The sequence below is a fragment of the Bufo bufo genome, chromosome 7 (assembly GCF_905171765.1).
Source record: "Bufo bufo chromosome 7, aBufBuf1.1, whole genome shotgun sequence".
Lineage (NCBI taxonomy): Eukaryota > Metazoa > Chordata > Amphibia > Anura > Bufonidae > Bufo > Bufo bufo.
In genome coordinates, this window is record NC_053395.1 from 26,120,027 (window position 1) to 26,408,384 (window position 288,358).

At 45.4% G+C, this 288,358-nt stretch overlaps 2 protein-coding genes and 2 long non-coding RNA genes across 6 annotated transcripts; 2 read left to right on the plus strand and 2 right to left on the minus strand.

Annotated features, from left to right (window-relative positions):
- Positions 1-12,980: 12,980 nt before the first annotated feature.
- Positions 12,981-161,809, plus strand: PRKCB (protein kinase C beta). 3 transcript variants are annotated; one of them, XM_040441950.1, is made up of 17 exons: positions 12,981-13,237; positions 18,110-18,141; positions 79,658-79,740; positions 103,244-103,355; positions 106,388-106,516; positions 107,554-107,710; positions 107,803-107,937; positions 109,082-109,178; positions 117,699-117,845; positions 123,383-123,556; positions 123,711-123,802; positions 128,143-128,205; positions 131,041-131,179; positions 133,718-133,798; positions 133,993-134,100; positions 138,612-138,752; positions 161,233-161,809. In XM_040441950.1, exons 1-17 carry the CDS (start codon positions 13,074-13,076, stop codon positions 161,383-161,385), a joined length of 2,007 nt encoding a protein of 668 aa, XP_040297884.1. In that variant the 5' UTR covers positions 12,981-13,073; the 3' UTR covers positions 161,386-161,809. The 3 variants fall into 3 exon arrangements, with proteins under 3 accessions (XP_040297884.1, XP_040297882.1, XP_040297883.1); XM_040441948.1 differs by lacking the exon at positions 161,233-161,809 and adding an exon at positions 152,014-154,440; XM_040441949.1 differs by lacking the exons at positions 12,981-13,237; positions 18,110-18,141; positions 103,244-103,355; positions 161,233-161,809 and adding an exon at positions 152,014-154,440.
- On the minus strand, positions 114,248-163,739 carry LOC121009046. The gene is made up of 3 exons (XR_005780671.1): positions 163,404-163,739; positions 121,314-121,459; positions 114,248-114,516 (listed from the first exon to the last, which is right to left on the minus strand). It is a non-coding gene; the product is annotated as an uncharacterized LOC121009046 (long non-coding RNA).
- Positions 155,235-155,624, minus strand: LOC121009045. Its single transcript, XR_005780670.1, has 2 exons — positions 155,523-155,624; positions 155,235-155,372 (listed from the first exon to the last, which is right to left on the minus strand). It is a non-coding gene; the product is annotated as an uncharacterized LOC121009045 (long non-coding RNA).
- A 30,187-nt stretch (positions 163,740-193,926) lies between the features above and the next one.
- On the plus strand, positions 193,927-271,842 carry CACNG3 (calcium voltage-gated channel auxiliary subunit gamma 3). The gene is made up of 4 exons (XM_040441951.1): positions 193,927-194,137; positions 263,917-264,000; positions 269,860-270,000; positions 271,325-271,842. Exons 1-4 carry the CDS (start codon positions 193,927-193,929, stop codon positions 271,840-271,842), a joined length of 954 nt encoding a protein of 317 aa, XP_040297885.1.
- Positions 271,843-288,358: the final 16,516 nt, after the last annotated feature.

A 288,358-nucleotide genomic window follows, 5' to 3' on the forward strand; every position in this document is an offset into this window, starting at 1 on the left:
TAGTGGACTACGCCATCACAGACATGGACCCATTGGGGCCTTAATAATCAGCCCACAATCGCACTTGTCTGATCACAACCAAACATCCCTATATATATATATATATATATATATACACTGTATATATTAAGTGCACAAACAAACCACCAGGACAAATACCTCAGCAGGCCGGGCTCTTCACACTACATTCATCTTATAAGTGGTCCAAAACATTGGCTAAGAAATATAAACAGGTGCACAATAAACCAGAAATCCAAGGGATGCTCTACTACTTCAACAACAAGGTGTTTGAGATAAACCCAGAAGGAGTCAACCAAGCTGTAAGAGATCTTAATAATATAGTTTACACCATGGCAGAAATGGCTGACCTGAAAAAGTATAGCCACCTGAAGAAAAAAGAAGATAACCCCAACACTTGGTTTGATGAGGAGTGCAGAGCTGTACGGAAAACCTTGAGATTGGCCTCAAATAAAAAACATAGAGATCCCAAAAACACCAACCTATGGGAAGTCTATGACACAACGCAGAGGCAATACAAACCCTCCTCAGAAGGAAAAAGCAAGAATATACCTCAACCAAACTTACACAGCTTCAAGATGCCCTCCAAGATAACTCCTTCTGGGAACTATGGAACCACCTGGGCACAAATGAGAAGAATGGGAACATCTGGCTCCAGTACTTCAGAGACCTCTACAGAGACATCCCAAAAGAAGAACGTAACCCAGACCAAGAACTAATGAGGTCAAAACTGAAGAGCATGGAGGAGATACTTAAAGATTTTCAAAACCCGCTAGACTCACCCATAGCACTGCAGGAGATATCAGAGAGAATATCAACCATAAGAGGTAACAAAGCCAGCGGCACAGATGGCATCCCACCCGAAATGATTAGGTACAGCCCACCAGCAATACAGGCAGTCATAGCAAAACTCTACAACATTGTGCTAAGCGCTGGCTACTTCCCCCAAGCCTGGAACCATGGTGTCAACCCCAATATACAAGGGTGGGGACAGGTATGACCCGGCCAACTACCGAGGGATATGTATCAACAGCAAACTGTGGAAACTATTTAACAGTATCCTGAACCAGAGAATCCTCGGCTTTCTCACCCAGCACAATGTACTCAGTAAAAGCCAAGCAGGGTTCATGCCAAACCCCCGCACCACAGACCACGTCTACACCCTGCACCGCCTTATCCAGAGCCATGTCCACAACACAAAGCAGGGAAAGATACACACTTGTTTCATGAACTTCAAAAAGGCCTTTAACTTGGTGTGGCACCCAGGATTGCTCCTGAAACTATTGGTGAGCGGAATAGGAGGAAAGACATACAACGTCATTAAAAGCTCCTACACCGAGAACCGATGCAGCGTGAAGGTAAATGGGAAAATAACGGCTTATTTCCAGCAGAGCCGAGGAGTCAGACAGGGCTGCAGCCTCAGTCCAACTCTCTTTAACATTTACATCGGAGCACCTCTAACAGTGCCTGTCGAGGGGAGCTGGGCAGATTCCCTCTATACTTTACAATCCAGAAGAGGACGCTATCATTCTGGGGCCATCTATGAGATAGATAGATAGATAGATAGATAGATAGATAGATAGATAGATATTAGATAGATAGATACAGGGAGTGCAGAATTATTAGGCAAGTTGTATTTTTGAGGATTAATTTTATTATTGAACAACAACCATGTTCTCAATGAACCCAAAAAACTCATTAATATCAAAGCTGAATATTTTTGGAAGTAGTTTTTAGTTTGTTTTTAGTTTTAGCTATTTTAGGGGGATATCTCTGTGTGCAGGTGACTATTACTGTGCATAATTATTAGGCAACTTAACAAAAAACAAATATATACCCATTTCAATTATTTATTTTTACCAGTGAAACCAATATAACATCTCAACATTCACAAATATACATTTCTGACATTCAAAAACAAAACAAAAACAAATCAGTGACCAATATAGCCACCTTTCTTTGCAAGGACACTCAAAAGCCTGCCATCCATGGATTCTGTCAGTGTTTTGATCTGTTCACCATCAACATTGCGTGCAGCAGCAACCACAGCCTCCCAGACACTGTTCAGAGAGGTGTACTGTTTTCCCTCCTTGTAAATCTCACATTTGATGATGGACCACAGGTTCTCAATGGGGTTCAGATCAGATGAACAAGGAGGCCATGTCATTAGATTTTCTTCTTTTATACCCTTTCTTGCCAGCCACGCTGTGGAGTACTTGGACGCATGGGATGGAGCATTGTCCTGCATGAAAATCATGTTTTTCTTGAAGGATGCAGACTTCTTCCTGTACCACTGCTTGAAGAAGGTGTCTTCCAGAAACTGGCAGTAGGACTGGGAGTTGAGCTTGACTCCATCCTCAACCCGAAAAGGCCCCACAAGCTCATCTTTGATGATACCAGCCCAAACCAGTACTCCACCTCCACCTTGCTGGCGTCTGAGTCGGACTGGAGCTCTCTGCCCTTTACCAATCCAGCCACGGGCCCATCCATCTGGCCCATCAAGACTCACTCTCATTTCATCAGTCCATAAAACCTTAGAAAAAATCAGTCTTGAGATATTTCTTGGCCCAGTCTTGACGTTTCAGCTTGTGTGTCTTGTTCAGTGGTGGCCGTCTTTCAGCCTTTCTTACCTTGGCCATGTCTCTGAGTATTGCACACCTTGTGCTTTTGGGCACTCCAGTGATGTTGCAGCTCTGAAATATGGCCAAACTGGTGGCAAGTGGCATCTTGGCAGCTGCACGCTTGACTTTTCTCAGTTCAAGGTTATTTTGCGCCTTGGTTTTTCCACACGCTTCTTGCGACCCTGTTGACTATTTTGAATGAAACACTTGATTGTTCGATGATCACGCTTCAGAAGCTTTGCAATTTTAAGAGTGCTGCATCCCTCTGCAAGATATCTCACTATTTTTGACTTTTCTGAGCCTGTCAAGTCCTTCTTTTGACCCATTTTGCCAAAGGAAAGGAAGTTGTCTAATAATTATGCACACCTGATATAGGGTGTTGATGTCATTAGACCACACCCCTTCTCATTACAGAGATGCACATCACCTAATATGCTTAATTGGTAGTAGGCTTTCGAGCCTATACAGCTTGGAGTAAGACAACATGCATAAAGAGGATGATGTGGTCAAAATACTCATTTGCCTAATAATTCTGCACGCAGTGTAGATAGATAGATATATAGATGATAGATAGATAGATAATGACATTGTGAATGCAGGAAGATTTCAGTTTTACAGCCTGCAGAATTGTAAATGCAGCTCTGGAGTATAATACAGGATGTATGTACAAAATGACTATTTATGTAGATAATTCTATATGGAAATTGTAAATGCTGGTAAATGATTACGGGGCGATCAGTGCAGTCAGGCTGCCTGCAATACAGTCAATGACCACCAGGCGCCATTACCGGTCATATGGTTTGGTTTGTGTTAATTCATAGTTTTGATGCCTTCATAGTCATGAAAATAAAGAAAACTCTTTGAATGAGAAGGTGTGTCCAAACTTTTGGTCTGTACTGTATATTCCATGTACAGCACCTCCACCAGCCCATGTTCATGTATAAAACTTGATAGATTATGAAAGAATCTCCCCAGTTTATTATTATAGACACAATCAGAGCTGAGATGACTTCTAGGTATAGAGGAAAGCCACCAGTGTCCTCTTCTCCCCAGGACCTACCTTCTCAAAGTTGCTGTAGGGAACTCCATATCAGAATCATCTGGTAGCATCTTGCTGCTGTGTGAGCAGGTAATATATGAATGTATCCGTACGGTGGGCCCCAAAATACATTTTACTGGTGGGCCCTAGGCATCCTAGTCCGACACTGACTCTGACCCATTGAGGCATGGGCTCCACAAGACCTTAGTCCTGGAAATTGTGAGGCATGGACTTCAACGATCAGACTTGACTTTATCTATTTATATATCTTTGGATCTAATGGATGTGTATATTTTATGGATGTGTATAATACAGGGATGTGTATGATACAGGGATGTGTATGATATAGGGATGTGCAAATTACAGGGATGTGTATGATACAGGGATGTGCATATTACATGGATGTGTATATTACGGGGATGTGTATGATACAGGGATGTGTATGATACAAGGATGTGTATGATACAGGGATGTGTATAATACAGGGATATGTATAATACAGGGATGTGTATGATACAGGGATGTGTATAATAAGGGGATGTGTATGATACAGGGATGTGTATATTACAGGAATGTGTATGATACGGGGATGTGTATGATACGGGGATGTGTATATTACAGGGATGTGTATATTACAGGGATGTGTATGATACAGGGATGTGTATGATACAGGGATGTGTATGCTACAGGGATGTGTATGATACAGGGATGTGTATAATACAGGGATGTGTATGATACAGGGATGTGTATGATACAGGGATGTGTATGACACAGGAATGTATATGATACAGGGATGTGTATGATACAGGGATGTGTATATTACAGGGATGTGTATGATACAGGGATGTGTATGATACAGGGATGTGTATGATACAGGGATGTGTATGATACAGGGATGTGTATGATACAGGGATGTGTATGACACAGGGATGTGTATAACACAGGGATGGGTCTAATACAGGGGTGTGTAATAGGGATCGACCTATTATCGGAAGTACCGATATTATCGTCCGTTACTCAGAATTTTGCACATTATCGGTATTGGCATCTAACCTTGCCAATATACCAATAATGCATATAAAGCGAATACTAGTGAGCGCTCCCATTTTGGAAGCGCGCACTAGTATGCATCGGGTGCCGGGAGCGGGGAAGAAGCGTGGGCCATAGAAGACAGGGGAGCGAGACGCCAGACCCGGAGTTGAAGAGGAGCCGCGGCGCAGGAGAGGTGAGGAGTTTTTTATTTTATTCATCTGAGGTCTGATAGGGGTTAATAAAAGTCTGATCTGAGGTCTCATTGGGGTTAATAAAGTCAGTGAGGAGGGTGGAAGGGGGGTGGTGGTGTGTAAATTGGTATTTGGCACTAGTATATTATAAATGTAAATTATAAATTGACTGCCAACTAAGGGCTTTATTAATTTATAATTTACATTCATAATATACTAGTGCCAAATGCAAATTTCCACCACCTCAGTGACTACCAACTAATATAATATGTATTTATGAGATATAAAATATCGGTATAAATTATCGGCTATCGGCCTGAAAGTTCACAGATTATCGGTATCGGTCGATCCCTAGTGTGTAGAATACAGGGATGTGTATAATACAGGGATGTGTATATGCAGCGTCCCACATATCTGGCTGGCAATTGAATTTACATCCATTCGCCCCTAGGTGGTGCTGGCACCACATAGTATATATAGTGGGAAGGGGGGGGGGTCTAGCTTAGAGCAGAGTAGAGCAGAATGTAGAGAGAGAGATGAGTTAGTAGGAGAAGCAAGTTCATGGAGGAGAGAGACAGGCTACAGTCACCATGTAGTTGTGTTCCTTCCGTCTGGGCCCTGATCAAGCCTGGAGAAGATAACTACAGAAACCAAGCACCAGGCAGTGAGTCTATAGACCAATATGGACTAGTGAGGCCTCTTTCACACGACCGTATGGCTTTTTCAGTGTTTTGCGGTCTGTTTTTCATGGATCCGTTGTTCCGTTTTTCCGTTGTGTTTCTGTTTCCGTTCCGTTTTTCCGTATGGCATATACAGTATACAGTAATTACATACAAAAAATTGGGCTGGGCATAACATTTTCAATAGATGGTTCCACAAAAACAGAACGGATACGGAAGACATACGGATGCATATGTGTTCCGTTTTTTTGCGGACCCATTGACTTGAATGGAGCTACGGAACATGATTTGCGGGAAGAATGGAAACGGAATGCATACAGAGTACATTCCGTTTTATTTGCAGAACCATTGAAATGAATGGTTCCGTATACGGAACGCAAAAAAAAGGCACGTAAACGGAAGAAAAAAAACGGTCGTGTGAAAGAGGCCTGAGGGTAACAGCTAACTATAGCTTATGGACCTCATCAGCACAAGTGACCAGGAGTAGCTTTCCGAGTGCTGGACACAACTGGATGATTGATGCGCAGAATTGTTTTTATCACGAACTAAACCTTCCGGGTAGTAGTGAAAAACAAAAACCTTTCTAGAAGAGTTTCCTGCCAAAGAATGGAGCAGATGTGTTTGCCTACCGTGAGGGGAACGCCCTTAAAGGATAAATCCTAAATAAATAGTTAATAGCATCTTTAGTGCCAGAGTGATGTAAAGAGTGAATTTAGGATTACCACCAGGATCCTTGCCTGTAAAGTATCAGCTTTAGTAGAATCCCTCCATTGACCACTGCCACTACCTGATAATAGGATTACCAGTGAACTTATTATTATTTGTGCTATACAAAACGCTTTCCATTGATGAACTGTACCAACTGTCCAGAGACTATTGATTCTACAGTAAATGTTCAACTGGTTTACAACAATCGACTCCTCATTCTTACTACTACTCTCAACATTTTCACTTAACTGTGCTGGCGTCACGAACCAGGGGCCCACCTGCAAAAGCACCTAACACCAATTACCATCAAGGGCACATCAACTTCCATCTGGCTGGTGTTCCCTGTAACCGAGAGTGCCCCGGAGGATTTCGTGATTTGATGCTGTCTTCCCATCCACTGTACACCGGCCCAGGGAGGCATCTGCTAACCGTGAGTACATGAACTATTGCACCCATCCACCCACCGTGAGCCTCAAGTGTTTTCCCCTGTGGTTTGGTATGCTACATATATGTCACGGATGTAGTAGGGGAGAACACCAAAAGACAATCAAGAAGGAAAGGGAAAGACACTAGGCCTCACCGCTAGGGAAGGAAAACGGTCGCCACCTATAAAACCCTGCTCTTGGCCCTAACTCCTATCCGTATGGGCACCTCTCGATGGTAGAGATACCCATACACAGGAACCTAGAAAACCCTGGTGACCCTCAGATGCCCTAAAGATAATGACAGGGCAGGAACTAGCATCTCACTGAGGCCTAGTAAACAACCGGGGGGGGGGGGAATACAAAACACGACAAGCGGAACACTTAACTTCAGAGGATGAAGGATGAACAGGACTTCAACACGAACCACACTCCAGCTCTTCCAAGACCAAATGAAGCTATCCCAAGCAAGGAGTGATGGGAAAAGTCAGACTAAATAGGGCGAGGTAAAGTTCACATGATGTTCAGGTGTGGATATACCAGCAACACACAGACAAAGTGAAACTAATAGAGGCTGTCAGATCACTAATGCGTAGATAATCTTTCAGACCTTCTGAGACCTGTCACAGATGTGACAGTACCCCCCCTTCTCTACGGGTGACGTCCGGGCACCCAGGACCGACCTTATCAGGATGAGCTCTGTGGAATGCTCTCACCAGACAACTAGCATTAACATCGGTCGCTGGAACCCACATCCTCTCCTCTGGTCCGTACCCTCTCCAATGAACGAGATACTGGGGAGTCCACAATCCTGCTGATCTGAAATTCTAAATTGCCGTCCACCATGACAGGAGCGGGAGCCAAGGAGGACGGCTCAACAGGTTCGACACATTTCTTTAGCAACGATTTATGAAATACGTTATGGATTTTCAATGCCTGAGGAAGTTCAAGATGGAAGGCTACAGGGTTAACCATGGCAGTGATCTTATATGGACCAATAAATCTTGGGCCCAACTTCCAAAAAAGTACCTTAAGTTTAATGTTTCTTGTAGACAACCACACAGAATCACTCACTCTCAGGTCCGGACCACTCATACGTCTCCTGTCAGCCACACGCTTATACCTGTTGCCCATTTTTTTCAGGTTATTTTGGATTTTCCGCCAAATAGAAGAAGAAGAAGAGGAAAATCGTTCCTCCTGAGGAATGCCGGAATTTTGAGCACCAGAAAATGTACCAAACTGTGGATGGAACCCATATGCCCCAAAAAACGGCGACTTATCAGTGGATTCCGGTTATTTATAGCTGTAACGGATCTCCTAGCGCCACAATAGCAAACTCAGCTAACGACAAAAATGAAGACCACTCTTCCTGATTCTCTGAAACAAAACATCTCAAGTAGGTCTCCAGATTCTGATTAGTGCGCTCCGTCTGTCCTTTCGACTGAGGATGAAAAGCCGAAGAGAAGGACAATTGTACACCCAGACGAGTACAGAACGCTCTCCAGAATCTGGAAACAAACTGAGTCCCTCTATCTGACTGTCACGGGGTTCCGAAGGTGCACTCGGTCCCCCATTGCCCACAGAACTGTTGCTTAGCTTTGGGAATGAGGATCTGTGTTTGACCTCATTCCCAGGGCGGCTTTACTAGCTGGGTGGCTCCCTGCTCCTAGTCTGCCTTGAGCGCCGAGCTGATCACTCGGTGCTCGATTGGTTGGTCTGTCGGTCATGTGACGCTGGCCACGTCACATGACCCTCACTCCCCACTATAAATACAGGCAGCCTGCTGGCTACAGGTTGCCTGTTAATTTCTAGGTTCCTGGCTATTTGTTGGACTGCTGAATACTTACCTGATCCTGTTCCCTGACGATCCTCTGCCTGCTCCTCCTGTACTGCGCATCCATCCTGGTATTGTGACCTCGGCTCCCACCTGACTACTCTCTTAGGACTCCTCTTGTACTTCTCTGCTCTCCTGGTATTTGACCCCGGCTTCTCCTGACCATTCTTTGCTTAATCCTTTGTACTGCGTAGCTCTCTTGGTTCTGACCCGGTCCGTTCATGTTCCGTATTTTGTCTTGTCTGTCTTCCCTGCACATATCCTAAGTTAGGGACTGTCGTCCAGTTGTCCCCTGTCATCAGGACTCGTGAGGCAAGTAGGCAGGGCCAGGGGTGAGGGTGGAGCGCAGTGGTCACTATCCTTCCCCCTGTGTGTGTGTGGACGTGACCGTTACACTGACACCACATCAAAGGGAATGCCATGTAGTTTCACGATGTTGTCGACAAACACCTGCGCAAGAGTTTTACCATTGGGTAGACTAGGTAATGCAATAAAGTGTGCCATTTTACTAAAACGATCTACAACCACCAGAGTCACAGTTTTTCCCAAAAAATTCGGTAAATCCGTGATAAAATCCATGGACAAATGGTTCCAAGGTCTGGACGGGATGGGCAATGGAAGCAGAGATCCGGAAGGCCGAGTATGTGTCACCTTAGCTTGTGCACAGGTACCACAGGCTGACACATAGTCCTCAACACACTTACGCAACCCCGGCCACCAAAATCTGCGAGAGATGAGATCGACAGTCGATCTGCTCCCAGGGTGCCCAGCAAGCACCGTACAGTGATGTTTCTCAAACACTTTGTGACGTAATTCGGAGGGAACAAACAACTTCCCAGGAGGACAAGAGTCCGGAGCATCCTCCTGTGCCTCCAACACCCTGGTCTCGAGATCAGGATAAAGAGCGGATATAACCACCCCTTCAGATAAAATGGGACTAGGGTCATTAGACTCACCCGTCCCCCCAGGAAAGCTACGCGACAAAGCGTCCGCCTTGACGTTCTTAACCCCAGGGCGGTAAGTGACGATGAAGTTAAATCTGGTGAAAAACAATGACCATCTGGCCTGCCTTGGGTTCAGTCGCTTAGCCGACTCCAGGTAAGTCAGATTCTTATGATCCGTAATTACCGTAATAGGGTGAATTGCTCCTTCCAACCAATGCCGCCATTCCTCGAATGCCAACTTAATGGCCAGCAATTCCCTATTCCCCACATCATAATTCCTTTCAGCAGTAGTTTTTTTAGAGAAAAATGCACATGGGCACCATTTACTGGGTGAAGGACCTTGCGACAAGATTGCTCCTACCCCTACCTCGGACGCATCAACCTCAACAATAAATGGCTGAATCATGTCCGGTTGCATCAGAATAGGGGCCAAAGCAAAACATTCTTTCACAGCAGAAAAGGCCTGTAATGCCACATTAGACCAGACAGAAATATCCACACCCTTCCTAGTCATGTCTGCTAAAGGTTTAACCACCGATGAATAGTTCAAGATAAATTTACGGTAGTAGTTGGCAAACCCCAAAAACCGCATAAGCGCTTTTAGATTTTCGGGTCGATCCCAGTCCAACACGGCATGGACCTTCTCGGGAACCATACGAAAACCTAATGAAGCTATCCCAAGCAAGGAGTGATGGGAAAATTCAGACTAAATAGGGCGAGGTAAAGGTCACATGATCCACACCAGAACAGGAGGTGTGGACATACCAGCAACACACAGACAAAGTGAAACCAATAGAGGCTGTCAGATCACTAATGCGTAGATAATCTTTCAGACCTTCTGAGACCTGTCACAGATGTGACAATAAATTGCAGGGATGTGTATAACACAGGGATGTGTATAATACAGGTGTGTGTATAATACAGGGGTGTGTATAATACAGGGGTGTGTATAATACAGGGATGTGTATAATACAGGGGTGTGTATAATACAGGGGTGTGTATAATACAGGGGTGTGTATAATACAGGGGTGTGTATAATACAGGGGTGTGTATAATACAGGGATGTGTATAATACAGGGGTGTGTATAATACAGGGATGTGTATAATACAGGGGTGTGTATAATACAGGGGTGTGTATAATACAGGGGTGTGTATAATACAGGGATGTGTATGATACAAGGATGTGTAGGATACAGGGATGTGTATAACACAAGGATGTGTATAACACAAGGATGTGTATGATACAGGGATGTGTATGATACAGGGATGTGTATGATACAGGGATGTGTATAATACAGAGGTGTGTATAATACAGAGGTGTGTATAACACAGGGATGTGTATAATACAGGGATGTGTATAATACAGGGGTGTGTATAATACAGGGATGTGTATGATACAGGGATGTGTATGATACAAGGATGTGTATGATACAGGGATGTGTATAACACAAGGATGTGTATGATACAGGGATGTGTATGATACAGGGATGTGTATGATACGGGGATGTGTATGATACAGGGATGTGTATAATACAGGGATGTGTATGATATAGGGATGTGTATAACACAGGGATGTGTATAACACAAGGATGTGTATGATACAGGGATGTGTATGATACGGGGATGTGTATAATACGGGGATGTGTATGATACGGGGATGTGTATAATACAGGGATGTGTATGATACAGGGATGTGTATAATACAGGGATGTGTATGATACGGGGATGTGTATAATACGGGGATGTGTGTGATACAGGGATGTGTATAATACAGGGATGTGTATGATACGGGGATGTGTATAATACAGGGATGTGTATGATACAGGGATGTGTATAACACAGGGACGTGTATAATACAGGGACGTGTATGATACAGGGACGTGTATGATACAGGGATGTGTATATTACAGGGATGTGTATGATACAGGGATGTGTATAATACAGGGATGTGTATTATACAGGGATGTGTATGATACAGGGATGTGTATGATACAGGGATGTGTATGATACAGGGATGTGTATAATACAGGGATGTGTATGATACAGGGATGTGTATGATACAGGGATGTGTATAACACAGGGATGTGTATAACACAAGGATGTGTATGATACAGGGATGTGTATAATACGGGGATGTGTATGATACGGGGATGTGTATGATACAGGGATGTGTATGATACAGGGATGTGTATAATACAGGGATGTGTATTATACAGGGATGGGTATAATACAGGGATGTGTATGATACAGGGATGTTTATGATACAGGGATGTGTATGATACGGGGATGTGTATGATACAGGGATGTGTATGATACAGGGATGTGTATGATACAGGGATGTGTATGATACAGGGATGTTTATGATACAGGGATGTGTATGATACAGGGATGTGTATGATACAGGGATGTGTATAATACAGGGATGTGTATGATACAGGGTTCCTCTCTCAGGGCGGATACACGGAGACTATACTTGCCCAGCGCTCTCTCTCTCTCTCTGCTATGAAAATGGGGATCAAAGTGCAGAGGGGTTACCATAGAGAAGCCGTCAGGACAGCGGAGCCAGGAGACTGATAACAGGTAAGTACACTGCCGCCACCGCACAGTACAGCTCTGACCCAGAGTTAAAGAATAACTCCGCTTTTCAGCCCTAATTTAACAGTCGCTCATTTGCACAGATATTGAGTTTTAATTCTCCTCCGTTCACATCTAGAGCAAAATTCTGAACTCCGCCAGTGAGAGCCGGTATCCATCGCGACCGCGTGCAGCTTACGTCTTGTCTGTGATGGTGAAGTCACGTGTGAACTGAGACCAAGAAAACCAGCACGATTTTAATTTTTTTTCTTCGTTTCACGCTGGGGTGATGTGGCGCGCTACAAAATGACCATCCTCAGGCTGTCAGTCACCATATCATGGCATGCAAGTAAAACCGCCACGGAGCCCCACCGACAGATCCCCTTTTCCCATAATTAACATTTGTGATGGATGGGACCCCCTTATTTCCCAAGAATAGGGGCGCCTAGCCCCTTATCCATTGCCTTCAAGGCGGGTTAGGCTCCACAGCCTCCTACTACACAGGGGATGTGATGAAGGTAACCCCACAAATCACACTTACCATAGTCTTCTATTATAAAGCAATAGTGATGACCCCCCATTTGTCTCACCCTTGCCCAAACCAATATCACTTACTTAAAACATCATCTCCATGCCACCTCCTACCCCCCTCATATCCACTGCCCTGTGCCCTGTGCCCATGACCCACCTCCTGCCCTGAATTCACTTTATTTCTCTCCATCCTTCCCATGCCAATGACATTTCTAACAAAGGCAGGACGGTGCGCCCGCTTTGTTAGTGGGCGTGTCCGTCCGCGCACAAGGGCGCGCCTATGCAGATGAGGGGGCGCGCCTATGCAGATGAGGGGGCGCGCCTATGCAGATGAGGGGGCGCGTCTAGGTGACGCTTGGCAGCAGCTGTGTGCAGAGTAGCAGCGAGAGCGCAGTGCGCCCGGGGAGAGCGGAGACACCGCGCAGCCTCCAGCAGCAGCAGCAGCAGTAAGCAGCCCAGACACGGAGCACCCCAGCGGTATGGCTGACCCTGTAGTCGGCGGCGAGCCCGAAGACATCACCACCCCCTTTGCCAGGAAGGGCGCCCTCCGACAGAAGAACGTCCATGAGGTGAAGGACCACAAGTTCACTGCGCGCTTCTTCAAGCAGCCGACCTTCTGCAGCCACTGCACCGACTTCATCTGGTGAGACCGATCTGTCTCTAGTGCTGTGAGGTGCAATGTGCATGCCATGGTTAACCCCTTGCTTGCTTCCCATTTCCCCTTTTGCACCCCTTTGGTTGACAGGTCATGGACTATCGTGCAATTTGCACTTATAGCTTCAACCAATTTACTAATGGGCACATTAGCGGTCGATCTGAGGGAGGATAAGCGGCTGTAGGGCGCCGATGATCTCTCCAGGGGCACTGCAAGAAGGTATCAATGCTGCATCCCAGGGAAGGGGTTGCTTATCTGATGTGTATGGCCAAAATAGCCTCTAATTGGCGCCGCTGATCGGTGGCTACGTCCCCCCTCCCCCGTATAGGTGTCAATTATTATTAAATCTTTTAGTGCTCGTTATCTCAGGTCACATTTATCGTGATTGGTCGCGCTTAATCTGGTAGGAAAATTGCACATGTATGTCAATTCCACACTATTCTGTATATATTTTTTTTTGGGGGGGGGGGGGGGGCAGTTTATTGGTCCCAGTTGCTCTTTTTACTGGAATCGACAAGCACCCTATGCGGACGTGTTGTACAATGTAGCAGAGCCGAGTTTGTCATGATGGTATGGCAGTCCTGTAAACGGGCTGCATGATCGCAGTACATCCATTTGACAGATTCGGCTCTGCTACGTCTTCACCCTCTTCCTTTTTTCTGGGCGACCGTTGCCTCCTAGTGAAGTGATACGGGCCGATCGCTTATTTATCAGCGCGCGTGACTGCTGCCGCTGCGGGGACCGTCCACACACAGGAGGCGAACCAGGAAGCCCCGCGGACGGCGTAGATGAGAATCGCGTTTTTCTGTGATACCGGCCAGGCGTGACCTGATGATGTCGTATTTCTATAGGCTCCGGGCTTGGATCACGTATGTCCCTCTGCTCCCTCCTGGAGGGCCGGGGGAAGCTGCAGTGCGGTGCACGGCTCTGTCGGAGGGAGCTGCATCAATGGCCTGGGCTTCTATAGGACCGGTGGCTTAGAATGAATGGAACGCCCTTTTACAAAATACAGGAACTGAGTGCGAATACGAAACCTTGAGATCTGGAGGAGGTCAAGTTCTCCAATTTCTGAAGTCACGTGGGCGACCGATGATGTAGTGTCGGCATTCGAGTAGTTGTTGGGGAGATCATCACCCCCCCCCCCCCCCCTCCCTGCATTCTTTTATCATAATTAATGGCCCCTAAACATTTATTTTCTATTCATAGGCTGGGGGTCTGACCGCTGATCATGAAAATGAGGGGGGTCCCCTTTGTAGACAGAGGGGTAGTGTGCATGCACGACCGCTGCCCCATTCACTTCTGTTGGGCTGACGGATAGGCAGTGAATGGAGCTGCATGCACACTGCCGTTCCATTCACCCCCCCCCTTTCTCTTTATCGGTGGGGGTCCCAGCGGTCAGACCCCCAGCAGCAGTCTTGTGGATAGATGATGTTTTTCATGGTTCATGTGCTTAGTTATACAACTTGCTCAATTAATCACCATTTTAAAGATCTCTGCTTGCATACAGTTAATGATAACATTCGGGTGACCCCGCCAACCCATCACCCGATCCTGCCGTGTATAAGAACTCTTCAGCACCTGTATGAGCAAAACAAGGTCATGATGGGGTTTCCGCCACTAGATAGAATTAAGGCATGTTTCCGCTCACTGACAGCAAGCAGAGATGTGGTATTGGACCACACAGAGTACAAGAAAGTTGCAGAATTTGCTGTCAGAGGGTAAAGAAAGAATGGCACCCTCTTTAGCCTATGATGAAGACATGGGCGAGTGCATATGGCGGGTCTGGCTGCTGGCCTCCCCATATGCATAGGATTATGGGATCCTGCCGAATGTGACGGGCCTATCATCTTAATGGGATGCTTTACATCTTATTGCCCTACATTGCGCAGTCTTGGGAGCTCATGCTGTCTGTGCGCAATTTCAGGTCCCCATCTCATGTGCACGGACCATATATGATGACCCTATAGCTCCAGAGCCATCACTACCGCCCCCTACTGCAGCTTTCTGTCATAGCACTGTGTTGGCAGTCCACCTATGGACATCACGTGTCCATGTGCAGTATAGGGAAATGTGGCATGGGAATAGCTCAGAATTTAAAGGGATTCTCCCGAGAAGGGAATCAATGGCTGGTGATGGGAAGGGGTTGGACATGGTACCAAAGTTTTAAAAAAAAAACAACAAAAAAAAACTCGCTTGTCACAAGCGCTTTGGGTCCAAGTTCCTGTCTCCGGTGCTTCACCAGAAGTCTACATGCATGTCACCACTGCTGGACGATTGGTGGCCTCTCTCACGTGCCGTTCCTGTACAGATCACCGCAGAGGCCGTTAATTGTAGATGGCATGTCACGCGCCAGTCTAGCGAAGACAGGAGTTGGTGCTGGATCCAGAGCGTCCTTTGGCACCATGTGTGACCGGCTGACATGGGTTCTCGGTTTCGGAGAACCACTGTGATAGGTGTATATATATACTAAAGTTCTGAAGCATCATTTCTTTAAATTTGTGCATTGTGGCTTTCCCTCTGTTATTCCTCCTGGAAATTTCTGAAGTCATCACACACAACTGGGCTTGACCCTACCCCACATCAGTAGGTTGCATCCCCATGCACTGACGCTCCCAGGACTGCTGATCTTCTAGGCGTTGGGAAGGCCGAGATCCGCCGTGAAAACCTGCACGAAGAACTCAGGTTCTGCGGATTTATAATCTGAATCCACTAGATTTGTTAAAGGGGATGTCTGAGATTTTGATATTGATGACCCTTTCTTAGCATAGGTAATCAATATCAGATGGCCGGGGGTCCGACTCCCGGCACCCCCCCCCCGATCAGCTGTTTGAAGTGGCTTACCGAGCGCAGCGTCGTCGCACATATCGGACACATGGCCTGCGCAGTCCTATTGATTCCCAGTGATTGGGGCTGAGCGCGATACCGAGCAAAACCACTACCCAATGGACGGCGATGTGCTTGGTAAGCTGTGAGGAGGCCGCAGCACTCGCCGAAACGCTGCGGCGTTCTCAAACGGCATATCGGCGAGGAAGATGGGAACCCCCTGCCAATCTGATATTGATAACATATCCTCAGGATATCTCCGTAATATCAAAATCTGGGAACCCCCCCTTTAACATCTCATCCACTTTGCTGTGACCGTCATGCACTATGGATTTTGCAGATGGAAAATCTTCAGCATTTCCGCTATGTGTGGATTTTTCCTGCAGTCCTGTTGCCAGAACTGGGGCGATTCCTATGATGGGTGGATATTAGGAAGTTGCTATTTGGGCAGTTCCCCTTTAGATTACTTCACTGCATAGATGTAAGGAAGTTGCTGACATCAGACCGCAGCCTGATCTGCAGATACCGGCATCCTCCCTCGGGGCGTTGGGATGTACATTTTTGCATTTAGCATTCCATTTTAGTAAGTTCAGGGGGGAACCATCGCCCGTATATGACATCGGCGGCTTTTACACCTGTTCGCCCGCTTCCTGCCCTCGCTTGTGCTGCAGCGCGCAGGCTGCTTCCTCGCTTCACGGCCGGCGGCCCTTCCACTGTACCGATTCAGCCTCCTGCCTATCTGCAGCGCTTGATCTGTATTCCCACCGGGCAACGTATTAATATTCTGCAGCTCCTGCCAGGGCTGGATTGAATGGGCCTTTAATAAACGTCCGGTGGGATCGAGGGCTGGCGAGGAGCGTTGGATTCTAGGTCGACGCCGGATTTCAATTGGCAGGCACTCGTTCACGCCATGGGTTGTGCTGGGACTGAGCTGTAGAAGAAATCAATGCCAGTAGGCTGCCCAGCGTTAGGGCTTGTTCACACGACCGTATGTATTTTGCGGTCCACATAAAACGGATCCGCAAAAAATACGGATGACATCCGTGTGCATTCCGTATTTTGCGGAACGGAACAGCTGGCCCCAAATAGAACAGTCCTATCCTTGTCTGTAATGTGGACAATAATAGGACATGTTCTTTTTTTATTTTATTTGCTGAACGGAAATACGGAATGCACACGGAGTACCTTCCATTTTTTTTTTTTTTTTTTGCGGACCCATTGAAAGGAATGGTTCCATATGCGGTCCGCAAAAAAAAAAAAACTGAACGGACACGGAAAGAAAATACGTTCGTGTGCATGAGCCCTTACTCAGTAGGAGAACCCCTTTAAGTCATATTTGAGGGTTGGGTGGTTGCTAATCCTTTATTTGTGGTGGTCTGTACCATTGCCATGCACATAGAAGCGATCTTGGGGAGTATCTGACTCTCCTGTAGGTGGCGCTGTTCTTTCCTGAACCTGTCTTTATTTGGGGGCTAGGTTGTCAGTTGTCACACAGTGGATGTATAGCTGTAGGTGTGTTGTGTTTTTTTATTTTTTTGCTATGCACGAACTGAAGAAATGTACTTTCACACTAGCGTTTTTGCTGGATCCGGCAGGGTTCAGCAAAAAACGCTTTTGTTACTGATAATACAACCATCTGCATCCGTTATGAACAGATCCGGTTGTATTATCTTTAGCATACCCAAGACGGATCCGTCATGAACTCCACTGAAAGTCAATGGGGGACGGATCCGTTTTCTATTGTGTCTTTCTCCGCATCCCAGGACGGAAAGAAAACCGCAGCATTGTGCGGTTTTCTCTCTGGTATGAGAACGGAATTTAATGCATTTTTTTCCAGCACTCCGTTCTGTTCAGTTACGTCTTGTCCCCATTGACAATGAATGGGGACAAAACTGAAACGTTTTTTTTTTCCGGTATTGAGACCCTATGATGGATGTCAATACTGGAAAATATTAACGCTAGTGTAAAAGTATCCTTACCGGGATGTAGATGCTACGTGCTTATGTAACTCGCTCTCCATTTGCTCTTGTCTTGCAGGGGTTTCGGCAAGCAGGGATTCCAGTGTCAAGGTTAGTCCTCTCCTCCGTCCACCTTGCCAGGACTTGTACGAGGCCAGGAGAATATTCTGCGGAGCCGCCATGCTATGATTTATTGACGTCCTCCTGTGGTTGTGCAGAGCGGCTTCTCCTTTGCAGAGGAATCTCCTGCTGCTTGTAATTATGTAACAGATAATGATGTTAAAAAGCCTCTGTCGGAGCGGCTGTATAGTCGCCACTGAGCCGTATACGGCCCCGGAATGTCAGGTATATATAGGCGCTTTGCAATTGAAATGATCTACGGAGCAGGAGAAACGTTCAGCGAGTGGCACTTACAGGCCTGGATTCAAAGAATGACTATGCCCGGAGTGCGGTACAGCCAGGGATGCCACTGAGGCGTCATTCACATGTTCTACAAATCACGGATCCGCAAAATACTGATGCGGTCCATGTGCCATCTGCATTTTTTTTTTTTTTTTGTGGACCCATTGACTTCACTGAGCCCTTAGTCTGCATTTTTTGGACCTATTCTGTCTTTCTGCAGAGCGGGCATATGGATGCAGAAAGCACACGGATCATCCGTGTGTTTTTCGCGCCCGTTTGTCCGTCCTGCAAAAAGACAGACCCAGGGGTGCTGGGAGTCGGATCCCCACCGGTCTGATATTGATGGCCCATCCTAAAGCTAGGTCATCAGTAATTACATTTTTGGAGAACCCCTTTAAGTTAAAGGATATCTCTTCAAGATAAAATTCTTGTCTGTCTTCCTGGGTTCCTCAAGACTCCTCCTGAGGGTCTTATCTCCCATCTCTTATAGCTCTAGGTGCTGCCACTTATGATGTCCACATAAGCTGGAGCAATGTGGATTACATCAGACCGGGGCCATGCTGCATCCCTGCTAGTGCCAGGGGGCGGTGGGTGGTTTCATGCCTGAGCCTCCTTTTAGGAATCTAGCTTGGTTTAACCCTTGTATGGACGACAGAGGGGCCCATCTATTTGGTGAACATATGTTCCTCGTGTCAGGAGGACGCCCCATTCTGCTCATGTAACTTGTGTATGGGGGAAGGAATTGCATAGAGACTGAATTTTTAGGAGGGGCTGACTACAACCACCATCCGAGCAGACCTAGGTAGACTGGTAAGATCCCTTTTAATCCGGCATCAGTAAGACGCAAAAGGATCCATATTCTCATATGTTGTGGATTATAGGACGGTCATAGGAAAGTCTATACTAAGGCCTCATTCACACCGGCCTGCCGAGTGGACAAGCGCACGGCATCATTGGTTGCTATGACGCCGTGCGCTTCGTGCCGCTGTACAATAATACACTGGTATAGATCATACGAGTGTATTACTGTACAGTTGCGGAGGCACGAAGCGCACGGCATCATGGCAACCAACGACGCCGTGCGCTCGGCAGGCCGGGTTTTCACAGGCCGTGGTCTGTGAAAATCCACGTATGTGTGAATGAGGCCTAAGGGTAGGACTGATTATCGTGGTTGAACGATGGGTTTAAAGCAATCAGAAGGGTTAAAATTCTTGTAAGTGACCTTCCCATCTCCCCAACATGGGGGTGTTTCAGTAAACTGCAATTAAAAACGGCAGTAGAATCTTTGCATTATATGGCGGTATTTTGTTGGCTGTTCATGGCAGTACAGTCTTGGTGTTATATGGCGGTATTTTGTCGGCTGTACATGGCGGTAGAATCTTGTAATTATATGGCGGTAGTATTTTTGCATTATATGTAAGCAGACCTAGGTATATTCAGGTATACTGGTAAAATCCCTTTAATCCGGCATCAGTAAGACCTGATGGGATCCATATTGTGGATTATAGGAAAGTCTGTACGACTCATTGTGGTGGTTAAATGATGGGTTACAGTAACCTCAATGTTTCCCTATGGTGGAGTCGCACAGCAAACAGAAGGGTTGAAATTCTTGTGAGTGACCCCCCCCTTCCCCCACTATCCCCCATGGGGGCGTTCCAGTAAACAGCAATTTAGCCTGAACCATAGGCTATAGTATATAGGAGATGTCATGTGGTCTGTAAATCTCCGTGGGGCCATCAAGATAAGACGGGAGGCAGTTAAGACGCAGCTTTTTACTGTCACAGATTGCCAGATATTCGTTCAAAAGAATGTGACCGGACTCGTCATGAGATGCCGTGAAAAACTTTACAGAATGGGGGCCACACCCCTGATGGACGGGTCGTAAAGGAATTGTCTTATGTAAATGAAAGTGTCATCGTTTGTAGTATAAAAAGGTCTGCAACTTTGTAGTAGACGTTGTTTTTTCTGTTCCTTAGTATTTTCAAGATCTCTGCTTGCTGTCACTTTATACATCCATAGGTTAGGAAGCTGAGCATCACCAGGACAAAACTCTCTCCTGTACTGATGGACTGCTGCAATGTAGAAGTCCTCCTGTTTGCATAGACCCGTAGCTGTGGTTCTCCTGATTAAAACGCTGTTTTTCTTTTGTCTGTCCGAGGCTGCGTTCCCGAGTTACGATACCTTTTTCTTAATATGCAAATTAGGTATTTGGTGCAATGAGGGCGTCTCCATTGCTCTTTTTGCATCCACGCTCCACTCCTTTCTGTGGCCAGCCCACCCCTTGCTGTTTAATTGACAGGGCCAGGCAGTGGCAAAGCGGCCATGGAGGGTCTGGTCATAGAAAGGGGCGGGACTTGGGTGCAACAAGAGCAAAGGTGATGCCCTGATTGCACCAAAGACCTAATTTGCATATTAAGAAACTGTATTGGGAATGGAGCCTCGGATCAACAAAAGGGTTGGGAACCGCAGCTACGTGTCTATGCAAACAGATAGGGAGGTCACTGGTGACAGAATCACTGGTACATTGTAACAAGCTGCAGTAGCTCATGACAGGTTTTCAGCTTCTGGGCGTAAACAGAAATGTTTGCGTTCACTGACAGCAAGCAGATGCCTCAAATGTTGAGGAATTAAAACACAAAGTACGGTACATTAGAAAGTGGTAGAACTGCATTATGTAGTGAATAAGCTGCTATTCAATATTATATAAAACTGGAAAGTCCCATTTAAATCCGTACTCGCTGCAGGAAATACATCCAAATAGTGTACAGCAGTATTATCTTAGCATTATATGGCGGTATTATGTTGTCTGTATAGGGCAGTAGTATCTTTGCATTATATGGAGCTATTATGTGGGCTGTGTAAGGCAGTAGTATCTTTGCATTATGTGGGCTGTAGAATCTTTTTGCATTATGTTTTATGTGTAAATATTTTCTTATAGTGCAATAGTATCTTTGCATTATATGGCAGTATTTTGTTGCCTGTATATGGCAGTAGAATCTTTGCATTATATGGAGGCATTATGTGGTTTGTATATAGCAGTAGTACCTTTTAATTATATAAAGGTATTATATGGGCTTTATATTGTGCAATTAGGTGATGTGTATATGGCGGTAGTATCTTTGCATTATATGGAGGCATTATGCGAGCTGTACATGGCAGTAGTACCTTTGCATTATATGCCTGTATTATGTGGTCTGTATATGGCAGTATTATCTAGGCTGGGGATCAGCAACCTCCAGCATTTCAGCTGTTCTTAAACTACAACTCCCAGAATCCTCCTTTCTATGGGAGTTATAAGAACAGCCAAGAAAGTGTGCATGTTGGGAGTTGTAGTTTCACAACAGCTAGAATACCGAAAGTTGCTAATCCCTGATCTAGGCGATATATGGTGGTTTTATATGGACTGTATGGCAATATTAGTTTGCCATTATATGGCAGTATTATTGCAGAACAATATGGCAGTATTCTGTCACCTTCATGGCAGTATTATGTGGGCTGAGATTCTGAGTAATTGTCTAAAGATAGGAAACAGGTCTGTATTTTCCTTGTGCCCAGGACCCCATGCACCGTTGGATTTCGCTATACCTCCCTCATGTTGAGCAATCCTTCCTTCTGCACCTCTCAGATAATTTTGTGGCGCTCTGCTGGCGTCTGTGTGACTGAACACACAGGACAGAGACGGGGAAGTCAGTGTACGTGTGACTGATACCAGTGTAACACTATGGGAAAGCGGTGAAGTGGAAAAGAGCGAGGGATGCAATAAGGGAGCAGTGTCCAAGTCAAGTGGAAGAAAGCAACTTCAAGGAGATTGGTATCTGACACTGGAGGAAAGTTGGAGCCACTGGGAAGAGAAAAAAATCCAGTAATCTCCAATCATCAGACTTAAAGGGGTATTCCCATCACAGACAATGGGGGCATATCGCTAGGATATGCCCCCATTGTCTGATAAGGACAGGTCCCACCTCTGTGACCCACACCTACGATGAGAATGGAGCGGGGAAATGAACGGAGGGCGCACTGCACATGCGCAGCTGTCCTCCATTCATTTCTATGGGGCCGTCGAAAATAGCCGAGTGCTGGCTCGGCTATTTCTGTCTGCCCCATAGAAATGAATGGGAGCATGGGCCGCGCATGCACGGTGTGCTCCCATTCACTTCTATGGGAGCAGCGCTTGGTGGTGGACAGACCCCGGGAAATCCGTTCTCGTACTAGGTGCGGGTCCCACCTCTGGGACCCATCAGACAATGGGGGCATATCCTAGCGATGATGCGAATACCTTTTTAAGGGCCTTTTACATGGGCCGAGAATTCCTTAGATAGTCGCTAGTGAGCATTCCTAAAAACTTTTATAAGCGATTATCTAGCGGTAAATGTACGGCGTTTCGCTCGTTCATTGGGTAATAGATCATTCATGCAGTCACAAAAATTATCATTTGCTGGCAGCAGTTCTACTGCTGGCAAACGAGTATGGGGACAAGCAATGGCATTAGCGATCTCTCCTCCCCATACTGTGGAGGAGAATGCTTCTTGTACTTCCATAACAGAACTGCCTATTCTTGTCCGCAAAACGGACATGAATAGGGCATGTTTTTTGTTTTGCGGCATGGATGTGGACAGCCGTCGGATGACATCTACTAGATTTATATCAAGCTGACAGCTCAGGGGAGTGTCTTTTCTGCTGCCGCTAAGGGCGCGTGTCCATGCTCTCCCTATCACAGCTCAGGAGGCAGCTGAAGGATGAAACTGAGCATGTGCGGCCTTCTCAGTGAGCAGGACAAAGAAATAAGAAAAAGAGCAAACAGCAGGTGGCGCTATACAGATGCATTTTATTGAATAACTCACTGGCTATACAACATTTTTATTTACTGTACATGCCATTACTATATTCAGATCCAGGGGCTGGTTTGAAAACTGTAGAATGTTTTTCATGGGATACCCCCTTTTAGGTCCCCCCCCCCCCCCCAAAAAAAAAGTGCCATTGTAGGATGCTCTTGGTAGGTTGAGAAGCTGGACCCATGGTGGATGTAGTAGCACTTGACCTAGGCGCCCCAGCCTTGTCGCAGCTCACCTAGTACAATGCTGTACATTGTATAGCGTTTTGTGCTTGGCATCGCGCTTAGCCCCATTCACTTCTGAGGATAGGTTATCAGTATTAAAATCTCTGAAAACCCCTTTAATTTTCCCTACAGCACCTCCACAGGATAAACAAAGCATTGAACTGTGTCTATTGAAATCAATGTGCTGTCCATGTACTGCAGTGAGGAGCCGGGTCCTCCAGGGTGGGAGACACTCTTTCCATTCTGGCGAATTCATGAGAATCCCAAATGCAGGCCTCCAACCCCTAATAGGCTATATGAAAATGGGTTTTCCACAGCAGACGGATGGTGCGTTGAGTATTTTCCCGTCTGATGGGATAAGCCAGTCTATGGAAAACACAACCTCACTGAAGATAACGAGATGAATTCTGTAAGGTATCTGTATGAGAACTCGCCCATTTCCTTCCCCGGGCTGTCGTCAAAACGGAAGTGAAGGAGATAAAGTGTCTTAAAAATGCATGAAGTACATGTAACGTACACGCGCTGATAACGGGCGGCCGTTGCGAGAGATCCTGCTCCCTCGTTATCTCCCTTGTCCATCAGTAGTTGATTCATTTGTGTTCTTGAAGACTCTTTCCGACACCACATTTACTTGCTGTCCTCGTAGAGAAGGGAAGTTTGTCACCTCCCCCCCCCACACAGCAGGGTGCCGCAGGTGGGCATACATCTTGTCGACTGTGGTGACGTTCAAACACCTGGCCAGCTTTAGTTGGGTGGGGGCACCTCTTAATGTTATGTAAAAAGCTCATAATTAAACTGAACTGAAATTGCCTGAACACAATGGAGGCGGCCATCTTGTCGGTCTGTCGTGAAATTGCCTGATGAAAAAAAAAAAAAAAAAACATGCCAACCAATTGCAGCGCAGCTTTCATTTTAAATTTGATTGTTAAAAGTTGAAAGCTGCGCTGTGATTGGTTTCTGTGGGTAACAGACATAAATCTACAGCCCAACTGGTTTTGTAGGCCTTGGCCTGTGTATTTACTTCCCACCCTAACTGGCTTAGTCGCCCATAGCAACCAATCAGATGCCACCTTTCATTTTTCTGAGCCCCTTTGGAAAATGGAAGGTGGAATCTGATTGGTTGCTATGGGCGACTATGCCAATTTCCCTTTAGAGCAGTTTCAATAACTGTGTAAACGGAGTGGCCCCAGCTGATTAGCCAGAGAGGAGCACGTGACCACAGCTACAGCATACTTGCCAACAGTGCTGATTTTGCCGGGGCAGTCCCAAAAAAAGGGGAGGGGCTTGTATAACGTGGGCGTTTTGGGGGCATTCACAGTCAACCCAAGGGCTAAAAGGGATATTGCAATCTGGGATATCGCTAGGATATGCCATCATTGTTAGATAGGGACGAGCCTTACCTCTGGGACCAGCTTCTATATCCAGGACCCCCCCAACGTGAATGAGAGCGCACACCCACTCCTATCTTCAGCGTCCCTCCCAAAATGAAGGAGAGCACCCAGCCGCTTCTGTCTCCAGGGGGGCCCCAAAGTGAAGGAGAGAGCTTACACCTGCATCTCCAGGGCCCCCCTCCCCAAAGTGAAGGAGAGCACACACCACATGTGCAGCTTAACCTCTATTCACTGCCATGGGAATTCTGAAAAGTGAGCGTGCTCGCCTGTTTTTGGAAGTCTTGTAGATGTGGATGTAGAGCAAGAAATACCTCTTTAAATAGCCGAATGTTACTTTGTATACGTTGGTAGGTATGCCAGAGCACTTTCGTAATGGGAGACGCACCCATTGAATTATGGGAACTTTCTTGTGGTCCCCAACTGAGCGACCAGCAGGTTTAGGAGCATACCCCGACTTGCTTCTCTAGGGCATTTGTTAGATACCCAAGTTAAAGTGAACCAGTCACACTTCTGACATATGTTGAATTTGGTATTTGCATTCCCCAATTCTGGGTCATGTTCTCTGAGAACGGTTATATTCCTCCTGGAAATTTTATGAATAAATGATTCCCCTAGTCACTGATTATTTTGGCCTTGCTCTTTCAGCACCGATTTGACCGTGCCAGAAAATGGTAACAGCCATTTGTCAATTTAGTCTTTCATTTCCAGGAGGATTAACAGAGGAGTGGCTCAATGTAAGTTTCAAGGAAAGACGCTCATTGGACGGAGAACACAAGACACGGCAGGAGGACTGACAGATCATTTTTAAAGCGGTTACTCCTGGTGACGGGTTCCCTTTAAGAATCATGTAAATGCAAAACAAGCACAAAAAAACGGGACGTGTCTAGCTTACATGTACAAAACGGTGACAAATGTTTCTGTATGCTGTACAATGGATGTGCAGCAGCAGCGCTCGTCTGCATTCAGCGGGCTAAATCAGGTAGACAAGGAAAGCAATTTGCCCAAGGTGGTAATTGGCTGCACACATGAGTGAACTGCAAGGTGCTCGCTCGCTCTGGCCGGGGTGTGCGTGTGTTTCTGCTTGCGGATAAATTGTACCAAATAAACAAAGAGAAAAAACAATCAAATATTATTTTGAGGGCAGCAGGGAACATTGGATTATGTGCCCAGGGCGTGTACAATTTTGCAAATGCATGTCTGACGTGACTGTTCATGTACAAAAGCAGGAAGGGACCCAAAACAGCCGCTTAGTTGTCCAGTCTGGGGCATAGCTGTAGGGGGTGCAGAAAGCCAACTGTCCACTATGACACCTGGCATAAAAGGGGCCCTGTAAAAAAAAAAAAAAAAAATTATTTGCACAGGGGCCCCAGTTACATTTCTACCCTTAAAGTGCATCTGGTCCAACAAGCCAGATCCCTACATACTGCTGCTGGGTGGAGATAACTACCCAGTAGCAGTCAGCCATAGCTTTCTACAATGTGTCAGCCTGGAGTTCAAGCTGTTTAAGGCCTCATGTACACGACCGTATGTATTTTGCAGTCCGCAAAAATTACGGATGACGTCCGTGTGCATTCCGTATTTTGCCGAACGGAACAGCGCCGGCAACAGTACTATCCTTGTCCGTAATGTGGACAATAATAGGACAGGTTCTATTTTTTGGGCGGAACGGAAATACGGACATATGGAAGCGGAATGCACACGGAGTAACTTCCGTTTTTTTTTGCGGACCCATTGAAATGAATGGTTCCGCATACGGTCCGCAAAAAAACCCTGAACGGACACGGAAAGAAAATACGTTCGTGTGCGTGAGGCCTAACTGGTAGCTTGGATACAGATGTAGCAAAACCTCAGCTGTGATAAGTATTGACTCTGTGTGGGTGTTACTCTTGGATGTAAACAAGGAGGCCCCACTTCACTGACAGCAAACCTAGATCTTGAAAATGCTGAAGAATTGAATAGAAGAACGTTGCAGAACTTAAAGGGCTTATCCCATGATTAATAAAAATCAGAAATCATATCGGACATGACAATCTCTTTTTAACAAAGCTAGAACCAGCCCTGTATCTACCCATTTATTGCTACAATTGGTCTGATTTATTTCCAGCTGGCAGCTCAGGAGGCGAGTACTTTCTGCTGCAGGTCTCGCCCTATCGCAACTCTGTGGGACCTTTCTGTCACAGCTCAGGAAGCATACTTTTTGCTACAAATCTCTCCCCATAACAGCTTAGGGGGTGGGACCTTTTTTGCTGCAGCTCTGTCCCCATCACAGCTCAGGGTGTGTCCTTTCTGCTGCAGCTCTGTCCCCATCACAGCTTAGGGTGTATTTCCTTTCTGCTGCAGCTTTCTCCCTATCACAGCTCAGGGGGCATGACCTTCCTGCTGCAGCTCTTTCCTATCACAGATCAAGTGGCGTTCCCTTTCTGCTGCAGCTTACTCCCTATCTCGGCTCAGAGGTCATGTCTTTTCTGCTGTAGCTCTCTGCCTGTAACTATCAAAGCTTGTAACGATAGATCCAACTGGTGGCAGTTGAAGGATGGAACTGAGCACGTACGACCACATTGGTGATGTTACCAGGGCTGCGGAGTCGGAGGCAATTTTGGGCACCTTGAGTGGGAGTCGGCAAAAAATGAACCGACTCTGACTCCTACTAGCATTAAATTGGAATAATAAAAAAAAAAGTTTGAATGTCCCAATTCAAAAAAGTTATAATTAATTACCGTAGTTTTCGCCCTATAAGACGCACCTAGGTTTTTGAGGAGGAAAATAAGAAAAAAAATAGGTGTGCTTTTGGTGGGTTTTGAACTAATGGTGGTCTGTGGATGGCACTGTTATGGGGGCATCTGTGGATGGCACAAATATAGCATCTTATCTTATGTGTCATCCACAGACCCCCCCCCCCCCCCCCCCATAACAGTGTCCCTGTGTATTGAATGGGGGCCGGCATCTGTTTCTGTAATGGCAGCGGGGCCCGGTGCCTGCTTCATTCATAAAGTGGGCGGAGCAGGCGCGTGACGTAGTGAGCTACGGTACGAGCGCCCACCCGGCCTCCTGACTGCCAAGAAGTTAGTAGTAAGTAGTACAGCGCTAGATTTAAGATGATTGGAATACTTTAACAATACCCACAAGTTAGATATGATTACCGTATACTACAGTGAGTGGGGCCCTGTGTAGTAGAACACAGTGACTGCACCGGGCCCCGCTGCCATTACAGAAACAGATGCCGGCCCCCAGCCCCTCCTCCCCCTCAGCCTGTTCACCGGACGGTCGCAGCATTCGCCCCATAAGACGCATTGCTATTTTTCCCCCACTTTTGCGAAAAATACGGTACTTCTCTACTGTAAGAATAAAGGCCAATGCATGCAGTGCGTCACGTTACCGCAAAACGAACGCGTTAAGTGACCATGAAGAAGCATTCTTTTCCTATGCTTCACTATATGGCACGCAACGCACAGATAAGGAGCGGCAATACTTATACTTTCCATTGTGTTGTGTTCCGCTGTTACAGGGAACGCATCGCCCATGGTTAACCTCGCCTCTCACTGATAACTGATTAAATATGTTTTTTGCAGGACTAGAGACACTTGTATAAGTGAAGGGAATGGATAGTCAATAGCTCAAGACTGAAGCTGTAAACCATTTGAAAAACTGCTGTCATTCAGCTAAGGCTATAAAAACTTGTAAACTCAGATTGTTAGCTTAAACTTTAAACATGACTATGGGATTCTACTAGGGAAATCATGTTTTAAAGGGATTCTGTCATCAGAATTTAGGCCTATAACTTAAACATATGGCGAGGTCCCTACTAATACACTGAGTCCTAAAGTGACCTTATCAAATGCGCCTGTGGCTCTATAATCATATAAAACAGGTTTATATAACCTGTCACTCACGTCACAAATGTGTCCAAGGGGACGTCTCATGATGCAGGGTGCCCGGCTGCAGCCATCTCGTTTTGGTGCTCAGTGCCGCCTTCTGAATTGAAATCGCCGCCCTCCCTTTCATTAGAGCCGTCTACCTCAGTTCATCGCCGCCTCTCTAACGTCCGCTCTCCTCAGCCAGATCCCGCGCCTGCGCACTAGGTATAACCTGATGCGCCCGTGCGGACTCCTGGCAGCGGCCTCGTTAAGCGAAGTGCGCATGTGCCGGCCGGCGCACTTCGCTCGAACCTGCCTTGACTGCCCTATTACAGCCATCCAACCTCCTACAGCTAGGTTATACCTAGTGCGCAGGCGCGGGATCTGGCTGAGGAGAGCGGACGTTAGAGAGGCGGCGATGAACTGAGGTAGGCGGCTCTAATGAAAGGGAGGGCGGCGATTTAAATTCAGAAGGCGGCGCTGGGCACCAAAACGAGATGGCTGCAGCCGGGCACCCTGCATCATGAGACGTCCCCTTGGACACATTTGTGACGTGAGTGACAGGTTATATAAACCTGTTTTATATGATTATAGAGCCACAGGGGCATTTGATAAGGTCACTTTAGGATTCAGTGTATTAGTAGGGACCTCGCCATATGTTTAGGTTATAGGCCTAAATTCTGATGACAGAATCCCTTTAAAATAAATGCCCCGTCCCGGATCCCCCCACTGCCCTATCTTCAGCAGAAGATCAGCACACAAAGGAGAAGGCAGCGGCTTCCTAGCCAGTAGTTCTGTGGTAATGACATGTATGTTGCCTTTCTTTCCTTCAAGGAATGTATAAAATACATTTGCATATTAAATACAGAAGAGTCTGAGTCGGAAGTACCAAAAACTGAGGAATCGGAGTTGGAGTCGGAGCATTTATCTACCGACTCCACAGCCCTGGATGTTACTGAAGTGGACAGAGAAATAAGGCAACACATGCAATTACAAAATTTAGATCCAGCCTCTGGTTTGAAAAAATGTAGAATATTTATTATTCTTGGGGCAGCCCCTATTAAAGGGGTTGTCTGCTTGGACAGTCCCTTTTTGGAAGAGTGGTCTGATAATAAGATGATCACAGGCTGTCCAGCTACCACAACCTGTGTCCAACAGAAAGTGGTTTCATTGAGCAGCGCCACCAATAGGTAAAATGAAGCATTACACAGTGATCATTGAAATCAATGTACTGTTGTGTAATGCATGGACATGCAGGTCCTCCAGGGCGAGATCCTCTTTGTAGCCCCTTTGGTGAATAGATGAGGGTCCTGAAGGGGGGTCCCTGTTTTATTTTTAAACCAGACAATCCCTTTTAGGCTTTGTTTACATGCAACTGGGGAAACCTCTTTAATGTGACCTCTGTTGCTCAGAAGCAGGCACCGCTGTGCGGAGGAGCCACCGCCGCCGCTAATCACTGTGTTATTGGTCCGCTTATTAAAAGGGGGATTAACTTATGGTGTAATTACTTAACTATATGCCTGATGCCGGGAGGAGAATCAATAGCTCTCAGGCCGGTTACGCTCCTGCTGCAAGATTCCCCCCCGAGATTATTCTCCGCATAAGCTGTTCGCATCGCAGCCAAAGGAATGACTGTCTGCTGGAAGGAATATCTGCAGGACGGATCTGCCTTATGATTTGTTATTATACAGAAATCCATCATCCCGGCAGAGGCGTTTGATCGGCGGGGCCCACGGCCTCTGCAGAAATGCTCCTCGCCGCTTTTCACGTAGCAAGCGTGTCAAGAGCCCTCTCGAGATGACTCCTACAGTGTAATGAGCCTTAATGTTGTAGTCGGTGACTGCTCTTTTCATCTCTGGGACACATTACTGCTTTCTTGGCTGCACGCGGCCTGGAACGCCCATTCCTCACTCCGTTCCAGCGTTTCGCTCCATCCTGCTCGTGCGCGTTCCAGTAGAGTAAGGGTCTTAGAGCCGTTACCAGGATTTCCCTGACGCTGCACTCCATGAATAGGGGGTGCTTATTCACCCTTTTCAATGCAACGTTTTGTATTGTATGTGCCCTAACGTGCTACCAGGAGCCCCCCCCCCCCCAGAGCATGGAGTGCTTATTGGGGTCTGTATGGGAGCATAGCTATAGGGATGCACCCAGGTCCCGGAGATGAATAGAATGCCTCTGTACCACACCAATAGTGCACAGGGTGCATATTGCAGATTTTGTATTAGGGCTAACTAAGGCGCTGTAAAGGGATTGTCCCATTTTAAGGGGTCCCTGCAGATCACTAGAACCATGCAACTTTATGGGACTGCCAGAGATGGTCAAGTCCTTGTGCTCAATCTCCAGCAGCACCATAGAAATGACGGAACGGCAGAGCGCATGCGTGACCACCACTCCTTTCAAATGGGTTAGCACAGGCCTACATTCTTGTGATCGTTGGGTGCCCCAGCAGACGGACCCACACCCTTCAGACTCTTATCCCTTATCCTGTGGTCCTGGATGTTGCCTTAATGGGATAACCCCTTTTAAAAGGGTTGTCTATGTGCGCTGTTACAGTCAATGACTGGCCTCAACAGTGACGTGCCAGGGATCGAAGTGCAGACAGCCCGACTCGCGCAGCCAGAACTGAGCGGCGAGGAGCTAGTAAGCATGCTGTCCTGTGGGGAGGGGGCAGTAATTCTGGAAAACCCCTTTAAGGTATATCTCTAGGTACACAGTAGGACCCAATGCAGGAGGCGAAAGGGCATGTCCCTATTATTCTGTAATTGTTGGCAGGGAGGTTGGTCATTGATTGGTCCTAGAAAAAGTTTTTCTGACCGCAGTGATTCCTTCAGAGCTTTTGACTGTTGGTGATTGGGGGTAATTCCTGGAATGTGTAGTTGGTGAAAGCTTTACTCTTGTGACCTCTCTGAATCTGTCACTACATGTCTGTGCTAGGAGCAGGAAGCGGCCGTACGGAGCCTGCAGGGTGCAAACGTGTTTTGTTTTTTTAACGTAGAGTGGTATTTGCAATGGAGCGAGTAGATCTACTGGAAATGTGTCATTGAAGTCAGGGTTTCTGCAGAGTTATCTAACATTCAGGCTGTGTGTTCCGGCAGTGGGTGTGGAACCACTGTGCCAACCAATGGATTTGGCTTTGGGCATTATCCTGGCAGTTCCCTGACATTCACTTTTTAACCCCTATTCAGGGATCTGGACTTCGCTGCAGGGACCTCACCAGGCTGCCACCTCCTGGTGTATTTTTTATTTTTTTTTGCGTAGTTGACTGCTACCCATACGGGTCGAGAGACATTGGTGTGTAGCATCGAAGGGACAGGCGATGACTCGTAGTCAGTAACGGGCAAGTTCAGGGCGGGCAGAGTACATGCGAATACGTGAAACGGGTCGTAGGTTTGGGCAAGCAGCAGAGGGTCAATACGGATAAATGGACAGTACACCGAGCATAGCAAGCTAAAGAACCTTATTGCTCGGGCACCTTCCCACAGGGGTAGGTGCTTTAAGGACCCCCAGGTAACCAGTAATTTGCTGGTGTGAACTAAGGTATGTATGTGTTATGTGCCCTTTAAGAGCTGAGCGCCCTGCGGCTGAACAGTAGAGGCAGAGCTGTCAATACAGGGATGGAGCTACCCTGGTGACCTGAGCTGCTGGGAAGAGGAGGAAAGTGGGAAGTAGGTCCTGGCCGCTTGGGGCAGAGGACATGTGAATGGTACAGCGGTGTAACGCTGTTCATACATAGGGTGTGCAGTTTTACAGCTCTAGTGTCTGCTTGTCCTCTGGCTTCTTGGACTCGAACCCCTGGATTTTTGTATTTAGTTTTTGTTTTGTTTTTTTTGTATTAAGAACCTCCTGTTATTTTCTTGGGGTCTTAAAATGACCCTATCAAGTTGATCTTGATGTCCGCATTACAGCATATTATAGAGCAGAAAGAGCAGAGCGGGTCGATTTTTTTTTTTTTTTTTTTTTTTTTTTTTTTATATGGTTTGTGGAAAAATATTCAGTATAACTTTTATAATTTCTTGGACTAAATCCCTACTCTTCCTTTAGGAGTCCAGTGGGCGGTCCTAACAGTGATTAACCTCTATTTCTATGACTACATGTATTTCAGTCATTTTAAATCCCTGCTCCTTATATACTTAGGAGTCCAGCGGGTGGTCCTGTCAGTGATTGACAGCTATGTCTGTATACATACTCCTGCAAGGAAGGCTGTCAGTCATGGAGAGAACCGCCCGCTGGACTCCTAATCATAATTATGGTATCTGTGACTGATTGCGTATTTGCCCTCGCTTGGATATGGCCAGGCTGGAGTCTTAAGGTGAGAATGTTCTTATTTTCTGTTCAGGGTTGTCCAGAGCGCCACAGCCCCTTAACCACGCATCAGTGCCTCCTGTGGCTGCGTCTAGTACTGCAGCTCACACCATTCAAGTATGTATGGCAGCACTGCTGAGCCTCATATAACAGTGAATTGAGGGGGTCATCGTGGCGGGTGACAGGCCACCTATATAAGTTCCTTGGTACGGCTTCAAGCCAGTGGTCTTCAACCGCTCCTCTAACCGTTTCACAACTACAACTCCCAGCATGCCCCGATGACCAGGGTTGTAGTTACACTGGAGACCACTGCTCTCAGCTCATTATATAGGAGAAGTAATAATAACCGGAGTCCACTCCACTCGGTCATCCGGTTAGACCCTGAAGCATGCGTTTCATTAGAGGGGAGGAATCGAAGCCTCACCCTGCTGCCTGCGTTATGAATATGACATAAAATCAAACGCTGCGTCCCGTCCTGTCTCCTCTGTGCAGCAGTAAGAAGAGTCCATCCAGACCATCCATCATAGAAGCAGTCAATAATGTCACAGTTTTTCCACCCTCCTCCTGGCCTTGGGCACAGCATCGATTACGAAGCGGAACCTGGTAATCCTGCGTCCACCCTACGGGTATATTCACATGTAGTAGGTGGCTGCTTTTTTCTAGAAACTGAGCCACACTTGTCCTTGGATTGTTTCTGGAATCGCAGCTCTTGAAGTGAATGGTGCTGAGCTGCAGTACCGCGCACACCCTGTTTGCAGGTGTGGCGCTTTTTGGCCGGAAGCAGCCATTTTTTTTAAAACTTTTTTTCTAATTAGCAAAGGCTTTGTGGTCTAGCACAGGGATGCTCAACTTGCGGCCCTCTAGCTGTTGCAACACTACAACTCCCAGCATGCCCTAATAGCTGTAGGCTATCCATGCATGCTGGGAGTTGTAGTTTTGCAACAGCTGGAGGGCCGTAGGTTGGGCATGCCTGTTCTAGCACAAAGCTAAATCTGAAACATGCCGCAACTTTCTTATGTAGTTAGTTCCTCCATCTCTGCTTGCTGTCAGTGAATAGGAGCATTCTTACTTGCATAGGGAAGCTGAAAACATGCTTGCTATAGGAGAGCGCGCTGATGCACTGTAACAAGCCCTGTACCTTTGCTTCGAACATGTGAATGCAGCCTGAAGCGAGTGCGCAGTGCCAGCTTCTGCTGTCGGGGAAGGAGTGACCTCGGCCGCCTTGTCTTCTAGAATTTTCTTTGTGGCTTTGGTGCAGTTAGGCTTATGGCTATATGTTGTGTTCTCGTTTACCCCCCCCCCCCCCCCCCGCCTCTTTCCCGCACGGTGACAATGTGGGCACTGTTCAGGACGGTCGGCTGCGGGGTAAAAAAAAAAAACTAATTTCTGCCAATTTGGCTGCGTGAAAGCCAAACCCATCACTTTATCGTAGTAGGAAGTGAAACTGGTGGCGTTACTTTCTATTCTCCAGGCGAGGTGTTAAAGGGACGGGCCTCCAAACTACATGCCGCCCTGTCAGCCGTGTACCTTGTGTGCGTGCACATATGTAGCATCTGTAAGGGCGCATGATAGTGCCCCAGTACATTTGTTTGGCAAACATACGGTAGTATATGGATCCTCGTTCGCACTGCTATTTGGCAACTATATGGTAGTATATGGATCCTCGTTCGCGCTGCTCTTTGGAAACCTTTATGGTAGTAGTTAAGCTGTATATAGCACTTTTATGTGGGCACTGTATAGTGGTATATAGTAACAGTATGGCATGGTTATTTGGAAAGCTTTATAGCACTATTATTTAAGCTCTATATAACATTTCTATTTAGGTAGTATATGGTTCCTCTATGGTACTGCTGTTTGGGAACCTTTATGGTAGTATTATTTAAACTCCATATAGCACTATATAGTGGCATATTCAATCTGTATAGCATTGTTATTTGGAAAGCTATAAAGCAGTATTATTTAGGCTCTGTATAGCACAGATTTGGTAGCATGCAGACACTGTATGCCATTATTTAGGGACGTTTATGCCACTATTATTTAGGCTCTGTGTAGCACTTCTATTTGGGCAGTGTATCGTAGTATATGGATCATCTGGCACTGCTATTCGAGAAACTCAAGGAAAACAGTGGTATGTGAAGAAACTACAGATTGCATAATGCTGCTGCAGCAGTAACATATGCTAAAATTGATTTTTTTAAATGAAAACATGACAGTTATAGTCCATTCACACATCCGTGGTGTGTTGCGGATATGCAACACACCCGGCCGGCACCCCCTATAGAAATCCCTATTCTTGTCCGCAGCTGCGGAAGCGGAGAGCACATAGTGTGCTCTCCGCTTCACGTCCGGGCCCATAGAGAATGAATAGGTCCGCACCCGTTCCGCAAAATTGCGGAACGGGTGCGGACCCTTTTGCGGATGTGTGAATGGACCCTTAGCCTTTTAAGCTCTGTATAGCGCTTATGTGGGCACTGTATGGTAGTATATACAAACTGTATGGCAATGGTATTTGGAAATCCTTATAGCAGTATTATTTAGGCTCTATATAGGCTCTACATGCCATTATTTGAGAACCTTGAACACTGTTATTTAGGATCGATATAGTACTTTTATTTGGTCAACATATGGTAGTATATGGATCCTCTGTCACACTACTATTTGGGAACTTTTATGGTAGTGTTAAAGCTCTGTACAGCAATTTTATATGATCACTATATGGTGGTACATAGAAACTGTATGGCGCTCTTATTTGGGCATTTTTCTGGCAGTATTATTTGGTCTCTATAGCACTTTTATTTGGGAACTCTATGGTGGTATAGAGATGTTGTACAGCACGTTTGGGCCCCTTTTATTGCAGTATTATTTAGTCTCTGTATAGCACTTTTGTTTGGTGGTTTATGGACCCTCTGTGGTGCTGTTATTTGGGAACTTTTATGGCAGTATTTAGTATCTGTATAGCTCTTTTATTTGGGCACTGTATGGCAGTATTATGTGCAGTTTTTGGTACTGTGTATTTGATCTGTTTGCTAACCAGTGTTCAGGCGATAAATTTTTTTCCTGGTTTTTGCAGCAGCGTTTTGCTTGACTTTGCTCAGCGCTGTCCATTCTGTCTGCTTTTTAATATTGTAGTAGTGTTATGTGGGAAGTATATAGCGATGTCATTTATGCGCTATATGGCACTGTTATACAAAACATATACATGTGGCACTTTCTCTTATTTATTAATGAACTAGATAACCTGCACATCTGGCAGTATCATTGTACTTTTGCTGCATTTTTGTGAAAATCGTGGCAAAAAAAATAAAATAAATCACTACCAAAGTGTGACGTGTGAATTAGCCCTATGTTGTGTTGTATGATGGTTCAGCTTTTGGTCTGCTCCACGTCTTCACCACCAGAAGGTCACCTGTGGTTTGTCATGCCGTCGCTCTCATCAGCTCGAGGTGACGGGTGCCTATAAGCTGGAGTTACACCTTTTCACAGCTGACTTGTGTCGGTGGAATATGACTCCTCTGTAGTAAACATGTATATGGCGTGGTAACTGTGCACTGCGGCATGTTCATACAGTATTTATAGGGCGGCGGACTGTGTAATTAGTCAGGCTTTGGGGTTACTTGTCTTGTCCGATGCTTTCCTCTGGTATTTTCCGGGGTTTGCAAAATTGACTATTCCTAGAGGGATCTCCCGAGCCGAACAGTGAGGGGTCTGCATACAAATACGATGCCGGATGTGAAGTGTGATAGCAGGAAATTCCCTAATGCTAGTCAGTACGGTTTTATCATGCATATTTTTATATACGGTGGCAGTGGCTCTGGTGGACTTGGCCCGGCCACCTATTACATGGCTCCTATTTAATTAAATGGCAGCCATGTAATATATCGGATAACTATACGAAGGTGGCAATCTAACCTTATCACTAAGGGGCTCATAGCTGAGCTGCAATACCACAAACAACCTTTAGGCACTGTCCATGCGCGACCTGCTCTCCATTCATCACTATGGGAGTTCAAAAAATAGCTGAGTGAGCACGCTTGGCTGTTTTTGGAAGTCCCATAATGTTGAATTTGAGAGTTCACCTCGCATTCATGGCCACCTCTCCATTCACTGCTGGAAATGGCCAAGCGCATTTAAAAAACCTAAAACATAGTGATGAATGGAGGGCGCCGCGCATGTTCTGCTGCTGTCTGTTCACAAGGGTCCCATTCTGGTGATAGGTGCGGGTCACAACCATGGGACCCGCACCTATCTGATATTGATGCCATGTCTTAGTACTGCGCTGTTTAGTCAGTCTACATGGTTAATGGCCGCGTGGCCCTAAACAGTGCGGTCCTAATAGTTAGTTGGAGCCCGCTGTGACTCATTTGGCCGCATCACGACCTAACTGTGTTGTCGTACCCTTACTCTGGTGGCGTTCATATGTACATCTCTAGGGAATTAATGGCGCTTTAATAATAATAATTTGTTATGCAGAGAGGATGGGAGTACTGATTGTGTCCCTGGGATGGGTAGAAGTACTCAGAGTTCACAATGGCAGTCCGCCAGTGCAGAGTGAATGGTGGACGCGCCCTTTCTTCCCTAAGGGCACACCCTGGTATTGGGGGCTTCTGCCTGGTGGTAGTTGGGATACTCTTGATAGTAACTTGGCAGGGTGCAAGGCAGGAGGTCAGGTGCAGAGGGCCGGTGGATGTATGGGGGAGTCAATTACCAGGCTCTTTGGTTGCAATAAATAAAGTATTTCTTTACTGAGTTGATGATAGGAGTAGTAGTACATGTGACAGCAAAAGGCACAGTTCCAAAGTATTTCAGTGTAGTCTAGTGTAGTGGGCACCAAGGCAATTTCACCTTTCCACATCAGTTAAGTATTTTGCCATAAGCAAGCGAATACCTTACTGACGTTATCTTGCACGGCCTAATATGGTGGCTTTGGACCATCTAAGATGGCTTATCTCCTTCTCTCAGGGGTACTCTGGTGGCAAAGTTGCATTTTTGGCAGCTGAAGTCTCAGGGATAGAGGTTATCTACAGGAACGCTCACACACACCTGTCCTTCCTGCAGACTACACTTCCCACTACTAGCTAACCAGGGGGCTGACCCGGTCCATCACCCTGGCAACCTAACCAACCTGCCAATATTAACCATATATTTTCCAGACATCGCTATAATTCCTTCAACGAATCGCAACATTTAACGTGGAAACCTAAAATGAACCCTTTTGGCAGTAATTAACCCTTTGCAGTCGTCCTCTGGGGCACTGCTATTATACCCTGTCAGGCTGAGTATAGAGACACCTTATTGACGAGGAGAATGGTAACACCCAGTTTAAGCTACTTTCACATCTGTGATCACGGCAGACTTTTCCGGCACATAACAGTCTGCCGGAAATTTTTGGATCCGGCACTGCCGGAAGCAGACAGAATGCCCACCGGCCCCATCAAGTATAATGAGATCCGGTGGGCATCCGCTGCATGCTACGGTTTGTGTCTGGCCAATTGTCTGCATCTTTACCGGTTCAGGTGGCCAGATCTCCGTGCCGCAGATATGAAAGTAGTCTTATTAATGTATTTCCATAGGGACTAAGAGTAACCATACAACGCACTGTGTGGGAAATATGGGAATGGGAAATATGGGAAATATATGGGTAATAAGTCACACCTTGCGTGTGTTTTAACGTGCATGGCTATGAAATGGCCATGTGTGACCCCCTGGGGAGAAATATACCTGTAAAGGCATGCACTACATATTAGGGTGGGTTCACACTAGCGTTGGGGATTCATTCTGTTATGGCTTTCCGTTATAACGGAATCCATAAGACGGAAGGGCGGATCCGTTTTGCTGCCCATAGACTTGCATTATGACGGAATGCAAAACGGAAGCCTTTAAAAGGCATTCCGTTTGCTCTCTGTCCTAATAGAAGTCTATGGGAAGCAAAACGGATCAACAGGACTTTGTTTTCCGTCTTGCATAACGGGACCCAGACGGATCCGTTATGCTTTCCCATAGACTTCTATTAGGACGGAAAGCAAACGGAATGCCTTATAAAGGCTTCCGTTTTGCATTCTGTCTGGGCGTTCCGTTATAACCATGTTATAACGAAAAGCCATAACGGAATCCCTAACGCTAGTGTGAACCCACCCTTACCATGTTACAGGGTTACTGTTTTCTAGCTTCAGGTTCCCACTGAAAAGGGACAATATTCTGGTTAAAAAAAATAGAATTTTTAATTGTCATTTTTTTATTTTTATTTTTTGTTGCGCGTTAGAACGCACGTTCTCCTAATGACTGTAATTAACTTAATCGAGAAGCTTTTGTGCTCATTTATTGAGTACTTCTCATCAGAATGCCTGAGCGGGGATGAGATGTCCAGCTCCCTGCCTGTGATGTTCTTCCACATAATAAATCATGGGGCGGAAGACGACTTTTTACAGAAATTGGATTCTCGTATATCTCACCGAGAGGCGGCTTTCACATCAAATGAGTATTGTCTGGCGCAAATAATGTATCCGAGGTAGGACGCCATTATAATACAGCCACCTATTTATAACCTATTGTTCCTGCAAGCGCCATGAAAACTGCTGATCAGTGCAGACTGTGCCGTGACATAGACACTTAAAGGGATCTTCCACCTTTATGATATTTATACGTGGATGGAATCGGCATTCTTACCTTCATCTAACCTTGGTGCAATTATTTAAACGTTTCTTTTCTAATCCAATCCTGTTTTTATAGATAATGGACCAGGATTCTTTGCAGCAAGGAGGAGAATCCAATTTTCTCCTATTCTGCGTGGGTTTTCTATCCAAACTAGTAGAGCTCCCCTCACCTTTAGGGCTCATGCACACAAACGTATTTTGTTTCTGTGTCCGTCCCGTTTATTTTTAGTTTTTTCAGCCCTTATGTGGAACCATTCACTTCAATGGGGCCGCAAAAAAAAAAGAGGGTTGTGTGCATTTGGTTTCTGTATGTCCGTATTTCCGTTCCACAAAAAAGTAGAACATGTCCTATTATCGTCTGCATTCCGAATAAGGATAGGACTGTTCTGTTAGGGCTCATGCACACAAACGTATTTTCTTTTCGTGTCCGTTCCGTTGTTTTTTGTTTTTTTTTGCGGACCATGGTGCATCTTTTACAGCTCCATTGAAATGAATGGGTCTACATCCGATCCGCAAAAGATGTGTACCAAAAATACGGTTGTGTGAATGAACCCTTGGGCTTCAAGAAAAGGCAGTGACAACCTTTTCGATCATATTTATTTCTCATGGCTGTTGTCAAGAGCTTTTCGGCCATATTTTGGGAATATGGGGGACATAGATCCGTTTATACTGGTGGTAACATGCCCTTGGACTCTCTGGATCTACTTATTTGCCCCCAATCAGGATTTTATTTGTATTCTATCCCAACCCACCAATCATCAATGACCTACCAGATATTTTGAGCAGGGAAACTTTTGCCTATTTGCACATAAGCGATCCCTATAGATCTCATGCACGTGCCCATATTGTGGATCTGTTTTGTACACATCCGTAATATAGCACCCGTACGCTTACCTCCGAGCCCCTCCAGTCTCATACTGAGACGTACAGATCTTTTTGTTTCTCATGGTTCCAGCAGAATCTGGGCCTGTTCCATCGAATACCGTAATATACAGGTATTCTCCCCTGGAAGCATTCCAGTAGGTTCACGAAAGCCCCATATGGCAGCACACAGGTATGGCTCCATTATACAGAGCCATAGGAACTCCATGTGCCACCGTTTAGACCACGGCTCTTCCATACCCACGATTGCGGGTTATCAAGCAGATCTGTGTGTTAAATTAAAGGAATTTTCCTCTGTATTATCTGTGACATGGTCCCTTCGTATTCCTGAGCACAGCTGCAAGGCGGCTTGATAATTTTGCATCCTGTCACTCTAATAATTGGAAGATGTATTGGCAATCTCGGCATTACCCTCTGCCTGTCTTCTGCATGCCTTCGTTAATGATGTTAGCTGATTTTGAAGGATCTGCTCAATTTAATTATCCCCCAGATTGGACAAATAATCATTCTGATCTGTTGCTGCCATCAGTGTGAATATTTGTGAATATTAAAATGAGATTAAAGTACAACTCTGTTCGCAACAGCTCTTGATGTGAATCAGACCCCCCTAGAGGCCGATGACAAAGTGGCTTGAAGAGTGTGGACTGTAATGTTGCAAATGTTTTTTTTTATTATTTTAGCTGGCTCCCATAATGCATCATTCAGTCACCCCTTAACCATATTCTGATCGGCAAGCTGTGTGGGGAAAGGGGAGTGACAACTGCTGTGAACTCAATTCACGCTCACAAATGGTTGTCACCTCCTGAGGGACTTCTCTGAAGATTATTTTGGGGGTCATTTATGACCAGATATACACTTTTGTGGCATATATCTGGCGCAGATTCTGTTGCACGCCATGGTGCGGCAGAATCTGCGACTTTATTCTCCGCTCACGCCAGATCTAAAAAGGTGGGCATGGCGTGGAAGGGGGCTGGCCGGCAGACCTGTCTCATTCATTATTTTTTACTCCTGGTTTAGGCATAAGAAGCTGTCTTACATTTAGAATCGGCGCTGGATCCACCGAGGTTATGTAGAGGCCATGGCCTCTACATAACTTCGGCGGATTCACCGCCAGCTATAGGGCTTTTTCTCTTCTCCTACTGCATTTATGAAACTATTGTGCTTGCTCTGGGGTTGCCATGGTACTTCACCAGGCATGGACATCCTGTCATGTGACAGGATGTCTATTTATGGAAGCGTTAACTGGTTGATGATACCGTGACGACACCAGAGCGAGCACAATGCTCGCATTTCTCTCCTAAAGTAATTCATTCAGGATTTTTTTTCTCTGTACACAGTTTCAGATTCCTTTTATGCTTTATCAGGACTGGTTCCTGCGTTTATTATTTTACCCCTTTTTCAACCTGGAATGATCCATTAATAAAGTATGAGGGGGGGGGGAGCTGAGGGGAATCTTCTGGCATGGGCTACTTTTCAGGTAACAATGTTGAGTGTGCCCATATAAAACTAGAACAGACAAAGACCGTAAACAGTTCAGAAAACTCCATCAAAAATTTTTCCATCAGAATTTAAATCCTACCCCAGGGGCAGAACATTCCAGGTTGTTGTAAGTAAAATGAGAAGGGGTTGAGTTTGGAAATCTCATTCCAGAGCTAAGGATAGAGGTTCATTCTAAAATATTGTTTTTGGTTTTCTTTTAAAGAAAATATATGAAAAAAATATATTATTATGCACAATTCTCTTTTCCTGCCCCATTTCCCCTGTGTCCATCACTACTGGTATTCTATTCATAATGCAGCAGACCCGGGGTGGACATAGATAAAGATCCCACCTTGTAGGAGAGAGTTTGATAAACTTTAGGTATTCCCACAAGTCCATGACCCTTGGCCGTTGGCCTGGTCCACCTTTGCAACCATTTTTCACTGACGTCGTTCCAATGGGTCTGCAAACCCCCTACCGTTTTGTGTCTACAGTATGCAGACCTATGTCTCTCCATGGGTTATACACCACAAACCAGCCTGGTGAATTCTTCACTTGTCCTTGCAGGATCAGACTACTCCAGGCTTGTTTGTAGTCTGTAACCATGGAGACACACGCTTTTGTACAAGGGTTGTAGACAAACTTTAGGATTTTTTTTTTTAAGCGATTTTCTAAAATCCCTTAATTCTTTATCTTAGATGACTTGGGTTAATACAGAGAAAACAGGTTCATAAACACAAACCCTTTAAGAGGCGAGAAGATGTTATGTGACATAAAACATGTGATATCCTCCATTCATTATAATAGAACATGAAGGCACTGGGTGACCAAGGACTTTATACCCAAAAATGGCTTTCATACCGTATTTCGTGCAATACCAAGCTTTTTTTTTCTTTTTCTGTTTATTGTAGGAACTGCAGCTCTGGAGCACAAACTGCTGCCCCCTAAAAAAAAAAATGGTTCTGACGAGGTTAAGAAAAATCCAATTTATGTACGCTGCGCTGCATAATAAATTTTTTTAAAACTTTGCTGTATTAAATGGCAGATACTTTTCCATTTAATTTACTGCAGATGATCCCTTGACACATTAATTATTTAATTGCTGCAGTTTGGTAAGGGGTAGGCGTCTGCAGCGGAGCAGGGAACAATGCTGTCATTTATAGTCACTATCCTCATTTGTGTCAAGGACTTTTTTTTTTTTCGGGTGTGGGGGGGGGGGGTGGGCGATACAGATTATGGCTAATGAAATGAGTTTGTTATATGTAATTGGTTTATTATCTGGGTATTTTGCGTCCTGATGAAATAATATGGGACAGCGAATGTCTGGAGGTTTGTTCTTACCTTGCGCTGCTATTTTCGGGGAAGTCAGATATATTTTTGTAAGATAACCTGATTTGCACCGGGAAGGACTGGAGCGAGGAAAGCACTTCACTAATGAAAAGCATCCTGCGTCCGAGGTAGGAATGCTGAGCCGAGAAATTAAATAAATGGGCTATTTTAATGAAGAAGAAGACTATTGTCAAATAGAACTCGCCACCGAGGATGTATCCCAGAATGGAAACTGTCAGCAGACCATAAAACAATATTGCCTCCTCCAATTTACAATCTCTTGAAACCGTGATTACATTAAAGGCCGAGAATGTAGTGAAATAATGCTGAGTGGTCACCAATTTTGCTGGCAGCAGTGATTTTTCACTGCCCGCATTTAGCGACTTGGCCACTAGGGGCAAAGTTGTCAATGTGAAATATATAATCAATGGACCTCTGCAGAAGCCAGCGTTCCCATAGCCAATCTCAAGGGTATTGTGTTGTAATGTGTTATCAGCCTTTCAGGCCGGGCAGTCAGGTGGGATTGGGGGGGCTAGAAATAGTATAATCTCTGCCTCATGATCACTACTTTGGCATGAATCATATCCGCAGTAGGTTTAGTTCTGTGATTGATATGTCTCCCAATATCTATGGGCTGGTATCTTGCAGAGAAGAAGCTTTGGATATGGCTAGAATTGCATAATAATCATAAATCATGCCATTGCTTCACTTCAGTTACAGATATGAGAAATTGGTGGAAAATATGTCTGCCACCTACTGGTTGTTTATGAAACTTATGCTTAAAGGACAACTCCATATTTCTGCATGTTTCTTTTTGGGATCATGTAATGACCACATAAACTCCCTGCAGGCAAAGTCCTATTTAAAGAAGAAGAAAAAATAAAATAATGAAGTTGCCCTTTAAGAAGCATGCCCAGTTGTGCCACCTTGCAAACACTATTGTGTTCCCAGTGTGCAGCCCGTGTATTGTTTTCTCCATGGTGACACTGCGTTCTTCCCAGAGTTTACATGGAACTCTTGAAACAATTGCCTGTGAGTTGCCAGGTTTGTGCGGCAGGGCCAGGAGCTATGCCCACAGAGGATGATGGCACGCGTGCACAAAGGCTGGTGTAGAAGACAATTGAAATAATTTAGCTCAGTGCCTGCTGGCTGTTTAGCAAGGCAGAGGATTTTGGACTTATGCCCATAGGTTCTACTTGGAGACCTCAAATTTCTTTCTTTCAGGCAGTTTTATTATGCCACGCGTAGAACTGTTTGAATTTCTTTTCTGACTACCCGTTGTTACCCTGTAGAATAGGAAACCTTTTAACTTCTTGCTGTTCTAGGACTGTAGCTGTAGAATTCCCTTGTGGGTTGCAGGAATTTGGGATTATCTCTGAGAAGGTGGAATTGATTGCCTACTACTTCGACCGAGCCCATCTGCCTGCTGTCACCAATAGAGGGAGCTTCCTGAATTATAAAACCGTATTTGGTAAGCTCTTAAGCTCCCCCTAGTGGTGGCTGCAGCCAAATTAATATGTACCTCTATGGCTCTCTGTCAAACTGGGTAGCAGCCATGCTACATCTCAGCTATTAGAGAATGTGTACTTAAGCAGCTCTCCATTCTGGCTCTGTATACTTTGCACTTCCATAGCCTCGTGGATTTCAAGAGCTGCGCTTGTTTTTAGTGAATGGTTACCTGGACATCAGGGTCTGTCCTGGTCTGATGCTCACAGAGGTGCTTGGCATCTAAAAGTAAACATCTATCCAATGTCAGCAAGCGGGGATCTTGAAGACGACTCAGTGTTGATAAGCACATGATCTCCTTATTATACCTACCTGTGCAATACCCTAGAGCAAGGTGGTATCTGCAAATTGTTCATTTCTTTATGTAATGTTATGTCATGCTGTGTATTGTACCCAGTATAACCATGTATGGATGGCAAAGCTGGGGTTAACAATCCTGCCTTAGGGCTCATTCACACGACCGTTGGTGTCCCGTTCCCGTATGGCGGACCGCATTTGCGGATCCGCAATACACGGGCACCGTTCCGTTGTCATTCCGCATCACGGATGCGGACCCATTCATTTCAATGGGTCCGCAAATCTGGATATGCGGAACGGAAGAACGGAACACTATGCTTTCTGGGGTTGCGTTCCGTGCCTCCACACCGCAAAAAGATAGAACATGCTCTATCTTTTTGCGGAACAGAGGGATCGCGGACCCATTCAAGTGAATGGGTCTGCGATCCCCATGCGCCTGCCCCACGGAAGGTGCCCGTGCATTGCGGACCGCAATTTGCGGTCCATAGCACGGGCTTCACATGTTTGTGTGAATGAGCCCTTAGCCCTTGTAAGTGGTTAGGTGTGGGTTGGATCCCCCACTAGCTCTAGGGAGAGGGATCTATGACTTGTGTTCACTCTTCTTAGGCACAAAAAGCTAATGAGACTTGCCGATCTCTGCATGATCTACAGAAGTAGTGAAGGAAAAAGACAAAGGAGAGAACTTTAGACTCTGCATTGCCGAGCATTGTAGTCCGTATGGTAAACTGCTACCAAAAGATCTTAAGACTTTACTGCAGTGAGGGGGATACTGTTTGGACACCCTTTGCACTTGGACATGCTCTGCCAGTTGTGTCTCCAAAACCCTGTATCCCTCAGTGGACATTAGAGTATTATTGCCTTAAAGAGTCTTGAGAGACACAAAGAGGGAAGAGGACCATAATTCCCACCTGTGCCCAAATCCATTTTTTACAGTTGGAACTGAGTTTTGCTATTGTTGGATGTACTACAACTCCTATTTGCATTTCAGCAAAGAGAGATGTTTATTTTTGCTACAGCTGACCTTGTTACTGACTCCTGCACCATACACCGCTGATTGCACTCTACATGTCATGCCTTGCACCCAGACAAAAACTCAACATCATGGGCACCCTGACTACCATCAGACAGGAGCACCAACATCAGGGTGTGCCCCAGGGGAGGAAAGCGTGGGCCCTCCTTTCACTGCAAGACCCTAGGGCAGGGATCAGCAACCTTCGGCACTCCAGCTGTTGTGAAACTACAATTCCCAGCGTGCTTCATTCATTTCTATGAGAGTTCTTAGAAGAGCAGAACAAGTATGCATGCTGGGAGTTGTAGTTTCACAACAGCTGGAGTGCCGGAGGTTGCCTACCCCTGCCCTAGGGAGCAACAGTGTGAGGAAAGCCACTGTAACAGCCAGAGCCTCTACCACTCCCATCCTCCTCTCTTCTAGGATTGATGCACCTGTAGCGTACCTGGTTAATTTCCATGGTTTATATCGCAGTGTTATAATTCCCTCTCTCTTCGCTCCCTCCCTTCCCTAACAAGGTCATGATTGTAGAGGTCTGGGTTCCCTTACGGCAGTGTGCCCCTGCCTGGCTCTTGCTCAGAACACTACTTTTATAATCTGCCGCTCTGCATGATTTACAAGCAGATTACTTGATGTAGTGACTCAGTGCCAGCTTGACAACTTAAATTTAAAGGGGAACCTTACATCTCTAGACCAGAGCATCTGTCCGATGTCCTATCAAAATCTAGGGCAGGAGCCTCGATTACAATTTACGATCACCCCAAAAGGTGTCAGCGAGAGGGCTAGAAAAAGCGCTTTACCGTTAGTCTTTAGAAATAGATCACTTCCTGTTTCCTGTTTCTCACTGCTGCAGGGAAGTGTCATGTGACTACTGTTGGCTGATTTGATTGGCTGGAAGGATTTTATAGGCCGTTTTCCAGTACCCTGAGGACCTGTTTAGTGGGTACAGGTTGGTTTAGCATTATTAGGGCATGATTTGGGTAGAGTAAGACAGATTCCCTTTCGCCCATTGTTGTTTTTTGCAATGGAGCATTGCTCGCCCGCTCCTCCCTCAATCTATATTCATTTTCCCTTTTGACATGGAATAAACACAAGCTCCATATTTCCAGTGCCTGCGCCCGGCTTCTGTGTATGATTCTCTCCCTTATTTGTTAATTCACCCGTCCATGAGCTGTGCTTAATGTCTTTTGACAGCCCGAGCATTGCATTGCCTGTCATGCCAAACCTTTAGCAGGTCCCTTAATCACGGCTCAGTGGGTACGCCAGGCTGTGCCGTCATCTCGCAGGAGAATAAATCCTTTTCTGCATTAAAGGAGGTCACCCAAACACTGTGCAAACCTAGTAAAATGGAGAAGGAGGGGGAATAAAGGGTTTCATTGGAGCCCCCCTCTTATCCCCCACCCCTGTCCTGGGATCCTCCGGAATGATGAATATTTTATTGTACAATGCTTCATTGTCTGTGCTTTCACGCTGCAGTGTTCGCTCCATAGACGATATGTGTTTTATTGGGCTGCAAGGCCGACGGCAGACGTTGGCAAGGACCTATGTACCACTGACGGGGCAAGAACGTGGCATTGCTCAAATTAGTCCCCCGCTACAAGTGTGGCTATTTAAAGGACTCCCCCCTATTCTCAGTCCCCCACGTGTGCCATGGTCACATTGGCTTTCTCTTCGCCAGAGGGATGAACCGCCACCGTGCCTTGAAGTAGGGATGTAATGACCTAATCACACGACAGTAGGGGGCGCTATTTTGCATATCTTGGGCACATGATGGGGTTTCCAGCATATATCAGGGATGTCCAACTTGTGGCTCTCCAGCTATTGCAAAACTGCAACTTCCATCATGCCTGGGCAGCCTACAGCCATTAGAGCATGCTGGGAGTTGTAGTTTTGCAACAGCTGAAGGGCCATGAGTTTGGCATCCCTAATATATGCAATGGGGTGATTCCAACTGGTACAAGTTGCCTTGTGTCCAGGGGCCTACATGGAAGGCGGGGGCCATATCACAAAATTCTAAGGTGCCCTCCTTTGGCGTGTTTATATTCCACCCCTACCTCTTGAGGTAGTGCCTGTTCAGCCCCTTCCTTCCACTGGAAGCAAAGATCTTCAAAATGGCTGGCACCCTAAACCCAAATAGGGAGTTTATCACGCGGGACATTTTTACCGTGTTGCCATGATTTGCGCTAATTTATCAAATGTTGCACGTTTTTTGCACTTTTTTTGCACTAAATAAAAAAAATCACACTTTTATCTAGGAAAGTTACTCATGGTTTTTTTTCACGCCCAGGTTTCCGCTGTGGTCTATGGACAGGCGCGTCACTTCCGCAGCTCAGGACAATAGAGTTACTATAGATGAGGCCGATCTTCCTGGTAACTGCAGATGAGGTGGATTCAGGACTTTGTGCATACGCCAGGGAGATTGATAGTTCTGTCCCCGTCCACAGCACCTCCCTTGTCCTGGGCTGCAGGTTTGACACGCCCATCTATAGACCAGACGGGAAACCCATTATTGTGACCCATGGTCGTGACGTTGGCGCATGTAGGATTTCCAAAGAGGGACGCGTCATGTGACCGGTTTCGAGGGCAGCCGATCCACTTGACATTACTGGGAAACATGATGTTTTAATATATGCAAATGTGCCTCTAGAAGAAACGGGGGAGTTGCCATTACACCTCTCTCTGCAACTGCCGCGCCCCCTGCGCTTGACAGGGTCAGGTGTGATGACCTTTACACTGCCTGGCCCTGTCAATCAAAGTGCAGAGGGTGCAGCAATTGCAGAGATTCCAGAGCCTCTAGGTGTAACGGTAACGCCCCCGTTGCTCTTAGAGGCTCATTTGCATATGGTAAAACCTTTTTCTCAGCAGTGCAGGCACATATGAACATGGGACCAACACAGATGCCTTCAGCGGCCAAGTGCACATGTAACAGGTCAGCCAGTGTCATAGGTAGAAATTTGCAGACACATGCCCTTTAAGTGCAAATGGCCCTCCCCCATCTTCTGCTGTGCCCTGAGTAAATTGGTTGACTTTTGACGCCATTTTTACGTACACTTAGGCCTCCTGCAAATGACCGTATGGCTTTGTGTTTTGTGGTCCATTTTTCACGGATCCGTTGTTCCGTTTTTTGTTTCTGTTGTGTTTTCTTTTCTGTTCCGCTTTTCTGTTCCGTTTTTCCGTATGGCGTATACACTAATTACATAGAAAAAATTGGGCTGGGCATAATATTTTCAATAGATGGTTCCGCAAAAACGGAACGGATACGGAAGACATACGGAGTACATTCCGTATGTGTTCCGTTTTTTTTGTTTTTTTTGAGGACCCATTGACTTGAATGGAGCCACGGAACGTGATTTGCGGGCAATAATAGGACATGTTCTATCTTTCAACGGAACAGAAATGCGGAAACGGAATGCATACGGAGTAAATTCATTTTTTTTTTTTTTGCGGAACCTTTGAAATGAATGGTTCCGTATGCGGAACGCAAATAACGGCCTGTAAACGCAAAAAAAAAAACGGTCGTGTGCAAGAGGCCTGTCTTAAAGGCACACTGCACTTCTTGCCCATAGCAACCAATTACAGAGCAGCTTTCATTTTACCAGCGTGTTTAAAGAAATGGTTGCTATGGGCAACAATTTTTCAAAATATTGTGTTTTTATGAGACCCAATGGCTCCAGAATAAATTTTAGCATGCTGTAAATTGAATTTTCTTATCATGGTTGGATGAAGTATTCATTATTTGTTCGTGAATATGTGGTCAAAGGAAAGTCTATTTAAAAATAAGAGCGAGTAGGGCCCAGGATAAGTAATGCATTAAATAGCGGAGCGCCCTCCCACCCCAGCCAGCAAATATTTATGGTACCCCCGAGGAGAGGGTATCTGATCTGGAAATTATAACCTCCATGCGGCTTTCTCGCGGACGCCCCGTGGTGAGATGGGTTAATTATTGTGCAGTGTTTACCAGGGAGTTTGACATTGTGAATAATGGGCATGTCTAGAAGCAGCCGAACTGTCAGCAAGGTGGCACTTTATGGTTGGAAAGCAGTTTGCAGAGAATCGGGCTGTCATCTGCTGCAATACACGTAAGAATGGAAACGTGGGCCTGAGACATTGTGCACGAGGCAGAATGTAGGCGGCCATTTTCTTCTGAAACTCGAGTCTCCGTCCATTTAAAGCCTGGGGCTCGCAGCTCCTTCCTTTTGAGGGGTCACATTATCAGAGTTGACATTAATTTTACCTCTTGGCCTTGTTGCCCATAGCAACCAATCACAGCCCAGCTTTCATCTTTCCAGAGCAGCTGAGGAAAAGTAAGCTGGGCTCTGATTGGTTGCCATGGGTAACGAGGCCAGTTTTGAGGCCTAGTTTGTATGACAGACTCGGAGCATAAGGTGGTGGTCAAGTAAATGATATTGGTGATTTACTTAAAACAGGACTGATCCTTTAAGACCATGCTAGAGTTCTGAACAGGCCATAGAACTAGACAGCAGCATGGAATCAATGGTTATCACTTGATAATGTTGCATCCTCCTGTCATGGCCACCATGTTTGATTTGATTATTTGCTGGCATATTTGTAGGGGTAGGGGAATAATAACTTTTTCATGCTTCCTAATATTCAAAAAGTTGGAATTGGGACATTGAGGAACCACTCCAGGGACACTCCCAAAACAACCACTTTAGGTCAGAGTATTCATATACAGGGGGGTTGGCGCTATTATATCTGCAAAATTACAACTATAGTCAGGATTTTAGCCCCCCATAAAGAAGACCTGTCCGCTCTCCTTCTGGAGCATATTTTCCTTGAAATCTGCACCGTGAAGACCCTTTGTTATCCCATCTGGAAATTTTATTTTAAAAAAATTGATGTGGGTGTGCCCCAATTCAGTCCAATTGATGATAAAAATAACACCTATTTGTCTATTTAATATATACATTTCCAGAAGGAATAACAGAGTAACAGGGCAAGTTCTAAGAAAAGGGGAATTGCAGGTATTTACAAACACAAGCATGTCAGGACTGTGGCCCTATCGGTAAGCACCTTTCTTACATCTCCAGTGGCCCCTGCGTCCTATACTGTGACTATCTTCTGTTTTTGACACAGGGCGTGGGGGCGTCGTCAGGACGTCGCAAAACCGGTTTCATCTTCTCGGCTCACATGCAAAAGTTCTGTTTATTTTTAATCTGGATTTTCCATGTTGCTGTGTTCGGCTGGCATCCCTGCGGAGCTCCTGAGCGCAGCCACATTGTCGAGTACCGTCAGAGCTGCAGCTTTTTGTTTTCTTCTCCTTTCAGTATTAAGGGGGTTCTTTTTGTCTGAGAATAGAAAATAGCAAATTCATCTCATGAGTGCAAAGTCTTCCTGTTTCTAAGCTGGAAGCTTTGCTTTAAATGGGAGCAGCGTTGTCTTTTAAAGGGATCATCTCCCATCAGCAGATATTTTTTTTTTTATTTATCATGTAGACAAAGTGAATACAAGGCTCTTACTAATGTATTGTGATTGTCCATGTGGCCTCCTTTGCTGGCTGGATTCATTTTTCCATCACATTGTACACTTCTCATTTCCATGGGTTACGCTCACCACTGCAGCGCAGATACCGGGTGGATGGGAAGGGAGCTGATGCGCATGCGTGCCTATGCGCGCTCCCACAGTGTTGGCCACCTATACGGTGCATGCATGGCCACCGCTGCTGGACTACAGGGTGGTCGTAACCTCTGAAAACGACCAGTGTATAATGTGATGGAAAAATGGGTCAAGCCAGCAAAGGAAGCAATATGAACAATCACAATACATTAGTAAGTGCCTTGTATTAACTTTCTCTACATGATAAATGCTATTTGCTGAAGTGAGACAATTACTTTAAGGAAAACTTCACTTTTTTTTTTACAGTGTTATAATCTGGTTTCTACATTCTAGTAACTTGTGAATTGCATTCTCATGCTGTTTTAAAGGGTAACTGTTTTCATTAAAAAAAAAATCAGTTTTAGCATATGTTACTGCTGCAGCAGCATTATGCATAAAGCAATCTTTAGTTTCTTCACTTACCGCTGTTTTCCTTGAGTTTTTCCCTTAGTTACGGCGGTTTTAAACATTTTACAATATGAGGACCTTCTCGAGATGGCTCCTCTGCCAGTTCTCTGAGGCCAAAACTGCTTTCCCTCACTTCGCAAACACACTTGCTGTAGCCAGCAGCTTTCAGCCAGCCAATCAGATTGGATTCCTGAGAGACATGCCTCCTCACTCTGAAGCCTAATACAGGCATGCAGTGTGGAAGACCGCCCCTCTGTCTTCTGTTTATACTAAAAGGAAGACAGACAAGCCCTAGTAACAGTCTTTTAAGGGAGCAGTGGAAAGGGACAGAGGACATTAATGAAAGCTATTATTATAAGGTAATTACAGATCTTTTGACAATCATTGACAGACTAACTCAGGTTTACATGCCTAGCTCTAATAAACTAGCAAATAAAAAAAAATTACAGTTACCCTTTAATGTGAATACATAAGCTTAACAGGCTTAGGCTACATGCACATGGCCGTATGTGTTTTGCGGTCCGTGAAAAAAAAAACGGATGAGATCTGTATGCCATTTATTATTATTATTATTATTATTATTATTATTATTATTATTATTATTATTATTTTTTGCGGAAATGAATGGGTCCACCTCCTATCCGCAAAAAACATGGAACGGACACGGAAACAAAATACGTTCGTGTGCATGTAGCCTTAGGGATAAAAATATTTACGAAGTGTGATTTACATATAAGGTAAAACAGACAAATCACATGCAGAATAAGTAATAATCACATGGCCAGCACACAATATGTTGGGGAAAGAAATGGTGTTGATACATCCTACCTGGATGATGTTCCTCAGTGGAGTGGCCATTAAAGGGGTTCTGCACTTTCATTTAACTGATCTATCCTCTGGATAGATTATCAGCTTCTGATTGGCCGGGGTCCGACACCCAGGACCCCCGACGATCAGCTGTTTGAGAAGGCAGCGGCGCTCCAGCAGCGCCGCGGCGTTCTCACTGTTTACCGCCGGGCCGCCGGCCCACTGACTTCACGACTAGTATCATCTAGCGTGGGCGGGGCTAAGCTCTATTCACTTGAATGGCGCTTAGCCGCGCCCACGCTAGTTGATACTAGTCGTGACGTCAGTGGGCCGGCGGTAAACGGTGAGAAGGCCGCGCCACTGCTGGAGCGCTGCTGCCTTCTCAAACAGCTGATCGGCGGGGGTCCCGGGTGTCGGACCCCGGCCGATCCGAAGCTGATGATCTATCCAGAGGATAGATCATCAGTTAAATGAAAGTGCAGAACCCCTTTAAGTGTCTGTGTATACCAGGTTTATACCTTTCAGCCCCTCTTCCAGTGCGCAGCACCCATGTCTCTGAGAAAAGCACTCAGGAATGTGACCTCAGCACAATGGGGGTTGGGTATGCTATCTAACTATCCCTATCTCACTACATTACAAGGAATATCATTACATAGAATATAGAAGGTAATATAAAGAGGATAAAATTAAAGGGGACATAACCAATCAGTACTTAAGTAACTTACAACACATAATGCCTAGGAAGTGGGTCATTCAGGGGTGACCCAACAGGGAAATTTCCCGGTGGGCTGATGCTCTGGGTCCACCAAAGGCCTCCTAATGAGCGCCAGCCAGCTACATAAAAATCTGATCCTTTCAGCATTAATTGATGTAGGAGCTTTAGGCACTTATGCCGCTGGCCAGAGACCGCGGGTGCCCTCCTGAATTCAACTATATTGACATGGTCAGAACAATGATACAGTTTCCTTCTGCGGCATGGGCAGCAGTTTTTTGTGCTGCACTGTGGTATTTGGTTCTGTTGGGGCGGTATTTTGTGTTGCACTACGGTATTGCTGGCCCCACCTTCTTCTGCTGTTCCCGCCTACTTGTGTTGTCCTGCCTTCTGTCAATTAGGACCCACCTACAACATGGGGCCAGTTAGGTTCCCAGTCTGCCCCTGGGGTCCGTTTTATGTTAATTTTCCACAGAGGTGTCAGATGACAGGTGCACACAGTCATGTGACTAATAAGCTCCAGCCAGTGTAGACAAAAATGGGGGGGTGTTTCAGTCAATATGGTCATATGTCATGATGATGCCTTAAAGTTTGCCCATCAAAATTGCAATTTGTTGGCAGCAAATTGTCCTGTGTATGCAGGGATGTGCTGCTGACAAACAATGAATCTGTATGGGGATGAATGATCATAGTAATGATCTGAATCTGTACGGGGATGAATGATCGCAGTAACGATCTGAATCTGTATGGGAATGAACAATAGTAGTAATGATCTGAATCTGTATGGGAATAAATGATCATAGTAACAATCTAAATCGGTATGGGAATGACTGATTGTAGTAATGATCCGAATCTGTATGGGAATGAATGATCGTTGTAATAATCTGAATCTGTACGGAGATGAATGATCATAGGAACTATCATTCATACCCCTACAAAGGGGATAATTACTAGTGTTAATGCAGCTGAAGGCGCTGGCATTGATTGGAGACAAACCGTTCCCAGTCGCTGCCCTGAGTATTGGGCCACATAAATGGCCCCAAGTCTGATTGGTGGTGGGGATGCAGGAGCTAGGGGTTATCGTTGCAGGGGCTTAGGCTGGGTGTGTGGGAGTGATATGGCTGTTTTTTTTATGGTGGCGCTGGCTGGAACTGGTATAGGGCATTTGGTCTCATGTATTGGTCCTGCTGCACGTGAATGAAGTTTTCAAAATCCCATCTGTTTTGTACTGTACCTTGCTTCAGGATTTGCACCATAGGACCTGAATGTAACCTTACCCTCACTGAGTACACCCTCAGCGCCTGAGTACACCCTCACTCTCTGTCCTAAATTTTCCATCTCCTTTAGGCCTCATACACACGGCCGTTGTGCGGCCGTTCTGTGAATTGGGGACCGCAATTTGCGGTCCCCAATGCACGGGCAACGTCCGTGCGGTGGCCGGGTCAGATCAAGACCCATTCAACTTGAATGGGTCTGTGATCCGTCCGCACCACAAAAAAAAAGAGCATGTTCTATTTTTTTTGCGGTGCGGAGGCACGGGCAGAAACACCATGGAAGCACTCCCTAGTGAACCTTGTAGGATCAATGACCCCAATTACTTCTGGAATCCGATATTATAAAATAAGAAGAAGCTCATTTCTGTTGGTTGGAGAAATTCAATTTGCTTTGCAAACATTACATACATTTAAGACCCCCCCCCCCCTTAGACATTGATTTTCAGGTTGTTTGGGTTCCTCATTTCATTCATGGTATCTCGGTTCAGAATCATTCTCGGGGGAAGGAGCTGTGTTTCTGACTCTGTATATCAGGCTTGGCTAAGAATAACTGTGGGGGCGTAACTGCACCTCCGTCAAGCTTAATCTTGGCACCATCAGGTTGCGTATCTATTCCCCCCCCCCCCCCCCCTCGCCACCATACTCTCACCGCTTCCTCTTGTAGTAGGATTGCATTCCGCAGGAACTGGAAATAAAAGCTACAGCTAGAAGAGGCCGTACCTGTATGTAAGCCCTGCTGCCACCTACCTGCCTATTGTACCTTTACCTGGATGATGAATGAGGCCTTTGTTCTGGGTTTGCATACTCCAACGCGCAGTTTCCGGGCATTCCCTCATGTACAAGTTCAGTTCTTATCCTTCCTAAGGCTTTCCTAGGGTCCTGAATGGCAAATCTACCCCATAAGCAGGGAGATTGGTCATGCAGGAGACGGGAAATGTTGGGTTGGGCCTATATTGATGAACGTACGGGTTGCCACCCAGCTTTCCCTGACTGGGATGAAGCTAGAATAGAATTTCGGGCACACTCGGGAGCTATTAATGATGCTCCGATTTTAATAGGAAAATGCTGATGAGTGCTGACAACACCAACAAGATGGAAATGGGGAGAATTCAGTGGCTGAATGTCGTGTGCAAAGCATGCTGGGAGGTGTAGTGCACATTGCTAACCTGGTAGAAGAATATGCCAGGTATTTGCCATGGTATTGGACCGTGGAATAGCCCCTTTCAGTGGGCATGGGGACACCTTGGAGACCATGCCGACGAGGACACGCAGAAAAAATCGGAATAGTAAGAGACAAAATACACATGGTTTTCCCGTGGATTTTTGGCGCAAAATACGGCATTCTCCAGTTGGACAGGCTGGTCGCACCAGAAAATTTAATATAATAATAAAAAAGCCTCAAAAAGTACATTGCCTAATGGCGTCGCAGGTCCCAATGGTGAAGTGGGTGTAGTTCACACAAGTAAATGCATTTCTTTTTGTTGGACCGCGCTGCCTCCGAAGTCGCAGAAATTCCACATTCGAAGCCAGTCAAATAATCGCGGACATGGGAATCTGGGACACACGCCACCAAGTTCTGTCCACCTATCGTGGTCAATTGGCGCATGATTCCCCTGCAAATTCATGCACCAATTTGCTGGCATGCGTGGATGGCGCTGGGCCGTATGCGTTCAGCCGCACCATGTGGTCTTCCTCTTGGAGAACTCCAAATTAAATGCCTATTTGGGGGGCATTTTTCCAGATGCACAAATCCTTTTCATGGTTTTCTTACATTTCTCAATGATGACGGTGCTGTCGCTTTAAAAAGTCGAATTAAAGTGTCACGCCTCAGGCAAATGGCCATAAAACCCAAGGACACCCCCCCTTCCTGGTATTTCAAGGTTGTCGCTATAGTGAGCGGTAATAAATTAGTGGATTCCATTAAGGTGCACAGGAATTATATGGTGGGGGTGGAGGGGGTCTTCATTGATCTGCATCTGGCCGACCTGCTGATCCAAACAGCTTGTAAAATGGAAGCAATTAGTTTCCGAGACGTAATGATAGATGCTTACAAGGTAAATTGATCATGCCCATCTCGTCCGTGGCCCGGGCATCTAATCTGGTGCAGAGATAGGATCAGATGAGAGGCCGGTGCCGGATCTTGTGTTGTACTCGTGCCTTATTCATGCAAAAATGTTGTATTCCTGCACCACAGCTGAATGCAAGCAATAGGTCTGTATTGTGCATGCACAGTAGTGTGTCAGGCACCCGTCTGGGGGGTGGTAGCACTACCCTCATGTATTCTACAAACATAACCAGGAGTCCCTTGAGTTCTTTCATCAATTCAAACAGTTTTGGATAATTGAGGTGGGGCACGTATTTAGCTGACCCATCCACTTTAAAGGTGTATTCCCATATGGACACTTTATGGCATATCCATAGGATAGGTGCGGGTCCCAGAGGTGGGTGTGAGAACAGTGCCCTGGCTTGCAGTTACTATGACTGGAGAGGTGGACGCACACGAGCAGGGAATCCTGGAAATGGTGTCTGCCATCGGATTGAATGGAGAGAGCCGCACATGCACCAACACCTCTCCCTTCACAGCGGCCGTGAGTCAGTGCACTGTTCTTGACTCCTGCCCCTGTGGATATGCCATAAATGTCCAATGCTCTTGATATTGATGAGCTATAATCAGGGAGTTCTGTATTAAATGGCATCTGTCAGCAGTTTTGTACCTATGAAACTGGCTAATCTGTTACACGTGAGCATGGCAGCTGAAGGCATCTGTGTTGGTCCCATATTCATATGTGCCCGCATTGCTGAGAAAAAGGAAGTTGTAACATATGCAAATGAGCCTCTAGGAGCAATGGGGGCGTTGCCATTACTCTTAGAGGCTCTGCTCTCTCTGCAACTGCTGCACCCTCTGCGCTTTGACAGGACCAGGTGTGGTGATGTTTTCAACATCACACCCGGTCCTGTCAATCAAATTGCAGAGGGTGCGGCAGTTGCAGAGAGAGCAGAGCCTCTAGGTGTAACGGTAACGCCCCCGTTGCTCCTAGAGGCTCATTTGCATATATTAAAAGATCCTTTTTCTCAGCAATGCGAACACATATGAACATGGGACCAACACAGATGCCTTCAGCTGCCAAGCTCACGTGTAACAGGTCAGCCAGTGTCATAGGTACAAAACTGCTGACAGATGCCCTTTAATGTCTGACACCCGCACTCCCACTGATCCGCTGTTCCCTGTAGCCTCTGGCACTTAGAATGGTACAGAGAGCACAGCCCTGAAATCGGCAGGTTCAGGTGACTTTCCTCAGATGTACATGCTACTGGCCTACATCCCAGACATTTTAAATCCCACCACTGTTCTCAAATCTTCTTAGAAATGCCCATTGTTATGCAAATCTTCATAAGCCACGCCTCTTTGGGGGCTGTATTAGCGGGACAGTCCTGCGTAAAACTGGACTACGTGACAGTATGTGAATGGGACTGATCCTGAGGATTTTTATTGACCTTTGGATGCGGTTGCAAACCTCTTGATGCCGGATACAAGTTCTGAAGAGACCCGCCATCCATCTTGTCCACGTGAGGGATTTCCTTCCAGCGCTTTGTGCTGCGCTGAACATATTTCTTCTTGCAGTAATTTGTAATCCATAATTTTGGCCTGGCAGATTTAAAGTGCAGAAAATGAACTCGATGGAAGTAAATTAGATCATTCCTGAGGGATCTGAGCGATCCGCTGGTCATAAATCAGGGTGAACTTTGTGTATGGAGGAAGCATAAGAATTATTGTAGTAGGTCCAATAGAACTGTTCATCCAGAACTACCTATTTCATGAACGGAATGTCAGAGCTCCCCCTGGCCACATCTCTGAGGGAAGTGAGGACCAGGTACAGTATGTTTATGGCATTAAGGATCCCAGCAGTCGACCCCCTTGAAACATTTATGTCTTAAAGGGGCTCTCCCGTGATTAAAGTACAAAAATTAAAATCAGACGACATATTGTACACGACAACCTCTTTCTAACAAACCCTAGAACCAGCCCTGTACTTCACATGGGTCCAGAGATCTCCCCATTCATTGCTCCAATTGTTCTACAAGATTTATTTCAAGCTGACATGTCATGGGGGAGTGTCCTTTCTGCTGCAGCTCTGGGGTGTGTCCTTTCTGCTGCAGCCCTCTCCCTATCACAGCTCAGGAGGCAGTTAAAGGAGGAAATTGAACATGTGCGGCCAAAGAAATAAGAATAAAAACAAACAGCAGGTGGCGCTATACAGATACATTTAATTGAGTAGCTCAGTGGCTATGCAAAATTTTTAATTACATGCAATTACAAAAGTGTTCAGATTCAGGTGGCAGTTTGAATACCCTTCCATCTGGGATTTTATAGGGGTCCCTTTTAAGAGGGAAAAAAAGTCAATAGTTTTGTTGTGACGCCAGTTGCAATGAAACAACAAGGGCACAGGGCCCCTTTTTTTAGTGGTATGGTGGTACCCAGTGTAGGAATGCCAGAGTGGTGTAGGGTGGCCTAAATGTCCTTCAATGGTGTTGCACGTGTCACGGTGCTCCTACCTGGATACGCTGAAACCCTAGACGTTGTCGTCTGTTGCAGAAAAAGGGTAGTTGATGAAGGGGATGATTAAATAAATTGAGTCCAACCCTTGTGATGAAGTTGATAGCAGCTTTACTTCAATAAACCTTTCTCCAAACGATTTACAGTCTTTGTCTTGGTTTCCAGCAGGTTTTGGCATTAACTGAACTGTGGCAGGCAAATTCCTCTCTGCTACGTCTGTTGCTCTCTGGCTCTGCTGTGCTAACAGGATTAAATAGGAATCGTTTCCTTTCCTTTCTGCTGTACTTAACTTTGTAATCTGGTCTGTCTTTAGCTTTGTTCAGGGAAAACTTTACTCCTGACTTCAGAGGCTTAAGGCTTCTGCTTCTGGATGCAGCTGAGCTGAAGGTGCTCCAGCTGGTCTAAGCAAGGCTGTGGCTCCTGCTGCCTTCCCCTAGCAGGGGGTACTCCTATTCTGACTCCTAACTAGCTAAACTCCTCCCTAGAGGGAGAGAATAAAATGGAAAGAAGGCTCCATTCCATGTAAGGTAGCTCTGCCATGCTTGCTGCCACCTGCTGGTGAACCAGGAGTATGACACCTGAACAGTTAAATAACATTATTACGGATACACATTTTGCAGGCCCCGGAAATTAATACATAGGGTGACATTAGGTTAACCATAGGAGACAGTAGCACGGTGAAAAGGTGGTAATGCACTTCTGGGGCGTTACAATAGGATAGGCCATAAATGTCCAATAGGTGCTGATTCCACCTCTTGGGACCCCGTCCTAAACTACTATTTTAAGAAGTTTCATAGCAGTAAATGGAGGGTAGCCGCGCAGCCTAGTGTCCTTTCCATTCACTTTGGGGCCCGGTTCTTGGGATAGTGACAGGTCCCAGAGGTAGGTTCCCCACCTTTCGGACATTTATGGCATATTCTATGGATATGCCATGAATGTCCTAGGTGGGAATACCCCTTTAAGCATTTTTTGATGTGGAAAAATGCATCTTATTAACATAGCCTTCAAGTCTCCTACCTTTCTCCATCCATAGCCGTGGGAAAGAAAGCCTGTGTAGCACATAGTTGTCATCCGTCCCGAAATTTTCAAAAACAGTCCTGGCAAATTTTGGGCAGTCCTGGGTTGAAAATGGGTGGGGTTTATGTTGCCACTGCCCATTAATGGGTGGTCCAGGGTGGGTTTGGAGGTGTGGGGCTTGTATGCCCTGAAATTTACTAACTACAATGGTGGCAAGTAGAAGGCAGTCGGTTGTCTAGCAGAGAGGACTTCCTGATTTCCACTTTAGCACATGCACCTAACGTGGTAGTCACCTAGACAGGAAGTTAGCTGGTCGCTAGGCAACCTGAAGTGCCATTGCATGTAATACTGATTAGCTGATGCCAGGAGTTACGGGCTTTCGTTGGCATCGATGGTGCTGTGTGAATTGCGTCTCCAGCCGCTGTGATCATCCCTCTTTAGGCCTCTTGCACACAAACGTATCTTCTTTCCGTGTCCGTTCCATTTTTATTTTCTTTTTTGTGGACTGTATGCGGAACTATTCACTTCAATGGGTCTGGGGAAAAAGAACGGAAGTTACTCCGTGTGCATTCCATTTCCGTATGTCCGTATTTCTGTTCCGCAAAAAAATAGAACATGTCCTATTATTGTCCACATTATGGACAAGGATAGCACAGTTCTATGAAGGACCAGCTGTTCCGTTTTGCAAAATACGGAATGCACACTGATGTCATCCGTATTTTTTGCGCATCCGTTTTTTGCGGACTGCAAAATACATACGGTCGTGTGCAAGAGGCTTAAACTGCTGCTCTTTAATTGAGGCCGCGTGTAACAGAAGACGCGGTAACCCAACGGTGCCGCCAGCGCCTGCAGCTCCCTGCATTTGTCTGCCATTGTACACCAGCCGCTCATTAGATCCGTGTCTGAGGTGACTCTTACGCTTTTTTTTTTTGCCTTCTAATTTCACGCATGGCCTGCCAACTTAATCTAGAACTAATTAATTCTTGAGCTGCCCCAAGAAGCGGCGCGCTCTGCGCGGCTCCACGTGGACACGGTCGCCAGGAGAGCCGCAGAGGTTTGGCTCCTATTTGGCAGATTTAATTAGCTCTATTAAGGTCATTATTTCCTGTGTGATGGTGATCAGTTCTTGACTAGACCGAGCCCTCTCCTGTGGCCTGGAGAACGGATGCGCTGAGACTCTTCGCCTGCGGCATATTGCTCACCGTGACGGTGCATTTATAGAAATGTGTTTTGCCCTTTTGCAGCCAATCACAACACAGCTTTCATATTTCAAGGGTAGGATACCGAGTGAAAGGTGCGCTGTGATTGGCTGCTATGAGCAATAAAGCTGGCGTTTCTTTTAGACCGTTTTGTAAATGTGCCCCTAAATGCCTAGCACACAAGAGCCATAACTCCTTAAAGGGGTATTCCCATCTCAGACAGTGGGTGCATATTGCTAGGATATGCCCCTCTTGTCTGATAGACAGAGGTGGGACCCGCACCCGTCTCATAAACGGAGCCTTGAAAGTCACGCATGTGCCCTCCATTCATTTCTATGGGGCCGCCGAAAATAGCCGAGTGCTGGCATGCACGGAGCACCGAGTGCTGGCATGCACGGAGCACCGAGTGCTGGCATGCACGGAGCACCGAGTGCTGGCATGCACGGAGCACCGAGTGCTGGCATGCACAGGGGGCGTTCTGTCCACATCTGATATTGCAAAATAACATTTACACAAAGGAGAAGTCCCACAAAGACTGTCCCTTTTGCATATAGAAGCCATTTCTCATTTAAAGGGGTTTCCTCAGGATAGATCATCAGTATCTGATCGTGGGGGTCCGACAATCGGGAACCCCGCTGTTCAGCTGTTTGAGAAGGCATCGGCGAGCCTGTGAGCGCCACGGCCTTCTCGTAGCTTACCAAGCACAGCGCTGTACACTGTATAGCGGCTGTACTTGGTATCGCTCTCAGCCCCATAGAAGTCGGGCTGAGTGTGTACGGCGCTGTGCTTGGTAAGCCGCGAGAAGACGGCGGCGCGCACAGGAGCACTGCTGCCTTCTCAAACAGCTGATCGGCAGGGGTCCCGGGGTGTCGGACTTCCACCGATCAGATACTGATGACCTGTACTGAGGATAGGTCATCAGTATCAAAATCTCTGAAAACCCTTTTAAGGTGCCCAATTTGTATAATTGCCAATTGTACAGTCAGCAGTGGCTAAACAGATTCGATGAACGTCTGCCGGCCATTTAATGTGAATAGGGGGGTGGAGTGTTTCCCAACTCTCCCCCGTTGAGGAATGTCAGGGTAAAAAAGGATTGGGCATGTTAGATTTCAATATGCCTGATACATTTAATTCTCAAAGTTGATAAGCCACTTCCAGACATGCACATACATTATAAGGGGAGAGGAATAGCTGTCTTGTTCATCCGAAACCTATATAAAGTGTATGGCCAGCTGTAGAAAAAGCTTTATGGGAAATTCTCTGCACACATTGCTATAAGTGACCAGTCTGGTGTTTTGTGCCGGGGGTCAATTGTATCCATATAGACCAGGGGTAGGCAACCTCCGGCACTCCAGGTGTTGTGAAACTACAACTCCCAGCATGCATACTTACTCTGTTCTTCTCCGAACCCCCATAGAAATGAATGGAGCATGCTAGGAATTGTAGTTTCACAGCAGCTGGAGTGCCGAAGGTTGCTGACCGCTGATATAGACTATACATCCTACAATTATATGAAAAATATACATACTTTTTACTTGGGTTCACATAAGGAAGCGTCCGTGTGCACAGTAAATGGTGTCCATATGTTTTCCTGCCCACATACGGGGAAGCTAAACCTCATGTATAAATAGTATTTGCTTTCTCTGTATTCTGCAGAAGAGTTCTCAAGACTCTTCCGCTTTGCAGAATCCACTGTCGTTCCTCTTTAGTCCTCTTTTAACGGGGAATTCCAACTTTGTGTCAGTTCAGAAATCCATGTCCCAGCTCTAAACCTTATGCATGGTCTCACTAGAGCACCCCTGCCGATTACAGGACAATTCCTATAATCTGGCATGATCTGGAGAACCTAATGAAAGGCATCCTGAAGTAAAATGCTTGGTTGGGTCTTAATCACAGGTCACAGTTTTGTCACATTTTTTTGCCCGTGCTCAGCTAAAATCATGGACTATATTTTTGACTTGTGAACAAGTCTATAGGGAACGTCTACACAGGTGTATTTTGCAGTGGATTTCAGGCTAGCATTGCGGTAATTTGTCTTTCACAGTTAGTAAAAAATAAATTTACAGTAACTTACCTGGCCTGCTTAAGCCTATCTTATTCCTGTATCTTAGAATTCACAGTAAAATCACCTGCAGTACTATTCAACATGATCTTCCTGTTTCACTAGTGGAATGCCAGAACTGCAGTAAAGACTGACAAATAACGAGCCAAACTTATATGGCATTCAGGATCTATGGTAAGCCAGCTGATGGAAGACGGAGACTTTATTTTTATGTAGAACTGTATCCGCCCCCGATATTCTCCTGTGCGGCCGCAGTGAGACGGATGCTTAGTATTAAAGAAATATAAAGGTGTCACTTTGTCAGCTGCAGTTTGCATAATGGCTTGTGTTAAGAAATTAAGCATGTGTCACCTTACCGTATAGGAATCATATTAACACTTTGCAGTGTCTCGTTTCCTGGGAGGACGCAGTTTCATTGCTTAAGTACACGGCCCACTTCCGTGGAATTTCGTTTACTCTTTCCCCAAAAAAATTAAGAGGGGATTAATGTGTAAAGCCACTTTCAAAGGTATAGCTGCTTGAGACGCCTAGTAATACGGCAGAGAAAAAAGAGAAAGATGCTGGCAAGGTCCCACATAGTGAAATGGATATATGCTCCAGGGGGTACATTGACCTCTTTGAGGGATATTCCTTCTCATGACTTCAGTAGGGGAAGGATCTGTGAGACCTCCACCGACCCTGCGAACACAGGGCCAGGCGCCTTTTCCCCTTGTAGAACAGCACTGTGTCTACCCCCGCTCCACTCCGTAGTGCTGGTGGGGCCCCATTATTCTCTAGGTGGCTGTACATATTAGACGACAGACTGCCAAACCTGCAGATTTCGTTGTAACTCGATAAATGTGAGGTTGCCCCCAAAAGGCAGATTTTGGGATATTTTAGATTTTGTCATGCCCCACCCATCCTGTGTTCCTGCAGGGCCAAATTCAGTAGGTCTTAAGCTGGTCATACACATGCGAGAAATGTTGGGGCGACCGCCATAAGCATGCCTGTCTAGTGAATGGGGTGAAGGGGAAAAAGCTGCTGCCAATCACCTCCCCAAGACCCAAAGGATTGGCCAGTAGAAATCCAACATGCCCGATTCTTATCTCCCCTAGCATCAGCCATTGATGGAGAGTCCGGAAGACGCCATACACTATGTATAGTCAGCAGAACCTTACAAAATTGGCGAATTTGGCTGACATAGATTGAATGTGTATGGCCAGCTTTAGTGTGTTTCCCATTAGAGACAGAACAGCGGGGGAGGGCTACTGCTCCAGACGGTTGCCTTACAGCCGGAGACGAGTTTGATCTGAATTTTCTAAGGCGGAGATGAAAATTGTTGATTTCTACGTAGTAAAAAAAAGGCCACGTAGCATTTAATGATTCCTACAAATTCTTAAAACTCCTATTTAGCACGTGGCAGCCGATCCAAAGGACCATTCATTTTATTATGGACAAAATACCATCGTAAGAACTTTCATAGATAAGTGAATTTATTGTTTTTCTGAATGACTCGTTTTAAGTCATGTCATACGCGGTAATTGGGGGTAATCGGAGGTCTCGTCGGCACACTCACTGCTCAGTCATACATAAGTGTTTTCAGTGCCCGTACGTTTTGGGAACAAAAGCAGATACCTCTGTAATTGCCTATAATTTTCTCGTGAGTCACACAAACCTCCTGCAATTTAGGACCCTTTTCAGAGCGACTTTCCCATGCTGCGGACTGATCTTTAAATGTGTGAAAGAGATAGCTGGGACATGTAGTCCCCGCCAAGTTTCTGACTCCAATTCCTGCTGTGATGCTGTTTATCTACCTACAGCATGACTGCAGCCCATCTGCAGGAAGCTGAGACAGCGCCAGCTTGGAACCCGCTAAAAAGGGAACACGAGACGTTCCGACACGGCGGGTGTCGTGGAGAGGTGGGTCACTGGAAAAAAGTTGTTTTGCTTGCAGAAAATACAAGAAACCTGCTTGCTTAGGGGTTATATAAATATATTAGGGGGATGGGAAACAAAAGCTCTGATACTCTCCCTCCAGAAACAGCGCCACTCTTGTTCTTGGGCCATTTCTGGTATTGCAGTTTCTACATGAATGAGCCTGCAATACGATTCGTAACTACAGTCAGGAGTGGTGCAGTTTTTACATAAAAAAAACAAAACCCCTTTTAGACTTGAACACACGGCCACTACCAGGTATGTGGAGATTTAACTGTCCACACTGTAGGCCAGGTGGGCTGGCGGAGTGTATCAGTAAGTGGTCGTGTATGCCCGGTATTGACCACTCTGTGCTGTGGCAGATGCACTTTTAAGGATCATTGAGGTTTCAGAAAACTTTTGATATGTCATAGCGACATATATCAAAAATGTTGATCTTGCTGAGACTTCCACCGATCGCTAGAAAGAGGAGAGAGAAGTGCCGCCATAGCGCACACACTCTCCTCGCTGCAGGAGACAGAATCGAGACGGGTCCATAGACTTTCTATTGAGTCCATCTCCTGCAGCGAGGAAGGATTCCAGTGGAAATGATCTCCTTGTCATAGAGGCGTATCAAAAGATCTGGGATTGTCACTGATTTCCAGGGCTCTATAGAACGAGCAGACCACTTTGGCGCTGCTCAGAGATCTGTTATTCTAAAGCTGTTTTCAAACCCTTTTTTTTTGCTGTTTTTAGATTATTAATATATATATTTTTTTATATATCTTTGGATGTGACATCTTTTTCTGTGTAATATGAATAAACAGAACAAAGCTAAATAAACATTACATAATATCAAGTAACCGAACAAAGGGATATGCAAATCTCATAGGAGATAAAATTCTGTAATAACCTGGGTCTACAGGTCCAATGTCTGGGTAATCCACAGATATATGCCAAGGTGCCCTGGGCCAGCGGCTACCCCTTAGGCCTCTTTCACACAGGCGTTATGGATTGCGTCAGGGTGCGTTCAGTAAAAACTCGCACCATTTCGCGAGCAAGTTTAGTAAGTTTTGTCTGCAATTCCGTTCAGTATTTTAGTTTTTTTCCGCACGAGTGCTATCGGTTTTGATGCGTTTTTCACGTGCGTGAAAAAGAAAGCTGAAGGTTTACAAACAACATCTACTAGCAATCAGTGAAAAACGCATTGTATCCGTATTATATCCGGATGAAATGCCTTTTTCACTGAAGCCCCATTCACTTGGTAATGGCAACCACTAAAATTGTTGAATATATGCTATGATATCTCACCAATATCGAAAGGTGACTTACTTTGCAAAGACTATCTAAGGCCTCTTTCACACTTGCGTTGTCCGGATCCGGCGTGTACTCCACTTGCCGGAATTACACCCCGGATCCGGAAAAACGCAAGTGTACTGAAAGCATTTGAAGACGGATCCGTCTTCAAAATGCGTTCAGTGTTACTATGGCACCCAGGACGCTATTAAAGTCCTGGTTGCCATAGTAGGAGCGGGGGAGCGGTATACTTACAGTCCGTGCGGCTCCCGGGGCGCTCCAGAATGACGTCAGAGCGCCCCATGCGCATGGATGACGTGCCATGCGATCACGTGATCCATGCGCTTGGGGCGCCCTGACGTCACTCTGGAGCGCCCGGGAGCCGCACGGACGGTAAGTATACTGCTCCCCCGCTCCCCACTACACTTTACCATGGCTGCCAGGACTTTAGCGTCCCGGCAGCCATGGTAACCATTCAGAAAAAGCTAAACGTCGGATCCGGCAATGCGCCGAAACGACGTTTAGCTTAAGGCCGGATCCGGATCAATGCCTTCCAATGGGCATTAATTCCGGATCCGGCCTTGCGGCAAGTCTTCAGGATTTTTGGCCGGAGCAAAAAGCGCAGCATGCTGCGGTATTTTCTCCGGCCAAAAAACGTTCTGTTCCGGAACTGAAGACATCCTAATGTATCCTGAACGGATTTCACTCCATTCAGAATGCATTAGGATAAAACTGATCAGGATTCTTCCGGCATAGAGCCCCGACGACGGAACTCTATGCCGGAAGAAAAGAACGCAGGTGTGAAAGAGCCCTAAGACTTTTAGGTCTCTCTGGCAGTCACATGCAGTCTCACGATCATCCAACATCCCCTAAAGTTGTCAGAAGCTTGCCCCCCCCATCCCCACCAGCAATCGCAAGCGGGCTCGCTATCTTTCATTAATCCCTACAGTTGTCGGAAACTGGCTCCACATTGACCCCCCATTACCCTCAGGGCTCGCCATCCTACACCCACCCCCAATTTAGTCGCAAAGATTCCCCAAGCTCACCATCATCCTTACATCTGACTGTCCCAACACACCATCCCCTGCTGTCACCTATGCTACTACTACTCCTAACCCTCGGCTGTCCCCTGTGTCACTACTACTCCCATCCCTGTCACCTGTATTATTAGTAATCACATCTCTATTGTCAGCTGTGCCAGCAGCAGCCAAGGAACACCTGCGGTACAGCAGCCAGCCCGTGACGTAGTGGAGCCTGAAGCTGGCTGGCACGGTGGGAAGCGTGAGGGGCGGGCTTGGCGATGGGTCCTGCGTGGCGCATCACTATTCAGCCAGCCAACCCACCTGTGAGGCACTGGAGTCTCGTAGCTGGCTGGCACACGTGTGGCGTTTCTGAATTTTTTCAAATTAAAGGTGCAGTGCATTGCGGCGCAGGGTGGCTGCGTGCCAGTCAAACATCTCTGGCACGAGTGTCGGGGGTTGACGACCCATGCTCTAAATGTTACTTTTAACTCTAAGGGGAATTATGAAATTCATATTTTTTTTTTTTTTTTTGAATGGTGGTTTTTGTGTTTGTGAGTTTTTAGCCTTGTTTGCTATATTTGTCAGAACTCAACATGCTCTGTGTAAGAAACCCTGCTGGCCTCTAAATTTTGGTATATTCCTGAGAGGTCAGTTTGCCAGAAAATTGCATCTAAACCAAAAAGTTGCTGGCGTTGCAGTTTTTGGTGCAAAATGGTATTTGTACCAAAATGTGTGACTTTGCTCACCAAGCACAGCGCCGTACATTGTGTAGTGGCTGTACTTGGTATCTCGCTCAGTCCTATTCACTTCTATGGGGTTTAGCTGCTCCTAGGCCACATGAACATGTCATCAATGACCTAGGGCAGGGATGCTCAACCTGCGGCCCTCCAGTTGTTGCAGGACTACAACTCCCAGCATAGCCTAATAGCTGTAGGCTGTTCAGGGATGCTGGGAGTTGTAGTTTTGCAACAGCTGGAAGGCCGCAGGTTGGGCATCCCTATCCTAGGGAAAGCTGTGAGAAGGCGCCAGCGCCGGTGCCTTCTCAACCAGCTGATCGCCGGGGGGTCCTGGCTGTCGGACCCCCACATATCAGATACCAATATCTCCGTAAACCCCCTTTAAGGAAGCCTAAATCTGACGATACTTTAAGCAATGATCCGTTTCAGTCAGTGGCGGCATGCTCAGAATATTGAGTTTGATACAGCCCCAGAGACCGGTGGTGCTGGCACATCCCAGACTTTACCAGCGATGTGATCCTCTTGCATGCGTCTGTGACATATCGGGAGATCACTTTGATGGGATCTCCCCCTTTAAGTTTTCATCCTGTAATTTTGTGATGGAAGCCGCGTTTACGACTCAAGTAAAACCCGCAGAGAAGAAGCAGAACGTCTTCTCCTCGGGTATTTTAAGAAACAGAAAGTGACACTTTCTTTATTCTAAAATGCGTCCTACACGGCGTTGAATGAGATGGTGCGTAAAGACATGTTCTTTATTCACCGCCCACCGGCAAACGCAGCGCCTTGTAATAATGGTTTGGTTATTTTACTCCGAGCTGGAGACGAGGAGATTATTCTGTGACAGGAGCACTTAGAGATGACACGCCACCGCTCCATGCGGGGAGAAAACCTCTCAAGCGTTCCTGCGTCAAATCCGAGCTGTCCATTATCTGCGTCACCTGCGCCGCCTTGCCTACTGCCACCCTACATTACGTCCCGAAACACGTATGCAAAGTGTTCACGGGCCAAGTGGAAAATGAACGGCCCCGGTGGTGACCTGGAAATTCATGGACCCCGCTGTGTTTTGACAATTTACTCTCTTAAAGTGCACTTGACAATTTGCCATCCGCATCCGTGATGGATGGGTGCCATATTGGATCCATTTAGGGTGAGCTGTTAAAATCCTGTCCAATCTTAGTTGGGTGACCAGCCTTGCGTAGGCCATGTCTGCAGTCTCGTCTCAGAAAAGGACCTTCAGAGGCACACAACCCCCCATCCTGCTGCTGCCTCCAGTGCCCTAAAACAGTAATAATTGCCCCATTGTGTTAGGGCTCATGTGCACGAACATATTTTCTTTCCGTGTCCGTTCAGTTTTTTTTGAGGACCATATATAGAACTATTTATTTCAACGGGTCCGCCAAAAAAAAAACGGAAGTTACTCCTTGTGTATTCCGTTTAAGTATTTCCATTCCACAAAAAAATAGAACACGTCCTGTTATTGTCTGCATTACGGACAAGGATGGTACTGTTCTATTAGGGGCCGGCTGTTCCGTTCCGCAAAATATGGAATACATGTGCATGAGCCCTTATAGCTGCCCCCACCATACAGTAAAAATAATTACCACTTTGTGCCCCCCAAAATAATAGAGTATATGGGGTTCACCTACTTTTAGACATTTACTGTAAATACAGTGCCACACCTGGTTGTGTCTGGTATTGCAGCTGTGCCCCATTCCCTGACCAGCAGTACCAGACACAGCCTATGGGTCAATACGGCATTGTTTCTGGATGAAAGCAGCCATGTTTTTCTTATCCTGGGCAACCCCTTTAGAGTTCTATTAAGAAAAAGGACTGGTCTATAGGATTGTAGATGGTACGGGCATGCACACTTCCTGTGGTTAGATGATATATGCAGTGCTAAACTCTTCACCAAGATGGACTCCCTGATGTACCTTTCTTTGATTTGCACTTGAATGCAATCTATTGCTCTCTATACTGTCAGCCATGTTCTTCAGTGGGATGACTGCAAAAAAACCTGCTCAGTAAATTTTTCCTATTTCTCGGTGTGACTGATATCGGGGGCATTATACAGACGGTACATTGCATCCATTGAGAAATGTATAATACTTCTGCTCCCCTGTAGAGGCACTGCAGGGAAATACAACACTTGCTATCGAATTTCAGCCCAGATCACAGCGATCAGTGGGGATCCCTGCAGCAGGATACCCTGTGATCACCTTATTCTCATGGGATTTGCTTTAAAGCGATATCCCCTGTCCTGTGGGTAGGGGATGTGTCTGATCAGCAGAATCCCCCCCCCCTCCCCCCTTCCCTTTGAATGGTTCAGCTCTATGGTTCTAATGGATATGGCGGTCTCCGGCAGTCCCATAGAATTTAATGGAACACAAGTGCACATGCGTGACCGCTGATCTGTTCAACAGGTAGGCGGACAGGACACAGGGCCCCCATTTTCGGAATCAGTTGAGGCCTCAATGGTTGGATCCTCGGCATTCACACACATGTCCTGTTCATTGGGGATGAGTATTTGTCATGGGACAACCCCTTTCCCACAACTTGACATTACTGAATTTATATATATATTGGCCTTAAAGGGGTATACCCATCCTAAAGGGGTGGCATATACAGTCAGGTCCATAAATATTAGGACATCGACACAATTCTAACATTTTTGGCTCTATACAGCACCACAATGGATTTGAAATGAAACAAACAAGATGTGCTTTACCTGCAGACTGTCAGGTGAACGGTGCAGGAATTACAACAGTTTGCATATGTGCCTCCCACTTGTTAAGGGACCAAAAGTAATGGGACAGAATAATAATCATAAATCAAACTTTCACTTTTTAATACTTGGTTGCAAATCCTTTGCAGTCAATTACAGCCTGAAGTCTGGAACGCATAGACATCACCAGACGCTGGGTTTCATCCCTGGTGATGCTCTGCCAGGCCTCTACTGCAACTGTCTTCAGTTCCTGCTTGTTCTTGGGGCATTTTCCCTTCAGTTTTGTCTTCAGCAAGTGAAATGCAGCTCAATCGGATTCAGGTCAGGTGATTGACTCGGCCATTGCATAACATTCCACTTCTTTCCCTTAAAAAACTCTTTGGTGGCTTTTGCAGTATGCTTTGGGTCATTGTCCATCTGCACTGTGAAGCGCCGTCCAATGAGTTCTGAAGCATTTGGCTGAATATGAGCAGATAATATTGCCCGAAACACTTCAGACTTCATCCTGCTGCTTTTGTCAGCAGTCACATCATCAATAAATACAAGAGAAGCAGTTCCATTGGCAGCCATACATGCCCACGCCATGACACTACCACCACCATGCTTCACTGATGAGGTGATATGCTTAGGATCATGAGCAGCTCCTTTCCTTCTCCATACTCGTCTCTTCCCATCACTCTGGTACAAGTTGATCTCGGTCTCATCTGTCCATAGGATGTTGTTCCAGAACTGTGAAGGCTTTTTTAGATGTCGTTTGGCAAACTCTAATCTAGCCTTCCTGTTTTTGAGGCTCACCAATGGTTTACATCTTGTGGAGAACCCTCTGTATTAGGGCTGCACGATAAATCGAAAAAATAATCGAATCGCGATAATCGGCAAATGCGATATGGCGATTTGGCCGACCCGAAAATGCCACGATTATATATGAAGGGGCCCTGCACACATAACTGGCTTTGTGTGTAAAGTATTTTACTAGTGTGTGAAACAATCTCTCTCCTATTGATAAAAGGTCCAGCCTCTGTACTCACTGTCACTATGAATGCACTACAGCGAGCGGGAGCGAGCGGACCGGCCGGCGCGTGACTGACGTCACTTAGTAACGCTCCTGCTTCCTGAAGTGGGAGGAGCGTTACTAAGTGACGTCAGTCACGCGCCGGCCGATCCGCTCGCTGCAGTGCATTCATAGTGACAGTGAGTACAGAGGCTGGACCTTTTATTAATAGGAGAGAGCTTGTTTCACACACTAGTAAAATACTTTACACACAAAGCCAGTTATGTGCGCAGTTTAGGACACATGAGGGGACACATAGGGCCATGAGGGGGACCAGCATAAGATGCTATATGTCTTATGCTGTCCCCCCCTCATGGCCCTATGTGTCATAGCACACATCCCCCACAACAGTGCCATCCACAGATCCCCTCCATAACAGTGCATCATCCACAGATCCCCCATAACTATGTCATACCCAGCCGCGTCAGCGGCTCATATGGGAAAATCCAAGCAAATAGACCTCTAGCATAATTCCTTTTAAAATATTGCATCGCATATCGTTATCGCAATTTTTAGGGCCCTAATCGCAATCGCACAAAATTCCCATATCGTGCAGCCCTACTCTGTATTCACTCTGGTGAAGTCTTCTCTTGATTGTTGACTTTGACACACATACACCTACCTCCTGGAGAGTGTTCTTGATCTGGACAACTGTTGTGAAGGGTGTTTTCTTCACCAGGGAAAGAATTCTTCGGTCATCCACCACAGTTGTTTTCCGTGGTCTTCCGGGTCTTTTGGTGTTGCTGAGCTCACCGCAGCGTTCCTTCTTTTTAAGAATGTTCCAAACAGTTGTTTTGGCCAGACCTAATGTTTTTGCTATCTCTCTGATGGGTTTGTTGTGTTTTTTCCGCCTAATGATGGCTTGCTTCACTGATAGTGACAGCTCTTTGGATCTCATCTTGAGAGTTGACAGCAACAGATTCCAAATGCAAATAGCAGACTGGAAATGAGCTCTGGACCTTTTATCTGCTCATTGTAATTGGGATAATAAGGGAATAACACACACCTGGTAATGGAACAGCTGAGAAGCCAATTGTCCCATTACTTTTGGTCCCTTAACAAGTAGGAGGCACATATGTAAACTGTTGTAATTCCTGCACCGTTCACCTGATTTGGATGTAAATACCCTCAAATTAAAGCTGACAGTCTGCAGGTAAAGCACATCTTGTTCGTTTCATTTCGAATCCATTGTGGTGGTGTATAGAGCCAAAAATGTTAGAATTGTGTTGATGTCCCAATATTTATGGACCTGACTGTAGCTAGGATATACCATCACTTCATGATTTATGGGGGCACAGTCTCTGGGACCACCACTGACCCTGAGAATGAAGGAGACACAGTGCTATTTTAGTGCTGTGCCCCCATCTCCTGCCAAACAGCCCCATTCACTTGGGGTGGCACTCTGCAGGGAAAAATCATGATGCCGCTTAGACAGTGGTTGTTCCCTCTGATAGTATTTCTCCTTTAAGGAGGAGTCGTCTTGACTAAATGACAGTTTATCTCCACTGACACGTCTTGAGGATCTTGCGTCATGTCTCCTGTCATCATCTCGGTGGTTGATGGCCAGTTAAACCAATTTGCCAATCTGCTCGACGTACCAAGCAGCCATTTCTCATTTTCTTGCACAGGGCTCCTGTGCCATCCCGCTGCCGCCGTCTCCTGCGGGTGCCCGTGCCCCTCAGTGTGTTTTTGATAATGTTTATTATCAAAATAACAACAATAGGAATTACAAATTAACTGTCTAATTGGGCATCCTGATATGCAGCAGCGGGGCCCCGCTTCTCAGCTCGTAATTGGAAGCGCCGCTTTTTACACGTCCCCCGTGTATCCGCATTACGCAGAGTTCAAGGCTGCCTCTTGAATTTCGATCAGGTTGGTTCCAGGGCTGCAGTATATTAAAAGAGCGGAGAATTATCCATATGCCGGGTCTGACTCTGATTCCAATTATAAGGGGAGGATTGCTTTGATTCAAATTGACTTCTGTTCAGCCGTTTCCCTTAGGACTGCAGCGTTTGTGTAAAATGCACAACTATTAGCGTCCTCTTGCACCTTCCTCGCAGCCTGTGAGCCGCATGGGAAGAATTTGTTGAAAAACCCTTAGGCCTCTTTCACACGGGCGAGATTTCCGCGCGGGTGCAATTCGTGAGGTGAACGCATTGCACCCGCACTGAATTCGGACCCATTCATTTCTATGGGGCTGTGCACACAAGCGGGGATTTTCACGCATCACTTGTGCGTTGCGTGAAAATCGCAGCATGCTCCTCTTTGTGCGTTTTTCACGAAACCCAATTCATTTCTATGGGGCCTGCGTTACGTGAAAATCGCAAGCAAGTGCGGATGCAGTGCGATTTTCACGCACGGTTGCTAGGTGACGATCGGGATGGGGACCCGATCATTATTATTTTCCCTTATAACATGGTTATAAGAGAAAATAATAGCATTCTGAATACAGAATGCATAGTACAATAGCGCTGGAGGGGTTAAAAAAAAAAAATAATAATTTTAACTCACCGTAATCCACTTGTTCGCGCAGCCGTCATCTCTTCTGTCTTGTTGTGTGAGGAATAGGACCTTTGATGACGTCACTACGTTCATCACATGGTCCGTCACATGATCCATCACCATGGTTAAAGATCATGTGACGGACCATGTGATGAGCGCAATGACTTCATCAAAGGTCCTATTTCTCACACAACAAGACAGAAGAGATGCCGGCTGCGCGAACAATTGGATTAAGGTGAGTTAAATTATTTTTAATTTTTTTTAACCCCTCCAGCCCTATTGTACTATGCATTTTGTATTCAGACGGCTATTATTTTCCCTTATAACCATGTTATAAGGGAAAATAATACAATCTACACAACCTTGAACCCAAACCTGAACTTCTGTGAAGAAGTTCGGGTCTGGGTACCACATTCAGTTTTTTATCACACGCGTGCAAAACGCATTGCACCCGCGCGATAAAAACTGAACAACGGAACGCAATTGCAGTCAAAACTGACTGCAATTGTGTACCTACTCACGCGGGTTTTCCGCAATGCACCGGGACGCATCCGGACCTAATCCGGACACCCTCGTCTGCAAGGGGCCTTAAAGGACTCTTCTGAAAACAGCACCACCCTAGTCCACAGGTTGTGTGCGGTATTGCAGCTCTGCAGAGCTGCAATGCATAATGCAACCCATGGATAGATGCGAAGCTGTTTTTGGAAGAAAGCAGCCATGATTTTCCAGCCCTGGACAACCCCTTTTAAGCTGTGGTACTCCTGGGTGACAATATCTGTCCTGTCTCCCCATAAACGTGCATGCTTGGGTTGGCAGAGCATGCATGCTTATTTCAACAGTGCAAGGGAGACAAGCAGTTGCCTGAAACTTTTGGCTCTGCTGATCTCCCAGGGGGAACATATGAATGATTTAGGCCATTGATGTGTCCTATGTAGTAGATGCATGATCAGATCAGATTCACGTAGAGGTATTCACTGCGGCAAAATAAATCTGGGAATGGGGACAGTGCTGTGACTGGAATGGTAATAGGCAGACGTTCCACTGGCAAACATCTGTGCTGGAGGAATACAAATGGCCTGCTAAGGCTGCGGGCACGCGGGGCCCCTCACGGCATGGCCTGGTGCTGCCATTCATCTGTGCTATGCACTTGCCGACTCGTAGTGGAGCCTGAAGGTATCTCTGTCGTGTCTGTACGGCTGCCCTTGTGTCTGACATCTTTTCTTTTACTTGCCGTTACTTCAGTCAGGGATGTCTTTATATATAGATGAGGCCCCTGGGGAGCCCCCACGTTTAGAATTGAGGTTATAATGATGAATATTTTAGAAGGGGTGCTGTCATTTTCACGTATCACGAGGAACCGCACATGGTTTCTGCTGCAGTTTGGTGTCTGCTGATCGGGGGGGACTACAGCGGTGTTGGGTGGTCTTGTTTGTTTACCCGTATGTACTTCCTCTGTTATAAATGGTTAATCCGGGAACATCTAGATATTCCCTATCCTCTGTATGAGGGATAACTTAGATTGGTGGGGGTCTGACTACTTGGCAGTCCCATAAGCTGTGAATGGAGCGACAATGCGTATGCTCGTTACCGCTCCCTTCAAACGGGGGCAGAGGACCTCTGTTCTCATGACTGGTAGGGGTCCCAGCGGTAGGATACCCACCAATTAAACAGGTTACCCCCCCTATCCAGTGATTAGGGCGTAACTTGGTATACACAGTTGACTAGACACATAACCGGGTCAATTTGGGGGTTCGGGGCTCTGTCATGGTGGCCAAATTGGTCGTCACCCAGCTTTCCTAGAAACCTAGACCCTTGATACCGATCACTTGTATGTATTATCTCACTGGTAAATAAATTGAATGCGCCGGACTAATAATTAACGTTGGCAGACGGCCGTTTAGTGCCGCACATCCCAAAACCCCCGAAGAGCTGTTCCACCGTTGCAGGCTGCCAATGCCAGGGGCATGTGATAAAGCTGTAGCCTCCTGTAAGGATGCAATTATTAATCTCCCCATGCAGCTTGAGATGCAGCGGCGAGGCCGAGGACGGTGCCAGGTGCCCCCGAGAGGCTGGAAGGTGACGAGGAGATGTATATTTAATGTGCTGTTCAATTATTAAGTCTGAAATGAACCTCAAAGGGTTGCAAGTAAAGGTGTAACAGAAGACTGTAGCGGGGGGCAGCTGACTTCTGAGAGGCCCGCTAAGTGCCAGTCAGCCTGAAAAAAACCCAACAAAATGGTAATGAATTCAGGAAGCGACGGCGGGTCAACTGCGGAGGTCAACCGCCATATACAGGGGCTCCCTGCTGCGTGCTGCCTGGTAGGCCTCTATTGTTTGTCCCTGGCAGAGATAGTGTCTCTTAAAGGGCATCTGTCAGCAGTTTTATACTTTGACACTGGCTGATCTGTTACCTTCCGCTGCCAAGCGCACATGTATCTGTGTTGGCTCCATGTTCATATGTGCACGCATTGCTTGGAAAAAAATTAGGTTTTAATATATGCAAATGAGTCTCTAGGAGCAACGGGGGCGTTACCATTACACCTAGAGGCTCTGCTCTCTCTGCAACTGCAGCGCCCTCTGCACTCTGACAGGGCCAGGCATAATCACGTTTTCACTGCCTAGCGCTGTCAATCAAAGTGGAGAGGGTGCGGCAGTTGCAGAGAGAGGAGAGCCTCTAGGTGCAATGGCAACGCCCCCGTTGCTCCTAGAGGCTCATTTGCATGTAATAAAACATCATTTTTTCTCAGCAATGCCGGCACATATGAACATGGGACCAGGACAGATGCCTTCAGCTGCCAAGCGCACATAACAGGTCAACCAGTGTCATAAGTACAAAACTGCTGACAGATGCCTTTTAAGAGATACGATCTCTGCCAGGGACAAACAATAGAGGCTTACCAGGCAGCCTGCAGCAGGGAGCCCCTGTATATGGTGAGTGACCTCCGCAGTAGGTACAAATCTGCTGACAGATGCTCTATAAAAGGGGATTGCATTTCCAGCAAATAAAGGATAAATTTAATCAAAAAGTTGCATGATTTTATTTTTCACGTCTCTTCATTTTCAACATCTCTGCTTGTTGTCATGCCAGTGGAGATAGTTACCAACATATCTATTGAAGCCCTGCTAACAGGAGCAACCGCAAACACCCAAGAAAACTGCCCACTTTGGGGAAAATTTGCACAAATCCCACCGCCTTTCGCAGTCGGGCCCCGTCCTTATCTCAGGGCGGTTGGCAGCTATGGTCTTGTGAGGGACTTACACAACAGAATTTTGATAACTCCTTCTGAATGTGCCTTGTACCTGTACATACATCACATCGAATTTCATATTTAAAGGGGGTTGTCCCATTATAAAAGATGTATCCTCCTATCCACAGTACCATAGAGATAAATGGGGCGGCAGGGAGCATGTGTGACCACTGCTCTGTTCAAGCAGGGAACACTGGGTCACTACTCCTGTGATGAGCGCGGCCCCCAGCGGTCAGACCCTCCAGTGGATGTATGTCCGACAGCCACAAGCACAATGTGTACAGAGCCCATAAGACGTGATTTGTGATTTCCTAACTGGGTAATAACTAGAACTGGTTCTCGTGAATTTGCTGCAGAATTTCCACTGTGCAATTGCTGGTGAAGAATCTGCATTGTTTTAAAGTGCCAAGTTGTGACCTATTAGAAAACCCCATCCACACGCTGGAGAAAAAGCACAGAAACTTTTAAAGAGCACCCTTCCCCACTCCTGACATGTTTGTTTTGGTCATTACTTGCATCCCTATGTAATACCAATTCTGGAGAGTCTATTCTTATGATTACATGATGTGCTGTTCCTTTTATTATTCCTGCTGCTAGCGGTTTACAGTGAAGGTCCAGATGGGCATTACCAGTCTGACACTGGCAGCACTGATTGGATAGTGTCCTACTGTGCAGGGAAACACTCCTAACTGGTAACACCCAGCTGGACCTTCATTTCAGACTGCTGAGATTTAATTCATAACTTCTGGAAGGAATAATAGAGGAATGACACACCATAGAGTCAAAAGAATAGCTGCTCCAGAATCGTCATCACATGGGGATTGCAAGTAGTTCCTAAAACAGACATGTCTGGAGAGGTGAGGGGTCTTCTTTAAATCCACAGGGTGTCAATTTATATACGTAGTTGAAAATGAGGCCAAATCCACCCCCGTATGGTTGTCCCCTAAATGTGTGTTTTGCAGGTTATGATGTCCGGCTGCCGTGGTAAAGCCCTTACTCTTTTCCTGGCACCAGTCTCTTCTGATCAAGGCCAGTGACCTGTGTGCGGCGGGCTGGCACTGATTATGGAGGCACTTTGGCGGGCGTGGGTGCTCTGACTGTTATAATGGGCTTGGCCTATACCCTGAATTCTTAAAAATTTGCAGTTCTAATGAATAGAGTTTATAAAAGCGCAGGAGCGTTATAAGACCAGCGTCTGCCACCTATGTACGTCCATGTAGTGATGATGGTGGCAGGGGACACTACACTCAGCATGGCTGATACAATAGACTGCAATCCACAGCAGACACAGAAAAGGTAGAATTTGTTTTACTGTCCCTAAAACGTCTTTTCTTTCTTTTCTTTTCCAGTTTGCTGTTTTGTGGTGCACAAACGCTGCCATGAGTTCGTCACGTTCTCCTGTCCTGGTGCCGACAAGGGACCTGCATCTGATGTGAGTAACAGTGGAAGCATTGGCAGTAGTGACCATGCACCGGATTATCGGACGCTGGATTAGGGCACGTATAGACGGCGTGGAAAATCCACGGCGTAACGCAGCACCTGCTAAGTAGGTGATATTTTTCAAAATCTCATCTACAGGGTGCTGAAATTGACCTACACGGTGCAAATTTTGAAAATCCGCGGCATGTCAATTGTTCGTGCGGATTTTTTGTGCAGATCTCGCCCTCCGCAGGGCAAAGGGTGATATCTGGGGCGAATCCGTGACAAAGTAACACGTACGGATTTGGTGCGGAAATCCACGTGCACTGCCGTGTGCACGAGGCCCCGTGTTTCTGAATCTGATTGCTCTAGTACTCCCGGGTATTTCATGAAAATAGCCCAAATTGAACCGATTCCAAAAGGCGAGTCGTCGGCGAGATGGAAAGCCGCCTGACAGACAGAAGCTGCAGCATATGCTTCCACAGTGATGATTACATTTCTATATTAAGCCTGAAAATTGCACATTGCACAGCGACAGCCACGTGATGATTGACAGGAGGGCGCTGAACGGACACACGGTCTTTTGAAATCATTAAGAAAATTCAGTTTTCTATTAAAATCTCCTTGGGGGGCCGGGCAGTTCTCATGCTTCGGGGGCCCTCTTTGCACATGTTGTTTTTTTAATGAATGAAAAGGAGGTTTCTATTTTCTATGTAAATAAAGCTTAAAAGGGTGATCCATGGGAGGCCAACTGTTGGGAACCCCACAGATCGTGAGTGGGGTCACCAATTTCTCTTTGTGAATTGAGGGGGTGGTGTGCATCTGTGACCACTGCTTCATTCACTTCTGCAGGACTGGCAGAGATAGTCCTTGGCAGTCCGATGGAAGCGAATGGAGCCGTGGTCACACATGTCCGCCCCTTCTCCATTCACACGTGGCCTTGATCCATGGGGCTCCCAGGGATTGGACTCAGGTTAAACCCTTTAATTTTCGTAGAATGGAAAGTTCTGCTGCTTTCAGATACTTTGTTTCATTTTTTTTTTTACCAATTCCAGAGTCAAGCTTGCTGTCAACGAATTGAATCCTTGCGTATATATATTATATATACTCAATCTCCAAAAGCTGTAAAATGTCCAGATCTAATGTTTCTCCAGTTGCTATAATGCCTAGTGAGTTTATAAAGTTGATACTGCACTGATACATTGTAGCAAACGCTCAAGGCAGTATAAACTTGTGTTGCTGATGTATTTACCTCACAGAGATTGTCTTGACTTGATACAACTTTGGTTTTATATCGGTTCTAGCTCTTGAGAATACGTCCCATTCACTAACAGCAAGCAGAGTTCTTTAATATGAATTGAAACAAAGTATATTAGAAGGTTGCAGATTTATCATTTATTTATTTTTTCAACAGGGGCCAAAGATCGGGTGATTTATTGGCGGCGAACGTTCATAAAAATGCTTGTTCCATATAATTGCTCCAGGTGCCGCCATCACCTGTGGAACGATCAAGCGCTCTTTTGTCGGGAGATCACATCTTTCATGCGGTTTGTTTCCGATCGTTGCCCTGTGCAACGGTCGATGGCCCTTACATTGTACTTCTATGCTGATTGGCAGTTATCAGTGGGATGACTGTCTCGTGAAGATAACCCACCTGCCGGGTAATCAGCTGATCGGTGCCGATCCAGCGATCGCTGAAGGTAGCCCTATCTGGCTGTACATTTTCCCTGCAGTGGCCACTACAGGTGGAATGTAGTATTGCATGGCACCCATTCAAATGTATGATCGACCGTGTAATACCATGCGCTGGGTCCTCAAAGTAAGAGCTGCTCTTTTTGAGGTCGCTTTCAGCTTTGGCTTGAAGAGGGAGGTCTAAAGTATATACCACCTCCATATAGAATGAATGGAAAGGAGGTGATAAAATGAATGAGATGCAAGAGACCCATTTTTATACCAGTTGTCAAATATTTTGGACTTTCCATTACATCGTCTCCTGTATAGCAGTGAACCCAGGGACAAATCGCATGCTAGCCTTCATGCACTTGGGCAGGATCATTGTGCGCCATGTATAGAAGGGTATTGAAATGATTGAATTATGCGGATCAGGTGCCGAGGTAAGAAATTCTGAAGAAAAATCTGGGTCTTCCTCTCACGGTGATGGGATTAGAGCGCAGTCAGACGAACTTGTGGATGGTCAATGATCACCTTCTACTTTGCATATTTTACCATTGTGATATATGTATCTACTGACCCGCTGGTGTCACTCATTCCTATTAGGCTTGCCAGGTCAGTGGAGCGATGGACGCGTGAGATTTCTCTGATGGTGCATGACTGCATAATGATATATTTTTCAGATGCATGGTACATATCTGCATCGTCACACTTGGAAGCCTTGCAGTATGCCTCTGACACAGTTGCCATCTAACCATGCCATATTTTCACCAGTTTGCAGCTACCGTACAATAAATGAGCAGTGATTCTCTAACCGGACAGTCCAAGCAAGACTTAATACACTGTTATGCCTAGTGCTGGACCTCAGGGGCGGGGCATGACTGCTGGAACTCGGGGGTGGAGCACAACACATGGAATCTGAAGCTAGAGAGATGATCTCTGGGTCATGATCCGCCCCCCTGAGGCTGTACTGTGCGTAAAGCAGTGTATCAGTTTTGCCTGAAGTGTTCCCTTAGGCCTGTTTCACACTTGCGTTGTTGTTTTCCGGTATTGAGATCCGACAGAGGCTCTCAATACCGGAAAAAAACTTTTCCGTTTAGTCCTCATACATTCTGAATACAAAAAAATCCGTTCAGGGTTTCCATCAGCGTTCCATTTTGTGACCGGACACAAAACCGCTGCACTTTTTGTGTCTGGTCATAAAAACGGAAGAAAACGGATCCCTCACTGAAAACAATGCAAGTCAATGGTGATAGATCAGTTTTTTTAGGAGCCTAAATAACCGGATCAGTCACCCATTGACTTGCAATGTATTTTTTTTTTTTAATAGTTTTTATTTCACACAACCGCATCCTAACGGAACGGATGCGTCCCGATGTGCAAAATCAAAAAGAATCCGTTTAATTTCGGTATTGAGATCCTCTGCCGGATCTCAATACCGGAATTAACAACGCAAGTGTGAAAGCCTTAATTACCTGAAAGGCTTACCTTGGCATTTGGAGCGTTTTTCTTAGGAGGCCACGTGACCATGAATGATTGAATGATGTGGTCTGTGGTGAACTTATGGGTGGCCAACTACAGACCTCCATGAAATGGAGAGAATGGACGCCCCTGTGTTTGGTAATTTTAAGCAAACCTGTCAGTGGACAAACACCTGTTTACTATGCCATCCATAAGTGCCCTAGGATGAGTTTTACCTTGAAGTTCCGACTGGGGGTAAACCTGACGTAGTAACTGGGTGACACTCTTAGGGCGTGAGTAATTTGTGCGGTAGACGAACACTTATTCTTGAAGCCAAATGTGATTAAACAGGTTTTCTAATATTACACAGTTATGTCATATACACATGTGGGCACGGCTGTGCCACCACCTCCCAACTTCCCCGTTGATGATAGGATATCTGCAGTTTAATTCAGGAAAGTTCCCAGCCGCATTTGCCTCTCTGGCACACCCTTGACATTCACAATGGAAATTGTGTAATTCTTCTTTTCACCTGTGGGGGGTGCTGTCTAGAAATTGATTACTTTCTGCCCAGTTCACTAGCAGATCATAGCTGATCACTGGAGGTCCCAGCAGCAGGAGACTGACTTATGGTAGGGGAAACCCTTCTACCATATAGTGATTGACAGCCCATTTCAAAGGCAAGGTTCTGGTTCTGTGATAGGAAATGGCCATAAATCGCCAAACGGTGACCCTGAGCCAGCACCTTAGGTTTACTCCTCATACATCTCCTTAGGGCCACTGACAACCAGGGTGGGTATAGGAAATGTCAAAGTCTGTCCGCACCCTCCAAAATACAGGGCATCTTATATATGGCTTAATTTAAAGGGGTCTGCCTAATGAAATGTCAATAAAATCTTATTTAAAAGGCTCCTTTTAAGTTTTGAAAAAATAAAACAAAACATGGCCTCTTTCTTCCAGAAACAAGCTAACGCCAGTCCGTGGGTTTTGTCTGGTATTACCTTGAAGAAAATGGTGCTCGGCTGCAATACCACATACCTACTCTAGACGGGTGTGGCGCTGTTTATGGAAGTAAACAGCACATCTCTAGTTATGTGCAACCCCTTTAAGCAATTTACTATTCATTGCACTCAATTTTATATTGCCGTGGGCCTACATTATACAATATCAAATGAGCAACGCATGAAAAGCACATCACTGCACATTAGCGCATGGATTGCATGCAGATGATCCAAGGTCATGGATTTTTTGCTGCTGTACATCAGGAATGCTTCAACACTGGCTGAGCTCATCCTTGTGTACCAAGATGGATTTTCGAAAGTTTGTGCACCCCATGCATTGGCTGGGTGGAGGCTCGCTTTTTAGATTTCACCTTTGCATCCTATAAATATTCATAGTCAGGTCTGGTTGGTACTGTCATTTTGCATTTGGGGGGGTTTCTGTGCGCTGTACAGATAACGTATGAAGTCTTGTAGGCGCTTATGACCTTGGGCACCTACAATATTAAGACTCCTCTGAACTATGAAGCCTCAGCATTGTGGAGAACCCTCACCATCCTCTTCACTAGAGTTAGCTGAAGACACATCTGGGGACATTAAAATGCTGCCCTCTGTAGGTAGCAATGGGAACTACAGTCTGTATGCTTGTGGTGCAGCGCTCACGTCTCCATTTCGCCCTCTGCTGCCTGATACTTGGCGGTGCAGCACTTTCCAACCTTTTAGCCCATCAGGGTGTGATGGGGGATGCAGTTTTGCAACAGCTGGAGAGCCGCAGGTTGAGGAGCAGTGATATAGCGTCATGACAGAAGGGCTCATAGCAGGAAATACAGTAATATCACGGGCGTGATCAGAGGTAGATGCAGCTGCATGCTGGAACGTGTAGTTCTGTGACCACTGAAAAGCCTCAGGTGTAGAAGTTGGTAAGAAAGGTTACTAAACTATTAGGGTCTGTCAATAGCTGTTGATTGGTCCTAGTAAAAACCAGCAGAACTGTGCATACAGGTCTGGAGTATAATACAGGATATATGTATGTAATGTATGTACACAGTGACTGCACCAGCAGAATAGTGAGTGCAGCTCTGGAGTATAATACAGGATGTAACTCAGGATCAGTACAGGATAAGTAATGTAATGTATGCACACAGTGACTTCACCAGCAGAATAGTGAGTGCAGCTCTGGAGTATAATACAGGATGTAACTCAGGATCAGTACAGGATCAGTACAGGATAAGTAATGTATGTACACAGTGACTGCAATAGAAGAATAGTGAGTGCAGCTCTGGAGTATACAGGATGTAACTCAGGATCAGTACAGGATAAGTAATATATGTACACAGTTACTGCACCAGCAGAATAGTGAGTGCAGCTCTGGAGTATAGTACAGGATGTAACTCAGGATCAGTACAGGATAAGTAATGTATGTACACAGTGACTGCACCAGCAGAATAGTGAGTGCAGCTCTGGAGTATAATACAGGATGTAACTCAGGATCAGTACAGGATCAGTACAGGATAAGTAATGTATGTACACAGTGACTGCAATAGAAGAATAGTGAGTGCAGCTCTGGAGTATACAGGATGTAACTCAGGATCAGTACAGGATAAGTAATATATGTACACAGTTACTGCACCAGCAGAATAGTGAGTGCAGCTCTGGAGTATAATACAGGATGTAACTCAGGATCAGTACAGGATAAGTAATGTAATGTATGTACACAGTGACTGCACCAGCAGAATAGTGAGTGCAGCTCTGGAGTATAATACAGGATGTAACTCAGGATCAGTACAGGATAAGTAATGTAATGTATGTACACAGTGACTGCACCAGCAGAATAGTGAGTGCAGCTCTGGAGTATAATACAGGATGTAACTCAGGATCAGTACAGGATAAGTAATGTAATGTATGTACACAGTGACTGCTCCAGCAGAATAGTGAGTGCAGCTCTGGAGTATAATACAGGATGTAACTCAGGATCAGTACAGGATAAGTAATGTATGTACACAGTAACTGCACCAGCAGAATAGTGAGTGCAGCTCTGGAGTATAATACAGGATGTAACTCAGGATCAGTACAGGATAAGTAATGTATGTAGACAGTGACTGCACCAGCAGAATAGTGAGTGCAGCTCTGGAGTATAATACAGGATGTAACTCAGGATCCGTACAGGATAAGTGATGTATGTACACAGTGTAGTGAGTGTAACATTGTTTCTTGTATTCAGAGCTGGAAAAATGTACATGCCTATTCCTTCTGTCACACAGCTGCAGTTTGTTACAGTGTATCCATGTAGGTAAGGGCAATGTATGACCACACGTGGCTTATAAACTGAATTCCCCGCAGCGAAACTGCATGCGAAACGTCTACAGTAGGGTCAAAGTGGACATTCACACTCTGGGAAGCGTCCATGCCACATTCAGCACATAACCTGATACGCGGTGTGAATTTTAAAGCCCCAGCATGTCAATTTATGTTGCGGTTTTACATGACTGTAACGTATAGGGAAGCAAGGTCTGAGACGGTCGTATTTTTTAACCCACTCTGGCTTGCGATGAAGGGCTGTTGACTGGTTTGACATGGCTGCGTTCAGATGAGCCTTCAGTCACGAGCATTTCATTGTAATCTCTGCTGCAAAGTCATTTATTTAATGGAGACCTGTGGTGAGCGGCAGGACATAGGGGATCGCTGGAGACGTAACAGGATCGCAACGCTGAGAGGGAACACGACTTACATTACGGCAGGAGGGCAGACGGGGTGTAACTGGAGGAGTAATCTCAACACGCCACATTATGGGGCAGAGGACGGGGAGGATTTTACTAGTGTCAGGGGCGGCTAATTGCCTTCTGGGAGCCCCATGCCATTCAGGAGCCTTTATCATAGAAACGTATGGAGCTGGGCCGCAGCCTGCAATATTGGGGCCCCAAACCCAAAAAAGTGAGGGGCCCTCCGTTTCCCCCAATCCATTGTGTACATTTGGAGGGCATCAGGATTGGGCAGTAGATTTTTGTAATATTTGGGTCCTTATGAAGCGGAGAAGGGTGGAGGTGAGTGGTTCCCTATTATAGGGGTTTTCCACCCCTATAACCTACTTGACCAATGTACGATCACACGGAAAAAGGGGGTCTTCGGTGTCGGGCTTGACTGGGCCCTTGTAAGGCTGCGGCACTATTTTGGAGGGTGCTATGGCACTGTTCATCCTGAGCTGCCCAGTTCATGAATAGTATGGTAGAACAAATGTGGAAGTTAGGAGGAGAATTACCCTTGGAGACCAGCTATTGCTGTTTGTAAAACGAAAGCAGCGAACGACGAGGACGGAAATTAGCGCTATATTGCCTCGTCCCGTTATGCCCGAAATTGCACCTGCACAAGGTGTTCCCCATCCCTTTAATTTAAGAGCACCTGTTGCCACCCCTGACACATCTGTTTTAGCAACTACTTGCATTCCCAACATAACAATAATTCTAGAGCATCTGTTCTTAAGATTCTATGTTGTGCCATTCTTCTATTATTCCTACTAGAAGTTTGCGATGAAGGTCTAGGTGGGTGTTACCACTTGGAGGTGTGTCCTCGCAGCACTGTTAGACTGTGCAGGGACACTCCCACAGTAAAGTTTTTTTTAATTTTTTTTAATTTATATTTTTTACAGGCCCCACAGCAGTTTCCAATTTAAAAAAATTTTCAAAAAATTTTAGCTTGTTCAATCCTTAAATATGTCACAGATGGCGCCATTGCTAACGATTCTGCGGGACATTATATATTCATTCACACTCTGCTGATCTGTCAGACCACCCTTGTCGCCCTCTGCGGTGTGGTCCCTGCAGGGGAGTGCGACGCAGTGCTGCACGGTCGGCTCTGCCGCTGCCTCACTCTCTCTTGTGCAATCTGGTGCCATTCATACTTAATGTGCTCTGAGAGCTGGGAAGCCTCTTAGAAGAGTTTAAGCGCTAAGGAGCTTTGAAAGCTGCGGCACAGAGGAATATGCAGCCGCTCTGCGAATCACTCGCTGGATTCTGACATCCAATTGCATTAACCCTTCTGTCCCATCGCTCTCTGCCAGCTGTGCCCTGCCAGTGCCTTGCACGCTCTAGGAAGTTGACTGCATGAGTCGTGATGCCCCCAAATAACGTTTCATAGCTGCTCTGGATTTTTAATGATCCTTAAAGGGGTTCTCCAGGAATGAAAAAAAATTTCAATACTTAAAATTATTACTTAATAATACTTAATATTACTTTATTATAAATATATTCCCAAATACCTTTTCATTAGTTATAATGGTTTGTTTTGTCTGGGGAGCAATCATTAGGAGAAATAAAATGGCCGCCGTCCTATTAGTACACACAAAACCTGTCCTAATCACACAGGAGGACAAGTTACTTCACAACACTGAGGTAAAGAGCTGCTTCGTCCTTCTCTCTGATCTGCTTGTCAGGGATTATGGTCCTGAATAAAGCTGAGAAGATCTTTAGCTGAATCTCTGTAGGAATGGAGTTCATGAGGAGACATGAAGTACAGAGAGGAGGTGGGGGTGTAGCTGATGAGCAGCAGCACTTGTATAAAGTCTCCATTACCACAGCCTCACATTACCACAGCCTGTCCTCTCTGTATTTCATGTCTCCTCGTGAATTTCATTCCCTCAGAGATTCAGCTGTATTCAGGATCATAATCCCTGAGCAAATGGAGGGGGATGAGGCAGCTCTATAGCTCAGTGTTGTCAAGTAACCTGTCCTCCTGTGTGATTAGGACAGGTTTTGTGTGTACTAATAGGATGGCGGCCATTTTATTTCTCCTAATGATTGCTCCCCAGACAAAACAAACCATTATAACTAATGAAAGGTATTTGGGAATATATTTATAATAAAGTAATATTTAAGTATTTTCATTTTCTTAATTCCCGGAGAACCCCTTTAATTCATGGGGAGGTTTATCCTGTTTATCCTATGCTACACTAATATACAGGGTTTTATGCCGCCCATTGTAAAAACTACTTCAACCCGCTTTTAAGTCTGCTTCGAGGCGTCAAAGATGTCCTCCCTGGCCACGCCCCTGTGACTCCCAGGGCCAAGCACAGCGCAAAAACGCCAGTGCGACAATCTTGTTAAAGTCGCAAGACATAGCGTAAAAGACCCCCTATATACACAACCTGATCTTCTGATGGTTTATAGGATTAGAATAAGATGGCTGCCTTCTTCGCAAAACAGCGCCACTCCTGCTCACATTTGGTATTGCAGCTCAGCCTCTTTCACTTCAATGGAGCAGAGCTGCAATACCAGACACAACCCATGAGCGGAAGAGGCGCTGTTTTTGGAAGAAAGCAGGCATGTTTATTTTAAGGGGTAAGGGCAATTTGTGCCCATTTGCACCTCTGTCTCCTTCTAATGAGCCTTGAGTTCATTCCGAACATGATTTTCTTGGGAAGAGGGGGATCCCGGCAAAGGTTCTCGGCACCATTGAAAGTAAGGAACGCACCCAAGCTGGACTGGGCCTAGGAGCTCCCTGTAGGATCAGCATGGGCGGTAATGTATACCATTATTTTTGGCCAATGGGCACAGGTTGTCGGGTATCGCAGTACAGCCCCATTCACCTTTCCAATGACTGCCCAGATAACTGTACCAGCTGTGCAAAAAATATACCCGCTATACTGTGCTCGAAACACAGAGTAATCAAGGAAACAGCTCCATATAGAAGGAGCTCAAAAGAATACTCCAATATGACCAGCTATGCAACAGGCCATAGATGCCATACCGTTGGTGCCACCCCCTGGCGCCTTAAGGTCTTGTACATGTAGTGTTGTGTTTTTGGGGGGTAAGGGCTCTTTAAATGGTTAGTCTTGAATACATGGAGATGTCTGCGGTGGAAGGAGCCATTACTGTATGATAAATGAAATGATTAGTGATTTCCTGGGGGTCGACGAGGTCGCAGGGTCTTGGAGGGGTGTTCCCGCACTGCAAAGAGTGTAATTACCGGCAGGCTATTCGGGAATAAAAATAGCAGCTTTTCAGTCTGGGATTAGGAAGATCCGACAGCTGACGGGCTGAGGGCTTTCAATTCAGTCGAATCTAATGAGAATTGTGTTGGGTCCCCTCCTGCGTTTCGGTGATAACTATGACGCTTGTCTATTTGGTTTAGGGGGGTAGGACGGGGACACGGAGACGGGCTCTTATCGAAGGAGGCACAGGCTGCGGGCGGCAGCTTCTGTCTCTTGTCATTTGTTCCCCTCAGCCAAAGAGAGTAATTAATTGTACAAAGCGCGCAAAAGACGGCAGATGAGAAGGGAGCGGGAACAGCTGGGGATCATCCCTCCGAAGCAGAGGATGAATTGCCGAAGATGTGGAAGTATTTGGATTAAGCGGAGTAGAGGAGGCAGGACGATACCTGGGCTATCCTGCAGGAGACCAGAGCTCTGTCCTGGACTTTGGCACGTTGTCTGTAATGGACGCCTGTGCTGGACAAATGATAGTAAAGCATCAGCCAGAAATGTATGCAGTCATGTAAGCATAGCCATAGTATTTAAAAGGTGTTTTTTTTTTTTGGTTGAAGAACCATCCCCCTCATCCATATGTCCTATGACGCCTCATTGGAACCCGCTGCCATTTTAGTCGCTGTTTTTCTATTCACCTGAATGGCCACCATATAACACTACATGAATCCTTAAAATCAGGATATTTAAGCCCCACCCCAAAAAACTCCTCAAATGGTGACTTTTGGGTGGGGTTTGCCGTTTTTGTCAAGCCAAAGTTGGGACTATTGGCAAGTATGCCTTTTTTAAAGGGCTTGTCTAGGATTTTACAATTAAGGACTAATCCTCAGGATAGGCCGTTAATATCTGATGAGAGAAGGTTCCGACACCCCGCGCCCCCCGCCAATTAGCTATTTCCAAGTAACTCCAGTGCTGGAAATACAAAGCTTCTGCCCTGGCGCTACTGTAGAACAGCCATTTGGCGGGAGTGTGGGGTGTCGGACCCCCGCCGATCAGCGTTTCCCATGTAGCTCCATCCAGTACACAATCAACCAAGCTGTGTACTTCAGAGCAGGTACTCGGCAGGGATGCATGGAGTCCCGCCAATCAGATATTGATGACCTTTCCTGCAGACATGTTAGTAATCACACCCTAACCCTAATCACACCTTAAGGGCCCTTTACAGGGGCCGAGAATCTTAAAGATAATCGCTAACGATCGTTCATAGGAACGCTCGTTAGCACTTATCTAGCGGTCTAAATGAGCGCTTCACACTTTCATCAGGTAATCTGATCGTTTGTGCGTGCACAATAATCGTCGACTGCCGGCAGCAGATCGTGCTCCCCCCCCCCCCCCCCAATACTCTGGATGAGATCGCAGCATGTACAGTACAGACCAAAAGTTTGGACACACCTTCTCATTCAAAGAGTTTTCTTTATTTTCACGACTATGAAAATTGTAGATTCACACTGAAGGCATCAAAACTATGAATTAACACATGTGGAATTATATACATAACAAACAAGTGTGAAACAACTGAAAATATGTCATATTCTAGGTTCTTCAAAGTAGCCACCTTTTGCTTTGATTACTGCTTTGCACACTCTTGGCATTCTCTTGATGAGACTCAAGAGGTAGTCCCCTGAAATGGTTTTCACTTCACAGGTGTGCCCTGTCAGGTTTAATAAGTGGGATTTCTTGCCTTATAAATGGGATTGGGACCATCAGTTGCGTTGAGGAGAAGTCAGGTGGATACACAGCTGATAGTCCTACTGAATAGACTGTTAGAATTTGTATTATGGCAAGAAAAAAGCAGCTAAGTAAAGAAAAACGAGTGGCCATCATTACTTTAAGAAATGAAGGTCAGTCAGTCAGCCGAAAAATTGGGAAAACTTTGAAAGTAAGGGCTATTTGACCATGAAGGAGAGTGATGGGGTGCTGCGCCAGATGACCTGGCCTCCACAGTCACCGGACCTGAACCCAATCGAGATGGTTTGGGGTGAGCTGGACCGCAGAGTGAAGGCAAAAGGGCCAACAAGTGCTAAGCATCTCTGGGAACTCCTTCAAGACTGTTGGAAGACCATTTCAGGGGACTACCTCTTGAAGCTCATGAAGAGAATGCCAAGAGTGTGCAAAGCAGTAATCAAAGCAAAAGGTGGCTACTTTAAAGAACCTAGAATATGACAGATTTTCAGTTGTTTCACACTTGTTTGTTATGTATATAATTCCACATGTGTTAATTCATAGTTTTGATGCCTTCATAGTCATGAAAATAAAGAAAACTCTTTGAATGAGAAGGTGTGTCCAAACTTTTGGTCTGTACTGTAAATGCAGCGGTCTCCTCCACCAGTGAGGAGCAGATTGTGGGGAAGGAATGCCTTCTGGCCGATAATCTGCAGTTTTGCTATGCCATGTCTGCAGATTCTCCCACTAGCCCCCCCTGTTTTTGGGGGGGGGGGGGGGGGAAGAGGCTATTGTGTATGCTAATGGCCTTTTACGATCAAGTCTTATGAGTTTAGTGCTTGGCTCAGAATCTGTCCACTAAGATACATTTTCCTGTGGGCGTCATAGTAACTTTATACCATCTTCATCCAACCAATAATAATGTTTCGCCCGCATGCATATCAAACATGGAGGGGTTAGAGACAGTACGGAGCGCGTTCTTTAATTACCATCTCTTGTAGAGCCCTGATTGAGGTGACGCTTCTCATAAGTGATGCTGGTGGATGGCCTAATTCCAATCCTGAGCAGCACATGGCCAATTTTTAAAATAGGTCAAGTATTTCTTTGATGAATGTTCATCTGTATGGTTTTTGATACTTGACCCCTACTACAGATCATGGTATCCTCTACCTGACCTTTCGAATAACACCACGAGGCGTCTTCTTGGACCTCCCTGGTGATATAGGGGTTAATGTGATTGAGGGGTCTTCTGGGACCCCCCCCCCCCCCCTTCCTTCTTGTCAGTCAGTGGTTCACGCTGCTGCAAATTTCACTGCGCTTGTGACTCTGTTCCTTCAGATTAAACTCTCAGTGCAGCCGTTGGATTGATAAGCCGTCCTGCGCAGCCGCAGTCTGCAAATCCAGCTCCTCGTGTTTTTAATGCAAATAGAAATGGTATCCGGGGGTGGTTACATTTGATATATGTAATACTTGTGGGGAATACTTGGAAATCTGTTTAACCCATCTGCTTCCTGCGTGTGTCTCTGTGCCAAAATAACCCAAGAATGCTGCCATGTGTCCCCGGGCTGAAGGATGTGATGTCACTGCACCTGCCGTCACTTAAAGGGCTGTGCCATAAATGTCCGAGATAGGAATACCCCTGTCTCAAGAATGAGACCATGCCAGGAAAGCAGAGGTGGCTGTACAAATCGTGGCTGCTTCCTTCCAAAAATAGCGCCACACCTGCCCATAGGTTGTTCTTGGTATTGCAGCTGTTCTCCATTGAAGTAAATAATGCTGAGCTGCAATACCACACCACACCATGTTTTTCTACACTTGGGTGACCCCTTTAACTCGCACCAGAGACCTTCCGTGTAATCCTTGCTATGGGAACTTCTGTGATCATTTCGTCCGAGCTGTTGCATACTTCTGAACCACTAGGCAAATCTCCCCCTTTTTACATGTTTGCTTTTAGGTCAAAAATATTATACCAGTTTATTTCTTGTTGTTTTTATACTGGTCAGAGCTCAAATGCTCTGATATAAAGCCCCCAAATCTCCAGTGTAGATTGAGTTTAATAATAACATTCAGGCTGCCACCACTAGAGGGAGCCCACTGCATACAACTTTTACATTGAATTCCATTATAAATAAGTATGCAGTGCCCTCCCTCTAGTGGTGGCTGCAGGTATTTGGAGAACCCCATCAGCGCGCACTGAGTGCATTAGTCGGCAGTTCTTTCGATCGGGGGTGCAGTGACATATTTGGAACCGTTTCCTATTTTGCCTTCCCTTGTGGTGTTAATGCCAGCAGATGTAGTGTGCTTTCTTAGGAAGGCGTGTTGCAAATATTTCATTGTGCGATGGGTATTTTTAGATTACTGTAAATGTATGCAAAAATAATATAAAGTATCTCGAGAGGGGAAAGAAAACGGTTTAGTTCCTATCACTTGTGATTTTCTTTTCTCAGCATGGGGAACATGTTTTGAAGAAGTGAAAAATACAGTTCTGTTTTTCTGGATTTTTTGTCTTGGGGGAGCCATAACTTTTTGAAGCAAGAATCAATGACTGGAGACATTGTGAAGCATCTTTTCCTTTTTTTCAATGCCATTTCCAGCTGTCCTTTCCAGTGGTTCTTAAGGCTAGGTCTACACGACGACCTTTTTCGCGCGATATTTTGTTGCACCAATGTCGCACGACCATTTTTATATTGGCAGTCTATGGTGTCGCACTGCAACATGCAACATTCGAGATGTTTTTTTTCTGTGACTGTCGCGTCGCAGAATGTTGCCGTGCGACACCATAGACTGCCATTATAAAAATTGTCACGCGACAAATGTTGCAGTGTAGACCTAGCCTTAGTGAGCAGTGCAAAGTATTTCAGGACAAGGAGCAGGAATTGGGCCTCTTTCACACGAGCATGGCGGATCGGCTCCGGATGCCTTCAGTGAAACTCGCACCATTTTGCAAGCAAGTTCAGTCAGTTTTGTCTGCGATTGCGTTCAGTTTTTTCCGCGCTGGTGCAATGCGTTTTGATGCGTTTTTCACGCGCGTGATAAAAAACGGAAGGTTTACAAACAACCTCTCTTAGCAACCATCAGTGAAAAACGCATCGCAACCGCACTTGCTTCCGGATGCGATGCGTTTTTCAATGAAGCCCCATTCACTTCTATGGGGCCGAGGCTGCGTGAAACATGCAGAATATAGAACACGCTGAACTGATGTGTGAACAAAAAAACGCTCATTGTGGACAGACCCATTGAAATGAATGGGTCGGGATTCAGTGCGCGTGCTATGCGTTCACGTCACACATTGCACCGGCGCAGAAAACTCGCTCGTGTGAAAGGGGCCTTACAATGCCATTTGCATTTACGTCAAGATCAGCAATCTGTAGTTCTGCAGCTGTTGCAAAACTACAACTCACAGCTGCAGGGAGTTGTAGTTTTGCAACAACTGAAGGACCACAGGTTGGTGATGATTGCACTAAGGGTTAATGTGACCTGACATTCCACATCATAAGTCAGTGGGGTCTTGGTGATTGGTCCAGCACTCCATTTTTCCCCACTTTGGACATTTATATCAAATGCACAGTCTGATAGGTGCCAGTCCCACCTTCGGGACACCCCCCTGTCTTGCAACTGCTGTGAACCAGCCCTGTACCCCAAATGGATCCAGAGATCTCCCCATTCATTGCTCTGCTAGATTTATTTCAAGCTGGTAGCTCAGGGGTGTGTCCTTTCTCAGGGGGCGTGTCCTGCAATGCATGTGCTTCCCGCTCAGTGAGTCGGACAAAGAATTTTGAAAAAGAGCAAACACATGGCGCTTTACGGATAGATTTCGGTGATTAACTCGGCGTCTTTATGGAATTTTTAATTACGTGCTATTACAAAGGTACTCCGATTCAGATGCTGGTTTGAAAACTGTAGTGTTTTTTTGTTTTGTTTTTTGTTTTTTTTGTGGAACAATCCTTTTAAAAATTTTTTTTAAATAAAAGCTCCTTGTGGTATAAAATAATGCAAAACTCAACTTACCGATCCTCCCCGTGCTCCGCCAGCCCCTGCTTACTGCTGGAAATGGCCAAATGACTGGCTGTAGTTAGAACCCAGTGTGAATGGGATTTTATGAAATGGTAAATCCGTCCACTGTGGTAAATTGTGGCGTCCATAGTCTCATTAGAACCCCCTCCTACTATATGCCAGTCACTGTCTGCCCGCCAGTGAAAGGCTTTAGGAGAGTGGCATTATTCCGTTCTGTAGCAGTGACACCTTGTGTGTCGACCCGAGTGATTAGTGGGGGGGTAAACACAGCTCATCTCTGCCAGGATGAGTTTAAAGGGATTAAAGAGGTCAAACACAATGGCCGCTTCTAGAGCCCTTGTATCTCCAGCAGTGACTACTCATCATTGGAAGGTCTCAGAATCTGCTCCAGAATGTAAATGTTGAAATTTTATTCCTGACCCACAAAACAAAAATCTTTTTTTTTTTTTTATTATTGCTGTCCGCCTGGACACGTAGCTGTGGTTCTCCTCATTAAAGCGCTGTTTTTATCTTGTTGATCCGAGGCTCCGTTCCTGAGTTATTATACGTTTCCTTAATATGCAAATTAGGTCTTTGGTGTAATGAGGGCGTCGCCATTGCTCTTGTTGCACCTAACTTCACTCCTTTCTGTGGCCAGCCCCTCCCTGGCTGCTTTGATTGATATGGCCAGGCAGTGGTAAAGCAGCAAGGGAGTGTCTGGCCGTAGAAAGGAGTGGAGCTTGAGTGCAACAAGAGCAATGGTGACGCCCTCATTGCACCAAAGGCATAATTTGCATATTAAGGAAACGTATCATAACTCGGGAACTGAGCCTTGTATCGATAAAAGAAAAACTGCATTTTAATAAGGTGGAACACAGCGATGTGTAAACAGTTGGAAAGGGAGGAGGCCGGTGACAGATTTGCTTTAAAGGTGCACCCCACAATTTATTATATATTTTATATTTACATATTTACCTAATTACCTAATTAAGGGGGGGGGGGGGGTAGACCACAGAGCGGTTACACAGAGTGCATCTCTTGCTCCGGAGGTTCCCTCAGGTCTGAATTAAATGGACAGCTCATTGATTCCAATGTGTCCTGTGTAATGCTTTATTTCTCCTCCGGAGGCGCTGCAGAGAAAGTGAAAACTTGTTGATGTGCCCTCCCACATTGATTGCTGGAGGGTCCAGCATTGGGGACCTGTTATGATCGCTTTATGGTCTGAGAAGAACCCATCTAATATAAAATCAGAGGTCCCTTTCAATTTAAGAGCTGTGTGCTGATCGGCTAGAGTAACACTTCTTAAATTGGCATTTTGCTTTCGTGCCAGTTTATTGGTTGGGCTTTCCACGTTGCAGAAATCAAAATACTTGCATCAATGGAAGGAGTTCTGAAATGAGAAGAAAGCTATAAGATGCATGACCTTAAGGAGGTGCGACCTCAAACTACTTCAGCCCTTAAATATCTAGGAAGCAATTCGTTTGAATGGGAGCGTTCCTTGTGGACACTTATAGAACAGCGACACATGGTGGCCATGAGTGAAACAGTCCCTATAGCACTTTACCTAGATCAGCTTGTCATTGTATATTGGAGTACAGCTTGGATCCTGTCAGGCCAAGGAGATGTGGTGTATTATACGGGGTTCGTAGGAGCTGCTGAAGCTTCTTCCTCCATAATGTGGTCTATTAATATAGCCTCAGCATTAAAACCACTGCTAGCTGAAGTGAATAGCATCGTTTGTCTTCTGGCAATGGCACCTGTCATGGGGTGGGTTATATTAGTGCTGCTGCTAACATCTGGGCATCAGATACCCCAGGACACCTTAAGATGTTGTTAGTGGGGTGCAGACACAGAGACCCCCACCCCATATCAGACAGTAAAACAAATCTTTTACACCCTATAGAGCCGTCATCTTCTCCCGAGGAACATATAATATAATGCAAGTCTACAACCTGGTGATCGTCTGATCTGGATTGGACGAAAGGGAGAGATTAATGATGATGCCCCTAACCCGTTAAAGGGGTGGGGCTGCACGAGATTGGCGCCACTCCTATCCATACCCTGTGTCTGGTAATGCAGTATTCATTTAAAGGGGGTCATCTCACTTCAGCAAATAGATTTATCATGTAGACACTTACTAATGTATTGTGATTGTCCATATTGCTTCCTTTGCTGGTTGGATACATTTTTACATTACATTACATTTCCATTACAATACATTACACACTGCTCGTTGCCAGGGGTTACGACCACCTTGAAATCCATCAGGGTGGTCGTGCTTGCACACTGTAGCAAAAAGCGCCAGCCTCTCTGGCGGTGGGACTGTGGGAGCACACATAGGCACAGCAGCCCCTGTCCCGAACACCTCATATCTGCACTGCAGGGTGGTCGTAAACCCCTGGATATGTGATGGAAAAATGAATGAAGACCGCATCGGAGACAATATGGAGAATCCCTATACATTAGGAAGTGCCTTGTATTCACTTTGACTACATGATACATTCCACTTGCTGAAGTGAGACAAAGCCCTTTAATTGAGGTTGAGCTGTAATACCAGTCTCCATATACAGAGTGGCGCTCTGGTAAAAAAAAAAAAAAAATCTCTGCTAAACTATACCCTAGTGATCTCTAAAAATGATGTGGCCCATGGGCGCTTGTTTTCCGAAGTACGACTGCGAGAAGACTTGTGAATATTTTCCAGCTTGTCTCAATTCATTGCAACTCCCGGGATGTATCCGCAATTGTGACGGTGCCCGGCAGGCAGCACCATGGACAGCAGCCTCAGCCAGGCCTCATGTAATGCAGACAGGCGTTACACATGGTGACAGCAGCGCACACATGTCGGTGATAAATTGTCAGCGCTGCGTCAGCTCCGCACGACGACTTTCACACTTCCAGCTGGAATTCTTCGCCTGTGATGATGTCTGCGGATCATAGGTGTTGGTGCGGGCACCAGAAGGGCAAGAGGTACAGCTCCGGGTCACACTCATAACATCCCTGTCATGGAGGAGCCAGGGCCAAAATTGCCTAAAAATATGTTGTAAATAGAAAGTTCTGTCACTTCTAAGTTATATCTGTGTCTCGGAAAGCTGGGTGACAACCTGTATCGCCACCATGACTTCAACGTGTAACCCAGCTTTTCTGCATCGCTAGATAACCTGCTGTTCAGGGGTCTGGGAAAGCTGGGTGGCGTATTTTTTACAAGAGGACTATATATTCTGCTCTAGCTTCAAGCATATCCCATTCACTTGAATGGAACTGGATCATATTGCTGTGGCTGGATAGGCCATTCATGTTCTAGTCCTCCATCTGTACATTAAGAATGTGCAAACCGTTTCTATATGTCTTATTCCTATGCCAAGATATAATCTCTTAAAATTTCAGGCCCAAAGCCTGAGGCTGCGCTACTGAGAGACTCTGAAAATGTATCCTGTTTTGATTTCCGTCAGGTGTACTGTTGTCATGGAGACCTTCTGTCTATCCAAATACATCCCTTTCCCTATATATACAGCATAGTTGGCAGCAGTCCCAGGAAACGGATGGGAAGGGGGCGGGGAGACCGCGAAGGGGCGGAGTTGGTGCAGATTTACTGTGTGTGAAAGCTCACATTATATATATATATATATATATATATATATATATATATATATATATATATATATATATATATATATATTTGTATTCACACAAGGTATCCATGACGACACAGTACCTGAAGTCCTCAGGCTGTCTCTCAGTAGTGCAGCCTCAGGCTCTGGACCTCTGACTTTAAGCGGTCATATCTCAGAGTAGAAATAAGATATTAACAAATGGTTTTCCCATTTGTAATCTGCACTAAGTGGCCTTTTGTAAATACCCCCTTTTGGTAGTGCTCCGGCCTCGCTGTATGTAGTTTCTATGGCTGCTGGTTTCGTCCTCCTTTCCAATCAGCCTGTGCTGGAATGCAATCAGACGGCATTCTGCGCCTTCGCCTCTTGGCTCCAGTATCTCATTACAACCTGTATTGATTCTCCATTCGGTTCCCCATCAACGCTTTGTTTTCTATTCCGGGTGAAATAATTTAATTTTCTCCCCGTGTGATCCAGACTTTCAATACCGAGTGCGAGCGAGTTCTTTATGCTGCAGACGCCCCATTGATATCCCTCTATTAACTATCCCCTTACAAATTGATTCCTTTTTTCTGCGGTTCCCGTCGCTTTGGTTTAATTTATGGCGATGTCTGAACACAAAGCTTGGGATGTGATCGGAGCCGCGGGGACTTTTATCTCGAGGTTGCACCTTTTAATTAAGTGTAGGTAGATTTTCACATCGCGAGAAAAACATCCGGCACCTTACATCAGAGGCAGGATTAGTGAGTAAAGGGACCCGGCTTCATAAGGTATATCTGATTCTGGGAAAGCTGGGTGACAACGGGTACATCCATGATCCCGCAGCTCCCAGAGCATTGAATGGCTTTGTATGCCAGGTGCCACCTTTTGTCAGAGGAGCCTGGGAAAGCTGGGTTATATGATATGAAATGGGCCGGATTGCAATATCTGACTGCTCCTTTGTCCAGTGCATAAGGCTCTGTTCACATCTGCAGGATGCAGGGCCGGCGGACCTGTCGCACTACGGCGCCATTCACAGAACTGGGTGCCTCAGGTTCATCATGGTGTCTCCCATTTTGCACAGGAAGACTAGTGCTGCCCTATTCTTCACGTCAAATATAAATCCGCAGCGGACCGTAGCCATAGTAGTTGAGAAGATGATCTGCCGGTATTGGTCACTTATCTGCACGTACGTTTTTTTCTGGATGTTCTCAGATCAGTACATATGTAATAGACCAAATTGTCTAGCCTTCAACGGCTGACAGTAGTTTGCATGAATTTGCACAGACTGTGGACTAACAGCACTTTTTGGGGTCCTGTGCCCCTTTTAAACAGTTGGCTTTTGAGCCCGTAGGCGAGGTCTTCTGATAAATGATGCATTGGTGACGGCCTTGAATTGCACCCCCTGCTGGCAGTTTGACTGTGGCGGTTGAGTTGTGGTTTACAGCCCTGACGAAGAGCTCCTAGTAGTCTCTCGAAGGTCGTAATGGGAGTAAATCTTGCATTTTCTCCAGATACTCCGGCTCGTATCCCTGTCTGTATTCGGCCTCTTACAGGCGCACTGGGATCTTTTAACCCGGTGATGGATCGGTAAGCTGCTGCACGGTGCGCTTTATGGTCTTATAAATGGCGGTGTGAGATTGACGACCCTCGACGGACGTTAGCGCGGAGTTGACCAGCAGCAGCTGCTTATAGTACAGTATGCAGGTATACATACACCTGCTGCAAAACCAGGGAAAGCTGGGTGAGCGTTTTAGTATTTCTGTCTTTACAGCCCCTCGTGCACACGAACGTATGTTATTTTCCTGTCCGTTTCATTATTCTTTATTTTTTCCGGACCATTAATTTCAATGGGTCTGCCTAAAAAAATGGAAGTTACTCCGTGTGCATTCTGTTTCCGTATGTCAGTTCCGCAAAATAATAGAACATGTCCTATTATTCTCCGTATTACGGACAAGGATAGTACTGGTCTTTTAGGCGCCAGCTGTTTCGTTCACAAAATACGTAATGCACACATGCGTATGTTTTACGGACTTCAAAATACATACGGTCATGTGCATGAGCCCTTAGGAAGGACCGCTGCAGTTTAAGTCTCTTGTTTCCTCAAAGATAAGTGACTTCAGCGGTGTCATGCACATGCTTATCTCCTCCCACGGTTTATGGGGTGTGTGGGCTGGTGGTTGTGACTAGTTTTTGGTCCCTGGCGGGCTCTGATTGCTTCCTTTTTAACCTCTACAGATATCCGTTCAGGATGTACACAGTGGGATCCTACAGCAAAACACAGAATGGACCCCACTATGCTATTCCTTTTTAAGTTAATGTCCACAATGTTGTGCTTTTTTTTTTATTCCATGATATAGCTGTATAAGAGAGCTTTGCTTTTCCCGACAGTACAGATATTAGGATTCTTCAGCCACCACTAGGGGGAGCTCACTGCATATGGATTTACACTGCCTGTATTGAAGTCAATTCTGTGTGCAGTGAGCTCCCTCTAGTGGAAGGTGTCAGGAAAAGCAAGTCAAGCCCAATTCCCTTCACTATGCTCAATGGCTACTTGGCTGTTCATGTAAGCTTAGTGCACTCCAGGGCACTTTAGGACTTGTAGTTCTCCAGCATGTGAAGAGTAAAAGACTAAGTTGGTCTTTGTTGTGGGCGTCTGTGGCTTATGATAAGAGGCAGACATGGCATCACGTACCCTCCCTGGCCGCTGTGAGAGGACTGCCCTCACCTCCGCTCCTCTGAAATTGCAATGCCTTCCAATTAGAGGCTTCAAAGCGTTTTTAATGAAGTGCTCGCTGCCCTGGAAGGATGAGCATAGGGCTGGGAGATTGCCAGGGCTGAGCTTTTTGTGAATCCTCTCACATGTATTTGAGAATCCGATACATTAAGTGCCCGTGTAGTGGTGCCCGGCTCCTGGCAGCTGGCGCAGCCACTCTTCCTGCCAGCTGCTTTGTGACGGATGTGGTGTGGGGTTTGATTGCAAAGTGACTTTGTCAATGATCAGCCTTTATTGAATAGAACGGCGCCACCATTTAATTCTTGCTTGGCCGACACCAGTCTTTGAGTCATCATCTACTCTGTTTCTGGGAAAGCTGGGTGAGAAGCCGTAAAGCGGCTGATGTAACAGGGTAGTCGCCCTCTTTCCTAGAGTCCTGATTGGTGCTGTGGAAAGATAGGCGGCCACCAAGGTATTTACCCTTCAGGAGCCTAGGAAAGCTGGGTGACCCCCCTTACAGCAACCATATTGGCCATCACCCAGTTTTTTAGACTAATGTTTAAATAAGAGGTGGCAGAACAGACCGGAGAGGATGACTCCAGGACTGAAACGGACGAAGTTATAAAGCAGGAGGCGCTGAGCAGCTTGATATATACCTTTTGTGGGGAAAGACAGTGTAAAGCCACACGCACACGACCGCAAACTGCGGATCCGCAAACCGCGGGCATCGGTCATGTGCACTCTGCATTGCGGTGTGAACCCATTGACTTCAATGGTCCCCGATCCGCAAGGTGAGGCCAAAGATAGGACATGTCCTAGCTTTTGCTGTGCGGAGGCGCACGGTCTAGGAAGCACATGAATAGCTTCCGATTGTTTCCGTGCTTCCGGGTCAGTCCCTCTGCGCCCGAAAAAAAAAATAGGACACGTCCTGTCTTTGGCCGCAACTTGCGATCACGAACCCATAGAAGTCAATGGTCCACAATACAATGCAGATTGCTCTGTGATTTTCGGAACGGCCGCACAGATACGGAGAGCACGTAGCGACATCGATGTGCGATCAGCTTTTTTTTTGCGGTCCCGTAGAAATAAATGGGTCCGCGTGTGATCAGCAAAAAATGTGGATCGGACAGGGACCAAAAATACGGTGGTGTCCATGAGGCCCGACTTGTATGATTTTCATTTTAATCCCCGCTTTTCCGATCAGCGGGTGGTTATGTCGGACATTGATGGCTCCGCCCACTGGACTCCTAAGAGCGAGGATTACAATGAATGAATGAATTATAAATGATCCAGAATCCTTTCCCGCACGGCTGTATATCACTCTGCTCAGCTCCTCCTGCTGCCTGCAGATCGGACTGCATGTTCAGTGTGACAGGTTCTCTTAAAGGGGAAGTCCTCCATGGTTTGTCCATTATAACGCCTGTAATAACTGCGTTCTCTGTTTTTACACCCAGGATCCCAGAAGTAAGCACAAGTTTAAAACCCACACGTATTCCAGCCCGACGTTCTGCGACCACTGCGGCTCGCTGCTGTACGGCCTCATTCACCAAGGGATGAAATGTGAAAGTAAGACGACGCTGCGTGCCGCCATCCGCGTGCTGTCAGCCGCTCTGTTTTTCGTATCCGTGTTTGTCTGTTATCTCTGTGACCTGGGATAAGGATCGCTTAAGGGCGGTGTTACAATGTGTTCTGTAACTGTGTGTCCTTCTGTACCGCATGGCATCACTCTGTGGCAGGAATGTGTGCAGCCCCACAGCAGTACAGTGCGAGCGATCGTCTGCCACCTGCATTGCAGTCTGTGTCTGTAATGGAGGCCGGTGTGTGGTCCGCTGGGCCGGGCTGCAGATCAATATTCTCTGCACATTTTGTTGTCCTTTTTTTTTTTTTTATGTGATTGTAAAATTCCCAGATTGAGACACTTGATGCAGATGGAGCCATAGCCCATGCAAGGTATGGAGAAAGCACTGATCATGACCTTGGCAAGCAGCAGCTCTCCTGAATATGTTGGTGTACAGAGCCCTCTAGTGGTCGCCATTGGAATGACGTGACTTACAGAGCACGTGTCCCATCTTCTGGTCTGTTTCAGTAAATACTTGCATTCTTAATGTAATACCAATTCAGGTTTTTCTCTGCTATTGTTATTAGTTATAGCTCTTTTATTCCTCCTGGAAAATGTATGACAACTGGGTGTTACCATTCTGTAGTCAAAGGTGGTGTATCCCTTCAGTTACTGGTAACACATTATTCATACATTTCCAGGAGGAATAACCGCACAGTTAGGGTCCATTCACACATCTGTGTATGTTTTGCGGATCTGCAAAACACGGACAGCGGCAATGTGCGTTCCGCATTTTGCGGACCTCACATTGCCGGCACTAAGAGAATATGCCTATTCTTGTCCGCTATTGTGGACAAGAATAGGACATGTTCTATTTTTTTCAGGATCGGAATTGCGGACCAGTCGTGCGGCCCCATAGAAATGTATGATTCTGCAATTCCATTTCGCATTTTGCGGAACGGATGTGTGAATGGACCCTTATAAGAAAAGAAGCCGCCGTATAGTACAAGTATACCCTACAGACCTGTCAGGAGCGGTGAGCGCCTTCCCTAAATGCCTAATTAGTCAGGGGACCATAAATAAAGCGTATGAAAACCCATGAGACGCGTTAATAATCTTCCTCTCCATTGTAAAGATCTGTGCCGGCTTTCAGTGAATGAAACCAATAACTGTTTACATCCAGCGACTGATAACCTTTCCTGCTGTCAGGTGCAGGGCTTCTTGAGGCAGGGTCTAGATATGGCCGATTTTTTTTCCCCTCCACAGATATTGCTGTAAAACTGTGGCAAAATCTGCTTGTATGGCAAATTTGTTGCGGCTTTTGTAGATTTTCCATGGATTTTACCCTGTGTACAGTGATGTACCTTCAATAAAGGCAAACCATGTGACTGCTATGGGGGAAAAGGGGGCCCTGCACTGATATTCTGTCCTTTCATTCAGAGGTCAAAATACTGCATTTTCGTGCAGCCACCACTAGGGGGAAGTCAGTGCAAAGACATTAAATTCCTATGCACTGAGCTCCCCCTAGTGGTGGCTGCAGGCAGACAGCTCTGTAATGTGACGTGAAACTGGAGATTTATCAATGTATTTAGGCCAGTTCTCTGGCTTAAATGCATTGAGAAATTTGCTGTTCAGAATGAGCGCCATATTTTTGACACTCCTATTCCACTTTTTTCCAAAAATATCTTCTGCTTAATAAAAAAAAATATAGTAAATTAACCAGAAATCTGGGAAATTGTGCTTTCCATTCCGCATTGCCTGGGTGTGTTTGACGCATGTCTACTGGTAGATTGGTGGGGCAGGGAGCCAATACTAAGTTTTGCTATGGGGCCCTATGAGATCTGTCTACGCCCCTGACTATGCATGCAAAGGGCGAAATCTGCAGTCGAAATCCCTGCCATTTCCGCAACAGAATAAGCAGCGTGTTTTTCGATTTTTTTTTTTTTTTTTTTTTTTTTTTTTTTTTTTATTTATTTATTTATTTTTTTGTATCCAGAAATTTTCTGATCCGTGTGGATAGGGTTTTAAACCTCACCCATATGTATTATACTTTAAATCCGCCAACTCCAAACCCGCCCTGAGTGTGTCGGAGCTCTCCCCGTTAACGAGCCTTGCAGCTGTGAAGGTACAACAGGATCTAGACAGGTTTTCAGTCTCTGGGTCTAAACAACAATTGCTCCATTCACTGACACCAAGCAGAGATCTTAAAACGGTGAGGAATTGAAACACAAAGTATATTAGAAAGTTGCCTAGAACTTTTCATTATACATGGACTAAGATTTATTTATGGAGAAAATGGGAAAACTACTTTTTCGAGGGGTCGTCTCAAGATGCTCTGTAGGGTCATAGATTGGAACCAAAAGGTCCCTGTATTATAAGGCCAAGTTGTCACGTAATAGGACATTGCAGGGTAAATGGTGGATCACCGGTAGTCTGTAAAGATGGACTTGGAGTGATCAGTTGGCTTTTTCTTAAAAAAAATAAAAAATTACCTTTTTGTGACATCCCCTTTAAGACTTTCCAGCGGCTTGTCAATGACGTAACCTCTGATCACAGGGTGGGGGCTGCTGGGTGCGGGGTCTGCTTGTTGTCAGACTTTCAAAAAGATAGGGGTGGTCCTAACTGAAGAACCCCTTGAAAGAGAGCCGTCGCCTCTCCTGTCTGTTTCAGTACTAGTTTTCCCCTTGTAGTAACAACAATTCTGGAGCATCTTCTCTCATAACTCTGTGCTGTGCAGTTTCTCTGTTATTCCTCCTAGAAATTTATTGATGAATTGCCAAACAGTGCTACCGGCGTCCTTGTGAGGGAGACACCCCTATGACGAGAGTAATGGCGACACCCGGTTGGCCATATATTCATGAATTTCTAGGAGGAATACCACAGGGACATCAAAATGCAGAGTTGTAAGAAAGTTATTCGGGATTAGTTACTAAAATAGACAAGTCAAGAGAGGTGACAGCTCCTCAAAAAAAGAGCCGCCCCCAGAGTGTCGATATTTGTACCGCCCTGTACGGACTAATGTGTATTTCTGTGTTCCCAGCATGTATGATGAATGTACACAAACGCTGTGTAATGAACGTTCCCAGCCTCTGCGGGACGGACCACACTGAGCGCCGCGGAAGAATACACATCAAGGCTGAGATCATCAAGGAGGTGCTGACGGTAGCGGGTGAGTCGCTCTGCTTCAGGACAAAAGTATGTGAACCCCCGATCATATCCATATTGGCCAGCAGCTCTTTACGTCTCTCAATTCACATTAATGTCTTTTGGGCAGCAGATTCAGTCTTCCGTCTCCTCCTCGGGATATCATGCTGGCAGTGGTCACCGGGGCTACAATCCCTTAGTGTTAGGATACTGTAAATTGGGCATCCTCAAACTGCGGCCCTCCAGCGGTTGTAAAACTACAACTCCCACAATGCCCTGCTGTAAGCTGATACCTGTAGGCTGTTCGGGCATGCTGGGAGTTGTAGTTTTGCAACAGCTGGAGGGCCACAGTTTGAGGATGCCTGCTGTAAATCATCGGAAACAGGTTGCATTCCATATGACGCCTCTCAGCTGCATTATCTCCATTTCGCCACAAGATGTCGCCATATTACTGTCTATGATGCATTTTCTTGCCAGCTATGAAGTCGGCAGAGGACACACATGTGTGCGCCGCAGGATTCGCCTTCATCAAGGCAGTGTGCTGATGCAGATTGCATGTCTGATTGTGTACTGCACATATGCATGGAAACCATATCCAACTATTAGGTCTTACCACCTACCCACAGGATCGGTGATCCGTATCTGATTGCTGGTGGCCCAACCTGGGGGACCCCATCGATCACCATAACGGAGTCCCCGGAGTGATGGGTCGCCCATGGGCAGTGCCACTCCTTTCATATCTTTGGAGCTGCAGGAGAAAGCTGAGCCCTGTACTTGGCTGTCTGGCAGCCCCTTAGAGAATGCATAAAGCAGCAATGTGTATGCACAAATGTCACTCCATTCACTTTCAGGACTCCGTTCTTCTGATTGGTGGAGGTCCCATTGGATCGCGAAGTGCCTATTGAATTTATGGGGTGACCATGTTGCTAAGTCCTCCACTCATTTTATCAGATCCCTACTTTGCCTAATAGTGGGGGAACTCTGAGCAGAGGCCTTTTTAGAACATGGTCCTCTTCATTGCACAGTCCCTGAATATTTCTCTTTACTTCATGTCTTTTTTAGTGGGAGAGGGAAGAAATCTGGTTCCTATGGACCCAAATGGACTCTCTGATCCATACGTGAAATTGAAGCTCATCCCCGACCCCAAGGGAGAAAGCAAGCAGAAGACCAAAACCATCAAATGTTCCCTCAACCCCACATTTAACGAGAGCTTTGTATTGTGAGTGATGCCTTAACGATTACGGTCGTCCGGGACCACGGCCTCGTCCTCCGTGTGACCGCCCGGGTGTGTCTTCTCTTCTTTTTTGACAGTAACTTGAAGGAGTCAGACAAGGATCGCAGGTTATCAGTGGAGATATGGGACTGGGACCTCACCAGCAGAAACGACTTCATGGGTTCGCTGTCATTTGGCATTTCAGAGCTCCAAAAGTCCAGTGTTGATGGCTGGTAAGATCACAATGATGGGAGTAGTTGTAGGTCGTAAAGAGGATCCTTGTCAAGGTAGAGGGCATGGGGACAAGAGACTGAATAGAGATGTGGTCATGCGTGTCTGCGGCTCCTCTCTATTAACTACTATGGGAGCCACAGTAAGGGACCAGCAGGCTAACTCCCATAGAAGTGAATGGAGAGCGCTGCGCCAGTGCATGGACGGCGGCTGCCTTACCAGGCAGGACGAGGGTTCCCAGGGCATGTCCTAGAGGTGGGGCACAGCTACCCAGTTCTCATACACTGAGAAAATATTTAGAAAGTTGAGCTTCCTGAAATCCGCCATAAAAGGCTGGATGAAGGTTCTGCACGTTCCTCTAGACACGTTCCTCCATTAATCCTCCACATTCTCATTTCCTCTCTGCTTCTGCGTTGCATGACGAGACTTATCTCTTCTCATCTCCAGTAAATAATTTTTACTCCATTGTCCTCCTGACTTACATGGTACGATGGGTTCGGTCTGTCCTCTATTTATCACCTCTGGGACCCGCACCTATATCGAGAACGGAGCCCCGCAAGTGAAGGAGGACGCACTGTGCATGCACAGCCGCCCTCCATTCATTTTCTATGGGGCCGGCGAAAATAGCCGAGCGCGTTACGATCCCATTCACTTCTATGGGAAGCCGGCTTGGTGGTGGCCGGACCGGAGTCCCGCACCTATAAGACAATGGGGGCATATATCCTAGCGATATGCCCCCATCGTCCATGATGAGACAACCCTTAAATTTCATCTTTCTAGGGGTTGGTGCCCCGTTTATCAGATACAAGGCGCAAAACCCCCTTCTTACTACCTTCACACAGCCATAGAGTTGAATGATAAAAATTCTTGCCTCCAGCCACCACTAGGGGGAGCTCATTGCTTACAGACCTATATAAGCTTCCCATTGAAGTGTTTGGAGATGTATGAATGTATATGTGGGCAGCTCCCCCCTAGTGGTGACTGTAGATGCAGCTCTGGGTGTTAGAAAGTAGATTTTTTGGGGAGGGGAGCTACAAGGGGGCTCGTAGGACTAGGTCTCTACTTCACAGAGAAACAATATCTGCCTTTTGTGTGGGTTCCTCCAATAGTCTAAAAACGTCCTTTATAGGTTTCTTGTCTTCCTAGGTTCAAATTGCTCAGCCAAGAAGAGGGCGAGTATTTCAATGTGCCTGTGCCACCCGAGGGAGAAGAAGGAAATGAGGAGCTCCGGCAGAAGTTTGAGGTACGTCAAATTTGGGGAATTTTCAGTGATCCTAAAATATTATGACTTTTGTAGTACAGTGATCTCTAACTTGTTGCAAGGCTACAACCCCCAGCATGCTCTGACAGTCCACAGTCCCCGGCCCAGTATGGGGTGGAGGTACAGTACATCCCCCCCCCCCCCCGCCCCCCACTGAATGCCTTTCCTCTTTTGGTTTTGCATTGAGCTACTGTATATAGAAACGGCAAACAAATTTAAGTAGCCTTTGCTTTAGTTGTCTTGTTAATGTTCTTCTCCATTCACTTTGTAAATAAACCGCTGGGAGCCAGTAGAATTGTGAACGCAGCTCTAGATGTGAGTAGAGGAAATATGAATCAGCTCAGTCTTGTTAAAAATGCAGTTACTCAGTGCAAGTGCTGAGATTATTGCCTCTATGAATACAGTAACTGGTCTGTGACTGGGCAGCGATGGGTGTGATAAGCCGGCACAATGCTTGTATATGGCGGATTTACATATATATAACCATGCATTGCCTTATCGGTGATGCCCGCTCGCAGCCGGCTGAACGGAGCCCGCTAAACATTAATATTTGATTACTGCTCGTCTATTTTAAAAGCACCTTGTCTCCTAGAGGTCATAGGCCGGTGGCTGGAGTACAGCTGGAGGTAGCGTGTCAATCTCGTCTCCTTGATGAGTTCATTTTCCCTTGCTTTATCGGGGCAGCTGCGTCCGCAGTCACCCCAGTGACCGGGCAATCAGAATCTCTTCTCTACCTTCAGTCTCCGTAGAAAACGGAGAAATCGCTCTAGTAATGCCATGCGGTAGGGACTGTGCATTTTCTATGAAGCCTGGGTGACTCTGTGACAAAATGATCATTCTGTAGCTTGTGAAATAGGCTCGCGAAAATGCTAGTCAGGGGGGTGAAAGGGTTTGGCCTTTCTTGCTTCTTTACCCCATCCCCGAGAGTGTTACTTTTAAGTTCCCTTAAAGGGGTTGTCCAGTCCCTAGATGTTTTTATTTATTTACCAAAAGCATAAAATACTATAAAATAACAAACGGGCCCACTTCCCCCATTGGTCTCCGTACCGCGGCCTCCATCGAGGATGATCATAGTTGCCAATAAAATTCGGGTTTTTTTGTAAGCTCAGCCCCTAGACTACCTTAAACGTCCACAAATCACCCATTTTTGGGGTAAATTTGACCAATCTGCTCCGTACCTGCAGCAAGCTCCGCTCCATTTCCAGGACCATTGGCATCTGTGGCACAGATATCGGACCACTGAAGTCATTGATTGGCTGCAGCGGTTGCATGTCGAAACACCGTTGCTGGAGGCCAGGTTACGGAGACTGGTGGGGAAGCTGCGATGGGGGATCGGTAAGGTTTATTTTATAGCATTTTATGCCTTTGGTAATACATTTTAAGGGGCTGAATGACCCCTCTAAATGCTGCAGAGTGGCCAAGAGGACTTGGTGAGGGTCTGGGATCTCAGACATCAGTTATGGCCACTATGCTCCTTTAATAATGGTTGTAAAGGGTTAATTGTGAGGATTAGAAAAACATGGCTGCTTTCTTCCAAAAACAGCTCCACGCCTGTCCACAGGTTACATGTCGAATTGCAGCTGAGCCCCATTCAATTCAGTAGCACTGAGCAGAAATGCTAGACACAACCCAATGGAAATTGTCCGTGCATACAATATATATGACGATGCCTCGTAGGTTGTCACAGCCCCACCCCTTTTTGTTAGCAGCACAAAATACAGCAATACAGTCTAGTTTTACGAACTGATCCCCTAACTACAGGTAAATTATTAGATGACAGGAGCAATTGGTAATACTTGGCTGTTTTATACTACTCACCCAAGGTCAGTGTTTCCTATGGGTGGAGTTGCCCTTTAAGTTTTTTGATCGGCTTTCTAAGAAGAGGCTTTGTAAAATGAAAAACGATTGATTATCTTAGCTCGTGGCTCTCCTGCCATTGAGAAAACTTCAACTCCCGTCATGCTCTGTATATTCGCAGACATCTCTGACGACAAGAGTCATTTGAGGGCAAGCGGCGGGAAAGGCGGCACTTTTTATTCTGACGCACGTGTTAGGAATATTTATTTCCATGGTAACCAGAAGCTTTGGAAATTTTACACAATGCGCCTTGTGCCGCCCGTTGTCAGAAGCGCGGCGGCTCGTAGTCTGTGATCAAAAGGCTATTTTTATACACTTCTCCCATTCACCTTGTCATTCAGGAAATAAGAGATCAATCTTCACACGGATTGCTTTTTTTTTTTATTTTTTTATTTCTACGTTCTCAAAAATCAGAGCTTGAAGATGAAAACAACTTTTTATTGCACAAGATTAGCACCTGCAATCCGTGGGGAACTCACCAGCAAGTGTTCCCTTTCCCAGCAGTGCCCCCACAGGGTAAAGAAAGTATTACCGTTCTGTGTAATGTACAGACAATGTTGGCTCCTCCAGCAAGAGAGATGCTCTTTGTAGCCAACCCCCAACTTCTAGATGAGGGTCCTGAAGAGGGCCCCTAACCCTCTGATAACTCGAAATTTCCTCTTGTATTTGGCTCACAGAGATTTACCTAAATGTGGAGGCTTGGTGACTTTTCAGAGCTGAGGGTTTGCTATAATGTATCCGGTCTAGACAATCCTCTGTGAGCTAAATACATTAGCAGCACAAATCTCTCTCCTGTCCTCATAGTTTGTTACTATGTATCGGTGCAGGTAAATTGCCAGAGGATTGCTTAGATTGGGTACAATTGAAAAGCCTTTGAAAACTCTAAAAGGGCTTGTCCACCTTTTGGGGCGGGGGTAGTGGTTTTGGCAAAACCCTCTCTCTTTGTCTCACCTGAGACGGGAAGCATAAATAAATGCTTCGTAACGTTGGCTCCCCGGCTCCCGGCTCCGTCTCGCCCCGGCCTCCGCTTCTCCCTTGCCCTCCCTTGCATAACACGACTATCTGATATGATGCAAGAGAAGCAGAAATTTAGATCTGGGAGGCTAGCAGAGAAGCCAAGGCCAGGGAGAGGAGCCAGGAGCCAGCAACGGGTAGCGGGTAAGAATGCTTCCATTTGCAGGTGTGCCAAAGAGAGGCGGTTTGCTAACGCCCCCTCGCCACCCCTAGGTGCACAACCCCTTTAAGGGGAAAACAGGGGAATTTGTGAAGTCAATATTTCTTGAGTATAAAATTCCATAATTTGCACCAAATTTATCACACATTACACAATGTTTCAAGGATGAGCCTACTGGTTCCACCAGTTCGTGATTCAGTCTGAACTTCTGAAAAAGTTCGGATTTAGACAAACCCAAATTTTTTGTGATTCGTTTCGGACAAACAAGAGGGAGAGAGAGACAGACTATTATACAACTATGTGTTTCTCAACAATATATATGCCTTGTCTAAGGGGTACTTTCTCATTGCGGAGAGCCCCTAGTATGTAGAGTATGGGTGCACAGGATGTGTGCAACTTGATCTTTTCAGTATGAAAATCTGAGAAAAGCAGATGAGGACAACTTTTCTAGTTGCAAGGCCTTAGGGGTAACCTTTGGGTGGGTACTATTTCTATTATGGAGACCTTCTGATATACATGATTATTGTAGGCTAGACAATGCTCCTCTTGATTTCTGGGAAAAAATATATGCAAATTATCATGTCTAACATCTGCCGCCATCAGATAGGTTTAGGAAGGCTAATTTGAATATCTTTCCCAGACACCCAGATGGGGCATTGCAACGCGCCCTCCCTCCAGGGCCTCTATAGCGTCCCAGGTGTAGTAGGAATGCCGAGTGGTGTAGTGCAGGCTAAATCTCTCTTTATGTGTCACGGTGCTCTTACCTGGATACTGCTGGACCCCAGGCTTTGGCTCCAAAGCAAAATAAAGGGGGAATAATTGAGGAACGAAGGAAAAATAGTCCAGACCTTGTGGTGAAATTCAATAGCAGCTTTACTTGAATAAACGTTCATCCAAATGATTGGCAGGCTTTGTCTCGGTTCCAGCAGGCTTTAGCATAAACTGGCAGGCAAATTCAATAACTCTGCTTTCTCTCTTTCTCTGCTGTACTTACAGGCTTGCTTAAATAACTCTGCTTTCTTATGCTGCACTAAATTCTGCTTTAGTCTGGTTTCTGTACTTCTGATCTGCTCTGGTATCCTTGGATGAGGTGCCTTGGGCTGTTATTCCCCTCTTGACACTCAATAAAACTTATCTTCAGCCAATGAACTCTTCCTCTTGCTGATTTCTCTTGTGGAGGCCAAAGAACTATTCCTCTGGCCCCTATGGCTTCCAGACATCTTTCTTCATGGCCAGCAAAGCTTAGGGTGCTCCGGCTGGCATAGGCATGCCTGAACGTGCCCCAACTTGCTCCTCTCCTGTCTAGCTTAGAACTAACTGGAAGTTTCTGCCCCACCCTTCCGCCAGGAAGCAGGACTGGCCCACTTCTACCCAAAGGGGGAGAATAGAATGGTGAGTTCCATTCTCTGTAACTATAGCTCTGCCATTTGCACTGCCACCTGCTGGTGAACCAGGCACATTACATGTAGTAATAAAACAGTTGCATAACAAGATTAGGGATACACAGGGTAGAGGACCTGGACAGAAATACATAAGATGGCATTTAGGTTAGACCATTAAAGATAGTAGCAGGGTGTAGGAGTGTTAACACCACTCCGGGGTGTTACAGCATCACCTGGCATACATTACAGTGTCAGACTGTGCAGCAACACGCCCCCAGCCCGTAACACCCATCAGTAACTTAATCCACAAACTTCTAGCAGGTGCGCCGTCCGGGACTTTGCCGGCTCCGATATGCCCCCATTGTCTGAGATGACGCAACCCCTTTAACTCTGACATTGCCGTTTGGCCACTTTCAATTGAATGCAGCACTACCAGAAAGTGTGGTGCTATTCGTGAAAATAAAACATTGATGTTTTTCTCCTAAATATCCCTTTTAAGCAAAACCAGGACACCCCTTTAAATGGAACAGTGAGTGAAATACACAGCTCAAAGACAGATTCTGCTCTGCTGCATCTATTAACTTCTTCTAAAGCATAATGTGCAGAACCAGCTGGAGGTTAATTTTCTGGTCGCCATTGCTCCCTGGTTGCGTGGTGGTAGCCCTGGATCTCCAGCCTTGTGCAGCAGCAGGTATTCTTGTTGCAGATTTCCAAGTTGCTGTCAGAATTCATCACAGATGAATATTTCATTGTGGGGAAGGCGCAGCGAGGGACTCCGCTCTGCAGCTTGTCAGATCAGCCTCAGTTCTCGGTCTCTAATCCCCAGGAACATTATTTAAGCAGCAGCTCCCGGCAGAGAGGCAGTGGATGGGTGTTTGAAGTTCCTGATCCGGTCTTGATAAATAATCTAAAAAAAAAAAATTTTTTTAAAAACCCCTGAACCCTTGTTAGGCAGCTCCAGAGGCGGCCTGTGTTGAAGGGCACGCTGGCACATTCTGAGCATGGAAAGCAATTTGTCTTCATGAAACATTGTGGCGGCTTGTTACTCAGTATAAAAGCGGAACATGTCTTTTGATGGCGGATATCAAAGAGAATGGGCCGGGGATCGTTTCCACCCCAAACTTACATGAAAAGGGGAACGAGCATATTCTGAGATACGTGAAAGTTTCCTTCTTCTGGTGATGGGCAGATGAGGACAATACAGCATTCGTGCCGCTGTATGGGGTGTTGGATATGGGGATGATAAAAGGATGCAAATACAGCTACGTCAGGTTGGCGGCCTTAGGCCTCATGCACACGACCATTAAGTTTTTTGCGGTCCGCAAATTACAGAAGCCGCTCGTGTGCCTTCCGCAATTTGCAGAACGGAACAGGCGGCCCATTGTAGAAATGCCAAGAATAGGACATGTTATATATTTTTTTCCGGAGCAATGGAACGGAGCAACGGATGCAGACAGCACACTGAGTGCTGTCTGCATCTTTTGCGGCCCCATTGAAGTGAATGGGTCCGCATCCGAGCCGCAAAAACGTATTGCTATGAATGGCAGGAAGGCCCTGCCCCCATGTATTTTCCGTTCTAAGAACCTCCAGATTTTAATTTGTTTTTGTTGTTGTTAAATCGAAATGCGTCCAAAATTATTTTTGTTTCTTGACAACCGTTGGCATTCAATTTCCCGATACCAAGCTCCAAATTCTCAGCTTCTACATAGAGCTAAATGATAAAGTTCTGATTACCCGTAGCCACCACTAGAGGGAGTTTAAGAGCTTACTGCATACTGTTTATACGTTGAACTTCTCCTGAGCACCCTCTAGTGGTGGCTGCTGGTAACATAATTTATCTGTCTGTACAGGAGATTTGGAGCTTTTGTATCAGGAAAATGGAAATCCGACCAAGAAAATTATTCAGCACAGAAAGTTGGCATTCTACCGTTGGCTATGTATATACCACTGGGCACTAGAGAATATTGTGGCCATGCTGCATACTATCCTGTGCCTACCACTGGGCAGTTAGGACAAAAGCAAGCATGGATGTCTGAGATGTCACATCCTAAGAAGCAAATGTGTTGATACCCTTAAAGGGGTTGTCCCATGAAAAATATTCTGCCGTTTTCAAACCAGCACCTGGATCTGAATACTTTTGTAATTGCATATAATTAAAAATTTAGTATAGTCCCTGAGCTATTCAAATGTATATGTATAGCGCCACCTGCTGTTTTTTTTTTCTTATTTCTTTGTCCTGCTCACTGAAATAGCCGCACATGCTCAGTTCCATCCTTCAACTGCTTCCTGAGCTGTGATAGGGAGAGAGCTGCAGCAGAAAGGACACGCCCCCTGAGCTGATAGCTTGATATAAATCTAGTAGAGCAATAAATGGGCGGATCTCTGGATCCACGTGAGGTACAGGGTCGGTTCCAGCTTCGTTAGAAAGAAATTATCATGATGTCTGATTTTCATGTTTTACATTACTCATGGGACAACCCCTTTAAGCAGTATATAGCATCCCGTGCTGTGATCTCTTGCAGAATAAGGGGAATTGTCAATAATTGTAATAATTTGTTAGGCATTTAAGCGCCGTATATTGTTTGCGTGGTGTCTGACGGCGCTGGGGCTTTAAGCCGAGTCTGCAGGTGACCTTGAAAGGGGTGCAAACAGCCTTGCCATAACAAATTAGCTGGAGCTGTGACTGAGAGATTGCTCAGGAGCCTGTTATCTGCGGGAGCTGTGAGCAACAGACAAATTGAAGAGCTCCGAATCAGGCTAATGGAATTTCATGGCAGACTGAACTCTCTGCTGCTCTCTCAATATGGCAGCTTCTTGAGAAATTAAAAGAGGAATAAGCAGGAGCGCGCCATGTCCAAAAGCCCAAGCCTGCCAATTACACTACCGTACAGGCAATTAGAGCGGCACAGCAGGGGCTCCGCAACTTTGCAATGGCAGAGTGATCCGCACATGGAGGCTGACAAATGTCCTATCCGCACTCGGAGGATCTCCCTACAGCAGAGGTCGCATCAGCTGTTGCAAAACTACAGCTCCCAGCATGCCCGGACAACTTTCCTGTTGTGAATGTGTCTATGTAGTCAGGAGGAGCTGATATGGGGACTAACATAAAACACTTTGCTAGTTCTCATGGTTTATTCAATGGCCGCCCGCGGAAAGCGACAAAGTGTAACGGTTGCTTTCAGTGAATGGAAACTCTCTTGCTTACAGTCAAAGCCTAAAAAAAAAGTCCATGGGGTGGATTTATCATAGCCACGCGGTGCAGCATCTGGCAGTCCGTGCACTTAATCGGAAATCTATACATGAAAACTGGAATATGATAGAAGATGATAAATGTGTCCGGCCCCCTCCACATCCCCTTTTTAGAAAAGTGGCTAGGCTGGCGGAGTAACAGCACTGCGCAAGTGCTGTTGGAAAAGTTGCGAGTTTTTCACGCCACGAAAGTGTCGTATAATAATGATCAAGTTGGCCCTTTAGCTTACAGAGAATTCTGTATTAATACACTGTAGCAAACCCTCAGCTGTCAGGGAGGACATGGCCAGGGTTTATGCCTCTGCTTGCTATCAGTGGTGGAAACGTTCTTGTTTATGTTCAGAGATCTTGAAAACGGTGAGGAATTAACTAGGGGGGGGGGATATACCCCTGTGCACAGTACCGCTTTGACATTTTCCCCTTATTCTGTCTGTCTATCCCCTACGTCTTGCTAATACCTTCAGAATGTGTTACCAAGAAGTAGAGGACGGATGGAAAGGAGGCAGCAGGATCAGACTACATAGAGCTTGTAGTCTGTTACCGTGGAGACACACAGGCCTGCATAAGGGGCGGCATACACAAAGCAATAGAACATTTTTAATCGAGACCATTAGCAAAGCGGTTTTATTGTTTAACATGCATTCGAGCAATAAAAAGAAACTGGTTGCAAAGGTGGCCATGTGCTTCATGTTACGTCTAATGCTACAGTCGCATCCAGAGCTGAATTCTGAATTCTTCTGGCTTTCCTTTGTTGAACATAAAAACCTATGAAATGACAATAGAAAACAAAACCGTCTGTTGCACATCACTGCGAGTCACACCCTTGTTCTTTTTTTGTAGAGAGCCAAAATTGGTCCCAGCAACAAAGCAGCGGAAGATAAAGTGTCAAATCCAGTGGCCAAAATTGACAGCAATGGTAACCGAGACAGAGTGAAAGTATCCGATTTCAATTTTCTGAAGGTGCTGGGCAAAGGAAGCTTTGGGAAGGTGAGTGAGATGCAACAGAACTATGCTGTGAACGGGTACAAGACTCACGGAAATGAAAAGGTGCCAACCCTGGAAAATGATCCCCCTCTACTCGGAGCTGCTCTACGTTTTTTAATGCTTCTTCTGCCCAATGAGCATGCAGACTTGCTTTCTTTCACCTCTGAGCGTGCTCATGCTCTCTTGCGTTTGCGTCTTCCTCCTCCTCTATTTTCTTTCCTTCAAGCGCTCTCCACTCTTTTCTGATTGCACTTTTTTTTTTGTTCACTTTCTTCCTATTTTTTTGTCTGTTTTAGGCCTCATGGACACGGCCGTTGTTTTGGTCCGCATCCGAGCCGCCGTTTTGGCGGCTCGGATGCGGACCCATTCACTTCAATGGGGCCGCAAATGATGTCCGCATCCGTTGCCCCGCTAAAAAAATATAACATGTCCTATTCTTGTCCTCACTTTGCGGACAAGAATAGGCATTTATATTGAAGGCTGTCCGTGCCGTTCCGCAAATTGCAGAATGCGCACGGACGCCATCCGTGTTTTGCGGCACGCTAAACATACCACGGTCGTGTGCATGAGGCCTTATATTCCTTTCTTGCTCATTTGTTCTTTCACATTCTTTTCTGAGCACTCGTACTCTCACCTCTGAGCTCACGCTTTGTCACTTGACCCTCTGTGCCTGCACTCGTCCTGTCTGCTTTCCTTTCACGCTCTTTCCTGCACGCATGTTTCTGTTCTTGTCTCTGCTCTCTTCAGCTTTTTTATCTGTTTTCTTTTCTCTCTCTTTCCTGCACGCATGTTTCTGTTCTTGTCTCTGCTCCTTCAGCTTTTTTATCTGTTTTCTTTTCTCTCTCTTTCTTTCCTGCACGCATGTTTCTGTTCTTGTCTCTGCTCTCTTCAGCTTTTTTATCTGTTTTCTTTTCTCTCTCTTTCCTGCACGCATGTTTCTGTTCTTGTCTCTGCTCCTTCAGCTTTTTTATCTGTTTTCTTTTCTCTCTCTTTCTTTCCTGCACGCATGTTTCTGTTCTTGTTCTTGTCTGCTCTCTTGTGCTCTTTGATCAGTTTTTTTCACTCTCTTTTTCGTGAATGCATTTTTTAATTCTTTCTTTCCATTTCTTTTCTTCTCATCATCTCTCTATTCCTCTCTCGCTCTTTCTTTCCCTCTCTTGCTTGTCTACCCTCTCCTATTGTCTCTGGTCTTTTGCTCCTCATCTTTTCCGTGTTTTTTTTTATTGCCGCCATTCTTCTTGCTTGTCTATAGGCAGCTGCGGTGAAATAAAAAAGAAGAAAATAAAAACCTTTTGCTCCTTTCTGTTTGTAAGACGTTCTTCTCAGCTGCAGTCCTGTGAGAGGAGAAGGGGACGCGGCTCAGGAAATAAATATCAATATACTCTTTGGACTGTGCCGTTCACTTGACCCCTGAACACCCACTGGGGCTGGAAACACAATCCATTGAAATCCGCTGAGGTGATGAATTTAAACGGTTTCCAGCGCAGATCCCGCGTCCTTTGTAAGGAAACAAATCACTGAAGGAAGACACTGTGTGTTATTGTCCCAAAAACACCAGTAAAGGGATGCCCTTCCACCCCTCTGGAGGCTCCTGCGGTTGCTTAGACTTCAAGATAAAAGTTATTTAGTTTTACATTCCAAACTGCTCATCCAGAATCCCATGCCAGATAAGCAGCGCAGGCCCAGCGATACCGCTATTTACTCTTCCTAGTGACCCATATCTTTCCGGAAACCTATGTGACAACCGCTATGGGTACTATATACCTTAGTGACTGCAAAACACCTTCCTACGGCAGCCCAGTCTAAGCACTGCACAGGTCTCCTGTGCAGTAGAGACCAGGGGCTCTGCGCCCCCATGAGAGCCGCGCTGCTGCTCTAAGGGCCTGGACCGACGAAAGTGCTGATCCGAGTCGTTTTACCCCTTAGGTACCGCAGGCAATAGCGCCTGCGGCGTGTAAGTGGTTACAGAGGGAGCAGACTCCCTCTGTCCTCCCACTATGACCTCACAAATGAGATTGCGGGGTAAAAATGTCATTGCACACAGGCGGGGACTAGTCAAGGCCCCAGGCCTGCCTCCATCGTGTCCCAGCAGGCCGTACCTCTCAGGTGCTGCCTGCTGGTGAATGTCGGTAAAGAACTTATAGTAAAATACATTGCACTGCATGAACAGTACAATGCATTTTAGAAGCGCTCAAAAGGCTGTCTATTATGGTCCCCTTGTGTGGCTATTAAATGGTCAAAAAGTAAAAAAAAAAGAAAAAAAAATAAGTTTTATTAACTAAATAAAAAAATCCAAGTAAAAAAAAAAGAAAATACACCCTTTTTCCACTGAAAGAAGGTCCCACCCTACACAATAACTGAATTTATACTGTACGGTTGACCCTATTTAAAAAAAAGTTTATTTTTGCCACCAAAAAAAGGAATAAAAAGCGATCAAAATGATATCAATGTAAACTACAAGTCATCCCGCAGAAATCAAGCCCCTACACAGCTCCTTTAAAAAAAAATAAGGAGTTGTGGGTCTTTGAACGTGACGATGCAAAAAGATGCTCTCCTTTTTTGAGAAAAAGGGTTTTGATTGTGCAAAAGTAGTAAAACTTGGTATCGCTGTAATCGTACTGACCCAGGGAGTAAAGTAATTGCGTTATTTATGCCAAAAAAACAACACGACGTCACAAAATTTATAATGTAAAAACTCAGTTGCAGTATTGCTGTTTTTTCCCAGTTCCCTAATATATGAAAACGTCTCTTTTTGGAGGTTCACTTGATATTTTCGCCTCCTATATGCCGTCTGTGCATGAAAAGAGTTTGTGTTTGGCTTATTTAGCCCGCTACACCTGTTCTTCTAGGAAAATCCTCCTTTTATTGCCGTAAGTCTCCCTAATGAGGTGGGTACATTTACATATGTTAATTGTGTTCTGTGCTGAACCCACATCTGTTCGCATTGGGATGAGGATTTTAGATCCAAGGAAAATGAAATTAAAATTAAAATAACCCACACACACACACACACACACACACACACACACACACACACACACACACACACACACACACACACACACACACACACACACACACACGTGATGCCTCCCCCTTCCATCAGCCGTGACGATGACACCCACCTGCAAAGGGGTTAAAGAGTCCATACCGCAAAAGCTCTACTCCAGGCCGGTTGCTAGAATTGGAGCACTTTAATGTGGAAAACAAAGGCGGTGAGCGCATTCATCAACGGAGCTTGTCCTGTTTATTGCAGCCGGCGCGCACCTAATCTGCCAGCCAGGGGGAGGCGTGCAGCAGCTGGGGGAAGAATGGCCGCTCTTCCTCATATTCTCTCCTTTAATTGAGCAAACATAAAGGGAGACATTATTGCAAGGCAGCGAGAAGAGCGGGTGGCAGAACATTATAAATATGCAAATTTGTGTTTCGAGGGATGCGGGCTGCGAGGTGCGATTATCTGCTGCTTCTCACCTGGGTCCATTGTCTTGTTATATGAGAGCTCGCAGGTAGCGCGCCACCAGCCGTTCTATCATTTCCCTCCTATTCTTTTCTGACTTTGATCACCGATAACCGTCGTCTTCACAGAGACTGCAACGTCCGCTATATTTTTATGTTGGCTGGAAAAAAATTTACCACTTTTAAAGCGAAATTTTACATGAAATTTTTTCATTTGGTTTCTCCTGAGAGCTTTAATGTTATCTTCTTCTGGCTTAAGGGCTCATGCACACGACCGTGTGCCAGCCTTGCCCGTGCTGCGGACTGCAAATTGCCGTCCGCAATGAACGGGCACCTACCGCGTGCCCGCTGTCTATGGACCCATTCACTTGAATGTGGTCCGCAATCCATATTCTACAGTCCGCACAGCAAAAAAGGAGTGCATGCACAGAAAACCCAAGGAAGCACTCCATATTGCTTCATAGTCTTCCGATCCGTGCCTTCGTTCCGCACCGTATCTCCCGGATTGTGGACCCATTCAAGTGAATGGATCCCCATCCGTGATCTGGTGTGCACATGGCCTGTGCCCATATAGCGCGGACCCACTGTTTGTGGGACGCAATACAGGCACTACTGGGCAATGGCCGGGTGCATGAGCCCTTAGGGTAATGGGCAGGCTTAAAGGGAGTGTCCACCCTTAAAGGGGTTGTTCAGATATTTAATATTGATGGCCTGTCCTCAGGATAAGCCACGATTATCTGAAAAGGAGGGGTTCGACATCCCACACCCCCCAGCTGTTTCAGACTAGCTCCATTGCTCAACCCTATCCATGGTGTAGTGGACTGAGCTGGTTACCATTCACTTCCATGGGAGCAGCGCTGCAGTTACCAGTTCCGACCACTGCACAATGGACGGCGCTTTATACTTCTGCTGCTGGATAACAGCTGATTGGTGGGGGCTCGGGTTGTTGGACCCCCGCTGATCAGATATTGATGGCCTATTCTGAGGATAGGCCATCAATAGGAAAATCCTGGAGCACCCTTTAAATATCATTCTTTTTTTTAAAAATCTAAACGGGTCCACAGTCCTGTGCTGGGTAACTTCTGAATATATCTTCATACAGTAGTTGCTGGACCTCCATTTGAAGGTGGACCTGTTTCACATTTGGCCAACGTTGCTCAGTCTGATTGTTTCGATGGCATCGATCAACTTAAGATGTTTGCCCGATGTTCATTTGGGCAATTGGGGGGGGTCAGACATGATGAATTTCAACGTGCCTGATCCTTTGTTCTTAAGGGAGATGAGCCAGCGCTAGAGGTTTCTGACAGCGACGTATTCACCTTTCCCATTAAGAACGCTTGCACACTTGGCTAAACCATACATGCATGAGTGCAAGTGTTTGTCCCAACAGCTATTGCAGGTGTGTGGCCACCTCTACTGGTACAGAGCTCCAAATCCTCTGCCTAGGCATTATTTAAAATCTGGTTAGCTGCACCCACCACTAGGGGGAGCTTACTGCATACTGTTATACCTTTAGCTCCAGCTCTAAAGTGCCCTCTAGTGGTGGCTTCAGGCAGCCAACATGTTATCTGTATTTCTATGCAGGGGATTTGGAGCTCTGTATCAGAAATATAGAGTCTCCAAGTACTATAATTTAATAAGAAATGGGTTAGTGCAGAATTTTGGGCCTAAAAATGACACTTTGATAAAAGGTGGAAGTTCACTTTAAGCTTTGACAAAATAGGCCACCGACCTGTCGTTACACCCCTGAGGAATACGGCTCAGCCCAGTGACACCTGCTCCTCCACTGGGGGGCACTCTAGTCTGTGGCTGAATTAATTTTTTTAAGCTTTTGTAAATGTGGCTGGAATATTGTTTTTTCTAATGCAAGCATTTTTTTTCTCGGAAACTCGGGTAAATGGTGCATCAGGACTGCCAGATTCATATCGGAACATTTCAATTTTCTGCTTTAATGGTCCTATGAAAGCTCCATGCATTTCCATCAACTTTGCCGTGCCTTTTTTCCGTAGAAGGATGCAAAACAAATTGCGTTTTATTCTCGAAATGAAGGCTTCACTTGATAGCGTCTCCTTCTCCAATCACAGGTGATACTGGCAGAAAGGAAGGGGACCGACGAACTGTATGCAATAAAGATCCTGAAGAAAGATGTGGTGATCCAGGACGACGACGTTGAATGCACAATGGTGGAGAAGAGGGTGCTGGCCCTCGGCGGGAAGCCTCCGTTCCTCACACAGCTGCACTCGTGCTTCCAGACCATGGTAAGAGATGAACAGCTGCCATGGATGCTCCCAGCTTCACTGTATATTGATTATTACTCAGGCAGCACAATGAATGCAGCTCTGAGGGCTTGTTATATTGGGCTTTCTCTGTGCAGGTAGATTTAGCGCCTCCTGTTTCTGTCACTTTTTGCAGGACCGCCTCTATTTTGTGATGGAATATGTCAATGGAGGCGACCTCATGTACCAGATCCAACAAGTGGGGAGATTTAAGGAACCACACGCAGTGTAAGTATGTTAGTGCCTCTTCTTGAAATGTGAGGCGCCACTGAGGTATGAGGAGTCTTATGTAAGGATGAGTGAACTTTATATTTTGAAGTTCGGGTTGGGGTATATGCTGAATTGCGTTATGGATTCCGTTACCACGGACCATAACACAATTCCATGACGGAATGCCTTTAGAGGCATCACGTTATTCATTCTGTCATAATAGAAGTCTATGGGCTGCAAAACGGATCCGTCCCGTTTCCGTTATGCAGAGGAGTCCTTTCCTGCATAATGGAAACTGGACGTATCCGTTTTGCAGTCCATAGACTTCTATTATGACAGAATGAAAAACGGAATGCCTCTAAAGGCATTCCGTCATGGAATTGCGTTATGGTCCGTGGTAACGGAATCCATAACGCAATTCAGCATATACCCCAACCCGCTCGTGCTTAGTCTTATGGTGTCAAAAATGAGACGACATAAAGGTAAAAGCATGGAGGAGATGTGCAATCAGTTACCTGCAGACTTGTACCAAGTGACAGTATTGCAGCTCAGCCCCACAGCACTACTCTTCTCCACTGGCTGTGTCTGGTATTGCAGCTCAGCCCGACAGCACCGTTCTTCTCCACTGGTTGTGTCTTGTATTGCAGCTCAGCCCAACAGCACCGTTCTTCTCCACTGGTTGTGTCTTGTATTGCAGCTCAGCCCAACAGCACCTTTCTTCTCCACTGGTTGTGTCTGGTATTGCAGCTCTGCCCCACAGCACCGTTCTTCTCCACTGGTTGTGTCTGGTATTGCAGCTCAGCCCCACAGCACCGTTCTTCTCCACTGGCTGTGTCTGGTATTGCAGAACAGCCCCAAAACGTTGAGCTGCATTCCCGTACACAACCCATAAATAACAATAACAATTTTTAAGCAAGGAAGCAGCCATGTTTTTCTCCTTCATACATCCCTCCTTTAAAGGGCTCTTACAAGATAAGGCTACATTCACACGACCGTATCTGTATTGCGGATCCACAAAAAAAAAAACGGATGACGTCCGTATGGCATCTGTTTTTGTTTTTTTGTGGATCCATTGTAACAATGGCTATCCTTGTCTTCAAAACGGACAAGAATAGGACATGTTCCATCTTTCTTGGGGGTCTACGGAACGTACATACGGATGCGGATAGCACACTGTGTGCTGTCCGCATTTTTTGCAGATCCATTTAAATAAATTGGTCCGTGTAAAACAAAATACGTTTGTGTTAATGTAGCTGAAGAAAAACATGGCTTCTCTTCCAAAAACAGCACCACACCTGTCTGGTGGTTGTGTGTGGTATTGCAGCTCACCCTGGTTCTCTTCATTAGACACAACTATTGGACAGGTGCAGCGATCTTTCTGGGAGAAAGTGGCCATGACTTTCTAATCCTGGGCAAACCCCTTTAAGGTCGGTCCCTCATCCCATCTCTGAGCTGTAAGTGGAGACTAAATCAGATTCACTTAAGACTTTAAGACTGTTCTTAAAAATCCGGCTCCCCTCGCCTTGCTCGAGTGAAGGGCTGAGGAGCCACAGGGGAATATTCTGGAGGTTTTTTTTGCTGTAGAAGAAGAAAGGCAAAGTAATTGCTACAAGGGGGAAGCGAGACGACGTGGGAATTGAGACTACAGAAGTGACTGGGAAAATTATAAAATATATGGAAGTTTTTCTCTTTGTAAGTCAGGAATATTCTACGTGCTTTATGTATTATGCAGTGCGGCTCCCCAGATTTTGCTCCTAGTGTGTCACTTTGTAGATAGGAGGCTCGAGCAAGCAATCTTCATCCTAAAAAAGTACTTAAGGCAGATGGTGTCTTGTTTAAGGAACACACTAAGCAAAACTGCACCTGTTGCACCTAATGCAGGACCTGAGTGGACGGGGCATGGCCGTCTTTGTAATGTTGTCATGCTCCACCCCTCGGTGTTCCTTATTGATGGCACATCTAGCAACCGAGCAGAAAGCCAGCGAGGATGAGTCGCAGTATATCGCAGACTAGATGCAATGCAAGTCTTTACTGAGATGCGCCAGTGTAAGGGCCACAAATGGGGTCGCACAGGTACGGCACTTAATTATTACTTGCAATAGTGGCAGCTCACAGGTGGCCATGGCGGTTCTCCTTCCAAGCTATCTGCAGATCAGGGGCACACGGTTGACACGACCGGTATGGCCTCTCCACAGGCCTGCGCTGCCGAGTCTCACAAACAGCCTTCTAGTACAGGCAGAGACCTTAATCTGCTGCCTCTATCATGGGGTTTAGCATGCTAAAAACTGCTGACAGATTCCCTTTCAAAGGGAATCTGTCAGCAGTTTTGTACCTATGACACTGGCTGACCTGTTATATGTGCGCTTGGCAGCTGAAGGCATCTGTGTTGGTCCCATGTTCATATGTGCCCGCATTGCTGAGAAAAATTATGTTTTTAAAAATGCTAATGAGCCTCTGGGAGCAACAAGGGCGTTACCATTACACCTAGAGGCTCTGCTCTCTCTGCAGCTGCCACTACCTTTCCTATTTGATTGACAGGGCCAGGCGTGGTGGTGATTACACTGCCTGGCCCTGTCAATCAAAGTGCAGAGGGTGCATCAGAACATAGATGCCTTCAGCACATGTAACAGGTCTGCCAGTCTCATAGGTACAAAACTGCTGACAGATGCCCTTTAAGCTGTTAAGTTCAGTAACGTTGTGGGAGGCATTGATCTGATCATGTTCACTATGAAGGATATATCTGTGTCAGGATCGTAATGTCGGACTCCTGAATGAAAAATCTGCTTAGCCCCCCTGTGTTTTAGTAACATTATATGTTTGCTATACAAGAGTATTAGGCTGAGTTCACACGGGCGAGATTTCAGTGCGGGTGCAATACGTGAGGTGAATGCATTGCACCCGCACTGAATCCAGACCCATTCATTTCTATGGGGCTGTGCACATGAGCTGTAATTTTCACGCATCACTTATGCGTTGCGTGAAAATCGCAGCATGTTCTATATTGTGCGTTTATCACGCAACGCAGGCCCCATAGAAGTGAATGGGGCTGAGTGAAAATCGCAAGCAAGTGCGGATGCGGTGCGATTTTCAGGCACGGTTGCTAGGAGATGATCAGGATGGGGACCCGATCATTATTATTTTCCCTTATAACATGGTTATAGGGGAAAATAATAGCATTCTGAACACAGAATGCATAGTACAATAGCGCTGGAGGGGTTAAAAAATAATAAAAAATAATTTAACTCACCTTAATCCACTTGCTCGCGCAGCCGGCATCTCTTCTGTCTTCATCTGTGAGGGAAAGGACCTTTGATGACGTCACTGCGCTCATCAAATGGTCCATCACATGATCTTTTACCATAGTGATGGACCATGTGACGGACCATGTGATGACCGGAGTGACGTCACCACAGGTCCTTTTCCTGTACACAGCAAAGAAGAAGACAGAAGAGATGCCGGCTGCGCGAGCAAGTGGATTAAGGTGAGTTAAATTATTTTTTATATTTTTTTTAACCCCTACAGCGCTATTGTACTATGCATTCTGTATTAAGAATGCTATTATTTTCCCTTATAACCATGTTATAAGGGAAAATAATACAATCTACACCTAACCCAAACCCGAACTTCTGTAAAGAAGTTTGGGTTTGGGTACCAAACATGCTGATTTTTCTCACGTGCGTGCAAAACGCATTACAATGTTTTGCACTCGCGTGGAAAAATTGTGCATGTTCCCGCAACGCACCCGCACCTTTTCCCGCAACGCCTGTGTGAACCCAGCCTTAGGGTACTTTCACACTAGCGACAGGACGGATCCGACAGGCTGTTCACCCTGTCGGATCCGTCCTGCCGCTATTTCGCCGGACCGCCGCTCCGTCCCCATTGACTATAATGGGGACGGGGGCGGAGCTCCGGCACAGCATGGCAGTGCACGGCGAAAGGCCGCAGGACTAAAACTACGACATGGCCGACTTTTTAGTTTGGCGGCCTCTCACCGTGCACTGCCGTGCTGCGCCGGAGCTCCGCCCCCGTCCCTATTATAGTCAATGGGGACGGAGTGGCGGCACGGCGAAATAGCGGCAGGATGGATCAGACAGGGTGAACAGCCTGTTGGATCCGTCCTGCTGCTAGTGTGAAAATACCCCTTAGACAGGACTGACAACCCTGGTGTTTTGTTTTTTTTTTTTTGTTTTTTTTTTTCTTAATCACCAACTTTCCCAATAATTCATATTTTTTGTATTTTTTCGGTAATATTGTCTCTCAATACATGGATCCAGATTTTTTATCTGGGAGATCATTTGGCGGCTCCCCTGTGCTGGTCCCAGAATGTAATGTTCTGTTTTCCTTCTTCCTCCTTCCAGATTCTATGCAGCAGAGATCGCCGTTGGGCTGCTGTTTCTGCACACTAAAGGCATTGTATACCGGTACGTCCAGCACTTCTTATGGTAGAGGTTGTGTCATCTCTGGTCACTGACTGTCTTGCCCCCATTACCCGCCCCTGTCCCTTAGTGTGCTACTTACACCCAGGTATAGCCATGTGTCAAATTATACATACAATTACCTACACATAAAGTTAAGTAAATTTGAAAGTACATTACATTACTTATTCTGTACTGATCCTGAGTTACATCCTGTATTATACTCCAGAGCTGCACTCACTATTCTGCTGGTGCAGTCACTGTGTACATACATTACTGATCCTGTACTGATCCTGAGTTACATCCTGTATTATACTCCAGAGCTGCACTCACTATTCTGCTGGTGCAGTCACTGTGTACATACATTACATTACTTATCATGTACTGATCCTGAGTTACATCCTGTATTATACTCCAGAGCTGCACTCACTATTCTGCTGGTGCAGTCACTGTGTACATACATTACATTACTTATCATGTACTGATCCTGTATTATACTCCAGAGCTGCACTCCCTATTCTGCTGGTGGAGTCACTGTGTACAATGTGGGGCATCATAATATACAACTTGTTCATTACAGGACATCCACTGGCATTTCATTAGATGCTTGTCGTCCTCGAGAGCCGAGTATGACACCCCCACCCCCCACCCTCATCTCTGCATGCACTAATAAGACATAGGAAGGTTTCCTTGTAGATAAGGTCATGTCAGCAGTTGTGGGTCTGATCCAGCACATTAATAAATCAGGAATGCAGTCGTGATATGTAACAGGGTCCCATCTGCACAGGAGAGAGTTGGTGGGGATGAGAGAATTGCAGGCTACACACCCACTCACACCCACACGAACAACACCTCTCCGGTATTCTCCAGTCCGTCTCTTGATAGACAACTATCCATCTATACAGTTATGTAAAGGTACAGATGTAGCAGAGCAGAGTTTGCCACTTCTCATTGTGATATTACATAGTGTTGCATAGGACTTGCAAGTAAATCTGCTGCTCCAAAGAGTTAACAGACAAATTCCCCTCTGCTATATCAGTGTGTTGGATTTTGGCCTGAACGGTATATATTTGACCCGTTCCTTATGGTTTCCAGTAGTGTGGGTGCGTGACTCCAGCTCACTGTCTGAGCGTCCAATCCATTATGAAGTCACGTTCCTCCTGAAAACTGTCATTTTCAGGTCAAGGTCATACAAGGACAACGAATGGGGGGGGCTTTGTGGTTTTTTTTTTGTTTTTTATATATATATATATATATATATATATATATATATATATATATATATATATAATATATATTTATTTATTTTTTATTTAAAGAAGCAATACAGATTTTTCTCATTCTGGTCAATGAGGAGGGATCTCCGTAAGCATGCCAGGAGTAGGACCATGGATATGCTGCAGTTATGCTCTATATGAAGAAAGGGGCCGTATCTGACATGCACTGGTTATAGACAGTCCGGGGTGCTCAAGGAGATCACTTCTGCTCCTTCCCATGAAGCAATGCCATAAAGCCAGATGTATTTAACCCATTAGGGCTTCTGTTTTTGTTAATATCTCCATGCTTACTCTTGTCCCTTTTTTAAATCCAGTTCTATTTATTTCTCCATTGCCTCAATAATAGAATATAAAGGTTTGCAAAAAAAAACTAAAAACAAATTTTACCTTTTTGTGTAAACAGCTCCTGTACAGACCTATGAGTCTCCATGGTTACAGACTACAGACAACCCCCTTGTGTAGTCTGATCCTGCAGTCATACTTCACTTCATCTGTCCTCTACTTCTTGCATATCTAAGGAGTATCACTGCAAGATCGGACTGCACAATGTTTGTAGTTTGTAACCATGGAGACACACGAGTGCATAGAAGCTGTGTGCTCAACAGTAAAAGATTTTTTAATTAAGACTATTGCAAAAATGACTTCACTCTTACGGCTCATGCACACGGCCGTGTTTTGCGGTCCGCATCCACAAAACACGGATCCTGGTCGAGTACACGCCCCCATTTTTTTAAAATCTTCTGTAAAAATCTCCTATCCTTGTCGGCAATTTTTTTTTTGCGGGGCCGCAGAACAGTTATTCAGATGTGGACAGCACACGGGGTGCTGTCTGCATCTTTTGCGGCCTTGTTGAGATGAACGGGTCCGCGTCCGATCTGCGTTTTCTGCGGACAGAAACTACAGCCCTGTGAATCAGCCCTTAATTTAGGATTCATTGGTGCATTAAATAGAGTTTCAAAAGTGTATACCCCGATTTAAAAAAGGGCACAAGCTCTACATTGGTAATACAACCATCCAAACACGTGAATGGCCCCCATGTAACCCTTCTGTTCTGTCTTCTAGTAATCCCGTCCTTTATGAAACCTGCCCACCATCATACCGCTAGGGGGGAATTCATCCTAAGGGGAGTCAGTTTTGCTTGAGTCGGGGTTGGAGTACTCAATGCCACATTCATCAAATGGTGTATTTTGTTTGATAAATTTGTCTTATGCTTAATCCTAACACTTTTGACTAGAAAAGCTACTCCAGTTTCCTTCTCCATCCTGCTACTGGAGTGAGATTGCAACTTTTTAAAAAGTCTCAATGATAAATCTGGAGTGAAACTCATTAACCTAGCTAAGCACGCCAAATTTTCCAGACAGATTTCAAAACTGGAGTGAGTGATATAAAACTGCAAAATTTTTGCGCACGTGAATGCAAAAAGCCACAAAAGCCCTATTTTGTGACTTTTTGAAGCCAGAATTCTGGAGTGGAGGTACGATAAATCTGCCCCAAAGTCTGTAGCTCCTGGTTGTCCCCACCACCCCTCTTGTCTGTGCTGACGTATAATATTCTCTGTTCGCAGGGACCTGAAGCTGGACAATGTCATGCTCGACTCAGAAGGACACATCAAGATTGCGGACTTTGGAATGTGTAAAGAGAATATATGGGATGGGGTGACGACAAAAACCTTCTGTGGCACTCCGGACTACATAGCTCCAGAGGTATATACCGTAGGACCATGCCCTTTGCTTATCATATCTACAGTATTTTCACGGATTGCTGAGCATTGCACTCATTTTGAGCTAAAAATAATTTTTTCTATCGGTCTTTATTAAAAATGTGGAGCCCTTTTTTCTGTACAGAGCGGAGATGCTCTAGTAGCAGCCTCTGGATTCTTCTCTCTTTTCCGTCAGTTGGGGAGCTGACGGGCTCCTTATCTCTGCTCTTTGACCTTATAAACACTCATTATAGCTCCGTTCTGATCTCACTAATAAGAATGTGGCTTAGTATGACCTTATTAGTAGTTTAGCGAAGAGGTTTATTAGATGACCAGTCACACAGTTAGAAAAACCGTTAACCCTTTGTGACAGAACGGCTCAATATATTTAATAAAGACCAATTGAAATTAAGATTTTTAGCCAAAAATGAGTAAAATGTACCGTAATCATAAACAAAAATGGCCTCCGAAGGTGTACATAGCCTTTAAGGACCCCATCGATGGCAGATTGTCAGGATTTTACCCAACAGTCGGGGGCCATGTAAATCCACCTTTACAAATAGCGACAACTGCCAGAGTGATTGATCATTCAGATGCTTATTCCTGATCAGTGTAAAGCTGTCTCCATAAAATGCTTGCATCTTTTATAGGAGCATAAAAATTAACATTTGTGTAAATGGGATGGGGCAGAAATAATAATTCACTGTAACATGTAAGTGAAGATAATGGAGCATTGGTGATGATATATCACTGATCAGCACTGTGTAAAAGGACCCATAGGGAGAAATCTGCTGCCTTCTTGGGCGCTGTACTTTTAAAAGCTGCGTTCCAAGCTGTTGTCCCCCAAGGCAGGTCCTGTTGACAGAACTGTCACATATGATTTCACCCAGATAGATGTGGGGTGTGTGTGTGTGTGTGTGTATATATAATATATTCCTGCTACAGGTTATCCTTGTCACTGGAGGAGGATAACCGTTAGAACCCAAAAATGTGTGTCTTGTGTCCTCCCTTTGAATGAAGTGCTGGTCAGGCATGCACACTGCTGCTCCATTCAAACTCTAGGACTGCTGAGATAGCCAAGCGCCACACTCTGCTACGCCGTCAGTCCCATAGACATTGAATCGGGCAGGAGCACGCATACTCAACCACTGCTGCATTCAAATAGGTGACATGGCACCCTCTATCTTGTGATCTAACTGCTATCCCCCTATGTTACCCGAACACCCCATCAATGTATAATGAAATGTTCTATAACTTTCCAATAGACTTTGTTTTAAATTCCTTTACCGTTTCTCTGCTTGCTGTTAGTGAATGAGAACACTTCTGTGCATCCAGAGGTCAGAATCCCTACAGGCCCAGAGAGTCCTCTGTGAACTCCAGATTCCGGGCTGGTACATTTACCTGCACTGATACATTGTAGCAAATTGCTGAAATATGTGGCTCGCAGGGGAATGTCTAGGCTTGATACAATTGTAACAAACATCTCACCGATCTTCCCGCCACTGCCTTTGTAATGCTAGGCTGGGTTCCTGCTGCTCTCCGCTTCCTGATTGGGCTTGTCACAGGGGAAATGGCTGATAATGCCCGCTCGGCCAATCACTGGACGCAGCAGAGACTCACCTCAGCCATGACAGGCTGAGCCAGTGGCGTACATAGAGACGTAAGGGCCCCATAGCAAGGATCAAACCAGGCCCCCCACACAGGACAGAAGGGTTTTCCGCCTGAACCCCTTTTAATGACCTTTGGGCCATTTTTTCCACTGCCTCATTTGCTAAAAGTTGTTCCTTTAGATGGTGGAGTCCTGACCAAGTTTTCACCTCCAGTAGAAGAGGGGATGATCCCAACTAAGACTAGGCCCTCTCGCCCTGGGCCCCAAAGCAGTCGCATTGTCTGACGCTATGGTAGTTACGCCCCTGGGCTGAGCAGATATTTCCAGCCTTTTCCGGTGCGTCGAGCCGACCCAGGAAATAGGCTCTAGGAAAATAAGCATATTTGTTCTAATTCCGGGATGCCCAACCTGCGGCCCTCCGGCTGTTGCAAAACTACAAATCCCAACCTGCTCTGATAGCTGGGGCCGGGGGGCCGGCATGCCACCATAACCCTTCCCCAGTGTGTTTTAAGCTTATTTGCCCCGCGGGGAACAAAACTCATAATATTCCATCCATAGTGGATCAATAGAAGGCCATTGACTGGGATGACGGCTGGATTGAGTCCTCCAGCATAAAAGGCGCGTATGGACAGTGCTAATGTGTGAGATGGAAAATCCAGTGCATGCAGTGACCTTACATGTGCAAATGTCCTAAACGTGGGGGCTAAAGGCTGTCATTTGTGTTTGCAAGTGAAATTTAAAGGGGATGGGGGGACATAAGAATCGAAAACAATTGCTGCTTTTTTCCACAAACAGCTCCACTCGTGTTTAACCCCATATGTCTGGAGGACAGCAGCCCTAGTTTTAGAATTCTTTCTTTAACATGGTATTTCTTTACAAGGCTTTTTATGTTTTATGAGATTAGTTGTTAACACTTTTATGTTTGGGTTACAGATCATTGCTTACCAACCATACGGGAAGTCTGTGGACTGGTGGGCCTTTGGTATCCTGCTCTACGAGATGCTGGCCGGGCAGGTCCTCACAGTTTCATACACCATTTCCCTCTCTCTGTGTATATTCCATCTTTACTATATACACTTGTCAGTGTATCTCGTCAGTGTCTTCTTGCTCCTCCACTTCATCAGTCCCACCTGGTCCCATCTGTAAGACGTAGTTACTTCTGTCTTGTATTGTAGTGACTGCATCCTGTTCTCTTCTCTTTATTACAGGCTCCATTTGAAGGTGAAGATGAGGATGAACTATTCCAGTCCATTATGGAGCACAATGTAGCGTATCCCAAATCTATGTCCAAGGAAGCTGTGGCTATATGCAAAGGGGTATCTATCCAAAATGTCTGCTTCATATGTATCCCATGTACATGATTTAATTATAACTTATAGAAAAATGTCTAGACTCTACCCCCTCTTTACCTCTTTGCAACTTTTCCCTTCTTCCTCTAATCTCCACCTCCTCTCTCTGTTCCCCACTCTCTCTCTCTCTCTCTCTCTCTCTCTCTCTCTCTCTCTCTCTCTCTCTCTCTCTCTCTCTCTCTCTCTCTCTCTCTCTCTCTCTCTCTCTCTCTCTCTCTCTCTCTCTCTCTCTCTCTCTCTCTCTCTCTCTCTCTCTTTCTCTCTCTCTCTCTCTCTCTCTCTCTTTCTCTCTCTCTCTGTTCCCCATCCACTCTCTGTCCCTCTCTATTTTTATTCATCTTGCTCTCTCTTCCTTTCTTGTTTTTTTCCCCTTTTCTCCTTCTATAAGGATGCCCTGGAGCTGGAAAAAGTACAAAGCAGAGCAACTACATTGATAAGGGGCATGGAGGGTCTTAGTTATGAAGAAAGATTAAAAGGGTTACATTTATTTACTCTTGAGAAGAGACGTTTAAGGGGGGACATCATTAACCTATGCAAACATGGTGAAAAGCTGTTACATGTAAAATGCCCTCAAAAGACAAGGGGGCGCTGCCTCTGACTGGAATAATGCATATGACAATGTGTAGAAGTCTGGGGTCTCACTCCCCTTTTCTAAAATTCTTATCCCCACCTCTCCCTTAGTTGGTGATGGTCCTGTATCTTAGTTCATCTTAACTATACCTCCTCTGTCCTATTTCTCGTTCTGTCTCTTGCTCTCTATCTCTCTCTCTCTCTCTCTCTCTCTCTCTCTCTCTCTCTTCCTCTGTCTTACTCTCTATCCCCCTCTGTCATCCCCGTGTTCTGCACCTCCCTCTCTTTCACATCGCTCTTTTCCTCGCCCCCTCTATTCATCTTGCTCTTTTTCTCTGCTCCTTTTTTCTCTCTCTCGCTCTCTATCTCCCCCCCCCTTTATCTCTCTGTTCCTCTCCCTGTCCTCTGTCTCTCGCTCTCTATCCCCCCCCCCCCCTTTATCTCTCTGTTCCTCTCCCTGTCCTCTGTCTCTCGCTCTCTATTCCCCGTCTCTTCTCTCTCTCTGTTCCTCTCCCTGTCCTCTGTCTCTCGCTCTCCATTCTCTCTCTGTTCCTCTCCCTGTCCTCTGTCTCTCACTCTCCGTTCCCCTCTTCTCTCTCTCTCTCTGTTCCTATCCCTGTCCTCTGTCTCTCACTCTCCATTTCCCCCCCCTTTATCTCTCTGTTCCTCTCCCTGTCCTCTGTCTCTCACTCTCCATTTCCCCCCCCCTTTATCTCTCTGTTCCTCTCCCTGTCCTCTGTCTCTCGCTATCTATTCCCCCTCTCTTCTCTCTCTCTGTTCCTCTCCCTGTCCTCTGTCTCTCACTCTCCATCCCCCTCTCCTCTCTCTCTGTTCCTCTCCCTGTCCTCTGTCTCTCACTCTCCGTTCCCCTCTCTTCTCTCTCTCTCTGTTCCTATCCCTGTCCTCTGTCTCTCACTCTCCGTTCCCCCTCTTTGTTGCTATCCCTCTCCTCTGTCTCTCGCTCTCCATTCCCCCTCTCCTCTCTCTCTGTTCCTCTCCCTGTCCTCTGTCTCTCACTCTCCGTTCCCCTCTCTTCTCTCTCTCTCTCTGTTCCTATCCCTCTCCTCTGTCTCTCGCTCTCCATTCCCCCTCTCCTCTCTCTCTTTGTTGCTATCCCTCTCTTCTGTCTCTCGCTCTCCATTCCCCCTCTCTTCTGTCTCTCGCTCTCCATTCCCCCTCTCCTCTCTCTCTGTTCCTCTCCCTGTCCTTTGTCTCTCACTCTCCGTTCCCCTCTCTTCTCTCTCTCTCTGTTCCTCTCCCTCTCCTCTGTCTCTCGCTCTCCATTCCCCCTCTCCTCTCTCTCTCTCTGTTCCTCTCCCTGTCCTCTGTCTCTCGCTCTCCATCCCCCCTCTCCTCTCTCTCTGTTCCTCTCCCTGTCCTCTGTCTCTCACTCTCCGTTCCCCTCTCCTCTCTCTCTCTCTGTTCCTCTCCCTGTCCTCTGTCTCTCGCTCTCCATTCCCCCTCTCTTCTCTCTCTCTCTGTTCCTCTCCCTGTCCTCTGTCTCTCGCTCTCCATTCCCCCTCTCCTCTCTCTCTGTTCCTCTCCCTGTCCTCTGTCTTACTCTCTATCCCCCTCTGTCATCCCCGTGTTCTGCACCTCCCTCTCTATTTCACATCGCTCTCTTTTCCTCGCCCTCTCTATTCATCTTGCTCTTTTTCTCTGCTCCTTTTTACCTTTTTCTGTCTGTTACCTTTCTCTCTGTATTCATCTTGCTGTCTTTCCCTGTTCCTTTCTTTTTTCCTGACTTCTCTCTGGTTACCCATTACTACTATGTTACAGGTATGTCTATAGCTACTGGTGTGAAAAAAACTAACCAAAAAAACAACCCCATCCCTCTCTCAGCACCTCATGCGTATTTCCTACAAACTGCACACATCCCGATGCCACATTGCAATCGCTGTTATAATTCCTCTAATGTGCCTCCTGAAAACCGTTCCCAATTAAGGGTCTTTCACCCGAGGACCGTGCAGTCCGCTCCTTCATGCAGCACCTGACTCTCACCTCCGCGCACACATCCCTCGGAGGAGGAGGAGGGGGGGGGCTTGTCTAGAACGGTTTGTGTGTGTGTCACGTCTCTTTAATGTTGCATAAATGTAAAGTGAAGTGACGATGATCCAAACATCTGCTCGGGGTGTCCCTGCGCTGGCACTCAGCGGCCTCCTGGCAGGAGGGGCACTGGAATTGGTGAGGATGTAAAAGCTGATGGATGCAACTCCGAACACCGACATCATGTGGTGCAAATACGCAATCCCGTGGACTGAGTCGGTGCCTTAAAGGAACGGAACGCTCTCAAGATCTCCTTGGCATCCTGGTGCCTGCAGACTAATAGTTTAGTTTTGTATCCCACTGTGTCAAATATAGGAAGCCTGCACCCATAGGCTTCACACAGGACCAAAAAAAAAAACCCCGGAGCGCACGTTAGGCGCACACGAGCTGGCACATACTAGCATCGCGCACACACAGATCAATTCACTGAAAAGGGCTCCCAGCACAGGGGCTTGTGGAGGCTGATTACAATCGATCTGCTCCTCCGACGCTCAAAGAGGCTTAATAGGAAACGGCTGGGTAGGGCTGGTGAGCGGCAATTTGCTACGGGGCACTGAGTCATGCCCTTTCTGCCAAGCATAATGTCTCCTGGTTTATGCTGCGACTAAAGAGGTCTGGGTGCAGAAACGTGTCACCCACCTTATGTGACTTATGCTTTTAACGGCTCTTTTACTGCTTGGAGTTTGTGCTCCTTTAAGAGATCACATCCTATAGACCCGCTCTGGCTTTATTATTATTATTATTATTATTATTATGCAGATCTGTGTTATCGCTCCTTACCTGCAGCGCCCGCTCCTTGTAACCACGCACAGCTGTGCCATCTCCCCGCTCTGCAGCGGCACAAAGCAGCGTCTGTCCCTGCGCCCGCCGCACATCTGCTCCTCTCCAAGTCTTATACTTTATCCATGTCACTAGCAGCAGTATTGGTTGCTAAGCAAAAAGCATTTGGCACAAAATTGTCAGTCGTTCCATCGTAAATATACTGCAGGCACGTGGTAAGGAGAGTGGGTACCTGCACGGGAGCAGGAATTGGGGTTTTTCGTATGGATAAACACTCCAGATATTGTGTCCCTGGAGCAAAACCAGATGTGGTGAAACTTAAATTTCCAGCATCTTAATAATGAAGTGTCTACAAGGTGGGCCTTCTACCACCTCTGAGACGACCATTCATTCAACCAATTCCACCAAGAACGGGTGGGACTGTGGTGCCCTGTACTATGTAGACCACTCACCACTGCTCTGTCTTTTGCCCTCGGAAGTTGTGTTGTCCGTCTTCCGTGTAAAATGGTGCCTTTGTGTTGTCATGGATGGTTGTAAGTCACCGCACAGCCTTGGAGATGGCCATATATTATAGAAGCTTCTAGTGTCGGTGTCCCTTTAGGTGTTGTAAAGGTTCCTCTGCACCATGTGAGCTGAGGGCAGTATTATTAATGGGGTTTTCCCATCTGATAAAGTTGATGTCCCAAAAACGGAGGATGTTCCAGGATTGGGTCTCCTTTAAAGTTCCTGTACTTTCGGCTGGGATACAGACGGGGGCACGTGCACTGCGGCAGCCAATGCCATGCGTCACCCAGCAGAATATCATTCCTTGGTCACCTGCCACTTGGGGACACATTACCGCTTTCACCACCATAAAGACCCACCTGTGAAGTATATATTTATTTTCTTTTTCAAATTATTATTTATTTATTTTTCTTTTACTATGGAGGTCTCTGGGTGGCAGATAGAGCTCTTCAAAGCTCGTGGAGATGACTTGTACATTACCTGATATGAGATGTCAAAAGGTAGTGAGATGCAACAAATACAGAGTCAGATTTTTATTTTATTTTTTTTATTGTTTTTTTTTTACGTTTTTTTTGCAGCTTATGACCAAGCATCCTGGGAAGCGGCTCGGCTGTGGACCAGAAGGGGAACGAGACATTAAAGACCACGCTTTCTTCCGATACATAGACTGGGAGAAACTGGAAAGAAAAGAGGTGCAACCTCCATATAAGCCAAAGGCGGTAAGTTGGGTGCTGGGTGTCTCGGGCAGAGTTTTGCGTGTTTGTGCCTTTGTGGACACCGTGGATGTGCGCGTGTACGTGTTGCGTCTCTTCAGCACTCTGCATCTGTGTGCGTTACTTCACTTTAGCACTCTGTGTGCGTCGGTTTTGTGTATGTCTGTGCACAGTATGTTCATGTTGTGTCATGCTTGGTGTCTAACATTGGAGCCATGTTGCCGTCTTATAGACCTTGACTTATAGTCCTATTTTCTTTCCCCACTTATTACTCCGGATAGTCTGTGTACTTGGAATTAGTATAGTATAGAAATACAAAAGTAACCTAAGACAGGACTTGAATGGTGGACCTGTCCATAGCGGTGGAGGCAGCCATTTTCAAAACAAAATCAATCGGTTTCATGGGAACCAGTCACATGTGGTGCCCATAGAAATACTCCACCGCCCAAAACCCTTCTGCTGTTGGCTCCAGTTCTTCGGTGTCTTTGCCAGCCACTTGACTGCCATTCCTATCATGCCTTCCTCCAACCACTCCTGAAGATTACTCTGTGCCAGTGCAGCCTCCTGGTGACCGATCAGTATTGATACCTGCAGGCACTTGGGATTGCGTGCATTTTTTTTTTCAGCGCGGATTCGCGTGCAGAAAAAACACGGTGTAATACAGTACCAGTAAAGTGTAAGAGATCAGATAAATCTCGTGGAAACCTTTCTTTTTCGTTGCATGTGGAACTTCACCTGCCGTGCGGATCTGCATTATGTCAATTATTTGTGCGGTTCTTTTGTTCGGATTTCACCCTTTTTCAACGCAAAGATGAGATCTGTAGCAAAAATGCATCAAATCCACGGCCAAAAGCGCAAGTAACACATGCAGTATTTGGTGCGAAAAAGCACAGGAATCCGCACGGTAATTCGGGCGAAAATTTCTGCCAGACAGCTCGCACCCGTGTGCAGGTAGCCTCACCGATGAGAATTAGCACCCCGTGTAAATAGGCGGCAGGGAATGCACTAACGATCTAGAGGTTATAGGCTCTGCACTCGTCACAGGAGCTTACTATCCCCCACGGCTCCCTGGTTACACGTGCCTATCTGGTATAAATATGGACGGCGATGGGGTAGTGAGATGAGTGCGAGGAGGCGGCAGTCGTGTCACGTGACTTACCCCTCCCCGGCTCCTGTTTGCCTTTCTGTGACCTATTTTAGCATGAGCAGAAGAAGCTGAAGCATTCTGACAGTTTACAAGACGGCAGCAGTCTGAATAATTTAATCTTTGTAGTTTGCAGTTACATTTATTAAAAATGCACCATCTGTTTTGTTGCTTCTTTCTGAAAGGTATATAATGTGGCATGCCTCCATTACATAACGCCGCGGCATATGACATCACACAAATGACTGTGGTAACAGGATCGCCGTCCTCACAGGCCGAACAAACTTACTGTAGACCCCCCCTCCATAATATCCGTCCTAAATAGTCTATTTCTATTTATTGGGACATAAAACATATGGGGGGGGGACTCTTAAGGCTGCGGTTTCATGTGGTGGTCTTAATAATAATAGTTGTGGGTCCTACCTCTGGGACCAGCTCCTCTCTCCAGAACGGGGGCCGCAAAGTGAATAAGAGCGCATGCGCAGTGTGCTCTCCATTCATCAGGTTACAAAAATTTTAGGAACTTCCATAGCGGTGAACGGAAGGTGGCTGCCCGTGTGTGTCTGCGCTACATTCACTTCGGGTGGGGCCCTGTTATGGAGGTCGGAGGTGGGACCCACACCTATCTGACATTGATGGCTTATCCTAGCGATGAATGGCATGTGTATCTTTTAATACATTTGGCACATCTTTTCTAGGCCTTCTCTTAACACATCTTCTGTCGAGCAGCGGGAAGGCCTGGCTTCCTCTAACAATTTTTTATATATTTTTTCAAATGGGCTGAGCGTGGCATAAAAGTGTAAAATGTGTTTTTGTACGAAAATGGCGCTTGTGCCAAAGTTTGTGATTCTTGTATTCAAGAAAACTGGCGCACAGCCTAGTTACCTCAACCATTCATCCCTCTCAATCGAAACTTTTTAGCTTCCAGAGAAAACATTATGAATTTTCTTAGTAAATGCCCTAGAAGGGGTGTGAAACCTAAAAGGAAAAAAATGACATTTGAGATCCATGGTAGCATTGTAGAGGTCCAGAAGATACCCAAAGCTGATGTCTGCGATCGGCAATAACGCCGATTGCAGACGTTAAACCCCCTCAGATGTCATCAGCAGTTGTGACCATGGCATCTGAGGTGGCTTTCCCTAGGAGAACTGTGGGGGAGCCATTTGTTCCCTGTGGTCCCTCCGAGGCTACCACAGAGAGAGGTCTTATTGAGCCCTGCCAGTGACAGGGCTCCATAGTAACCTATTAAATGTCCTATTGGCTGCAATTTATTGTAGTCTACAGGACAAGCAATCTGATGATCGCATGTTCAGGTTCCTCAAGGAGGAAAAGTATAAGTGGAAAAAATAGTAAAAAAAAAATAAACAATAAAGAGATCATTTGCACCGCTGTGTCCCAAAATGCCCAAATTATTAAAGTACAAACGGATTGTAAATGCTGTAACAAATACATCAAAATGGCAGGTTTGCCGGGTTTTTTTCGTTTTTTTTTTTTTTTCATCGCTTCACCTCCCCCCAAAAACTAATAAAAAGTGATTAAAAAGGCACAAACACCCAAAAAGGTATCACTGAAAACTACACATCTCTCAAAAAATTTGCCCTCACACATAATTATCAAAAGGTTATGGGGGTCAGAATGAGGTGCAAGTACTAACGCAAAAAGTATAAGAAAAACGATACAAATGTGTAATCGCTGTAATCATAATGTCCTAGAGAATGAAGGGGAACAGGTCAGTTTTACCACATGAAAAACGCCAAAATCCATAAAACTGCCAGAATTTGTGAGTTTTTTTCCAATTTCGCCACATTTGGATTTTTTTTCGTATGCAATATTAAAATGGTGCCATTACAAAGTGCAACTTGTCACGCAACAAAAAAAAAAAAGCCCTTATACGGCTATGTAAACGGAAAAATTAAAAAGTTATGGCTCCTGGAAGGCAGGGAGTAAAAAAACAAAAATCAAAAACGGATGGTCGGCCAGTCCGACTGAAATCAATCTGTTTGGCCAACATTGATCTAGCATGTATTAGCTTTAGAAAAATTTTTACTTTTGGAACAAGAACATTACATGCAGTCATAAAACATTATTTTTTTGCTATGCCTCACCCAAAAAAAGGATGATAGGTTATTTATAGTTGATAACATAGGGAATGTCCATGGTGTTTTTTAAATCCTTGTGTCATGCTCCTCCCCCTCATTTTTCTGAGTTCTGCTGTAGCCATATATGCAGAATGTTACTGGCAGGGTGTGGTGATGTTATAAAGAAGCCTGTCCTAGAGTTGTACCCCCCACCTTACTTTCTTATGCTCTAATTACACATACTCTTAAGGCGAACCTCATCTTGTCCTATTTTACACCTTCTAATAATCACAGGGTGTCGGGGACAGTTTGTCACAGTCAGGCAAGCGTGACGTTAAATGTGTAAATAAGAGAGGGAGAGAAGGAGCCCGCGGGGCTGGTGAGAACTAGGCTGAGATGTCTGCAGTAGATGAGTCTGTAACGCAGGCATCCTCAAACTGCGGCCCGCCAGCTGTTGTAAAACTACAACTCCCAGCATGCCCGAACAGCCTACAGGTATTAACCTACAACAGGGCATTGTGGGAGTTGTAGTTTTACAACAGCTGGAGGGCCGCAGTTTGAGGATGCCTGCTGTAACGGGTTGACCCAGCCATTGCTTGTATGATGATTAGCAATGCTTAAAGGGAGTATGTCACTGTTAAGTGCAACAAAAGTGGGCCCTAGCCACTCGGTGCACCCTTGCTCCTCGTGCTTCTACTGCCAGCCCCTCCCTCTCTGTGATAGGTCCAGGAAAGAGGACTATGGAGGAACCCGGCCCTGTCTATCAATAGAGAAGGAGGGGCTGTCGGAGGAAGCAGAAGGAACAAGGGTGCACAGAGCGGCTTGGCCCCGCCCTCAGTGAACTTAACAGCTAATTTGCATATGGATTAAAAGTCCTTTTTCTCCAGAATGAAGAGATGGGTCGCTAAGTGAACGATGTTATTACATTTAACTGACACTCCCTTTAAGGAGCTTAAGATGTGTTGTTTTTTTTTCTTTAGAGGTTAAGGGCCAAAATTTTTTTTTTTTTTTTACCCAGTGTTGGTTCAGATGGTGGATTATAGTGTCACCTATGCGTACTATTATGGTCTGACACTAAGAGGTATTGTCACCACACAGGATTGAAAGGTTATGGCTCTAGTATGTTTAAGTTTGTAAAATTGTGTTGTTTTTTGAGGGGGTTTAAAACCTGGAACTAATTCAGGACCATAAATAATTGGGGGAATTATTAGGATTCTGGTAGACTTACATTTTTGTGTGCAATTAAAAAAAATCCTCCCTATAGCTGATGTACCGTATATAAGTGGCGTAATACATGCTGATCCATATCCTACAGATTCATGTGCTTGGACTATATGGCATTTAGTACCCGCAGTGCTTTTTGAAGATTAGAGAGTGATTAAGCTCTAGGAATCTTTGACTGGTCCATAACATGGGTGTGAGATGTTTTGTGTTGAAATCTGATCTTAAATGGGTTGTCTGACCAATCAAAATTTAGAAATAAAAATTCTCAGAATAGCGTAAAGTAATAAATGAATGAATTCTCTCCTAACCAGTCCTTCAGTTCCGACATTGAGCTTCCATTTTCTGTGTCGAAAGAGACCAGAAATTAGAGACCAGAGGGGCGCCATGAAATGTTAGAACAGGAGTAGTGATGTTATTTTACATCACATTGAGGCTGGACAACCCCTTTAAGCAGTCATCATTGGAGGTGTACTGCCATTGGATTGGGTGTAGCGTATATATATGCACATCAAATACAATGAAGCCCCATGGAAATGACTACCCCTCGGTCTTCTAAGAGGGGTCACCCAATACTAGAGAGCCACTATACAAAGAATATAAGGGAATGGAAAGGGTGGTCTTATGGAGCGGTTTCATTGTATTACATTTTCAGAGCCTATAATCTCTAGAACTGCAGCATGTGGAAAAGTTACTAATTGGCGTAAGGTGGCAAATAATTGCATGATTTTCCTATTTTATGACGTAAAGTCATGATTTTATTAAAGACACGGAGGCGAGTATTGCTTTTCTCCTTCTTTACTGAAACCAACAGCAGCAAAGAATTAGCATAAAAAATTAAGGACAACCCCAAACAACCCCTCCCATAGATAGTCCATAAATAGGTCCTCCTCTGTCATCTCTTCCTCTTTCTTTGATGTGGACCACTTGAACACTGGACCGAACATCCCGTAACCGAAACTCCAACCGGAAACACAATCCCGACAAACTGGAACCATAGCTCAACCGGAACAACGGTCAACTGGTCCTAAGAACTTCCTGGAAACCTCACTAGGTATGTAGGTATGTAACGGAGATCAACCTATGGAAAGAAAAAATATAATAATACGAGGTAATTCTGAAAACTTAAGTCTTACCAAAACATGTGGGAGACAAAAGTCATTCACAACTAACACAATAAATAACATAAAACCAATCATGTGGCTATCTGCAATAAATAACATATAAGCAAAATAACAAAGGGAGGGAAAAAAAAAGAGGGTGGGCAATACTCTCCTCCGTGTCTTTAATAAAATCATGACTTTACGTCATAAAATAGGAAAATCATGCAATTTTATACCAAGACACGGAGGCTTCGTATTGCAAGTTTAAAGCGACGAAATCACCGTAGAAAAAGCATGTGGAGGCGGTCTGAAATAAAATTCCCTAAACGTAGAAGCTCTAGACCAATCAGCTAAACGTAGGACATCCTCCAGACGGGCACCCGCAACGGTCATGGAGGTAGCCGAAGCTCCCCTCACCGAATGGGCTGTGAACACCGACGTATCAACTCCCGCTAGGGAAAGAATCCACTTAACCCAACGGGAAAGAGTGACACTTGTAACCGGAAGAAAGGGTTTGCGGAAAGAAATGAACAATTGCGGGCTAGAAGGAATACGCAAGGAAGTAGTGCGGTCCAAATACTCTCTCAAACAATGCACCGGGCAAAGGGCTGGATTATCTGGAAAAGCCGGGTAAGATACCGACCGGATATTAGTCTTTGTGCGGCGAGAAATATTAAACAAGACACCGCCAGGAATAAACGACAGAGCATCGAAATCCAAAGCCCGCACATCTGAAACTCTTTTGCATGAAATCAAACACAGCAGAGTGACAAGTTTCGCCGAGAGTTGGCGTAGAGTCAAGGAAGAATTGAGGGGCCAATTAGAGAAAAATTGAAGAACCAACGTAACATCCCAAGAACTAGTGAAACGGGGTCTAGGAGGGCGAGATAACCGAGATCCCCTCAGAAGACGACATACCGCAAAACCTTGGTGCCTAGAAGATATGGCTGAACGGTAAAGGTTAATTGACCTATAAGCTTTACCCTCATCATAAAGGGACGTCAAGAACTCGAGTATGTCAGTCACAGGAGCCGAAGAGGGATCCAGATTCCGCCCCACGCACCAGTCAGACCAACGCTTCCAGGCTGATTGATAAGCGCGTCGGGTGCCAGGGGCCCACGCGTTCTCCAGAAGGGTATGAGCCGATCCCGATAAGCCTGTGACACCCCAATGTTCCCTGAGATTCTGCACGCGAGTAGGTGAAGAGAGCTGTCCGCCACCAGCGGATGAAGTTGATCCAGAGGTCCGCGAAGAAGATCTGGACTCGATGGAAGAAGACGGGGGTCCTCCACCAGAAGTTCCAGGAGCTGTGGGAACCAGGATTGGGCTTGCCAGAAGGGAACAATCAGCACCAAGTCCGCAAGTTGGCGACGGACCCGAGAAAGTACCCGCGGGATTAGTGTAAACGGGGGAAACGCGTAAGCTAGTTGACCCGACCAATCCTGCAGAAGGGCGTCCACAGCTACCGACAGAGGATCCGGCCTCCAACTGTAGAAGTACGGGAGCTGAGCGTTCCAACGTGAAGCAAAAAGATCCATAGAGAGAGGTCCCCAAATCGACATGATGGATGAGAATACCGCTGGATCTAATCTCCAGTCGCTGAAGTCCGATGAGTGACGAGAACTCCAGTCCGCGAAAGTATTGTGTAGCCCTGGGATGTATTCCGCGACCACCGTAAAGCCTCTGTCTAGGCAAAAAGTCCAAAACTCCTTTGCAAGATGGGTTAGGATCGATGAGTGGGTGCCCCCCATGGCATTGACATACCGCACGGCCGACACGTTGTCCATCCTGAGCCTGATACACGCTGAAATCCTGTCGTTGGTGAAACTGCGGATGGCGAAGGAGCCCGCTAACAGTTCCAGAGCGTTTATGTGGAGATGAGCCTCGTTGCCTGACCAGGGTCCTCCGGTGGAAACCCCGTTGCAGTATGCACCCCAGCCAAGGAGACTGGCGTCCGACTCCACGATCAGATCCGGTTGAGGTCCTACGATGGCCTTGCCATTCCACGCGTCGAGGTTGGAGATCCACCACCTGAGTTCGTCCCTCGTCTCGCGATCCAACATCACCATGTCCGCATAGGATGCGCCGGCTTGCAGATGAGCGATCTTCAGTCGTTGTAATGCTCGATAATGAAGCGGAGCTGGAAAGATCGCTTGAATAGAAGAGGATAGAAGGCCAATAACGCGTGCCAGATGACGCAGGGACATCTGAGAAAGTCTCAGGATGTGACGTAGTTCCTTGCGTATAGATCTGATTTTGGATCCCGGAAGGCATAGGGTCCGCTCGTTGGAGTCCACCACAAAACCCAGAAATTCCATCGATCTGGACGGATGAAGGCAGGACTTCTCGGTGTTGATGACTAATCCCAGACCTGTAATAAGAGACATTGCGGCCTGAAGGTGAGTTAAAAGCTCCGATGGGGATTGAGCCATGAAGAGGATATCGTCCAGGTAAATCACAAGACGGATACCCTGACCGCGAAGCCAAGCCACCACCGGTCTCATCAATTTGGTGAAACACCAGGGGGCTGACGATAGGCCAAACGGGAGGCACGTGAACTGGTATAAGAGGCCGTGCCAACGAAACTGGAGAAGTGTTCTGGACTGAGGAGCCACAGGGACCGTCAGATAGGCATCTTTCAGGTCCAACTTCACCATCCAGTCTCCAGGCAGTAAGAGGTCCCGGAGCAAATGAATACCTTCCATTTTGAAATGGCGGTAGCATACAAATCTGTTCAGATTCCGCAAATTTATCACTGGTCGGAATTGACCTCCCTTCTTTTCTACTAAGAAGATATTGCTGACCACACCCATTGAGTGAGGAGGCGCTCTCTCTATTGCTCCTTTGTCCAAAAGGGAACGGAGCTCTTGGTCCATGCAAAAACGGGCCAGTTCTGAGAGTATTAGAGGATGAGGCTCTGGGAATGACAGATGAGAAACCACAAGATCTATTTGAAATCCCTGGACTGTGGCCAGCACCCACGGATCGGAGGTAATCCGGTTCCAAGCGGGTAAAAAATGTTGGCGTCTGCCCCCGATACAAGGGTTGGAAAAAACACACAGGTTTTGAGGACTTACCGAGTGGACGTCTTGATCCAAGGTTGCCTCTGAATCCTCTGGAGCGAAACTGCTGACCCCTGGATGGGAAGAACGAAGATTGTTGTCTTTGCTCCTGGAATGATGGTCTTTGATTATAGGGACCTCGAGCGTTTCCACGCGTCTGGAAGTGGACACGGCCGGACAGTCGGCCCCTGAAACTGCCGGCCCTATTAGAGACACGCCCGTGGAAAACCCTACGCATGGAGTTCTGAGCTTTATCAAGCGCAGTGAAAGCTCCCACAAATTTTCCTAGGTCTTTAATAAAACTATCGCCAAAGAGGAGCCCCTGAGCCTCCTTACCCGTCTCCGTTAGAGCCATGTTAGTGAGTTTGGGCTCAATCTTCATGAGCAACGCTTTCCTTTGTTCAATGGATAACGAGGAATTAACGTTTCCTATTAAACAAATGGCGCATTGCGCCCAGCCACTGAGCTCTTCTGGGTCTATGGCCGTACCCTCAATTCTGGCAGTTTCAGCCAATTCAAATATTTTTGTCATGGGACCTAGACTGTCCAAGAGCTTGTCCTGACAAGCTCGAAGAGCGGAGTCTAGGCCCTTACGGGGGTTAAAACCCGATTTAGAAAGGAACTGGATCATTTTAGGATCCACATTGGGCGTCTCAGCCACCTTATTCGGAATCAAGGGACGGGGGCATTCAGCCTTTAATTTATTTCGGGTTTCCTTGGAAAGGGGTTTCCTCACCCTATTCTCTAGATATTGTGCCACATGTGGAATGGGCAACCATTCAGCCGACCTTGGATGGTGGAGGCTGTCTGGATCAAATAGTGGTTCGCCCTGCGGGTCAAACAGGGAACCAGACCCAGGAGTATTAGCCTCCGGACCCACATTAGAAGGGGGGTGAAGCGGAGGGGAAAACCCTTCTTCCTCGTCAGCCACCCGGACCCCTTCCAAATCTACATCAGAGGCATACTGGTCCTCACTACAAACCTCCTCATCAGACTCAATTTCAGAGTCAGAGCTTAGTTCGGGACGAGCCCGAGCAGACTTCCAGGGGCGCGCTTTTTCCGCCTGGCGCGGACAGGCTCTCTTGCGTGACCTATGCACGCTGTTTTTTGATGGAGCCAAGCCATCATTGCAATCATTTCTGGAGGTAGCTGGGGTAATATCAACAGATGGGGTGGTGACAGGATTTTGCGCTCTAAGCACCTGAGAAATAGATTGAGAAATCATGGTAGAAACATTGCCCATGGCCTTAGCAATTGCCGACGAAATAGATTGCTGCAAATCTGCAACATGGGGCTCTGCATGGATAAGGTTTGAGGCTGCAGGTCGCAGGGCCGAGGTAGTGGAGGGACCCACTAGAGCAGAGGGCATAGAGGGAATATCGTTAGGGAGGGACATGATCAAAGGAGTTAGTCACTCCTGATAGCAGCAGAGCGCAAAAAAGGGGAAATAAGCACTTAACTAAGCACAGGCAGACAGGAGCAGGCACCGACCGTGTCCAAGCGAGCGGTAAGATGGCGCCGACGGAGCGGAGAAGGGGAGGAACAGACACGCCCCCGTACACCCAAGGTGTGCTAAGATGGCTGCCGAGATGACCAATCCCGGCGCCGCAAGGTAACTAAGGGAGCACCAAGATGGCGCCCGAGTATCCCGTGCTCCGAGCGCCCCGCCCCCCCCCCCCCCCCCCCCCCCCGCGACTGCCCCCGAAGTCCCGCGAGATGCGAGACTTCGGGCGGCAAGAAGCGCGAACGGCTAGACGACCAGGGTAATGGCGCCTGAAGTAAGTAGAGACGGAGAAGGGGGGGGGGAGATGGGCAAAGAATCGGAACGGAACAGTAATAAAAACCAAGGAATAAGGTAAAAGGCAGAAAACTAAAACGCTAAATCACCAGAGATAAACCTAGGGATATAGAAAAGGTAGCGGATTAACGATAAAGAAATTCTAACTTTCATATATTTAAGGAATGAAACCCATATAATCCAGGTTAAGAATACTACAAGACAAAACCCATATAAACTAGGTTAAATACTGTAAGACAAAACGAGAGGTACTTATCTGCTGTGGGCAGCAGCAAAGAAAGAGGAAGAGATGACAGAGGAGGACCTATTTATGGACTATCTATGGGAGGGGTTGTTTGGGGTTGTCCTTAATTTTTTATGCTAATTCTTTGCTGCTGTTGGTTTCAGTAAAGAAGGAGAAAAGCAATACGAAGCCTCCGTGTCTTGGTATAAAATTAATATTAGCAGAATCCAAGAACAGTAAGGGAGCAACCAGCTGCCTCTTTCCAAGAACCTGAAGGCGTTTAGTGTCTTTAAGGCCTCATGCACGCGACCGTAGTTATGGTCCGCATCCGAGCCGCAGTTTTTGCGGCTTGGATGCGAACCCATTCACTTCAATGGGGCCGCAAAAGATGCTGTCAGCATCCGTTGCTCCGTTCCGAGGCCCCGCAAAATAAAATATAGCATGTCCTATTCTTGTCCGTTTTGCGGACAAGAATAGGCATGTCTACAATGGGCCGCCCTTTCCGTTCCGCAAATTGCGGAAGGCACACAGCAGACTTCTGTTTTTTGCGGATTGCAAAAAACGGCACGGTCGTTTGCATGAGGCCTAAGGTGGCTCAAGTGAAGACTGCCTTTCTTCCTGCCTATAGTTCAATAAAGAGAGTAGACAGTGTCCCTAAACCTTGAAAATACCACCTTTTGAAGAGCAATCCCGAACGTAAATCCATATCTCACAATCTGTACCACTGCTTATGAGCGGATGCTTAGATGTGACCACCATCCTGGAGTGACCTGTGGAGTTTTCACATCCCTTCATCTACAGCAGTAAAGGGAGCCTTGGATTTCACAGTCTGGATTGAAGAACCGCCCACGAGGAGCCTTGAGAACCATAAAAACTTAACTTGAGGCTTTTTTCATGATTTTTTTAGTTAATGCTCTCCCATGTCATATTTATAGTTTGGTTCTGTGTGCTCCAAATATAAATGTGTAGTATGGGGTCACTCATTTTATCTTCAGATTCTGCTCTTAAGACATGCACGTTATTTGTCACAGGAAGGACTTCATGACGTTAAGTCCTGTTAGTTTACGGCTGCATGTTTTATCTTGATTCGTGCCCCCTCCCTGTGTCTTTCTAGACATTAATTAACACATACCTGCTACCCTGTGACAAATCTGATCAATCACACCCTCTGCCAGTCCCATGTGTCACTTTTATGTGGTCTTTCTGTTTTGTATCTATGTCGCTTTCAATGTCAAGAAGTCTTGATGGCTTCAGATCTGCATATTTTCTCTGTGGGTGGTGCTTTTTAAAGGGGTTATCCCATTACTAATGTGCAAAATGAAAATCAGACATCATATAGGACATGATAATCTCTTTCTAACAAAGCTAGAACCAGCCCTGTACCTCACATGGATCCAGAGATCCCCTCCATTCATTGCTCTGCTAGATTTATATTAAGCTGACAGCTCAGGGGAGTGTCTTTTCTGCTTTAGCTCAGGGGGCGTGTCTATGCTCTCCCTATCACAGCTCAGGAGGCGTGTCCATGCTCTCCCTATCACAGCTCAGGAGGCAGTTGAAAGATGAAACTGAGCATGTGCGGCCTTCTCAGTGAGCAGGTCAAAGAAATGAGAAAAAAAAAAAACAGCAGGTGGCGATATACAGACACATTTTATTGAATAACTCAGCGGCTATGCTAAACTTTTAATTACATGCAATTACAAAAGTATTCAGATCCAGGTGCTGGTTTGAAAACTAGAATATTTTTTGTGGGACAACCCCTTTAAGTAACCACATTCTTACTTATTATGTTGGCTGTGCATGGAAGAAGTCTTAAAAATGCTTATGATTACTGAGACCTTTCCACCGGAAGCAGTGCCACCCATGTCCGTCGGTTGTCTGGTATTGCAGCTCGGGCCTACTCAATGGAATGAGAATAAGTTGCAATACCAGGTCTTGGCCCTTGGACAAGAGTGGTGCAGTTTCCGAGGAAGAAAGCAGAGCTTTTTTTTCTCATCTCATCCAGCTCCTTTAAGACGTCAGTCTTTAAAGTCAAGCTTGGTTTGGACACTTAAAGGGACAGTTTCAGATGGCCGTAACGTGGACGCATTTCAGTGTCCACATCATGACTACTACACACCCAATAGTCTAAACTCTTTTCCTATCATTCCATACAACCATATACTGTTCAGTACAGTAGAACCACATGGGTTGCTGGTGCTATGGCTGCGATACTGGACACTATCTAATGCCACCATTACAGTCGTCTGAAACCCTCTTAATCTGGAGTGTTGGGGTCTAGTGCAGATCATGGTGCTGTCGCCCATAGCAGCCAATGATTCTAGTGTCTCAGTGGTGCAGACCACCTTCTGGGAAAAAAATGATTGGTTGTCAGGGGCAACACTGCTGTTTTGCATACATTTGCATAACTAGTCTCCACCTCCAATGCTTCCATGTCTTACTTGTGCCCTGATGGGTTGCAAATACTTTAGCCCCATCCTATCTGAAGCCATTACTTGTGATGTTCTTGCTGCTTTTCTGCCTTCTCCTCAGACTTCTTTCTTCCAGATACAATGTCCCTTTCTCCTCCACTTTTGACATTTTTCCTTGGTTTCATTATTACATTTCCCATAGTTTGTTTTTCTTCCCCCTCCTCCCATAGTGCGGCCGAAACGCTGAGAACTTCGACCGATTTTTCACCCGCCATCCGCCAGTGCTAACGCCGCCCGACCAGGAGGTCATCAGGAACCTCGACCAGTCAGAATTTGAAGGATTTTCCTTTGTTAACTCTGAATATGTAAATGTGGAGGTGAAAGACTAAACGGTTTGAGTTGTCCCCCCAAGTTGCATACGGGGGGTGGCTGTACATGTGTAATCTGTCCCGGGGTGGCATGCTCGCCCCCAAATTGTTGAGTATTCATAACCATGCCATCCTGCAGAGTATGTCTGACACAGCCTTGCTGTGTACACACAGCCCCGTTGTCCATTCCTTGTGTACCCCTTAGGATGTGAAGAAAGAGCCAATCTCTTTATGAGTCGCACTTCCAAGACGACGCAATGGCTAGGTAGACCGTGAGAACTTATCCCTGGGAGATGAGGACTATGTATTCTCTATAAGAACAGATGAAACAAAAAGGTCCGTACTTTGGTGTCGCTCTTGTCAAGCTCCAAATATACAGAACGTAAAGGGTTTCAGTCATATTGTCCAGGATTAGAAAAAGATGGCTGCTTGAATCCAAAAACGGCACCACACCTGTCCAGAGGTGGTGTCTGGTATTGCAGCTCCACTCCACTGAAGTGAATAGTACTGAGCTGAAATACCATAGACAACCTGTGGACTGATGTGGCACTGTTTTTGGAAATGATGGCTAACCTTAAAGTTAGAAAGTCTCCTAGATGTAGGCATGACTGCATTAACCATGTCTTTGCTAGGGAGGTCAAGTAAGAAGCCTCTGTCAGAAGCCTTTGGTCCTGCTTTATGATCTTTGTATCCAGGCCAAGGCAAGTCTTGGGGGTCTCAAGTCCCACTGGCCAGGATTCAAGCCAAATCTCGTCATGAGACAAACTCTGTTTTTGTTTCTTCCCTCATCCCTTAAGCTCCATGTTTTCGGAGCTGTGTGCCTGCGTTACGTGGTATATTTCCAAAGGGGCCAAAGTCTATTGATGACATAAAAATTCAGCAGATGTTCCTGTGTGTGCGAGAGACCCCCATCATCATCATTTCCGCATGAGTGAAGAGGATAATGCACTAGCACAGCGAATGCCCCAGGCTCCTCTACAAATTGGCCAGTCGGCGTGCAGCCTTAGCCAACCATTAACTCGTTACCCTCTTCACATTGCTGTCCTGGAGCCCAGGGTCCCGCACTGCCCGCCTGCCGCTCCAGTCTGCACATCAGTATTACCTCCTCCGTTTGCAGTTATATAAACTCTAGATATTTGAGGTTGTGCCTCCTTTGCAAGCAATAGACATCCTGAGAGTTGTAGTCAGGAAACTCTTGGGGACCAGTGTCAAACCTCTCTAGAGAGAAGTCAAGTGCGCCACACACAGGTGACGGCCTGGGAAAGCGCTCGGGTCCAAGGCCTCCAGTGTTGTACTTGCCAAAAAAAACTAGAGGAAGGAGATCGTCGACAGATCCAATTTTGAAACCGGTTAATGTGCAGCGGAATGATTTTTTTTGCAAAGTGACTCTGGTGTGAAGTTAATCATTAATGGGGTTGTCCAGGATTTTTTTTTTTTTTTTTTAAATCTCACCCCCAGCCAACGGGATCTGTGAAGAGGAACATATCTGCTCCCCGCCGCTCTGTTCTGGTTCCCAGGTTCTCTGCACTGCACTTCTGGTCCCAGTCTGTCAGCATCCGCATGGATGGGGTAATGTGCTGCAGCATCCAATGACTGGCCTCAGCGTTGATGTGTCCCCAAGTGGCTCATCACTGCTAGGTTACGTGGGCTTCCCCATGGTGCTTCAGAAAAGAGAAATATAGATGGAATATTTGCTGCCGCACCTCTTGGTGAACACCCACCTAGTATTTTTCACGGTGGGAAAGATGTAAAGAGCCCCTTTCGAATCTCACTGAGCAGTCGACAACTGTTGAAGAGTGAACCCCAGCCAGTGGGACCTGTGAAGAGGAACATACCTACCTGCTCTCCGCTGCTCTGTTCCAGCTCCTGGGCTCTCTGAACTGCACTTCCGGTCTCTGTCTGTCAACATCTGCATGGATGGGGTCATATGTGCAGCTGCAGCCAAGGACTGGCCTCAGCAGTGACGTGTCCCCAAGCGGCACATTACGGCTAGTCATGTCACTTATGTGTCCCTACCTTCTAGAACAGTGTTTTTGCACTTGGGACTGTCTAGATGTTAAAGGGGTGATGCGGGAATTGGATATTGATGGTCTAGCCTCAGGATAGGTCATCACTATGTGATCAGTGGGGTCCGGCTCCCACCATTATCGCCAATCATCTAGTTGAAGAGGCCGCTGGGCTCACCTGAGCTCTTGTGAGAACTGCAGCCTCCTTACAGCTTAAAGGGGTTATCCAATCCTATAAAGTGCCCCCCATACGCCGGGCTCCCGCGCTGCGCCTCTCCTGGTCCTCCGCTCTGTGTCGGAGGAGGGAGCAGCCAATGGCAGGCGCAGACGGGGACGAGCCTCCCTGGCGTCGCAAGCGATGCTAGGGAGGCTTGTCCACATCCCCGCCTACCATTGGGAGCGGGGAGCCAGGCATATGGGGGGGCAGTTTATAGGATTGGAGAACCCCTTTAACAAGCACAGCGCCGTGCACTGTATAGTGGCTGCACTTGGTATTGCAGCTCATGGGACGGAGCTGCACTTAGGCCACGTGGCTTATATACTGTGACGTCACCACCCCAGGAATAGGACTAAGCGCTCACACAGCCCCATGGCCTATTTGAACAGCTGGTCGGTGGGGGTGCTGGGAGTCTGACCCCTTCCGATCAGATATTGATGAACCATCCTGAGGATAAGGCCATCAGTATCAAATTCCCAGAAAATCCCTTTAATTAGCTGGAGAGCAAAGTTGCAGATCACTGTTGTAGAATGACTTTGGCGCTGTGAGATCTCCAGGTTACACTAGGATTATGGAAAAGGGCTCCACACGATGCAGAAATCCATTTATTTTTGTAAGGAAAATGCAAACTGCAGTATTTTTATGCTGTAAAAATATTAATCATGGCAATAATTACTTCCATCAGTGACATGTATGCTGTTTTTATAATATATTTGCGGCCACAACCCCCATCAGGTTACAATAACACCAGTCAGTTCTAAACGGTGCTCCAGAAGTAGAGCACATGTAGAGCTCCGCTCTGCTGCCACAGTCCTGTATCTGAATACTATGGCACAGACAGTCTCCTGTTGGCACAAGGGTCCCAGTTCATAGTCTGGTATTACAGATGATTTTTTTCTGTCTATAAGCCGGAGGAGGCAAATGAGAAAAATATTTCTCAATAGTTACCCCCAATGTTCATCAAACTGCAGATCAGAGCTCCCCAATCTTCATCAGACCTCAGATGAGACCCCCAATATTCATCAAACCACAAATCAGACCCCCAATCTTCATCAAACCACAGATCAGACCCCCAATCTTCATCAAACCACAGATCAGACCCCCAATCTTCATCAAACCACAGATCAGACCCCCAATCTTCATTAGACCTCAGATCAGACCCCTAATCTTCATCAGACCTCAGATCAGAGCTTCCCCCCCCATCTTCAACAGACCTCAGATCAGACCCCCATCTTCAACAGACCTCAGATCAGACCCCCAATCTTCATCAAACCTCAGATCAGACCTCCAATCTTCATTAAACCTCAGATCAGACCCATAATCTTCATCAGACCTCAGATCAGACCCCCCAATCTTCATCAGACCCCAGTCTTCATCAGACCTCAGATTAGACCCCTAATTTCATCAGACCTCATATCAGACCCCAGTCTTCAACAGACTTCAGATCAGACCCCCAATCTTCAACAGACTTCAGATCAGACAAAAAATAAACAAAACAACTTACCTCTCCAGCACCGCCATTCTGCACATCTTGTGCTCTTACTGCTGCACTGTGAGCACTACGTCCTGGCACTACATGCTGTCTGGACACAGCACAGTGGCATAATGGCAATCCCTTTAATGCATTCCTGTAAGTGAAACGATCACATGGACGCAGGGCGGATATGCTGCAGACTTGCTCTGGCGCATGGTATTGCAGTGCCCTAAAAGTGGATGAGACTACATGTGCTCTGCTATCTGATGCCTGTTTATATCAGAACCCCTATAAGTAGCTGTCCTAGTAGATAGGGTTGGTTCTTATTTGGTGTCTGAGGCCTGAAACACAGCGGATGAGATGGATGCTATGTGGACGTGTTGGAGCCATGTATGATGCAGGGTTGTGCACTGGATGCAAAGGAACAAGCTGCCAGGCCAAACAAAAAACACCCACCACCTGGTGTTTGCACTGTTAGGCCTAGTTCACACGAACATTTTTTTTGCGAGTGTACGGGCCGTTTTTTTGTGTTCCGTATACGGAACCATTCATTTCAATGGTTCCGCATTAAAAACGGAATGTGTTCCGTAAGCATTCCGTCTCCGTATTTCCGTTGTTCCGTTCAAAGATAGAACATGTCCTATATTTGGTCACAAATCACGTTCCGTGGCTCCATTAAAGTCAATGGCTCCGCAAAAAAAACTAAACACATACGGAAATGCATCCTTATGTCTTCCGTATCCGTTCCGTTTTTACTGACCCATCTATTGAAAATGTTATGCCCAGCCCAATTTTTTCTATGTAATTACTGTATACTGTACATGGCAAACGGAACGTAAAAACGGAATGGAAACGGAAACACAACGGAACTGAAAAACGGACCGCAAATAACTATAAAAGCCATACGTTCGTGTGAACTAGGCCTTAAAGGCATAAAGAATAGCTCTGACTTTGGAAAATAAAGAGGTCAATTACTTAAGTAGCAGCTCCCTAAGAAAATGTCGGCATAGCCATGGTGGCACTCTGATTGCTTGCAATTCTGTTTGGATCTGCCTGTAATTTGTCCATGGATTCCGGTCTGTTGCTATTTAACGGGCACATTTGTAAGGTCAAAATTCTGCATTGATTACTTTCTTCATATATCTTTATAGCGTTCAGAGTCCCGTTTTTTGATGCAGAGCTCCAAATCCCCTGCAATAGACCTAGAATTATAAGGTAGAAGGAGGGAGCTTACTGCATGTTATCATAGAGTCTAATGTATAAACAGTATGCAGGGAGCGCCCTCTGGTGGTGGCAGTGGACATGCTTGTTTAGGTGAATGAGACTGGGGTGACTGTTGTATGAGTAGTTCCAGGGAATCTCCTGGTCAGCGTCTGATCTTCCAGTGTACGGGACTTCTCCTTTTTTTTACCATTATTTTGTATATGATTTCTTTAGTACAGACTATTTTCAGCACATGATGTTTTTGGGACATCCTGTTTGGGTGACTGTATTCATCCTCTGTATACATGTCTTGTGCCAGTTTTAACTTTTCGTACTAATAAAAATTGAATTTATGCCGAAGTTGTTTCCTACTGATCAGGATGCATCCATGAAAGTGCTGGATATAGAGGACTTACCTGCTGCTGTCGGGTTACCATAAGTCTTCCAGAAGTGATTAAGAGGTTAAATCAGAATAATTTTTTATAATGAGCGGGGGAGGGAAAGCCAAATTGTTGTTTTTTTTTTAGGCAAATTACCAGAATGAGACACTGATGTCAGAGGTGTCATGGAGGAATGTAAGTTCTATGCTTGAAGAACCCAATGGATGAGCGAGCCAGAACCTGCCATGTCAAACACTGTACTTGAGCTGCAGGCAGCAGGTTATAGAGCAGGAGGAGCTGAGCAGATTGATGTATAGTTTTATTGGAAAAGATTCTGTAAAACTTGTATTTTATTCATTTAAATTTCTTGCTCATTCTGATCGTTGAAGTCCAGGAGGCGGTCCTATCAGTGATTGACAGCTGTCTCTGTATACACGGCCATAGAGGGAAGGCTGTCAATCACTGATAGGACCGCCTCCTCATAGAGGGAAGGCTGTCAATCACTGATAGGACCGCCTCCTGGACTTAGACGATCAGAATGAGCAGGAATTTAAAATGTATTAAATACAAGTTTTACAGAATCTTCTCCCAGCTCAGCTCCTTCTGCTCTCTAACCTGCTGCCTGCAGCTTACATTGCATTTTCATGGTCACGGGTTCCCTTGAAATAATATAGTAGGAAATTTCTTGAATAACTATTCCTGCTCCCCTTACCTTATGATTATTTCTCGCACTTGCAATCAAATTTCCATACCGCAGAACCCACACACTAGGGCCAGTTGACATCTTCGTATATTTTTGCAGTTGGTTGGGTTCGAACCCGGGATCCAATGATGCCGGGTAACAGTGCTGGCTGCTCTCATTATAACAACCCACCCCATATTTATAGTTTGATTATTCTGTTCTTACTGTACTTCAATGCTTATCGGCTTTCCATGCACTACTTGTTATGAACAAGTGGAGCTGCAGTGTAAAGCATGGGGGCAGAGCAGCATTCCTGAGGCTCAGAGTATCTGTGATAAGATGGGACTACAGACATAGAATCAAATTTTAGATTTATTGATAAATTTGTCATCATCAGACAGGATTGTGGGTGGCTGGACCGCCAACACCAGCGATAGGTAAGTATATTACTAAGTCATTTATTTTTCTGTTTCTTACATAGGTGTCTTTTTCGAAATCCTGCTTATAGACTAATTCATGTCTTCCGAGATTTATAGCAAAAATTGGGACATTTAAGCCCCGCCCTGGGAATGCCTACTTTCTGATAGGATTTGCCTGAACCCTTCCCCCCCCCCCTTTTTTTTTTGTTGCAAAATCGGGACTTTCAGCTAGTATACCCATGGCCATTTAAGGTCCCACCCCCCATTCTGCATTGAAATGAACTCAAACAACCCAAATAAGCATAACCAGCAGACCGTTCACAGTCCAAGCATAGAGGCAGTACTAAAAAAATATATATATTGGGACCGTTGGAGCATAAGAGCTGTGTGACCACTCTCCCCTTCTGCGTCCACCTTGATAGAGCAATTTGTGTTCACGCGTGGCTCTTTAAATAATTGGATATGATAATAGGACAGCTTCCTTGGCGTCACGTTATCTTCTACCTGGTATGTGGCAGAATTTTCTTAAGGCCTCTTGCACACGAAAAAAAAAAAAAATAATTGTTTACGTTCCGTTTTTTGCGTTTCGTATACGGACCCATTCATTTCAATGGATCAGCAAAAAAAAAAACTAAGGTATTCCTTATGCCTTCCGTTTTTCCATTCTGTTCAAAGATAGAACATGTCCTTTTATTGTCCGCATAACGGACAAGGATAGTACTGTTCTATCAGGGGCCAGCTGTTCCGTTCCGCATAAAACTGAATGCACACGGACGTCATCTATATTTTTTGCAGACTGCAAAATACTGAAAAAGCCATATGGTCGTGTGCAAGAGGCCTAAAGGGGTTGTCCAGGAGTAGAAAAACACGGCTGCTTTCTTGCAAAAACAGCACCACAGCTGTCCACAGGTTGTGTGCGGTATTGCAACTCTGCTGCATTCACTTCAAGGGAGCTGTACTGCAATACCAGACACCACCTGTGGACAGGTGTGGTGCTGTTTTCTGTGTTTTTCCTACTCCTGGGCAACCCCTTTAAATTGGGATTAGTTGTGAAGCGTTTCTAGGAATGATGCTGTGGTTAATAGCGGAAATTGGGTAACGTCCATAGGACCAATGCATGTTACGGGCGGGGGTTAAGCAATAAGCTCAGCCATCTTTGACGGGTGCTCTAGTTGCAGCCCGGAGGGCGCAGCTAGAGGAGTGCCCGCTCCGTTGCATCCTTAGATCGTGAAAGAGATCACCGGGGCCTACATTCGTGCGGCGTGCTCTGTGTAGCATGGTAGAACGGTTGTCATGGTAACTGTCAGAACATGTGAGCTCTGGGCATCTTGCAGAGAGATGGGTGAAGATCTGCTTTTGCTGCAGGGATTTAACCCTTCGTGCTAAGAGTCGAGCTTGGAATACGATTCGAGCGCTATATAAGTGTGGCGGTGTTACGACTTGCATTCCTGATCCCCCTCGAGTCCCGGGCCTCGGGACCTTTGGTCTCACAATACTTTTTTTACGCGGTAGAAGGGGCACGCCCCATTTAGGCTTTGTATTAGAACGGATACAGGTTGCAACGGCTGCAAGACCAAATCTTATCTAGTTTGGTTACTAAAAGCTGCTCGTAGAGCGAACGCAGCGGCTGACAGATCTACTTACGATGTAAAGGGGTTGTCCAGAATTAGAAACCATGGTGCTACCTAATAGTGAAATCACTGGGACTGTGTGCGAGGGGCTATTTCTATGCAGGGGAGCAAATACTTTTTGTAATGCATTCCTGGGAGATGGCAGGTGCTTGACGGTCACATGGTACAAGCTGCTGCCCACCCACAGAAAGTGAGAAGACCAGAGCTGCAGAGGGGTGAGGGAAGAAGCTACAAAGGGTAAAAATAACAGCAGTTTTTGCACTGATATAGTTAAGATAATGGTGTATTCCTCCCAATATGTTATATATCTTTTTAAATTTGTGGGATAACCCCTTTAAAGGGGTTTTCCGAGATTTTAAACTAATGACCTAACGTCTAGATAGGTCGTCAGTATCTTATCTGGGGGGGGGATCTGACACCCAGGACCCCCACCGATCAGCTGTTTGAGAAGGCATCGGAAATCACAGTAGCGTTGTGACCTTCTCGCAGCTTTGCCTAGGCCATGTGACGTCACACGCATCGGTCATGTGGCCTAATAGCAGCTCAGCCCCATAGAAGTGAATGAGGCGGAACTGCAATACCAAGCACAGCCACTATACAATGTACGGCGCTGTGCTTGGTGAGCAGGGAGAAGGTAGCGACACTACTGCAATGCCTTCTCAAACAGTTTGTCTGCGGAGGTCCCGGGTGTTGGACCCCCATCAATCAGATACTGATGACCAGTATAAAAGTTCTGGAACAACCCTCTAAGACAATTTTTTTTATATTTTTTGTAACCTTTACGATCTAAACTAGTGTTGCGCTTGCTGTTGTGTACAATATGTTACAAGAGTGCGGATGCCGCGAGGGTGTGACAGAACGTGACGATGGAAGCTGGTGTGACTGTATCGGTTTGCCTCCATCATCTCCATGAACATCCAGTTTGCACTAGCTTGGAACAGCTGAGTCAAAGTTGCAATAAACAATCATTTTTATTGCAAAATGCCCGCCGTCCGCCATCCCATCTATCACTCTCCCGTGCCGCCATCTCTCTGATAACAAAGGGTCTGTTCACTTTTTACTTCTGCAGAAGGACAAGAGGGACACCTCTAACTTTGACAAGGAGTTCACCCGTCAGCCCGTGGATCTCACCCCCACGGACAAACTCTTTATCATGAACCTGGATCAGAATGAGTTTGCTGGATTTTCGTACACAAACCCGGAGTTTGTGATCACTGTGTAGCAGACGGAGAAACCTCTTCCAGGAACCTTCAGACCCAGCTATCATCTGGTGGGTAGGGCCGCACAACCTTGATGCCAGTAGGGCTGTGGTAAAGGGCTCACAAGATTTTACTTGGGTTGAACATTAAACACTCTATATGCAATTAGGTAGCCCTGCACCAGTCCCTGAAACCAGGCAGCTAGAAGTCCGAAAAAACCCTATATGTGTGTGTACATTTATACAAAGCCGATCCTTGACACGTGCTTCTTGAATGTCTACACGTGAAAGTCCAAACAGAGATGTAGTAGAGCGAAGTTGATCTGGCATTCGATGGGACTGCAGTGAATGCCCACAGTTGAACAACATTTTCCTTTTCTAAGTAGATACAAAATTCTGTACAGATTAATTTCACAATATATCTTTCTGTATTTTTGATACGGAGCTCCAAATCCTCTGCATAAACCTAGTTAAGTTATAAAATCCAAGCAGCCACCACTAGAGGGAGCTAATGTTTATACAATGACCTTAATAATAAAGCAGTATGCAGTGAGCTCCCTCTAGTGGTGGCTGCAGACAGCTAAAAATGGATCATGTAACATTAATTTTAGGCAGGGAATTTGGAGCTGTGTGTCAATGGATAAATGGAGCTCTGTCCACTATGAAGATGTAGGAATGAATCGGCACAGAATGACTGTCCTAAAAAGGACTGTGATAAAAGGTGAAGATTCACTTTAATTTCTGTTTTGCTATATAATGTCTTCCCCAAGTTTCCTGGTGCCTACACAGATGGAACGTCATTTACAGTCGTCCTTTGTCCTGTACCTTGTGTTCCTTGTTTTATATTTCCGCCCTAAAGCTGCATGATTTATAATGTAGTAGAAGGGACCTAAACCAAGCCTGTAACGCTTTTAGGGGTAGTCTATAACTTCTTGTGACAACTAATACTAATTCATGTACTCATGGTAGTCACCCAGACAGGAAATCATGCAGTTGCTATGCAATACCTGCAAAATACATTACAGGGGTATTCCAGTTTACAGCGTTTTCACCGATCTACTGGATAGGTGAAAGGTGCTACATAGGTTGGGGTGCTTCCGCTGAGACTCCCAACAGGATGTGGGACCCGCTGCCCATTCCCCAATTACATGACCACGGCTAGGAGGACTTTCAAAGGAACAGGAATCAAGTGTGCGACCTGTGTCACTAACGGAAATGTCCAAGAACAGTGTTCAGACCCCCATATATGGAGCATTCATCGCCCAGCTAGGTGAAAAGGCTGCAGACCGGAATACCCCTTTAAGATGTGGGAAATAAATGCTGATTCATGAAATGGGTTGTCTGGGATTAAAAAGGTGGGGAGAGGGGTTTGCTCCAAAAACCTTACTCTTTCATCCACGTGAACAGGTCTGAGCTGCAGTAGCTGATGAGGGAAAAAAGAGGCACAGTTTCTGGACAAAAAAAAAAAAAAACCCTTATTTTTCGGACAACCTCTCTAAAGATGCATAATAAACGGTTATGTGGTGTATTGCAGCTCAGATGCCATCACAGTAAATGGGGCTGAGCTGCCCTACTACAAACATCCTGTGGACAACCCCTTTAGGGGCTCATGCAAACGAACGTGTGCTGGCCGGACTGCAAATTGCTGTCCGCAACGCACTGGCACCGACCGTACGGCCTCCATATGCCGAGGCAGGGCCCATTCACTTGAAATAGGGTCCGCGATCCGCATCCTACGGACCGCACCGCAAAAAGTAGTGCATGCACTACTTGTTTGCGGTGCGGAGGCAGGGACAGCAACCCCACGAAAGCACTCCATGGGGCTCCGTGTCTCCGTACCGCACTTGAATGGGTCTGTATCGTGATGCGGTGCACAAACGGCCAGTGCCCGTATATAGCTGACACGTTGTTTGCAGGCCACAATACAGGCACGGCCGTGTGCATGAGCCCTAACTCTGCCCCCCAAAAAATTACATGTTCAGCTCTGCTGCATCTGTAACTAAGAGACAACAGCTGACAGGTTATACATATGTGTATCCTACCTGTGGCCGGATGTATACAGCAGGTTGGAATGTAACATGATGGTGGTGGTACTCCTGTATAGACTGGCCGCACGTCGCCCCTATGTATGATGCCGCCATAAACTGACCTGATACAGCAGCTCCTGATTTGGGGTCGTCTCTGTACGATTTGTTCAGGTTCTGAAGAAGCAAGTCAAGTATCCTTGTGTAATATGGTTCTATAATATCCGTATAGCCTTAGGAGCGCGCTCCAACGTCTGCGCGCCTGTGAGCATCGCTCTGTTCATGCACTATGAAACAACAAGGATACTTCAACATAATGACTTAAAAAGAAAAAGCTGGGTAACCGCCACCATGGCCGCCATCCCAGAATTTCTAGACCCTCGCAATAGTAAATCTGCCAAATTATGCAACAATAGGGGAGAGGAGGAACTGGATGGGATCTCTGCAGCCATAAGGATTGCAACCCAGCAGGTATATAGCTAAGAAATAGCAGAACAGACATGTTGGTGTAAGGGATGGCCACAACTAGAAAAATACAGCGCCACAGCTGTCCACATATATACAGACCCTTTGCTAAGGCATTACTTTTTTTTTTTATATATATATATATATATATATCTGAAGGATCTAGTGAATAGATAAGCTGCTTTATTAAAATGATAGCTCCCCCATTAGGCAATCAGTGTTTTCATTACAATAGGGTCATAGGCTAAGGTCTTATGTTGATCTTCAGGCAGGGGCCATACTAATGTCGGCCATATGTCATCGTCGTTGCAGGGTGGTAAAATTACCGTTAATTGGTTAAGCCTGTTCCTCATTACAGCCCTCCCCAACTATCACGTTAAATGATTATTGCAGATTTAGGCACTGATGGTCATGGATACCGGCTCAGATCTAAAGCTTTAAGAAGCTTACTGCCTCCTGACATTAAGACTAATTCTACCTATCCAAGCAGCAGAATTAAAAAAAGGGGACGCATGAGATTAGAAAAACGTGTCTGCTTTCTTTCCCAAACAGCGCCAGACCTGTCAACAGGCTGTGTTTGGTATTACAGCTTAGCTTCATTCACTTGTATGGGGTGGAACTGCAATACCAGACAACCTATGGACAGGGGTGAACAAGCCCTAAGATGAGTGGTGTTTTGGCTCAGAAACTGGCCCCTTCCACCTCATGGGTCCTTATTTTTATATATATATATATATATATATATATATATATATATATATATATATATATATATATATACAGTACAGACCAAAAGTTTGGACACACCTTCTCATTCAAAGAGTTTTCTTTATTTTCATGACTATGAAGGCATCAAAACTATGAATTAACACATGTGGAATTATATACATAACAAACAAGTGTGAAACAACTGAAAATATGTCATATTCTAGGTTCTTCAAAGTAGCCACCTTTTGCTTTGATTACTGCTTTGCACACTCTTGGCATTCTCTTGATGAGCTTCAAGAGGTAGTCCCCTGAAATGGTTTTCACTTCACAGGTGTGCCCTGTCAGGTTTAATAAGTGGGATTTCTTGCCTTATAAATGGGGTTGGGACCATTAGTTGCGTTGAGGAGAAGTCAGTTGGATACACAGCTGATAGTCCTACTGAATAGACTGTTAGCTGCTTTTTTCTTGCCATAATACAAATTCTAACAGTCTATTCAGTAGGACTCGGCCAAGCATGCATGTGTTGTGCATGGAGGGAGGTTAGTAAACCACTACCAGACATCTCAGCAGTGGATTATGTTCCCTAGAGCTAAAGGATTAGGCATGTTGAAGTCCAGCAGCCCATTCCCTACCTACATTAATAAGTCAGCCAGTCCCACCAAGATCTGCTGTTTTGGCCATCATTCGTCTACCTGGCTTAATGCAAGCTGGTTTGCAGAGCTACAGGTGCCAAGGCAAAGCGGTCAGATGTCCTCAGGACGTTACGGGGGCTTTGCATGTTCTGTGCTCTCACGTCGTACTTCACAAGCTGATATTAATGAGGAATAGTACAGCACCATTAATAATGTACATGGAAATCTCAGCCGGGACGCGCGCCGCTCATATTCAATGGAAGTGTGACAATACTTTTACAAGATTTTAAGTGATTCTTGCCTGTGACTTACATCCTACATTTTAAGTTGGAAATTCTTAGCAGAAAAGTTTTACGATTTAAAGGGAACATTGCAGCTGCAGTCTATGGCCCTGCCCGTTTCCTGAATGCAATCTATTCTCTCCGTTATCAGCCATGTCTAGCTGGAGAGCGGCTGACTGTATTGTGGGGTGGAGGGTAGCAGGTGGAGAAGAGTCCCTGCGCTTATGTGACATACCTTCAGTGCTGAGAACTATACAACGATCAGCCACAACATTAAAAAGACCTGCCAAAACAGCCCTGACCCATTAAAGCCTGGACTCCGCAAGACCTGTGAAGTGTCCTGTGGTATCGGGCGCAAGATGTTGGCAGCAGATCTTGTAAGTTGCTCGGTGACTATCTGATTGAGGTCAGGGATAGTTGGAGACAAGTCATCATCTTGATCTCTTTGTCATGTTCTTCAGTCCTGAACAGTTTTTGCAGTGAGGCCGGGGCATTATCCTGCCAAAAGAAGGCACTGCCATACTTATCTGTACAATGCTTAGGTAGGTGGTACGTGCCACATCCACATGGATGCCCAAGGTTTCCAGAAGAACATTGCCTGGTGCCATCTCTTCTCCAGGTAAGTGACACCCACCCACCCGGCCGTCCACATGATGTAAAAGAATGTGATTCATCAGACCGGGCCGCCTTCTTCCATCGGTCCTTGGTCCAGTTCTGATGCTCACATGTCCATTGTGGGCACTTTTGGTCTTGGACAGAGGTCAGCATGGGCAGCTACACCGCCCCATACCCAACAAGCTGCAATGTCCTGTGTATCCTGGCCAATTTCTGTCATCTCCAGCAATCTGCTCTACACTACACCTTCAAAGGGCTTGGACCAGATGGGCTAGCATTCTTCTCTCACACACATCAGTGAGCCTGTCACTAGTTCACCACTGTCCTTCAATGGACCACTTTTGGTAGGTATTGACCACTGCATACTAGGAACACCCCACAAGTCCTGCCGTTTTGGAGATGCTCTGACCTCGACATCAGATGTTTAGGCTTGCCCATTTTTTCTACTTCCAACACAGATGACTACTCACATATTCCACCCCCTGACAGGTGCCACCATAACCAGATAATGTGATGGCCGATGGCTACATGGGAGGGACTGATATCAAAAGCTGCTGAACTTTTACAGGCTTTGACCTTGGTCCATTTTGCTTGGACACTAGTTGAGCTATATATCAGTATGTTTTGTGGATCTGCATACCTATATGCAGTGGCGGATTGGCCATAGACCCTACAGGGCCCACGGGCACAAGAAAGGTGAGTAATGATCTGACAGTTCCCTCCTGGCCAACCCAAAGGGGCAGTTTCTGGGAGGTATTTTGTGCTTCTGGGCGTTATTTTTTAATGTACTGTGGTATTTGGCTCTGCAGGGGTGGTATTTTTTGCTACAATATATTGCTGAACCTGCCTCCTGTCAATATGGACCCGCCTACAGCATGGGGCCACTTTATTTTTATTTATTTTTTTCCAGGCCCACTGTAAGATCTAAGTTTGCCCCTGCCTATATGGGTAGTAGACATGGCAAATAGCATGGGGCTCTAAGGACTGGGGCCACCTCTACTCTAACATTGCCAAAGGTAAACGCCTTGGCTTACTACTACAACATGTGAAGACCACGATTATAACTACCCACGGCCTTTAAATCCTGGCTTCTGAGGGGATTCACCTGTACTGTAGAGTTGGACCCCATATTAAAGGGGTTTTCGGAGATTCTGATATTGATGACCTATCCTCAGGATGGGTCATAAATATCAGATGGGTGGGGGGGTCCGACATCCAGGACCCCCACTTATCAGCTGATTGAGGAGAATGGGGCACTCTGGTGAGAGCCGCGGCCTCCTTGCATCTCACCAAGCACAGCGCCGTACATTGTATAGTGGCTGTGCTTGGTATTGCAGCTCGGCCCCGTTCACTTGAATGGGACTGAGCTGCACCTAGACTATGTGACCGATGAACATGGCGGCTGTGGCCTTTTCAAAACAGCTGTTCAGCGGGGGTCCTGGACGTCAGACCCCCTCCAATCTATTGATGACTTATCCTGAGGATAGGTCATCCATATCACAATCTTTGGTAACCCCTTTAAGTCCTACACTGGGACCCATATTTACCTGGTTTATAACCAGGACTTCGATACTATAAGTTGTTAGTGCCGAGCGCTACGCTACCATTTCGCAGCAACCAATCAGATCTCAATAGTAATTTTTCAGAGGTCCTTTTGGAAATGTAAGACGCAATCTAAACTCCACTTATTGTTTTTCACCAGTTTTCACATACGTGTTGAAACCACTACAAGTTTAACTCTGCTACATCTGCCCAGCAGAAACATTGATAGTTTTTGTTAATGTGGCTATAATTGCTCATGAAGGATGTCTATAGGCGAGAACGGAGGAGATAATTATCTCCGTGTACTACTTCTTCGTCCTGAGCTCTTATGTAAGACGTGGTAGTGGCAGATCTTCTCTCCTAATGGAAGTGTCTGAAAAGTTTTATTGTCCCCTTAAACACATTAGCTGCTCTGATAAGCTTGAATTGCACAGGCCTCATAGGAGACGAGAACATCCCTGCCCCACATATCGAATGGTATCTGCCTCGTGCTTGAGTCACCAGCGATTAGTGCACGGAGAATCTCGGCCGTGACCACGTTATGGGCACAGGATGGCACTGGCTGTTCATATGTAATGGGAATTCATAATCATGTATGCCTCTAGCAATCTAATAATTTGCTGTTTCCAGGGTGGGGTGTTGGCGCTGCAAAGACATTTGGCCAGGATATAGATAGTGGCCCCAGAGAGAAATCCTCGGTGTTGGACCATGCCACTGATCTGCTGTTTATCCCTTTCCATTCCTCCACCCGTATTTGATAACATTGTGTTGCCTATAGGGAGGAGGAGCCTAAGGTAGATTTGTACCGCCCCCGAGGAGCGTAGCTGGAGTCCACCTGAGCTGTAGGCTCCTCTCCACCTGTCCAGATGCATAGCGATTGAAGGCGCAGAGGTAGCGGTCACTTCCAGACCCTGGTAATATCTATGATATTGTTTTTGGAGAAACTTGGTCTATAAGGATTTACAAAAAAAAAAAAGGGAAAGCAGAATTTGACCCTTAAAGGGGTTGTCTCTCACTTCGGTAAGTGGCATTTATCATGTAGAGAAAGTTAATACCAGGCACTTACTAATGTGTTGTCTTTGTCCATATTGCCTCCTTTGCTGGCTGGATTCATTTTCCCATCACATTATACTCTTCTAGTTTCCATGGTTACAGACCACCCTGCAATCTATCAGTGGTGGCCGTGCTTGCACACTATAGGAAAAAACGTCAGCCTCTCTGGTGGCCGGAACCATGGGAGCGCACACATAGGCTAGTGCTTTTTCCTAAATTGTGCAAACACGACCACCACTGATGGATTGCAGGGTGGTCTGTAACCATGGAAACGAGCAGTGTATAATGTGATAGAAAAATGAATCCAGCCAGCAAATGAAGCAGGTGAAACTCGAAAAATGTATAATATCGTGCAAAAGTTCATTTATTTCAGTAATGCAACTTAAAATTAGAATTTTGTGAATAGGTTCAATATTCTAGGCTCAAAGTGTCAGACTCTAGTCAACTAATTAATCCATACCCCCTGAGCAAAGGGGACCTCAAAATTGTGACTTTGGGGCTTCATAAGCTGTAAGCCATAATCATCCAAATTATAACAAATAAAGGCTTGAAATATCTCGCTTTGCCTGTAATGAGTCTCATGTGTTAGTTTCAACTTTTAGGTTGCATTACTGAAATAAATGAAACTTTGCACGATATTCAAATTTTTCACGTTTCACCTGTATTAGTAAGTGCCTGGTATTAACTTTCTCTACATGATAAATGCCGCTTACCGAAGTGAGAGACAACCCCTTTACGAGTGCTGCTACAACCTGTGAAAATCGTACGGATCTTTTTTGAGGATTTTTTATTTTTTTTTGTGGTTCCAGTCCTACAATTAGAAGAACCTCTCTGCGTCCTCATGACAATACTTCCTAGCAGCTCAGTGTCATCACTGTTAGCGCTAATCCCCGTAGTATCTACCGTAATCAGCTTTCATTTTTCTAGCTGTTATTCCTATTCTAGGATTTAGGATCGCTTTGACAGGAAGTGTTGTCGGGGGGTCTGGACGCAGTGTCATGATGCAACATTCTTTTGAAGACAAATAATATATTTCAATACATTTCTTTTGCAATACTTTCTTGTTAGTGGAGGGTCTTCAGCTGACCTCTTACAATACCAGATATGCAAGAGCACGTTCTATCAAATACTTCTATTTTTTTGCTATTCTGAAAGTTGATTTTCCTATGCACATCGGACGTATTCCCATCTCCCCAGGCACTGTGATATAAGGACATACGCTTAGGGCCCGTGGTTGGAGAGCAGTAGTGTTGAGCGAACTTGTGTTTTAAGTTCGGCGTCTAAAGTTCGAGTTCAGGTTATCGAAGTATCCCGTTATGGATTCTAAATTCCGCTATGGTCCGTGGTAGCGGAATCCAAAACGGGATACTTCGATAACCCGAACTTTAGACGCCGAACTTAAAACACAAGTTCGCTCAACACTAGAGACCAGTAATGAAAAGCTGTTGGATTTTTGACTGGGAATTAAAGGGATAGTAACCATTCTACATCAGACTCCTCCAACAAAGTGGTAAACGGATAATGGCTCCATCCTTCTGGGATCAACTGAGGGGTTTGGCTTGCCTGGTCCTCCACTGCAGGAGGAGAAGGTTTCTGGTCCTCCACTGCAGGAGGAGAAGGTTTCTGGTCCTCCACTGCAGGAGGAGAAGGTTTCTGGTCCTCCACTGCAGGAGGAGAAGGTTTCTGGTCCTCCACTGCAGGAGGAGAAGGTTTCTGGTCCTCCACTGCAGGAGGAGAAGGTTTCTGGTCCTCCTAACCACAGATTAGTCTGATATGAGGTCTGTATCAAGGACTTGGAGAAAAAAAAACCCTGACGTTTCCACCTTTTTGGATTAAGTCTTGGCTGTTGTGAAACTAAAACTCGCAGCAGGCCTTGACACCTGAGCCTGCTGGGAGTTGTAGTTTCACAATGGTTGGAGACTGCTGCTTTAAGGGCAGATGAGAAGTATATGTCCATGGACCGTATCACATGACATCTCCAGGGTTTATCGAACGTCTTCAAAAACTTTGTGTACTATAAAGTAACACCTGAATTTTAGGGCTCGGATTCTGTGGCCTTCACTGTTCGCAGGTGGCAGATACGGCCATTGTCTTCCATAATGTCTGCTGATCTGTTTATTCTTGGGCCTCCTGTACAAGATCCGGTTACTGCATGTATATTAAGAAAAAAGTTAAAAAAATAAAAATAAAAGATCATCTTTTAAATAAAGAAACTGCTGTCTTGTTCTTTTATTTTTCAATGCAAGTCTGAATAGGAACTGATCTCTGCTTGCTGACTTTGAGTGGACAACTTCATTGCTTATGATCTCCGGTGTCAGAGTTGTGTCTTGTAATGAGCCGCGCACCCGACTGTCCATCACCTAACCAGAAAAAAGTAAACAATGAAGGTTTCTGATTCGATGACAGCAAGCAGAGATCATGAAAATTAAATCGGAAACAAATTATATTAGAAAACTGCATACAATTTCATTATACAATGAATATGGAATACTTGTGGTGATAACGTCCCATGGATTCCTGTCTGCACCGAATTTGAGAATGCTGCCCTCGGTTTCATACAAAGATTGGCACATACTTGCTTGAATATCTGTGGTGGGCATCCCCCATTGCAATAGGATCCTGCACCAGCGAGGCTTGTAGAGAGAGAGACATTCTTGCTGGGAAATACTCCCCTTTCCTCCCCCATATTACACACGTTGGTACAGGATACGAAGATATGAGGGGCTGTTGGGCAGAATACTCACATTGTAGAGCTGCTTTATCTGTAACTTACATGATGGGAACATAATCGCCAGTGATCTGAGCGTTACCTCCATATCCGTTCTAAAGGGCATCTGTCAGCAGTTTTGTACCTATGACACTGGCTGACCTGTTACATGTGCGCTTGGCAGCTGAAGGCATCTGTGTTGGTCCCATGTTCATTTGTGCCCGCATTGCTGAGAAAAGTTATGTTTTAATATATGCAAATGAGCCTCTAGGAGCAAAGGGGGTGTTGCCATTACACCTAGAAGCTCTGCTCTCTCTGCAACAGTTGCGTCCTCTCTGCTCTAATTGACAGTGCCAGGCACTATGATGTTTTCACTGCCTGGCCCTGTAAATCAAAATGCGGAGGGTGCAGCAGTGGCAGAGAGATGAGCCTTTAGGTGTAACAGCAACGCCCCCGTTGCTCCTAGAGGCTCATTTGCATATATTAGGACTTCATTTTTCTCAGCAATGCGGGCACATATGAACATGGGACCAACACAGATGCCAACAGGTGAGCCAGTTTCATAGATACACATCTGCTGACAGATGTCCTTAAGGCGTCATGCCTACGGCAGTTGCCGTATTGTGGCCCGCAAACAGCGCGTCCGCAATACATGGGCAATGGCGGTGTGCACCCCGCATCATGGATGTGGACCCATTCACTTCAATGGTTTCGTAATCCAGATCGGTGCGGAACGGAGGCACGGAACCCTATGGAAGCGCTACGGAGTGCTCCTGTGGGGTTTCTGTCTGTGCCTCTGCACCGCAAAAAAAAGTAGTGCATGCATTATTTTTTTGCGGCGCAGACCATCAGATGCGGATCGCGGACCCCATTCAAGTGAACGAGTCCCCGTCCGCATGCGGCGGCCAAACGGTCGTTGCCTGTGCATTGGGGACCTGGCCATAACGCGGTCTTGTGCATGAGGGCTTAAGCAGTTTTACGGTGGGAGGATCCTGCAAACAGCTTTCATATCTCAGCTTCCTGTACTTCTGCGAATGGGATTCCAGTTGACTGCATTCAAACCTGACCATACAAAACCACACTGAATATAAGAAGTAAATGAGGACTCTCTGACCTTTACACACTCCCCACGGATATGCTCGTCCATTTCCAGACCTTAGAGGGACCTGCTGCTCTCTAATACGGTAAGTGGTAAGGGTTAAGAAACAAGCACTGTCATGTGCTGGTTCGGGTATGAACCACCATCATGAAGGACCCATCTCTACTATGGGTTATCTGGAACCCTCATGCTTATGCTCAATGATATGACAGGACCACCTCCCAGAAGCAGCAGGATAGGGAAGTATCTCACAAACGTGAGGAGAAGGAACATTTTATAAGGAGAAGCCAAGACGAAACGTGGCTGTCAGCTCCTCAGCTTATCAAAGTTGATGTGAAGAAGAGAAGCTCATTAGTTTTGCAAGCCATGACCTAGCTCCGCCATCATCTCTGACCTTCAGCCGGATTCCCCTGCAGGCGATCTCATAGATGTTTCCTTTGCACTATAATTCTATTCTACTCATTCTTTTTTTTCCCTTTTTTCTATTTTATTTAACGTTCCCCTCAAAGCATTGGCATCGAATTAATTAAAAGGTGGCACAAAAAGCCTGGGCACTCATTAGCTGCTCCCGGCCTTACTCTCCTGTACGATGCCTCAATGTAATTGAGATGGAGGAGAGGGAAGGAGGCGGTAAAATGTCAGGGTATTATGTTGTTCCTCTGTCTATAGTCCCCTTGTATCAAGATCCATCCTTTTTTCAGGAACAGGAGTTGGTGCAAATTGACAGAATGTTGAGTTCTGCTCCGGCTACTGCTCAACTGTCCCAGGAGGAAGAAGATCAGAAGGAGCCAGATCGGAGTTTTGATGATTTTCCCTGGGGGTTCTTTGGCCCTCGAGAATCTTCTTCCTGTGGGGTGATCCAACCCTGAATATTTGGTGCCCGTTCATTTTTGGACTAATTCACATGGGAAAAAAAAAATCTGCTGCATATTCCACAGCAGAAACTGTTGTGGTTTCTGACGCAGTTTTTTTCAATGTGAATGCTGCAGATTGGCTTGCGGTTTAGCCACGTTGAATGGAGCTAAACCGTAAGCGGACCCCTGCAGCGGTAAACCATGGCCGCATTCAGCGCAGCGGATGGCAGCTTTTTGCCGGCAAAAAACTTGTGTGAACTGGGCCTTAGGGTGATTTCAGTAGTCCCCTTTCACACGGGCGAGTATTCCGCACGGATGCGATGCGTGAGTTGAATCCTGACCCATTCATTTCTATGGGGCTGTTCACATGAGCGGTGATTTTCACGCATCACTTGTGCGTTGCGTGAAAATCGCAGCATGCTCTATTTTGTGCGTTTTTCACGTAACGCAGGCCCCATAGAAATGAATGGGGTTGCGTGAAAATTGCAAGCATCCGCAAGCAAGTGCGGATGCGGTGCGATTTTCACGCACGGTTGCTAGGAGACGATCGGGATGGAGACCCGATCATTATTTATTTTCCCTTATAACATGGTTATAAGGGAAAATAATTTAACTCACCTTAGTCACTTGATCGCGCAGTCAGCATCTCTTCTGTCTTCTTTCTTTGCTGTGTGCAGGAACAGGACCTGTGGTGACGTCACTCCGGTCATCACATGATCTTTTACCATGGTGATGGATAATGTGATGGACCATGTGATGACCGGAGTGACGTCACCACAGGTCCTGTTCCTGCACACAGCAAAGAAAGAAGACAGAAGAGATGCCGACTGCGCGATCAAGTGGATAAGGTGAGCTAAATTATTTTATTTTTTTTAACCCCTCCAGTGCTGTTTTACTATGCATTCTGTATTCAGAATGCTATTATTTTCCCTTATAACCATGTTATAAGGGAAAATAATACAATCTACAGAACACCGATCCCAAGCCCGAACTTCTGTGAAGAAGTTCTGGTTCGGGTACCAAACATGCCGATTTTTCTCACGCGAGTGCAAAACGCATTACAATGTTTTGCACTCGTGCGGAAAAATCGCGCACGTTCCCGCAACACACCCGCACATTTTCCCGCAACGCCTGTGTGAAAGAGGCCTTAAAGGCTTTGAACATCATCATTTTTATTATTGCACTCTATTCATTTTCGGCTAAAAATCTTTTTCGCACTTGGCCTTTATTAAAAACAAGAATAGGCATTTCTATGGGGCTGCCGGCCGGGTGTATTTATTGCAGATCCACAATGCACTACGGACGTCTGAATGGAGCATAACACAGCAGCACTGTGCTGTCTGAGGGTGAGCTGCAGGGAGATAGTCACCCTCCCTCCCACCCCTGCTGCTGACAGAAGTTTATTTTTACCTTCATTTCTTCAATCCGCGTCGGCTCAGGAGTGGGAGGGGGTGTGGTCTAACCAAGGGGCGGGGCTTAGTGGGAACTGGGGGCGGGGTTTTAAGTCTTTTGAGGGTGGACACATTGTGGCAGGGGGCGTGTCTGGGCATCTTACTGGCTAATTTGCATAACAAATAAACTGGATTTTCAGAGGATAAAAACATCTATTGCTGGAACCAAAGCACGTCTTGAAATAAGGTACTAAGTGCTATCAGGCCATGGCTTTACTTCAATAGCCATTATCCTGGTGACAGATTTCCTTTAAAGCTCTCCTACAGCAATGAATAAAAATGGCTAGGTTGTTATGGAAACCTGGAGTAAAACTGTATGTGGAGGCTGAAGGACCTGCAAGCTTCTATTGGCTGATAAGGGTCATGTGACCAAGCTTCTATTGGCTAAAGCATTTTTTTGGGGAATATTTCAGGAACCGTATGTCCTAGAGAGCTGAGACCTGGTCTAAAACCTTCCCGGACACCTGATGTACCTGTGTGCCAAATTTCGTGACTGTAAATGCGACGGTACAGATTCCTTTAGCGGACATACACACACACATACACTCAGCTTTATATATTAGATTTTCAGCAGTTTTTGTGATATAGGGGTACAATTTCAGTCATTTTCAGCTCTTATCTGATCTGATCATTTAACCCAACAATTCAGTTATAATGAGTGTTTATGAAGTCAGGAGATCCCAAATAAGAGCTACACATGTTCCTCTGACAGGTATGAAAGTGACGATCTGAAAATGGACTGAAATTTAACACCTGTATCACAAAAACTGCTGACACTTTTTAATAAAGACCAATTGCAAAAATAATTTTTAACCCAAAGTGAGTCGAATGCAATCATGGAAAAAAAAAATAAACTGTCAGGAAGATATCCATAGTCTTTAAGCTGTTACAAAACTGCAGCTTGCAATCAGTGCTTAATGGAGGTTGTAGTTTAGAGTTCCGCAGGTTGGGGAACATGAGATGTCAGTAGGCCCCCTGTCCTATCTGTGGTCTTTAGACATCTACAGTTTTTCAGAATAATTGTGATGGACCTTTAATCCATTTAAGCTGAAGCCTCAGTGTATATAACGGAATATTTTCCTGCGGCATTCTATTAATGTAGGTCTTCCACTGATTACATGGAGGAAATCCTCTTCGAAGAGCTACTGAAAGTATGGCTTTGGAAGCCTAAGAGTTAATAGAAGGGGGGGGGAGGTGATGGCTGCTCTCGGATTCTATGCGAGTTAGTCAGATTGACGCTTCCCCTCTCCCCGGTACAATGAGATGAGATTTGCTTTACAATTTCAATCAATCAAGTTCACTCTGGCAATTTGTGATAGCGCCATTTACATATCGCCAAAGAACCGCAGGAAAAACAAAAAGATTTACGTCATTGTTAATTGTAGCAGAGCACAGCAGAGCGGGAAGCGTCAGTCCTGAGCAGATCAATAGTGTCACCGCATCACTGCATAAGGAGACTTAAAGGGTAATTGTCATGTTTTCATCAAAAAAAATATTTTTTAGCATATGCTACTGCTGCAGCAGCATTATGCATAAAGCAATCTTTACTTTCTTCACATACCACTGTTTTCCTTGAGTTTTTCCCTTAGTTACGGCCGTTTAAACATTTACAATATGAGGACCTTCTCAAAATGACTCCTCTGCCAGTTCTCTGAGGCCAAAACTGCTTTCCCTCACTTCGCAAACACACTTGCTGTAGCCAGCAGCTCCCTGCCAACCAATCAGATTGGATTACTGAGAGATACGCCTCCTCACTCCTGAAGCCTAATGCAGGCATGCAGTGTGGAAGACCGCCCCTCTGTCTTCTGTTTATACTAAAAGGAAGACAGACAAGCCCTAGCAACGGTCTTTTAAGGGAGCAGTGGAAAGGGACAGAGGACATTAATACTCAGGTATACATGCCTAGCTCTAATAAACTAGCAAATAAAAAAAATATGACAGTTACCCTTTAATCAGAATTAATGAAGTAGTAGAGCCAAGTTTGTCATTTGGCACAACACATCGCAAAATGATATCCCGTGGTGGGTTTCCTATAGGGGCGCTGTTTTTTGCTTTAATTGTAATTAGGGACAAATAGACCCTGCCCCCTAGGAACGACTCCAAACCACACAGGACTGCCCATTTATAGGCAGGGCTTATATAAGCCTTTCCCATTTCAGCCCAAATTTGCAGGAATAGTCTCTGCAAATGCAGTACTGTTGGCAACTATGTAAATTAAATTGGTCCAAAAAGGGTGGAGATTCTGCTAATTTATTTAAAAACAAATGACTTTCTATGCATTTTGGGAGTCCTGGGACTTTTTTTTATAGTAGCCTGTGAAGTTCTGACATAGGTATTTCTAGGTACCTAGTTCTGTCTGCTCAGACACATCAATGACCTATGCTAAGCATAGAAAATCTCTTTAAATTGGGAAAATCACTTGATGCCCATAAGAAACCAATCAGAACTCATTTTTCATTTCCTAAATTGTTCTGGAAAGATGAACGCTACACTGTGATTGGTCGGTATGGGCAAGAAGGATGTAATGAGGCCTGTGAGTATATGGCATTTTGGACCTTCATTTACTATATCTGTCCTTTATGAACTCCCATAACTCTGCTTAATTACTGAATGACAGATCCAATTGGTGATAAAAAAAAAAAAAGTAATTGCCGTGGGATATTCTAATTTCCTTTAATCATGATCCGAGCTTGTTAATCGCTTTTAATTTTTTATTAATCAAATATTTATTAAAGGAAACGTACTCGGTGTCTGTCATTTCCATTGCCGCAAGCTGCAGCATGCAGAGGATAAGCATCAAGATCAAGAAGCGCAGAGATGAAGGGGGGTAAATGATGTGGAGATGGTGGAGTGATAAGGAGGGAATGAAAATATAGAGCTGCAGACATAGCTGACCCGAGTTATAACTGCTGCAGAACCTCATAACAGACACCACAGCTGCTGCAGAACCTCATAACAGACACCACTGCTGCTTCAGAAGCCCATAATATACACTTCAATTTCTACAGAGCCTCATAATAGAAACCAATGCTGCTGCAGAACCTCATAAAAGAAAATTCAACTTCTGCACAACCTCATGATAAACATCCCAGCTGCTGCAAAACCTCTTGTTAGACACCACAGCTGCATCAGAACCTCATGACAGACACCACAGCTGCATCAGAACCTCATGACAGACACCACAGCTGATGCAGAACCTCGTGATAGACACCACAGCTGATGCAGAACCTCATGAAAGACATCACAGCTTCTGCAAAATCTCATGACAGACACCAAAGCTGATGCAGAACCTCATGATAGACACCAAAGCTGATGCAGAACCTCATAATAAACCACAGCTGCTGCAGAACTTGATAGACACTCGAGCTGCTGCAAAACTTCTTGATAGACACCACGTCTGCTGCAGAACTTGATAGACACCACACCTGCTGCAGAACCTCATGATAGACATCATAGATGCTGCAGAACCTAAAGCCTAACAATTATAAAGTTCAGCAAACTTTGTCTATATCATGAGTTTCGCAGCAGCTGTTGTGTCTATTACGAGGTTCTGCAGCAGCTGTGGCATCTATTATGAGGTTCTGGAGCAGATGAGGTGTCTATCATGATGTTCTGCAGCAGCTAGGATGTATATTATGAGGTTCTGCAGCAGGTGAGGTGTCTATCATAAGGTTCTGCAGCAGCTGTTGTGTCTATTACGAGGTTCTGCAGCAGCTGTGGCATCTATTATGAGGTTCTGGAGCAGATGAGGTGTCTATCATGATGTTCTGCAGCAGCTAGGATGTGTATCATAAGGTTCTGCAGCAGACGAGGTGTGTATTATGAGGTTCTGCAGCAGCTGAGGTGTGTATTGTAAGCTTTATTTCTGGGATATAAATTAGGAGAACGGGTGCAGATAACAATTTCTCCGCATCATCACCGGTGCCTGACAATTTCTTCTGCTGCTGACAGTGGTGACAAGATGTTCAGAAACACCCAGAATTCTAGATGAGACGAATGACTTCTCGCACAAATGTAATGAAGCATCACATCACCCCGGCGTGCTCCGCTCACACAGACGTCTCCCCGTACAGAAGATCCTGGTTACCAACAATGCACGGGCGCCGTCCATGTGGCTGCCTTCTGTGGATGCGGACCCATTGCCTTTGACGGGTCCGCGATCGGTTCACACCACCAAAAAATAGGACGTGTACGGAGGCACAAAGAGAATGCCAACAGAAGCGCCGCATAGTGTTTCCGTTCCTCCGCTCCGCGCGGATTGAAGTGAATGGGGCTGCATCCGTAATGCAGAGCATACACAACTGATGCCTATGTATTGCAGACCGTCCGTTTGCGGTCCGCAATACGGGAACGGACCGCTTACGTGTCGTGTGCATGAGGCCTTACCCAAATGCCTTGTCCCACCTCCGTCAGGTGGGCGGCGCTTTAAGTCAGGCAACGCACTAACCCACGAAACAATAGGAGAAAATCTGGAGAGGGCAAGCACATATGAACATAGGAACCAACACAGACGCCTTCAGCTGCCAAGCGCACATGTAACAGGTCAGCCAGTGTCATAGGTACAAAACTGCTGACAGATGCCCTTTAACTCAGCAAGGGACGTGGAACTATGGGCGCTGCCTAAATGGTCAGATGCACAATTGGCCTCAATGTTCAAGGTCTATTGCCAGTTTTCATTACTAGATAGAAGCCATCTATCCTCGAGGATCCAGATCTAATGCCCCTTCTCGTGTCTTCATTACAATGGCCCTGTGGGTACTTGTTAAGAGTTTTGTGTAGGATCGTATAACTCTTCTGCCGGCAGAGCTGCTGATGTCGGCAGGCTGATTACTGAGGACATGTCTCAAGCAGACGTCGGGAATATAGAAGCCCGGATGCAGATTCCCTCTGAGCTCTGACGCGAGACGAGAAAATGTAAGAATTTTTATATTTCGCCATCAGGTTTGACAGAGGAACGGGAATGATACAAACCTCCTCTACTGGAGAAATGGGCGGTGGATTCCACTTTGGGTAAAATCTGCATAAACTTAAAAAAGGTAACGCCATCCAAAATGCAGGATCCCCCTACTGATCTGGTTATTCTTTCACCCCAACTTCTTCCTCTAGATCAGGGATCAGCAATCTCTGGCACTCCAGCTGTTCTGAAGCCAGTGTGCATGCTGGGAGTTGTAGTTTCTCAGCCGAAGGTTGCTGATCCCTGCTTTAGATGTTTAAAGGGATTTTCCAGATAGGTCATCAGTATCTGATCGGTGGGTGGCGTCTCTCTGCTCGCAAGCACAGCGCCGTACATTGTATAGTGGCGGTGCTTGGTATCGCAGCTCAGCCCCATTCACTTCAATGGAGCGGAGCGGAGGGTGTGACCGATGAACGTGATGTCACATGGCCTAGGCAAAACTGTGAGCGCCGCTGCCTTTTCAAACTGCTGATTGGCGGGGGTCCTGGGTGTCGGACCCCCAAAAATCTGATACTGCTGACCTATCCAGATCTTTCAAAATCCCGGATAAAGGTGTCACTTTCCTCTCCAAACGGCCATCACGTCCATAGCGGTCATGTGACCTGACGCTATTATGGACAACGTTATTGGAGTAGTGGGGGGAGGAAGCGGTAGGGTAAAAGGCACGTCTATTTGAGAAGTGGCGGGAATGATTATCAGACAAACCCCTTTAACGGAGGGGTAAGGAGGTCTGCGGAAGCCTTCGTTGCTGACTGTAATCTACGCATTGGCAGGCACGAGCAGCGGACTCGTTTTATTATTGCGCCTGCCTAGCAGATGGCGACGGCAGAATATCTAACATTATTATATAATGTGCTTTATTTTCATCACCCGCTGTCAGGCATCTATGGCCAAGCAGTGGTCTGACCGTATTGCAGCTGTTGCCTAGCAACCGAGGCCCCAACTGGTTGGAGAAACCGCCAGATCCTCACATTCATGTCTACACCTGCCCGAATAGAAAGTGTCACCACCAAAGGTGCCTACAATGGCCACATGAACTGGGCCATGGTGCAATGGAAGGAGGCGGCATGGTCTAGTGAATCACTTTACATCACATGGAAGGCCGGGTGGGTCACTTACCTGGGGATGAGATGGCACCAGGATGCACTAAGGGAAGAAGACAAGTTGGAGGAGGCAACGCGATGCTCAGGGCAATGTTCTGCTGGGAAACCTTGGGCCCTGGTATCATGTGGATGTGACACCTACCTAAACATTGTAGAGATAAGTCCTTCGTGCCAGGGGTGCCCCCCAATAGCAGTGCCCTCTTTCAGCAGGATTACGCATTGGCCACAATGCAAAAGTTGCCCAGGAATGGTCTGAGGAACATCAAGAGATCAAGGTGTTGACGCCTCTAAATTCCCAGATCTCAATCAGATCATCATCTTTGGAACGTGCTGGAAACAACAAGTCCGATCCATGGAGACCCCACCGAGCAACTTACTGGACTCTTTCAGGGGTCTTGAAGAGTCCATGCCGTGAAGGGTCTGAGCTGTAATAATGGCAAAAGGGTGGTCTACACAATGTAGGGTTCATTGTTCTGGCAGAGCACTGTGTAATATTGCGATCCCTATGTATCACAGGGGGCTTTCGGACCCCTCTGGCCCCAGAGCTTGCACTTGTCTGCTGCCTCTGGGGTGGCACCTGTTGTGTTTTCTCGGCACTGTCCGCAGACACGACATCCGGTAAAGAGCAGTCACTTTCACGCTCTGTTCGCTTTCCAGACGAGTGTTAGAAGAGTCTATTATATACGCTGGGTACAAATCATGAAAGGACGTGTTATTCTCATTCATACAAGGTCACTTGAGAGCGCTGAGCCTTCAGGAATTACTGCACGTCAGAAAGGAGCAGCATCTGCAAGGAGGAGGCATCAGGACCAGGCTCCTGAGATCTCTCGATCTGGCCGGGTACGTCTGCAGACACCGAAATATCTCAGGGGAGGGTGGCAGCCAAAATATCTCATTAACAGGCTGCACGAGATGAGAAGACATGGCTGCCTTCACCCACAAACAGCGCCCCTCCTGTCCGCTGGTTGCGCCAGGACTTGCAGTTCAGCTCCATTGATGTAACTCTTATTATCCTTTGCACCGCTGTGCTCTGAACTTCAGTTGCACTCTCCAATACTTTCTCTATGGCAGGAAACCTTTAGCTTTAGGTCACTTCTAATATCAAGGTGCTTGATGCCCTTTGTGTGGACCTCCATGAGAAAAAACACTTCTGTAGGCGCTGCCAAGGATACCATTAGTCGAACGTATGATTCCAATAGCTTTATTGTCTACGCGTTTCAGGGGTGAATAACCCCCTTCATCAGGACAGTAACACAAGTGTAACAAACAACATACATATATATATATATAGTGTTTATGGCTGTATTTTGGTGCCAACATATGTGAGGGAGGGCAGTTTTTTGGGGGAGGGTGTGTCTACAGGAGGGGGGCCCCGGGAGTGACAGAGCTGATCGGGATGCTACTGATGCCGATCGCATCACTCTGTACTAACTATTAGCAGTCCACAGAAGTCCCCCAATTCGCCGAGCGCTGTGGACTGCTAATAGTTAGTACAGAGTGATGCGATCGGCATCAGTAGCATCCCGATCAGCTCTGTCACTCCCGGGGCCCCCCTCCTGTAGACACACCCTCCCCCAAAAAACTGCCCTCCCTCTCATATGTTGGCACCAAAATACAGCCATAAACACTATATATATGTATGTTGTTTGTTACACTTGCCTACAGAAGCGGTTCATCTGGCTTTTCTCAACCCACGTCCCACAGCTCCAGCACCCGTATTTTTGGGCGCAGGCTGCAGCCAAGCCCCCGTGTGTTGGTCGGGATATATACCAGCAGGAGCTTGTATAGCTGTTGTGACTATCTCACAACAGTCTCTGGTAAGCGAATTATATATGTATATACAATAATATTACAGTACGAACCATCCGATGCAGTACTCTCCTCTTAAAGCAGTCTAAATGAGAATATCTCAGTAATATAGTGCCGTATGAACGCACCATATGGCGGCACGTGGGGTGCCTACTGCTCTATAGTGTGCATGAGATCTGCCCTAGACATCAATGGTGAGAGTCACACACTAGCACAAATTTAGTCCCTACTTGAATGCAGTCACTTTCGGCCGCCCATTAGATGGGGGTCCCAGAGACACACCAATCAGCACACTACAGCCTCATGAGAAGACCCCTTTAAGAGAATGATATGGCTAACCCTAGGGACAACCACCCCTATGGGACCAGAAATAAACTGCAGTTTTACAATCCTCACTGTAAAAAAAAAAAATTGGATTAGAGCAGATTATTCATATAAGAACTAGGATTCAATCTGCGGCTGTCCAGATGTTGTAGAACTACAAGTCTCAGGCTGGCCTTCCTGCAGGCTACTAGTTCCGTACAGGGGTGGACTGGGAGCTTACAGTGGCCCAGGAAAAAAACCTAAAAGAGGCCCCTTGTTGTAGGCAGGGCTAAATTGACAGAAGGCAGGCAACACAAGTAGGCGGGGACAACATAAGTGGGCGGACCAGCAATACAGCAGTGCAGTACAAAATACCGCCCCAGCAGAACCAGATACCACAGTGCAGTACAAAATACCGCCCCAGCAGAACCAGATACCACAGTGCAGAACGAAATACCGCCCCAGCAGAACCAGATACCACAGTGCAGTACAAAATACCACCCCAGCAGAACCAGATACCACAGTGCAGCACGAAATACTGTCCCAGCAGAACCAGATACCACAGTTCAGCACGAAATACTGCTCCAGCAGAACCAGATACCACAGTGCAGCACGAAATACTGCTCCAGCAGAACCAGATACCACAGTGCAGTACAAAATACCGCCCCAGCAGAACCAGATACCACAGTGCAGTACAAAATACCGCCCCAGCAGAACCAGATATTACAGTGCAGTACAAAATACTGCCCCAGCAGAACCAGATACCACAGTGCAGTACAAAATACCACCCCAGCAGAACCAGATACCACAGTGCAGTACAAAATACCGCCCCAGCAGAACCAGATATTACAGTGCAGTACAAAATACTGCTCCAGCAGAACCAGATACCACCATGGGCGGTCTGCATGGGGAAGCAAGTGCCCCCCCCCCCTGGAAATCGGGGCACAGGGAGATGAACGCTTCCATTGTGGAAGCGTTCATCTCCATAGTCATCTGTATCGCCATCCTCAGGACAGCGATACAGATGACTGTGCTGAGGCAGGGGAGGGAGAGGCGTGTCCCTTTCCCTTCCTCTGATAGGCTGCCGGCATAGTGCCTGCAGCCTATCAGAGGCCGGCGCAGGCGGCGCGATGACGTCATCGCGCCGCCTGAGCCATACAGCGCGGGACACAGGCCGGAAGAGGCCTGCATCGCATCGCTGCCAAGGAGGTAAGTATAAGTGTTTATTTTTTTTTGTGTACAATACTGGTGGCTACTGGCACATAATGGGGGTCTCTGGCTACTAGCACATAATGGGGGTCTCTGGCTTCCGGCACATAATGGGGGGGCTGTCATTACTGGCACATAATGGGGGGGCTGTCATTACTGGCACATAATGGGGGGGCTGTCATTACTGGCACATAATGGGGGGGCTGTCATTACTGGCACATAATGGGGGGGGGCTGTCATTACTGGCACATAATGGGGGGGCTGTCATTACTGGCACATAATGGGGGGCTGTCATTACTGGCACATAATGGGGGGGCTGTCATTACTGGCACATAATGGGGGGGCTGTCATTACTGGCACATAATGGGGGGGCTGTCATTACTGGCACATAATGGGGGGGCTGTCATTACTGGCACATAATGGGGGTCTCTGGCTACTGACACATAATGGGGGTCTCTGGCTACTGGCACATAATGGGGGGGCTGTCATTACTGGCACATAATGGGGGGGGCTGTCATTACTGGCACATAATGGGAGGGCTGTCATTACTGGCACATAATGGGGGGGCTTTCATTACTGGCACATAATGGGGGGGCTGTCATTACTGGCACATAATGGGGGGGCTGTCATTACTGGCACATAACGGGGGGGGCTGTCATTACTGGCACATAATGGGGGGGGCTGTTATTACTGGCACATGATGGGGGGATGTTATTACTGGCACATGATGGGGGGATGTTATTACTGGCACACGATGGGGGGGCTGTTATTACTGGCACATGATGGGGGGGCTGTTATTACTGGCACATGATGGGGGGCTGTCATTACTGGCACATGATGGGGGGCTGTTATCACTGGCACATGATGGGGGGGCCTGTTATTACTGGCACATGATGGGGGGCTGTTATTACTGGCACATTATTGGGGGCACTATAGGGGCATCTACTGAGGCCACAAAGAAGGGGTATTTTATATGGGGCGCTCTGTACAGTAGAATTTTATACTGGGACAGATTATGGTGGGTACTATGAGGAAGGGGGGAGAGGAGTACTATGGGGTCATCTACGGGGGGCACTAAGAAGGGGTATTTTATACTTGCAAATTATGGGGGACACTGAGGGCATCTACTGGGGCATTTTATACTGATACATTATGGGGGGCACTAGGAGGAAGGGGGGAGAGGAGCACTATGGGGGCATTTACTGGGGGCACTATATAGGGGTATTTTATACTGGCACATTATGGGGGCACTATGGGGACATTAGCTCAACTGGAGGCATTACAAGGGGGTATTTTTTGCACTGTCACATTATAAGGAGAATTATTTCTACTGGGGGGCATTATTGTGGGCTTTATTACTCCCACATGGTATGACCCCCTAGTAGCAGCACCTGCCTCTCTCTGCTCTGCTATTCCTCTGCCCCTTCTCCAAATCCTTATTATGAAATCTTTCTCATTAGGATAAAGCACATCAGCTCCGCCGAGCCCCCGGCCAAGGTGGAGGTGTCCGAGATCCCCAAGGGCCAAGCCAAGTAATTGTAAGTTTTCATGTGAAATATGTTTGTTATACACATATAGCCTACACTGTGCCACACAATATACAGTATACCGCTACACTGTGCCACACAATATACAGTATACCGCTACACTGTGCCACACAATATACAGTATACCGCTACACTGTGCCACACAATGTACAGTATACCGCTACACTGTGCCACACAATATACAGTATACCTCTACACTGTGCCACACAATGTACAGTATACCTCTACACTGTGACACACAATATACAGTATACCTCTACACTGTGCCACACAATATACAGTATACCTCTACACTGTGCCCCACAATATACAGTATACCTCTACACTGTGCCACACAATATACAATATACCGCTACACTGTGTAGTCTGTTCTATAAGCACCATTGTTTTGTGGCGGCGGACAGAAAATAATCTGGAAGTGCCCCTTTCGAGACCAGGCTCTGGATCCGCCACTGCATAGCTCATGCGTTATTATACTTTGTGATAATGAATATGCCCCTTCCCTTCATTACATTCTCAGAAACAAGCAGAGCATGGATGTCAATAAAATTATGCCCCCCCCTGGAAAAATTTCTGCGGACGCCCATGGATGCCACAGTGCAGTACAAAATACCGCCCCAGCAGAGCCAGATACCACAGTGCAGCACAAAATACCGCCCCAGCAGAGCCAGATACCACAGTGCAGCACAAAATACTGCCCCAGCAGAACCAGATGCCACAGTGCAGCACAAAATACCGCTCCAGCAGAACCAGATATCACAGGGAAGCACAAAATATAGCCGCCCCGCTGCAGTATTCCACTGTATCGCCGTACTCAGAATGTGGTACAGACAAATTCAGGAGGACACCCGTGGCTGCCGCCAGGTGCATTAATTAATACTGAGAGCATCAGATCATTATGTATCCAGCCCGCGGCCATGAAGAGGGTCTCCGGTGGCCCCCTGGTCATGGGTCCAATCGAAATTTCCCTGTAGGGTCTCTGGCCAGTCCGCCCCTAGTTCCATAAGACAACATGGGGTGGACTGCATAGAGGATGATCCCCTATTACATAAAACAATATAAAATTATTATTTCCATTATTACGGTGATTTGTAATACAGCCCCCATAACCTGCATGGGTCCATACTGTGTGTGCAAGTCCCCAACCCATCTCTAGGACCCGGAATCCACCTGACCCGCTATTACAGCCACATACAGCAGAGGTGGCCACCCATGCCCACAATGCTCTCCAGTGAGCCCTTATATGCCACATAGTAGGGCATCAGTCATACAAATGTCACATGCTGTATAGGGGGGCCCATTACAGATTTGGCATTGGGGCCTGGTTGCTTCAAGATACTCCACTGGAACCACATGGGAGAGTACACAGATCCATATATATAATTAAAAATTCAGTACAGCCACTGAGCTAATCAATAAAATGTATGTGTACAGCACCACCTGCTGTTTGTTTTTTTCCTTACTTCTCCGTCCACCTCACTGACGTGGTCGTACGTGCTTGGTTTAAATCTTCAACTGTCGCTGGTCAAGTCTTCTGTTTGAAGCTGTTGCAGTTACAGGGAAAGACACACCCCTGAGTTGTGATAGGGAGGGAGCTGCAGCAGAAAGGACATGCCCCGAGCTGGGTAGGTAGAGAGCTGGAGCAGAAAGGAGACTCCCCTGAGCTGTGATAGGGAGAGAGCTGCAGCAGAAATAGCCCACCCCTAAGCTATGATAGGGAGAGAGCTGCAGCAGATAGGACACACCCCTAAGCAATGATAGGGAGAGAGCTGCAGCAGATAGGACACACCCCTAAGCAATGATAGGGGGAGAGCTGCAGCAGATAGGACACACCCCTAAGCAATGATAGGGAGAGAGCTGAAGCAGATAGGACACACCCCTAAGCAATGATAGGGAGAGAGCTGCAGCAGATAGGACACACCCCTAAGCAATGATAGGGAGAAAGCTGCAGCAGATAGGACACACCCCTAAGCAATGATAGGGAGAGAGCTGCAGCAGATAGGACACACCCCTAAGCAATGATAGGTAGATAGCTGCAGCAGAAATTACACACCCCATGAGAAAGGACACACCCCTTAAATGCCAGCCTGATATAAATCTAGCAGAGGAATTGGAGCAATGAATGGGGAGATCTCTGGATCCATGTGAGGTACAGGGCTGGTTCTAGCTTTGTTAGAGAGAGACTGTCATGTACTGTATGTCTTTTTTTTTTACATCAATTATGGCACAGCCCTTTTAATTTTCTCACCGGAATCAGACTGACAGGAAGACAATAGATATTAATGGAGAGCTCCGTCAATTACTTAGTGATATGATTTAGAAGCCGGATACAGTCTGATAGTATGGAGATGGAATCATATATACATATATACGTACTATCTGGAAATTTCTTACTATTAAAAATAGAAAATCTGAGGAACGGTTTCAGAGCATTTAATGAAATCAGTGGAGATAAGAAGTTAGGACGATGGAGGAGATCAGAACGAGCGGCAGATAATGACCCAGAGGATACACCATGAGAAAGATCAGAAGGATGGCAGATTATGCCACAAGACAAGGGCACATGTAATAATGGAGAGGGTGATATGAGGGTCCCGGACAGGGCAAAACAGCGGCAGAACAACGTGGGACCAAGGTAAAAAAGAACATAATGTGACGGATGGGTGCTGCTGGGATCTGCCACAGATTCTTCTAACAAAACGGGACTGTATGAAGTGGACAGCCCCTTTAAGACTTAGGCCTCCAGCACACGACCGAAGGTGTCCCGTTGCCGTATTGCGGACCGCATTTGTGGATCCGCAATACATGGGCACCTTTCCGTGTGCATTCCGCATCACGGATGCGGACCCATTCACTTCAATGGGTCCGCAAATCCGGAGATGCGGAATGGTGCAGAACGGAAGCACGGAACGGAACCCTACAGAGTACTTCCATAAGGGTTTCGTCCCGTACTTCCGTTCCGCAAAAAGACAGAACATGCCCCATCTTTTTGCGGAACGGGCGGATCGCAGACCCGTTAAAGTGAATGGGCCCTCGATCCGCTGCGGCTGCCCCGCGGTCGGTGTTCGTGCACACGTTCGTGTGCAGGAGGCCTAATGGTTATATCTAGGGTTGAGCGAATTGAAATATCACAAGTGGACTTCGATCCGAATTTAAGGGGAAATTTGATTTGCCGTGAAGCCAAATTGCCTTGTGCTTTGTGGTAACCAATCAATTTGCGTCCCCCCCCCCCCTCAATTAACCCCTCAGATGTCGCTTTCATTGCTGATCGCAGCATCTGATGTAAAAATTTAGGCCTTTCAGGGGTTAAAAAAAAATTATTAAATAATACTCACCTCATCTGTTTGAGCGCAAAGAGGCCGCGGCGGCTATCTTGATTGAAGATCCCACACGAAATATTGTGCGTGGTGACATATGATATTACCACACCGCGCTGGGCAGAGAGATGTCATCATCAAGATTTTGCACGGGATCTCCAATCAAGATGGCCACGGCCGCGTCTTCGCGCTCAAACAGATGAGGTGAGTATTATTTTATTATTTTTTTAACCCCTGAAAGGCCTCCATTTTTACATCAGAGTCTGCGATCAGCAATGAAAGCGACATCTGAGGGGTTAATTGACGGGGGGGACGCAATCGCCGTTCCCCATCATTGTGCCCGCTTCTTACAAAGAAATGATGCTTCCTGACAAAGTAATTCGCCATGAAAAGTTGGATTTCAGCTGCTTCACCGAATTTTACAAAAATATTTGCTTCGGAACTTTGCTCATCACTAGTTATATCCCATGGCTTAGCAATACCGCACCACTGATCTGAGATTGTTCAAGGGCCGTGACCTGGAAAGTTATAGGCGAATTCAGCTCTGCTACATCTAGATGTACAATGATGAGCTACATGGTGGAGATGGAGGCGGTGATATTTATTATGTAGAGAAAGTGAATACAAGGCACTTACTAATGTATTGTGATTGCTCCATATTGCCTCCTTTGCTGGCTGGATTCATTGCTCATATCCAGAGGTTAAGACCACCCCAAAATCCAGCAGCGGTGGTCGTGCTTGCACAATCTAGGCAAAAGCACAGGCCAATGCACTCCTGCAATCCCAGCCACCAGAGAGACCGGCGCCTTTCCCTATAGTGCGCAAGCACGACCACCGTTGCTGGATTGCAGGGTGGTCGTAACCATGGAAAAGGGCAGTGTATGATTCAATGGAAAAATGAATCCAGCCAGCAAAGGAGGCAATATGGACAATCACAATACATTAGTAAGTGCCTTGTATTAACTTTCTCTACATGATAAATGCCATTTGCTGAAGTGAGACAATCCCTTTAAGTTCTCACACTGGATATGGCTTTAGCTACTTCAGGTGATCATTCCCAGCTTCCCTTTTTGACAAAAGGTTGGCTGTAAAGGGTCAAAGAGTCAACTATAACATTCTGACGATTGACTATTTTGATAGGACGGTACATAACAGCCCTCCCCAGATCTCTGCATCCCTGACCCCCAAATAGGATTAGGGGCAGAGATTGTGTCACCACTGAGTCTAATCCGTGCGCAGATCCGCAAACTGCAAATCTGCAGATCAGCATCAGATTTAGTCCTCATGCACATGACTGTATCCGTGTTGCGGTCTGCAAACTGCAGATCTGCAAAACACGGATCCCAGCCGCGTGCATGCCACCAACTCCTGTAGAAATGTCCTATCCTTGTCTGCAAAAATGACAAGAATAGAACATGTTCTATATTTCTTGATGGACCTACAGATGTGGACAGCGCACGGTGTGTTGCCGCATCATTCCTGGCCCCATTGAAATTAATGGGTCCGCATCCGATACGGAAAAAAATGCAGAACGAAAAAACGCTCTTGAGCATAAGCCCTTATACCATCGAAAATATTGTGTGAACATAGCCTAACTTTGGGGGAAAAAAAGGGTAAACTGATCACAAAGTGTTCAGCCGCTGAGACATCCAGCGGTCGGAGTTAATCTGTAAGGGAACCTAACAGCAAGTCTTTCATTTTCCTGCAGCGCCACCACAGGAGAACTAAAGTATTGCACAGTTCCCAGTAAAAATCAATCATCCATCCATGTAGGGACACTTCCATCAACATTTATATATGGAAAATATTCTATGTGTTTTTCTGGATATAATTTTTTAAAGTCACCTCATGTATTCTACGTCCTGACCTGGCTCTTTAAACTTCCCCTTTTAGCACAAGACAGACTCACTTAACTCTCTCAGTCAGACCATCACTGCGGCCAGAGAGAGCCTCCCTGTAGTGACTCCATTAGAGCATCCCACATTAGGCTGCTCTTCTGTAGACATCTTTATCCAGGACAATATGAGCGCTCATACGAAACTCAATTCTACAAATACTATTATCATGACGATTAACCTGCAGATAACATCTTCTGATCACAGTCGCAGTAAACTGACAATGCATTCCCGATTTGTATAGGACAGGGTGCGGCATCTCCTCCATCTGTTGTGTAACTACATCTCCCAGCATGCACACTTGTTGGGCTGCTCTAGTAACTCCCATAGAAGTAAATGGAGCAAACAGGGAATTGTAGTTTCCTAATTCCTAACAGCTGGTGTGCCGGAGGTGGCCGACCTGATATGGGAGGTCTCATCATCTGCGGTGGCTGCTACAGAAGGACAATATCTTGCGTGCAAATTTTCAGTGACGTAGTGCTTCCAATGTGAAACAGAAAAACAGGCAAAAATTCGAAATCAATTAGATTTTTTTTTTTAAAACACTCCTTTCTGATGGAAGCGTCCCTTAAATAGAGGAGGGTTCTGAATAGGAGATGCCCCTCTTTTCTAAATGTGCCCCTTTTCTTGTAAATTCTTTTTAATTTTGAAAAATTTTAAGATTACAAACATGAGAGTAACTTCACTCTCAGTAAACATAAAGACGCATATATATAAATAATGCAAATCACATAATACTGAAAAATGGGGAATAAGAAAAACTAGGGTGAGTGCTGGGACAGTAGAAGGTTGGGGAAAGGGAGGGGAGGGAAAGGAGAAAGGGGGGAAGGAAGGAAAGAGGAGGTGAGGAGTAAGTACCAATCAGGAACCTAATGATTATTTCTCATATTTCGGAAAAAGCACTAAACAATTTTCTAAATGTGATTGTGACCCATTCCCGAAGACTGAAATACATTTTAACAGTTTCCCTTTCAGTGTATAGACAGCGACAGATGACGTATTGATAGGATGTGTTTTTTACACCTTGGGGAGTAATTGCTGCTGTTTTCCCGTCACTTTTATTAAGCGGCATAGAGCTGGAGATGTGCCGCCAAGATGCACGACCAGCCTTTAGAAATGACATTTCCAGTCCTCGCAGCAGAGCAGGAGACAAGCTCAGCTCTGGAATGAGATGTGGGCAATTATAAACTGGACGGGTGTGTGCCGCTCCTCAGATGATCAGCTTCCCAATCAGAACATGGACACTGTCCCTTTAAAAACCTGCCTTCTCCAGGGTCTCATTCTCTCTGCATCAGTAGACTTCAGTTTTTGCATAATGAAAGTCTGAGTGGCGTTGTAGGGACGAGGATACCAGATCTGGAGAATAGCTGTGTAATACTAAGTACCAGGGAGAGAGAGAGAGAAGGAGAGGGTCAGGAGATGAGGGAGAGACAGAGGCTGGGTGGAAGGACACAGAAGAGGGAAGCAACGAGTGCAAGCAGAGATTGGAGCAACCTAGACTGAGCAGATGAAAGGAAGGAGACACAATCTGATACAGAAAGACGGGAACAGCAAGTGGAAGGAAGACAATCTAAAGCAAGACCAGACCTCCTAAAAGATAACAAGAGCCGACAGAGGTAGGTGCCACTTATGAATGTACACTTTTAGGACAGAGACGGCTTTATAGTCCTAAGAGACTTCCAGGCACCTAAAACATACGCTGGAAGGAGCAGAACTTTGTCTAGTAGAAGAGAATGAGCGTTGGAATCCTTCCTAGGTGAGCACCTCTAGACCCGGATTATGGGGTGTCTGCACAGAACCCCCAAAACCTCCACATGGAGGACACCCCAAGTTCTGTCTCTGACCATGGCATGTGGAATTTGGAAATATGGTTGCACTGAATCACAGTAGAGAAATCGCAAAAAGGTTTAGGAGGCGATTCCCATAGTTTTCCCAAAAGCTGGCTCAGATCACTTTAGCTGGAGGGTGAAGCTGCTCAGCACACATGCCAGAAGATTGCACAGAAAAATAGAGGAACCTGTTTGGCATCAGTTTAGAACTTCCTACAGAGCTGTGGTTTTACGGGGTTTACAGCATGCACCAACATTTCTTGCGTCATTTGGGTTTGAACAAGGACAAGACAGAAAGAAGATTTGTGCAGTGACTGAATGAAGAGCTGGTAAGGAGCTTCCCTTCAGCAGCACAGAAGCCAGGAGCTTCCCCATCAGCATCATCTCAGGAGCAGAGCCCGGCTATGAGCTGTCCCTTCAGCACCAGGGAGCTGGACCATGAGCTGTCCCTTCAGCACCAAGGAGCCCAACCATGAGCTATCCCTTCAGCACCAAGGAGCCCAATCATGAGCTGTCCCTTCAGCACCAAGGAACCCAACCATGAGCTGTCCTTTCAGCACCAAGGAGCCTGAATATGAACTATCCCTTCAACACCAAGAAGCCAGGATATGAACTTGCCCTTCAACTGCAAAGAGCCAGGGTTTGAACTATCCCTTCAACTCCAAGGAGCCAGGACATGAACTGTCCCTTCAACGCTAAGGATCCAGGATATGAACTGTCCCTACAACTCCAAGGAGCCAGGATATGAACTATCCCTTCAACTCCAAGGAGCCAGGACATGAACTGTCCCTTTAACGCTAAGGAGCCAGGATATGAACTGTCCTTTCAGCACCAAGGAGCCTGGATACGAATGGTCCCTTCAGTACCACAGTCCATTAAACTATCGCACAAGCTTTGCAGTTGAGATCAATGTAGCATCGACTAAGACTGGGAGAATTCCAACTCTATTGTTCTAAAGCCAAGGAGATCTTCATAAGGTGCAACACTATAACTTCTTACTTCCCAAGCAAGGGTCATAGGACAGGTGCACGGAGCAGACATTGACTTTCTCAAGGTCATCGAACTTGTCAAAAAGTTCTTCAATCTGGATTATTCTGAAACAGCAACTGTCTGACCTCACTTCATCCAGGTTCCTCACAAGCAAGGAGCCCAACTACCATGACCAAGAATGAGGATGTGTGACAGAGGTGTTCAGATGCTTATCACCACTGTGGGGGCCTTCGCAGCTTTTAGTCTGATGACCATAGCGGTGGGCACGGATTATTGGCTGTATTCCAGAGGGGTCTGTAAAGCGAAATCTACCAATGACAATGAAACCAGCAAGAAGAACGAAGAGGTGATGACTCACTCGGGATTATGGAGAACCTGCTGCCTTGAAGGTATATTATCATCATAGTAGACGCCTATGACCTTTGGACCATGGGCTTGTGTGTCATTGCATTATTATGTCGGGTGGTGTAGGAAGACTATAACCTCTATATGTATCAAGCTTCAGGGCTGTCAGAACTTCATGGTACCAGTGGTTCCACCAACGCCGGTCTGACACAGGCTCACAGAGTGTATTGTTTGAGCTCATATGATCAATGTTTGTGACTATGAAATTTATTACAGTACATTTCACCCCTTAACCCCACTGTGAGTTCAACCCCCCTTGGTTCCTATTAAGGTCTAGTCTGTCTTGAACACCATGGGTGACTAACCTTAGGTGGAATTAAGAGGTCAGGTTTGAATGGACTCACCTTGGCATCAAGTTTTGCATTCTACCTGGTCTAATCACTTTACTATACCTTTAAGATCCCTCAAAAGTTCATCATGCCTATGCATACAGTATGCGCCCTTGCACAATCCTACCCTTTAACTTCAGCCAGGACTCTGTGCCCCTCATCACCCTACCCCTTCCATTCTTCCTACCCAGCTTCCAGGCTCGGATCTCAACTATCAGTTTGACAATAACTCGGTTCTGTTTCTATGTTGATTTTTCTTTTTTCTTTCAATGTGGGATATTTTCTAATATTAGCTTCTGTGTGGGAGATACCTAACAGAGCATTGCCATGGAGTTCTGTTCAGCTGAAAGGGTTAACCACTTCGCAGCCAGTGTCCAGCTAAACAGTGGAGGGTGCCATCGTCTGCGCTTTACTGCATGCGTTCGATATCTATATCATTACCAAAAAACAAAAATATCCGGGTTTCTGTCTTTGCATTTTTTTTTTTTGCATGGACTACAATCCCAAACAGCCCATATAGATGTCTCAGGGAAAGTTATCTGATGCATGGACTACAATTCCTATCATCACATTAAGGCCTCCTGCACACGTGCGCCCCGTGGCCGCAATGCAATGCGGGCCGCAATGCACGAACACCGACTGTGGGGCAGCCACAACGGATCACGGACCCATTCACTTTAATGGGTCTGCGATCCGCCCTTTCCGCAAAAAGATAGGACATGTTCTATCTTTTTGCGGAACGGAACTACTAGAAGAAACCCCACGAAAGCACTCCGTAGTGCTTCCGTGGGTTTCCCTTCCGTGCTTCCGTTCCGCACCATTCCGCATCTCCGGATTTCACTTCAATGGGTCAGCATCCTTGATGCGGAATGCCCACGGAACGGCGCCCGTGTATTGCGAATCTGCAATACGGCCACGGGGCGCACACGTTCGTGTGCAGGAGGCCTAAGTTATATGATCTTCGCTGCTGTTTAAGAATTTATGTTTTTATGTGGTTTTTTTTTCCACTATAGACCAAAAAGCATCAAAAATACATAATGATAAGGGAGATAAATTGGGAATGAATGGGTCCCCGGGAAGGATCCTTAGTAGACCAAGAGCTTCTGGGCTTCCAAATGTTCTTACTGGAGCCCGGGAAGGGTTAAGGAGACAATAAAACTCCTTGCGTTGCCTAAGTCACAGATTCCCCCAGTATTTAATCTTCTTTTCATTGCGCAGATTAATCAAGCTTTCTCCAATCTCTCATGTTTTGACTTCCAGATCCGTTCACCTTCTCTACCAGATAAAATGGAGCTCCGCTCCACGCCACAAATATAATGCTCAAACCACTGCCATAAATATTTCCTCCAATTCTAAGGAGGAGACGCTGCACTTGAAGGTCACCCCTAATTTTGAGGCATTCAAAAAGTGTCAAATTTAAGGAACCCTCTAGCGGGGGGGAATAATGTCACTTCGGAGTGTTGTTCCCTTCCAACTCCCCGTGCAATAGAAAAAATATATAAAACATAAAAAAGAGCTAATCGTAAATGGTCCGGCCCCTATCTTTCCCTGTCTGGCTGCCATCTTGTCCCTGGTCCCTGTGGCCGACTGGACTTACAGTCTGATGTCCCCATGTCAAATACAGACAGATTAGGGTGAATTTCAAAGGATTCCTATTAACTAACCCGCAGTAAAGCCGCCAATAAGGGGTCAAGCATGTTGCCTATGGGGTACCGGTGCTCCGCTGCTGCAAGGCGGCAGTAAGAATCACAGCCACCATGCTGCCATAGGAGTATTTAATGTAAGAAACGGTTATGTATTACACATGAGGAGTGATGATGTCATCATTCCCATAGTCTACATGCTAATCTGTCCCCTAGAGGAGGTGGCAGGGGTATTACGAGTCACCCTGGTATCAGAGCTCTTAGCCTGGAGCCTCCTGTCCTTACATGGTTGAGGAACTCCTCTGTGGCCGTATAATGTACAGAAGATGGACAGGCACATGATTCAGCGCACGATACTGTGTCAGACACGCATTTCAAGACTGATGGGCTGCCAGCTGGGTACTGCCCTATGGGGGCTTAGAATTATAACTGGCAACTACTTTACTCTGAATTTCCATAGACAGTCACAAATAAAGCCCACCTGCCCAAACTGGAACATCGCGCGCTGCTGCCAACCCGAAACCATCAGAGAATCCACCGCAGAACTCTCTGATGCCCAAAGCTACAGAGAAAATATATTCATCCACTTGAAATTCTCCTAATAGTGAATATTTTGGAGCTGAATTGGTTCTGATTCCTTTTTGTCTGCAGGGATCTCCAGCGATCAGCTGGATCTGTGTGTGGGGGGGTCCTGGCAGTAAGGGTTCCATTATTCTGCAGCACCACCACAGGTGAAGTGGGGTATTACACCATTCCCATTGAAATCAATGGGCTCGTCCATGTAATGCAAGGACATGCTGAGTCCTCCAGAGCAAGAGACGCTCTCTGCTTTGGCTAATTCAGGGTAGTCTGGAATGAGGGTCTGACATCATTTTGGACGATTCCCTTAAAGAAAATGTCATTCCTATAAAGAGAACTTTATTGGCCACAAATGTTTTCAATTATAAATGCAATTATTTAAAAGGGTCTTCCAAAAATAATAAGTATAGGTGATAAGTATCTGATTAGTGGGGGTATGACTGCTCCACCGATCATAAGAACAGGGGGGGAGCCATGTCCCACGTTTAAATGGAGTGGTGGTCAAGCATGCTCACCTCATTCAAAGTCTATGGGACTGACAGAGAGGTACAGCACCCGGCAATCTCTGGCAGTGCCATAGAATTTGAATTGGGTGGTATGGTTTGAGCGCCACCCATCGGGCAATTGCTAATAATACACTTCCTTAAAAGGGGTTATCCAACCCCTATAATGCCCCGCAAAATGCCCAGGCACCTCATATAGATTATACTCACCCTGTTTTCCCTGGCACCCACGTTGCTCCTGATGCCCGCACGGCCACCGCTGCCTCTCTCTGCCACGCGGATCAAAACAGGGGGGGGGGGGGGGAGCAGCCAATAGCAGGTCTTGACGGGAACGATGATAGGGAGGCTCATCCCTGTAGCGGCCTGCTATTGGATGTCCGACCCCCAGTCGCGGGTGTTTTGATCCGAGCGACGAGGAGATGCAGCGGCGGCTGTGCAGAGATCCGGAGGGACGTGGGTGCCGGGGAGTGGGGTAAGTATAACCTGTATGAGGTGCCTGGGCATTTTGGGGGGCATTGTAGGGGTTGGATAACCCCTTTTTATATAATAGTTACACAATCTCCTGGGGGGGGGGGGGTTGTAAAGGGTCCTGCACCAAAAAAGTGGCAGCAAAGGTCGCACATTTTTGCGCAAGTTTCCTTTTGCGGGATATGGGCAGGTGAAGATGGGGTACATCTCAACAATTTTAAGACTAGTTATACCAGAATTACACCCGAAATCTACGGCAACTCGAAGCTGGGACAGATGTCACTTTCTGGTGCACGGACCTCCCAAGATGCGCCAATGTGATTAAAAAAAAATTAATTAAATTGACGCATTTCACACCAGCACAAACTAGAAAAAAATGCCAGACCAATCTTGATAAATCCCCCATAGTGTACTGCTATTAACAGTGGAGGGGCTGCTACAATGTCTCATTAAACAGGTATATTATGTGCAGCAGACTCGTTTCTGGAATAGGTAGATTTGTCATTCAGGAGCTGGGTGACAACACAACGGGCCTGGACTGGCTGCTTTGCTGGTTGTCACCCACATTTCTCATACAAAGGGGTTCCTCACTTTGGCTGATGGCTGATCAGAGCGTCCCGCTGCTGGGACCCCCAGCGATCAACAGTAAACCATGAAGCAAGTGTTCAATACTCCTGCAGCGCCTCCGCAGGGGAAATAAAGCATTACACTTAGAAATCAATAAGCTGGACAGAATAGGTCCTCCAGAGCGAGAGACGCTCTTTGTAGCTACTAATAGACAAAGATCCTGAATGTGAGGAGACATTGGATGTAAGAGAATAAAATAAGATTTTTTTTTGCTGTGAAACCATTTATTTACCATGGCTGGAAAATGACTAAATGGGAACAAAGACCCCTAAAGTAGGTAAACAAGGAGAAAGCGCCTGCCGCTGCCAAGCAGATAAATACATCTTAAGACTGAAAAATGACAAACGCAATTGATGGTTGTGACACTTGAATTACACGGCAGAGCCCAGCTGAAAAGCGAGACGTGCACAAAAGACTAAGTTCTGGCATCTGGGAGTCACTTTTGTTTGCTGAAAACCATTCTCAGATGACGCCAAATTATTCAGCTACTCAAAGGAGTCGTCCACTTTATTTCTTCTCCGTTCATATCCAGAGCTGAATTCATTATTCTGCTGGATCCCTGTTTTACCATTGAGTACAGTGGGAGCTCACTCGATATAGCTGAACGGTCACGTCTCATTAAGGGGAGGAGCCAAACGGCTGTCTGATTCTTAGGGCAACCAATGGAATTTAGGGAGCAGCTATGGGCGTGAACGGCGGGGAATAATTTGAAATCCGAAGAAAAACAGTAAAAGGAAGGTATTTGCAAAGTTACTCAACATTTATTTAGGTTGATTTATTGATTTTTTTGATTGGGTGAATAAAATAATAGATGGCGGAGGTGCAGTAGACATCGCTTATCTACACTTTAGTAAGGCTTTTGATACTGTCCCACATAGAAGGTTTATCAATAAATTGCAGTCTTTGGGCTTGGACTCCCATATTGTTGAATGGATTAGGCAGTGGCTGAGGGACAGACAACAGAGGGTTGTAGTCAATGGGGTATATTCAGACCATGGTCTTGTTACCAGTGGGGTACCTCAGGGATCTGTTCTGGGACCCATATTGTTTAATATCTTTATCAGCGACATTGCAGAAGGCCTCGATGGTAAGGTGTGTCTTTTTGCTGATGACACAAAGATTTGTAACAGGGTTGATGTTCCTGGAGGGATACACCAAATGGAAAAGGATTTAGGAAAACTAGAGGAATGGTCAAAAATCTGGCAACTAAAATGTAATGTTGATAAGTGCAAGATAATGCCCCTGGGGCGTAAAAACCCAAGAGCAGAATATAAAATCAGTGATACAGTCCTAACCTCAGTATCTGAGGAAAGGGATTTAGGGGTCATTATTTCAGAAGACTTAAAGGTAGGCAGACCATGTCATAGAGCAGCAGGAGATGCTAGCAGAATGCTTGGGTCTATAGGGAGAGGCATTACCAGTAGACAGAGGGAGGCACTCATGCCGCTCTACAGAGCACTAGTGAGACCTCATCTGGAGTATTGTGCTCAGTACTGGAGGCCATATCTCCAGAAGGATATTGATACTTTGGAGACAGTTCAGAGAAGAGCTACTAAACTGGTACATGGATTGTAGGACAAAACTTACCAGGAAAGATTAAAAGACCTTAACATGTATAGCTTGGAAGAAAGACGAGACAGAGGGGATATAATAGAAACTGCTAAATACATAAAGGGAATCAACAAGGTAAAAGAGGAGAGAATATTTAAAAGAAGAAAAACTACCGAAAGAGAACACAGTTTTAAAATAGAGGGGCAAAGGTTTAAAAGCAATATCAGGAAGTATTACTTTAGGCCCCTTTCACACGGGAAAGATTTCTGCGTGGGTGCAATGCGTGAGGTGAACGCATTGCACCCGCACTGAATCCGGACCCATTCATTTCTATGGGGCTGCGCACATGAGCGGTGATTTTCACGCATCACTTGTGCGTTGCGTGACAATCGCAGCATGCTCCTCTTTGTGCTTTTTTGCACGTAACGCAGGCCACATAGAAATTAATGGGGTTGCATGAAAATCGCAAGCAAGTGCGGATGCGGTGCGATTTTCACGCATGGTTGCTAGGTGATGATCGGGATGGGGACCCGATCATTATTATTTTCCCTTATAACGTAGTTATAAGGGGAAATAATAGCATTCTGAATACAGAATGCATAGTACAATAGGGCTGGAGGGGTTAAAAAAACCACAAAAAATAATTTAACTCACCTTAATCCACTTGTTCGCGCAGCTCGGCTTCTCTTCTGTCTTCTTTTGTGAGGAATAGGACCTTTGATGACGTCACTACGTTCATCACATGGTCTGTCACATGATCCATCACCATGTTATAAGGGAAAATAATACAATCTACACAACCTTGAACCCAAACCTGAACTTCTGTGAAGAAGTTCGGGTCTGGGTACCACAGTCAGTTTTTTATCACACGCGTGCAAAACGCATTGAACACGCGCAATAAAAACTGAACAACGGAACGCAATCGCAATCAAAACTCACTGCAATTGGGTACCTACTCGCGCGGGTTTGCCGCAATGCACCGGGACGCATCCGGACACGGTCGTCTGCAAGGGGCCTTACTGAGAGAGTAGTGGATGCATGGAATAGCCTTCCTGCAGAAGTGGTAGCTGCAAATACAGTGAAGGAGTTTAAGCATGCATGGGATAGGCATAAGGCCATCCTTCATATAAGATAGGGCCAGGGGCTATTCATAGGATTCAGATATATTGGGCAGACTAGATGGGCCAAACGGTTCTTATCTGCCGACATATTCTATGTTTCTATGTTGAGATTGTTAAATTTTCTTCTATGCCTAATTACCCTTTAAATTTTTAATTTGATGTAATCTATACTGCACTCATTTGGATTCAGCCCCAGATCTCAGATCTCACAGGCAGCACTTTCTGCTTGCATCAGGTGCCTACACAGACGCTGCATGTACCTCAAATACCTTGTAGTGACTCCCTAATCTATATACAGGACATTGTGTAGGGACACAGCTTATTAACAAGGATACTGGTATCACTGGCTACTTGTACTGGTATTGCGGCTCAGTTCCATGGAAGCAAATAGGGCTAAGGTGCAATACCACACACGACCTATGAGCAGGTGTGGCGCTATTTCTGGAAGAATGCAGCCATGTAAATCCACTGTGTGATCTGGACTGCCGCTATACAAATTGAGAGCCCGTCCCCCCCTTTCCTAGATGAGAGACCTTATAGTCAGATATGATCACCAGCAGAATTGTTTGTACTGAAATCAGTGGGTGTCCATCAATGGCGCTGGGTCCTGGTGGTCATCTAGGACTAAGACTAAGAGTAACCACTGAGATGACTCCTGCTATTAAAGCGGGGTACCTATTAGCTGGGGATGCTCTAAGAAGGCATAGAAGAAGAGACAATCCCTTTTTGTTAGAAGGGTCTCCCAACAATCAGCTGGTCACAGAACTGGTAATGTGTAGTCTGATAAGAATTTGATTTCCCTGCAGCGCCTCCACAGGGGAAATGAAGCATTACGTTACGCCGTTTATGCATATGCAAAGAGGTATCTCCCAGTGAAAGAGAGCTTTTCTGCCAGCGCCACATTGTGGACGTGGCTCCCTAGGAGTCAAAATCCGACTCTTTAATAAGACTTTGGATATGACAAGGGACAGTGGATATGACAAGCCCTGAATGGAGACTCACTGGAAGTGCTCCACGGTATGCAGACTTATTGGCAATGGTCCATGGGAGAACAATATGCAAAGAGCTATCTCCCAACAATATCACTAGCGCCACCTTGTGGAAATGGCTCCCTAGGAGTCAAAATATGACATTTTAACAAGCCTTGGGCTCATAGGGAGCACCTTGCCAGTCAGAATCCTATTCCACACTGACGAGGGGCAGGCACCCCAAAACAGCTGGTTATTTGGCTTGGCGATTTCCCTTGTCATACCCCGAGGCTTTTTAAAAAGTCAGATTTTGACTCGCGGTCGAGAGGTGCGCTATCGAGAAGGTTCTCTTTCCTTGGGAGATACCTCTTTGCATATTGTTTTCCCATAGAGCATTGCCAATAAGTCTCCATACAGGGCTGGTCTCTTTAAAGGGCATCTGTCAGCAGTTTTGTACCTATGACACTGGCTGACCTGTTACAGGTGCGCTTGGCAGCTGAAGGCATCTGTGTTGGCCCCATGTTCATATGTGCCCGCGTTGCTGAGAAAAATGATGTTTTGATATATGCAAATGAGCCTCTAGGAGCAACGGGGGCGTTGCAATTACACCAAGAGGCTCTGCTCTCTCTGCAACTGCCGCGACCACTGCACTTTTATTGACAGGACCAGACAGTGTAAATGTCATCACACCTAGCACTGTCAATCAAAGTACAGAGGGTGCAGCAGTTGCAGAGAGAGCTGAGCCTCTAGGTGTAAGGGGAACGCCCCCGTTGCTCCTAGAGGCTCATTTGCATATATCAAAACATCATTTTTCTCAGTAATGCGTGCACATATGAACATGGGACCAACACAGATGTCTTCAGCTGCCAAGCGCACATGTAACAGGTCAGCCAGTGTCATAGGTACAAAACTGCTGACAGATGCCCTTTAAGGACAGCCAGTACCCTGCCTAAACAGTTCTTGCAGAAATCAATGGGCTGTCCTTGTAATGCACGGACACATCGGAACCTTATGGTGATAGAAATGCCGAGAACGGAGACCTCCTCTATTTGCTTCCAAAGACTAGTTTTATATTACATCTTTTTTGCACCAACTTTGCATTTTTTAGGGGCGTTTTTCTGTGGGACTTTTGCGGTGACAAATGCTGCGTCCAGCTGTTACATATTAGACTATACAAGTCCCTACAAACATGGCCAGCTTCTTGTGTTGCATTTTAAGATTCTAGCATTCCTTCACCACAGACTTCTCTACAGGAAAAGAAAGTCTGGAAGAAAAAAAAGCAATAAAAGTGTGTGCCAAAATATGTCACCCAAAAAAAGCTAATGTAATGTAAGAAACAAACGACAGTGTGGCAGCACCCCCCCCCCCAGTGTATATCTCTTTCTAAACCAGACATGCCCTTTAAGGGGTTGTGCAGCCAGTTAGGCCTCTTTCACACGAACGTGTGAGCTCCGTGGCCGTATGGCGGACCGCATTTGCAGATCCGCAATACACGGGCGCCGTTCCGGATGCGGACCCATTCACTTAAATGGGTCCGCAAATCCAAAGGTTGCGGAAGGGAACCCTACGGGAGCACTACGGAGTGCTTCCGTGGGGTTTCGTCCCGTACTTCCGTTCCGCAAAAAGATATAACATGTCCTATTTTTTTGCGGAACGGCCGGATCGCGGACCCATTAAAGTCAATGGGCATGCGATCCGCTGCGGCTGCCCCGCGAACAGTGTTCGTGCATTGCGGGCCGCAACTTGACCATGGGGCGCACACGTTCGTGTGCAAGAGGCCTAATACTGATGACCCATCCTCAGGATCGGTCTTCAATATCTGACCTGTGGGGGTCCGACTCCCGACACCCCTGCCAATCAGCTGTTTGAAGAGGAAGCGACGCTCGTACGAGCGCTACCTCCTCTTCAAGATTACACTGCGCATTGTCCTGGAGGCGCGGTGTAATTACAAGCGCCATTCACTTCAATGGGAGGAGCACTTGTAACTACACTGCGCCGCCGCTGCCAGCGAGACGGCGCGCAGGGTAATCTTGAAGCGCAAGCAGCGCTCGTCTAAGTGCCACCCCCCTCTTCAAACAGCTGATTGGCGGGTGTGCCGGGAGTCAGACCTCCCACCGATCAGATATCGATGACCTATCCTCAGGTCACAATGCACAACCCCTTTAAGGGCAAGCATGAACTGTTCCGGCGGTGCGAATAATTGAAGACTTGAGGTTTTTCACTATCTATGACCCTGGGGATGACTATGCAAATTATTAGCGCCAGCTCTCAGATATATAGAGACAGATTAATGTAAACACAAGTCATTATATTTGCATTTTTCACAAGCTGAATTCATCTTGTACGATGGTATACTATAGGGCGGTAATACGTTATTATTTTATGTCTGCATTGTATATGCTGCACGGGCAGCGCTCCGTGACTCAGGCAGTAAACTGCACAAGCGGAAATGTTTAACTATAATACGATAAATGAGTAATATCTCCCCTGGGGGTACGGTTACACTATAGCGCTATACGTTATTTGCTGATGTATTGCAGCCATTGTATATGGGTCACACAATGTAATTTGCCACAGAGGCAGTTCTAATAGTATATCCTGCAAATGATTTTATAAAAGGATTTTCTGGCAACCCCTTTAATATGACACTGGCCCCCAGCAAACAGATGATTCTTTTTCTGCTCATTTTTCTCACAGCGACCACTACTGGGCATACAGAGTATTACACGCTCCAGGTTATCTGGGCATCCCGAGCGGAGGGGAAATGTCCCTTGATGACACCCCTAAACCCAAGGGTGGTCATACCGTCTATGTAGGTATTCCAGTTTCCCGGAGGGTAGGGGGGCCATCCACAGTACATTTGGATAAAGCTTAGCTTAACCCCTTCAGGGTATGGTTGGTACAATGGCAAATCTGTGTCCCATTGCTTCCAGCGGGAATATGTCTTGCTATTCATACAGTTTTGGATTATGGAAATCCGCATCAAAAGGGATGTGTTCCCTCTTGGTGCAGTTTCTGAGAGTGTGGTGGGCGTCCTCAGGGCCAATTAGAGGGGTTGTGACACCATTAAAAGTCATTTTAAAGGGGTTCTGCAGTTTTTTTAAACTAATGATCTATCCTCTGGATACTGCCAGCGCCTCTGCCTTCTCAAACAGCTGATCAGCGGGGGTCCCGGGTGTCGGACCCCCACCGATCAGATGCTTATGATCTATCCAGAGGATAGATCATCAGTTTAAAAAAAACTGCAAAGCCCCTTTAATATAAATCAGCATAAAAAGTTCTATTTAATTTTGTAATTTACTTTGTTACAAAAATTCTCTGGATATGCTCTTTACTTCATTATAATGGCGCCCCCTGGTGTTTAATCTGTATAGTAACGTGCACGTCCACCTCCAGAGGTGGTTGCACATGCTTGGTTCTAGCCTTCAAATGCCAACAGAAAGGACACGCCCTCTGAGCTGTTATAGGGAGAGCTGCCTCAAAAAGGACACGCCTCCTGAGCTCAGATAGGAAGAGAGCTGCAGCAGAAAGGACCCACCCCCTGAGCTGTGATAGGGAGAGAGCTGCGGCAGGAAGGAAACCCGTGAGCTGAGGTAGGTAGAGAGCTGCAGCAAAAAAGGATATGACCCCTGAGCTGTGATAGGGAGAGCTGTAGCAGAAAGGGCACATCCCTGCGCTGTGATCCGGAGAGAGCTGCTGCAGAAAGGACACACACCCTGACTGAGCTGTAGTGGGTAGACAGCTGTAGCAGAAAGGACATGCCCCCTTAGCTCTGATAGGGAGAGAGCTGCAGCAGAAAGGACCCATCCCCTGATTGGTGATAGGGAGAGAGTGAAAACAGAAATAAGAAATCCCCTGAGCTGTGATAGGGAGAGAGCTACAACAGATAGGACACCTCCCCTGAGCAGTGGTAGAGAGCTGTGGCAGAAAGGACATGCCCCCTGAGCTGCGATAGGGAGAGTGCTGCAGCAATAAGGACACCCCCCCAGAGTTGCCAACTTGAAGAAAATCGAGCAGAGCAATTGGAGCGATAAAAATTGAAGCTCAAAAGCAAAACATAGAAGATAATATGTGATCTAATGCTTCTCACAGCTGGCAGTTTGCTACAGTGTATCAGTTTAGACAATCCTCAGTGAGCTAAACAGCCTGGACCCAAAAGCTGGAATATTTTACCTGATACAATGTAACAAACTATCAGCGCCCCTGATGTATTTAGCTCACAGACATTTGTGTAGACCGGATGCAATTGTAGCTGTCTAGGTTTTCAGTCTTGACATGTAAACAAGAATGTTCCCATTCACCGACAGCAAGCAGAGATGTTGCCATAGGTGAGAGATAAAAGCACACGGTATATTAGACAGGTGTAGCACTTAACACTGCGTAGAACAGTGAGTATCCGGGGTCTATAACGCTGTCCCTGTGTCCCCATCATACTGGGGGGGTCATCTCTATTTCGTTGCTCTCTTCTGCTCATGTCGGCCCCGTCCCTGTGCTCAGGAAAGCAGGACAAATCCACCGTTGCTAGGTCCGATCTATGTCTTGACAGCTGGGTTATTACACTGCACTAATCCCAGTGAAGTCTCATTTCATCTGCCGTCGTGGAGATTAATACAAATCTTGTTTGAGGTGTATTTGTTGCTGCGTTGCGGTATATATTATAATACAGGCGGCTTCCTGGCGTCTCCCCCCCTCCCTCCTATAAGTCAGGTTATAGGTCTGGTGACAGATCTGGAGGAAGCGGCGCAGCGCTGACAGGCTTCTGTTCTCACTCCCTATGCAAATTACCGCAGTTAATCTACATGCAAAGTCAAGAAACGCTGTCGTCACCGAGCGCACGGGATAAGTGCTTCAATCCATAGCCTAAGCACAAGGCTGAATACACCAGAGGCTCAAAGGGGGTCTCTACTTCTTACAAATCCCCCAAACTAAGTGGATATCTGGGTATCCTACTGCTGGGACCCCCAGTGATCAACTGTACATTGTGAGGAAACCTTCGAGCAAGTGTTTGATTTCTCTGCAGCGCCTCCACAGGGAAAATGAAGCATTGCATGGTGCCCATTAAAATCAATGTGCATGGATGTAATGGTTGGGTCATCCAGATGGAGATTCAAAATAAGGAAGAAAGGAAGGAGGGGAGGAAGAAAGGATGGAAGGAAGGAAGGAAGGAATAAAGGAAGGAAGGATGGAATAAAGGATGGAAGGATAGAAGGAATGAGGGGAGGGTGGAATGAAGGAAGGAGGGGAGGAAGGAAGGAATAAAGGAAGGAAGGACGGAATAAAGGATGGAAGGAAGAAAGGATAGAAGGGAGGAAGTAAGGAAGGAAGGAAGGAATAAAGGAAGGGAGGAAGAAAGGATAGAAGGGAGGGAGGAAGGAAGGAAAAAGAAAAAAAGAAGAGAGGCACAGAAAGGAACACAGATAGGTAGAACATAGTAACATAGTACATAAGGCCGAAAAAAGACATTTGTCCATCCAGTTCGGCCTGTTATCCTGCAAGTTGATCCAGAGGAAGGCAAAAAAACAAACTGTGAGGTAGAAGCCAATTTTCCTCACTCCTGACTCCAATCAGGCAATCAGAATAACTCCCTGGATCACCGACCCCTCTCTAGTAGCTATATCCTGTAATATTATTACACTCCAGTAACACATCCAGGCCCCTCTTGAATTCCTTTATTGTACTCACCATCACCACCTCCTCAGGCAGAGAGTTCCATAGTCTCACTGCTCTTACCATAAAGAATCCTCTTCTATGTTTGTGTACAAACCTTCTTTCCTCCAGACGCAGAGGATGTCCCCTCGTCACAGTCACAGTCCTGGGGATAAATAGATGATGGGATAGATCTCTGTACTGACCCCTGATATATTTATACATAGTAATTAGATCTCCCCTCAGTCGTCTTTTTTCTAAAGTGAATAACCCTAATTTTGATAATCTTTTAGGGTCCTGTAGTTGCCCCATTCCAGTTATTACTTTGCCCTCCTCTGGACCTTCTCCAGCTCTGCTATGTCTGCCTTGTTCACAGGAGCCCAGAACTGTACACAGTACTCCATGTGTGGTCTGACTAGTGATGTGTAAAGTAGTAGGACTATGTTCTCATCACGGGCATCTAAGCCCCTTCTGATGCAACCCATTATCTTATTGGCCTTGGCAGCAGCTGCCTGACACTGGTTTTTGCAGCTTAGTTTGCTGTTTATTAAAATTCCTAGATCCTTTTCCATGTCAGTGTTACCGAGTGTTTTATCATTTAGTATGTACGGGTGACTTGCATTATTCCTTCCCATGTGCATAACCTTACATTTGTCAATGTTAAACCTCATCTGCCACTTATCTGCCCAAGCCCCCAATCTACCCAGATCCCTCTGTAGTAGTATACTGTCCTCTATAGTATATATATATATACAGTATACTGTCCTCTTCAGTGTAAATTACTTTACACAGTTTAGTGTCATCTGCGAAAATTGATACTTTACTGTGTAAGCCTTCTACAAGATCATTAATAAATATATTGAAGAGAATAGGGCCTAATACTGACCCCTGAGGTACTCCACTAGTGACAGTGACCCAATCTGAGTGTGTACCGTTAATAACCACCCTCTGTTTTCTATCATTGAGCCAGTTACTTACCCACTTACAGACGTTTTCTCCCAGTCCGAGCATTCTCATTTTATATACTAACCTTTTATGAGGTACAGTGTCAAATGCTTTGGAGAAGTCCAGATATACGACATCCATTGATTCGCCGCTGTCAAGTCTAGAACTTACCTCCTCATAGAAACTGATTACATTAGTTGGACATGACCGATCCCTCACAAAGCCATGCTGATATGGCGTTATTTGCTTATTTCCGTCGAGATGCTCCAAGATATCATCTCTCAGAAAACCTTCAAACAGTTTACCCACAACAGATGTTAAACTTACCGGCCTATAGTTTCCAGGCTCTGTTTTTGGACCCTTTTTGAATATTGGCACCACATTTGCCATGCGCCAATCCTGTGGGACATTCCCTGTCAGTATAGAGTCCGCAAATATCAGAAATAAGGGTCTGGCTATGACATTACTTAATTCCCTTAGGATACGGGGGTGTATGCCATCAGAAAAAGAAAAAAGGAAAAGCAGCACTCTGTAGTTAGGTGGGTGCAATCCAGGATCAACAAATGATTCAATAGAGGTAAAAGCGAGTCTTTGTCAAGCCTCCATTGAGTAGAGCTGAAACGTTGGGTGAATAAAGGACATCCACATTTTTTCACTGAAATGTTGAAGTGCTTCCTCTCTTTTACCTCTATTCACACAGATAGGCAGATAAATGATAGATACCAGGACCAGTTCATGCTTCTTGCAATTGTCTGTATTATGTAGGTGCACTCCTTTTCATATGTATGGCGCCATGGAATGAATGGTGCTTTAATAATAATAAATAATAATAATAACAAATAGATAAATAGATATCAGATAAATAAATAGACATACAGACAGGTAGATGCATTTACCAGTTTTTTGTGTCAGTCTTCACTGTGGCTCTGTCATTCCATTACTGAAGAACAGATATAGGTGGGTTTTTAACTATTCTGTGGTTCAGTGAATTGAGGGACTTGAGATTAAATTGAAAAACATTCAAAGTGTATTTCCGTGTTTGCCAGTCGTGCCTGAGATTGAATACCCAACCTATATGGCGGCCGGGGGAGCTGGAAACAGCGTGGCACAGTCTCTGTAACTCCGGCCCAACTGGTCACCGTATGTGCAGGATATTCAGAACTGGACGGCTAAAATGGAAATATCCCCTTCATTATAATGGTAGAATGACGGCCACTGGATCCATGGAACCTCCTATAATCCTATTTGCAGGACTGTTGTGGGGAGCTGTCAGCAGTACTGACACTGTCACACATTCAATATATCACCCGCTGCTCATTTTGCTTTGTACAAAGATGAAGGATTTACACCTTTGTGCAGACGCTGTTTACTAATTCTTTTTATTAAGTAGAATATGATATGGTTCTGAAACTCCGTTTAAAGGAAACTATATATATATATATAGTATATGAAATGAATTAAATTATGAACTGATTCGGAACATGTAATTAATTGGAATTTTAAGAATTAACTTAAAGCCAAATATTCTACTTCGTTTCTCTGACTTGATAAATCATAGAGCTCAGGCTGCCTACAGTCACCACTAGGGGGAGCTCACTTCACATGAATTTATATAACTTACATTAAAGAGGTTTCCTGAGAAGGACTGAGCTGCACATAGGCCATGTCCCCAATGAACATGACGTGAATGGTCTAGGAAGAGGCTGCAGCACTCACTGGAGCACTGCGGCCTCTTCAAACAAATGATCGGCAGGGGTGCTGGGAGTCAGACCCCCCCATCAATCAGATATTGACAGCTGAAGGCATCTGTGTTGGTCTCATGCCCATATGTGCTCGCATTGCTGAGAAAAATGATGTTTTACTATATGCAAATGAGCCTCTAGGAGCAACGGGGGCGTTACCATTACACCTAGAGGCTCTGCTCTCTCTGCAACTGCCGCGTCCTCTGCACTTTGATTGACATTGCCAGGCTTGATGACATTTTTACTGCCTGGTGCTGTCAATTAAAGTGCAGAGGGCACAGCAATTGCAGAGAGAGCAGAGCCTGTAGGTGTAATGGCAACGCCCCCGTTGCTCCATGAGGCTCATTTGCATAGATTTTCTCAGCAATGCGGGCACATATGAACATGGGACCAACACAGATGCCTTCAGCTGCCAAGGGCACATGCAAGTCAGCCAGTGTCATAGGTGCAAATCTGATGACCAATGCCTTTTAAAGAGCAGCCGTCTGCAGAATCAATCCCATCAAACCAGGTATACTATCTGATAGGGCTGATCCTGCTGGGTAAAATGATACCTGTCTTGTGAAAAATCGGTTGAGGTGTTTCTGGGGGGGGAAATAAACTTTTATACTTCAGTGCATCAAGGGGTGTGGCCACCAGGATCAACCCTACCAGGTTTAATGGGGTTGATCCTGCAGACAGATGTTCTTTAAGGTCAATAATTTTTAACATGAGAGAGATTACTTATTTCCTACAGTTTTTTATGGTGGGGCTGGTTGTGGGGTCTATACTCTGCATAGGCACCAGGTCCCCCTGTAGGAGCCCGCAGGTCACGGCACAGTACGATTCTCTGGGATCTGCTACTTTTTCGCCATCTCTGTAGCACAAAATGTGATTTTCATCTTTAGGCTCAACAATCACCGTGCACCAGAATTGCCTTGTGCATTTTTAATCAAAGGCATGTCATGTTTCTTGACTTAAAAGGGAAATTAGAGGAGAATGCAATGAGTATGTTATAGCAGGGGGCTGAATATCGAATTTGGTAAATCTAAATTCCTGGAAACAGACGTGAAATATACCACAGCCTGAGGGAAGAGCGATGGAGGGCTGTGTGCTAATACCCTGCAGAGGTGTGCTGCTGCTGAGTAATGAGGGAAAGGATGAAGAACAGCACTTGGGTCTGACCACAGCCACAGCCCATGTCATAAATATTCCTATTCATCTTCAAAATTCCTTTACAAAAGGCATATGGAGGGTACTGCTGGGATTCCACCTCTCTGCTGGCCAAGGTGGAGACACCAGCCATGTTAGTACAATGGAAGCTGGAAAAATTATACTGTATTACTTATGTTCCTGGCAACTTAAATGTTTAAAAGTGGTATATTCTTATATGGGATAATACACACAGTGATGTCACAGTGCAGAGATAATAGACAGTGATGTCACAGTACAAAGATAATAAGCACAGTGATGTCACAGTACAGAGATAATAAACAGTGATGTCACAGTACAAAGATAATAAACACAGTGATGTCACAGTACGGGATAATAAACACAGTGATGTCACAGTACAGGAATAATAAACACAGTAATGTCAAAGCACAGAGATAATAAACACAGTGATGTCACAGTACAGGGATAATAAACACAGTGATGTCACAGTACAGGGATAATAAACACAGTGATGTCACAGTACAGGGATAATAAACACAGTGATGTCACAGTACGGGATAATAAACAGTGATGTCACAGTACAGGGATAATAAACACAGTGATGTCACAGTACAGGGATAATAAACACAGTGATGTCACAGTACAGGGATAATAAACACAGTGATGTCACAGTACAGAGATAATAAACACAGTGATGTCACAGTACAGAGATAATAAACACAGTGATGTCACAGTACAGAGATAATAAACACACTGATGTCACAGTACAGGGAGAATAAACACAGTGATGTCACAGTACAGGGATAATAAACACAGTGATGTCACAGTACGGGATAATAAACACAGTGATGTCACAGTACAGGGGTAATAAACACAGTGATGTCACAGTACAGGGATAATAGTGATGTCATAGTACTCCCCTTTTGCATTCAATGAAGCGGGCACGGGTAGTTCTACAATACAACAGTCCACTTCTTCATGCTACACAATTTTGGTTTAGGTCCCCATTTTTCAGACAGCAGGAAGCATAAGACAACAGTAGAAATCATAAAGCCAAGGAATAATAAAAGTGTAAGGAAATGTGTAAGAATGAGAATCAATTTAAACAATGAGCTATCCTGTATGTGCCCTGAGAGGGAGGGGTGCGGAGACAAACAACAGGCATGGTCTTCCAGGAGGTTTAGCTCTATGAAAGCTGGAATGCCAGACACGGCCCCTGGACAAGGGTGACAGCGACCTATCATTGATTCTATCCAATCATTCTGGTGCCATATACAGGGCAATAAACATATGCAATCATGTAAATAGCATTATTTCAGTGTCGGATTTAGTAACTTTGTTAGTATTATGTCCTGGAGTCAGAACAGAGAGCTGAACCACGAAATAGCTGCACATTTTAATAACTGTGGGAAATTACATTTTGTTGCTGACAGCAGCATATCTGCTCTTCAAATATGAGTCACTACATGGATTATTTCCCGCTGCGCTTCTCAAAAGTTTATACCAAACTCTTGTTACTACTGCTATGCATACCTGCCAAATTGCTCGGCATCTTGTCTATAATAATTATCTCTTATAACTAAGTTGTAGGAGGATGGTAGACAGACATACGGATCTGAGGCCCAGGAGAGGCAGCAGACGGTGCCCTGAGCAGCAGCATGCATGTCACAGGCTTTATGCAAGCTCCAAAACTCAATTTTGCCTAAGAATGGCATCCAAACTAGAGAGAACCAACCATCCCGAATGTGGCAGAAGAGTCCTGGTCCCGCTGGGTGCAGTGTTCTTCTCTGCAGCATCATGTCTCTAAGGGCTCATGCACACAAACGTGTTTTTTTTCCGTGTCTATTCCGTTTTATTTTGTGGCCCGTATGCGGAACCATTCATTTCAATGGGTCAGCAAAAAAAATAAAAAATATGGAAATGACTCCGTATGTCTGCGTGGTTGTTCCGCAAAAAAGATAGATGTCCTATTCCATTTTGCGGGCAAGGATAGGCATTGTTACAATGGATCCAGTATGGATGTCACAAGGACGTCATCTGCATTTTTTGCTGATCATTGTTTTGCGGATTGCAAAAAACATACGGTCGTGTGCATGAGCCCTAACAGTCAGGGTGGCAGCCTCCTCCTCCCTGCCCTCAGTCTCCACACTGCAGCTTTAGCGGACAGGAGGGATATTCTAGGACAGAGGAAAGCGTCTCCAGCTCTTCCAATATGAAGAATCCTGGATACTTCACGTCGTTACAGGCTGTCCCTGTCATATCAGCCCCAAGGCAGAGGGATTAATGCTTCCATAGTGTATTCAGCAGGTCTCTATCTCTCATGTGCAGGGGCGGACTGGCCATAGACCTTACAGGGAAATTTCCTGGTGGGTGGATACCCAGGCCTCTCAAGCCCTCGTCAAGCCCACTGACCACATAACAATCTGATTCTCTCAGCATTAATTAACACTAGAAGCATCAGGTACTTATGTACTTGGCCAATGGCAGCAGGTGCTCTACTAAACTCAACTGTATCACCTTCTTCTTGAATATTGTGATGAGGGCTGCAGTATTTTGTGCTGCACTGGGGTATCTGGTTCTGCTGGGGCAGTATTTTGTGCTGCACTGTGGTTTTTGGTTCTGCTGGGGCGGTATTTTGTGCTGCACTGTGGTATCTGGTTCTGCTGGGGCAGTATTTTGTACTGCACTGTAATATCTGGTTCTGCTGGGGCGGTATTTTGTGCTGCACTGTGGTATCTGGTTCTGCTGGGGCAGTATTTTGTGCTGCACTGTGGTATCTGGTTCTGCTGGGGCGGTATTTTGTGCTGCACTGTGGTATCCGGTTCTGCTGGGTATGTTTTGTGCAGCACTGTGGTTTTTGGTTCTGCTGCACTGTGGTTTTTGGTTCTGCTGGGGAAGTATTTTGTGCTGCACTGTGGTTTTTGGTTCTGCTGGGGCGGTATTTTGTGCTGCACTGTGGTATCTGGTTCTGCTGGGGCAGTATTTTGTGCCGCACTGTGGTATCTGGTTCTGCTGGGGCAGTATATTGTGCTGCACTGTGGTATCTGGTTCTGCTGGGGCGGTATTTTGTGCTGCACTGTGGTATCTGGTTCTGCTGGGGCGGTATTTTGTGCTGCACTGTGGTATCTGGTTCTGCTGGGGCGGTATTTTGTGCTGCACTGTGGTATCTGGTTCTGCTGGGGCGATATTTTGTGCTGCACTGTGGTATCTGGTTCTGCTGGGGCGATATTTTGTGCTGCACTGTGGTATCTGGTTCTGCTGGGGCAGTATTTTGTGCGGCACTGTGGTTTTTGGTTCTGCTGGGGCAGTATTTTGTGCAGCACTGTGGTTTTTGGTTCTGCTGGGGCGGTATTTTGTGCTGCACTGTGGTTTTTGGTTCTGCTGGGGAAGTATTTTGTGCTGCACTGTGGTTTTTGGTTCTGCTGGGGCGGTATTTTGTGCTGCACTGGGGTATCTGGTTCTGCTGGGGCAGTATTTTGTGCTGCACTGTGGTTTTTGGTTCTGCTGGGGCGGTATTTTGTGCCGCACTGTGGTATCTGGTTCTGCTGGGGCAGTATTTTGTGCCGCACTGTGGTATCTGGTTCTGCTGGGGCAGTATTTTGTGCTGCACTGTGGTTTTTGGTTCTGCTGGGGCGGTATTTTGTGCTGCACTGTGGTATCTGGTTCTGCTGGGGCAGTATTTTGTACTGCACTGTGGTATCTGGTTCTGCTGGGGCGGTATTTTGTGCTGCACTGTGGTATCTGGTTCTGCTGGGGCAGTATTTTGTGCTGCACTGTGGTATCTGGTTCTGCTGGGGCGGTATTTTGTGCTGCACTGTGGTGTCTGGTTCTGCTGGGGCGGTATTTTGTGCTGCACTGTGGTATCTGGTTCTGCTGGGGCGATATTTTGTGCTGCACTGTGGTATCTGGTTCTGCTGGGGCGGTATTTTGTGCTGCACTGTGGTATCTGGTTCTGCTGGGGCAGTATTTTGTGCAGCACTGTGGTTTTTGGTTCTGCTGGGGCAGTATTTTGTGCAGCACTGTGGTTTTTGGTTCTGCTGGGGCGGTATTTTGTGCTGCACTGTGGTTTTTGGTTCTGCTGGGGAAGTATTTTGTGCTGCACTGTGGTTTTTGGTTCTGCTGGGGTGGTATTTTGTGCTGCACTGTGGTATCTGGTTCTGCTGGGGCAGTATTTTGTGCTGCACTGTGGTTTTTGGTTCTGCTGGGGCGGTATTTTGTGCTGCACTGTGGTTTTTGGTTCTGCTGGGGAAGTATTTTGTGCTGCACTGTGGTGTCTGGTTCTGCTGGGGCGGTATTTTGTGCTGCACTGTGGTATCTGGTTCTGCTGGGGCGGTATTTTGTGCTGCACTGTGGTATCTGGTTCTGCTGGGGCGGTATTTTGTGCTGCACTGTGGTATCTGGTTCTGCTGGGGCGGTATTTTGTGCTGCACTACAGTATTGCTGGCCCGGCTCACTTCTGCTACCCTGCCTTTTGTCAATTTGGATCTACCTACAACATGGGGCCCCTTTTTTTTTTTCCAGGGCCACTTTAATTTCCCAGTCCATCCCGGCTCATGTGCCTTATTGTATACACACATAAGATGCCAAAAGACACTAAAAGTAGAGGCACCTCATGGCGACCCATGGACACTGCACAGACCCAGAGCAACACATCTGGTGCCACAGAATCCACCGTCAAGTCAGACACGTCAACACAATAGTCCCTCCAGACTGACGTCTCCTCCTTCTAAAGAACCACATCCAGGATTGGCAACATTGCTGAGGCATTGCACCAGGGCTGATCAGACTTGTGGGTCCAACAATCATGGACACCTTTGGGGGGGGGCAACTTTTTATTTTTATTATTGCATTCCACTTCTTTTGGGCTAAAAATAATTTTTCTAGTTGGTCTTTATTAAAAGTTTTTTCAAAAACTTTTTCCTCTACAGCTTTAATTTTCACTGTATCTGCAGGCTCTTGCTTCTCCTTCTCAGGAAACCCATCAGAGAACTGCAAGTGCGTACTTATTCATCTCTAGTCTATGCTGGAATCTGTAGTTCTTGTTGTAGGTGGACGGAAGAGGATTAGGGCTCAACGGAAGGAGTTAAAGGCATGCCTTAAAAAACTGTCACCGAGATGTCCCTCCTTCCACACCTCTGAAGTGGAGATGCATTTGGGTGTCTAGCTGTCACGTATGTCCGGCCAGTAGAAGCTTCTTATGGGGGGGGGTAAGATGTCGTCTATGGAGGATCTGATGTATGTAAGCTGGCGTCTTGAATGTTATTGCTCAGCCTGGACAATCCTTTCATATTGTTCTACATAATGTATGCTCTATAATTCATAAACTACCTCGCCGAATATAGGCCACGGCTGAGAAAGCGTCCCCATACGTGGCTCCTACTCGTGCTAAGTCATGTAATAGCCGGATAACTCGTCACATCAACCACAACCTTAGTAAAGTCGAATGGCTCACGAAAGGTGCCAGGCTGGGCACGCCGCCATAGCAAGCTTGTAAATAATTAAAAAACTAATCTAATTGGTTTCTTTAAACTCCAACCATATGTTGAAGGGAGGACGAGCGAGGATGAGCGCAGCTCTGGCAGGAAAAGGCTTATGCTATGTGAAAAACTTTCATGTCTGATCAAAAGATGGAGAGAGACGGAATCACAGAAAACAGACAAGTGTGCGACCTGTATGGTCGAGGTAACACGGATCAGATTGTACATCACTGTCAATTATTTCTGTCTGAAGAAAGTCTGAGCCTAGTGCCCCATGACAACACTTCTTGTCTTGAGTTATCATAAGGGCGCTGAGTTCCTAGAAACCAGTGTTTATTTTTCTAATACGAGCAGAGCTCTAGACTTTCTATGAGGCCCACTGTCCCTACGATAATAGTGAGGAGCCATGGTATAGGAAGTGTTGAGATAGATAGATACAGGGCCAAATTAAAGGTAGGGCACCCGGGGAGCGCGCCCCGGGGCCTCCCCCAGATGCAGTTTGCAGAGTCTGCCAACACTGTATGCGCCATGCTGAGGCTGCCATGTCGCACAACTGCCACAGCGCCTGTTGCCCTCATTCATCACTTTACGGCACTGCTGCAAGAGAAGAGATCAGCAGCTAGGCCAAAGCAAAGTAAGGGGAAGCTGCCGCCGCCAGACCACTGTGCAGATACAGGGCTGGATAAAAGGAAGGGCACCAAAGGCGCATGCCCAGGGGCCCTTCAACAATGAACCAAAAGAAGGGGCCTCTACCAGATGCAGACAGTTTATGGAGTCTGCCTACACTGCACATGTTATGCTGAGGATTGGGTGGTTCACGGCTGCCACAGAGCCCACCGCCAAAGCTACAAGAGAAGAGATCGGCAGCTAAGCCAAAATGGACTAAGGGGAACTTGATGCGAGCCAGCGCCGTCCGCAGCTTCTCCCTAAGTCACTATGTAGTGGCTAGCTCCTCCCTTCTGCTGGTTGGGTCAGGGTCCGGTGAAGTCGGAAGTGACATCTAACCTAGTTTGGCTCCAGTAGGAGGTAGCACCTAAGCGGGCCGAGAAACCATTAGAAGATCCTAGATTTATAGGTACCACTGCAGTGCACTGCACACAAAAAGGGAGGGTGAGACTAGAAAGACCGGGTAAAATCTAGGTACAAAATGTGGGGGAGCAGAGGACAGCGGACTCTTTCTGGAACAGTTATTTATTAGTCCGCTCCTTGCAAGCTGCACTGATGTCTCCAGTAAGACTATAGTATACAGGCAGACAGGACATCTTGTCTAGTCAGTTCTAGACTAGACACATCACCCAACCAAACCACTCGACCACCACATAAATCATTTATGAATAAAACACCACAATAATTGTTAGTGTTTATTAAGGGGTAACTTCATACATACACCATATTTTTCACTTTGTAAACCACACAACCCCCCCTCCCCCCAAAAGTGGGGGGAAAATGGCAATACATCTTATAAAGCGAATACTAATGAGCACTTACATTATGGAAGGGCTTATAAGCATGCAGAAGGCATGGGGAGTGTAGTGCTGGCTGTACTCACCGCTCTTTGGTCTTCTTCCCGATGCGATGCCCGCTGCGCTGTGTCCTGACTGCACATACCGTCAGGACGAAGGCATGCACTATGACCTGACAGTGTGCAATGTCAGATTACAGTGCAGTGCAGCGCTGGCAGAAGACCAGGGAGTGGCGAGTGTAGGAAGGACTCGCTGTCAGAGCAGGAGAGGTAAGTTGTTTTATTTATTTTAATGTCTGATCTTAGGTCTGATAAGGATTGGGGGGTCTGATCTGAGGTCTGATAAGGATTGGGGGGTCTGATCTGAGGTCTGATAAGGATTGGGGGTCTGATCTGAGGTCTGATGAAGATTGGGAGTCTAATCTGAGGTCTGATGAAGATTGGGAGTCTAATCTGAGGTCTGATGAAGATTGGGAGTCTAATCTGAGGTCTGATGAAGATTGGGGGTCTAATTTGAGGTCTGATGAAAAATATTCTCTTACTTTCCTCCACTAAAACCTAGGTGCGTCTTATGATCCAGATGAGTCTTATAAAGCGAAAAATATGGTAATCAATTATCAAAAAAATATTTAACAAAGTAAATACCAATAACCAATAAATAGTTAAAACCAATAAATAATTCATAAAACTATAACTTTGTCCGCCCACTTAGGGCAACTATACCCTCTCTAATAAAACGCTGAGACATTGGAGTGAGGGGCTGCTTTGGTTTTGTAGCTCCAGGCACCTCACTCCAGGCCCCCTCAAACACTGCAAATCAGACCTTCTATTTCTGCCATTTCAGCAGGAATAACCAATCCTATGGATCCTGGAAATGCCCTAAAGAAGTCACCAATCAGGAAAATGTGCAAGGGAAATAATAAACCAAATATACTACTATTATTAAAGACATTAGAAACAGCAGAAGCAAGAGAAAAACCATGAGGGCCACTGCTATATTCATGCTTATTGCTGTAAACGTGACGCTCACTCCTGGCTGCTGTATTAACTCATTTTCAAGCTTAAAAGGGTTGTTCATATACAAAGAGCCTTTCTGCAAGCCCCCCCCCCATACCCGAACCTGTGGAGGAAAACATACTCACCTGCTCCCCGCCGCTGGTTCTGGCTCCTTTGGTCCTCCACTGCTGCATTGAGCCCTGTATGTCCACATCCTGTTTGACATGGATCATGTGGCAGCCAATAAGTGCCCAAAGCAATGACATGTCCCCCATTTATCATGTCACTGGATTTCTTGGCACATAGGGGACACATCACGTCTATGGTAGTAATTGGCTACAGTGGCCACGTAACCCACGTCAAGCAGAATGCTGATGTGAAGAGACCAGAGCTGAAGTGGAAGAACAAAAGAGCTGGAACCCAGCGGCGTGGAGAAGGTAAGTATCTTCCCCTCTGCAGGTCCAGCCATGTGGAGGGGGGAAGGTATGGCAGAAAGGTCCCCTGAAGATGGACAACCCCTGCTAAACTGAAAAAGAATATTATAGTTACTGGGCTCCCACCAACCTTATTCCGGCTATGGATCAAAGATAGGTAGATAGATAGACAGACAGACCACCTTCCTATCCATCATGAGGCAGACGGCAGATGTCAGCATGACCCATGTTACTTGAGGATTGATTAATTCATGGAAAAAAACGTCCAAATAATGAGCTCCAACGGATTCAATCATATAGTAAATGGGAAAACAAGAGGAGCGGAGCAGTGCCCTGGATGGATGGGTCACAGCGACATCCTGCTAATGGTCATCCTCATCAGGGCTTCTAACAGAGCTGTTTACTACCATATTCTGTATTGCACATCCTGCTCCTGCTCACACCCTGCACCCAGGGGTGCACCACCAATGAGGCCAGGTGAGGCGATCACCGCGGGCAGCACCGGGGGGGCAGCAGAAGGGCCATGATTGCTTTCATTGTGGCAAAGGGGTTAGGTTAAGAAATTCGCATTGGGGGCGGGGAAGGCGCCGTTTCAGTTTTTGTGCGTTAAAAAAAAAAACTTAACAAATTTGCAGCAAAGTCTGTGTGACTTGCCACAGAGTTCACCCCGAGTACTGAATTTCTGGTTCTGTAAAATGACAATGCCACCGTGAAAGTGCCCGGACATGAACGGAGAGCACACCCCACATGGTCGCCGTCCTCTCATACACTTCTATGGGACTTCCAGCTACGATCAGAAATCTCATAATGGTGAATGGTGGCTGTTGTTAAGACTGGAGCAGGTACCAAAGGTGGCACCAACACCTATTGAACATTTATGGCATTTGGGGCCTTATTGAACAAGCAACTTTTTACATCATTGCCTTTTTTATTTTTCAGATGCTGTAGCTGTATGAGGGCTTGTTTTTTGCTGGACAAGTTGTAGTTCTTTTATGACACCATTTTGGGGTACACATACAGTAGCTTTTAAAGTTGTTTTATTAACTCATGGTTAACTTTTATTAACTAATTCTGGGGAGAGGGGTGGGAAAAAAACAGCAATACCACCAACCTCCCAACCATGTTAGAAGGGAAAATAATACAATCTACACAACCCCGATCCCAAACCCGAACTTCTGTGAAAAATTGCGCAGATTCCCGCAACGCCCCTGTGAAACCAGCCCTCTAGTGATTGAAGTTCAGTTCAGAAGCACCTGGCGGGCAAGGGGAGCCCATGAGAGGGACATTTAAATGTGTCCATCTTATATCTGTGTTAAGGATCCGTAACAAATGGATATTGTAGATATTTGCTTGAAGACTAAGGGTTAAAAGTAAAAGGGAACACTGTACTAGGAAACTGTAGTTGGCATCTTTAATCTCTGCCACAATGCCACCCATTACCCATACGGAAAACCAATCTTCTAAACAGTTGCCGACACAGCGGACTAATACTCCCATTAGCAGAGCGCACATATCAGTGTGCTGCAGACAGGTTTTAGAAAATTGGTTTATTTGAAAGTAATTAAGAGATTGAGTTGATCTGATTAGTGGCTGCTGTTAATTTGTGTGTACACAGCGAGACGAGAAGGAAATCTTGGTTGGGAGTTACTCAAACGCCAGATTCAGATTTATGAGGACAGAGATGTGGATGCATGGTAACCCAAAACTATCTATATATCTATCTACGAGTCTCATATCTGTCAATCAATCTATCAAATTTGTTAACCTGTCTATTTGTCTGTCTGCTTATCTATCTATCTACCTATCTATCTCATATATATCTACCTATCGCATATCTATCTCTAGATAGGTCATCAGTATCTGATCACTGGGGGTCCGACACCCGAGACCCCTGCAGTGGCACTCCTGTGAGCCACATGACACATGAAAGTGTTGTCACAGGCCTAGGAAAGGCAGAGCTAATTGGCGAGGGTTCCATGTGTCGGACCACCACCGATCAGATACTAATGTATAAAAATCTCGAAAAACACCTTTAAATCACTAAAACAGGAAGGTAGTGAAGAAGCATTGAAAAACTATAAGGAAAAAAATAAAAATACGTGAAAGATAGATAAAAGCAGCCAAGCTGGAGACAGAGATTTATTGCCAAAGAGAGTAAAACTAACCCTAAAATATTCAATTATAAATGAATGGTAAAAAGTTTGAACCAGAAAGTGTTGGCCCCTTGCAGAGTGATGAATCTGATAAATATCATTTTCTCCACTGTATTCACTGAGTAAAATAAACTGTCAGACGTAAAACTATTAAAATAGACAAATCACGGGGTCCAGATGGCATACACCCCCGTATCCTAAGATAATTAAGTAATGTAATAGATCTTACTTCTGATATTTAATCCTTTCGCTACCAGCACTGTAGAGATGGCTAAACATGGCGCCCGCTAGCGTGTGCATTGGGCGCCATGGCCGGCAGGTCTCCGCTGTTTCAAACACCAGAGACTTGCGGCTAATGAATGTGACCGGCAATAGCGGTCATTAAAGCCTTTAGATGCCATGATCAAGTGTGAGATGCTATACAGTCCTACAGAGAACAGTATACTACTACAGATGGATCTGGATAGATTAGAGGCTTGGGCAGAGAAGTGGCAGATGAGGTTTAACACTTGAAAAATTTAAGTTTATGCACAGGGGCGTACATAGAAGTCACTGGGCCCCATAGCAAAAATCTAAATTGGACCCCCATGTCCTACTATAGCCCCTCCCATTAACCATTTCTGGCCCATCCCCTTGCTCCATGAACTGTGCTTGCTGCTGCGTGTTATATTGTGTGCCAAAAGGGCTGGACTGGGATTACAAAAAAATCCAACACAATAGAGGTATAACAGTGTGTACTGATATTTGAGGTACGGTACGTGGTATAAATTACTCCTTATACCTCAAATATCAGTATACTGCTGTATATACTATATACACTGTACACACTGCATCTATTATACTGTATAATATATGCAGTGATATATATAAATATATATACACTGCTCAAAAAAATAAAGGGAACACTTAAACAACACAATGTAACTCCAAGTCAATCACACTTCTGTGAAATCAAACTGTCCACTTAGGAAGCAACACTGAGTGACAATCAATTTCACATGCTGTTGTGCAAATGGGATAGACAACAGGTGAAAATTATAGGCAATTAGCAAGACACCCCCAATAAAGGAGTGGTTCTGCAGGTGGTGACCACAGACCACTTCTCAGTTCCTATGCTTCCTGGCTGATGTTTTGGTCACTTTTGAATGCTGCCGATGCTTTCACTCTAGTGGTAGCATGAGACGGAGTCTACAACCCACACAAGTGGCTCAGGTAGTGCAGCTTATCCAGGATGGCACATCAATGCGAGCTGTGGCAAGAAGGTTTGCTGTGTCTGTCAGCGTAGTGTCCAGAGCATGGAGGCGGTACCAGGAGACAGGCCGGTACATCAGGAGACATGGAGGAGGCCGTAGGAGGGCAACAACCCAGCAGCAGGACCGCTACCTCCGCCTTTGTGCAAGGAGAAACAGGAGGAGCACTGCCAGAGCCCTGCAAAATGACCTCCAGCAGGCCACAAATGTGCATGTGTCTGCTCAAACGGTCAGAAACAGACTCCATGAGGCTTATATGAGGGCCCGACGTCCACAGGTGGGGGTTGTGCTTACAGCTCAACACCGTGCAGGACGTTTGGCATTTGCCAGAGAACACCAAGATTGGCAAATTCGCCACTGGCGCCCTGTGCTCTTCACAGATGAAAGCAGGGTCACATTGAGCACATGTGACAGACGTGACAGAGTCTGGAGACGCCGTGGAGAACGTTCTGCTGCCTGCAACATCCTCCAGCATGACCGGTTTGGCATTGGGTCAGTAATGGTGTGGGGTAGCATTTCTTTGGAGGGCCGCACAGCCCTCCATGTGCTCGCCAGAGGTAGCCTGACTGCCATTAGGTACCGAGATGAGATCCTCAGACCCCTTGTGAGACCATATGCTGGTGCGGTTGGCCCTGGGTTCCTCCTAATGCAAGACAATACTAGACCTCATGTGGCTGGAGTGTGTCAGCAGTTCCTGCAAGACAAAGGCATTGATGCTATGGACTGGCCCGCCCGTTCCCCAGACCTGAATCCAATTGAGCACATCTGGCACATCATGTCTCGCTCTATCCACCAACGTCACGTTGCACCACAGACTGTCCAGGAGTTGGCAGATGCTTTAGTCCAGGTCTGGGATGAGATCCCTCAGGAGACCGTCCGCCACCTCATCAGGAGCATGCACAGGCGTTGTAGGGAGGTCATACAGGCACGTGGAGGCCACACACACTACTGAGCCTCATTTTGACTTTTTTTAAGGACATTACATCAAAGTTGGATCAGCCTGTAGTGTGTTTTTCTACTTTCATTTTGAGTGTGACTCCAAATCCAGACCTCCATGGGTTGAAAAATTTGATTTCCATTTTTAAATTTTTGTGTGATTTTGTTGTCAGCACATTCAACTATGTATTTCTAAGTATTTCAGAAGAATATTTAATTAATTCAGATCTAGGATGTGTTATTTTTGTGTTCCCTTTATTTTTTTGAGCAGTGTATATATATATATATATATATATATATATATATATATATATAATATATATATACACACACACACACACACACACACATACATACATACATACATACATACAGTACAGACCAAAAGTTTGGACACACCTTCTCATTCGAAGAGTTTTCTTTATTTTCATGACTATGAAAATTGTAGATTCACACTGAAGGCATCAAAACTATGAATTAACACATGTGGAATTATATACATAACAAACAAATGTGAAACAACTGAAAATATGTCATATTCTAGATTCTTCAAAGTAGCCACATTTTGCTTTGATTACTGCTTTGCACACTCTTGGCATTCTCTTGATGAGATTCAAGAGGTAGTCCCCTGAAATGGTTTTCACTTCACAGGTGTGCCCTGTCAGGTTTAATAAGTGGGATTTCTTGCCTTATAAATGGGGTTAGGACCATCAGTTGCGTTGAGGAGAAGTCAGGTGGATACACAGCTGATAGTCCTACTGAATAGACTGTTAGAATTTGTATTATGGCAAGAAAAAAGCAGCTAAGTAAAGAAAAACGAGTGGCCATCATTACTTTAAGAAATGAAGGTCAGTCAGTCGAAAAATTGTGAAAACTTTGAAAGTAAGGGCTATTTGACCATGAAGGAGAGTGATGGGGTGCTGCGCCAGATGACCTGGCCTCCACAGTCACCGGCCCTGAACCCAATCGAGATGGTTTGGGGTGAGCTGGACCGCAGAGTGAAGGCAAAAGGGCCAACAAGTGCTAAGCATCTCTGGGAACTCCTTCAAGACTGTTGGAAGACCATTTCAGGGGACTACCTCTTGAAGCTCATCAAGAGAATGCCAAGAGTGTGCAAAGCAGTAATCAAAGCAAAAGGTGGCTACTTTGAAGAACCTAGAATATGAAATATTCTCAGTTGTTTCACACTTGTGTATATAATTCCACATGTGTTAATTCATAGTTTTGATGCCTTCATAGTCATGAAAATAAAGAGAAGGTGTGTCCAAACTTTTGGTCTGTACTGTATATATATATATATATATATATATATATATATATATATATATACAATCACACATACACACACACACACACACACACTGCCTTGCAAAAGTATTCACCCCCCTTGACTTTTTTCGTATGCCTCACAACCTGGAATTAACATGGATTGTTTGAGGATTTGCATCATGTAATTTAGGGTACTTTCACATTTTCGGCAGGACGAATCCGACATGCTGTTCACCATGTCGGATCCGTCCTGCGGCTATTTCGCCGCTCCGTTCTCCCGTTATAGCCTCCGGTATCTTAATAGTTAGGCTCCACCCAGGGGAACCTGCCGGGGTCTCCTTCTCCCATGCTGTAGCGCTGGCCAATCGCAGCGCTCAGCTCATAGCCTGAGAGAAAAAAAAAACCTCTCAGGCTATGCGCTGAGATTGGCCAGCGCTACAGCATGGGAGAATGAGACGCCGGCAGGTTCCCCTGGGTGGAGCCTAACTATGAAGATACTGGAGGCTATACCGGGCGAACGGAGCGGCGCCCAGGGATAATAATAAGTGCAGGGGGATCCCTGGGCACCGCTCTCCATGTCTGTATAGTTAGTTTAGATGTTTTATTCTAGTGAAAGGTCCTCTTTAAGGCTGTAATATAACAAAATACGAAAAAAGTCAAGGGGGGTGAATACTTTTGCAAGGCACTGTATATACACTCACCTAAAGAATTATTAGGAACACCTGTTCTATTTCTCATTATCTAGTCAACCAATCACAGGGCAGTTGCTTCAATGCATTTAGGGGGGTGGTCCTGGTCAAGACAATCTCCTGAACTCCAAACTGAATGTCAGAATGGGAAAGAAAGGTGATTTAAGCAATTTTGAGCGTGGCATGGTTGTTGGTGCCAGACGGGCCGGTCTGAGTATTTCACAATCTGCTCAGTTACTGGGATTTTCACGCACAACCATTTCTAGGGTTTACAAAGAATGGTGTGAAAAGGGAAAAACATCCAGTATGCGGCCGTCCTGTGGGCAAAAATGCCTTGTGGATGCTCGAGGTCAGAGGAGAATGGGCCGACTGATTCAAGCTGATAGAAGAGCAACGTTGACTGAAATAACCACTCGTTACAACCGAGGTATGCAGCAAAGCATTTGTGAAGCCACAACACGCACAACCTTGAGGCGGATGGGCTACAACAGCAGAAGACCCCACCGGGTACCACTCATCTCCACTACAAATAGGAAAAAGAGGCTACAATTTGCACAAGCTCACCAAAATTGGACTGTTGAAGACTGGAAAAATGTTGCCTGGTCTGATGAGTCTCGATTTCTGTTGAGACATTCAAATGGTAGAGTCCGAATTTGGCGTAAACAGAATGAGAACATGTATCCAGACTCTGATGGCTACTTCCAGCAGGATAATGCACCATGTCACAAAGCTCGAATCATTTCAAAATTGGTTTCTTGAACATGACAATGAGTTCACTGTCCTAAAATGGCCCCCACAGTCACCAGATCTCAACCCAATAGAGCATCTTTGGGATGTGGTGGAACGTGAGCTTCGTGCCCTGGATGTGCATCCCTCAAATCTCCATCAACTGCAAGATGCTATCCTATCAATATGGGCCAACATTTCTAAAGAATGCTATCAGCACCTTGTGGAATCAATGCCACGTAGAATTAAGGCAGTTCTGAAGGCAAAAGGGGGTCCAACACCATATTAGTATGGTGTTCCTAATAATTCTTTAGGCGAATATATACATATATATATATATATATATATATATATATATATATATATATATATAGCCATTTACTAACAAATTTGCCTATTTTGGTGTATTTCTGCTGCAGATTGTTATTATTTGTGCCACAATCTGCAACTTTTCCCCTCTCATGCCAGGTGTAAAATGCCATGTTAATAAATGACCCCCCCATAGTGTATAGAGCAGTGTACTAAAGTAAGACATACAAGGTATAATAGATGCAGTGCATATAGGTATATGTGGTCAGATAAACATAATGGTCACTGTGTGAGGTACAGTCAGGTCCATAAATATTGGGATATCAACACAATTCTAACATTTTTGGCTCTATACACCACCACAATGGATTTGAAATGAAACAAACAAGATGTGCTTTACCTGCAGACTGTCAGCTTTAATTTGAGGGTATTTACATCCAAATCAGGTGAACGGTGCAGGAATCACAACAGTTTGCATATGTGCCTCCCACTTGTTAAGGGACCAAAAGTAATGGGACAGAATAATAATCATAAATCAAACTTTCACTTTTTAATACTTGGTTGCAAATCCTTTGCAGTCAATTACAGCCTGAAGTCTGGAACGCATAGACATCACCAGACGCTGGGTTTCATCCCTGGTGATGATCTGCCAGTCTTCTACTGCAACTGTCTTCAGTTCCTCCTTGTTCTTGGGGCATTTTCCCTTCAGTTTTGTCTTCAGCAAGTGAAATGCATGCTCAATCGGATTCAGGTCCGGTGATTGACTTGGCCATTGCATAACATTCCACTTCTTTCCCTTAAAAAAAACTCTTTGGTTGCTTTTGCAGTATGCTTTGGGTCATTGCCCATCTGCACTGTGAAGCGCCGTCCAATGAGTTCTGAAGCATTTGGCTGAATATGAGCAGATAATATTGTCCGAAACACTTCAGAATTCATCCTGCTGCTTTTGTCAGCAGTCACATCACCAATAAATACAAGAGAAGCAGTTCCATTGGCATCTATACATGCCCACGCCATGACACTACCACCACCATGCTTCACTGATGAGGTGGTATGCTTAGGATCATGAGCAGTTCCTTTCCTTCTCCATACACTTCTCTTCCCATCACTCTGGTACAAGTTGATCTTGGTCTCATCTGTCCATAGGATGTTGTTCCAGAATTGTGAAGGCTTTTTTAGATGTCGTTTGGCAAACTCTCATCTGGCCTTTCTGTTTTTGAGGCTCACCAATGGTTTCCATCTTGTGGTGAACCCTCTGTATTCACTCTGGTGAAGTATTCTCTTGACTGTTGACTTTAACACACATACACCTACCTCCTGGAGAGTGTTCTTGATCTGGCCAACTGTTGTGAAGGGCGTTTTCTTCACCAGGGATAGAATTCTTCGGTCATCCACCACAGTTGTTTTCCGTGGTCTTCCGGGTCTTTTGGTGTTGCTAAGCTCACCGGTGCGTTCCTTCTTTTTAAGGATGTTCCAAACAGTTGTTTTGGCCACGCCTAATGTTTTTGCTATCTCTCTGATGGGTTTGTTGTGTTTTTTCAGCCTAATGATGGCTTGCTTCACTGATAGTGACAGCACTTTGGATCTCATCCTGAGAGTTGACAGCAACAGATTCCAAATGCAAATAGCAGACTTGAAATGAACTCTGGACCTTTTATCTGCTCATTGTAATTGAGATAATGAGGGAATAACACACACACCTGGCCATGGAACAGCAGAGAAGCCAATTGTCCCATTACTTTTGGTCCCTTAACAAGTGGGAGGCACATATGCAAACAGTTGTAATTCCTACACCGTTCACCTGATCTGGATGTAAATACCCTCAAATTAAAGCTGACAGTCTGCAGGTAAAGCACATCTTGTTTGTTTAATTTCAAATCCATTGTGGTGGTGTATAGAGCCAAACATGTTACAATTGTGTCGATGTCCCAATATTTATGGACCTGACTGTACATGAGGTAGTGGTGGTTGTAACCATCTGCAGTATTATATACCAGTAAGATATGATTAAAAACATGGAAGGCGAGGCAAAAGGAGAAAATGGGGCCCTCCTCTTACCACACCATTCTAGTCTCAACAGGTCCTGGCAGATGCGCCTCTCTGACCTGGGAACTACACCATTCTCTCTGCAGTTTCTTTACTAGTGGTGCAGGACCTGTAATGATGAGGATGATGTCATCACAGGTCCTGGCAGATGCACTTTTCTAACCTGGGAACTACACTATTCTGTGTGCAGTTCCCTTACTAGATGTACATGACCTGTGATGACATCACTGGTCCTTTATCTTTCTCCTCTGATGATAGCGATTCTAGACTGAAGCTGGACGGGAGCCTGTATTGAAAGTAATTAGGGGTGGGCCTTTAGTTCACTGCAGGGCTCCCCTTCCCCACGAGCCCCATAGCAGCTGCATGGTTTGCCTCCATTGGAGGTACGCCACTGGTTATGCACATGGGAAGGAAATTACAAGGCACCAGCACATACTAAATTGGCACCAGCACATACACTGGGTAACACTGACATGGAAAAGGACTTAGGAATTTTAGTGGACTTCAAACTCTGGGAATTAAAAAAAAAAATTAAATACCTAAAATATTACTTTATTATAAATACAGTATATTCCCAAGTACCTTTCATTAGTTATAATGGCTCATTGTCTAGGAAGATATAATCAGGGGAAATAAAATGGCCACCATCCTATTTGTACATACAAAACCTGTCCTAATCACACAGGAGGACAAGTTACTTCAGAACTCTGAACCAAAGAGGTGCCTCATCCTCCTCTCCTACTTGTTAGGGATTATGATCCTGAATACAGCTGATAAAATCTTCAGCTGAATCTTTGTAGGAATGGAGTTCATGAGGAGACATGAAGTAAAGAAAGGACAGACTGTGGTAATGGAGACTGCATACAAGAGCTGCTGCTCATTATCCACACCCCACCTCCTCTCTGTATTTCATGTCTTCTCATGGACTCCATTCCTACAGAGATCCAGATGAAGATCTTATCAGCTGTATTCAGGATCATAATCCCTGATAAGCAGAGCAGAGAGGAGGATGAGGCAGCTCTTTACCTCAGTGTTCTGAAGTAACTTGTCCTCGTTATTAGGACAGGTTTTGTCTTTACTAGTGGGATGGTGGCCATTTAGTTTCTTCTAATAATTGCTCTCAAGACAAGACACGCTATTATAACTAACGAAAGGTATCTGGAAATATATTTATAATGTATAAATATATCAGGGGTCAGTACAGAGATCTATCCCATCATCTATTTATCCCCAGGACTGTGACGAGGGGACATCCTCTGCGTCTGGAGGAAAGAAGGTTTGTACACAAACATAGAAGAGGATTCTTTACGGTAAGAGCAGTGAGACTATGGAACTCTCTGCCTGAGGAGGTGGTGATGGTGAGTACAATAAAGGAATTCAGGAGGGGCCTGGATGTATTTCTGGAGTGTAATAATATTACAGGCTATAGCTACTAGAGAGGGGTCGTTGATCCAGGGAGTTATTCTGATGCCTGATTGGAGTTGGGAAGGAATTTTTTCTCTCCTAAAATTAGGAAAACAGGCTTCTACCTCATAGGGGGGTTATGCCTCTGGATCAACTTGCAGGATAACAGGCTGAACTGGATGGGCGGAGTGCTTTTTTCTGCCTTATAACATTTATTAAGACCAGCGTTTTAAACATATACGATGGGGTGAGTTTCTGTCCTTAAACCTGCAGTCAGGCCGGAACCGCGGCTGTAATGCGGATTGAGAAATAAGCCCACATGATGGGCGGCTGAATTAGCTCTTAGGCTAATATTTGCAAATATGTCCAACAAATCTGACATCAAAGAATTTCAAACCCCCAATCTGGTTTTCTGCTCACACAAGCATGTTATTATGGGTGATAAATGTGCCCCCACATGATGCCAGCGAGTGACCCGCACTGCATTATGTGGGCTCCCGAGGCAGCCAGGTCTAATCAGGGAGGACATTGCTGCCTCATCACCGGCACTGACAGCAAATTCCTTCCATCTCTGGATTTCCCTCTTTTTGTGGTCGCCACCCTCTCCGAGCCCCCATCATCGATGTGCTGCTTGTTTTCCAGCTTTGCATTTTTTCTGCCATATTAACCTCGGCCTAGTTCTGCCTGATTGCTGCTCCTGCAGAGCGTCCTGGGTTCACTCGTGATGGAAATCTCAACATGTGCATGAAAACACATCAGATCCCACATATAGATAAACAAGACAAACTCTCTCATATCTATGTAATATCTATCCATCATCTATCTATGTCATATCTACAGTGATGCCCTCAATTATTCCTACCCCTGGCAAATTTTTACTTAGTTACTTTTATTCAACCAGCAAGTAATTCTTTGACGGGAAATGACATAGGTGTCTCCCAAAAGATAATAAGACGATGTACAAGAAGGCATTATTGTGGAAAAAAACATTTCTCAGCTTTTATTTACATTTGAGCAAAAAGTGTCCAGTCCAAAATTATTCATACATTCATTATTCATTCTCAATAATCAATAGAAAAGCCTTTATTGGCTATTCTTCCTATAATTGCAGACCAGCTTTTTGCAGGTCTCCACAGGTATTTTTGCCCATTCATCTTTAGCAATGAGCTCCAAATCTTTCAGGTTGGAGGGTCTTCTTGCCATCACCCTGATCTTTAGCTCCCTCCACAGATTCTCAATTGGATTCAAGTCTGGACTCTGGCTGGGCCACTCCAAAACGTCAATGTTGTTGTCTGCTAACCATTTCTTCACCACTTTTGCTGTGTGTTTTGGGTCATTGTCATGCTGAAATGTCCACTGGTGCCCAAGGCCAAGTTTCTCTGCAGACTGCCTGATGTTGTCGTTGAGAATCCTCATGTATTGCTCTTTTTTCATGATGCCGTTTACGGTGATCAGGTTCCCTGGTCCATTGGCTGAAAAACACCCCCAAAGCATTAGGTTCCCACCACATTTGACAGTGGTGATGGTGTTCTCTGGGTTGAAGGCTTCTCCTTTTTTTACACCAAATGAAGAAAACATCATTGTGACCAAACAATTCCATTTTAGTTTCATCTGACCATAACACAGAAGACCAGAAGTCTTCTCCTTTGTCCAGATGAGCTTTTGCAAAGGCCAAGCGAGCTTTTGTGTGCCTTATCTGGAGAAGTGGCGTCTTCCTTGGTCTGCCTCCGTGGAACCCACCAGTGTGCAGTGTCCGATTGTCTGCCTTGAGACATTGCCACCAGCAAAGCCCAGATTCACCAGGATGGCCTTGGTGGTGATCCTTGGATTCTTTTTCACCTCTCTAACTATCCTCCTGGCCAGCACAGGTGTCACTTTTGGCTTCCGACCACGTCCTCTGAGATTTTCCAGTGCGGAACATCTTGTATTTTTTGCTCAAATGTACAAACCGGATTCCAAAAAAGTTGGGACACTATACAAATCGTGAATAAAAACTGAATGCAATGATGTGGAGGTGCCAACTTCTAATATTTTATTCAGAATAGAACATAAATCACGGCACAAAAGTTTAAACTGAGAAAATGTACCATTTTAAGTGAAAAATATGTTGAATCAGAATTTCATGGTGTCAACAAATCCCCAAAAAGTTGGGACAAGGCCATTTTCACCACTGTGTGGCATCTCCCCTTCTTCTTACAACACTCAACGGATGTCTGGGGACCGAGGAGACCAGTTTCTCAAGTTTAGAAATAGGAATGCTCTCCCATTCTTGTCTAATACAGGCCTCTAACTGTTCAATCGTCTTGGGCCTTCTTTGTTGCCCCTTCCTCTTTATGATGCGCCAAATGTTCTCTATAGGTGAAAGATCTGGACTGCAGACTGGCCATTTCAGTACCCGGATCCTTCTCCTACGCAGCCATGATGTTGTGATTGATGCAGAACGTGGTCTGGCATTATCTTGTTGAAAAATGCAGGGTCTTCCCTGAAAGAGATGACGTCTGGATGGGAGCATATGTTGTTCTAGAACCTGAATATATTTTTCTGCATTGATGGTGCCTTTCCAGACATGCAAGCTGCCCATGCCACACGCACTCATGCAACCCCATACCATCAGAGATGCAGGCTTCTGAACTGAGCGTTGATAACAACTTGGGTTGTCCTTGTCCTCTTTGGTCCGGATGACATGGCGTCCCAGATTTCCAAAAAGAACTTCGAATCGTGACTCGTCTGACCACAGAACAGTCTTTCATTTTGCCACACTCCATTTTAAATGATCCCTGGCCCAGTGAAAACGCCTGAGCTTGTGGATCTTGCTTAGAAATGGCTTCTTCTTTGCACTGTAGAGTTTCAGCTGGCAACGGCGGATGGCACGGTGGATTGTGTTCACTGACAATGGTTTCTGGAAGTATTCCTGAGCCCATTCTGTGATTTCCTTTACAGTAGCATTCCTGTTTGTGGTGCAGTGTCGTTTAAGGGCCCGGAGATCACGGGCATCCAGTATGGTTTTACGGCCTTGACCCTTACGCACAGAGATTGTTCCAGATTCTCTGAATCTTCGGATGATGTTATGCACAGTTGATGATGATAGATGCAAAGTCTTTGCAATTTTTCGCTGGGTAACACCTTTCTGATATTGCTCCACTATCTTTCTGCGCAACATTGTGGGAATTGGTGATCCTCTACCCATCTTGGCTTCTGAGAGACACTGCCACGATGAGAATCTCTTTTTATACCCAATCATGTTGCCAATTGACCTAATTAGTGTTAATTGGTCTTCCAGCTCTTCGTTATGCTCAAATTTACTTTTTCCAGCCTCTTATTGCTACTTGTCCCAACTTTTTTGGGATTTGTTGACACCGCGAAAATTGGAATCAACGTATTTTTCCTTTAAAATGATACATTTACTCGGATTAAACGTTTGATCTGTCATCTACGTTCTATTACAAATAAAATATTGACATTTGCCATCTCCACATCATTGCATTCAGTTTTTATTCACAATTTGTTTAGTGTCCCAACTTTTTTGGAATCCGGTTTGAAAATAAAAGATGAGAAATGTTTTTTTTTCCCACAATAATGCCTCTTGTGCATGGTCTTATTATCTTTTGGGAGACACCGATGTCATTTCCCGTCTTTTATTACTTGCTGGTTGAATAAAAGTAACTTTAAGTCAAAATTTGCCAGGGGTATGAATAATTATGGGCAGCACTGCATCTATTCATCCATCCAGGGCACTGCTCCACTCTTGTTTTCCCATTTACTATGATTGAATTAGTTGTAGCTCATTATTAGGACATTTTTTCCATGAATTAATCAAGCCTCGAGTAACATGGGTCATGCTGACATCTGTGATGTTTGATGGACGCCACATGACGGATAGGAAGGCGGTCATTTATCTATTCCTACCTACCTCCTATCTATTTATCTAATATCTATCAGTCACCTGGGAATAGGTGATAAATGTTGTTCATGAGAAAACCTCTGTTATTCCCTCTGGCAGTACTTATTTCCCAACAGAAGACGCTGGGTGACAATTTGAAGTCCCCATAAGACTATTATTATTATTGTAGTGCTATTACCCCTTCAGGACACAGACATTTTTCACCTTCCTGACAGAGCCTATTTTTGCAAATCTGACATTTGTCACTTTATGTGGCAATAACTTTGGAATGCTTTTACTTATCCAAGTAATTCTGAGATTGCATTTTATGGTAAAGGTAAATTTAAGTAGATATGTTTTATTTTTATTTTTAAAAAAAATCAAAAATTTATGGCAAAATTTGAATTTCTTTTCTTTTAAGGTCCCTTTCACATGAACATTTTTTTATTCCGTTTACGGGCCATTTTTTGCGTTCCGTATACGGAACTATTCATTTCAATGGTTCGGCAAAAAAACGGAATGTACTCCGTATGCATTCCGTTATTCCGTTCCGTTGAAAGATAGAACATATCCTATTAATGCTCGCAAATCACGTTCCGTGGCTCCATTCAAGTCAATGTCTCCGCAAAAAAAAACGGAACACGTACGGAAATGCATCCGTATGTCTTCCATATCCGTTCCGTTTTTGCGGAACCATCTATTGAAAATGTTATCCCCAGCCCAATTTTTTCTATGTAATTACTGTATACTATATATGCCATACGGAAAAACGGAACGGAAAAACAGAAGAGAAACGGAAACATTAAATGAAACAACAGATCAGTGAAAAATGGACCACAAAATACAGAAAAATCCATAGGCCTCTTTCACACGGGCGAGATTTCCGCGCAGGTGCAATTCGTGAGGTGAACGCATTGCACCCGCACTGAATCCGGACCCATTCATTTCTATGGGGCTGTGCAGATGAGCGGTGATTTTCACACATCACTTGTGCGTTGCGTGAAAATCGCAGCATGCTCTATATTGTGCGTTTTTCACGCAACGTAGGCAAGTGCGGATGCGGTGTGATTTTCACGCATGGTTGCTAGGAGATGATCGGGATGGGGACCCGATCATAATTATTTTCCCTTATAACATGGTTATAAGGGCAAATGATAGCATTCCTAGTATAGAATGCTTAGTACAATAGGGATGGAGGGGTTAAAAATAAATAAAAAAATAATTTAACTCACCTCATCCACTTGTTCGCGCAGTCCATCTTCTCTTCTCCCATGTGATGGACCATGTAACGAGCTCAGTGACGTCACCACAGGTCTTTTTCCTCCTGGTCATCAAAGAAGAAGACAGAAGAGAAGCCGGGCTGCGCAAACAAGTGGATGAGGCGAGTTAAATTTTTATTTTATTTTTTTAACCGCTCCATCCCTATTTTACTAAGCATTCTGTATTAAGAATTATATGCTATTATATATTATTAACCATGTTATAAGGGAAAATAATAAAATCAACAGAACACCTAACTAAAACCCGAACTTCTGTGAAGAAGTCCGGGTCTGGGTACCAAACATGACGATTTTTCTCACGCGCGTGCAAAACGCATTAAAACGCTTTGCACTCGCGCGGAAATTTTCCCGCGACGCATCCGCATCTTATCCGGCCCTCACACGCGACGCCCGTGTGAAGGAGGCCATACGGTCGTGTGAAAGAGGCCTAAGGCTACTTTCACACTCGCGTCTGGTGCGGATCCGTCTTGTATCTGCACAGACGGATCCGCACCGATAATGCAAACGCTTGTATCCGTTCATAATGGATCCGTTTGCATTATTCATAAAAAAAAAAAGTCTAAGTCAAAACGGATCCGTCTTGACTTACATTGAAAGTCAATGGTGGGACGGATCCGTGCACCATATTGTGTCAGTGAAAAACTGATCCGTCCCCATTGACTTACATTGTAAGTCAGGACGAATCCGTTTGGCTCCGCATCGTCAGACGGTCACCAAAATGCTGCAAGCTGCGTTTTAGTGACAGTCTAAAAAACGCAACGGAGACCAAATACAGCCAAATTGATGCATTCTGAACGGATCCTTATCCATTCAGAATGCATTGGGGCTGAACTGATCGGTTTTGGGCCGCTTGTGAGAACCGTTTACGGATCTCACAAGCGGACCCAGAAACGCCAGTGTGAAAGTAGCCTTAGACAGATAGTGATACCTCACAAAATAGTTATTAATTAACATTCCCCATATGTCTACTTTATGTTTGCATCATTTTGTAAATGACATTTTATCTTTTTGGACATTAGAAGGCTTAGAATTTTAGAAGCAATTTTTCAAATTTATTGCTTAAAAAATAATTTTTACAAACTTTGTTAACCCTTTACATGTTTTACAGGAATACAAGGAAAATAGAGGAGAAATTTCAAAATTTCACTTTTTTTGCAGATTTTAATCCATTTTTTCCTGTAAGGCAGTAAGGGTTAACAACAAAACAAACCTCAATATTTATTACCCTGATTCTGCATTTTACAGAAACACCCCATATGTGGTTGTAACATTCTGTATGGACACATAGCAGGGCTCAGAAGGAAAGGAGCGCCATATGGTTTTTGAAAAGCAGATTTTGCTAGAATGGTTTTTGGGTACCATTCAGTTTTTGAAGGCACACTAAGGTATCCCTACAGTAGAAACCGCCAAAAAGGGACCCCATTTTGGAAACTATACCCCTCAAGGAATTTATTGAGGGGTGTACTGATCACTTTGACTCCACAGGCGTTTCATAGAATTTAGAAACACTTCACTGTAAAAATTAAAATTTCCATTTCTTCCAATAAAATGTTGCATAAGCTCTCAATTTTTCATTTTCACATGGGATAAAAGGAGAAAAAGCACCCAAATTTTTTTTTTTAAGCTATTTCTCCTGAACATGGCAACACCAGATATGTAGTTGAAAATTGCTGTTTGGGCACACAGTAGGGATCAGAAGAGAAGGAGCTCCATATGGTTTTTGGAGGGTAGATTTTGGTGGAATGGTTTACAGGCACCATGTTACTATTGATCAGCCTCTGGAGACCAGTACAACCATTTTCTGACAACCATACATTTTATTTTTATCTCAACAGAACTTTATCATTGGTTGTATTTTGGGGTACATATGACTTTTAGATTGCTTTTTATTTAGCTTTTTGGGAACCAGAATAAAGAAAAGGCGGCAACTCTGCCATTGCTTTTTGACTTTTTTTATTGCGGCGAACACCGTGCGGGAAAAATGACACATTACCTTTATTCTGCTGGTCAGCGTGATTACACAGATAACAATTTTATGTAGTTATTTTTAGGTTTTGCCACTTTTAGGCCTCTTTCACATGGGCGTTGCGGGAAAATGTGCGGGTGCGTTGCGGGAACACCCGCGATTTTTCCGCGCGAGTGCAAAACATTGTAATGCGTTTTGCACTCGCGTGAGAAAAATCATGCATATTTGGTACCCAAACCCAAACTTCTTCACAGAAGTTCGGGCTTGGGTTAGGTGTTGTGTAGATGTTATTATTTTACCTTATAACATAGTTATAAGGGAAAATAATAGCATTCTGAATACAGAATGCTTAGGTGGTCAATTGAGGGTTAAAAAAAAATAAAAAAATTAACTCACCTTCTCCTCTTGTTCGCGTAGTTCCCGGTCTCTTCTTTACTTCTTTAATGATGAGCTGTGGGCTAAAGGACCTTTGGTGACATCAGATCACATGCTCCAATCACATGGTACATCACCGTGGTGATCGACCATGTGATTGGAGCATGTGATCTGACGTCACCACAGGTCCTAGCCGGTAGTTAATCATTAAAAAAGTAAAGAAGAGACCGGGAGCTACGCGAACAAGAGGAGAAGGTGAGTTAATTTTTTTATTTTTTTTTAACCCTCAATTGACCACCTACTAAGCATTCTGTATTCAGAATGCTATTATTTTCCCTTATAACCATGTTATAAGGGAAAATAATACAGTGAATAGACGGTCACCTAGCAACCATGTGTGAAAATCACACCGCATGCGCACTTGCTTGCGGATGCTTGCGATTTTCACGCAACCCCATTCACTTCTATGGGGCCTGCGTTGCGTGAAAAACGCTGAATATAGAGCATGCTGCGATTTTCACGCAACGCACAAGTGATGTGTGAAAATCACCGCTCATGTGAGCAGCCCCATAGAAATGAATGGGTTGGTATTCAGTGCGGGTGCAATGCGTTCACCTCACGCATCGCATCCGTGCGGAATACTTGCCCGTGTGAAAGGGGCCTTAAGCCTCATTCACACGTCCGTGTCCAAATCCGTGAGCAGGTGGTCAGTGATGCATCCATGAAGCTGTCCGTGAAGTATCTGTATTGGGTCCCTGTGTCCGTTTTTTGCTGTCCGTGTTGCATCCGTTTTTCACTGACCCTGAACAGCTGGAATTTTTTTTTCAAAGCATCTCTTCTTAATGATCCGTGAAACACGGATGCAACACAGATGGCATCCGTGTTGCATCCGTGGTTTTCACGGACCCATAGACTATAATGGACGTGATGGATCCGTGAACACGGACAAAATAGAGCATGCATCCGTGCTAAAAACACTGGCCCACAGACAGTGCTAAATCACTGATGTGTGACTATACGCATTAAAATGAATGGGGACGTGTGTTCGTGAAACACTGACGTGTGAATGAGGCTTTACACAAAGCACTTTCGAAAAAAAAAATCCTGTTTGTGTCGCTATATTCTGAGAGCCATTTTTTTTTTTCTGCCAATCATCTTTTCTGGGGGCTCTTTGTTGCAGAGCGAGTTGACATTTTCATTGGTACAATTTTGGGGTACATAGTTCTTTTTGATCACTCGCTATTACACTTTTTGTAAAGCAAGGTGACAAAAATGTTTTGACACTTTTTTTTTTACAGCATTCATCTGACGGGGGTAGATAATCTAATATTTTTATACAGCCGGTCGTTACGGACGCGGCGATACCTAATATGTCAACTTTTTTTTCTTTTTTGCAATCTTACACAATAAAAGCTTTTTTTTTTTTTTTTTAAATAAATACTGTTTGTGTTGTCCTTTTCTGAAAGCCATATTTCTAAAAGGTTTCTGCCAATCATCTTGTGTGGGAGCTAATGTTTTGTGGGATGAGTTGATGTTTTCGTTGGTATCATTTTGGGTTACATAGCACTTTTTGATTGCTTGCTATTACGGTACACATTTTTTGAACAAAGAATGGCTCTTTTGGCACCGTTTCTATTATTTTTTTATGGAGTTCTTCTGATGGGATAGATCATGTGATATTTTTATAGAGCCGGTCATTACAGACTCGATGAAACCTAATATGTGTATGTTATTTTTTTTTTTTAATGCAATCTTACACAAGAAAAGCTTTTTTGAACAAAAAAAAATATGCTGTTTTTTTATTGCCATTTTCTGAGAGCCATATCAACTTTTGGGGGTCTGATCCCCATTAGAATGCATTATAATGCAATGTATTGCCTCTCAGATTTTACACTGACAGAGTGCCTATGAGACCTAGCCAGGGGTCTGGATCTCACAGGCTTCTGTAGCTGGCAGGCTACGATGCCTGTGGAAGGCATCGGGCTGCTTTACCAGCCATTGGGTCCCCGTCACTGCAGCACGGGGACCTGATAGGGTCAAAGAGGGAGCCCCCTCCGTGCATGCTGCGATCAGTGTTGACTGAAGCATACGAGGGGTTAATACGCCGGCATCAGTGTTTTCATCGATTCCAGCGGATGCAGCAGGGGCTTGGCTGTCAGTAACAGCCGGGGCCCCTGCCACTGATCGAGTGAGGAGCAGTTTCTGCACCTGCCCAATCAGAGCGCCGTACATGTAGGGCGGATGTAGGGAAGGGGTTAATTTCATGGCGCTGGACATATGAAAAGGGGTGCAAATCCATAATACAAAACAATTTCAAGAAGCGTTAAAAACTGGTACAGAAGGAGAGAGATTGTTGTTGATCACTTAAAATTTACATAATTGCCTACATATTAAAGGGGTACTCCGGTTACCATAAATATAAGGCTACTTTCACACTCGTGTTTGGTGCGGATCCGTCACGGGTCTGCACAGACGGATCCGTTCAGATAATACAACCGTCTGCATCCGTTCAAAACGGATCCGTTTGTATTATCTGTAACATAGCCAAGACGGATCCGTCTTGAACACCGTTGAAAGTCAATGGGGGACGGATCCGTTTTCTATTGTGCCAGATTGTGTCATAGAAAACGGATCCGTCCCCATTGACTTACATTGTGTGTCAGGACTGATCCGTTTCGTCAGACGGACACCAAAGCGGAATGGAGGCAAACTGATGCATTCTGAGCGGCTCCTTTTCCATTCAGAATGCATTAGGGCAAAACTGATCCGTTTTGGACCGCTGGTGGGAGCCCTGAACGGATCTCACAAACGGAAACCAAAAACACCAATGTGAAAGTAGACTAACATGTTTTAGACTAAATCATCATCAATAATTACCTAATATAATGTAAATTTCACATATTTACCGTTCAGTAGTTATCTTCCTCTGCTACCACTGTGTTTCCTCATAAATTACCATGACACCGACCTGTAGTTCTGAACCTTTGTCAGGTCGAGCATGCTCAGTGCGCTGTTATCAGTTCTCTAGCTAAATGTCTTGTGAAACAAAGGGCGTGTTAGGCTACTTTCACACTTGCGGCAGAATGATCCGGCAAATGCATTGCAAGAACGGATCCGTCTCTTCGGATGTCATCCGGAGAAATGGATCAATTATATATTTTTTTTACATTTTTACCGGTCTGCGCATGCGCAGACTGGAAGGAAGGTCGGATCCGGCATTGCGGTATTTTTAATGGATGATGGCCACGCAGGCGCTGTGTGCTTTCCTTAACTTTGAGTAGCCTGTTCTGGAGATAGGAGCGGGACCTGTCCCTGTCTGACATTGGTGGCATATCCTAGCGATATGCCACCAATGTATGAAATGAGACAATCCCTTTAACAGAGGAGGTTCCTGTGTTCGGGATCTGACTGGAGAGCAGTTACAAAGAGTGTCTTTTGCTCTGGAGGACCTGTCCTGTCCTGTATTACACAGAAGTACATGGGAGTTGTGTAATACTTTATTTAGGCCTCCTGCACACGAACGTATTTTTTTGCAGTCCGCAAAAACGGGTCCCGTTTTTCCGTGATCCGTGACCGTTTTTTCATCCGTGGGTCTTCCTTGATTTTTGGAGGATCCACGGACATGAAAAAAAAGTCGTTTTGGTGTCCGCCTGGCCGTGCGGAGCCAAACGGATCCGTCCTGAATTACAATGCAAGTCAATGGGGACGGATCCGTTTGACGTTGACACAATATGGTGCCATTTCAAACGGATCCGTCCCCCATTGACTTTCAATGTAAAGTCTGGAGTCCCTTTTATACCATCGGATCGGAGTTTTCTCCAATCCGATGGTATATTTTAACTTGAAGCGTCCCCATCACCATGGGAACGCCTCTATGTTAGAATATACTGTCGGATATGAGTTAGATCGTGAAACCTCATTTCCGACAGTATATTCTAACACAGAGGCGTTCCCATGGTGATGGGGACGCTTCTAGTTAGAATATACTACAAACTGTGTACATGACTGCCCCCTGCTGCCTAGCAGCATCCGATCTCTTACAGGGGGCAGTGATCAGCACAATTAACCCCTCAGGTGCCGCACCTGAAGGGGTTAATTGTACTATCATATCCCCCTGTAAGAGATCAGGGCTGCCAGGCAGCAGGGGGCAGACCCCCCCCCCCTCCCCAGTTTGAATATCATTGGTGGCCAGTGCGGCCCCCCCCCCCTTCCTCCCTCTATTGTAATAATTCGTTGGTGGCACAGTGTGCGCCCCCCATCGGCCCCCCCTCCCTCTATAGCATTAACAACATTGGTGGCCAGTGTGCGGCCTCCCATCTACCCCCCCCCCCCCCCGATCATTGGTGGCAGCGGGTTACTAGCAATAGTACAATAGTAAAAGATTCATACTTACCTGGGAGCTGCGATGTTCGTGTCCGGCCGGGAGCTCCTCCTACTGGGAAGTGACAGTTCATTTAGCAATGCGCCGCATAGACCTGTCACTTACCAGTAGGTGGAGCTCCCGGCCGGACACGAACATCGCAGCAGCCGGTAAGTATGAATCTTCTACTATTGTACTATTGCTAAGTAACCATGGCAACCAGGACTGTAGTAGCGTCCTGGTTGCCATGGTTACCGATCGGAGCCCCAGCGATTAAACTGGGACTCCGATCGGAACTCCGCTGCCACCAATGATGGGGGGGGGGGGAGATGGGAGGCCGCACACTGACCACCAATGTTGTTAATGCTATAGAGGGAGGGGGGGGCCGATGGGGGGCGCACACTGTGCCACCAACGAATTTTTACAATAGAGGGGGGGGGGGCCGCACTGGCCACCAACCTATTATTACAATAGAGGGGGGGGGGCGCACTTGCCACCAGTGATATTCAAACTGGGGATGGGGGGGAGGGTCTGCCCCCTGCTGCCTGGCAGCCCTGATCTCTTACAGGGGGCCTTGATCAGCACAATTAACCCCTTCAGGTGCCGCACCTAAAGGGGTTAATTGTGCTGATCACGGCCCCCTGTAAGAGATCGGGTGCTGCCAGGCAGCAGGGGGCAGTCTTGTACACAGTTTGTAGTGTATTCTAACTAGAAGCGTCCCCATCACCATGGGAACGCTTCTGTGTTAGAATATACTGTCGGTTCTGAGTTTTCACGAAGTGAAAACTCAGCTTTGAAAAAGCTTTTATGCAGACGGATCTTCGGATCCGTTTGTATAAAAACTAACCTACGGCCACGGATCACGGACACGGATGCCAATCTTGTGTGCATCCCTGTTCTTTCACGGACCCATTTTTTCACGACCAGGAAACACGGATCACGGATGCGGCTGCAAAACTGTGCATTTTCCGTTTTTTCCACGGACCCATTGAAAGTCAATGGGTCCGCGAAAAAAAACGGAAAACGGCACAACGGCCACGGGTGCACACAACGGTCGTGTGCAGGAGGCCTTACACTGTGGTGGCGCTGCAGGGAAATGATACACGTACTGCCAGGTTTCCCCACAGATCACAGCTGATCGAACCCAGTCCCAGGATGAGGACACTTTGTGGTCAGGATTGTCCGAAGTAGAGAACCCCTTTAAAGACCAAATGCCTAGAATCTTTTTGCTCCCTCTGTTCGCTTAGTATTCAGCAGATACATATTCCTCCTCTTCATGCTTCTCGTGCCATTTAGTTTAATATTTATTAGACTGCTAATTAAAATGCAGCATTGTATACTGAAATGCAATAACCGTGTCTGAATAGCGCGCGGGATGTGAGGCTGCACTTCCATCGGACGGGATTGCACCCAATAGACTAGAACAGTTAGGCAGCAAATTGTCCATGAAATCAATATGAGAAAGATGACAATGTGGGCTGTATGATCCCGTCATCTCACAGTCATAGCTTCTGTATCTAAACATATATTACCGCCATATGTAGCCAGCAGTAATGAGCAGTGCCACACGTGTGATGCAACCAGCAGTCCTGTGTGTGATGTAATGAGCAGTATTATATGTGATGTAATGAGCAGTATTATATGTGATGCAATGAGCAGTATTATATGTGATGTAATGAGCAGTATTATATGTGATGCAATGAGCAGTATTATATGTGATGTAATGAGCAGTATTATATGTGATGTAATGAGCAGTATTATATGTGATGCAATGAGCAGTATTATATGTGATGTAATGAGCAGTATTATATGTGATGTAATGAGCAGGGCCATGTGTAACATAGTAACATAGTACATAAGGCCGAAAAAAACACATTTGTCCATCCAGTTCGTCATCCTGCAAGTTGATCCAGAGGAAGGCAAAATATATAGAACAGTTTGTTTGTCCAGCTCACCTGTTCGGTGTATGTTGTCCCGTGTGCATGGAGTCCAACCAGCAAGTTCCTGGATAGATCAAAGAAGCAAAGAAAAAAGTTCCGGCACTGCAATTTTTTCTCAATAAAATCTTCCTCTTTATTTCCGTAACAATATCAGATGCGGACAAGTTCAGAAACAAGCAACTGTTTACGCGTTTCTCCTTAGGCCTCATGCACACGACCGTTGTGTGCATCCGCGTCCGTTCCGTCATTTTTCACAGTTTAGCGGAGGTCCCATTTATTTCTATAGAGCTGTGAAAAAAAACTGATAGTCCTCTATTTTTTCTCCGCATCCGTGATTCCAGATCGTCAAAAAAATATAACCTGTCCTATTCTTGTCAGTGAAAAACGGAGGACGGACCCATTCAATGGGTCCGTAAAAAAAAAAAAAACATATGCACAACTGGTATGTCATCCGTGTCCGTTTTTTTCTACAAGACCTTGGTGCAATAAAATTACACTTTTCATTAACCTTCCTTTTTTTCCCCTGTCAGACAAAAAAAAAGGAAGACACAAGGAAACACAACTGAAGCAAAATCGGACACGGACCACTAAAGCCAAATCACTGACAGTGAAAAAACACTGTCGTGTGCATGAGGCCTTAGTCGTAACAATGTGGTCTGTGTGTTTGAAAAATTTAAAGACCCATGTACCCTCCCCCAACAAGTGGGTGGTGGTAACATGACATCACAACCTGATCAACCCACAGACACACACCTGTTGTCTCATACTTCGTGAACATGTTGAATTAAAAGACCCCCACATGATGAGCTCCACATCGCTTTGGCTTGAGTCTGACTACACCATTATGGCTAGCACTAGGCCTATAGACATTAGAGGCCCAGCTCAAAGTGAAAGGAAACGCGTCATGTGAATTGGGACAATACAAATACAATACACCACTTAAAAGAAAAACCAAGACAGTAGAATTCTCTACATGCAGAAGGTATCATGTTAATATTATTATGTCCCCAGCCTCGGGACCACCTTGAGAAACAGAAACAAGAAACTATTGGTAAATATACACTGCTCAAAAAAATAAAGGGAACACTTAAACAACACAATGTAACTCCAAGTCAATCACACTTCTGTGAAATCAAACTGTCCACTTAGGAAGCAACACTGAGTGACAATCAATCTCACATGCTGTTGTGCAAATGGGATAGACAACAGGTGGAAATTATAGGCAATTAGCAAGACACCCCCAATAAAGGAGTGGTTCTGCAGGTGGTGACCACAGACCACTTCTCAGTTCCTATGCTTCCTGGCTGATGTTTTAGTCACTTTTGACATCGACAGATCCCCCATAACAGTGTCATCCACAGATCCCTCTTAACAGTGTGTCATACACAGATCCCCCATAACAGTTTATTATATTCTGACTTTTGCTTAAAGGGACAGTAATTTATATTTTTTTTAGCTATGTATGATGCTTTTTGATAAATAAATGTAAATGTAGTGGTGCTGTAATATGGACCCCAGGCCTCTCTGATGTCCTGCAGGCTGGGCTGGCACTGTGGCAGCATACGGTTGGTCAGGCAGCAGACTCTGGGGCTGTCATTGTGTGCTCTGGAACTTTTCCCTTCACAGCCACTGCTATCTCTCTCTTGTACAGTGCATTCCGTTTGCTCTCCGTCCTAATAGAAGTCTATGGGAATCAAAACGGATCCATCTGGTTCCCGTTATGCAAGACGGAAAACAAAGTCCTGTCAACAGGACTTTGTTTTCTGTCTTGCATAAGGGGACCCAGACGGATCGGTTATGCTTTTTCATAAACTTCTATTAGGACAGAGCAAAACGGAATGCCTCTTAAAAGTTTTTTGCATTCCATCTGGCCATTCAGTTATATTCTGTTTGAAACGGAACCTATAACGGAATGGCATAACGTAGATGTGAACCCACCCTTAGGAATAGATTGTTTCTGAATACTCAAGCGTACCGAGGAAGAAAGGAAAACTCTTGAAAGCTTGTCTTTTAAGTATTAGGTTAGTACAATAAAAATTTACACACTGTTATGGAGGATCTGTGAAAATAATATACACTGCTCAAAAAAATAAAGGGAACACTTAAACACCACAATGTAACTCCAAGTCAATCACACTTCTGTGAAATCAAACTGTCCACTTAGGAAGCAACACTGAGTGACAATCAATTTCACATGCTGTTGTGCAAATGGGATAGACAACAGGTGGAAATTATAGGCAATTAGCAAGACACCCCCAATAAAGGAGTGGTTCTGCAGGTGGTGACCACAGACCACTTCTCAGTTCCTATGCTTCCTGGCTGATGTTTTGGTCACTTTTGAATGCTGGCAGTGCTTTCACTCTAGTGGTAGCATGAGACGGAGTCTACAACCCACACAAGTGGCTCAGGTAGTGCAGCTTATCCAGGATGGAACATCAATGCGAGCTGTGGCAAGAAGGTTTGCTGTGTCTGTCAGCGTAGTGTCCAGAGCATGGAGGCGCTACCAGGAGACAGGCCAGTACATCAGAAGACGTGGAGGAGGCCGTAGGAGGGCAACAACCCAGCAGCAGGACCGCTACCTCTGCCTTTGTGCAAGGAGGAACAGGAGGAGCACTGCCAGAGCCCTGCAAAATGACCTCCAGCAGGCCACAAATGTGCATGTGTCTGCTCAAACGGTCAGAAACAGACTCCATGAGGGTGATATGAGGGCCCGACGTCCACAGGTGGGGGTTGTGCTTACAGCCCAACACCGTACAGGACGTTTGGCATTTTCCAGAGAACACTAATATTGGCAAATTCACCACTGGCGCCCTGTGCTCTTCACAGATGAAAGCAGGTTCACACTGAGCACATGTGACAGACGTGACAGAGTCTTGAGATGCCGTGGAGAACGTTCTGCTGCCTGCAACATCCTCCAGCATGACCGATTTGGCATTAGGTCAGTAATGGTGTGGGGTGGCATTTCTTTGGAGGGCCGCACAGCCCTCCATGTGCTCGCCAGAGGTAGCCTGACTGCCATTAGGTACCGAGATGAGATCCTCAGACCCCTTGTGAGACCATATGCTGGTGCGGTTGGCCCTGGGTTCCTCCTAATGCAAGACAATGCTAGACCTCATGTGGCTGGAGTGTGTCAGCAGTTCCTGCAAGACGAAGGCATTGATGCTATGGACTGGCCCGTCCGTTCCCCAGACCTGAATCCAATTGAGCACATCTGGGACATCATGTCTCGCTCTATCCACCAACGTCACGTTGCACCACAGACTGTCCAGGAGTTGGCAGATGCTTTAGTCCAGGTCTGGGAGGAGATCCCTCAGGAGACCGTCCGCCACCTCATCAGGAGCATGCACAGGCATTGTAGGGAGGTCATACAGGCACGTGGAGGCCACACACACTACTGAGCCTCATTTTGACTTGTTTTAAGGACATTACATCAAAGTTGGATCAGCCTGTAGTGTGTTTGCACTTTAATTTTGAGGGTGACTCCAAATCCAGACCTCCATGGGTTGAAAAATTTGATTTCCATTTTTTTATTTTTGTGTGATTTTGTTGTCAGCACATTCAACTATGTAAAGAACAAAGTATTTCAGAAGAATATTTAATTAATTCAGATCTAGGATGTGTTATTTTTGTGTTCCCTTTATTTTTTTGAGCAGTGTACATGAATTCCTTCCTTTGGTTTAAACCTGTGGGTACCCTCGTATTTAGTCTAAAAATCCAGTATTTTCCTCTGATGATCTCCTCCCCTCGGGGGCGCTGTTACTTTCTCAACTGCAAATGCACCGAGGGATCCCGTCTTACGATTGTGTGTGTGGAGGAAATGTTTGGCCTTATTTGATGTATTTAGAATTGATGGATTTGAAACATAATTTAAAAGTTCCAATATTCTGTTTCTAAACTTTAGTATAGTGCTGCCAGCATACATTAGATCACAGTCCACACACTGGAGGACATGGACAACCCCCGTGCTGTTGCAGTTGATATATGTTTTGATGGGAAGAGTCAGTGATCGGCATTCTGGAAACTTTTTGTAACTGTTACATAATTGCATGTTTTGCAGGGGTAATTGCCACATTTTGTAAATCCTCTGTATTTGATCCACATATCATCTGCCTTCTTATTTTTATTCGCTATATACAGCGAGGGAGAAAGGGAACTTGCAACGGTCAGTGCTTTTTTAGATACTATTTTGCAGCCGTGTTTCAAAGCATTATACAGGATATTATCGTCATATAAAATTGGCAAGCGTCCTTTAACAATGCTCCGTATTTTGTTGAACTGTCGGCTGTATGTCAAAACCAAAGTTGGTCCTTCTGTTCCCTTTCCGTTTTATTTTCTTCTCTCAACTCTAGCTTGTTTGTGTTTATGTCCACATCACTGATTTCATTCTTTTCACTAGCTTCATTTATATTATCTCTTGGATGATTGGTGCTTTTTTTCCGGAAATTTCTGGGACCAAATAACAGATCATGTCTGGATTTATTGGATACATGGATACAATATTAATACCTCTTTCTAGCATCCATATTGGATACCCCCCTCTTTTTGAGTCTTATTTTTGTTACCTCACACTCTCTGTGGGGGACTTATGTGCGCACGCAGAAACTGCAGTACAGAACTAGCCTTCCAAAGAGGAAGGAACTTGCTGGTTGGAGGCCATGCACACGGATGAGCAGTGCCACGTGTGATGTAATGAGCAGTGCCACGTGTGATGTAATGAGCAGTGCCACGTGTGATGTAATGAGCAGTGCTAAGAGTGATGTAATGAGCAGTGCCACGTGTGATGTAATGAGCAGTGCCACGTGTGATGTAATGAGCAGTGCCACGTGTGATGTAATGAGCAGTGCCACGTGTGATGTAATGAGCAGTGCCACGTGTGATGTAATGAGCAGTGCCACGTGTGATGTAATGAGCAGTGCCACGTGTGATGTAATGAGCAGTGCCACGTGTGATGTAATGAGCAGTGCCGCGTGTGATGTAATGAGCAGTGCCGCGTGTGATGTAATGAGCAGTGCCACGTGTGATGTAATGAGCAGTGCCGCGTGTGATGTAATGAGCAGTGCCACGTGTGATTTAATGAGCAGTGCCACGTGTGATGTAATGAGCAGTGCCACGTGTGATGTAATGAGCAGTGACACGTGTGATTTAATGAGCAGTGCCACGTGTGATGTAATGAGCAGTGCCATGTGTGATGTAATGAGCAGTGCCGCGTGTGATGTAATGAGCAGTGCCACGTGTGATGTAATGAGCAGTGCCACGTGTGATGTAATGAGCAGTGCCACGTGTGATGTAAGGAGCAAGGCTAAGTGTGATGTAAGGAGCAAGGCTAAGTGTGATGTAATGAGCAGTGCCACGTGTGATGTAATGAGCAGTGCCACGTGTGATGTAATGAGCAGTGCCACGTGTGATGTAATGAGCAGTGCCACGTGTGATGTAATGAGCAGTGCTAAGTGTGATGTAATGAGCAGTGCCACGTGTGATGTAATGAGCAGTGCTAAGTGTGATGTAATGAGCAGTGCCACGTGTGATGTAATGAGCAGTGCTAAGAGTGATGTAATGAGCAGTGCCACGTGTGATGTAATGAGCAGTGCCACGTGTGATGTAATGAGCAGTGCCACGTGTGATGTAATGAGCAGTGATAAGTGTGATGTAATGAGCAGTGTTATGTGTGATGTAATGAGCAGTGCCACGTGTGATGTAATGAGCAGTGCCACGTGTGATGTAATGAGCAGTGTTATGTGTGATGTAATGAGCAGTGTTATGTGTGATGTAATGAGCAGTGCCACGTGTGATGTAAGGAGCAGTGTTATGTGTGATGTAATGAGCAGTGCCACGTGTGATTTAATGAGCAGTGTTATGTGTGATGTAATGAGCAGTGCCACGTGTGATGTAATGAGCAGTGCCGCGTGTGATGTAATGAGCAGTGCCGCGTGTGATGTAATGAGCAGTGCCGCGTGTGATGTAATGAGCAGTGCCACGTGTGATTTAATGAGCAGTGCCACGTGTGATGTAATGAGCAGTGCCACGTGTGATGTAATGAGCAGTGACACGTGTGATTTAATGAGCAGTGCCACGTGTGATGTAATGAGCAGTGCCATGTGTGATGTAATGAGCAGTGCCGCGTGTGATGTAATGAGCAGTGCCACGTGTGATGTAATGAGCAGTGTTATGTGTGATGTAATGAGCAGTGTTATGTGTGATGTAATGAGCAGTGCCACGTGTGATGTAAGGAGCAGTGTTATGTGTGATGTAATGAGCAGTGCCACGTGTGATGTAAGGAGCAGTGTTATGTGTGATGTAATGAGCAGTGCCACGTGTGATGTAATGAGCAGTGTTATGTGTGATGTAATGAGCAGTGCCACGTGTGATGTAATGAGTAGTCCTGTGTGTTATGTAATGAGTAATGATATGAGTGACTAGCAGTAAAAAAAATGTGTTTTATAGTTTTGAGTGCTACGTCTATAATTATAATGATCCTCGTTATTGTGCGGTGACCGCCCCGCTGCTCTCCCATCTTACACATCACTCACGTACCCACGCCTCATCATCATGACGCCCACATATGTCCCGTGGCTGCCCGCCACCCCCGATGTCTTACCTACATTAACACGTCTTTGGGGACACGGGGTCAGCTGCGTGCGGGTTTGTAAACACGCGTGACCTCCTGTCACATCAGGGTGAGATTTCCACAGAGCTGGCGTATTAAAGCAAAGCTCCCTGTTACAGAACGCTGACCTTTAAATGATTCAGCCACATTAGAGGATTTAAAATAAAATAACCCTGGGGCAGCCGAGGCAGTAAAACCCATCTGTATCGCTGCTGAGAGAGCCGGGCGACGGCGAGCACTATAATATAGAGGTCGGGATGGCGCTGGTAGTAAAGAGACAAAGTGCATTATAGAATCCGGCTGTGTTCATACCTTACATTGAATGGCGCCCTGTGTAGTACCTTCTACTGGTACCCGTCCTCATGATATAGTGTACTGCCATATGTGTTGTCCAAATGACAGCAACATACATTGCCCAAATAACACTTCTGTACATTTGTCTGCATGTCACAGTCCTATATAAAAACTATTCAGTAATGAGGATAGGTCATCAATATGTAACTCCCAGAAAACCACCTTTAACCCTTTGTCACACCCTCACGGAACATAGGAGGGAAAGGAAAAATAAGGCCTGACTGACTACCAGTATGAACAGACCCCAAAAGGTAGGGGAGTTTGTACACAGGAATATCTAAAGTCCTATCTAACCCTAAAGGACCCTGGTACTAATGACAGGAATGAGACAACCCGTTCCTCCAAAAGAAAGGATGAACGGGAGTCTCCCTGAGGCCTAATACAAAACAACAAGGAAATGGAACACACAGAAAAGTCTAAATAAAGTACAAAAGGGAAAGGGAACACTTAACTTCCAAGAAGCTATGGCAGCACCAAGAACTCAGCTGAGCTCCAAACACCAGCCATCCATAGGTCCAACTGAAGCTATAAACCGCACAGCATTGTGGGAGAAACCACTATAAATAGGGAAAGTTAAATGACCCCATAGCAACACCTGGAAGTTAAGGGTGAGGCCAGTACCAGAAACAACACAGACGCCTATTGATCCACAAGGTAAACATGTCAAATCAAACCATGTGTTGCCAGTCTCAAGGATCTCCTGCCACTCGTATGTCTCGGTACGTCCGTGACACCCTTCCACCAGGGATCCCAACATTAACCCCCTTCACTGCCCTAGACCACCAGCGATCCTAAAACTAACCCCTTCACTGTTCTAGACCATTAGGGAAGTTAATTCCTTCACAGTCACAAAACACCATATATACTGGCATTAACCCTTTCACTGCCCCAGACCAGCTAAGGCTACTTTGACACTTGCGTTGTTGTTTTCTGGTATTGAGATCCGTCAGTTTATGGTGTACATAATGGCCAGCAAGGGAGATGGCATAGTTTAAAGCATGTCGCATGGCCGGCACCAGCAAGCGCCAAAGTTATTTTAAGGTCTGTGCCTCTACATAGCTTTGGCACGTCCACAGGGGGTCTGGGCTGGAGTCTGTATTTATTTAGGAGGTCAGGGCTGGAGTCTGTATTTATTTAGGGGGTCTGGGCTGGAGTCTGTATTTATTTAGGAGGTCAGGGCTGGAGTCTGTATTTATTTAGGGGGTCTGGGCTGGAGTCTGTATTTACTTAGGGGTCTGGTCTGGAGTCTGTATTTACTTAGGGGGTCTGGGCTGGAGTCTGTATTTATTTAGGGGGTCAGGGCTGGAGTCTGTATTTATTTAGGGGGTCTGGGCTGGAGTCTGTATTTATTTAGGGAGTCTGGGCTGGAGTCTGTATTTACTTAGGGGTCTGGGCTGGAGTCTGTATTTACTTAGGGGGTCTGGGCTGGAGTCTGTATTTACTTGGGGGGTCTGGGCTGGAGTCTGTATTTACTTAGGGGGTCTGGGCTGGAGTCTGTATTTATTTAGGGAGTCTGGGCTGGAGTCTGTATTTACTTAGGGGGTCTGGGCTGGAGTCTGTATTTATTTAGGGAGTCTGGGCTGGAGTCTGTATTTACTTAGGGGTCTGGGCTGGAGTCTGTATTTATTTAGGGGGTCTGTATTTATTTAGGAGGTCTGGAGTCTGTATTTACTTAGGGGATCTGGTCTGGAGTCTGTATTTATTAGGGGGTCTGTATTTATTTAGGGGGTCTGGTCTGGAGTCTGTATTTATTTAGGAGGTCTGGTCTGGAGGTCTGTGCCTATGTAGTGGTTCTGGCCTGGAGTCTGTATTTGTTTGGGGGTCTGGTCTGGGGTCTGTATTTATTAGGGGTCTGATGTCTGTTCTTATGTAGTGGTTCTGGTCTGGAGTCTGTATTTGTTTAGGAGTCTAGTTGTAGGTTTGCATGTATTTAGTGAGCCCAGTTTGGAGGCTGTATTTATTTAGAGGGTCTATATTCAGGGTACCTGGTCTGGGGTCTGTATTTATTTTGGGGTGTGATGGTGATTGAGGGGGTTATATTCACTACTTGTGATTCAAATGCCTTAGGCTGGGGCGTGTCCTGGGCGAGGATAATCTTACATTTTTATTGCAAATATGCCGTCTAGCTAAGTCCCTGCTTGTAGGCTGCAATTCATGACTTGATTGGCTGAGGGGGCTGACTGGTAGTCCTGAGCTGTCTCTCCTCGTGTGTACAGCTGTCAGGGTCTGTTTGTAGTTTGCGTGTAAGAAAGATGCACATGAGCGTTCCCTAATACATAGTGCCACGGTTACTATGGAAACTGGAAGTCGTTACCGATGCAGCGTTAACTCCCGGCGCACTGACAGACTCAGCATATTTTAATTAATATTGTGATCTTTCCTCTCTGCTGAGTTGTTACCTGTCTCCTCTTAAATACTCGCCTGCGTGCTCTTTCATGTCGCGTTGAGCGCTCTCGCTGACTGGAAGAAAGGAGCCGACCCCAGGCATTGTATTTTAGGAGCAAAAAGGGACAGCACTTTTTGTTCCATCTCATACATGATGAAGCCAATTATACACAGTACAGTTCCCCTCCACAGTCATCTCAAACAGGGCTCCATGTCCTCCCTGTATCACCAAAACCTCCTCCACCAGCTGACAGACTCTTCATAGCAGCAACCCTTACACACAGAAGAGAGAGATTCTCTTGTGAGCGCCGTAAGGGCATTCATATTGGTTGTCACTTGGCTCCTGAACAGCAAATGGATCAGTACATGTCTAACGAGGTTTGGTAGTCAAACTGGCAGGCGGCCATAACGGTTGTCGCCCAGCTTTCCCAAGCACAGATATAATTAAAGAAGCAACAGATGTGATGTATATACTAAGAAAAATCATGTGCACAGCGCTCCTCAAGAGCTGCAATCCCTGTGATTTTATGAGAGGACACTCTAGCTGGCACTGTATATGGGGCACACTGATATCATTGTTCTGTGGGCACTCCAAGAGGCATTTTCTATGGGAGGTAATCTCTGGGGATGGGAATGCTTATGAGGGTAGTCTCAGGCAGGCACTGTTTATGGGGGCTCTTTGGCCGGGATTGATTTACAGTATGTAGGTACTCTCTGGCTGGGATTGTTTATGGGGATGCTTTCTAGTAGACACTGTATATGAGGGCACTCTTTCAGACTGGCACTCTCAGGTAGACACTGTTTATGGGGTCACTGATTGCCACTGTAATGTATAGAGGGGGTACTATCTGGGAAATTTTTATTGGTGCACTCCCTAGTTGCCACTGTTATGTGGGCACACTCAGAATGATACAGTTTCAAGAGGGCACTCTTGGGTAGTCACTGTTTATGGGAATAGTCCTTAAGCAAGCACTCTTTATGGACATACACTCAATCTGGCACTGTTTATGAGGATACACAGTGGGCCCTAAAAGAGTTACCCTCTATTCTTACACGGTATTGTGGGTCGACTGTGTGGACTTTTTTCCCCACACTTTTTAATCTTTTGTGATCTGGCCTTTGCCTTTGCCATATAGCCTTTGTCATATAATCATAGATGCTCTATAACCATGCAACATCCAGTAGGAAGCATATGAAAGCAAGAAAGAAAAGTGAGAAAGGAAATAAGAAAGGAAGGAATGAAAGTAAAAAGAAAAGAAAGAAAGCAGACAAGGAAGATAAGTAAGCAATAAAGTATGAAACGTAAGAAAGGAAGGAAAGGAAGGAAGGAAGAAAAAGCAATCTAAGGAAAAAAAGGAAAGGAAACAAGAGAAGGAAAGAAGAAAAAAAAAGGAAGGAAAAAGGAACAGGAATGAAGGAGTGGGAAGAGGAAGGAAAGGGAAAGGAGAAGAAAGAAAGCAAAGGGAGAAGAAAAAAAGGAAGGAATGGGAAGAGGAAATACGGGCATAGGAAGAAATAAAAGGGAGAAAGAGGAAGGAGGAAAGGGAAGAGGAAGGAATGGGAACAGGGAGGAAGAAAGGAATCGAAGAAGGAGAAAAAAAAGGAAGGGGAAGAGTAAGGAAGGAAAGGAAGAGGAATAAAGGAAAGGGAAGAGCAACAGGAAGGAAATAAAAGGGAACAGGGAGGAAGGAATGGGAAGGGAGAAGTAAGAAATGAAGAAAGGAGGGACATAGAAAGGCTGTAAGGGAAGAGAAAGGAAATAAAGGGAAGAGGAGGGAAGAAAGGTAAGGGAAGAGGAAGGAAAGAAAGGGAACAGGGAGAAGAAGAAAATCCCTTTATTGTCCCTCAGTGGAGAAATTTTGGCATAACAGCAGCAATCACATTCACAACAGGAGCAAAAATAAGAGTAGAAATTAAAAAGTAAAAATTCAAGAAAAACATAACACAGAATTTACCTAAAAAATTCACTACTGGGTTTTTGAGAACAGTGGTGGTTATAAATCCTAACTGCTGCTGGGAGGAAGGAGGTGAAGAGGAAGGAAAGAAAGAAAAGGGGAAGAGGAAGGATTCAATTACTCTGCAGAGTAAATTAAGAATTTTATAGTTCTGTGTAATGTAAAGCCTTGCTAAGACCTACAGACGCTTTTTGTAGATGCTGGTCAGTCATGCTAAGACATGAGGGTCACTGAATTAGTAGACATAATGCACCCACTAAGGTACCAGTCCAGATAAAAGCGTTCCCCTTCTGCTCTGAGAGCCTTTCTAACAGGTAGTTAAAAGAGGTTGTCTCACTTCAGCCAATGGCATTTATCATGTAGAGAAAGTTAAAACACAAGGCACTTACTAATGTATTGTGATTGTCTATGTTGCCTCCTTTGCTGGCTGGATTCATTTTCCCATCACATTATACACTGCTCGTTTCCAGGGGTTACGACCACCCTGCAATCCAGCAGCAAAGGAAAAAGGTGCCTGCTTCTGTGGTGGTTCAAACCGTGGGGTCGTGCACAGGCTAGTTCTTTTTCCTAAAGTGTGCATGCATGACCACCACTACTGGATTGCAGGGTGGTCGTAACCCCTGGAAATGAGCAGTGTATAATGTGATGGAAAAATGAATCCAGCCAGCAAAGGAGGCAATATGGATAATGACAATGAATTAGTAAGTGCTTTGTATTAACTTTGTGTACATGATGAATGGCATGTGCTGAAGTGAGACAACCCCTTCAAGGCTCTTAGACCCCGAAATAAAACCTGTTACCACCACCACCACTATCATGTGCTTCTTGTAGCACTGGAGTCTGTTTCTGTGTCATATGAGCCATTGGCACTACTAGGGCTACATTGCAACCTCTGCCCCCTTCTCACCTTGTAGATATGCCCTCTCAGCTAAGACATGAGTGGTGACGCTCACATCTTCTTACCCTTTAAATGACACAGCTGAGGACCATTACTAGGCAGAGTTACACCCGTTAGTAAGACAGGTATGTGCATAGGTAATTCACATACCTGTGTGACCAAGGCTACCCAAGTATCAGATTTTTTGGATTACCAGAGGGAGCAGCTGGGAATTTTTGCAGAATGTTTAGATTACAGTGGATATTGGGAGTATTTTTATGGATCTTCGGTAGACTGATGGTGTAGCAATGCCCTCCAGGCCGGGGTTCTCCTCCTCCCGTTGGGCCGGTCTGTGGGATCACATCCTCAGTTGTCAGTGGAGTGAATCACCTACCAGTGACTGGTGGTTCTGAGAAGGGTCAGTCCATTGACTACATATACAGAGTACCCATCTGTCACATGTAATTAGGAATGGTCTCTTGGACTTGTTCTGTGTTCATTGATGTCTCTTATGTCATATATATCAAGTACGCTGAGGCCTGCTCGCTCTCCTCTCTACCTATCTGCACTGAGGGCACAATTAGAGGGGAGAGAGAGGCACCAATCTTCGGTGACGTGCCTCGCGGAGCTGCTAAAGCATCTGCAGATCAAGTAATGGGTTGCCGAGATGTGAGTGAGCCGCATTCCATGACAGATGCCGATTACAAAGGTCTGGAAAGCTAGTCAACTAACAGAAGAAAGGCTCCTTCAAAGCCGCAGCTCACATCTTATTCCACCACTGACATGAAGAGAGAGAGCAGATTGCAGAAGGGTATAATAAATATTTTTACAGTTATATTGAATTCCAAAAAAATAAAACATGAGAATACAGATGGAGTATATAAAATAGAGATATGATATGTAGAAAGATAGATATAGATAAATATAGATTTAGGAGGATAGTTGAAAGATAGATAGATAAATAGATAGATACAAGATGACTAGATAGATACGTAGATAAATAGATATGAAATGAATAGATAGATAGACAGATAAATAGTAAAATAACAATCCCTCCCCCCATATTTTACATTTTCAAAATAACAAACAAGAAAAAGAGACTGAAGCAAATCTTTGGGCCCCCTGCATGGTTAGTACCTAGTAGCACCCCCTTTGGCAAGTACAGGTATAACAGCTTGTAAACACTTTTTGTAGCCGGCCAAAAGTCTTTTGATTCTTATTTGAGGGATTTTCATCTATTCTTCCTTACAGACGTCTTCCAGTTCTGTGAGATTCCTGGGCCGTCTTGCATGCACTGCTCTTTTCAGGTCTATCCACAGATTTTCAATAATGTTTAGATCAGGGGACTGTGAGGCCATGGTAAAACCTTCGCCTTGCGCCTTTTGAGATTGTCTTTTGTGGATTATGAGGTGTGTTTAGGATCATTATCCATTTGTAGAAGCCATTCTCTTTTCAACTTCAGCTTTTTGCAGTCGGTGTTATGTTTGCTTCTAGTATTTGCTGTAATTTCATTAAATCCACTGTTCCATCTACTCCAAAGCATGATTGATCCACCCCCATGCTTAATGGCTAGAGAGGTGTTCTTTTCACAAAATTCTGAGCTTTTTTCTGTCCAAATGAATTGCTCATTGTGGCCAAAGAGTTCTATTTTAACCTCATCAGTCTACAAGACTTGTTTCAAAAATGCATCAGGCTTGTTTATATGTTCTTTTGCAAAATTCTGATGCTGAATTTTGTGGTGAGGATGCAGGAGAGGTTTTCTTCTGATGACCCTTTCATGAAGACCATATTTGTGCAGGTGTTACTGAACAGTAGAACAATGTACCACAACTCCAGAGTCTGCTAAATCTTCCTGAAGGTCTTTTGCAGTCAAGCAGGGTTTCTGATTTGCAGAACTGATAATGATAATCTATCCTGAGGATAGGTTATCAATATTAAAAGCCCGGAGAACCCCTTTAAAATATAAGGTAGACCCCCATGCACTAAAGTGCACAGAATTATTCAAGGAACTATGAGACAGAACTTCAAAAACAATACAAAGAACATCATATCATAAACGTAAAACAAGGTGGTATTGCCAAACCAGTACAGAGGGGGAAAAAACAAGGGAGAGATGACAGTAATTTTGACCAGGCGTGCCCAAACGTTTGCATGCCACTGTAGATAAATAGATGATAGACATGAGAAACAGATAAATATATAGATATTAGATAGATATGATGTATAGATATGAGATGGATTATAGAAATTAAATAGATAGATATATAGACATGATGTATAGATATGAGATGGATTATAGTTATGAAATAGATAGACACATAGATAGATAATGTTGTAATATCTTTGTTGCTTAATATACGTGGGACAGTATACATAACACCATATAGCGCTCGTTCCTCTGCTATCATTGTGCCCCTGAACTCCTGCGATTTGCTGCATGCGGTGCGTGAAGAGATTATACAAGTCACACTTCAGGTATTATCCGTGGGCACAGACTATAATTCCACACACAGATGTAAACTGAACCCAGATAAACAGCGGCCGCACAAGGTAAACACTTCCTCCTAATCCAACATAAATGCGGGGGACTCAGAGATTCTGTCTGGTTCATTATGTTTGCCCTTCCCTCCGGCAAAGAATCGATTTTCCTCTCTTCCTCCCTCATACACAATGGAAGGTGCCTACATACACTGTAATACTGGTGTATTCAAGTGAGTTAACCATTCCCACCCCAGCAATGCAGTGCTACAGTAGGAATCATAGTGATACATTGGCCATGCTTCACGCCTCACTGACATCTCTGTGTATTGGGGAGGATTCGTCACATTGCGTTTGCCGGGAGGGTTTTTGTGATTGCAATGTCTTTTGGTTTCTGGGTCTCTTTGCCGGGTATAGTAAATGCTATGTGCACTTAAATCCTAGTTCACTGACTTTTATTTGAGTGCATCCTGGGATTTGTGGTCTGTATTGCAGTTGTGTTTGTTGAGGGTTCAGCTTCCTATTTGGGTTTTCTTTTTCTATGGTCTTGTATGACTTAGCAGCTCAGGATCAGTTTCTGCTAGGTTTTATTCCCTTAAAGGGAACCTGTCACCGGGATTTGGGGTATAGAGTTGAGGACATGGGTTGCTAGATGGCCGCTAGCACATCCGCAATATCCAGTCCCCATAGCTCTGTGTGCTTTTATTGTGTAAAAAAAACTATTTGATACATATGCAAATTAACCTGAGACGAGTCCTGTCCCTGACTCATCTCACGTACAGGACTCGTCTCAGGGTAATTTGCATATGAATCAAATCGGGTTTTTTACACAATAAAAGAGCTATGGGGACTGGATATTGCGGATGTGCTAGCGGCCATCTAGCAACCCATGTCCTCAGCTCTATACCCAAAATCCCGGTGACAGGTTCCCTTTAACCTACATTCATCACTCCCCACGTCATCGCAATCTGCAGCCCGTTCCACTGCCGAGCTCATCCAGTTTTCTGTCATCTATCGGGGAGTTTATTATTCTGTATTTGTTGACTGTCAATCTGCTTTGTATTTCTTTCCTGGTGACCGTCCGGTTGTTACATAATTCGGCACCACTCAAGTCCTGGGGGGGAAGGGGGGTCTCTGAGTGCCAAGAGCCATAGTTAGGACTTGGGAAAGGCAACTACTAAAGTTAAAATCAAGATCTGCAGACTGGCAAACACCTGGCGTTGGTACAAACTGCTGGAAATGGCTAAGTGCAATTACACAGCTGCTCTTTAGAAATGGAGTGGCGGCACGCATGCTCAACCTCCACACTACTTCAATGGGGAGACACAGGACCCTCGTTCTCGTGATCGGTGGTATTGCCAGTGGCAGGACGCCCACTGATCAGAATCCTATCCCCTATCCACAGGGTAAAACTTGGCACGGCCCTTTTAACCACTTAAGGAACGTCTGCTGTCTTTTGATGGCGGGGAGTGCAGGTCCTCATTCTGCATTGACATTGACACTCCTGTGCTAAGAACCGGCTGTTACTAACAGCCTATGTACTTAGCGTAGGCTCCTGCTTAACAGCCGGGGTCGGAGGAAGCAAAAAACTTTATATAAAATTATATTAGTGATTTATATTTATCCCTGAACAATGTAAAAAAACATTTCTCCCACATAAAACAAGGCCTCAGGCAGACGTGTCAGTGAAAAAATAGCTGCTGAAATATAGAGAGGCAAAAATGGCAAAAAAAATTGCTGGTCATTAAATGGGTTTTCTGACATTTTTATACTGATCACCTATCCTCAGGATAGGTCATCAGTATCTGACCGGTGGGAGGCCGACACTCAGGACCCCCGTCGATCAGCTGTTTGAGAAGGCAGCCTTCTAGCTGCTTTTCCTAGGCCATTGACGTCATGTTCATCATTCACATTGCCTAGGAGCAGCTCAAGTGAATGGGGCTGAGCGCGATACCAAGCTCAGCCATATATTTAATGTATGGTGCTGTGATTGGTAAGCTGTCTTCTCAAAATAGCTGATCGGTGGGGGTCCTGGGTGTCAGACGCCCACCGATAGGTCATCAGTATTAAAATGTCAGAAAACCCTTTTAAGGCATTTTCAGGCCTGGTCATGAAGTCGCTAAGCACCACTGTCTTGTATAGAATATGTCTCTTGTAGGGCTGCTATCTACCGTATTTTCCGCACTATAAGGCGCACTTTCCCCCCCAAAAGTGGGGCCAAAATGTCAGTGCGTCTTATAGAACGGAGGCAATGGCAGTGGCTGATGCCAATTCCTCCTCGCGGATTCGTGACTGCTCACGGCCTCCATGCTCCGGGGGGCAGCAGCCGGCAGGGCAGGCTAGTAGATTATGCTTGCTCAGCGGCTCTGCTGTCCTCCACAGTGCTGACTGTATCAGCGCAGCTGACCTGTTATCCGAATCCAATCACAGGTTAGCTGAGCTGACAGAGTCAATGCTGTGCTAGCTGCGTGGCGGGCACCGCTCTTTACTAGTTCTATTAAATTGCCACCATTTACTCCCATCACTGCAAGCGGCAAATGCAGCGTAGCTGGGTCCCTCCAGGTGTCAGCTGCTGCGTGCCGCCTCCGACCGGGATTAATTGTTGGCTCTGCCACACTGCCTCATTGGTGGAGGTCTGTTCTCCTCCCATGCACCAAACTGGGAGTATCACTACTGGGGGACACTATAGGGGGCTTCATTACTATGGTGGGCTCTATAGGGATGCCTTAAAGAGGGACTGTGTTACTGCTGGGGGCATTATAGGGGGCCTTATTTAAGCACACCATTTGGTTAAAAATATTTTTTTTCTTATTTTCCTCCTCTAAAACCTAGGTGCGTCTTATAATGCGAAAAATACAGTAATTGCTATGTTTGGGCACAGTGTGGGTCTCCATATGGAGACTTTGGGGTGAGTAATGTACAAACTTGCAGCGTGCTATGAAGACTATGGCTAGTTCTGGTGTTCAAGTGTAATTTGGTATTTCATTTCTAGATTAAGGATCTATGATATCACTGTCTCTCACTTGCCATTTCCAAGACTTCTCCCGTGCTACACCTGTGCTACGGAATGCTTTCCCACTGACCTATTTATGCATGCAAAACCTCTCTGCTACAAACCTTTGAGCCTGATTACCAATCTGGCATGCTCATGCTATGGATTGAATCAAGTATGTTCTGCTGAGAAAAATTATGTTTTCATATATTCAAATGAGGTTCTATGAGCAATGGGGGCGTTGCCATTACACCTAGAGGCTATACTCTCTCTGCAACTGCCGCGCCCTGTGCATTTTAATTGACAGGGCCACGAGTGATGATGTTTACACAGCCTGGTCCTGTCAATCAAACTTGCTCCTAGAGGCTCATTTGCATATATAAAAACATAATTTTTCTCAGCAATGCAGGCACACATGAACATGGGACCAACACAGATGCCTTCAGCTGTCAAGTGCACATGTAACAGGTCAGCCAGTGTCATAAGTGCAAAACTGCTGACAGATGCCCTTTAAGAGGTAAGCTTTATGGTCACATTTGAAAACTTGAAGAGATGTTGCGTTCAGAAGAAGAGAGACACAGGGGAAGTCCTGAAGATAAGAGAAGTAGCACTTGTGCTGATATCTGGTGATTAGGTAGGAGAAGATCAAGACTGGTGAGGACTTTCTATCTTTCAGATGGTGTTTAGTGGCCAATGGTGAAACTGATAGGTAAAAGTGGCATTAGAAAAGCAAGAAGAGAGATAGTGGAGCATAGAAGCTGACAATAGTTTGTCAAAACGCTATTTGGTTTGCCAGTAGGCCATAGAGTAGTGTAACATACATAAAAATATTTAAAAAACATTACTTTATTCAATCTATGCCATGAGCAAGCCAGATCAATATGAGACATAAGAACTCTTCCAAGTCGTCCATGCAAGACCCAATTCAGTAAGCCATATGGAGCTCAAGTGGTGCATTATACTCACCCCTATAGTAAGTATGTTGGTCCTAGGCTGAGATCATATGCCAAGAGTTTCTGTAAGTTCTCAAATGTTCTCCTGCTCTACTTCCCAGATAATGAGTGCTTCTTTACACAGATGGTGAGGTCAGGGGGGTAGCTATAGGGGGTGCAGAGGTAGCAGTCGCTACCGGGTCCAGGAACCTGAGGGGGGCCAAAGACCCTTGTGCCGCATAAGAAGACACCAGTATTATAGAAAGTGTATGCAGGTCAAGTTACACCACTGGCTGGAGGGAAGGGGTTAGGTCAACAATTTGGCTAGGGGTGGGGCGTCTCAATTTTTGCCTCAGGCAGTATGAAGGCTATGTGCCTCCCTGCCCCTGGCCACAAAGTACTGAGGGAAGGGGGGCCCAAGCTGAACTTTTGCACCAGGGCCCATGAGCCTTTAGCTACGCCTCTGGGTGAGGTGGACCACAACCTAGTCCTTATGTTATCATGACCTGGAGGAAGTAGACTAGGAGAACCTCTGAGATCACTTCATCACAGGATTCCAAGATTTAGTGGACTACACAAACACATACGATATCTTACATCACTAGGTCAACAGTGGTTGAGGAACTCTGTGCTCCACGTCTTGGGTGAAAGGAGGCTCTGCATGCACTCCAGATATACAAAATATGCAAAGTACTATAGATTGCTATGTACGTAATGTAAGATAATCCGACCTATCAAAAGCCAAGATGTCCTCGCCCTGGGCTGCTAGGAGTTGACAAAGTCTTTACTATAGGAGATTGTAAGGTTGTCACATGGGGTTAAGCAGATGATGACATTTGCTTTGGGTTTCTCCATGTTAATGACTTGTAGGACCGTTCATCTCTGAAGACTGACTTTTAAGTCCCAATACTTTTTGGCACAGTCATTGCTTTTGTGTAACGAGTTATCTCTCTCCCGCAGGAGCCTTCAGAGGAATGTGCAAGAAAATTGATCATTTTCCGGAGGATGCAGATTACGAGCAGGACACTGCAGAGTATTTACTACGTAAGGACTTTACCTCGAATGATCTTCAACCACAATACAAGGCAGCCCGGGCTATTCACAGTCAACTAACACATCCTCAGCAATTTCTCTTCTGACAGAAGAGGGGCAGAGAATGCAAGAAGGTGGTGGAGGAGGGTGGGGGGAGCCAGTCCCAAATATATTTACAAGGAGAACCAGTCTTTGGGTGGGCTTGCATACAACACATACTTATCGAGGGTTGGGTGACTATCACGTGGCATCAGATGCCACTGGTCATCACATATATGAACTCTTGGTTCATTTTTCCTTACTATATTGGTTCAATGGGCAGTTTCTTCCTAGTCTAAGTCAAACTGCAGCTGCATCCCCCTCCTCCCTTCCTCTTATACACTATGGTACACTACATAGGTTTTCTAAGGACTGAGGAGGTTACTAAATATTTACCTAGAGCCTGCAGAAAGGGAAGGGTGGACTACAGGCTGTTGAGAGGTGGGGGAGACATATCCAAGACTAAAATCGCAGGAGCTATGGAAAAGACCAGGCCTATGAAATTCTTCATTCACCCACCGGTTTAAGCCACCCATGATGTCTGCTTTTATCCTAATACTATCCAAATCCAGTCAACCTCTCTAAAATGGCTGATAACAGTACATGAAAACATCATGTGATAATGTACAAGATAGAAGGGGGTAAATATAAAGTTAGGAACCACCTTAGAGCAACACGTGTAAATGTAGAATGAGTTCTGGACTGACCACCACCCCACCCCACCCCATCAAATGAGCAGTTTGGTAGGAAACAGTGAACTCCTTCATTATTCCCATCTCAGACAGGGATGGCATATCGCTAGGATATCGTGTCAATGTCAGACAGGTGCGGGTCCCACCCATCTCCTAAATGAACCCCTAAATGAACCCCCTGTAGTGAAGCGATGTGCACAGCGCAATCGTGGCCACCCTCCATTCACCACTATGGGAGTTCTACAAATAACCAAGCACTGGTTTGGCTATTTCCAGCATATGCCGTATAGCGGTGAATAAGTAGGTGGCTGTGCATGCGCCGTGCACTCTCCATTCCCCGCTATGGAACTTCCAAAGATAGCCAAATGCGCTTCCACTGTTATTTTCAGAACTCCCATAGCACTAAATGCACAGCATGCTGCGCATGTACTGTGTACTAACCTTTACTTCAGGGGACCCCTTCTGGAGAGGTGGGACACGCACCTATCTGACATTGATGTTATATCCTAGCGATATACCATCAATGTCTGAGATGGGTATAACCCTTTAAGGATAATGAACATCAGTATTAGCCCCTTCATCACCCTAGACCACGCGGATGGTATTAACCATTAATTCACACTAGACCAGGATAAGAACTAGGGATCGACCGATTATTGGAGTTACCGATATAATCGGCCGATATTCATGACTTTCAAAGTTATCGGCATCCAACCTTGCCAATAACGCCGATAATGCGCCCTTTCCCCCCACCCCTCAGTATTAAAATCATTGGTGGCGCAGTGCGCCCCCCCTCATTTTAAAATCATTGGTGGCAGTGGCCACAGTGTGCCCTCCTCTCCTCTTCATTGGTGGCAGTGGAAGCTTCTCATCGGAGCCCCAGCAGTGTAATCCTGGGGCTCCAATCGGTTACCATGGCAGCCAGGACGCTACTGAAGCCATGGCTGCCATGGTAATCTCCCTGCTGCTGTGTGTACAGAGCAGTAGGGAGAGTGTGAAGTCCTATTCACCCTAATAGAGCTCTATTAGGGTGAATAGGACAAGGGATTAAAAGATCCCAGGTTCTACCCCTAAGGGGGGAAATAGTTATTAAATAAAAAGTAAAAAAATAAAAAAAAATAAAAAAAAAATAAACACACCAAAATATTAGGTATACCGTAAATCACCCCCTTTCCCAATTTTACATTTAAAATATATAAACAATAAATAAACATATCACATATTGCCACGTCCGAAAAGTCCAAACTATTAAAATATAAAAAATATAAATCTCCTATGTGGTGAACGCTGTAACACAATTTATTTTTTTTCAAAAATAAAAATGCACAGAATATCGGTATAAGTTATCGGCTATCGGCCTGAAAGTTCACAGGGTATCGGTATCGGCTCTAAAAAAAATCAATATTGGTCGATCCCTAATAAGTACACCATTATTATCACTAACCACTCAACCATCTTAGGGAAACTGTGTGATGTAATACATGTAGAAAATTGGAAAGGTGAGAATAAGGCCTCATGCACACGACCGTTGTTGTGTTCCGTTCTGCAAAATGGGGTTCCGTTGTTCCGTGATCCGTTTCCGTTTTTGCTTCCGTGTGTCTTCCTTTATTTTTGGAGGATCACCAGACATGAAGGAAAGTATAAAAAAGTCTAAGTCAAGTTTGCCATGCAAATGGTAGGAAAAAAACGGACGCGGATGACAATCTTGTGTGCATCCGCGTTTTTTCACGGTCCCATTGACTTGAATGGGTCCGCAAACCGTTTTCCGTGAAAAAAATAGGACAGGTTATATTTTTTTGACGGACTGGAACCATGGATCACGGACGCGGATGACAAACGGTGACTTAGCAGAGTTTTCAACGGACCCATTGAAAGTCAATGGGTCCGCAGAAAATCACGAAAAACGGAACAACGGACACGGAATAAAACAACGGTCGTGTGCATGAGGCCTAAGGTGGAGAAAATCTGTTATCTCTGATTTGGGCACAAATGCACTTTAAAAATAAAACAAAAAAACATGCATTTGCCCCTGCAATACGGTAACTGTATTAATACAGATCTACTGATTCATTCCAAAAGAGATACTACATGCATAGCTAGACCCAGGGGCAGACTGGGAACTTAAAGTGGTCCTGGAAAAAAAACATAAAAGTGGCCCCATGTTGTAATAGGATCCAGCTTGAGAGAAGGTGGAGCAACACAAGCGGGCAGGGACACAGAGGTAGGTGAGGCCAGCAGTACCACAGTGCAGCACAAAATACTGTCCCCGCAGAACCAGATACCACATTGCAGCACAAAATACTACCCCAGCAGAGCCAAATACCCCATTGCAGCACAAATACTGCCCAGGCAGAGCCAAATACCACAGTGCAGCACAAATACTGCCCCAGCAGAGCCAAATACCACAGTGCAGCACAAATACTGCCCCAGCAGAGCCAAATACCACAGTGCAGCACAAAATACTGTCCCCGCAGAACCAAATACCACAGTGCAGCACAAAATACGGTCCCCGCAGAAACAAATACTGCAGTGCAGCACAAAATACTGTCCCCGCAGAACCAGATACCACAGTGCAGCACAAAATACTGCCCCAGCAGAACCAGATACCACAGTGCAGTACAAAATACTGACCGGCAGAACCAGATACCACAGTGCAGCACAAAATACCGCCCCAGCAGAACCAGATACCACAGTGCAGCACAAAATACCGCCTGGCAGAACCAAATACCACAGTGCAGCACAAAATACTGACCGGCAGAACCAAATACCACAGTGCAGCACAAAATACCGCCCCAGCAAAACCAGATACCACAGTGCAGCAGAAAATACTGACCAGCAGAACCAGGTACCACAGTGCAGCACAAAATACTGCCCCAGCAGAACCAGTTACCACAGTGCAGCACAAAATACCATCCCCGCAGAACCAAATACCACAATGCGGCATAAAATATGTCCACCTGCATCGCAGTATTCAACTGTATCACTGTCCTGAGGATAGTGAAAGGTAAATTCAGGAGGGCACCTGTGGGTCCTGGCCAGGGACATATGTACCTGATGCTCCTACATTAATTAATGCTGTGGGCACCAGATCATTATGTACACAGGCGGCCCCCTGGACATTGGCCCACCTGGAAATTTCAATGTAGGGTCTATGGCCAGTTTACCGCTGGCTAAGCCTAAATTCACCCAAGGTAAAGATTCCATATACTACCCCACCCCTATCTAAATACCCTTGCCAAGGCAGAGTGGCACTAAGCCCTGCCCCCACTAGCTATGCCCCTATATATACCAGTGGTTTACTGCTCCTTTACCTACAGCCGTGGTCGCATTATGACCACATGGCAGCCCACTTGAGACATATGTAATTAATATAGCGGTCGAGGATACCGTACACAGACAGACAGATCAATCCTCCCTACAGAACAGACCCGTTGCTGCAGAGCTCAGCCCCTGAACGGTCAATAGTGACATCCATGTCAAAGGAGCCAATCTGGTGCCCCAGGAACAAGATGCTCGCTGGGAATCTGTAGAAATAACGATACTCCGCTTCTTGCAATCTGGAGGCCCCGGGCATTTCTCGGCCCGGCTAGATAGCGATTCATTTATTGAGAGACAGACGTCTATTTGTCTTTGTGTCTTTTTATACCCTGGGAACTCTGAACCTGTTCTCTCGCATTAGAGATAGCACAGAAGCAGATACACAATTGTTACAGTGGGGAAAAAAGCTGCAAGAACAGACCGCCGGCAGGTAGCACATTCACAGCTGGAGAAGACTAATCAAAGGGACAGGGCTCTTATCCGTGTCACCCAGGTGAACGCCGAAATCTCACCAGAGTCTGCTGGTTTGTAGATAAAGTCACAGCGACATGAAGAACAATTAAAGGGCAATTGCCAACACTGTCTGTAATAATCACTATGTAGATAGATAGATATGAGATAAATAGATAGATAGATGATAGATAGATATATAGTAGCTACAGGTGGTGGACAGGAAGCTGTTGCCCCCGGGTCCAGGAGCCTTCAGGCTTTTCTACAACTTCGGGTCCATTTACACGTCCATAAGCGTTTTGCGGACCGCACATGTCCGGCCATATGATAGAAATGCCTATTCTTGTCCCTGATTGCAGGCAAGAATAGGACATGGTCTATCTTTTTTGATGGGCCACGGAACGGAATTACGGATGCGGACAGCACACGGTGTCCTGTCGGCTTCTTTTGCGGCCCCATTGAAATGAATGGGTCCGCACCCGTTACGCAAAATTGCGGAAAGGATACAGACCCAGAACTACAGAGGTGTGAATGGACCCTTAAATGGATTCTCCGGGAATTAAGAAAATGAAAATATTTAAATATTACTTTACTATAAATATATTCTCAAATACCTTTCATTATTTATAATGGCTCATTTTGTCTGGGGAGCAGTCATCAGGGGAAACAAAATGGCCGCTGTCCTATTAGTACACACAAAACCTGTCCTGATCACACATGAGGACAAGTTACTTTACAACACTGAGGTAAAGAGCTGCCTCAGCCTCCTCTCTGCTTTACTTGTCAGGGATTATGATCCTGAATACAGGTGATAAGAACTTTAGCTGAATCTCTGGGGAATTTAGTTCCTGAGGAGACATGAAGTACAGAGAGGACGGACAGGACAGACTGCGGTAATGGAGACTTCATACAAGAGCTGCTGCTCATTAGCCACATCTCACCTCCTCTCATGTCTCCTCATCATCTCCATTCCCACAGAGATTCACCTGTATTCAGGATCATGATCCCCGACGAGCAGAGCAGAGAGGAGGATGAGGCAGCTCTATGGCTCATTGTGGTGAAGTAACCTGTCCTCCTGTGTGATTAGGACAGGTTTCGTGTGTACTGATAGGACGGCGGCCATTTTATTTCTCCTAATGATTGCTCCCTAGACAAAACAAGCCATTCTAAGTAATGAAAGGTATTTGTGAATATATTTACTATAAAATAATATTTGAGTATTTTCATTTCTTAAATTCCTGGAGAACCCCTTTAAGAAGGAACCAGTATTATAAATGTCACATGGGGGTCTTGTTCTAGATTTCGCACTGAAACCATACCTCTAGATTTAGGAATAATTTCTAATATTGCACGCTCTGCTCTGTCTCCTCAGGTGCGGTGAGGGCTTCCAGTATCTTCCCTATCCTCAGTGTCGGCCTTCTATTCTTCGGGGGTCTCTGTGTTGCGGCCAGTGAGTTTTACAAAAACAAGCACAATGTCATTCTCAGCGCAGGGATCTTCTTTGTCTCTGCAGGTGAGTTCACCCTGAATACTAACAGAGTTCCTATATAGGATTTCATCTATTTTTTTGTGCTGATTAATTCATAAGTATATGAATGTCAGTCGGATCTCCATCTGTTGGAGAGCTCCAAATCCCCTACATAGCAACAGAGTTAAAGGGTTGTCCAGGGCTTATTGATGATTTAATCTCAAGATAGGTCTACAACATCAGATCTGTGGGGGTCGGACCCCCGGCACCCCCGCTGATCAGCTGTTTAGACAAGTCCTGTGCCCTCTTCATAGTAAACCAAGCACAGCGCCATACATTGTACAGTGGCTGTGCTTGATACTACAGTTCAGTGCCATTCACTTATGGAATTGATGTCACAGGTCCTGGATAAGGTCGCATTGCTTACTGCAACACCTCGGCCTCTTCCAACAGCTGATTGGCAGGGGAGTCAGAAGTTAAGCCTCCTCCTACCCTGAAGATAGGTCATGATTATTTAAAATTTTGGACAACCCCTTTAAATATTAAAATAGTACTGCCTACAGCCACCACTAGGAGGAGCTTTCTGTCAATGGATGTGTACATATATTTTTGCACTGCTTCTCATTCTTAAGCCTGTATTACACCAGGCGACTGTCGGGCCAATCATCGCTAATGAGCGTTCGTATTGTTAGCGATGATCTGGCAGTGTAATACTGCCGCCAAATATCCAATGAACAAGCAAACACTCATTCATCGGGTAATCCAAATCTCTTGACAGGTTTAAAAATTATCGTTTGCCGGCGGCAGATCATGGTGTCTAATCACGATCTACTGCCGGCAAACTATTGGGCAGGATGGGGACGAGCGATGGTATAACGATCGCTCCTCCTCATGCTGTGGAGGAGATCACTGCATGTAAAAGCCGTATTCTTCTCTGCTAGCGAGCAGGCGATTGCCGGGAAGGAACGCTTCCTTCCCGACAATTGCCGGCAGAATCCCGCTGTCTAATAGAGCCTTTAGACCTCATGGGTACAGACATAATTGGACTCTATATCACATGGATCCTGAATACAGTACTAATGCATTTCAATAGGGATACATACCGCTATATAAAAACGTGTGGCCCAAGATACATGGAAGTAGGTGGCCTGCAATATAGTTTGTTTTGTGCACTATGCCATAGGCAATAATGCACACAGCTGTACTTTTGAGGCCATAGGCTCAGTATATGACTACACTGAGAGGCATGAGGAGCCTGATAGTTAAAAAAGAAACCCCCCCCCCCCACATACGCTTCTACAGCACATTGGATATATGACCCGCTTTCAGAATGTTTTTGGATCTCCCTAATGACGCGTTTCTCTTTCAGGCCTGAGCAACATTATTGGAATAATTGTCTATATTTCTGCCAATGCCGGAGACCCTGGCCAGAGTGACTCCAAGAAGAGCAACTATTCTTATGGCTGGTCCTTTTATTTCGGGGCCCTGTCATTCATTATTGCTGAAATGGTTGGAGTTTTAGCTGTACACATGTTTATCGAAAAGCATCGGCAAATAAGAGCCAAATCCCATTCCGACTTCTTCAAGAAATCTACCTTTACCCGGATACCAAGCTACCGGTATCGTTTCCGCCGGCGTTCCAGCTCCCGATCTACAGAGCCTCGCTCTAGAGATCCTTCCCCCGTAGGCAAAAGTTTTAACGCCATTCCTACCAGCGATATCTCCCTCTACACGTTAACCGGCCGAGACCCTACCAAGATAACTGTTGGCTCTTTACTCAATTCTGAAAGGGAGCATAATTTTCTTCAAGTTCACAATTCCATCCCCAAAGACTACAAGGAGTCCCTACACAACAACCCTTCCAATAGGCGCACAACACCGGTCTGAGGCCTGTACTGAAGACAAAATGTGACCAAAAAAGAAAAATAATGGGGGTGGCAGCCGGAGATGGTCACAGAGCTGTTTACTCTTTACGTGTTACTTTAAGAAAAACCACAATCCGCAAGGTGGCAGGATACAAAAATTCCAAAATACGTGTCACTTCCTGTTTAGAATGTTACTTCCTCTGGCGAAGATACTCCATTTTAAAGACCGGGACACTATCCTGCGACAATCTAGGGACAATGAGGAGATGGTCCTGAATGGGGTGAAAGTATCCATATTTCCGGATTATTCCAACGAAGTGCAGCGGAGGAGAAGCAGATTTATGGATATAAAGAAAAGGCTGAGAGCTCTACAAGTCCAGTACGCTATGCTGTTTCCTGCTAAACTGCGTGTGGTGGCATTGGGATCCACCAGATTTTTTGAAGATCCGGAGGAGGCGACGCAGTGGCTGGACGTCCACGAGCGACAATTGAGAAGTGGGGCCCTGGACACTTGAAGGAGGCAGATATACGTTTCTTATGTTTAAGTTATATATGCATTTACACTCTAGGATTGCTTTAAATGTTGCACCAGTTAGGGAGTGTATTATGTAATGCTACCAAATGGTAGTTCCTGAGGAGGGAGCAGGCGGTAATGATAGTAAAATGTATTTCTCAGTTGTGGGGAGGATTCTCTACCTGAGGAAAAGTGTTATAAATTGTTATGCTTATTGTAGGTTGAAGGGCATGTTGCTCTCGGATTGCCTTGTTTTAATGTGGGAAGTGGATAAGAAAGGGAAAGGTTTCCCCAGCTACAGTAACCTGAGTATGAGAGGGAGGGAGGGGGGTGGGGGGGTAGGGAAAAGGTTGGGGGGGAAGGTTAGGGTCTTGAACTATGAGCGAGTGTTATCTGAATGGGGTGTGAGATTCAAATATGGTTTAAAATTTTACCATGTCACAGGCGATTAGAATCTTAAGCTGGAATGTGAGAGGGATGGCTGAAGCACGGAAAAGACAGTGTATTTTTCAGTATCTGGGGCGGTTTCAGCCGGCTATATGTTGTCTTCAGGAAACGCATTTGACAGGAGAAAATTTACACTGGATGAATAAAAATTGGGTGATCCATGCGTTACATTCAACTCATTCCTCTCATTCTAGAGGTGTAAGTATGATTGTGCATAGGAGTATCAGGTATGAACATATGCAGGAGTGTGTGGACGCTGAGGGCAGGTATGTGTGTGTGGTGTGTAAGGTGGATGGAATACAGCTGGTGCTGGTGTCTGTGTATGTGCCTCCACCGTTTGCTTCCCCATTAATAAGAGAGATCATGGGCTTTGTGGCGGACTTCCCTGGGCTGCCGTGGCTGTTGGTTGGGGACTTTAATTGCACGATGAATGACTCCCTAGATAGATGCCGGGTGGAGGGAGCAGGTGGTTCACCGGGGAGTGCGGCTCTCAGGAATATTTTGGGTGAGGTAGGAGTGCAAGATGTATGGAGACGGCGTAACCCGGATAAGCGTGAATATTCATGTAGATCCGCCACGCACCATTCACTATCGCGTATAGATCTGGCCCTTGTTAACGACATAATGCTACCACTAGTTAGGGATGTTGTTTATCATCCTCGGTCGTTGTCTGACCATTCTCTGGTGCAGATTGACTTGTGCCTGGGGGTGCTCAGACAGGGACCGAGGCTGTGGAAGTGTAATCCTCATTGGTTGAATGTGTTGGGTGACCTATCTGGGATTTCTATGGAAATTAAGGAATTTTTTGATATCAATACAGGGTCGGCTTCGATACCAGGTGTATGGGACGCCATGAAAGCATTTCTGAGGGGAGTTCTGATGAAAGAAATCAACAAACATAAATCCAGGACCAGAGAGGCGGATGTCAAGGCGCATGTACTAGTGTCCGAGGCTGAGAGAGAGTTTAGTAGATCCCCCACCATGGTTAGTAGTGAGGCGCTGGAGGTTGCTCAGGAGCAGCTGAGATGTCATCTGGTACAGGCCGCAGATAGAAAGAGAAGCTTTTACCGTCAGAGATCTTTTGAGGAAGGAGAGAAGGTGGGTCATTTGTTGTCAGTGGTCTCGCAGGCTCAGAGAGGCTCCTCTTGTATTCAGGAGTTGAGAGATGACAGGGGGAACAGTTGTCAGGACACAAAAGGAATATTAGGAATTTTAAAAAGCTTCTATGTATCTCTATATACTTCCACTGGATCTAGTTCTGATGAGGCCCTGAAGGATTTCCTAGAGGAGGCGCAGTTATCGGTGCTGTCAGAAGAAGATAGAGAGAGGCTAGAGGAGCCGATTACACTAGAGGAACTGGAAGCTGCACTTGGGGACATGGCAAGTGGTAAGGCCCCTGGAGCTGATGGTCTCCCAGTAGAGATATACAAAAAACTACAGGGGATATTACTCCCTGAATTACTTAAGGTGTTTGAGCACTCATTGGAGGCAGGTTCGTTACCACATTCGATGCAGGAAGCTATAATTGTGGTTTTGCCTAAGCCTGGGAAGGATCCTAAAATACCGGATTCCTACAGGCCAATTTCACTTCTCACGGCTGATGTTAAGCTACTGGCGAAGGTGTTGGCGAACAGGCTGTCCAAGGTAATTCTGACCATAGTACATCCGGATCAGACGGGATTTATGCCAGGAAAATCAACGGCTATTAACCTTCGTAGGCTGTACACTAGCTTAAATATTCCGGCGGACAATGGTGGTGACAGGGCCTTGCTTGCGCTTGATGCCGCTAAGGCGTTTGATAGTGTGGAATGGAGGTATTTGTGGGGGGTCCTGAGAATTATGGGCTTTGGTGAACGGTTCATTCAGTGGGTACAGGTTCTGTATTCTAGCCCTAAGGCGAGAATTAGAGCTAATGGAGGATTATCAGACTGTTTTCCCCTCGCCAGGGGTTCCAGACAGGGATGCCCACTGTCGCCCTTATTGTTTGCTCTTGCAATAGAGCCGTTGGCGGCGCATATTCGCTTATCTACAAGTATAGAGGGGTTTAGATATGGTGAACTGCATAATAAAGTGGCTATGTACGCTGATGATACCCTACTTTTCTTGGGCGATACTGGTGCGTCCCTGGATACGGCCATGGCATTGATTGACAGATTTGGTAGCTTTTCCGGACTACGGATAAACTGGCAGAAATCCTCTTTGATGCCAATTGACGGGCAGGCCCTGGTAGGCAGACAAGTAGATAGTTTGGTGCCCTGGGTGGATAAATTTAAATATCTGGGATTACATATAACACCGAGACTAGCGGATTTTGAAGAACTAAATCTATCCCCTTTGCTAGCTACTTTTAGGCTTAAAGTGAGGTCATGGTGTAGGCTCTTTCTTTCGGTGGTAGGTAGAGTTAACCTTTTAAAAATGGTTATGATGCCCCAACTGTTATATATACTGAATAATGCTCCAGTTTGGATCCCTCTGGATAGATTTAAGAAAATTCACTCTATATTTAGAGATCTTACTTGGAAGTATGGACAGGCTAGGATCAAACTGGAGACATTGCAGTATTCTAAGTCGGAAGGGGGCTTAGCTGTCCCTAACGCATGGATTTATTTTTTGGCTTCCCAATGTCAGCATTTTAAGGGATGGATTGATCTACAAGCACCGGATATGACTGGGCAGATATTGCAGCATTGGCTGGGCAGTCGTGACCTCATGGGCATTCTGGAAGGTTTAGGAATGCATGCAGGGAGGGAAAAACTTCCTCTGATTGAACTCATGAAAAAAGTTTGGGCAAAAGTGAAGCTGCTAAGAGGAGTGGGAGGTATTAGTGAACTTTCACCTATTGGAAAGAACCACTTGTTGCCAGAACTATTGGCCATACCAGGACTTAGGAACTGGGAAACTTATGGAGTGACGAGAATTGGACAATTAATTAAGGACAAGACATGTAAGTCATTTCAAAGCCTGCAGCAGGAATTTAATATCCCCAAGGAGTGGTTTTATAAATATCTTCAAATAAGACATGCCCTTGGGGTCACGATGCGGAAGGGATGTGTGATAGCTCAAATGGAGGTGGTCCATAAGCTTGTTCTTCCGTCGGGAGGGGGAAAAAGAGGGTTAATATCACAGGTGTACGCTCTTCTAATGGAAAAATTCTTAGAGGGATATCCGCTTTCAAGAATGAAAAAGTGGGAGGCTGACGTGGGGGATATGTCTAAGGATATGTGGGAAGATATTTTAGAAGCAGTCCCCAAGGTGTCTCTAAGTGAACAGGGCAAACTGTCCCAACTATTTACTATACACAGAGTGTACAAAACACCGGTGTTCCTGAAAAAGATAGGAGTAAGAGGTGATGACAAGTGCCCAAAGTGTATGGAAGATGGTGCAGACTTGTTACATATGTTGTGGTCTTGTCCAGTAGTTGCTAATTATTGGGAGGAAGTTGTAGAGATGATTAATAGTAAATTGACATTAAGAATTCAAAAAGATCCTAAGGTGTGTATTCTGGGGTATGTGTCTGAAATTGGAGGAAATGAACCGGTTAGGGTAGCTGCGGGGAGATTGCTATATGTGGCCAGGAAACTGATCGCTATGAGGTGGATCCAGGGGAGTCCGCCTACACTGAGTGAGTTTGAACGGAAGGTGCATGACATGCTGGTACTCGAAAAAGGGGTGTTTGTGAAGAGAGGGTGCCCTCAGAAGTTTGAAAAAATGTGGACTGAATGGTTATCTCATACCCACGTGGTTATATAGTCATGTGATGGTCAAGACCAATGTTAGGGTTGGGGGGTTAGGGTAGGGTAAGGGGGGGAGGGAGTTTGGAAAGGTCAAGTTTCTGGTAATTTTTTTTGCCCATAATATGTTTTAGCAAAGGTATATGTAGTGTATGGATTCATGATAATACTGAGTGGTGATATACTTATGAGTATTGTTGTTCACTGAATCTGCATCGTGGATAATTTAAAGAAAGAAAAAGTCAACATATTGTATTATGTTATAATATGTATTTATTGTTTAATAAAAACGATTTGATTCAAAAAAAAAAAAGAATGTTACTTCCTGTATGGACAGTTACAACGATGCTGGAGTCTAAGGAGCTTATATGACGACCCGTACGTTGTAACTCCTGGCCTGTAGGACGTTGGGAAGTCTGCCTATGTTATATAAGTGTTTGTGTCCTTAGGATGATGTAGGATTTTTTTTTTTAAGAAACTATGTTTTGAAGGTACCTTATACATATACCATGAAATTCTTTCGAAGGGGAAGTCTAAGTTTTAAAGGGCAGAGCTTGTTCTTCAAGAGAACCCCCCAAACTAACGAGAAAGTGCAATGTCATAGATAGTTGTGCGTAATTTATGTTGTTTTGGGGGATTGCACAGACAAGGGTATAAGGGTTTCACACCAAAACCAATTTTTTCCCCTAAATTGAGGCGTAAACAGGACAATAAAATATCCGCCTAATGATTGTACGAGTTATAGACGAGTGGCGGTGGATGACACTGCGTGAGGGAGTGTGTCGTGCCTGTCTAGAATATACTATTATGTATCTAAGCAGTACAACAATACACAATGATACAAGCGTTCAGAACCTTATGACACGTTGCACGTCGGTGCTGTCAATATTCAAAATTAAATTAATTTTCTTAAGCCAAGAAAAAAAAAAAGAAAAACATAAAACCATGTGTTTAGAAATGTGATGCTAGGTGATCTCCCCCACGCAATATTTGAGGGGGTTTTAAAGTGCCGTTTTGACAAGTGTGGGGGTAGCACTGATGGGTACACTGTTGATGAAGACATGACGGGCCAATCAGAGAACTAGACTGCGCGTCAGCAATTTTGTGAAGGTCTCCAGAGAGAAGTTTTTTTGTTGGAGTGCACAACGAAATGAAATCCGAGACCGTCAGGGATCGTAAGTGTTTCTATTAGTCCTAATAGAGCTTAAGTAATTTGATGCATGGAACGTCACAGACAATGAAGGACTTCATGGCCCGAGCAATGGATTCTAACGATCGTCTATGGATTGTCAGATAGACTTGGAACGTACATCCATCTCCATGGGAATTACAAAGCAGATACTGAACAGAGATGAGTAGGAGAGATTCCTGGTTGAGCTCCAAGACAACATTCCAATATTTTTTGGTTATATAACTAATTATAATAAATAATAGCAAACATTCTGGGCTGATTATTTGATTTACTGTGCAAGCAGACTTGGGCGACATTCGGTGGCCTACACCAACTTTCACAACATCAGTGACTGACTTATGGTTTAAAGTGTACCTGAGTTAAAAAAAAAAAGTTTGCATAATGGCTGTGCTTCTGTGTTCAATAATAACTGAGGGAGAAGCTATATTTGGGCTTCCCTAATGTTTTTTTTTCCAGCAATATTATTCCCTTTTTCAGCTGCACAGCTAGATGCATTTCACTCAGAAGCAGAAGGTGTCTCCCTTCTGCCAGTACTGTTCTGCTGAGACATCCTTTCCCTTACTTCCCACTATGTTTGTTTTCAGCTCCAGAGCTCACAGAACAGGAGGGATAAGTTCCACTTACAGAAAGGCAGGTGGGATTTTTTTGAATTCTGAAGGAGTGTAGCAGCAGTTGTTTTATCAGGCTCATCTAGCTCTGACACGGCCCGACTTCCTCTCAGCCATCGTCTAAGTCTCCGTTAAGAGGTACGGATCTTGCCTCACCATAGGCAGTGGACTGCAACTCAGGTGAAAGTGAGACCCCTAGTGGCCTTGACTTTACAGATTTTCTTCAGTAGGATGCAGGCAGATTTTTTAAATGAAGTGATTTAGAAATGTGTGAGCTACACCATATTCTATTAAATTAAATTAAATTATGTGAAAGTAAAGTGACTCTTTAAAAGTGTTCTCCCGGACATTTATCTTTAGGAATGATGGGGCTTCCGACCATTCACCTTGGCACCAGGAGAATCCATTTAAAGTAGAACTCCCGCAAAAATGTTCATTCTCTGACCTGCTAGAAAGTGATGTCATGTGACCAACTCTCTGATCTGCAACTGACACAGGACAGGAAGTCAGTTACTTCTCTATTCATTCCTATAAGACTGAGAGTGAGGCTGCCATTGGAATACATAGAGAAACTGACTTCCTGTCCACACATAAGATGCTGTGTCAGTTGGAGAGTCTGATTGCTGGTCACATGACACAGCTGAGGATCAGAAGGGAGGTTATAACTCAAAAATACAGCCACTGGTAAGAAAATTACATTCACTACAGATTACATCATGTACCTTTCTAGCAGGTCAGAGAATAACATTTTTTGAGGGAGTTCTTCTTTAAATAGGAACTCTCCATCATCCATTCATTGCTTACCTGGGCACAGCAGATGGTCCCATACAGACCTATTCAACTAAATGGGACGAGCTGCCATACCAGGCACAACCACTCATACAAAAGGGATATTAATTGTACCCCTTACTTATATATTATCATACTTTGCTTGACCAGTGTTAGGGTCCATTCACACGTCCGTGTGTGTTTTGCGGATCCACGGAATCGTGGATCCGCAAAACACGGACATCGGCGATGTGCTTTCCGCATTTTGCGGACCGCTCATCGCCGGCACTTAATAGAAAATGCCTATTCTTGTCCGCAATTGCGGACAAGAATAGGACATGTTCTATTTTTTTCGGGATCGGAATTCCGGACCCGGAAGTGCGGATCCGCAATTCCGGATCCGGGCAGAACATCGTGCTGCCCCATAGAAATGAATGGGTCCGCAATTCCGTTCCGCCAAATGCGGAACGAAATTGCGGATGTGTCAATGGACCCTTACAGTTACAGAAATATTTTGGATGGCGTTATCCTTTATACACGTTATCATTTATACACACAGGACTATAAATATCAGGAGATGAGGATTTGAGATTTTTGGGCCACAAGCAAAGTTATGTCTGGGGGCCCCAATCAAACCACTAAGCTCTGCCCCGTTGCACCAGTAAACCCTGCCCTGTCATAATACTAAGCTCTGCCCCATCATACAGCTCAGCTCCTCCCTGTTCAGCCCACTAAGCCCCACTCTAAACTAAGCAGTCTAGGCTTGGCTCTTCTGCTCCTACTTCCCCTCTGGGCTCCTGTACCTGAACCTCCCGCACAGGAGGCATGTCCGCCTTTGGTTTCGTTTTTTTCAGCCAACTGCTTGCTGTTAGCGGGGCCCCCCCGATCTCTGGGGCACCAATCAATGGCTTGGTTTGCATGATGGTAAAGTTCACACAGAGCTGTCTGAGAGAAAAACAGGCTTTTTTGGGCAAAGCAACCAATCAGAGCATAGTTCTCTTATTTCTTATACTGCACTGGAAAGATGAAAGCTGTGCTGTGATTGGTTGCTTTGGGCAACTAGGTCATTTATTTTGGTAGACAGTTTATAAATCAGGTCCGCAGGAGGGATGAGCGGATCGACTTCGGATGAAACATCCGAAGTCGATTCGCATAATACTTCGTTTTAATACAGCACGGAGCGAGCTTCATGAAGTCTCACGAGACTTTGCATAATAACTTTAAAAATCAATTTCTCACGAGACTTCACGAAGTAATAACTTTGGCTCATAGGAGCCAATACATTCTAATACTGTACGGAGCGCTCACTCCGTACAGTATTCAGACGAAGTATTATGCGATTCGCTCATCCCTAGTCCACAGTGTTTGGTTTGGATTCACACATGTTGGTAGTGGTGACATGGAGACAACTGACAAAAAGGGGTTTTGGAGATTCAAACAATTTTCAACAAGGCTGGAAATCTTTAAAATAACTCAACGGATACCATCAATGCTGATGTGAAAAGTACATGGATGTAGCTATAGGCTATGATGACCAAGGGGGCCCAAAGGAACAAATATTCTAAATCGCACAGGGTACATCAGGGGGTCCTCTTGAGATGCCTTCAAATGTGGCAGATTTTGTTGCAGAAATCCATGTGCTTGCCTCTAAAACATTCCTCATTAAAATGAATGGAACTGATTTCTGCAACAAAATCTGCAGCGTGTGAAGGCACCCTTTTACAAATCATAGGCCTCCATGGGAAAAATTCTTGCGCTGATCAGGAAAATGAATTTTTCGTGTACGCCCCCTTCTGCCCGCCTCGATAAGCCACATTGTGACCAAAGGATTCCGCAGAGTTATGGCTCATGCACACGTTGCCCGCAATTTGCAGTCTGCAACGCGCGGGAAACATCCGTGCGGTTTCCGCAGATGGATGCAGACCCTTTCAACAAGTTTTCCATAGTGCTTCCGTGCCTTCGTTCCATGTGCTTGCCTCTAAAACATTCCTCATTAAAATGAATGGAACAAAATTTCTGCAACAAAATCTGCAGCGTGTGAAGGCACCCTTTTACAGATCATAGGCTTCCATGGGAAAAATTATTGCGCTGATCACGAAAATCAGCGCACCTTCCGGATTGTGAACAGATTCAAGTGAATGGGTCTGCATCCGTGATGCGGTGCATAATCATCCGAGGCCCGTATATTGCAAACCCGCTGTTTGCGGGTGGCAATACAGGCACGGCCGGGCAACGCCTGTGTGCATGAGCCCTTATATTCAGTCCTTTTGATAAAATCCAAATTTGTCACACAGACTCCCGGATCTTGAAGACATCTTTTCCACGCCATCTCACACCGGCTTCCTGCCATAGATAGTACAGAGAACTTCATAGCTATATCAGCTGCCAATCTGTCTTTGTGCGAAATAACAATAGTTTGATTTCCACTTATCACTGACATTGTTGTTCTGTTCCTGCTTTGTTTGCTAATCAAAGCTGTGTGGATTTGTGTGTTCGCCTTATGATCAGTGCAGCAATCAAACACCATTACTTGGGTATGTTTTGGGGGAGGAGAGGGGGCAGCTGCTTATCTCTTGTTTGTAGTCATAAGATTTCTCACTCGCAAGCTTTAGTAAATACCTTCTCAGTGCAGATCCTCCTCCTGGGCCTACTGCTTTATTTCTGGGGGATGTTTGATTCTTTCTGCAAACATCTCAGGTTCCTGCAACACACTGCAAATTCATTATCCGCTGGTATTATAAAATGAATTTTTTTCTAAGTAGGATTTAAGCTGAATATGCTCATTGTATGTAAATTATATATATTTTCCGGTCTATAGCTGCCACTTCTGAACAAGGATCTACTGCACTAAAATTAGATCACACACCTTAGAAGAAGAATATAACTACTATAATACTGCTCCTATGTAGAATATAACTACTATAATACTGCCTCCTATGTACAAGAATATAACTACTATAATACTGCCTCCCTATGTACAAGAATATAACTACTATAATACTGCTCCTATGTACAAGAATATAACTACTATAATACTGCCTCCTATGTACAAGAATATAACTACTATAATACTGCTCCCTATGTACAAGAATATAACTACTATAATACTGCTCCTATGTACAAGAATATAACTACTATAATACTGCTCCTATGTACAAGAATATAACTACTATAATACTGCTCCTATGTACAATAATATAACTACTATAATACTGCTTCCTATGTACAAGACTATAACTACTATAATACTGCCTCCTATGTACAAGAATATAACTACTATAATACTGCCTCCTATGTACAAGAATATAACTACTATAATACTGCTCCTATGTACAAGAATATAACTACTATAATACTGCTCCTATGTACAAGAATATAACTACTATAATACTGCCTCCCATGTACAAGAATATAACTACTATAATACTACTCCTATGTACAAGAATATAACTACTATAATACTGCTCCTATGTAAAAGAATATAACTACTATAATACTGCTCCTATGTACAATAATAAAACTAGTATAATACTGCTCCTATGTACAAGAATATAACTACTATAATATTGCTCCTATGTAGAATATAACTACTATAATACTGCTCCTATGTACAAGAATATAACTACTATAATACTGCCTCCTATGTACAAGAATATAACTACTATAATACTGCTCCTATGTACAGGAATATAACTACTATAATACTGCTCCTATGTACAAGAATATAACTACTATAATACTGCCTCCTATGTACAAGAATATAACTACTATAATACTGCTCCTATGTACAAGAATATAACTACTATAATACTGCTCCTATGTACAAGAATATAACTACTATAATACTGCTTCCTGTGTACAAGAATATAACTACTATAATACTGCTCCTATGTACAAGAATATAACTACTATAATACTGCTCCTATGTACAAGAATATAACTACTATAATACTGCCTCCCATGTACAAGAATATAACTACTATAATACTACTCCTATGTACAAGAATATAACTACTATAATACTGCTCCTATGTAAAAGAATATAACTACTATAATACTGCTCCTATGTACAATAATAAAACTAGTATAATACTGCTCCTATGTACAAGAATATAACTACTATAATATTGCTCCTATGTAGAATATAACTACTATAATACTGCTCCTATGTACAAGAATATAACTACTATAATACTGCCTCCTATGTACAAGAATATAACTACTATAATACTGCTCCTATGTACAGGAATATAACTACTATAATACTGCTCCTATGTACAAGAATATAACTACTATAATACTGCCTCCTATGTACAAGAATATAACTACTATAATACTGCTCCTATGTACAAGAATATAACTACTATAATACTGCTCCTATGTACAAGAATATAACTACTATAATACTGCTCCTGTGTACAAGAATATAACTACTATAATACTGCTCCTATGTACAAGAATATAACTGCTATAATACTGCTCCTATGTACAAGAATATAACTACTATAATACTGCTCCTATGTACAAGAATATAACTACTATAATACTGCCTACTATGTACAGGAATATAACTACTATAATACTGCTCCTGTGTACAAGAATATAACTACTATAATACTGCCTCCTATGTACAAGAATATAACTACTATAATACTGCCTCCTATGTACAAGAATATAACTACTATAATACTGCCTCCTATGTACAAGAATATAACTACTATAATACTGCTCCTATGTACAAGAATATTACTATAATACCGCCCCCTACTGTTAATCACTATACACCATTAATATGATTCTTATGTTCTTACAAAAAAGGACTAGCTTTGTATGGTATATTTTTGACACCGTTGCTGAAGGCACAGCTTCATGGCATTTGATTGTATCGGTTTATTTTGGACTCCAGTGCTTGTCTCTGTAGCTTCCATTTTGGCGGTGTCCTCCACAGTTGACAATGCAGCAATAAACATCGTCTCCAGCTGCTGTGATTAGAAAGGAAATCTACACTGACAAGAGATATTCAGAATCTTGTTTCCCACAGCCAATATGACGAGGCAGCCAAGATCCTGAAAAACACAGTAATAACAGGAACTCATCAAGAGATGTTCAAAGAGGAAGCAGAGCTTATCGCCATACAGGGAGATAAATGCATCATTTGCCTCATGCAAAAACAAGAAGTGTTCTCTTTTTTTTACCCTCTTCTTTAGGTTTGGATTCAGCTACTCGGAGAGAATCCTATTATTTTGTGCCGCCAGCCAGCAGCACCTTGATCCATCCTTCCCCGCTATCAGAGCATCAGCTCAGGTCAATGCGTAAAAAAGCATCAAAAGATATAAATGTTCCCAGAATCAGCGGCGGGATAATGATGTGGCTTTTGGTTTTGTGCATACTTTTAATTGAGCCTTTTCATAAATACACACTGCAAGCAGGCATGTTGTAGTGGGCGCATAGTGCTGCACAGTGCCAGGAGAGTGGCATAAAGCACCAATTTACTGCATACAGTGTTCAAATACATAGTTTATACTGGAATGGTTGGACTGCTTTATATAGCGCTTACAAACTACCATACTGTGCTTCTATACCGCCATATATGTGTCACGGATGGTGTTGCAGAAAGCTGGAACTTATAAATAAACATCCGACTGGCTTGATCCCAAACTAAGGAGCATATGGATGAGCCCTATAAAACCCCTAGAGCTCTCCCTGACTGCTATGCCCATGCAAAGATCTTTGTGGTAGACGATTGCATGTCCTCGTACCTTATACTATGTGACACCTGAAAACCATATAATAGTGAGGGGACACGACCACCGTCTCCCTGCACTTAATACGGAGGGAGTCAGGGTCACCTACAATCAAGCCAGCAAGAAACACAAATAAAGGAAACAGACTTATCTGAGGAATCAGGAGAAGCAGGCTCCAGCAGTGAACACAATCCAGGAAGAAGTATAAACCACAAAGTGAGGCAGTATGGGAGGAGATATAAAGAGAGACAATCAGTGCAAATGGGTGACAGCTGGGAGAAGGAAAGGAGATGAGAAAGTGAAACCAAAACAAAGAACATCATAAAACAGGTAGAGAAGAACGTCTGCCAGATCTTCTCACAGAGCTGGCGGTGACAATATGATCCGTATAGTGCCGAAGAGTGTCTTAATTTCTCCACTTCTATGGTTCTCATCTGAGAAGTGGATCCTTGAGCCGCCATTGGTTGTGGTGCTAGCTAAATTAAGTGGTGGATTCCAAGGGTCCATTTACACGAACCGTTCGTTGCCAATCATTGCCAGCATGCATTCTTTCTGTAAGGGGATGAATGATCACTACTACGATCATTCATTTCCATACAGATTCATTGTCTGTCACCAGCCTATGCCTATTTATACAGGGTGATGCTTGTTTGCTGGGTGATTGGCGGCATAGGAGAATTATTGGGAGTGAGCGTTAGTATGAGTGTTTGTTCTTGACGATCTGCCCATGTAAGGATCTCCCTGTTCTTCACCCTTAAAGGGGTTGTGCAGCAATATACATATTGATGACCTATCCTCAGGATAGGTCATAAATATTAGATGGGTGGGGGTCCGACACCTCTACCAATCAGCTGTTTGAAGAGCAGGCTTCATTACATTGCACTTCTGGGATGACAGGCAGTGTAATGACATGGAGCGTCTCCTCCTCTTCAAACAGCTGATCAGCTGGGCTGCCGGGAGACGGACCCCTGCCGATCAGATATTGATGAACTATCCTGAGGATAGGTATGGAGTGAGATTCTGAGAGGAAGAGGAAGCAGGAGTCACAAGGGCCCACAGAGTAGCTTGGAACCATCCTCCGTGCACTTAGTTGCTCATTTGCATATTGATTATAAGTGCGTTTTCTCCAGAAAGAAGCAACGGATCACCAAGTGAAAGGTATCATTACATTCAGCCAAGTTAGCCCTACAAGACATTGGGCCTGGTCTAAAAGTGAATTTCTAAGTGACAGATTCCTTTAAAAAAGAAAATTAAAGGGGTTCTCCGAGAATGATGTCGAAGCAAAACAATCTAAGACTAATCTGTCATAAGCGCCAGAATCTCACTCCGTACTAACAGCTGTCTGTAGGTGGTATATGACTTATAGGAAGCTACTTCCAGAAGGTGGCGCTAGAGAGACGGTTCTCTTTCCCTGGGTGATACCTCTCTGCATACTATTCACAAGGAAAGGCTCTTTAAGGTGAAGTCACTTGGGTTCTTTTAACCTAATTTAATCAAACGAAGATCAAGTCAATGGGATTATTTCACTGAAGACCAGAATTTAGTTGGCGCTAGTATTTCGTCATGCTTTTCTTGGGTGTAATTATGGACCCGGCCGCTGTCATATTGATTTACTATACATAAAGCCCAAATTACATTGTTGTAATTGCTCTATTTTTTGGTGAGGATCTCTGAGAATAAACTCCGCGCCACAATTAACAGCCGCAAATTAATCAAAATCAGCAGCCGGATTACAGAAGAGCTGGATGCCGACCGCAGCGACGTTGTGGAGAATGCACAGCAATGTCTAAAGAAAAGGTGGTAATCAGCATTTACACCGTAGGGAAATTTAATAATGCATGGTAGAGAGCAAACCATGTGCAAAGTGGGTGTTAGTGAACTGCAAATAATGCTCCAGAGACTTAAAGGGGAAATGGATGGGTAATCGTATGTGTCCTCGTAGTCCTTATGCATCGCTTGTAGACATATGAAAAATTAAAGAGCGGTTCCACCAGCAAAATGCAGCTTAAACTGAATTTGTCTTCTTTCCTCACTCCCAAAATAAAACATCTGATTCAAGAAGAGGAAGGAGAAGTGATGTCCAGGACTGGAGATTGGCAGACACCAGAGATTTTGGCACCAACATGATAGATACCAGGGGAGCACCACCAATGAGGCCAGGTGAGGCGATTGCCTCAGGCAGCACCAGGTAGGAGCAAGAGATGGGCAGCGGAAGGGCCATGGGGAATAAGTGCTTCCGTTGTGGCAAGGGGGTTAGGTTAAGAAATTGGCATTGGGAGGGGGGTGGGGGCGCCGTTTCAGTTTTCGCCTGATACTGCATAGTGGACATTAGAAAAGAACCACTAGGAACCACTACTAGACATTGTGTCACGGACGTACCGAGACATATGGACGTTCCCGTGACAGGTGGCAGGAGATCTGTGAGACTGGCAACATGTGGTTTGATCTGACATGTTTTCCTTTTGGATCAAATGACGTCTGTGTTGTTTCTGGTGCTTGCCACACCTTCTTTCCCCAGGTGTGGCTATTGTGGTCATTTTGCCTTCTCTATTTATTGTTGTTTCTCCCACTATGCTATGCGGTTTATAGCTTCTGTTGAACTTGTGGTTAGCTTGTGTTTGGTTCTCGGCTGAGTTCCTGGTGCTACCAAAGCTTCATTGAAGATAAGTGTTTCCTTTCCCTTTTGTATTTTGTTTATTATATATGTGTGTTGTCTTTCCCTGTTGTTTGTCATTAGACCTGAGGGAGACTCCTGTTCGTCCCTCCCTTTGGAGGAACAGGTAGACTCAGTCCTGACATTAGTTCCAGAGTCCTATAGGGTGAGATAGGATTCTAGGTATCCTGTGTATGAACTTGCCTACCTTTGGGGCCTGTTCATACTGGTAGTCTGTCAGGACTGGAGTTAGGGTTTTCCCCCAGGAGGTGTCCACCTTCCTTCCCTAGTTTCCAGGCCTTATTTCGGTATCCCCTTTCCCTCCTTTGCTCGGTGTGGTGTTTTCCTCCCACACACGAGCGTGACACATTGCTTCAGTTTCTCAATATCTTTGGTGGCTTCATGCTCACCTCCAAGGCACTAACACAGTTCATAACAGAGACTGGAACCCCCAAACCAAGATATTAAATAAAAGCCTAGCTAAAAGTGCACACGAAATGTAGGCAATAAAAACGTTCATTATCAAGGCCAGATGCACTAAACTTGTGGACACCAGGGGCCTTGCCACCCAACCACTGGATGCCAGGGACTAAGTCAGTAATTCCCAACATTTTAATCATGGGGAACGCCTACAACTACGACATAAAATTCTTGCTGTTGTTACCCTCTGGGGAATCCTAGAGTTCTACGGAACCATGGTGGGGAAACAGAGGACACAGCAGCACCAACCCAGAGGACAGCAATGATAACACCAGGCCCTGGTGGTCATCCGTTAGATGAGCAGAACAATGAAAACAACAGAAGTGCTGGATCGGGCACAAAAGGTTTGTTTTTTCCCCCACACGTTCCACATACACAAAAAACGTATACGTTAGAGATGC

Excerpts from the sequence above, each read along its gene's own strand:
- PRKCB (XM_040441948.1), top strand. The coding sequence starts at position 13,074 with ATGGCTGACCCTGTAGTCGGCGGCGAGCCCGAAGACATCACCACCCCC. Across the intron at positions 79,741-103,243 it reads ACAAGGGACCTGCATCTGAT|GATCCCAGAAGTAAGCACAA; the intron begins GTGAGTAACAGT and ends TTTTACACCCAG. Across the intron at positions 117,846-123,382 it reads GCAAAGGAAGCTTTGGGAAG|GTGATACTGGCAGAAAGGAA; the intron begins GTGAGTGAGATG and ends CTCCAATCACAG.
- CACNG3 (XM_040441951.1), top strand. The coding sequence starts at position 193,927 with ATGAGGATGTGTGACAGAGGTGTTCAGATGCTTATCACCACTGTGGGG. Across the intron at positions 264,001-269,859 it reads CACTGCAGAGTATTTACTAC|GTGCGGTGAGGGCTTCCAGT; the intron begins GTAAGGACTTTA and ends CTGTCTCCTCAG. Across the intron at positions 270,001-271,324 it reads GATCTTCTTTGTCTCTGCAG|GCCTGAGCAACATTATTGGA; the intron begins GTGAGTTCACCC and ends TTTCTCTTTCAG.